The sequence below is a fragment of the Oculina patagonica genome, chromosome 7 (genome assembly GCF_052425735.1).
Source record: "Oculina patagonica isolate OP01 chromosome 7, crgOcupat, whole genome shotgun sequence".
Lineage (NCBI taxonomy): Eukaryota > Metazoa > Cnidaria > Anthozoa > Scleractinia > Oculinidae > Oculina > Oculina patagonica.
Window position 1 is genome coordinate 10,812,488 of NC_135764.1, and position 245,096 is coordinate 11,057,583.

Below are 245,096 nucleotides of genomic sequence, written 5' to 3' on the forward strand. Positions count from 1 at the left end.
TCTTTTTTATGTATCTGTATAATGTTCTGAATAAATTCAATTAAAATTATAAATATTCATTTGATGTCAATGATCATCAACAAAATGGTATCTGTTATTTTCCCTTTTTCAGGGTTAACACGAGTAGCAGAATTTCCACAGAGAGTTGCAGACACAGAGAGAGAGAGATAAATGAACAATCAGAATATATTATTTCTTCATTGCATGTACAACTAATACTTATGTACTCTTTTAAAGTTAATGAAATAGAGCCAGATAAGGCTCATCCATGTACGTATTTCTTAAGGGATCTCTGACAACACAATATAAAAATCATCCGGCTACCCAAACATTTGTGGGAGGTTTGGTGACCTAATGGTTATTGTGCTGGACTCCGGATCGAGCGGTCCGGGTTCGAGACCTGGCCCGGGCACTACGTTGCGTTCTTAGGCAACACACTTTACTCTCATAGTTCTTCTCTTCACCCAGGTGTATAAATGGGTACCGGCTTATTTACTGCTGGGGGAGGGGGGGGGATAACCCTGCGATGGACTAGCATCCCATCCAGGGGGAGTAGAAATACTCCTAGCCGCTTAATAATGCTGCAGAAACCTGGTTACGCTCCAGCCTGATGAGCCACTTGGCTCAACAGCAGGCTTTACCTACCCAAACATTTAATTCCCAGTGCCCACACTGTGAAGAACAGTAATCATGATAGTGAGATACACAGTTCATCAATCTCTAAGTTAATCTCACATGTTGCAATACAATAATAACTGATAAAATATATGTTGTTCATAGGCAAATTTTTACTTCACCAAAACCGAACTCAGTCATTAAATAATAAAACATTAAACACAGCTGTTTTGTTTTGTGGGTGTGTCTCACAGATTAGTTATTTGTTGTTATTTATAGTATCGGGAAATAATACTGTCACTGTTCCAATAGGGCCCCCGTTTGAGGGGGGGGGGGGGGGGGTGGGACAAGCTACATGCAAAACTTTCCAGTTGTATGCTATGTACAGCTATAACATACCAGTTATGGTGGGTGTATGGATATTTTCTAGAGCAACGCTTTCTTTGTTCTAGTTTCTCTTTGAGAGTTTATATATCTTTGGGAGGTTATGCACAAACTGCTAGATGATCATCCTCTTTTGATTGATCAACTATTTTTACTTTTATTTGGTGCTGTTGTTCATGGTGAAAAACAATACATAATATATATAAAGAAAATAACACAAATAAAAAATCATTCTAAAAAAAAATGTAAAGGGCATATAACCGGGGAGCTTCGCTTTTAGGCTTGCCTAAATCTATATATTATTATATCGGATCTCACAAAAACAATAAGAAATCTTTTTGAACATGAGCATAAAAGGGTCAAACAGGTTTCAGGAACTAACAACTGAATAACAAAGGCAATTCCGGCAAGAATACAATTTTCCCTTACGAGTGAGACACGGTTATCATAATGAAATCTTCTACTTTGATACTTATCCGACTCTAGACAATGGCCATCAGTCCTCATGTCGATCAACAAGATGAAACTTATTCATTGAATAACTAAGAAACCCACTTTTTCCTTTCAAGTTTACTTTTTGAACGGTAATGGCTCCTGCCGTAACTCAATTAAAATGCCATTCGAGTACTTTCGGCAGGTTAAACACAGACGGGCTGGTCAACGTACCAAAACTTATCAAAGGAGTATTCTAGATACGCCAAAACAACCCGTGATTTTCGCCTGTTTTGTTGACGCTGTTATTGCTGTTTTCTCTTCCGGGAAACCGGAATAATTCGTGGTTTGCGGATTATCGGCACTCGTTTGTTTGTGAGTCACATCAAAATTGATGTTTTTATTCGTTTCACTTGTTTTGTTTTGTTTTTTTTGTTTTGTTCCCCACTAATCTTTTATTATCAACACTGTTTTGCCGTCACGTCCTTTATTTTATGTAGGTATCTGAATAACGGTTTCGTTTCTAAAATGTCATCTTTTTACTGACCAAAAAGACATCATTAACAAGTTTTTCCCATCACACTGTCACAAAAATATTTGTAACTTCTAGTGAAATCGTGCGTAGGGCTTATAGTTAAAGTAATCTTAAATAATAATCCAGATATTTGTCAATTATAACAAGTAATTAACAACCCGTACCGTATATTCACCCTTTTTAACAGCTCATTTCAACAACGGATACTTGCATTTGCAACCAATTTCAAAAACTTGTAATTGAAAAAAAAACTTTTTTTTGCCCATAAGAATGTTCTCTTGGTTTGGCCATGTTAGTGGAGTTACAAACAAAACCATCAAGAGATACATTGACAACAGTCCACCAACATGAATCCAACATGGCGGCGATGCTGTGGCTGTGACGTCACTTCTGCTATTGCCGCAATTTCCGTGGGTGAAGCTAAGTATTGTCCGTGACGAAAGTGCGAAACAAATCACGTTATCTATGCAAATTTAGTCTGTCTGGACCGCGAAATGTTCTCGCCGCAGCCAACAATGCATTCCAAGAGTTGCAAACCCCTACCCGCTCGAATGGTTACTTTTCGGAATTCTACGGAAATGCAAAGCGACAATTTTTGAATTTTATATCAGAGGCTCTGTAATTTATGTTAGTTTATTCACCCCTTTTATGGTGGACTTGGTTAACCACAAATTCACATAAAGAAAGTCGCGTGGCGTTTTCCACAAAATGATTCGATTCAATTATTTTTTTTCATTTCAAAGCCGTGTTAAATTAATTTTAAAATAGAGTCTTTTTTTGGAATCTCAGCACATTTTTTAAACTGTTCTTTCCCCTACTATGGGCAACTGCGGTTGTATTCAAACAATTTTATTCTCGAATAAAAGGAGTGGTAATCGAAAATCACTTCAAGCCGACCATGTCTAGTCATAACAGAAGTAATTATTATTACAAGTTTAAAATAACTTTGGGCTTCCTTTATTTGAAAATACCGGATGTCATAAAAATAACTGGAAATATTAAGTTGGATCGCAGACGTGTGTGAACAAGAGGTCAAACACTAAGTTTATAACAGGAACTAACAACATTTTCTAGTCAATACCCTAATCAGTGCATTATCATGATACGTGCGCGATGATTTCGACTTCCCGACACTTGAGAAATACAATTTAAAATGACAAAATCTAAAGAAATGTAAGGCACGTTTTGGAGAGATAAAAACTACAGTGATCTACAGTTAGCCCAAATGTAATGCTCTCAGTCCCTTTGTTTCATCTGTGTTACATACACAGCTTATAACAGACATAGTGCCTTGAACCTTCAATGCACTGATCGATCATGGATGATATTTAGCTGTGTTTGTCAGGGTTTAAATCCAAACGTACGTTGTAATGTTCTAAAGGGCTTTTCCCCACTGTGGTTAGTTCTGCTTTGATTTGAGTCATAATTTTACGCACGATTTCGTCTAAAACTCTGAAAACTACAACCGGAAATTTCGTTGAGGATTCGGCGGCAATTTCTGTGTGATTATATATAGCATTTCTCAAATCGTGTTGAAATCACCACTAAAATGCCTTCGAAAATAACCACATCAACAACAATGCACTTTTGAAACTTTTCAAACTAGCCATGCTTTCTGAAAAAAGCTTAGAAAGCTGTATAGCAGGTCACATTGACCTAGCTCCAATGTTGAAACGCTTGGGGGTACATTTTGATATTTCCGCTCCTCCCCACCCCTGATGAATATTGATGTCACACCCAACATTTGAGGGGGTGAAGGTGGTGACAGAAATGATCTTTATTTTGCAACATTGCTACTTTTTCACTACTTTGTAACCCTAATAAAACAGTAGGCATTTTAAGTAACTGGCAAACGAAACTGAAGCGTAATATACTGGAGGACTAGTGAGGGATCAATTTAGGTTTCTGGAAACTGCTCACCTACCCCTCCCCAAACCTAACATTTGCCCAAAGCGATAAGTAAGGGTTAATGTTAGGTTTGGGGAGGGGAGGTAGCATTACCCAGAAACGTAATTTGATCCTAGTGAGTTGGAGGTAGTCACCGCAGTGGGAGTAAAATAGCATTTACATCTGTCGTGTTCGAAGTTGAAATGTCACGGATACTGTGTGTCGCGTTTTGTCGAGGTCACGCATAATGTTTGATTCGCGTTAAAAATCATTTTTTTTTTAATGTGCCTCTGCTTTAGTGTGGTACTGTTGAAGCTATTACTTTATCATTTATTTGCCAACAAAATTTTCACTCAATCAAATCAACAAGACACTTGGGTTATAATTTTTGTTTCGCTCCTCTAAACTACAAATTCAGTCCCACTTTTCGGATTTCCTTGTTCCGTCATTCTTGAAGCATCTCTTCCTATTGTTGTTTTAAACACTGTGAAATCTGCCCTTGTGAAAAAAGAAAAGTTAGAACGCCACTCTTCGACTAAGAGAAGTCCTTTTCCTACCACAGACATCTATTCGTTACCACGTTTCTCATTAAGTCAAGCCCTTTTCATTTAAAAGAAGCGATAATTTTTCGTTGTATAGGATACGTTTGATGCAATCTGTTTAGACTGAGAAACCTCTATTTGTATAAATACCGTTACTAATTAAAATCGGTTTCTAATCTAGCTATTGGGATAATTTTACTAGAAGTAGTTTTTAAGGTACGAAATCCCTAAGTATTTTCTAGAAGTCATCTTATGAATTCAAATTGAAGATTATCTTGGATTGGCGTTCCCGCAACCAACAATGCAAAATACAGTCTACGAAATTTTTCGTTAAGACACCGAAGAATTCCCGAAGCCTGCTGTTCAGAACTTTCTACAGTATTGTGAAACGACAATTTTTCGGCTTTAATAAGAGTTAGTGTGGTTTGCGCAAGATTAATTTTTGAACCGCATATACCACTGAAAAGGAAGTTATGCCTTACTTCGCAACAAAAGGAAACTGCTAATCTTTTAAACCAGTTTTGCTTTGAGTATAATTTGAAAATACCTTTACTCTGTAGAAAACTTTGCTGGCATCGAGATTCCTAGCATGAAAGAGTTCGTAGATTTTTTTTTGGTATTCTGGGCAGGTTTGGGTGTGTTTAAAGATTTCTTACTCTTGAAAAAGGCGTGGTAAAGTTGAGCAAAAACTAATGGAAAAATACTTAAAACTTTGACCACAATCAGAAGTGGTAACGGAAACGACAGAGCATTAGTAAATAAAGCATCTTTTCTAGATTTTTAGGGTGTTTCAGTCCTGAAAGGAAGTCTAATAAAAATCTAAAATGCTGATATCGAAACTATGACAATTATCCCAACAAAAATTGTCCTGATGTAGAAGTCACAGAGTCTGATATTTTTGACTATTTAATGGTTGTTAGTTCAAATTCTAGTTATTTTAACGTGACCGGGCAGAACAATGTATTTCACGAAAGAAAACAACAACAAAGCGCTTCCTTGCGGGTTGAGGGCACGCGTGCGTGACAGCTCTTCAGGAAGCCAATCAAGTGCTGTGAGTGACAGCACCCCCACGCGGAAGCCGCCATTTGTTTTCGTCAGAGTCCTGCCTAAGTAAAATATATCTCAATTCAATGAATGTAAACAAGAGGCGCATTCTAAACCCTCCCCAATTCCCGAAGGTGATGATTGATTCGGTGGTATTTCCACGAATGACGGCTCATTAAGTATAAATTCAACTGCAGATCAGACATTTCAGAAACATAAACTTGGTGGATTGGTTAAAGGCAGGTCAAGCAAGCCAACCAATCAAAGATATGACGACTTTAAATGTGTTTTCGGCGATTTTTGCCGTGGTTCTTGTAGCAGTGAATTCTCAAGAAGTGGTTAAAGGTAAGTGAACCAACATATTTTTATTACGAAAAAGACGATTTATTTTGTTGTAATTTTAAAACTGCGCTAAAGAAATTCCCCCACGGGGAACTGTTTGAAAAGGAATTACTACTGACGCAAGATGATCGGGCGAAAAAATCGATTTCGTTCCTTAAACTTTAGAACAATGTGATGCTGAAAGTATTTTTAATTCTGCTAATTGATTTCGTACATGTATTTTAATGTTGCTTCAAAAATTCTGGATAATACATTCACATAATCGCCCCAGTTGATGATTTCTTTAATTCTCCTCAATTGTTTGCTTGACAATGTATTAAAATAGTAAGGAGAAAATTAATGTATAATTACAACATAGCGTGCCATAGCCGTTGGGTTATCGAAACCTCTCGTTGCGTTAAGATGCCGTGAGAGCGATATTGACAAGAAACTTTTTTCATAAGAGTAAAATATTGGTCGTATTCCTTTGATTTTTCGTTTCCTCTCTCAGTGGCGAATTTGATTTCCGTTTTCCTTCTTTAAAAGTTTACTTGTGAGCTTTAAGAGTTAAATTTGATTTGAGCATCGCAGAAATCACTCATGATCATGTGAACGCCTTTACACGCAAAACAAGTATCATTTAAGAAAGTTCAATTAAGTTTACCCGTATTGAAAGATGAACACTTCTTTTCAGTTATATTGTATCAGTTTTTAGCTTCTGAAAAGCTACTTTGGTAAATCACTGATATGATTTCAAGAATTTTTCAATGTTTATAAAACTGAAAGATGCCCCCGTGTGAGTTATGTGCTCGAGTTTTTTTAAATGGACAAGAAAACACGCATGCTTTCTGCTTACGGAGAGAAAAAAAATGACCTTTCCGGCTTCACAGTTAAGAAATAGAGTACAAAGATATTTTTTGAGGCCAACGTCCAAAACAAAAACAACGCTCCGTTTTCTTGCTTAATTTGTTTTTCTATGACTAGGCTTTAAGTTGGACACCCATTCACGAAATTTTATCATAAGACACGGTTTTCGTAAGAAAACAATGAAAGAAACATATAGCGCAAATTAGGAAGCTATTAGTATCAGTTTACTGGGTTGTAACGTATGTACGTAGACATACCGGAATTTGGTTAGTATCTTTGGCAAGCTATGTATAGCATGCAGCGAAAACGAAGCGTGGTGTCTCTCCCTTGATTTAACTTCTTTTCTGAGATGACAATTTAAAGCTAGATTTAATTCGTAACGGGGCGGCACAGATAAAAATATACGGTGCTCCTTGCAATTTTATTGTTATAAAATTGCGTTTAAGTCCAAGATCCACCTATTGTTTTTTACGCGAATTTGGCAAATTGGTATTGAATGGCCCTGTATTCTACCCCGCCGAAATTTAGACATGGAGCTAAATCTTCGAAAGCCGGATTTAAGCTAGCGTCCTTGGAATATAAACAGCAAAGGAAAATAACATACTGAGAAACGTGCCTTGTTTACCGAGATGAAAACTCGCCTTGTGTAAAAAAGAAATATGTCGGAATCGGTCATGCAATGACACAGTTGATCACGTTTCTTTAGAATTCAAAGATTCCTTTGTTAATTAACAAAACTAAAACGAAATCATTTACAAACTAATTATACGGCAGACTGGCCTAAGCATAACTACTGAACAATTATGTCTAGTGAATTCACTCAACAAACGCATTGAATTTGTCCGGGAATTGTTCTCATTCATTTCTCTTTGTAAGTCTGTTGTTGGTTTTGTGGTTCACCGTGCCCATTATAAGCGGATGTGTTTGACGACGCCTAATTTTAAGCCACAATATATCCATTTTACCATGTTGAAAGAAAGGAAATATTCTGAATATTGGCCCATTTGAGGTTTCTTAAAAAAGCCATTGCTGAGGTATCGCGTGGGTTAGTCCTTAAGCTTCAATTAACACGCGACATTAGCTAATATCCTGGGGTAATTTGCAATGAAAACGGACAATTAGATATCAGTTTTTGTCTCATAACATGAATCTAAAAGTTTTCCTTGAATACCATATTTTATAAATCTGAATTTTTTAGTTTTCGCGCGATTTCTATCAAAAAAAATAACATTCGTTAATCAAATATGGAAAAACTTTACGAAAATTTCCGCTCTACCTGGAACGTAAAGAGGAAAGATTACATTTTAAGAAAACATGTCTTTCTTGGTCTTTCTTGAACGTTCCCGCTGTGTAAATATATAATTTTTAACCTTTAGTCAAACATTCCGATAAAATTCAAGCTGTTGTTTTTTGGTTGTTTGTCCGTTAGTTCCCTTGCATCAAATATATTTAGTCATTTCTTTAGATTTTTTATTTTATCAGACCATTCTAACAGGGGATAGGTCTGAACCAATACAAAGTCAAACTCGTATGTTTGAAAGAGCTTATCGACCTGATGTATGAAGTGTTCCCCTACTAGAAGACCTATAGAGTCTATAGAGACCATTAGGAGAATTTAAATGTCGTGAAGGAAAGGGTTAAATTTCTTTTAAAAACAGCTCTTGGGTCATGGGTTCCAGTCGTTTCTGTCACAGACTAACGAATAAAGCAGTTTTCACTCTTCATTTGCTTTGATTTTGTATTTACTACGCTTAATGATTGGTTACAAAAACCTCCAACCTTTTCCTCAACCAATCAGAAGTAACACCAGAACCAATCGTGACTCGCTCACACACGTTTTCCCGCGCTTCTCATCGATCACATGTATTTGCTTGGAGTTTTGATTGGTTCACTGAATTGTCTGTGTCCTTTGTGATCGGCCAAATGATTGCTTTAGTTTTGGTTTTACGACACTCAGTCGAAAATCGCTCTATCTTCCTCAACGTGTTCTACCAGAAGTTATGATGCATTATAAATTATAAACTTCTGGTTCTATCAATCTTAATGATATACCGTCGTTGTTTTGTACACATTCTTGCAAATTGACAAAACTAATTCTAACAGTATACTGTACAAGATGTATGCCACATTTGAACCTACAATAAAATAGCAAACTATTTTCCAAGAGGGAGGCGCGGTGGCCTTATGGATATTGCGCCGGACTCCAGACCGAGCAGTCCGGGTTCAAGCCCTGGCCGGTCAATGCGTCGTGTTCTTGGGTAAAACACTGTACTCTCATAGTGCTTCTCTCCACCCAGATGTATAAATGGGTTCCGGCGACATAATGCTAGAGGGGTACCCTGCGAAGGACTAGCATCCCATTCAGGGGGGAGTAGAAATATTCCTAGCTGCTTAATGCTACCGGAACCGGGATAAGCTCCAGCAGTATGGGCCGCATGGCTCGAGGCTTCCCTATTTTCTAAGAAGCTTGTATCACTAACTGATCTCTGTTGCCATTTTGTATCAGAACAATGTACTCAGAAATCAGACGTTGCCTTCGTCGTGGACTCCTCAGGAAGCATCTCCCGAAGAAATTTCCAGAAGGAATTAGAATTCGTCAAGGAAGTAGCGTCCACTTTCAAGATGGGTCCAGACCAATCACAGATCGCCGTTATCTCGTACAGCGACGACGCTCAAATCGACATTAAATTCGGTGACTACTCGAACGTAAACGACTTTAACGCTGCAGTCGATGGCGTGAAGCATCAGCGACAACGGACGCGAATCGACAAAGCTCTTCATCTAGCTGCCACCAGTCTCTTCACGCCCAAAGGAGGCGCGCGGCCTAACGTTGCCAAGGTGATGATTATATTGACAGATGGTAAACAGACCGTGACGTCTGATTCCAAGACGCTGGACGTAGCAGTGCGCCCGTTGCAGCAGATGAACGTGACGATTTTTGCGGTTGGTGTAGGCAAAGCTATCGATATCGGCGAGTTGTTACTGTTGGTAGGAGACAATGTTGATAATCTGTTCAGAGCGCAGAACTTCAATGAGTTGGCTAAAGACAGTGTGAGGGTGGCGGCTCAAACCTGTAAACGTATCGCACCCCCGATAGGTAAGATCATAATTTATTCCTATATAGTCCCGCTTTCCACCACCAACCCCTCCCCCTCCCCCCAACCGCTCTTGTCCTCCCGAGCCGTTTGTCTCTATTTGCCGGCAAAGCCTGTGCAAGACATAGTTAGTAGTGGCTCTGGGGACACATGATTTGACTTTCTGGGTTTTAACAAAAGAAACAGCCAATCATATGAACCGTTTTAAAACCCCGTTGATTATCAACTGGAAGTTGATAAAAGTAAATAAACCGCTGTATCGAATTTTGAAAAGCTGCCTTTTCGAGGGTTAGTCCTTCGTCAGAAATTGCTCAAAACTAGCCAATCATATCAACCGTTATAAAACCTCGTATAACAAAGGGGTTTTAAAACGGTTCATATGATTGGCTGTTTCTAGAAGTAACCCTCGAAAAGGCAGCTTTTCAAAATTCGATACAGCGGTTTATTTACTTTAATTAACTTCCAGTTGATAATCAACGTTTCACTTACACGCCGATGCAGTACATGAGTTTCTTAAGAAATTTATAACTTTAATTGGTAAATAAGCTGCGGGAATCGGCAACGGTTTCATCCAGGGAGAGGCAATTTAATCCTTAGTCACTTTAAGTAATAAGAAGTCGTAATTAAGTGTCATTTGTACTCCCCACAACGTTTAGTTAACCAAGTTGCCCTCACAACCTGCCAATTAAAATATTCGGGTCGTTTATAAGTGTGATGGTCATAGTGAAATCCAAACTTTTTTATTTCAGTGCACGGTAACTGGTCTGCCTGGGCAGTGTGGGGTGACTGTTCCCAGACGTGTGGCGGTGGGGTTCAAGGACGTCAGAGATCATGTACAAATCCTCCCCCCAAGAATGGCGGAGCGGATTGCTCTGGGAAATCAACGGAGGTTAGGAGATGCAACACACAAGGATGTCCAGGTAACTTTCATTTTTCTTGTTTAACTTTATTTTTTTCCTTTTCAAAATAAGCTGGCCACCACTTACAAATAGTAAGCTTATGTGAGCATTTCAGTAAATTATCCATGAGATTCAAAACGCTTTTACCAACTGCCTCTTTTTTGAGCCATGTCACAATGTTCTAACTGTTTTTGTGACACACAAAAATGTTACTTTTAATTTCAGGCATTCTCAAAATAATAAGGTAAAAAAGCACGCAGAGATAGTAATAAACCATAAAAAACTTAATTTGTAAGAAAAAGGTGAGCCCGAGAAAAGAAGTCATGCAAGACCAAGTCTTGGTTGACGGAAGATTTAACTAATTATCTTAAGCATAAATGATGTCATTGCAACATCCTTGTGACAAGGCATGACTATGACTAATTAAGGTGGCCCGCGGGTATTTATGTGGCTGACAGTTCCCTTTTTTAAGCGCGTTTTAAAACGGCAAAACGTGAAGCGATTGCTTAGATTTTTGAGAATCTGAAAAAATAATGCTTAAAGTATGTAAAATGATAAATTTTATGGCGATCAAACGCGATTTGTTAAAGTTATAAGCGATTTTTGGAAGCCTTCGTTTTTAATAAAATGCGATTATTTTGAAAATTCCACGGTGAATTTTTTCTGTAATTACCCCAAAACGCTGCCAAACAGTTGAAGTTTACTCACAACAACTTACAGGAAAATCCACTCCGTAGATTTCCTGAAAACCTTAACTAAATTTTCAAAGATATACCATCCATTTCTACATCTTTTTTAAAGCATCACCAATTTAAAGCTATTTTCTTCCTTACCTTATAGTAAACGGATCCTGGAGTGAGTGGAGTGACTGGGGCTCGTGTAGTCTGACATGTGGTGAGGGAGGAGTCAAGAAGCGCACACGAACTTGCACCAACCCTCCCCCGACCAACGGTGGATTGGACTGCGTAGGACCACCGGAAGAAACGAGCGAATGCAACGTTAGAGCTTGCCCAGGTAAATTGTCTTATCCTTAGCTGACATTAAAGAGTACTTTAGTGTTGATCATAATTCTAGGATAATTTTAAAAAAGAACCCAGAATTCATAATTTCTGATTCTAAATTTGACGTGCGCCTAGCGTTAGCTGCCTCTGATGTATGGCGTTACTTAACTTTTCTCCTGTCACGCAACTCTGTTTGCTGTTTTCGCAGTGGACGGAAGCTGGAGTGAATGGCAGGAATGGAACGTGTGCACGAGGTCGTGTGGCACTGGAATACAAATAAGAGCACGGACATGCGACAACCCGCGACCGGCTCACGGAGGCAAGCAATGTCCTGGAGCGAGCGGAGAGACACGTTCCTGTAACACTCAGGATTGCCCAGGTGCTTAACAACAAGAACAGATTCAAACAAACTTATTGCCTGTACTCTTGCTAGCTATTTGGTACTTACAATAAAACGTTATTTTTACCCATTTTATTCCCTGCAGTGCTAACGTGACGATTATAAGAGTTCCAAGATTTTTGTTTGCAAAATTTTCAGACATAAGCAACACCACTTAAAAGTACATACTCATTTGAATGTTCACACACTAGAGTTTTATCCACAAAAGTTGGAACAAACTTTAATATAGTATACAATCTTAAAGTACTTTCAAAGTACTTTCATTTGGATGTCATGCGCTAGGATTTAATCCAAAGACTAAAGAGCCAGAACCACCTTGTACAATTTTGTAAACACTTCCACATAAAAGTACTGCTGAGTAGATTTTTTTGAATGGTTACCCACCTGCTTAAAAAGTATAACCAAACTAAAATCCACTTATATTTGACCCTAAAAAATAATATCTGGTTGCTGTGTTGCATTATTTCTGCCTCGATCTAATTAGCACGACACGCTTACGATAAAGTTGTACCCAGGGCGCTACCCTTCCTTTTCACTTAATACATGTTTCTAATCCTTTCTTTTTTTCAGTCGACGGAAACTGGAGCGGCTGGAAACCATGGGGACCGTGTACGAAATCTTGTGGCGGCGGATCACAGAACAGCTCCCGCACGTGCACCAATCCTCCTCCGACCAATGGCGGCAAAGAATGCAGAGGTGAAAATGAACGGTCACGTGTCTGTAACACTCAGCCTTGTCCCGGTAAGTTAGACAGCGTTTTTTCTATTCTGAAAACAAAACTTTAAACCCTGTTTTCGACACCAGCGACCTAAGCCACTCGCCCAAGCTCCCTCCTAATTAATTATTGTTCGCACTCTTTTTCATTCACCATTTGACAGATAAACTAACATAAAGCAACCTTTACTTGTTCCCAACAGTTGACGGGAAGTGGAGTTCCTGGGCCGAATGGAGCATATGTACGACTTCCTGTGGGGTGGGGACACAGAGGAGATTTCGCACTTGTTCCAATCCCCGCCCGGCCTATGGTGGACAGGAGTGCAATGGTTCACGAATTGAAACACGGAATTGTAATCGTGGCTCATGCCCAGGTAACAGAAATATAAATAGTTTGTTTTTGCAAGTATGCTTAGAAAACGGTTACAATGATTGTGTTTGCCTGTAGTTAGGATTGCGAAATTGGTTATTCCAGAAGAATACTAAAACCTCAGCTAGAATACCAAGTTAACAGACCAAGATACTAAACACTGGCCTTTCATTTCTATGCTCAGTTCCTAAGGTGCTTCATCACAAAGTATAAAATCTACTCTAGTTGAGGAAAATTTCTTGAACATTTTGCTTCATTGCAGCAGTAAAAAAAAAAACATTTAAGCGTTGTACAAAGTCCCTTTAAAAGTCATACTTTGGCTCCTCGAGACATCAATAAATTCAGGGACGGCGGATCCGGGGGGGCTGGTTTAGCCCCCCTCCCCCAAAAAAAAAAAAAAATTTCCGAAAAAATAAAGACTTATTAAGAGAATGGTCTTTTAAGTCCCCCCCACTTCAGGTCACTTGTCAGGCCCCCCACTTAGAAAATTGCTCCGCCGTTGTAATTTTCGGTTGCATGTGCTTCTACCATTGACGTAAATCCTTACTACTATAATTGACAAATATAAACGCTTTAGCATGCCTCCTAGAATTCGCTCTTTTTCATAAAACTTGTTAGAAAAAATAAGGCATGCCACTGAAACAGAGGAAACAAATAATTTATAAATGAACATAACAAGGTTAAAAATCCCAACTGGCAGGAGGCAGACCAGTTGGCTATATACAAAGCGTGGTCAAGGATTTGAACTCTGGACAACCGAGAAACAAATCCAGCTAGTGGCAAGGGCAAGCCTCGAACCGGTGACCTCCGGATTACAACACCAGCGCTCTAAACCACTCGGCCACGCTTGCCTTAAAATCAGTGGAAACATCACCAACTTTCCCTTATTGACCTAAGCTAAATTGATTGCCATTTCTGCACTCATATGGTCTAACCAAGTGTCTTTTTTACAGTTGATGGTAGTTGGAGTAACTGGGAAGAGTGGGGTTCCTGTTCAAAGTCCTGTGGTGGCGGAGTTCAGAAAAGAGTACGAGGCTGTACCAACCCACCGCCTGCTAATGGCGGCAGAGACTGCATTGGACGACGGGAGCAGACACAAGCCTGCAATCAAAATGCCTGTCCAGGTAACTGATTAATTTTTTAGTCTCCTTGATCGTTGTCATACATTTCTTCTTAATTTTTGTTTTGAGAATTCCGGTTGAACATCAACACAATTCAGTTAATGAATGACGCATAGCCTTTCTAGCTGAGTTATGCTACAGAAACGAGAAGAAACCTAGTAACTAATTATTATAGGTGATCAATTTATACAACTTAACCCTTACATAATCACTTTTTAAAGTGTTAAATTGAAGAAGGGAATGAGAAAATTAAACCAAAATAACAGATTTTAAATTGTTTGGGGGACGCTCTCGGACCTGGGTCAGTATTTTTTCGATTATAGAAAATTATGATTACATTTTATCAAACCGTCCTTTATCTTTCTAGAGCTACTAATTTAATAAAGTTTTGATTAGTTTCGTTAAAGCGAGTTATATTATAGGCCAGTTAGTTTGGCTGAAATACAATGAAAGTAAGTATATTTTTTCACCATTTCTCGTTTTTCTCATTTAAGTTGATGGCGAATGGAGCCGCTGGACAGAATGGACGTCATGTTCCAGAACATGTGGTATTGGAGAGAAGAAACGTTCCCGAACATGCACAAACCCACGACCAGCCAATGGAGGCAAAGATTGCGAGGGACCTGCGGATGAAACTCGAGAATGCAGCAATAGAATTTGCCCAGGTTAATAACTGTTCATTTTCGCGTTTTATTGTTCTAAGCACTTCTTCCGTTTGTTAATTGGCAAGAGGTGAATCTTTAACGGGACGTTTTCACGGATTTTACCAGATTTTTCAACAGCCAAAATGTGTATTTGTGTCGGTGTGAAACCTAAAAATAATGGTCCATTTCTATTTAAAATTGCTATATTGGAGCACTAGAACTGTTAACAAGCGTCTTTGGCTGCGGATTGCTTGGATGGAAATGGATTGCAACTTAAAAGTTAAGGCTTAACTTTTCAAGTTGTTTCCGCGCGTCTTCAAAAAATCGATATTTATAGCCGTAGCTTGATTTCTATCCGCAAAGTAAGGTTACACCTTCCTTTATATGTTCAAAGATAATGTTTTTCATAGGATAAGTTTCCCAACACTAATTGCAGAACAGTTTAGACAAAAAATCTGTTAAACCTTAAGACCTTCAGCTGACAATTCCTGACAATGACAATTTTCCAAAAATAATTTCTCTCATAGTTGACGGTGAATGGAGTGGCTGGAAGGACTGGGCACCATGTTCAGTGACGTGTGGAACTGGAACACAGGAACGTGAACGCACGTGTACCAAACCACGCCCAGCTTTTGGCGGGAAAGACTGCGTCGGCGTTAGCCGGGAAAGCAAGTCATGTCAAGCAGTACCTTGTCCAGGTAAAGTCGTGGTGTCAGTTTTTAAGACCTGTAGCAGTTTCTTTCCATATAAGTAAAGCTTTTTCGGATTTATTGATGATATTTTTTTTTCGGACAGTGGATGGTGAATGGAGCGAATGGAAAGACTGGACACCATGTTCGAAGACGTGTGGGACTGGAACACAGGAACGCGAGCGCTCCTGTACCCGACCACGACCAGCTTTTGGCGGGAAAGATTGTATTGGCGATAGTCAGGAAACCAAGTCATGCCAAGCAAGAGCTTGTCCAGGTAAACGCATGGTTGTGTTACTTTTCATTTATATAGAGTTGCCTGTCAAACGCCTTTACCATACGTTTATTCATTTTAGAGTTTAATTTTTCTTAGTGTTTGTGGTACATTTGTTTTAATGGTGACGCATTACCACTTGTGCGAATTTTGGAGTTTTCAGAGTTAATTTTTTGTTTTCGTTACTTAACGGTATCGTCTTTTGTTTTTCCCCAGTTCACGGAGACTGGACACCTTGGGCTGAATGGAGCACGTGCAGCAAGACCTGTGGATCAGGGACACAGACAAGACAACGCAGATGTGAGAACCCCAGACCAGAACATGGCGGAAGGCAGTGTGAGGGACCTAGCGAACAGGCTCGAATGTGCAATACCAGGAATTGCCCCGGTATGTTTAAAAAGCCGGAAAATGAGTAGCAAGAGGATATTCTCTTAGTTGTGGTTGTTTGCGAGTGACGCTCAAAATTAAGTCATGTAATGCTACAAAACGCATTTTTACGCCGTACGATTGTATATTGATTTGTGATTACAAGTTATAAGCGCTGTCAAAAAACTTTTTTGTTGTCATATTGGACATACTGGGTAATAAGTCTTTTTAAACACTTAAGTGATAAATGTCGGTCGCCAGCAAATTATCGAAACAATCAAAGCCAAGACGCGCATATTTTAAAACTTAGCGCTCCACATGAGATTTCGGAATAGGACATTCTCTATTTTGAACAAGACTCAATACCTAAGGGATTCGAAGGCACCAACGTTTAGCTTGTTGATATTTAGCGAAGGAACACTCGATATTTATTTCTCATGGTACAGCTCATTCTCCATAACATCCATGTAAACTTGTTCTCTTTATCTCTCAGTTGATGGACAGTGGAGCGATTGGAAAGAGTGGACTGAATGCACAAGAACTTGTGGCGGTGGAGTACAAACACGTGCTCGCACGTGCACTCGACCCAGCCCCGCCCACGGCGGAAAAGATTGTGTCGGTCGCGGAGACGAGACTAGACCATGTGGCACTGACTCTTGTCCAGGTAAGTGAATTTAAATGCAGTGTAACACACTCCTAACAATTATTCCATTTTTGCGTACATTTTGATAAGCTTTACGTTTTATATTCCAAGTGATTCTTTTAATGAAATTTATGTTCCATGTTACATGTGCCGTCTTTTCGATGTATTTTATTGTGAATTTAAAACAGAAAATTACAAAAGATTTGCACATTTAAAGACTGACAATACATTATGTTGTAGTCGTAATATGCGTGACGAACACAATGTTTTCATGAATTGAAAACTTTCTGCCGTTATGGACACATTGATTTAGTCAGAGTTTAATCGTACTTCGATTAATTGAGAAACGGATGAAAGGAAAGGAAACATCGGTATATCGTAATTATAAGGGGAACGGGGCCATGTTCAGAAACGAGCAGGGAGGAATGCAGGTATGACAGTACTCAATCTCGATAGAACTTGCAAATCCCACCCAGGCACCTGGAAAGAGCATCCAAAAATTAGTAACTCAACCAACAGAGGCATAGGAACTCATACCTTTTAGAAATGTTAAAATAAGAAGAGCTTAGTATGGCTGGGATGGACAGCTGTCCCTAGATCCAATCCATACTAAGCTCTCTTATTTTAGCAATTTCTAAAAGTGAACCATGACCTATGCGTTTAAAACCAATAACTCTCAAATTTGGTTGAGTTACTAATTTTTGGATGCTCTTTTTGATGACATGGCTCCAGTTCAGTGCAATGATATGTGATATGATGACTCAGTCCCCTGCTCGTTTATGAACATGGCTAATTATAAGGGGAACGGGAGTGTAACAAGTAAAAGTAAATGCAGAAAGCTGTAATGTCTCATTTTCATGTTTCCGTCTTCATAAAGAGTAAATATAATTGTTCTTATACAGTTGATGGCAACTGGTCCGAGTGGACAGAATGGAGAGAATGTTCCAGGTCTTGTGGCGGCGGACTCCACTCTCGCACTAGAACTTGCACCAATCCTCCACCCAGGCACGGCGGGAAAGATTGTTCTGGAAAACCCGACCAGACTCGTCCGTGTAACACGCAGTCCTGTCCAGGTACAATGACAAACATTTCTTGCAAATTTTTTACTTTGAAAACGTCTCTTTGATTGACTCAACGAACCAAGCGAGGAGTTTAATTTTGCCAGTAGTTCGTGGTCACTTACCTTTCCTTGTGTTTGAAAAAACAGTTGATGGTCAGTGGAGTAGCTGGACGGTGTGGACACCCTGTTCTAAATCATGTGGTAAAGGCGAGCAAAAGAGATCCCGTACCTGCACAAATCCACCACCGGTCCATGGAGGAAAACAGTGCTCTGGTGAAGCTCAACAAACACAGGACTGTAATGCACAATCTTGCGCCGGTATGTAATGTCCTCTGCGAACTTTTTAAGCTTTGGGTTGTTATAGTCAAGTAAACAAGTGCATGCACTCGCGGGTTTCGGCATGAACGTTGCTGAGTACCTTATAACGTATCGTAAACGCGATAAGCTGACTTCGTTACTTTAACAGTTTTGGTGCTATTTATATCTCTTGGCGCGTTATTCAAAAAGGTTTTGTTGAAGGGGCACTCGTTCTCCCGACTTGATCAAATGGGAACATGTTAATTTTTAGCCGGATCGATTAGACTTGTGGAGATCTCACTGGCCCTCTCAGTGGAAGAGAGCTTGATAATAATTAATACAATTTCAATCCCAGCAGTAGTTCTTCTATTCCTTTGTTTAGTCGAAACTCCCCGTCGGGGAAAGACTTTCAGACATTGACTAAAAAGAGGCATCATTCTATTGGAAATCGCAACTGTTAGTGTGCGTGTATAGGGGCCACACTTACTGTCCCCTTACGGGAGGTATTGGTCTGTGCGCTCTGCTGAGGAAACTGCACAAGCTTTGTACAAAAGAAATCTACCACCGTTCATTGTGTCTTGTTTTGTTTTCACAACCAGGATGTTTAGAAATTGCTGACATTGCCTTCCTCGTGGATGCGTCCGAGAGCATGACAAAGAAAGACTTTGAAAATGAGAAAGAAGTCATCAAGAAAATCGCCGCTACTTTCGACGTTGGCCAAACTAAATCTCATCTTGGGCTCATCTCATTCAGCACTGATGCGCACATCCGCGTGAAGTTTGGAGACCATTTGGACCTGCACAGTTTTCAGGACGCCGTCGACAAGATTCCGTTCGCGGCTGGCGGTACGCGCTTTGACAAGGCGTTTGGCGTCGCAGCGAATGGGCTTTTCTCGGCCAGTGGAGGGGTTCGTCCTGACATTCCCAAAGTCCTGATTATCCTCACTGATGGCAAACAGAGTGCAGATTACGACGCTGTCCCTATAGAGAGGTCCGTGCTTCCTTTGCGCCATCTTGGAGTGCGTATCTTCGCCTTGGCAATTGGAAGTCAGGTCGACATGAGTGAACTGCGACAAATAGTGAACGACCCCAAGGATATTCACGCTGTGAAAGATTTTGATGAGCTTCTAAATAACGTCAAGGAAGTTGGAAACAAGACTTGTGAAATCATTACAAGACCAGGTACGTTATCATAAAATATAAAGAGTGTATTAGGAGAGCTTTACTTTTGATCATCCAAGTAGGTTTTCTAAGCGGGTCAGTGCAAATAAAGATATTTTGTTCTGAACGCTCATGATTATTGTACATTGTCAAATATTCTGTCACTGCTTACCTTAAACCTAAATTGGCTTATCCTCGGTGAAAGAAATTGTGAAACTCTTCAGTTACATAAAGCAAAAAACGACCAAGGCAACAAAGAACCTTGGAATTCCGGCAATACAGAGCAGTAAAACAATTGCTTCAAAACAAAGACAAATTTTACAGGTTCTTACACCGAGATAAACTCCTTAAATTCTAGCCTTAAACTCCCCTTCCGCTTCCTTGAAGATTTGTAGCTAAATACTCTTGGTTGACCTTACAGCTATTGAGTCGCACAAAAGACCATTTCAAGTTCGTAACCCAAATAACAAAAACGTCCAAGGGTTGGAGTAGCCTTTAGCATGGCTAGGGGTCAAAGTGAAATGGACTAGAGGATAGCAGCACTCCTATAGCTGTTTCATATCACGGAACTGAAATATGGAAGGCATTAAGGGAACCTGAAGTTTGTTAACGACAGTGGTTAACTCTATTCTTCAACGCATTTTATTTTTCAGAGGTTCTTTGCGTCGAAAAGGCCGATATAGCATTCCTCATGGACGCATCCGAAAGCATGACAGAAGACGACTTTGAAAAGCAAAAGAGCTTTGTAACAAAAGTCGCCGAATCATTCCACATGGCTCCCAAGACGTCTCAGTTCGCTCTGGTAACCTACAGCAGCACTGCAAAGTTGCACATTCGCTTTAGAGACCACTTGAATCAGGACACTTTCAACACAGTAGTAAAACAGCTTCCCTTCGCCGCTGGGGGAACACGTTTTGACAAAGCCCTCAAGCTCGCAGCGGAGGAAGTTTTCACCAAAGAAGGCGGCGCACGTTCGGGTGTGCCGAAAGTTATGATCATCTTAACAGACGGGCGACAGAGTCAAGATTACGATGCCATTCCTCTACAGCAAGCCGTCTTGCCGTTGCACCAAATGTCGGTTCAGATTCACGCCGTGGCCATTGGCAGTCAAGTGAATCGGGTGGAACTGCGCAAGTTGGTACAGAAAGAGGAGGATATATTTAGTATAAAGGACTTTGACAACTTGGTGAACAAATCTCGTCAACTGGCCAGTAAAACATGTGACATTATTACCCGTCCACCTCCAGGTAAATATGGCTAATAATAACCGGAAAAGAACCAATCTCTTTCGAGAGTACCTCTCTCTGAACAACAGTTTAAAGTTGCAATTGGTTAAAAAAGAATTTTTTCCTGCAATTTTGTGCGAATTTTTTCAGTAAACATGCGAAAAGCTTCTTCAAAAACTTCTAAGTTAAAAACGTTAACTTGGAAGTAGTATATCAAACACGAGCGATAGTGTTTCATCGGGATATCCAAACACCGAGAGGTGAGTTGAAAATAAGATGCGCAGCGGAATAATTTTGACAAAATTCAAGGTGTTTGGATAGCCGATGAAACACTGTCTCGAGGCTTTAGTGTGGTACTGTTGAAGCTATTACTTTATCATTTATTTGCCAACAAATTTTCACTCAATCAAATCAACAAGACACGTGGGTTATAATTTTTGTTTCGCTCCTCTAAACTACAAATTCAGTCCCACTTTTCGGATTTCCTTGTTCCGTCATTCTTGAAGCATCTCTTCCTATTGTTGTTTTAAACACTGTGAAATCTGCCCTTGTGAAAAAAGAGAAGTTAGAACACCACTCTTCGACTAAGAGAAGTCCTTTTCCTACCACAGACATCTATTCGTTACCACGTTTCTCATTAAGTCAAGCCCTTTTCATTTAAAAGAAGCGATAATTTTTCGTTGTATAGGATACGTTTGATGCAATCTGTTTAGACTGAGAACCTCTATTTGTATAAATACCGTTACTAATTAAAATCGGTTTCTAAGCTAGCTATTGGGATAATTTTATTAGAAGTAATTTTTAAGGTACGAAATCCCTAAGTATTTTCTAGAAGTCATCTTATGAATTCAAATTGAAGATTATCTTGGATTGGCGTTCCCGCAACCAACAATGCAAAATACAGTCTACGAAATTTTTCGTTAAGACACCGAAGAATTCCCGAAGCCTGCTGTTCAGAACTTTCTACAGTATTGTGAAACGACAATTTTTCGGCTTTAATAAGAGTTAGTGTGGTTTGCGCAAGATTAATTTTTGAACCGCATATACCACTGAAAAGGAAGTTATGCCTTACTTCGCAACAAAAGGAAACTGCTAATCTTTTAAACCAGTTTTGCTTTGTGTATACTTTGAAAATACCTTTACTCTGTAGAAAACTTTGCTGGCATCGAGATTCCTAGCATGAAAGAGTTCATAGATTTTTTTTTTGGTATTCTGGGCAGGTTTGGGTGTGTTTAAAGATTTCTTACTCTTGAAAAAGGCGTGGTAAAGTTGAGCAAAAACTAATGGAAAAATACTTAAAACTTTGACCACAATCAGAAGTGGTAACGGAAATGACAGAGCATTAGTAAATAAAGCATCTTTTCTAGATTTTTTGGGTGTTTCAGTCCTGAAAGGAAGTCTAATAAAAATCTAAAATTCTGATATCGAAACTATGACAATTATCCCAACAAAAATTGTACCGGTGTAGAAGTCACAGAGTCTGATATTTTTTACTATTTAATGGTTGTTAGTCAAATTTTAGTTATTTTAACGTGACCGGGCAGGACAATGTATTTCACGAAAGAAAACAACAACAAAGCGCTTCCTTACGAGTTGAGGGCACGCGTGCGTGACAGCTCTTCAGGAAGCCAATCAAGTGCTGTGAGTGACAGCACCCCCACGCGGAAGCCGCCATTTGTTTTCGTCAGAGTCCTGCCTAAGTAAAATATCTCAATGCCATGAATGTAAACAAGAGGCGCATTCTAAACCCTCCCCAATTCCCAAAGGTGATGATCGAATCGATGGTATTTCCACGAATGACGGCTCATTAAGTATAAATTCAACTGCAGATCAGACATTTCAGAAACATAAACTTGGTGGATTGGTTAAAGGCAGGTCAAGCAAGCCAACCAATCAAAGATATGACGACTTTAAATGTGTTTTCGGCGATTTTTGCCATGGTTCTTGTAGCAGTGAATTCTCAAGAAGTGGTTAAAGGTAAGTGGGGCAATGTATTTTTATTACAAAAAAGATGATATATTTTGTTGTAATGAACTGCGCTAAAGAAATTCCCCCACGGGGAACTGTTTGAAAAGAAATTACTACTGACGCAAGATGATCGGGCGAAAAAATCGATTTCGTTCCTTAACTTTAGAACAATGTAATGCTGAAAGTATTTTTAATTCTCCTAATTGAACTCGTACCTGTAGTTTAATGTCGGTTCTGAAAATTTTCGCCCTCAGTTGATGATTTCTGTATTCTCCTAACTTGTTTCGTTGACAAAGTATTGTTATTGTAAGGAGAAAATTCATTATAATCACTACATAGCGTGCCATAGCCGTTGGCTTATCGAAACCTCTCGGTGCGTTAAGATGCCGTGAGAGCGATATTGACAAGAAACTTTTTTCATAAGAGTAAAATATTGGTCGTATTCCTTTGATTTTTCGTTTCCTCTCTCAGTGGCGAATTTGATTTCCTTTTTCCTTCTTTAAAAGTTCACTCGTGAACTTTAAGAGTTAAATTTGATTTGAACATCGGAAAAATTCATGATCATGCGAACGCCTTTACACGCTAAACAAGTATCAATCACGAAAGTTCAATTAAGTTTACACGTATTGAAAGATGAACACTTCTTTTCAGTTATATTGTATCAGTTTTTAGTTTTTAAAAAGCTTCTTTGGTAAATCACTGATATGATTTCAAGAATTTTCCAATGTTTATAAAACTGAAAGATGCCCCCGTGTGAGTTATGTGCTTGAGTTTTTTTAAATGGACAAGAAAACACGCATGCTTTCTGCTTACGGAGAGAAAAAAAATGACCTTTCCGGCTTCACAGTTAAGAAATAGCATGTACAAAGTATATTTCTTTGAGGCCAACGTCTAAAACAAAAACAACGCTCCGTTTTCTTGCTTAATTTGTTTTTCTATGACTTTAATTGGACACCCATTCACGAAATTTTATCATAAGACATGGTTTTCGTAAGAAAACAATGAAAGAAACATATAGCGCAAATTAAGAAACTATTAGTGTCAGTTTACTGGGTTGTAACGTAGACATACCGGAATTTGGTTAATATCTTTGGCAAGCTATGTATAGCATGCAGCGAAAACGAAGCGTGGTGTCTCTCCCTTGATTTAACTTCTTTTCTGAGATGACAATTTAAAGCTAGATTTAATTCGTAACGGGGCGGCACAGATAAAAATATACGGTGCTTCTTGCAATTTTATTGTTTTAAAATTGCGTTTAAGTCCAAGATCCACCTATTGTTTTTTACGCGAATTTGGCAAATTGGTATTGAATGACCCTGTATTCTACCCCGCCGAAATTTAGACATGGAGTTAAAGCTTCGAAAGCCGGATTAAAACAGCAAAGGAAAATAACATACTGAGAAACGTGACTTGTTTACCGAGATGAAAACTCGCCTTGTGTAAAAGAAATATGTCGGAATCGGTCATGCAAGGACACAGTTGATCACGTTTCTTTAGAATTCAAAGATTCCTTTGTTAATTAACAAAACTAAAACGAAATCATTTACAAACTAATTATACGGCAGACTGGCTTAAGCATAACTACTGAACAATTATGTCTAGTGAATTCACTCAACAAACGCATTGAATTTGTCCCGGGAATTGTTCTCATTCATTTCTCTTTGTAAGTCTGTTGTTGGTTTTGTGGTTGACCGTGCTCATTATAAGCGGATGTGTTTGACGACGCCTAATTTTAAGCCACAATATCCATTTTACCATGTTGAAAGAAAGGAAATATTCTGAATATTGGCCCATTTAACGTTTCTTAAAAAAGCCATTGCTGAGGTATCGCGTGGGTTAGTCCTTAAGATTCAATTAACACGCGATATTAGCTAATATCCTGGGGTAATTTGCAATGAAAACGGACAATTAGATATCAGTTTTTGTCTCATAACATGAATCTAAAAGTTTTCCTTGAATACCATATTTTATAAATCTGAATTTTTTAGTTTTCGCGCGATTTCTATCAAAAAAAATAACATTCGTTAATCAAATATGGAAAAACTTAACGAAAATTTCCGCTCTACCTGGAACGTAAAGAGGAAAGATTACATTTTAAGAAAACATGTCTTTCTTGGACGTTCCCGCTGTGTAAATATATAATTTTTAACCTTTAGTCAAACATTCCGATAAAATTCAAGCTGTTGTTTTTTGGTTGTTTGTCCGTTAGTTCCCTTGCATCAAATATATTTAGTCATTTCTTTAGATTTTTTATTTTATCAGACCATTCTAACAGGGGATAGGTCTGAACCAATACAAAGTCAAACTCGTATGTTTGAAAGAGCTTATCGACCTGATGTATGAAGTGTTCCCCTACTAGAAGACCTATAGAGTCTATAGAGACCATTAGGAGAATTTAAATGTCGTGAAGGAAAGGGTTAAATTTCTTTTAAAAACAGCTCTTGGGTCATGGGTTCCAGTCGTTTCTGTCACAGACTAACGAATAAAGCAGTTTTCACTCTTCATTTGCTTTGATTTTGTATTTACTACGCTTAATGATTGGTTACAAAAACCTCCAACCTTTTCCTCAACCAATCAGAAGTAACACCAGAACCAATCGTGACCGCGCTTCTCATCGATCACATGTATTTGCTTGGAGTTTTGATTGGTTCACTGAATTGTCTGTGTCCTTTGTGATCGGCCAAATGATTGCTTTAGTTTTGGTTTTACGACACTCAGTCGAAAATCGCTCTATCTTCCTCAACGTGTTCTACCAGAAGTTATGATGCATTATAAATTATAAACTTCTGGTTCTATCAATCTTAATGATATACCGTCGTTGTTTTGTACACATTCTTGCAAATTGACAAAACTAATTCTAACAGTATACTGTACAAGATGTATGCCACATTTGAACCTACAATAAAATAGCAAACTATTTTCCAAGAGAGAGGCGCGGTGGCCTTATGGATATCGCGCCGGACTCCAGACCGAGCAGTCCGGGTTCAAGCCCTGGCCGGTCAATGCGTCGTGTTCTTGGGTAAAACACTGTACTCTCATAGTGCTTCTCTCCACCCAGATGTATAAATGAGTTCCGGCGACATAATGCTAGAGGGGTACCCTGCGAAGGACTAGCATCCCATTCAGGGGGGAGTAGAAATATTCCTAGCTGCTTAATGCTACCGGAACGGGGATAAGCTCCAGCAGTATGGGCCGCATGGCTCGAGGCTTCCCTATTTTCTAAGAAGCTTGTATCACTAACTGATTTCTGTTGCCATTTTGTATCAGAACAATGTACTCAGAAATCAGACGTTGCCTTCGTCGTGGACTCCTCAGGAAGCATCTCCCGAAGAAATTTCCAGAAGGAATTAGAATTCGTCAAGGAAGTAGCGTCCACTTTCAAGATGGGTCCAGACCAATCACAGATCGCCGTTATCTCGTACAGCGACGACGCTCAAATCGACATTAAATTCGGGGACTACTCGAACGTAAACGACTTTAACGCTGCAGTCGATGGCGTGAAGCATCAGCGACAACGGACGCGAATCGACAAAGCTCTTCATCTAGCCGCCACCAGTCTCTTTACCCCCAAAGGAGGCGCGCGGCCTAACGTTGCCAAGGTGATGATTATATTGACAGATGGTAAACAGACCGTGACGTCCGATTCCAAGACGCTGGACGTCGCAGTCCGCCCACTGCAGGAAATGAACGTGACAATTTTTGCGGTTGGTGTAGGCAAAGCTATCGATATCGGCGAGTTATTACTGTTGGTAGGAGACAATGTGGATAATCTGTTCAGAGCGCAGAACTTCAATGAGTTGGCTAAAGACAGTGTTCGGGTGGCGGCTCAAACCTGTAAACGTATCGCACCCCCGATAGGTAAGATCATAATTTATTCCTATATAGTCCCCCTTTCCACCACCAACCCCCCCCCTCCCCCCAACCGCTCTTGTCCTCCCGAGCCGTTTGTCTCTATTTGCCGGCAAAGCCTGTGCAAGATAACATAGTTAGTGGAGTGGCTCTGGGGACACATGATTTGACTTTCTGGATTTTAACAAAAGAAACAGCCAATCATAGGAACCGTTTTAAACCCCTTTGTTATAACGAGGTTTTATAACGGTTGATATGATTGGCTAGTTTTGAGCAATTTGCTCTGACGAAGGACTAACCCTTGAAAAGGCAGCTTTTCAAAATTCGATACAGCGGTTAATCTACTTTTATCAACTTCCAGTTGATAATCAACGTTTCACTTACACGCCGATGCAGTACAAGAGTTTCTTAAGAAATTTATAACTTTAATTGGTAAATAAGCTGCGGGAATCGGCAACGGTTTCATCCAGGGAGAGGCAATTATATCCTTAGTCACTTTAAGTAATAAGAAGTCGTAATTAAGTGTCATTTGTACTCCCCACAACGTTAAGTTAACCTAGTTGCCTTCACAACCTGCCAATTGAAATATTCGGGTCGTTTATAAGTGTGATGGTCATAGTGAAATCCAAACTTTTTTATTTCAGTGCACGGTAACTGGTCTGCCTGGGCAGTGTGGGGTGACTGTTCCCAGACGTGTGGCGGTGGGGTTCAAGGACGTCAGAGATCATGTACAAATCCTCCCCCCAAGAATGGCGGAGCGGATTGCTCTGGGAAATCAACGGAGGTTAGGAGATGCAACACACAAGGATGTCCAGGTAACTTTCATTTTTCTTGTTTAACTTTATTTTTTTCCTTTTCAAAATAAGCTGGCCACCACTTACAAATAGTAAGCTTATGTGAGCATTTCAGTAAATTATCCATGAGATTCAAAACGCTTTTTCCAACTGCCTCTTTTTTGAGCCATGTCACAATGTTCTAACTGTTTTTGTGACACACAAAAATGTTACTTTTAATTTCAGGCATTCTCAAAATAATAAGGTAAAAAAGCACGCAGAGATAGTAATAAACCATAAAAAACTTAACTTGTAAGAAAAAGGTGAGCTCGAGAAAAGAAGTCATGCAAGACCAAGTCTTGGTTGACGGAAGATTTAACTAATTATCTTAAGCATAAATGATGTCATTGTAACATCCTTGTGACAAGGCATGACTATGACTAATTAAGGTGGCCCGCGGGTATTTATGTGGCTGACAGTTCCCTTTTTTAAGCGCGTTTTAAAACGGCAAAACGTGAAGCGATTGCTTAGATTTTTGAGAATCTGAAAAAATAATGCTTAAAGTATGTAAAATGATAAATTTTATGGCGATCAAACGCGATTTGTTAAAGTTATAAGCGATTTTTGGAAGCCTTCGTTTTTAATAAAATGCGATTATTTTGAAAATTCCACGGTTAATTTTTTCTGTAATTACCCCAAAACGCTGCCAAACAGTTGAAGTTTACTCACAACAACTTACAGGAAAATCCACTCCGTAGATTTCCTGAAAACCTTAACTAAATTTTCAAAGATCTACCATCCATTTCTACATCTTTTTTAAAGCATCACCAATTTAAAGCTATTTTCTTCCTTACCTTATAGTAAACGGATCCTGGAGTGAGTGGAGTGACTGGGGCTCGTGTAGTCTGACATGTGGTGAGGGAGGAGTCAAGAAGCGCTCACGAACTTGCACCAACCCTCCCCCGACCAACGGTGGATTGGACTGCGTGGGACCAACGGAGGAGACGAGCGAATGCAACGTCAGAGCTTGCCCAGGTAGATTGTCTTATCCTTAGCTGACAGTAAAGTGTATTTTAGTGTTGATCATAGCAATTCTTAGATAATTTTAAAAAAGAACCCAGAATTCATAATTTCTGAATCTAAATTTGACGAGCGCTTTGATGCCTCTGATAGATGGCGTTACATAAATTTTCTCATGTCACGCAATTCTTGTTTTGCTGTTTTCGCAGTGGACGGAAGCTGGAGTGAATGGCAGGAATGGAACGCGTGTACGAGGTCGTGTGGCACTGGAATACAAATAAGAGCACGGACATGCGACAACCCACGACCGGCTCACGGAGGCAAGCAATGTCCTGGAGCGAGCGGAGAGACACGTTCCTGTAACACTCAGGATTGCCCAGGTACTTAACAACAAGAACAGATTCAAACAAACTTATTGCCTGTACTCTTGCTAGCTATTTGGTACTTACAATAAAACGTTCTTTTTACCCATTTTATTCCCTGCAGTGCTAAGGTGACGATTATAAGAGTTCCAAGATTTTTGTTTGCAAAATTTTCAGACATAAGCAACACCACTTAAAAGTACATACTCATTTGAATGTTCACACACTAGAGTTTTATCCACAAAAGTTGGAACAAACTTTAATATAGTATACAATCTTAGAAGTACTTTCAAAGTACTTTCATTTGAATGTCATGCGCTAGGATTTAATCCAAAGACTAAAGAGCCAGAACCACTTTGTACAATTTTGTAAACACTTCCACATAAAAGTACTGCTGAGTAGATTTTTTTGAATGGTTACCCACCTGCTTAAAAAGTATAACCAAACTAAAATCCACTTATATTTGACCCTAAAAAATAATATCTGGTTGCTGTATTGCATTATTTCTGCCTCGATCTAATTAGCACGACACGCTTACGATAAAGTTGTACCCAGGGCGCTACCCTTCCTTTTCACTTAATACATGTTTCTAATCCTTTCTTTTTTTCAGTCGACGGAAACTGGAGCGGCTGGAAACCATGGGGACCGTGTACGAAATCTTGTGGCGGCGGATCACAGAACAGCTCCCGCACGTGCACCAATCCTCCTCCGACCAATGGCGGCAAAGAATGCAGAGGAGAAAATGAACGGTCACGTGTCTGTAATACTCAGCCTTGTCCCGGTAAGTTAGACAGCGTTTTTTCTATTCTGAAAACAAAACTTTAAACCCTGTTTTCGACACCAGCGACCTAAGCCACTCGCCCAAGCTCCCTCCTAATTAATTATTGTTCGCACTCTTTTTCATTCACCATTTGACAGATAAACTAACATAAAGCAACCTTTACTTGTTCCCAACAGTTGACGGGAAGTGGAGTTCCTGGGCCGAATGGAGCATATGTACGACTTCCTGTGGGGTGGGGACACAGAGGAGATTTCGCACTTGTTCCAATCCCCGCCCGGCCTATGGTGGACAGGAGTGCAATGGTTCACGAATTGAAACACGGAATTGTAATCGTGGCTCATGCCCAGGTAACGGAAATATAAATAGTTTGTTTTTGCAAGTATGCTTAGAAAACGGTTACAATGATTGTGTTTGCCTGTAGTTAGGATTGCGAAATTGGTTATTCCAGAAGAATACTAAAACCTCAGCTAGAATACCAAGTTAACAGACCAAGATACTAAACACTGGCCTTTCATTTCTATGCTCAGTTCCTAAGGTGCTTCATCACAAAGTATAAAATCTACTCTAGTTGAGGAAAATTTCTTGAACATTTTGCTTCATTGCAGCAGTAAAAAAAAAAAACATTTAAGCGTTGTACAAAGTCCCTTTAAAAGTCATACTTTGGCTCCTCAAGACATCAATAAATTCAGGGACGGCGGATCGGGGGGGCTGGTTTAGCCCCCCTCCCCCAAAAAAAAAAAAATTTCCGAAAAAATAAAGACTTATTAAGAGAATGGTCTTTTAAGTCCCCCCCACTTCAGGTCACTTGTCAGGCCCCCCACTTGGAAAATTGCTCCGCCGTTGTAATTTTCGGTTGCATGTGCTTCTACCATTGACGTAAATCCTTACTACTATAATTGACAAATATAAACGCTTTAGCATGCCTCCTAGAATTCGCTCTTTTTCATAAAACTTGTTAGAAAAAATAAGGCATGCCACTGAAACAGAGGAAACAAATAATTTATAAATGAACATAACAAGGTTAAAAATCCCAACTGGCAGGAGGCAGACCAGTTGGCTATATACAAAGCGTGGTCAAGGATTTGAACTCTGGACAACCGAGAAACAAATCCAGCTAGTGGCAAGGGCAAGCCTCGAACCGGTGACCTCCGGATTACAACACCAGCGCTCTAAACCACTCGGCCACGCTTGCCTTAAAATCAGTGGAAACATCACCAACTTTCCCTTATTGACCTAAGCTAAATTGATTGCCATTTCTGCACTCATATGGTCTAACCAAGTGTCTTTTTTACAGTTGATGGTAGTTGGAGTAACTGGGAAGAGTGGGGTTCCTGTTCAAAGTCCTGTGGTGGCGGAGTTCAGAAAAGAGTACGAGGCTGTACCAACCCACCGCCTGCTAATGGCGGCAGAGACTGCATTGGACGACGGGAGCAGACACAAGCCTGCAATCAAAATGCCTGTCCAGGTAACTGATTAATTTTTTAGTCTCCTTGATCGTTGTCATACATTTCTTCTTAATTTTTGTTTTGAGAATTCCGGTTGAACATCAACACAATTCAGTTAATGAATGACGCATAGCCTTTCTAGCTGAGTTATGCTACAGAAACGAGAAGAAACCTAGTAACTAATTATTATAGGTGATCAATTTATACAACTTAACCCTTACATAATCACTTTTTAAAGTGTTAAATTGAAGAAGGGAATGAGAAAATTAAACCAAAATAACAGATTTTAAATTGTTTGGGGGACGCTCTCGGACCTGGGTCAGTATTTTTTCGATTATAGAAAATTATGATTACATTTTATCAAACCGTCCTTCATCTTTCTAGAGCTACTAATTTAATAAAGTTTTGATTAGTTTCGTTAAAGCGAGTTATATTATAGGCCAGTTAGTTTGGCTGAAATACAATGAAAGTAAGTATATTTTTTCACCATTTCTCGTTTTTCTCATTTAAGTTGATGGCGAATGGAGCCGCTGGACAGAATGGACGTCATGTTCCAGAACATGTGGTATTGGAGAGAAGAAACGTTCCCGAACATGCACAAACCCACGACCAGCAAATGGAGGCAAAGATTGCGAGGGACCTGCGGATGAAACTCGAGAATGCAGCAATAGAATTTGCCCAGGTTAATAACTGTTCATTTTCGCGTTTTATTGTTCTAAGCACTTCTTCCGTTTGTTAATTGGCAAGAGGTGAATCTTTAACGGGACGTTTTCACGGATTTTACCAGATTTTTCAACCGCCAAAATGTGTATTTGTGTCGGTGTGAAACCTAAAAATAATGGTCCATTTCTATTTAAAATTGCTATATTGGAGCACTAGAACTGTTAACAAGCGTCTTTGGCTGCGGATTGCTTGGATGGAAATGGATTGCAACTTAAAAGTTAAGGCTTAACTTTTCAAGTTGTTTCCGCGCGTCTTCAAAAAATCGATATTTATAGCCGTAGCTTGATTTCTATCCGCAAAGTAAGGTTACACCTTCCTTTATATGTTCAAAGATAATGTTTTTCATAGGATAAGTTTCCCAACACTAATTGCAGAACAGTTTAGACAAAAAATCTGTTAAACCTTAAGACCTTCAGCTGACAATTCCTGACAATGACAATTTTCCAAAAATAATTTCTCTCATAGTTGACGGTGAATGGAGTGACTGGAAGGACTGGGCACCATGTTCAGTGACGTGTGGAACTGGAACACAGGAACGTGAACGCACGTGTACCAAACCACGCCCAGCTTTTGGCGGGAAAGACTGCGTCGGCGTTAGCGGGGAAAGCAAGTCATGTCAAGCAGTACCTTGTCCAGGTAAAGTCGTGGTGTCAGTTTTTAAGACCTGTAGCAGTTTCTTTCCATATAAGTAAAGCTTTTTCGGATTTATTGATGATATTTTTTTTTTCTGACAGTGGATGGTGAATGGAGCGAATGGAAAGACTGGACACCATGTTCGACGACGTGTGGGACTGGAACACAGGAACGCGAGCGCTCCTGTACCCGACCACGACCAGCTTTTGGCGGGAAAGATTGTATTGGCGATAGTCAGGAAACCAAGTCATGCCAAGCAAGAGCTTGTCCAGGTAAACGCATGGTTGTGTTACTTTTCATTTATATAGAGTTGCCTGTCAAACGCCTTTACCATACGTTTATTCATTTTAGAGTTTAATTTTTCTTAGTGTTTGTGGTACATTTGTTTTAATGGTGACGCATTACCACTTGTGCGAATTTTGGAGTTTTCAGAGTTAATTTTTTGTTTTCGTTACTTAACGGTATCGTCTTTTGTTTTTCCCCAGTTCACGGAGACTGGACCCCTTGGGCTGAATGGAGCACGTGCAGCAAGACCTGTGGATCAGGGACACAGACAAGACAACGCAGATGTGAGAACCCCAGACCAGAACATGGCGGAAGGCAGTGTGAGGGACCTAGCGAACAGGCTCGAATGTGCAATACCAGGAATTGCCCCGGTATGTTTAAAAAGCCGGAAAATGAGTAGCAAGAGGATATTCTCTTAGTTGTGGTTGTTTGCGAGTGACGCTCAAAATTAAGTCATGTAATGCTACAAAACGCATTTTTACGCCGTACGATTGTATATTGATTTGTGATTACAAGTTATAAGCGCTGTCAAAAAACTTTTTTGTTGTCATATTGGACATACTGGGTAATAAGTCTTTTTAAACACTTAAGTGATAAATGTCGGTCGCCAGCAAATTATCGAAACAATCAAAGCCAAGACGCGCATATTTTAAAACTTAGCGCTCCACATGAGATTTCGGAATAGTACATTCTCTATTTTGAACAAGACTCAATACCTAAGGGATTCGAAGGCACCAACGTTTAGCTTGTTGATATTTAGCGAAGGAACACTCGATATTTATTTCTCATGGTACAGCTCATTCTCCATAACATCCATGTAAACTTGTTCTCTTTATCTCTCAGTTGATGGACAGTGGAGCGATTGGAAAGAGTGGACTGAATGCACAAGAACTTGTGGCGGTGGAGTACAAACACGTGCTCGCACGTGCACTCGACCCAGCCCCGCCCACGGTGGAAAAGATTGTGTCGGTCGCGGAGACGAGACTAGACCATGTGGCACTGACTCTTGTCCAGGTAAGTGAATTTAAATGCAGTGTAACACACTCCTAACAATTATTCCATTTTTGCGTACATTTTGATAAGCTTTACGTTTTATATTCCAAGTGATTCTTTTAATGAAATTTATGTTCCATGTTACATGTGCCGTCTTTTCGATGTATTTTATTGTGAATTTAAAACAGAAAATTACAAAAGATTTGCACATTTAAAGACTGACAATACATTATGTTGTAGTCGTAATATGCGTGACGAACACAATGTTTTCATGAATTGAAAACTTTCTGCCGTTATGGACACATTGATTTAGTCAGAGTTTAATCGTACTTCGATTAATTGAGAAACGGATGAAAGGAAAGGAAACATCGGTATATCGTAATTATAAGGGGAACGGGAGTGTAACAAGTAAAAGTAAATGCAGAAAGCTGTAATGTCTCATTTTCATGTTTCCGTCTTTATAAAAAGTAAATATTATTGTTCTTATACAGTTGATGGCAACTGGTCCGAGTGGACAGAATGGAGAGAATGTTCCAGGTCTTGTGGCGGCGGACTCCACTCTCGCACTAGAACTTGCACCAATCCCCCACCCAGGCACGGCGGGAAAGATTGTTCTGGAAAACCCGACCAGACTCGTCCGTGTAACACGCAGTCTTGTCCAGGTACAATCATACACAATTGTTACGAAATGTTAAATGTAAACAAAAATTGTAGATTTAGGCTGGGAGGGTGAGTGGTTAGAGCGCTGACCACTGGCTGGAGTTGTTCTCAGCAGCCCTGAGTCAAACATGTTAACCTCGCTTGTAAAATATCAATTTGATCTGCTTTCTACCAGTCTTATGTTTTGTTCATTACCAATGCTTTTTGCCCTGTTTGTTTACATTGGCTCCCAGAAAATGATGATGGTGATGATGATGATTATGATGATGATAATGATACTTGATTTCTTATCCACAAAGAGGGGTGGCCAATTAAGAAATGAACTGAACTTTCTTCTATCCTTCTAAGACAATATATTTTTCTCTTACAGTTAATGGGAACTGGTCCGAGTGGACAGAATGGAGAGAATGTTCCAGATCTTGTGGTGGCGGGCTCCACTCTCGCTCTAGAACCTGCACCAATCCCCCACCGAGACACGGAGGGGAAGATTGTTCTGGAAAACCCGACCAGACTCGTCCCTGTAACACGCAGTCCTGTCCAGGTACAATGATACACATTTCTTGCAAATTTTTACTTTGAAAACGTCTCTTTGATTGACTCAACGAAAAAAGCGAGGAGTTTAATGTTGCCAGTAGTGCGTAGTCACTTACCTTTCCTTGTGTTTGAAAAAACAGTTGATGGTCAGTGGAGTAGCTGGACGGTGTGGACACCCTGTTCTAAATCATGTGGTAAAGGCGAGCAAAAGAGATCCCGTACCTGCACAAATCCACCACCGGTCTATGGAGGAAAACAGTGCTCTGGTGAAGTTCAACAGACACAGGACTGTAACGCGCAATCTTGCGCCGGTATGTAATGTCCTCTGCAAGCTTTTTAAGCTTTGGGTTGTTATAGTCAAGTAAACAAGTGCCTGCACTCGCGGTTTCGGCATGGACGTTGCTGAGTACCTTCTAACGTATCGTAAACGCGATAAGCTGACTTCGTTACTTTAACAGTCTTAGTGCTATTTATACCTCTTGGCGTGTTATTCAAAAAGGTTTTGTTGAAGGGGAACTCGTTCTCCCGACTGGATCAAATGGGAACATGTTAATTTTTAGCCGGGTCGATTAGACTTGTGGAGATCTCACTGACCCTCTCAGTGGAAGAGAGCTTGATAAAAAATAATACAATTTCAACCCAGCAGTCGTTCTTATATTCACCTTGTTTAGTCAAGGCCAGTCGGGGAAAACTTGAGAAGACTTCAGAAGCGTCATCCCTGGAAATCACAAACTGTTAGTGTGAGTGTGTAGGTAGAACTACGACTCAGTGGCCCTCTATGGGGGGTATTGGACTGTACGCTCTTTTTAAAACACTGCTTAAGCTTTGGACAAAAGGACGTCGTTGACTGTGTCTTATTTTGTTTCCACAACCAGGATGCTCAGAGATCGCTGACATTGCCTTCCTCGTGGATGCGTCCGAAAGCATGACAAAGAAAGACTTTGAAAATGAGAAAGAAGTCATCAAGAAAATCGCCGCTACTTTCGATGTCGGCCAAACTAAATCTCATCTTGGGCTCATCTCATTCAGCACCGATGCGCACATCCGCGTGAAGTTTGGAGACCATTTGGACCTGCGCAGTTTTCAGGACGCCGTCGACAAAATTCCGTTCGCCGCTGGCGGCACACGCTTTGACAAGGCGTTTGGCGTCGCTGCGAATGGGCTCTTCTCGGCCAGTGGAGGAGTTCGTTCGGACCTCCCTAAAGTCCTGATAATCCTTACTGATGGCAAACAGAGTGCAGATTACGATGCTATCCCTATAGAGAGGTCCGTACTTCCTTTGCGCCATCTTGGAGTGCGTATCGTCGCCTTGGCAATTGGAAGCCAGGTCGACATGAGTGAACTGCGACAAATAGTGAACGACCCCAAGGATATTCACGCTGTGAAAGATTTTGATGAGCTTCTAGATAACGTCAGGGAAGTTGGAAACAAGACTTGTGAAATCATTACAAGACCAGGTACGTTATCATAAAATCTAAAGTGTAGTGTATTAGGAGAGCTATACTTTTGATCATCCAAGTAGGTTTTCTAAGCGGGTCAGTGCAAATAAAGATATTTTGTTCTGAACACTCATGATTATTGTACATTTGTAAATATTCTGTACACCTAAATTGGCTTATCCTCGGTGAAAGAAATTGTGAAACTTTTCAGTTACATAAAGCAAAAAACGACTAAGGCAACAAAGAACCTTGAAACTTCGGCAATACAGAGCAGTAAAACAATTGCTTCAAAACAAAGACAAATTTTACAGGTTCTTACACCGAGATAAACTCCTTAAATTCTAGCTTAAACTCCCCTCCTCTATTGAGTAAATTGGGTAAGTATGAGCGCAAAAAAAAAGACAAGGGTTGGAGTATTCTTTAGCATGGCTAGGGGTCAAAGTGAGATGGACTAGAGGATAGCAGCCCTCCTATAGCTGTTTCATATCACAAAAATGAAATATGGAAGGCATTGAGGGGACCTGAAGTTTGTTAACGACAGTGGTTAACTCTATTCTTCAACGCATTTTATTTTTCAGAGGTTCTTTGCGTCGAAAAGGCCGATATAGCATTCCTCATGGACGCATCCGAAAGCATGACAGAAGGCGACTTTGAAAAGCAAAAGAGCTTTGTAACAAAAGTCGCCGAATCATTCCACATGGCTCCCAAGACGTCTCAGTTTGCTCTGGTAACCTACAGCAGCACTGCAAAGTTGCACATTCGCTTTAGAGACCACTTGAATCAGGACACTTTCAACACAGTAGTGAAACAGCTTCCCTTCGCCGCTGGGGGAACACGTTTTGACAAAGCGCTCAAGCTCGCCGCGGAGGAAGTTTTCACCAAAGAAGGCGGCGCGCGTTCGGGTGTGCCGAAAGTTATGATCATCTTAACAGACGGGCGACAGAGTCAAGATTATGATGCCATACCTCTTCAGCAAGCCGTCTTGCCATTGCACCAAATGTCGGTTCAGATTCACGCCGTGGCCATAGGCAGTCAAGTGAACCGGGTCGAACTCCGCAAGTTGGTACAGAAAGAGGAGGATATTTTCAGCATAAAGGACTTTGACAACTTGGTGAACAAATCTCGTCAACTGGCCAGTAAAACATGCGACATTATTACCCGTCCACCTCCAGGTAAATATGGCTAATAATAACCGGAAAAGAACCAATCTCTTTCGAGAACTCTCTCTCTGAACAACAGTTTAAAGTTGCAATTGGTTAAAAAGGAATTTTTTCCTGCAATTTTGTGCGGATTCTTTCAGTAAACATGCGAAAAGCTTCTTCAAAACCTTCTAAGTTAAAAACGTTAATTTGGAAGTAGTATATCAAACACGAGCGATAGTGTTTCATCGGGATATCCAAACACCGAGAGGGGGTGGAAATGAGATGCGCAGCGGATTAATTTTGATGAAATTCAAGGTGTTTGGATAGCGATGAAACACTGTCTCGTTTTGATAAAAGAAAAAAAAAGGAGAAAGGAAAAAAAAAAAAAAAAACTATGCTTATAAAAACCGGGTATCCAAATCTCCTTCACGGCTATGATTTTCTTTGTTTTTACTTGATGAATTAGTAATGAGTTTAAGAATTTTCTTTCAAATGAGAGGTCATCGAAAAAAACAAAACAAATACATCGTAATAAAATCTTCTTACAATTGCTCTTCTATGACATGTTAAAAGACAATACAAGTCTAAGTAAACATTTTTTCTCTTTTCTTCAGTTGTGAAATGCTCTGATGACGCCGATCTTGCCTTCGTCGTGGACACATCAGGCAGCATTAGCGACGAAAACTTTAAGAAGCAAAAAGACTTCGTCAAAGTTCTGGCCTCTTCGTTTGACCCCACCTTAGCACAACACCAGCTCGGGCTAATCTCCTACAGCAGTGATGCTCAGATGGAAGTCAGCTTTCAAGACAAAGCCGATCGAAAAGAATTCGAACGAGCCGTGGACCTAATCCCACACACCAAGGGGAGAACGCGATTAGACAAGGCTTTAAAGCTGGCTTCCTCTCAACTCTTTACATCAAGCGGAGGTTCTCGCTCGGGGAAACGCAAAATAATGATAATACTAACGGATGGTCGGCAGAGTCAAGATCCGGATACCGTGGCCCTTAAAGTGGCAGTCCTTCCCTTGAAGCAGTTGGGAGTGCGGGTATACACAGTGGCGATCGGGGACGAAGTGGATCTGAAAGAACTCCATCAAGTTACGGAGCGAAACGAAGATGTGTTTCCAGTCAGCGATTTCGCTGACTTGGCAAATATGGCAAACGACATTGCGTTGAAAACTTGTCGTGTCAGAGCTTTATCGCAAGGTAAATAAATCAAGTTTAATCTCGACGTTATTGTTAAGAATGCAGAGTTTTCGTAATATGAGCCAATAACTCAACTTTTTTTACTAACAAATCTAGCAGTTGCTTTTGAATGTTGCTCAAATTGGATTTCAAAGGACCCAACATTTTTAAGCTATTTAAATAGGTCAATAAACATTTGGAAAGTCCATCTGCTGTCTATAGCCACTGTCTAAGATATCCTTTGCTAAAAATCTACCTTAAGAAACATACGGACTGTAAATCTTCGAACTTAAAGAGGGAGTTTCAGTTTTGCTTCTCTGTTTGGACTTAAGTGTTGTTTTCTCGGAGAAACTCGTTGAGTCATCTCTTCAACAAAAGCAACGTCTTTTCCAGATTTTCATTTATTTCATTCATTGTTAATTGTCTATGTTGTTTATTCACTTTTTCAAGGTCACTGCAACGAACGCATCAACTTAGCATTCGTAATGGACATGTCAAGCAGCATCACTTCCAAAAACTACCCAAAAGAAAAAGACTTCGTCAAAAACGTGGCGGACACGTTTTCCATCTCGCGAACGCAAACCACCGTCGGTGTCGTCACCTACAACAGAGACGCAAAACTGTGGATCAGTTTTGGACAGCACGACAATAACGAAGATTTTAAAAAGGCGGTTGACGACATCCCATACTGGGGAGGTTCAACACGCATTGACAATGGTCTCGACATGGCTGCCGTTGAGCTATTTAGTACACTCAAGGGCGATCGCGCCAAGCTCCCAAACGTGCTTATCCTGCTCACGGATGGCAAGCAAAACTCGGATCCTCGAGCCACGCCCTTGGAGGAGGCTGTTTTACCGCTGTTTCAACTCGGTGTCAAAGTGTTTGCTGTTGGTGTAGGAGATCAGATTTCTCGCGATGAGTTGAGGTTGATTGTCGAAAAGGATCAAGATATCTTTACTATGAAAGATTTTGACGACCTGCTGGCGAAGTCTCATCAAATTGCTCGTGCAACCTGTGATGAAGTGAAGGCAAATGAACGTAAGTTTTTACTGTTGTTATGGTTGTTGTTTATTAAAACAATCTTAAGTCGAGGCTATTCTCGCCGGGACGTTCACATGTAAAGATGGGGTACCATCTTGAATATGAACACCAGTTGCACCTTACCCTTTCCCACTTTTAAGTGGGAAAGAGTGATATGTCACAAGGATGAACGCCATACAGTGCTACTTCACAAAGATTATTTCACTAGTTGTTAGGTCTTTCTTTGGTTTTTTCCACAAACTTATTGATGAACTCCATTTTAATATCGGAAGTGTGGGGCTGGTTTTAGTAAAATGCAACTAGTGCTTTATTGACAGAAGGACTGACCAGCTCAATGACTGATTGACTAACTGACTGACTAATTGATTGATTGATTGATTGATTGATTAACTGATTGTTGTATCGGTCGAATAACCGATGAATCACTAAAGCATAAAAGTAGCAACTCCCCTTTGTTAGATCACAGGAAACAAAAGGCAGGGTATTGAGAAGAATCATTTATGTAACACAAAGTGCATAAAAAACAGTCAAAGGTCTAATTTTGCTGGCGTTATTCACAGGATCGTCTTTTTCTTTTTAGTCTCATTGCAAGGACTAGCCGGCACGTACAAATCATGCTTCAAAAACGTCGACATCGGATTCGTCATCGATTCCTCGGACAGTGCCACGTCACAGGAATACCAACATCAGAAAGAACTGGTCCAGCGACTCTCTTCCTACTATGACATCTCTAAACAGGACACCAGGGTCGGTGTTGTTGTATACAGCGACAAGGCCTTCACCACCGTAGGAATGAACAGCTACAAGGACTCCTCCATTCTCAGGCGAGCCGTCGGCGCTCTGCCTCGCCTGGGAGGCGGCAACAGAAAAGACAAGGCACTGGTGACCGCCAGAAGGATGTTCAAGGCAAGACGACCTTCAAGCCTGTCTGGGTCTGCACAGGCATCCCAGGTTTTGGTTTTCTTCACCGAAGGTGCACAGACGGGTGTTGCAGCCGACAGGCTTTCACTTGAGCACGCTGTTCATCCTCTCAGAAGGCACGGAGTTAGAGTAATCGTGGTGGGAGTTGGGCGCCAAGTGGTGTATCAGGAACTGAGGAGTATTGCGCAAGACCCCCATGATATTTACTTGACGGCGTCATTAGATGACGTGGACAAAGAAGCACGGGAACTGCTAAAGATTATTTGCAAGGTAGGATAAATTTTCCGCCTTAACAATTACAAGTTTCAAAATTTTACACAATTCAGAATTGAGTTGCACAGGTCAGAATAGAGCAGTAATTTAAAATTCTTTTGGCAAACTACATTGTAGTCCTAGCGGCATAGAAAGACTAGAAACGAAGAAAATGAATCAAACTAAACATTGCCCATTATTTATGTTTAAGACAAAGACCTCTAACGGGAGCTAAAACATTTCACAAAATGCGCACGGAATTAAGTTACTATTTTTTTATCCGTTCACCTCAAGGGAACCAAATATAAGAAAATGTCTTCAGTTTTGCAGTTTTCCTACATTCGCTGTTTTCACCATTACTATCATACACCTCTTTTTTCCCCAACCCCCCAAAAAATTGCATAAGCTTTCTTTTCACTGAATTTCTCTTGGATTTACAATGACGTACAATCGTCCCAAGAGAAACTAAAAACAACGCTTATGCAAAAAAATTTAGGGGTAAACAGAGCGTATTATGGGATCGTTAAAAAAGCGAATTGCAGAGTAACAAACTGCACCTTATCCACCCTGACGCGTGTTTAAATCCTTGCCTATCCTGGCAAGGGTAGGGAGGGGATAGTTCTGTTACCTGACTACATGTGACCTTTTCTTTGTATACATGTAAAAAGTTTTCTAACAAGTTTTCTCATTTTTCCTTTTGCAGTAATAAGCTGATAGACACAACATCGACATCATGTGGCAAGCGGATTTCATTAACATCTGCCGTGGTCAGAACTAGAGATGCTTCACAAAGTGATAAAATAAATCCAGATATAAAATACTTATATGGATTAAAAACTCCGAACCATTGACAGCAACATAACATGTAGAAAAACGCTTCGTATCGTGCCATTCAAAGGACGGTTTTGATTGGTTTACGTCTCACATTTTGTTGGTTTTCTAAACCAATCATTGAGCAAACATCTTGAGTAAAATTGTTTTTGATTGGTCGAGGAAAGGAGAAAACCAACAAAATGATGTCATAAATCAATCAAAAACTTAAAGTGAGAACACGAAAACCGGGAACACTTTCATTATACTTAGAAAAGGAAGTAGAGGAAATAGCTGTAAATTATTCACAAAAAAATAATCTGCTAACTCCATCTTTGCCCATTTGATTGGGCTATCATTCGATGGTTTTCTGCAGAAATTTACATATGTAAGATGGAGTAAAGTGTTCATGGTTTTCTGGTTCGTACCTCGTGTTTCTCGGTAAGTTGTAGACGTTGAAAGTTTCGGCAAATAGATGCAATTTGCAAATACGAGCAGATTTTCAGTAGAACTGAAAAATTTTACACGATTATTTATAGAAACAATTGAAGGTTAAATGATGTTTAAATCACTAGAGAACTTTTAATCATATTTCATAAGTGAAAGGTCTAGGAGTAAGAAATTTTATTAAGAAAAAACATGGCTTTTGATAGTCAAGTAGTAATTAAAGCAACGAGCTATTTAAAGTATTTAAAGATGCAATGGGATTTGAATAATATTCAATAATTTCAGACAATGGATTTTTTGTAAATTTGCTGCTAATAGGCTTCTGTAAATAACAAAAACGAGTTTTCCAAATAAAGAATCTGTATAACCTTTAGACAAAGAGGCGTTTTTTTTGTTGAACTACTACACGTCTGAGTACCCACAGAACACTTTCGTTTAAATTGTGCTCGGTTACCAACGGATATTCATTCTTCATACTTTGGGGGAGGGGGCGGGTGGGCGGCACCTAACAGAAGAAAAAGTGTCAACAAGAGAAGATCGTCAAAATGCTAGTTACGTACTCATGGCAAGAGCAGACCTCCGCAGCCTCGTGTACCGACATTCGAAGGAAATCCAGTGGAGTACATGTATCAATGATTCAATGTCAGTGGCGGTTCCAGACCTTCTTAAGTGGGCGGCCCACGGTACTCTGTTCGGCATTTTACAAGGCCCGGTCATCCAGTCCCTGGAATAAGGAGGGGGCACTCTCGAAAATACCGTAAAATTCCGGTTATAAGCCCCCCCCCCCGGTTATAGGCCCATCTACCTGGAAGCAAAAAAAATACATCCGGTTATAAGCCCCCCTCTGCTGAATGACGGTACTGAACAGGGTTAAATGTTGTTTAAGTATGTGTTTTTAACCTAAAAACGTATTTCGATCAACACTCCCGTGGCTCGTTTCGAAACGTTTTTTTTATTCCGCTTATAAGCCCTCCCGGATATAAGCCCCTCCGCTTATAAGCCCACCCAAAACCCCTTACGAAGTTGCATAAGCCCAGGGCTTATAACCGGAATTTTACGGTGGTTTGGCTTAAAAATAAGGCGGGGCCCCGGGTCCCTCCCCTAGATCCCCCTACCCTAGATATCTATCTATCTATCGATCCACCACTGAATGTATCGTCTTCTGAGACACAAGGGGCGGCTAGTTGGGGTATCATGACATGCTGATCGTAACTCAGCAATACAAAATGGGGGTCACCGAGCTCATTTTCGAGTTATTAAGGGTGTTTTTAACAAGTTATATTGTTGCTATGGTAACCACTAATGTCTAAAAATGATCACAACTTGTCGACCAAGGTTTGGGCATTTGTTTCATACCATTACTGTAATAGCAATTGATGAAGAGTTGTAGGACTGACCTTGTAAAGTGTAAGGACTTGAAAATTCTGAATCATGTATTATTTTTGCGCCCACTCGTGAGATATCAATTTGAACACTCAAAGATAAATTTCATATCTCCTATAGAGGATAATACATGGTTGCGCAGAGAATGCAATATGAAATTTTATCTTCAAGTGTTCAAATCGATATCCCACTCGTTCGCTGCACTCACTCGTGAGATATCGTTTTCTTCATCCCGAGTAAAATAAGCTAATCTGACACAAAAATGATTAACAGGTAGTCCCGAAATATAAAGAAACGCAAGGGATTTAAATACAAGGAGAATAAAACAACAGTCTTAATCAATTCCACATTTTATTAAAAAATGTTCATATAATTTTTATAAATAAACATTGAATTCTAGTTGCAAGCAAACTTGGAAATGAATATGCAACAACCATTTTTATACAGGATTTTTGAAATTCAACAATATTTAACTATTTTTGCAAATGTTGTAAACTTAACATTGCTCTGGCCCATGAAGGCCACATATTATTTCAAAATTTTGGCGCACGCTTGTGCCGAACAAAATTTAAATACATTTATAAAAAAAAATTAAAAATGATACCTAATCTAAACTTCAATTACTTTTCTCTCCCCTCACAGGGAATGAGACTTACAATGAAGTTTAATTTAACAACTATCAATATTTTCAGCCTTATAGTAACAGGAACAAAGAAAAAATATCTCTGTCTTCTGGAATTTTTTTGATAGAATAATGCAACATTTATCCACAACATGCAACTCGAACAAACGTCAACCAATGGGTGCTTCTGCTGCCGTCAACCATCTAGTGGACCCGGGAAACAGAAATCACTTCAATGGGTCAAAAGGTCACGTCTGTCAATTATGATTGGTAAATTTCAATCCATTTTGTTTGTTTCTATTTTTCAAGATTTGTTGGTTGTGGCCATAATTACGACTGACAGCAGTGAAAATGGCAAAATCAATTGTTTGTTGGGTTTTGAACATCAGCGTTTGCATGATTGTATAAACTACAGTAACAAGGTTTAAACAGTGTTTTCATGGCTAACAAACTCGTAGCTCTCTACAGCACAGAAAAAACTCTTCTTACCCCAGAAGCAGGTAGGAAAGTGTAACTGCTATTTTTCAGTGAATTTTTTCCTAGTTCAACCTCCTACACTGACTCTATGGAGTTGTTATCAGAGTACAAGTTTACATGTATGCACAAATTGAAACTGTAGCTTATTTTAACAGGCCAAAGACCCTTTGAGAAAGGTGAGAAACCACAAACAAAACTGTCGAGAACCACAGCCAAACTACTGGTATACTGATGGAATGAGAGTGACGATTATCCAACTACATCAAATTTGCATCCAAGATCTCAGAGAATCAGACAAGTTTTCCTTGTTCCTGTTGCTCTCCATCTCATTTACTTAACCGAAAAGTATCAAAAACATATTTTGAATGATGTCCAAGTTTCACAGTTAGCATTGCGAGTTTCTCACAACTTAACAATGAGCTTGCACATCAATTTACATTTCCTTAAAAAATATAATTACCAAGTTAAGAGCACATGCATTCTAAATCGCCGCAGAAAATTTAGGAATTATTGGTGCACTACACAGTGCGATCACAATAGTTTAAGCTATTATGGATACCGGTAATTATTACCTTCGACATGTAAATAACATTGAGAAAAGGATTGATGTCCTTAGTATGAAATGAAAGTCTATATTCTTGCCTAGAATCATATATTTTGTATAGTCTTAATCAGCGAATGCCTAGATCTTCAAATACACCTTCAAAAGATTGTCAGTAGTGATGACAGTAACTACATGTAAACACATTGGGGCCAGATCACACTTTCTAAGCCCAAACAGATCATTATTCTAGAAGTATTCAATTTTGGAAAAGACAAAAAATAAAAATACCAAAAATACCTTATCAGGTACCTGGAGAAATTTCTGAGTAGCTTGATCTTTATTTGGCTAAAAGAAAACAAGCTCAAGTTGATTTATAAGTACGTGATTTACATTTCAAAAATCCTCTTTGTTTACTGTGTAAATCATAATTTTGTAGTATTGACTTTAGCACTGGATCAATATTTTGCTGACATCAAATAACTCTCCTCAGATATCCAAAAGCAGATACATGCAAAGAATTGCTAAAAAAGAGCAACCTAGCCCCATTTACCCTTTAAGTCCCAAGACTGATAAATATCCTACTTCTCCTTACAGTTTCAACTTAATACAAAGAAGAGATGTAAGGAGAGTTGATATTTTAGTCTTGAAACTGAAAAGGGTTATTTAATACGAACATGTAGTGTGTAAAGCAATTTGCAGTTCAGGGTTAACTAAATTCACCTTGGTTTTGGTGGGAGACTACTTTCTCAATAACTGTTTTGGAAGAGGTTGTTGATGTATTTTCAGTCTTGGAACACTCGCAGTCGTCAATGATTGCTACTTCTTGGGTAGTATCAGAACACATATCAATGCCGCTGTCAGCTAATGATAGAGAGTCTGGGTCACTGGCAGGGGAGATCTCTTCACTTCGGTCAATACACACGTCTGTATCGCTGAGGTTGTCAGCACTTCCAGATAAGGAAGCTGCATCAAAACTTTCGAAAGAGTTTTCAAATTGTTCATTTCCTTCTGATGTTGATTCTGGTACACCATCAACATCTTTTTCTAGTTGTTCTTGGGTCCACGGAGAGTCAGCTCTTTCACCCTCAAAGCTCTCATCCACTGATCCTTTTTCTTCTGTTGTATCCTGCCTTTCGACATGACTGAAGGTAACTTCTCCGTCCAGCTCATTACAATTAAAACAATTCTGTTGCATCCCGCTGTCATGATCACATTCAGGTTTTGCTGATTGAAGTTTGGGTAATCCATTAGAGTGTCTTAGTTGAAGCCATCGTCTCACACTCCTTTGTATTACTGTTGCTGCTTTCTTTAGCTTCAGAAATCTACGCCTTTCTCTAAACCGCTTGAAAGCAGCTTGGATCACTCTTACTGCATTGTCTAATACTGCTTCCTGGAACTTTTCAATCAGCTTGATACAAGCACTGTAGTCCTCCTTATTTCGCTCCTGTCCTCTATCAACATTTGAATTGTTTTCACTGTAAATATTATGTCTAGAATCCACTAAATGTTGATTATTTGACTCTTGTTCCTTTATTTCAAGGGATTCTGAATTATTTTCACTGTTGCCATCAACAGCTGAGTTGTTATCATTATCATCGACTTTATTTGTGTCATCTTTTGTATTTTCTCCTTGTTCTGAGATTGGCTGTAGGGCCCTGGGAGCAAAGAAATAAACAAGCAACTGTTATTCTTGTAGCTTGAAAAGATAGCTGGCTTATCAGGCCAAAGCTTATTGTACATGAATCATGAACAATTAGTGCAAACGTCCGCACCAATTTCACACCAAAAGCAGATCGTGTTTTTTTATTAGCTCTGCCAGAATGCAGTGGATATACCTTATTCTTACTAGTTTTCGCGATTGCAAAAAAAAAATTAGAGCAAAAGTGTTTTAAACTTTGCAATTTTGACAGTGTTTAATTAATGGAACAGTCGTCAAAGACTAATTAAGGAACTACTGGAAATACACAAAGGTCTGGCTCAATGTAACTACAAGGAGCTTGCAAACAATAACTTTGAATGCATCAAAGAGGTTTTGGCTGATTTTTAAGCTCAAGAAAACAGTATTCAGAGGAAGGGTGCTAGTAGAAAACAAGATTTAGATATTTTCAAGGGAAAATATTTGCCGTTTCAAACATTTAATATTTTTGTTGTTTGGATATATGAAATGGTATTAATTTTCGCATGTTAAATATGCAATGTTTTCTTTGTGTATATTAAATTTCACGTTATTTTGAAAATATAGTAAAACAAAAATCACAAAAATTAGTATTCGCAAAATTTAGTAAGAATAAAATACAAATGTTCAAACAGTCCTGTGAAAAGGTCAATCCTAGCTGTATGTTCTTTGTAATTTTACCTCCAATTTCTTAAACCTCCAGATTTCTCAAAGCAATACAGTAAAAACCCGCGTGTAGAACCTGCTTAGAGTTTGGCAAAACAGGTTCTTTTTTGGGGTACTACTGGCAAGCTTCCCTGTGCTTCTGACCTAAAGCTCTTGATAAAATACAGTTATTGTATTATAAATAAAATAGTTAACCCCACATATAAGAACTTTGGGGTAGGAAGAATTTCGCCAGGAGGTTCTTCGGTCTTACACGCGGGTTTTTACTGTATTTGTTTCCCCTGGAGGGTCGAGAGAAAAATCGGAATTCTACTGTATGCTAAATTCTACTGTATGAATGAGTGATCAATGCTAAATCCAATACATTATCAAGCTGACAGACAGCAGAAATATAGGAAACCATTACTATGGGATACTGCCTGGATGTGCAACAACATTGTTCAAAATTAAGCTCACAAGATTTAGAGGAAACGTCTGGAAATCAATATTATATTGTTCTGGGATAAAAAAACAAAAAACAAAGAACAAAGAAAACACTAACTCACTCTTAAGTATTCGCCAACACCCGCTTCTTTTGTTTTTTCATTCCAGAGGAAATCGCATTCAATGTTTGGCTCAAATTTGATTAGCAATTTATCGAAATTTACTGTGCCTCAATTCACTTTCACAGTGGTTCAACTGGATGTGGTTTGTTTGGAAACAGTTCTGGTAAGCGACTGTCATCAATTATAGAAAACAATGGATATGAGATATGAACTGAGTCAATGCAAATCCGATATTTTCCAGCTTCAATAACTACACACGTGCGTTTTATAATGAAAAGTGCGCCTCCTCCTCTCTTTGGTCCAATGTCCTTGCGGGTTATAAATAAAGCACCCGAAGGTCAGAGCGGACGATTCGAAAAAAAAATTGATTATAATAAAATGTTTTCGGTGACAGAAGTTCGAAGGCATGCGGCAATATTGAAAACACAGCACGCGACATATATGTTTACACAGTTAACTGAAAAGTAATAATCTCTCAAAAATCGAATTAACAACGTATACACCGACACGAAAATCGTATAAAACGAACAAACTTCTCTGGGAATATTAAAATTAAAGGTATTAATTCTGGTCAGGGACGAAAGCTGTTTAGCTTTTGCGGTGTGGCGAGCTATAAAATATGAATGGGCGATTGTTTAGTTTTGAGAATAAATGATCATGTATTCATGCACGACAAAAAGAAATGTGGAAATTTAAGCCCTCTCGTTTTATTTCCACTAGAGAAATTAGCCACTAGCGGTTAATAATTCGAGTTTAAGAATATAAGATGTTTATGGCATGCCTTCATATATACGACCGCCCACTTTTCTTTCGCCCCAGCGGATATAAACCGCACGATTTTTAGGCTGAGAGAAATTGAACAAGGCAATGTACATGAAAGCGACGTAACCCCATTTAGTGCGAGGTGAAATGTATCGAATAAAGTTCACCGAAGAGCCGAGATAAGGTTAAATCTAACGCGACAAGCCGATTCCTGCAACTGAACTTAAACTCGAAGAAGCCATCTGCTTACAAATGTATTTTCTCCAGTGTTTTCTGAATACTAACGAAGGAAATGTCTTAACGCCCATAATTAATAAAGAAATATTCTGCCGCAAAACTGTTGCCAAAATCTCGTAAAATATATCGAGTAAGAATGGAAGTTTGCGGATAGCAGTGTTGAAGTACTCTTATTTAATATTACACAATACTATCTGATGTTTGCCTCTGAAATCACCATGAGTTCATTTCCGTGAATATGAAGTACGGTCGATTAAACTTTGATTGCCGCGCGAATTCAAGTAAAACTACTCTGTACGATAGAGCAAAATTTCGGGTTAACTCAACACTGAAGTAAAAAAATAAAATCAACAAAACTTACCTCGTGAAATACCTCCATCTCCACCTCCAATTACACTGTTTTTGTCGAAAGCTTCGTTTGACAGCGGGAAAACACTTTACCGTGCTCGCTTCCAGCACATTCGCTTCATCTTCTTGCGGAGAGGTCTCTTCGCTTTGTCGTTTCTTATTTTCGTCTGAGGGAGAATTCATTGGCTTTCGCGAAAGCGATGCAAGCTACCGAGACACACGTGAGGGAAGCCAGGTTTAAAACCGTGTTGTTGTACTCCAGAGCGTTCTAGGATGTTGACAAGACATGATTTCAGACTGATTTCAAGACGTGACAGAGAGCGAGTGGGAGGGCTCAAATGTCGAACTTTGGACTAAAAATTTGAAATTTGAGTAGTCATGCCCAGGTTTCGCTCATTCACAGTTGGCCGATATTAGGAAAGAAACATCCGGTCACACGCGGTCAGGCATTCCTTTCAACGTTATACCTCAGTTGTTCTAGCTTTTTTCAGCTGGAAAGGAACTTCTTTTTATCTTTAGTTCTTGATTACTCTGTTTGGAAATCAAGAAAATTTTGAAGCCAAGGAACACGACAAAAACTACTGCTAGTTCCCAGTTCTCTTCACGGTTTTCAAGATGGCGGCCGGGGGGCCGGTCACAGAGGCTGTCATCGCCGCAATGAGTAAGTTTCCGGCCATAATATTTTGTTAACTTTATTATATCTGAAAGTTCAAGGTATTTGTGCTTTCTCTGCTTTATATGCGTGTTGTATGAACCACAAATCTTGTCTCGTGACGGTACAATGCAACAAAGTGATATAAAGTGTTCTTTGTAATATGCAGATCCAAGCTATAAAAAGCCAAGTTGCAGATATTTTTAGCTCTGTAGCGCTTGTCTTTTGTTCCATATTGGACTGACGCGCACACGCCAATACCCATAGAAATTTAACTAAAATGTGTTTTATTAATCATTGTGGATCCGTCATGTGATAAATGCATGAGAAGAAAATTAAGCCTAAAATTATGATCTTTGGAACTTTGCTGATCATTCAATAAGTGAACAAATTTCATTTTAAAGAGTCAAAAACTGATTTTCTACCACATACTTTTCAAAAGGATACCATCTGTAAAATCAAGCAAATTAATCGATTTATCCCTGTTTTGCTGTTTACTGCATGACTAAATCCATTTTTCATGAGAAAGATATTATTCAGTCAGTGACACAAGCTTCTTGGAAAAAGTTTCTAGTTCTTCCAACAGGAGTCGAATCTATGAACTTCAGCACATCGGTCGGACGCTCTATAGCCTCCTTTGCAGACGTTCTTTGGGCTTGTCGCACATTCCCCCCCCCCCCTATAAAGAAGAAACGTGTGTCGAGCCCAAAAATGTCTACGAACCAGGCTTAATGTTCTACCACTGAGCTACAGTAGACTTGTGGGAGCTAGACCATATAACTAGGTTTAAATGTGACAAGCTTCCCGCATACTGCTGGGTATAGTATTGTTGTAAAGTGAGATATGCATGGAAATAAAGGATGGTATATTTCCAGGGGGGGGGGTACTCCAGCTTGTAAATGACAGGATGGTCGAAAGATGTTTTGGGTTTGAAATTTTCAATTCCGGGATTTTTGGGGGTTGAAAAATTTGGCAAGTATTACTTTGGGTGACTTGATTTATATAGGGGATTTTTTGGGGGTATTAAAAATGAACTTGGCACTGCCTTGGCGTAATAATGGTATGATGAATAAACAAACACGAGCGTTCAATTTTTTATGGTTTTCTTTGTGTTATATTATTGCCCCTCTTGGCAATTTAGGGGTAATTTGACAAGGGATTTTTGGGGGGGTTATTTTTGGTCCAGGAATTTTTTTGGGTAATGTCGGAAGGCTAAGGGATTTTTTTGGGTCTTGAGTTTTGCCTCCATTCGATCATCCTCGTCATTTACAAGTCAGAGTACCCCCCTGGGGGTATATTTTAAGCTTGGCAAAAGACAATAAGAAAACTAATTTTCTTACAGTTTCCTGATTTAATGGAATTTTTTTACTTACTAGAGCTGTATCCCGTTTTCACCCGCTAGTTGTTACATTGATTGTTGATAATTGAACCAAGAGATTTAACCAATATTGATAGTTTTATGAGCCAATCAAAGAACATGTCTTGACCCACACAGGGACTGATCTAGGGGGAGGGTGCAGGGGGTGCGCCTCCTCCGCTCCTATCTGAAATGACCTGGGGCTTTCTAATATAACTGGTATTCTTCAAAACAAAAGTCAGTTACACCATTCCTTAGTGATACACCCCCTCTTAAAAAAAGTCCTGGATTTGGCCCTGCCATAGCATATTTAATAATTTCGTTGGAAATATGTCCCTAGTAATACAATGAATGAGAAATAAAAATTTAACTTCCTACATTTCATTAAGCTGCAAAAATTCTTTGTCAAATATTCGATAAAATCTATATTACAAGCTAGCACTTGTGATCCAAGCGATCAGGTTAAACTTTATCTTAGCTCATTTCAATATCACCCAAATATTGCATTTGGTAAGGCTAATTAAGATTAGCATTTGAATTCAATATTATTTTATCTTGATGTTGTCAAATAGTGGATTAGAATAAAACCAAAACACCTATCTGAATTGAGATTATTTTGGTGTCAATTTTACACAGTTAATAAGATAAAAGTTTCTATTTTTTAAGAATGATATACACTGCAGCATTAATGCTGCAATTTCTATAATCCTCAAAAAATAAGATACATATTTATCTAATTATTTTCTTAAAGTTAACATTGCAATATGAATTTGAGTGGATTGAAAATAATCTGAAGAATTATTAAGAGATGATCAACAGACTGTGTTTTTTTTTGTGACATACACAATGGTTTAGCCTGCATTCTTTGGGAACTGTTTGTCCACAGGCAGACCACCCTATGTGTTCGTAGTTAATTATTGTTGTTGACATGAGACGAACAAAAGAAATTTTGAAATCTATAAGGGCTACTGAAATAAAGCTCTGGAAATTACATATCTAAACTACATTTCGCTCTAAATATCTCAATAAAGTTGAATAAAACGTTTATCGACTCACTTGTTGCATTTCTTTGCCTGCGCGGGCCGTTTTAAGCGCCTTTTTACTGATTTAGCCGGCCGAAGGCCGGTCATAGAGAAAGAGGAGAAAAGGCTTGCAAGTCGGCGGCCAACAGCAGCAACCTCCTCCACTTCAACCGGAATTAACGCCAAACTTCTGAAAATCTCACCTATCTGACGACGGCTATCGATGGTGAGTTGTTGCTTTATCTCTTCGCCGATCGGTGCTCAACTCAGCGACCAGAGAATCCCGAACATGCCGGCCATTTCAAATTCACCAATCAGGTTTTGAGCCGCGGCGGGCTGCCGCGAAATGCCAAGCGCTGATTGGTGAATTTAAACGGCCGGCATGTTGGGATTCTGGTCGCGAGTTGAGCACCGATCAAGTCAGAAGGGTATGCATGATTTCAGCATGGATTTTCTCGGAAACAGTTGAAGGGATGAAGTTCAAATTCGGCGAAGAGATAAAGCAACAACTTACCGATCGATAGCCATCGTCAGATAGGTGAGATTTTCAGAAGTTTGGCGTTAATTCCGGTTTGAAGTGGAGGAGGTCGCTGCTGTCGGCCGCCGACTTGCAAGCCTTGTCTCCTCTTTCACTATTACCGACCTTCGGCCGGCTAAATCAGTTAAAAAGGTGCTTAAAACGCTCAGGCGAAGAAATGCAACAATTGAGTCGATAAACGTTTCATTCAACTCTATTGAGATATTTAGAGCGAAATGTAGTTTAGATATGTAATTTCAAGAGCTTTATTTCAGTAGCCCTAATAGATTTCAAAATTTCTATTGTTCGTCTCGTGTCAACAACAATAATTAACTACGAACACATAGGGTGGTCTGCCTGTGGTTTGTCCATGTTTTCAAAGTATCTGCACTGTTTGACTTGTGTCCTGATTGGAATATGATGTACCTTATCTCTGGGCCGTTGTCTTTGGGAAAGGAAATTTTTTCATTCATGAAAAACGCATCTGACGTAAATTGTATACAGCTTAAGCGAGGCAAACAATAATACTGTGCCTTGCCTTATCATTTAAATGAATTTAGCTACAAAAACATAGCAATACAGCATGAACAATCATTGTGGTTTGTTTCAAATCAAAATACAGATTTCAGTCCTCCTTTTCCTCGAGTTTTTGGCTTTCTACATGACTGTATGTACTCAATTCCGAAATGTAAACTTCTGAATCTGCAAAGTGTTTTTAACATAATCTGTACATCAATATTTTCAGGAAACATTTCATGTTGATGTGCTGTATTGCATCACAGAAAGTTCAGGGCCCAGTTGTTCAAAGGGTGGATAACACTATCCACTGAATAAATCTCTATCCAGTGGATAAGTCTTAACAAAACATACTGCACTATCCACCGGACAGTGATTTATCCGGTGGATAGCATTATCCACCTTTTGAACAACTGTGGCCCTGCCCAAACCAATATTATTGTACTATTTTAAAACTTGCAGATATGGAGTACAGAAAGTGATATGTAAAGAGGTTCCAATATCGATGTCAAAACCGATGATATTGATAGAAAAAGCTGTTTTTGTTTAGTCGTTGTTTTGTAGAACGTAATATTATAATAAATGTATCTATGGTTGCCGCATTGTGATACTAGAAACAGTCTATATTTCAAATGAGGGGACTACTTGTAAAATATTACTTAAGTGTTGTTTTCCGTCCGCTGGCTGAGGAACAAATTAAGCAAATTAATTAGTCTGGGTTCTAGTGTGCGGGGGTCTAGGTCACATGGATTTCTTGTTGCATGGCTCAGCTTGGCATGGCTCCCAGTTGTGTGTGAGCAGGGAACTATGTCACAATAGTTTTAGTAGTTTTTTCTGATAAACAAAATTACTTTCAAGCTAAAGTAACTTCAAACTAATATTTTTAAGGCAGAAAAACAGACAGGGTTTTCAAAACAAGCCAGTGACCACCAGAGTTTTGCCAACTACTTGTTTCTGTATTGCCGGTTACTCTAGTCATAGCAATCAACTCGCGACAAACAAGCTTGGCATTGTCACAGCCACCTACCCTTCCAGTTGCTGACACCTACTTCAAACATTTTTAAACCCCTGCAACAGATGAAGATTAAGATGGACTTCAAATGTCAAACTTGAAAAAATTGGCCAATTTTTTCAAGATGCACCCATGGTCCTTGCCATAGCTCCTTTACTGCATTTATTTGAGGGTGGCGTTTATTTAAAATGCAATTTATTTCTTGCTAACAATAGTATGGTTAGAATTTGAATTTTAAAAACAAGAAAATGTTTTAGTGCTTCTTTGAAAAGTCATTTTCAATATCTCAAAACATTGTTACAATCAAGGAAAATATTGTTTGTAGTCTTGCTCAAACTTGATTACCGGTATTACTTTATAAAAATTATTTGCTTTTGGACCCTATTATTGGAATAAACGCTGCATCATTATGCGGCATTTATTCGAGGGCGGCATTTGTTCGAGGGAGGCATTTAATCAAATAAATACGGTAATTAAATTAAATAGTGGAAAACCTTAGGCTGACAAAGTGCTATTTTCTGTTCTTACATTATAGACACTGAACAAGGTGTATGGCTTGAGGGTGTGAAGCTCTATGAACCTTGTAAAGGTAACCTTTAGTTTCTAATGGTATTGCGACCTTTAAAAATTAATGGTTAGTAATAATAATCACTAATGTCACTAATCGCTTTAGTAATCTGTCCACCTGTTGTACAGTGCAGAGAGTTATCAAACATGAGTGATTTCCAAAACAGCCAAGTCACCCATGTGCCCCTGGGGGGGGGGGGGGGGGGGGCACTCAAAAAAGTTTGTTATGGGGAGCCTCCACCCCGAGCTCTAACCCCTTATCCTTTTATATACCATTTTGAAAGAAATTGAACCCCTTTTGTATACCTTTTGCTGAAAAAAGGTACCCCTTTCATATACCTGAAAGACTTGGCATAGAAATAGCACATGACCTTTTACTGATCATTTTCATGAAGCTCTTAATAAATCAAAATAATACAGCCATAAATTGCATCTGTTTGAAATATTTTTATTAATTAAAGGCTTTTTTAAAACCCTAAATGACAGATTTTCATACCCTTTCGTATACCTAAACTTGTAAAATCCCTACCCTTTTATATACCTGAAGCCTGAAAAAGGTACCCCTTTCAGGCGGAGCCTCCCCGTATAGGCCATTATAGGGTGTATGGGGAGTATAGGGAGTACCCCCCCCCCAGGCCACGTGGACAACAAAAAACAAGGCTGATTCAATAAACAAGCAAGATTAGTCTTTGAATTGTGACGAGTTTCAAGATCAAATTACTAATTAATCACATTGCAAACAAATTTTGAGGCTTAAGAAAGTCTTTGAGTGGAAAAGTGAGTGATAATTTCAACAGTTTTGCAACAGCAGGGAAACAGCAAAAAAGAACCCATTTAGGTGCAAGAAATGATGCTTTCAAGAGCTGAACATCATGGTCTCCAATAGCTAGGCGCGCGAGTGACGTCACAACTCAGACAAGACTCAGACAAACAAACCAAAATGGCAGATGATTTTCCTAAAACACTTTCTAAAGCAGCCAGTGTTCCTAAAACACTTTTACAAAATGAAAACTTTGCCTAGATTTCTTCTATTTCTCTCAGAACATGCAGATCAATGTTTTCTGAGCCTCGTGGGGGTTATATTAATTTGCATTCTATTTTTAGGCCTTGCGCGTTTGCTATTACAGGGTGACCAATTACAAAAAGTGGTCATTCCATGCCTAATGTGATCCTTCACCAGTGACATGACAAATAATAGGTGTACAGAGAACTAAGTCAGAATTATAGAGCATTTTGTTATCGATATAACAGGAATGTCCTCTTCTTCCCTCCTGCAGATACTATCCTTTTAACAGATGCTGCCAGTTGTAAAAGTACAGAGGTAATTGTAATGTCTGTTTTTATAATAATAATAAATAATAATAAATAATATTTTAAGAGGAGGCCTCCAATCACCTAGGGGGTGGTTTTCAGGAGGGTCCTCTGAGAAAATAAATGTTAAACATTAAAATACAATAAAATCTAAAATACAATAAAAAGACAAAACCTATGTTGTATGCTAACTAAGATTAAAAACTAGGACAAGAATTAAAATACTACTAACTAAGGTTAAAAATGGGAAATAAAAAAGTATTAAAATCTAAAAGGAAGTACAAATGTCACAGATCTAAAATATAAAATAACTACCTACTGTCCTAAAAAAAACTAATTACAAATAGTTATCTATTAACATTATATAACATTGTGCAACTAAAAATATTTGTTCATTGTCTAAAAATGTTTATCCAGTAAGAACCTTGTAAAGTTTTTCTTAAAAATCGCGCATTATGTCTCACCCTTAGCTAAGTTTTCTTTAGCTCAAATGTTTCCAGGTATATTAGTCTTACCCTAAAGGCTTATTTCGAATCACATATCGGTTAGGGTACACAACAAAGAAGTGAAGCAGACTTTTTAATGTTTTAACAACAACAATTTTTCACAAAATAGGAACAATAAATGTGTAAGTTAACAAGTAAATGTGCTGCATGAATGTTATACAACTTCAAAAGTCTAAAATTGCCTTGTTCCCTTGTCAGTTGTAAACTGTCATGCCCAGGGGGGTACTCCGGCTTGTAAATGACGGGGATGATCAAAGGATTTTTTTGGGTTTGTAATTTTAGATTCTGGGATTTATTTGGGTAAGAAGATTTGGCAAGTATTTTTGGGGTGACTTGATTCAAATAGGGGATCTTTTTGGGTATTAAAAACAAACTAAAGTGATTTGGCACGGCCTTGGCGTATTTATAATATGATGAATAAACAAACACGAGCGTTATTGCCCCTCCTAGCAATTTAGGGGTTTGACATGGGATTTTTTTAGGGGTTATTTTTGGTCCAGGTATTTTTTTGGGTAATGTCGGAAGAGTTAGGGATTTTTTTGGGTCCTGAGTTTTGCCTTCATTCGATCATCCCCGTCATTTTCAAGTCGGAGTACCCCCCCTGGGCTGTCATGATATCCAGATGATAGGCTTAGGAGAGCTTGAAAGAATGAGGGGTGGCTAATCGAAGCTTTTACAATATTGCAATAGTAGACGAGCAAGGGTTTTGTGAAATCTGTGCTATACCCCTTCAAAACATTTTGGGGAGTACCACACCCAGAGGGGACTTTGAGATGTTTGACTCGGATTAAAGAGCTGCAGATCCCTTCTTTTACTTCTATGCCAATAACATTTAGTAATACTTATTCTTGTTAATGACAGGCCTATCTTAAATTCTGTGGATTGGCCCATGAAGTGAAGTGCAGACGGAATGTTGAATTTATGTCTCCAACAGGTATACAACTAATAATTTTCCACTGATGAAGGGCTAAGCCCGAAACGTTTGGATTTTTTAACTATTTTAAAGGCACTTTCAACTCATTTAGTGAGAACTTTATTATACTTTTGTACTTTTACAAGTGCCACACAGCACAAGGAAATTTATTTTTCCATTTATCATTGATAAAACTAATAACATTGTAATTTTAATGTGTAGTCCAGTGTTCCAGATATAGTTGGGATCTCAGGTCAAAACCCAAGAAGGTCAGCTTCCTTACCTGACAAATTACTAGAAATATAATGATTTGGTGGGAGCAGTGGGAATTTGACCTACTGGAATTTCTTTTTGATGCCTTGCCTTAAATCTCTACTTGTGGACATAGCATGGTTGTGTTATTTGTGTGACTACTTGACATGTAAAGTGGACTGTTTTTTAACTTTATTGTATTTTATTGTATTTATACTAATTTTATTTTATTTTATTTTAAGGTAATGTTCCTTTCCTTAAAGCAGACCGGGAGCTGATAGGTGACTTCCAAGGAGTAGCATCCTATATTGAGGCTAAGGTACACTATTATAAAATGTTACAGTCAACTCTCTCTAAGACGGACACCGTCGGAACCCCAGGGGGGTACTCCGGCTTGTAAATGACGGGGGTGATCGAATGGAGGCAAAACTCAGGACCCAAAAAAATCCTTAAGTCTTCCAACATTACCCAAAAAAATCCCTGGACCAAAAATAACACCCAAAAAAATCCCTTGTCACATTACCCCTAAATTGCCAGGAGGGGCAATAATATAACACAAAGAAAAACATAAAAAATTGAACGCTCGTGTTTGTTTATTCATCATACCATAAATACGCCAAGGCCGCGCCAAGGCACTTTAGTTCGTTTTTAATACCCCAAAAAATCCCCTATTTAAATCTAGTCACCCAAAAAAATACTTGCCAGATTTTCCAACCCAAAAAAATCCCGGAATCGAAAATTTCAAACCCAAAAAAATCCTTCGATCATCCCCGTCATTTACAAGCCAGAGTACCCCCCTGGGGTCGGAACCGGCCCCAACTGTCCGTCTTAGAGAGGTGTCCGCCTTATAGAGAGTCGTGGTAACCTGACACCAGAAATTTTGAGATGATAAAGCTAAACAGCTATGCACAACGAATACACGTCTGTTTTAAGTCACTTACTTTAGCAAAACCGAAAAAGTGGAACAAAAATAATATCAGAATTCGGATTATTTGCTCATTGCAAACGGTAATACTGTAAGTATAAAACTACCTCTTTGGTGCCCATACACAGAGAAGTTATACGTTATAGCGGAGTGTTTTTGGTAAGTTTGGTATTCTAAAGGTGCTGACTTACTATGCTATATGTCGATATCATGTTTTGAAGTATTATTCACAAAAAAATAACTTTTTGTGCATGTCCGTTGGCGGTTTCAAAGTGTCCGTTGTCCGTCTTACAGAGAGTTTTGTTACAGTAAAATGACTGAAAAACGGCAGGGACCATCACCAGGTGTCCGTCTTATAGAGGTGTCCGTTAAGAGAGAGTTGACTGTATTTCAATCTCAACCTAGCAATTCTCCTAAGTAATTCCCTTTCATTTCTTTTAATGTTAGTTCTGAAAATTTGGTCTAGACAGTCTAGTACATTACCTTAGTTGATTATTTTCTTTTTTCTCATCCCTTGTCTCCCAGAAATTGTATTGGTATTGTTGGGAGAATTTTGATTTTGATTACTGTAAGGGGTGAATTAGACATAGAGGATATTACATGGTTGCGCGGAGATCTATATGAAATTTATCTCCGAGTGTTTAAATCGATATCGATTTGTAGGTTTATTATATTTGAGATATGGTTTATTATATAAATATCGATTTGTAGGTTTATTATAAAAACCTACTACCGGTAATTACGATGTTTTTGATGATTTTCCGAAGATTTGCAAAATGTTGTCCAAAGGTTGTACGAATGTTCAGGAACATTTTCCGAAAATTTCCGAAGATATCCGAAGATTGCCGAGGAAGATCCGAAGATGTTTCGACTTGTCAGACAACATTTCGAAATCAATATTTTCACATGTGAAGATAACATGTTATTCTCACGTGTGAAGATATGGTTTTTTTCACGCAAAAGATTTCCTGGTATTTCATTGATGTTTATATAATAAAGTATGATTTTGCCTACGATTATCGCATGTGACACACTTACACCATGACTACAACACGAATTGCGTCATGTAAACTATGTGTAAATCAACCAAAGACCACATCCTAATGACAGACATGTGTTATGTGGTAGGCCTGTCGTAAGCTTGTTGTAAGCTTGTGGCATGTGAGACCGTGTAAATCGGCCCTAAAGAATTTTAGCGTTTACTAGGATTTTTGTGTCCATTGGCTGTGTGGAATGTTAACATGTGTAAAACATCTTTTGTCAGGGCTTCTCTACAAGTGCAGACTTGGAAATGAAGGACAGAGCTGAAATGAAGGCGTACATATCACTGATTGAAAATTCTCTCATTCCAGCCGAGGTAATCAACAAGAAATTTAAAAAAAAACTTCCCTGAGTAAAGAATGGGTATTTTAAGGAACAAAACATTCTAGTATTGTAAGATGTTGTTTCTACTGAATGTTTGATTTGTTGCTCTGTCATTAGCTTTACATGTTATGGTGGAAGAAGGACTGGGCAGTGCGAACACGACGGCAGTATGGCAGCCAATTTCCTGTTCCACTCAATCTTGTTCTCAGTTACAGGAAACAGTGGCAAGTGTGTCAGCAACTGAAGGCTGCTGGATGGCATCACAAGACAGAGGCAGAGGTAATGTAATAAGTACATTGGTTTACCAGCTGCATTAAAGCGGTTTTCACTTGAGTGTCGAAAGTAAATTGCGTTTGCTTTGGTTTTGAATTACTACGCTCAGTGATTGGCTTTAAAATCACGCGCCACTTTCTCAGCCAATCAGAACTAAAACCAAAACCAATCGTGACTCGCTCGCGCACGTTTTCCCGCGCTTCGTGCCGGTTACATGTATTTCCTTCGAGTTTTGATTGGTTCACTGGATTGTCCGTGTCTTTTGTGGTTGGCCGAAGTAATAACATTGGTTTTGGTTTTACGACACTCAATTGAAAACTGCTCTAAAATTGGTTCAATTAGAAAATGGTAAATGGGTTCACAAGTATAAAATTTTTCTTCAAGTGTTTACTGAACTTGATATCCCACAAGTGAGTGTAGTGAACACGTGAGATCAAGAAGAGAAATTTCACATCTAAAAGCAGCCGCGAGGATGTACTATAGTTGAACCTCTCTTTATGAACACCTCCATGATACATACACCTCTATATTACCGATATGAACGGTTCACTTGTTCCTAGAGAAAGAAAATTCCAAAGAACCCCTACCTCTGCATTGAACCTAGTGGCCCATTCCACTGGAGCTTACCTTGGTTTCAGCAACATTGAGCGTCTAGGAGTATTTCTACTCACCCCTGGATGGGATGCTAGTCCATAACAGCAGCATTAATTCCAGCATTTACATATATGCATGCAAAGGGGCACCATGAGAGTTAAGTGTCTTGCCCAAGAACACAGCGCAGTCCCCTCGGCTGGGGCTCGAACCTGGACTGATCAATACAGAGTTCAGCACACTAAGCATTAGGACACTAAATATCCCAATACTCGCCTCTATGATACCGACACCTCTATAATACGGACAATCAGCTCAGGCCCTTTGATGTCCACTTTAAAAAAGGGTTCGACGTCTTTTGTTTATTTGTACATAAACAATACTGAACAAGAACATTTTGGCGATTTTCCAAAACGTACACATGTATGCATTGCGGACCTGTTTTTATTTCTTTCCACAGGTTCTTGAAGAGTTTAAACGGACATGCCAAGCTCTTTCTGAAAAACTTGGAAATAACAGGTTCTTTATAAATGATAGGTAAGTCAATCAAGTGAAACAAATCTTAAAGAAAATAAAGGGGCAATAGGGTAAAAGCTTATTTTGCGTTAAGCCAAATATTTTTCATCTATTTTATTTCAGACCAACAGAGGTGGATGCATTAGTGTTTGGTCATCTTCATTCAGTTCTAACCAGATATCTCCCAGATGATTCTCTCAGCTCTGTTGTTAAAACACACAGAAACCTTCAAGTCTTTGTCATGAGGATCTTGAGCGACTTCTTTCAGTAAAACTTAGGGAGTGACTGCCTTACTTTTAGCTTTCTTCCTGCTTGGAGGAAAGAATGGAGAGGACAGCCAGTTGTGTAGTCAGTGAGCAGTTTCGAAATCTATGAATTTCTTCGCGTATCATCGATCGAGTAGCGGAAAACACGCGAGAAGCGCTGTAAACGCGCGAGGAGGCTCGGCGAGGCCTCAAATTTTCACGCAAAAAGTTTCCCCGAGTTCTTCTTTGCGTGCGTATTTTTACTTCTCGCGTACTTTTCGGTTCTACCGCAATTAGTTTTGAATCTAACACTCACTCTGTCATTTAATTAAAGTTTTACATCCTTACATTTATATTTTTGGCTGTCGTTTATTGTCTGGGCTCAGTTGTTCAATGGGTGGATTACGCTATCCACCTAATAAATCGCTATAGACAGCAGAAAGTGTTGGCAAAACAAACAATGCTATCCATTTGCTAGTGATAGGCTGTACCCATCTTTTGAACAACCAGGGCCAGGTCTTTTGTATCGGCTCTTGTGTACCGGTGTCACAGCGGATTTGGTCCCCCCGTAGCAGAATTCGCCCCCCCCCCTACCAAACAGATTCCGCCTGGGATACGGGTCCAGTCGCGAGAGTACAAAAATCAGTCTATTTTATGACTCTCATGAACCGAACTCGTCCCTGACCCTGTAAATCGGTGAGTTAAAAAGAACATCTAAACTGATGACGCTTGAACATTGCGTCTGAGAGCTATCACTGTTGGAGATCTTACTTTCATTTTCTGTGAAAGTTATATGCACCTGTCTAGCTCCTTTAATAATGGTTTATAATAAAAAATGGTATGGCGCAGTCCACACCAAACTAGTCGACCGCGCGCCCAGAACAGAGTTTACTTCTGCGACCTTGCTTTAGCGGAAACAACTCCATCCTGACTACAAACTGCAAACGTAATCACAGGGCACAGAGGAGTCAAGTTTGTCCGCAATTCAAAATCTCTACCGTGCAAAACGACCTTCAAAGCGATCGTGTAAGCGTACGTGATACAAACGCCGTCATGCGATACTTGTTTGCAGATCGCCTGGTGATATCGTATTCTGACAACGGTCGCCTGGGGCGAAAAAATCGTCGCCCGAAGGGCGACGATTTTTTTTTCGGAAAGCGAAGCTTTCCGACGAGGCACGAAGTGCCGAGAAGAAAAAAAGACAAGGGACGAAACATTATACCACGTGATCGTCTCGATGTCGCCCGAAGCATACTGGTGGCGGAAACGGAAGTCGTGTGTAGATCCATGCTGTGACAGATGAAATCAACCGTTACTAATCCGAAATTCAAAACAACAGTGATCCTTCGACCGGCGGTAAGATTCAAAATATGAATAGTGCTCTCCGGGAAAAGCGAAATTTACCAGACGAGGAACAACGCAATCCGAAGAAATTGAAAGTGGAAAACAAGGTTTTCTCTTCAAAGTGCTAAGTTACTTGTGAAACACATTACGGTATTGCAACATCACATGTCTCGTGACGCATTTCCGCCACCAGTATCCTCCGGTCCACATTGTACGAAAACAAATTTTTAACTGCCTAAAACTCGTCCCCCGAAATACAGCTTACACGACTTGTTTGAAGATTTTCTTACAGCGTATGGGGAGAGAATACTAGTCTTAAACCACATGTCAAAAATGAGATCGTTTCGTTTGATTTTGAGCGAGGAACGAGGGATCGGAATTTCGCCTCAAATCGCTTTCGTCCCTTGCTCTCTTTCTTACTGCTGGTCTCTCTGGTAACGCCCACAAACATTGCTGTCTGCGGATGTCACATGAGGGTACAAATACGATATCATCAGACCAGACCATCTGTAAACAAGTATCGCAAGACGGCGCTGTATCACGTACGGCTTACACGATCGCTTTGAAAGGCTTTTGAAGGTCGTTTTGCACGGTAGAGATTTTGAACTGCGGACAAACTTGACTCCTCTGTGCCCTGTGACGTAATGTAATACATTTACATCACTTAAGGTGGGGGTACACCTCAAGACCGTTTATCCACCGAAAAACTTGGGTAAAATCGGGGTTAAATGCAAATATCTCTTTCGCGTTTAATCAATAACAAAAACTCTGCTTATTACACAAATCTGTGTTTTGGGGTGTTTTGTAAACTTTTTGAAGATGTTTGGGATGGATTTGTTAAATGAGAGAAATAAGAAATATTGAAGATTTTATGTGATTTTAAAATTAGAATTTGAAGTTAAAAATTAGTAGACGGACACCAGTAGGCTCTTACCGAAAGTGCTCGTAAAAAAAGCATTAAATGCTAAAAGAAATGCTCGTTTTTTGCCAAAAAAGTGCTAAAATAATGCTAATTTTTTGAAAAAGTGCTCGTGGGTAACATAAAAATGCTCACTTTTTTCCGATTTTTTTAACATAGAATATCACATTTTTCAGATTTTCAGTTACATTTTTCAACAATAAAATGTAACGATCAATGTTTGATGTCAGAGTACGCTCTCGAGCTATCTCTGGCTTGGCTGGCTGACTTCCATTGTTCCTCGATGACAACGTGGATGACGTCATCTTGGAACGAGTGTGATGGACTGGGTTTCAAGAAGGCAACCACTGACGTATCAAACCTATTCCTCAGGCCTCCACGGCTCCTTTGACTAAAATGATGGCTGATGCATTTTTGGACGCCATAAATAAAGTCAGATTGTGCTTTTTAACACAAAATTAGACAAATAGTCAGTCGAAAATCCAAAATAATGCTAGCAGTGCTTTTTGGGATAAAATGTAAAAAAAAAAATGCTCGCGAAGCCAAATAATGCCAAAAAAAGTGCTAGCACTTTCGGTAAGAGCCTAGACACCAGACAGCCCCCCTGACAACCTGGGGTGTTCTTGCGTGACGGTCAACTATCTGCTGGTGTTCCAATTTTTTTTCCCGTTCTTAAAACCTCTTAAAATTTCACTCAAATTTACCTTTACCCCCGCCTTTATACGCTCCATCTTAAGTTGTTCAGTTCTTCATCAAAGGAGATTCCAGCCGTTCGATTTCGTTTTTTGCTCAAACCTCGCCCACTGCCTGGGAAGGAAAGATATAAGGAAAAGGGTGAACTCCCTTTCCAGATTTTTTCTCGATATAGAAAACGATTGTTCATGGGTTTCAAACTTCTTTCAATCACTTTATGTTGACGAAATTTTCTTCCATGAAAATAATTTTTTAAGGCTGATATGTAAAATGTTTGGTCATAATTTGTTTTGGACGCTCGCAATTGGGCCGGGATAAAGGCCTGGAACTAACAATGCCACGCGGTTTATCCTGGGGACGAGCACTGTTGTTTCGAAGAAGAAGGCGCCATTTTTGACTCGTTAGCTTTTCCTTTGCAATGCACTCGCTCCACCAACAAAAGTGAATGGTAAGGTCGGCGATAAACACCATGATGGTAAAGAAACGGTAATGGAAAGAGGTTTTGAGGAACATGGAGGGAGAAAGAATCCTCAAGTCGCTTTTGAACGGTGAAACAGACGACCTATTCGAGGACACCAAGGTTGGTGTAAATATTTGGTAATTTTGTTTACGTGTTTTGGCTAGTTTATAACTTTTACGTGTGGTGTATATGTCAAGTTAATTAAAGCTTCGGGTAAGATTTTCGTATAACCCCATACTTCTTTTTATAATCACATGGTTAAATCCAAATGGCGCGTAGGAACTGCGTACGATCGAAAAGTTTTCTTCTCATTATCATAAAATCATCTGACTATTGTTTGAAATATTCTGATGTGGAACGAAGTCATCATGGAACGAAGTGACCGTAAAGCCATACATATACAGCCAGTTGACCATCTAAGCTAAGTGAATGACGATGCAAGTCGAATGCAAACTTGGATTATTATAAATGGCTAAGTAAGCTTGGGAATGAAAGAGTAAAGAGCGTCTTCTCATAAGAAGTATAAGGCTAAGTCTTGAGCTCAATGACTGTGATTAAGGGTCTGATTACATGGCGAATTTTAGCCCGGGCATAAATTTCAACCTGGTTTGCTAGGCTGAGATTTCAGCTCGGCTTCCAGAACAAATCTTCTTGAAAAGACGTTTGCGATTACATGAAGAAAGTTTCATCCCGGGCCGAATTATAGCCTGGGCTGCAGCCCGGTTTCAAATCTCAGTCATTGCAAATGGGCTAAAAAACCTCCATGTAATTGCAACAAAATTCCAGCCCGGCAAACCGCCCGACTGAAATTCCCGATGTAATCAGGCCCTAAATTAGAATGATACATCCAGCCGTATATATAAGACTTACATATGTTTTATTTGTATGGTTGTAGAATTATCTTGCTCCGTTGCGATCTCCATTGAAGAGTAAAAATGGCTGTAAAGTTGGCAGCAAAGTGGCAGAGGAAACTATTTCAAAGTACACTGTATTTGCTACCAAGTTCTTAAGATGCGCTATTGAGTCTTTGAAGAAGGTGAAGACAAAAGGAAATAACCTTGATGAGCTCACTAACTCCTTGAATTTAGGTGAGTGTGGTGAAGTTGTTAGGTGTGCATTCAAGCCTAGTGGCCCATTAGGCTGGGTTTTATCTTCGACTTCAGTAGCATGAAGTGACTTTGACTACATGTTACAATGTACTTCTTAAAATGTGGAACCTTGATTTAACAGACGTCTATACATGTAAAACAAACTCCTCGGTATAACAAATCTTACCCCCAGCAATAGTTAACAATTATTCACCGAAGTGGAGGTGAATAGTGGTTGATATTTACCGAGCTGTGAGTTGGTAAACATCCACCACATTAACCAACACTGAGGTGAATAATATTGTTTTTGTATATACCACACAAAATGAATAACTAGCGGACCAAAACAGTACTTTTGGTAACCAAAGCGACACAGAAACTATTGCTTGGATAAATGTCAATCGATAATCAAATACCAATCAAATGGAAGAGAAATTGTATTACAGGAGCCCTACACAGAGCCAAAAACATCTCCACAAATCTTGACCACGATATAAAAGAAATAAAGACCACCTTCTCAAATGCTGGTTACCCCAAGAAATTTGTATCCTGCACCATCAACAACTTCACATCGAGCAATTCATCTGAAGACGAGCCCTTAATTCCGGATTTTCTATTCAAAGAACGGAAAAAGATTTGCATCAAACTTCCCTACTGCAAGAAGAATGAAATCACAAGCAAAAAGTTTATTTCAAAACTGAACTCTTTCACCAATTTCAAGTATATTTTCATAATTTTGTGGCAAACTAGACAAATCAAAAGCCTTATTAGTCCAAGGACAAAAATATTCACAAGTCTCACGTCATCTACGAAGGAGAATGTTCATGCCGAGAAAACTATGTAGGTGAAACAATGCGCAATCTTGAAGTGTGGATAACTGAACATTCGAACATCTGCCACACCTCGGAACCAGCACATCACCTTTTGGAAAACCCAAGCCACTCATTCCAGTGGAAAGTCCTTTGTTCGGCAAGATCGTACTTTAAGAGAAAGATCATCGAGGGACTAATTATCCAACAAAAGAGCCCAACTTTGAATAAACAAGTCAATTGCTATGTTGCGCAGTTGTTCCCTTCAGGAATAACTTGAGTATAAAAACGACGTAAATCACGGACGGCTTTAATCCTGATGATGACAACAAGTCGAAAACGTTCGGTTCCTTTTTAAAATTTTATAACCTTTTTTAGCCTTGTAAATAATATTTTTAATGAGAATCAACATTTTCAACTTTAAGAACTTAAAAGGTTACTAACATGTAAATCATTGTGTTCTTGATTCATCAGTGGGCACACTGCTCAACGACACGTTATCTATTCAGAATGGAACCTACCTCAAGTTCATACCGTCACTGGACCAACTTGGAAAAACACTTTACCTGATTGTTGTCCAGCTTACAGCCAAGACGCAGTTTGACAGGGCATTGTGTCACGCTAATGACCTGCTAAAATTTATTCAACTCCAGAAATCGTGGAAAAACTATGACAATAACAAGATGGACAAAGAGCTTGCTTCACTTGCCAAGCGAGCATCTGATGCTTTGCTTCAAGGAGCAGGCAAGTTGGAGGAGGTGAAAGTATCTCCCGCGCAAAGAGCATCACACTTGTGTGTCATTTTAGACTGGAGAAAACTGTCTCTACTTTTTCAGGCAGAAGCAATCACACATTCATCACTGGAATTGTTGGTTGATAGAACTCTTAAATGTGGAACAAAATACCAGATTGATTGTGGACAAAAGAATGTTGATTTTAAAACCCTGGCAAGTTTTTTTGAATGTATTTTTGACGTGCTTATGGTCAAGACTGAACAACTTGTCCCAAATGGAAAAGATTCACTGCAGTTTTTAGTTGAACTGGGATTTCACTATGGTAGGATTTGCAGCAAAGCAGAAAGATCAACCCAAGCCTTGAATGTGTTTGACAAACTGTTGGAGACTTCAAGAAATACTAATCATTCCAAAAATGGCCAATCTAAACTTCAAGTTTCTTCCCAAATTTGCTGTTGTGTTTGTTTCGTCTGCAAGGTTGCTATTTTGTTGAACTGTGCAACAAATGGATCACAAACTGTAGATTCTTATCAGCAGATCTTGTTGGAAAGTACCAAAATAGTTTCTCAACTGTTAAAATGTAAGGCATTATCATCATCAATGTTAAAACTCCTCTCAGATTCTATGGAGTATTTCAGAATAACTTTTCAAAATGTGTGCAGCAATCAAACAGATCTCTCCTGGAGAACGTTCCAAGAAGCTGTTCAGTTGCTCAAGTTGTATGCGGCAGTTCTCTCACTTCAGTGTGAACAGATCAAGGCTGCACTGCACAAAACCAATGTCAGTGATGAGGCAGTTGTACAGTATCAGCAACAGTTGCAGAAGACAACAGTTCGACAACTGACTGTGCTGAATTTTGTGATTTCTACATATCAAGATCAGTTGAAAGGTGACAAAGGAGCAAAAGATTGCAGCAAAGATTCAAGGTTAGCAAGACATGCATGTTTCTATCGAAGTTATAGAAACACTTGCCTATTGGCTTGTGTTCCCACAGCATTTCTCATTCTCCAAAACTTCCACTCGTGTTTCTATAACTTGATAGAAACACGGAACATGTTTTCTATTGCTTAAACATCTACAAAAAAACTGTAGCGCTTTACAATATAAAGAAGATAAAAAGTTATAAAAATTGCTAAAAGATAAAAACTATATACATCTACACAATACGTGTATGAACAGAAGGAAAAAATTGTAGTGATAAAAACTAAAAATTATAAGCATGTTTAAACAAGTTGATCGCGAGTTTTCACTTTTAATCCACTTAAGAGGCACAGTCTTAAATTGTTGCATTCCATAGCTTTTGGGCAGTATAAGAAAAAGCTCTCTGCCATAAGTCTTCAGAGCTCATTCCTGGGTGTACCACTAGCCCTTTGCTGGCGGATCTTTAAGTTCGTGTCAGTTGGTAAGGTGAAGAAGAAGAAGAAGAAGTATCGTTTATTAAAAAACTATTACACTTGGCAGTCCTCAGACGGAATTATGTGTACTTTTACAAATTTATAAAAATGTATCAAAACTAGGTACAGGATTTAAAAAAATATTAAAAGCTATTTACATTAAAATATATTAAAAACTATTAAAAGCGATCTATACAATGTAATTTAAACTATTGCATATAATAGAAGAATTTTTAAAACGGTCCATCTTGCATACAGGCGTGTTGAACACTCTCCTGTTTCGAAGGTTGTTGGTTGGCCTTTCAGGTAGCAGATTGACTAGTTTGTGGTTTTTTGTAGTTACAATGTCATTAAATAGGCTCTTAAAAAGTTTCAACTTGGTTTACATGTACTGCTACTACATGTACCGGTAAATGGATTCTTATTGTTCAAAGAATAATACGTACACATACATGTAATCACCTGATTTCTAGTGCAGTTTGGATGAATAGACTAAAACAACACATGTTATTTTTCAAAAGCTCCTCTTTGTGTTTACTTATTGATATTTTCTTTACAGAAGCAACATCATTAGAGATTGCATCGCAGTGGCCCAGCAAGCAAGCACACTCATTCACAATGCTCTTGATGATCCAGACATTCCACTATCTACAAACGAGCTGCGGTGGCTGGGCAGTAGTGCCTACAACTTAGGCTGTGTGTCCTATCAGAACAACTGTTTTGCTGAGGGTGTGCCTCTGCTGGCTCTTGCTTGTGATGAGCTGAAAATCTGGAGTTTTGCTGCTGAGACCGAGCAGCAGATTATTTCAAGAATTGAAGAGGTAATTGACATACATGTAATTTATCAAACACAAGAGACAATGTTTCATCCGAATATCCAAACACCAAGAAGAGAGTTAAAAATATGACGCGCAGCGGAGTATTTTTGATGAAATTAGAGGTGTTTGGATAGCTGACAAAACACTGACTTGAGCGTTTTATATAATAATCTTCTCAATTGAAACAAAACCTACGAAGTAAACGGAGAAATATAATCGTAAAAATCTATGCTTATTAAGACCGGGTATCCAAAACTCCTTCACGGTTGTGATTTTCTTTGTTTTAACTCAACGAATTATAAATGAGTTTGAGAATACCGGTATATTTATAAAGTATTTTCAAGTAACTTTGTCAAGGAATCATTTAATTTGCTAACCTCAAGATAACATTTCCAATGCAAGTCAGAATTTTAGTTTATCATCTCAATCTTTCTAATTGTTATGTCACTATTTTTCAGGCTTAACTTTAACTATAGTAATTGACCAAGAAAAATTACAATCTGCCAATCAATTGGCCAATGCAGATAAATTAAAATTCCAACTTGGCTCCGAGGCTTGGGGGAAAAAACATCTTGAGAAATTATTTAATACATGTAATTGAGCCCTCAACCTTGATGTGATTTCTTTTGTTATTCAGGGCTCGAGACTAACGGTAGCCAACTAGCCAAAGGCTACCAAAATTTAGGTTTTGGCTACCAAGTTTAGCATTCCTACTAGCCATTTGGCTAGTGAAAAACTGGGAAAAGTCAACTGTTCTTGATAGAAATCAATATACCTGACTAGTGAAAAATTACTTTTGGCTAGTAAAATCTGACATGTCACTAGCCAGTAAACCAGTGAGTTAAAAAGTTAGTCTCAAGCCCTGTTATTCCCCTGAGCCTTTACATTTTTGAACCTTTGTAAATATATGTTGCAGTTAATTTTTGATCTCAGTTAATTTTTTATTTTAACTAGTTAGTTTTTTCTAACTAGTTGATTTTTTTTTAACTAGTTAAATAATGGGGTTAGGGTTAGGGTATCATATATTTTAAAAAAATAGTGGTTCACCCAACGTTTCCTACGTGGCACAGTGGATAAGGGGTTGGACAGCAAATCCAGAGGTTGAGAGTTCAAATCCAGTGCAGGTTAGTAAAAAAGAAAAATAAATATTAAATGATAGTACTTAGGGGAGAGGGATAGTAGCAGATAGTAGGGGAGGGTTAGTAAGGATGGGGGGGGGAGGGTATGAGATATCAAGGGGGGAGGTGTTCTACTTTTTCTACTTATTAACCAAGAATAAAAAAAAAAAACTAGTTAGAAAAAAACTAACTAGTTAAAATAAAAAATTAACTAAGATCAAAAATTACTGCAACATATACATACACGTACCTTGTAGCACTTTGATTGTTCAAAACTGAAATAGGTACAATCAACCCTGGAATTTTCTAAAAGAAATTATGATTTAATACCTTCATTAGGTGAAGCTGTTAACAAAATATGCCCTGCTGACTGACTGTCAGAGAAGAGCACAACAACTAAGTGACGCACTGAAGACAGCTACCACTCAGGTCCTTATAGCATTAAAAACAACCTGTGATGCCGAAATCATAAGACAGCATATCAAACAATGGGCTTCAGTTAAACATGAACTGGTAAAGAACCTACAGGATGAGGAGAAAATAACCCTGAGATCCAGGTTTGTTATCTGTACCGGTATTTTATTGTGTAAAATGCAGTTGAACGGCCACTAACAGGCACCTCCTTATCGCAGCCACCTTGCTTCCAAGAAAATAGAAACCAAGGGCCCATTTCTAGAATGTCACAAAACTGTTTCACACCCGGAAAGCCATAGCAAAATCTCAATTTTTTTTTTAGAATATGCAGAGCTGTTATATTCGCATATTATAAATCTGAACAGAGCCTCCTTTCATACAAAATTTCAGGCCAAACAAGAGAAAACTGTCATCAACTCTCATGGAAAATTTGAACAATTTTATGTTCAAAGTCGATGAGAGCGCACAAGAGTTGATGAGAGTGCATGAGAGTTCCATGCCAAATGAGAGTTAGAGTTTGAACTCTTATCAACTCTCATCCTTGTTTGGCCCGGGCTTAAAGATCACCAATTTTGCATTATCGTAATTGTACCAGAGGTACCTATTTGGTTTAAGGTCTGGACAGCTTACTCGTGGCACTTCTGAGTAAGACCCATAAGACTGTGCAGTTACATGTACATGTATTGTAATTATTTGTAGTAGCACAATCATCCAGTAATTCAGTCATTTAATTGTAATGACTGAATCATTTTCATTGTCATTTTTTTTTTCTTGTTTGATTTAGAACTCTTTGCAGTGCCTTTGCGGAGCAAGAAGATGCTAAAGATGTAGTGGGTAACCAGCTGTGTTTGGTTCTTCAGGAGGAGCTGGCTTGTTACAAGGCAAAAAGGTTCACAGCTTTATTATTGAAATCTTTATTGTTAGACCATTGATGTACTGACAGTTGTTGCGGTTTTCAGTGAAATGCAAACTCTGAAATTAAATTCTCAACCAACGGTTTAGGCTTTTTGCTGCTGTCAATCATCTTAGCGGACCTCTCAGGAAACAGAAGTTCACTTCATTCGGGTCAAAAGGTCAAGTCTGTCAGTTGTGATTGGTAGATTTTGATCCATTTTGTTTGTTTCTGTTTTTCATGGTTTGTTGGCTGTCACCATAATTATGACTGGCGGCAGCGAAAAACGCAACCGTAAGTTGGATTTTGAATTCCAGAGTTCTCATTTCACTGAAAACCGCAATAAATCCCAATAACTCAAACCTTCATTACTTGAACCTCCTGCTAACTCAAACCTTTTCCCATTCACCTCCAGGTCATTTTCTTATTTTACCCTCAATAACTCAAAGCCCCGATAACTCTAAGCTTTTTCAATTTCCCTTGAAGGTTCGAGTTATTGGGATTCAACTGTATACTATTCTAATAATATTTATACAAGACCTTGCATGTGCATGTGTACATGTATCAGGGCTGTCATTAAGTTTGTAAGCAGCCATTACATTGAAGTTATCACCTGTAGCATTTCACTCTGTATGCAAGTGTAACATAACACAAGGCTGCAAATAACAGTCGGTCATCAGCCAACCAAAATTTGCTTATGTCCGACGAAATCCCAAGTGTGGTCGGCCATGTCCGGACAATTTTTTGATCGTAAATCATTTTATGGCAACAATAAATAAAAATCTGTCCGACCACAATTTTGTTTTGTCCGACCAAGATGGTGTCTTAGTAGGACATAATTATGTCCTGTCAAGTGAAGAAAATTATTTGCAGCCCTTCATAACACCAATAACATCTTCACCCATAGCATCAAGTGAACTCAGCCATAACAGGTGTTATGGGTTACAGCCCTTGATAACAGTGTATAATTTGTTTCAAGGGCCTATTCTGGAGTAGTCCAATTTGTTGTCCATGTATTGCTGCAATTTATAAACCTTTTGATAATTTCCTTTGATTATTTTCAGTTATGACACTGCAGTAGAACAAATTGCAGTCATCAAGCAGTTAATGGAGCTGTACATTGTTCATGAGGATGAATTCCAGTATGGTTCAGCCATGCTAGAGCTTGCTATAGCTCTGCATAGCCTGGGAGATACAGATCTTGGGGAAGACAAGTGAGCATAACAAAATATCTCAGCAGTTGTGACTCAAGTGCAAATGTGCTGAACCCCAGATCGAGATATGTCAGGGTTCTAGCTCTAGCCAGGTTCTTAGTGTGTTCTTGAGCAAGATACTTACTCTTGCATTGCCTACCTGTTGTAAATGGGTATATACTTGCAAAAAATTGTTCGGACAACCTGAAAAAATAGGGACCCGAGAGAAACCTGTTAAAGGAGCTACGTCATAGACAACACATCTTGAAAAAAACTTGCCAGTTTTTTCAAGTTTGTCATTGGTAATCTCTCTCTCAATCTTCGTCAGTCAATACCATACTTGTGTATCTTTGCGTTTTCATTACTCTGTTGTTTTTCTGCATTTTGTAAGAAAACTATTATTTTGAGGTTTCCTTCGCTTTGTGACACTGCTCTTTTAAGCACCTTAACCAACAAGAGAAGCATCACTCGTAGCAGAGATGTAGCTAAGAGCTGGCTACCAGCTAATTTCACCCCCAAAAAGAAAGCTTATCACAGGCTGAAATTACTAGTCAGAAAACTTGTAACTTATATTGAAATTTATTTTGTGTTTTGTAGATCTCCACTTGAGTACTGTGAAGAAGCTGCTTCAATTCTTGAGCAATTATCAGACAGAGGAGCTCAGGAAGATGAAGAGGAGGAAGGCTTTCATTCATCATTTGTTCAAGACAGACTTGCCGCAGCCTATTTGTGGCAGGCCTTGTTGGAACACAAATGTGTAATGGACGAGAAACCAATTGCAGCTACAGAGCTTAGTGAGAGTTATGAAGCAGAAGAGGTACATATATATGAAAAATAAACTTAAAAATAAAACTCTACTTGGAGAAACAAGTTTTTTTTTAGTCAATCTCAGGGCTCAAAATAACGGCCGGTCAAAGGACAATGTCCGGCCAAAATGATGATTTGTCCGGACAAAATATTGGTTCGGCGGTCATTTTGACCGGTCGCGTACACGGCTTTCAAATAAATAACACGCACAAAAAAATTTATTCGCATTATTTCTTGAAATTTTACAGTAAAATTATAAAGTATCATAGCAGCTTGCAGTCACAAATTTGTAGAATACAGATGAGACGGTTACGCTCTGCGGATTTGTTAGCGGTTTGCTTAAAAAAAAAAACAGGAAACATCCACGTCTGTAAATACGCTAAACAGACAACAATGAACATCGCATCAATCAACGTCTGCTATTAACACGCGTACATGTACGCAATTAAGCCCGGGTCAAACAAGCATGAGAGTTGATGAGAGTCGACTCTCATGAGAGTTTTCGTCAACTCTCATCGACCTTCATCAACTTGGGCCAAACGAGAACAACAGTCCATCAAACTCTCGTCGACTCTCGTGAAAAAATTGAGCACGTTTAAAGTCGATGAGAGCGCATGAGAGTCTATGAGAGTGCATGAGAGTTCCAAGCCAAACGAGAGTGACAGTTTGAACTCTCATCAACTCTCATCCTCGTTTGGCCCGGGCTTTACGTACGCAGGCGGGCCGAGAAAAATAGCGCTCGTAAGTGGATTTAAAAAAATATATGCACCTTTAGAAAGTACGAGTTCGTAGCGTGTTTTTTACCAGCAAGATCATGAAAAAATAATAAAATCATTAAACGCTTTGAATGCGAATCAAATTGCAAACTCCGATACAAAGTTCCCAACTTCGGCCAAAGTAAACTGGAATCAACTGTAATCCCCTTGCTTGAAATGGGATATTGGTATCGCATGATACAGAAAAGATATATAAAAGTCGAGGACGTGAATCCTTTTTACTGGACACAGTTGACATGAACTGAGCCGTTGGGGTTTCCTTTCTTCCTACATGCCGAGCAAAGGCAAAGTTATCTCACTTGTAGCATGGGCGTATGTCCTATTACTATTTAGTGTTCGATAGTAAAAACCAGTAAAGTGCTTACAACCAAGATCGCCTCCACCTGTAAGTCGTTAAATAATGTAAAACTATGCAGAGTAACATAACATTACGGCTACTGAGCATTTTGTTTTGTAGGGTAGAACGCAGAAGAAATAGAAATTCAAAAAGCGAACACTTTTAGCGATCAAAACATTTAAGCTTATACTCTTTAACAACGAGTGTTTTAGCTTATGAGGCGAACTTTTTGGCAGAATAGGCTATTGCTTCAAAGTAAATACTCAATATTTTGACCGGTCAAAAACGAGACATGACCGAGCAAAGATTGATTTGGCCGGTCAACATGACCTGTCAGTATCCAAAAATTATTTTGAGCCCTGCAATCTCCAGTAGGGACTACATGTAGGTCTCTTTAGGTCTTATACAATGTAGTTTATTCAACATTTGTTCTTGAAATTTAATTTGATTCCTTTCAGTCAGACAGTCAGTCAGAAAGACAGGCAGGGAGTCAGTCAGTCAGACAGTCAGTAATCAGTTAGACAGTTTGACAGTCAGTGAGTTAGTCAGTAGTCAGTCAGATGGTCGGTAGTCGGTCAGGCACTCAGTCAGACAGTAATCAGACAGAAAGTCAGTAGTCAATCAATCAGTCAGTCCGAAAGTCAGGCAGTCAGACAATCAGTAGTACTAAGTCAGTCAGTCAGACAGTCAGTCAGTCAGACAGTTGACAGTCAGTAGTCTGTCAGTCAGAACTTGTAGACTAGGACCGCTCAGAAGATGGCACCTACCTCATCCATTACCCCTGTCCCTAACTTGCAATAAGCACCTTGTCATTCTGTTACCAGGCCTTTTAACTGAAAACCTTGATTTATTTTAGATGGAAGCTGTTAGTCTGGAGCAGCCATTTATGTCATCTATTTATTCAGCACTGGAGACATGGACAATGATGTGTGGTAAATCAGTGTCTCAAGACTCCAACAGAAAGGTTTGTTTGTTTGTTAGTTTAACTTACTGAACATACAGTCACATGAAAAAAATGTAGCAAATGTAAATATTACAAGAAATCAACCCCAACTCAAAGCATAATCCAAGTCATGATTCATCATGGTTTTTTTGGTTTTTCCAATTGTCCCAAGTGCTAAATTTACCGAATAATAAAATAATCCTGCTATTATTGTGCAGAAGTTTATTGCCTTGTGTATCATTGTACTGTAGATTGACTTGCAGCACTTTGCCAACCCTGAGGAAACCTGTCATTATCTACTTATCACTGCTGCAATGTTTGGACTGTTAAATCAGGTAAGAAATCTCCAAAAAATAGATCTGCAGTTACATGTATCGGTAACCATAGCAAGGCCATTTGCCCTGACAGTAAGAAATTCCTCTTATTGATGGCTTGGCATATCTTTCCACAGCCTTTTAAGAGAGTTTCTGCGCTTTACCTTGCTGGCTGCATATCTCAATCAATTGGCACCAGCAATATGCTGGATAGTGGACTAACTGCTTTCAGTGACGCAATCCATTCCTTGTGTGACATGCTGGACATTTCACATGCTTGTCTTCTGCTACGCCATGCAAGCAATCTGATGGATTCCTTCAAGCCAAGTGGTACATCAAATGTTCAATTCTTGCTGGCAAAAAGTCACTATCTCTTGGTCACAGGAAAGGTAAGTTTGAAGCAAGTTAAAAAAACTTTAATTGGTTTAAATGATAATGGCAAAATAACTGTACCACTGAGACTTACGGCCTGTTTATGGAAAGGAAAGTTGTTTCTGGCAGTAGCGGTACCCTACAATGTATCCCCTGAGCCATATTTTAGCAAGTGCTGATATGAGAAAAGCTGTCCCTGCCAACTCTTACCAAAGAAATAGCTGTCCTTAGGTTTGCCACAGGTCAGGAAATGGTAAAGGAAAAATAAAATTCTTCAAGGTCAGGGAAAAGCTTGTAGAGTGGGCTTTTTTCAAAAAAGACACCATCTTATAAGTGGAAAGGAGGGGGACATGAAGGGACCACCTGTCTTTTTGCAAGAGGGTGGGTCCTGTAATATAGTACTTACAGTCTACAAAGATATGTTATAACAAGTTAAGTTAGTAGTGGTAGCTCAGCATAGCCAACATGCCTGTTACAAAACATTAAACAAAACTGTGCTAAAGAAGAGACCATACTTCCAACATTTCCCACCTTTTACAAGTGTATATATAACAAAGATAGATTGTGTTTAACTATAATCTATTCTGAAAACTTGGAACATTGCATGTGCAAGAAAAAATGCACACTTAATTGTAGCTGGATATGTGTTCACAAACAGATTGCTTTGTTGTGCTCCATGAACATGTTCCTATCAAGCTGACTTTTTAATTTTTTTTAGTACTCAGAAGGAGAGGATTGTCTCAAAGAAGCACTGCAGAGTGAAGTGTTCTCTCACAAGAGTTACAAGACACACCTGTTAAAGGCTAGATTGAAATCTATTTGCTCAAAGTACTCACTGCTTCCAGCTAAATTCCATGAATTCACAGTGACATTTGGTAAGGACTATTCTGAAGTAAATTTCTTAATAATCAAATAAATTGGCCTGCCAACTTTTGCTTGCCAAGGGCTTGTGTTAGGGAACCAAGGATGATGCAGTAGTGAGAGCACTCACCTCCGGGTTCGAGTTTTTCTCCGGGTTCTCTGGTTTTCCTCCCTCCACAGCAACCAACATTTACTAAATTCCAATTTGATCTGAAATCAGTGGGATCGGAAGAGCCGCTAAGTGGAGATGCCACTGTTAAATTCCCATTTTTTTATCTATAACAAAATTCTTGATTTTGATTGGTTCTGCGCGTGCCTATTTGTCGCGTAATCGGCACAAAATCATGTGGGTATCCAATTTGAGCAACTTCAAATTGGATACCTGTAATTGGACACCTACGCCAGCGCATTTGGATGGGTTTTTTCTTGCTGTTTTCCTACTTTTTGTACAATCAATTGAATTAACCTTAAACATTTTCTCACAAAAAAAGTTCTCAAAGACTTCCTAACCTCGAGTCTTGTTATTAACACGATTAATAAGTAATTGGATCTTGTGTCGTACAATTCAGAGAGTAATCGTGCTCATAATTTTAAATTGGCCTCGCATTGTGCGCTCTGCCGATTTTGAAATTACTTGCCTGATTACTCCCTGAATTATACTCCACTCAGTCCAGTTGCTATTATTTATTTATAATTTATTTTTATTCCAATACTTTTTTCTATAATAATAATTTAGTAGGCAGAGGATTTGCTTTGACCCTTGCTATCAGGCAGGGGATCTTAAAAAGTAACCGACTAATGTGAAAAATTTAGACTACACCCTAACTTGTACTTTAGGGCAAATGTATCTCTCCCAAACAGTATCAAAAGAATCACATTTTGAAAATAAAATTTAATCTACTGTACATGTACCTAGATTTACATGCTACAACATGCTACTGACTTCTTTTTACTGATATTTTTTTTATTGCTTATAAAGATCCTATGCTTGGATCGCTGACTGCTTTGGAGTGTGCAATTGATGGACTTCATAAGTTAAGTCAAATGGCTGAAGAGATCTTTGGTGGTGATATATTTTGCAGTGGTAAACAGAAGCAGAAACAGAAAGAAAATGACCAAGGTGGGCTCAGAATAACGACATTTTTTACGAAGATTACTGAATCAATACCCAATACCGACATAATTCTGTATTGCGTAACCTATTTCATTTTGAGTTACCCCTTTTGCAAGTGATTCTAAAGATTGCAAACATGAATGAATATTATTAGGCTTTTCTAAAATGCATCACATTAATGTTTTGTCTTCTTTTTAGTGGATGGGCGAGTGATTTCAACAGGTCCCAGTCAACTTTTCAACTTGTCACTTCTACACAACTTGCTTCAATCCCTGTTACAAGTTGGCCAGCTATATGCGCATCAGGGTGCTGTTAGGGAAGCCTTCAGGCAGTTTGTGGATGGTGTTGCTCTGGCAAGACAGTTTTCGCTGTCATACAGGTAAATAGCACCATCACATGTATACATGCAATGTCATAGGTCATGCAATGTCATAGGTGTTTTCAGGTTAATCCATGTCTAACCTGTGTTAACCTGGCTCAACCTGAAGATAGCACTGTCATAATCACTTTTACAGTAAGATTTTGAACATATTTTTAGCAGTTTTATTACTGTTATTGAAACAAAAAAAAAACAAGTTGAAATTTGGCCAATCACAACAAACAGCAGTGCAGTCAAGCCTCTCCTTACGGACATCTCCATCTGCCTCGTCCCCAGGTGTCCACCTCCTTGGAGGTGGAATCATGATTTCTTGAACCTCCAATTTCTCAAAGCTCCCCATTTCTTCAAGTGTCATTTCCTCTGGATCTGCTACCCTCAGTTGAACACGACACGTTTACCCCTTTGTTTCTTGACTCCACGACTTGTTGAACCAAATTTCATTCCTCTTGGAGTTCAAGACATCGGACTTTAACCTCTTGCTCTACAATATGGACTCCAAGCACTGCAACATTGGTGTTTGTACATGAATTAACCCTTCCGGTGCCAAATTTCTCAAAAAACGTGTTTTTTTTACTGTTACTGAATTTTTGGTGCTACCCTCCTGAATTTTTCTACGCTTTGCTAAAGAAAGCACTTTTTCACACTGAAGCAAGATTTTGATGAAGATTCCATGTAAAAATGTACAATTTGGACTTTTTGTTTTGCGAAACCGTGCCTATTTTTTCTTGTTCCTATTCCTTCCGTTTTTCTCGGCTTTCTTATTCTCACTCCTTTTTACTCTTCACATCCTTTCTTTTGGCCAAAAAAGTTTTGATGAAATCATTGGTAAACTCTGAAAAGAGGACCTCAATCAATTACAGGACATGTTTTGGCCTGTTTAAGCACCAATTGTGAACCAAAAACTGATTGTGTTTTTCTCGATTAGCTCTGTCAGGATGCAACCAATACACAAAATGAATAGTTCTGTGAAAAGGCCAAACCTAGCTTTATCAGCACCAAAATCTGCTAATGTGCAAATTGATGACATCACAAGTCGTGCATTGACTGCTCCTCCAGAATTTAAATGTTGAGAAAAGTCGACTTTGGCACTGAAAAAAATCCCAGCTGTATTATGTGTGTATTTTTTTTTTGTAGAATTGCAGAATTTCTCACCAACATTGCACAGTTGGAAGTGACGCAAGGTAAAGTAGACAAGTGCCAACATCGTCTTGATCAGCTCAAGGAAATGCTGCAACCAGTTCTAAAGTCCTCCAGCAAACTAAAGCTCCCTGAAGAAGGTATTCAAGAACCACTGTTTATTGAACATCCAGGGACATGTGAATGTGTCAGTTGTGTAGATCCTGCACTTCACATGATAATTATCAACTACTTGGCAAGTCTGTCAGACTACTTTGCATCTGTGTCAAGACCTGAACAATCCATTCAAGCTTTGGAGGTGGCTGAGTCAGTTTGTGAAAGTGCTGAAAACAAGTTGACAAGAACTCTTGGGAGAATTGATGTCGTTCTGTGTGGTGCTGAGCCCAGTGACGGCAGCTCTAAGGCTACAAAGAAGAAAAGAGGAGCCAATTCTGCAAAAGGGAGAAAACCAAAGGAAGATGCGACTATGAAAAACTCCTCGATCTCACAGCTGATGTTCAGTCAACATTATGCCACATTGTACAGCATGAATGCAAAGTTGTTACTCCAGAATGGAAAAGTTGAAAAGGCTAATGTTGTACTCACAGGGGCAATGGAACTTCTACGCCGTGCAGAGGATACCAGCGAAAGCAGCCCAGTTAGCTTGACACCTATCAAGGCCTCCTTACTTTACCTGTATGGCATAGCAACTCTTTTATCTAACAAGGATTCTTCTAGTGGAATTGATTGTAGATGGTTTTTGAAGAATCAGACAAGAAGCATTTCCATTGGAAACGCAGAGGCGATGATAGATTCTGCGCAAATTGATGCAGCTGAAGAAGTTGAGCTTGAGATGCCAAGAAAAGGTTCAAGTAGGGGATGCAGAACTTCTAAAAACGTAGAGACAAAGAAAAAGTCCTCAAGAGCAAAGGGCAGAGGAAAGGGCAAAAAAGTCGAGGAGATTCTGGTAGAAGATGATGAGTCTGATGCAATCTTTCCACAGAAAGCCAAGGGACGAAGCAGAAGGCCAAAGTCATCCAAAGCTTCTTGTAATGATGTGGACAATCATATCCAAGGTACATGTAATATTAATCTTTTCAAATTACCAAACAAAACACTGAAGGCAATACATAGTTAGTAGTACTACATTGTAACTATGATATTTATTGAGGCATGGTTGAACCATTGAGGTTAATATTGACCAATCTTACTGAACTTGGGGTGTACATGTATAGTCATCTTAGGATAATTTTCAGAGGTGAATATCAAGAACCACAAAATAAATAAACAACATGGAAGTGCTCACTTGCACACATACATGGCAGATGATGTGCACTGTTGCTTAATACATTATTGCGAATCAATTGCGAAATCAATTTATACAGTCAACAAAAGAAACAAGTCCCTAAAAGACATTTTGTCTGTTTCCTGTGTTTGATTGTTGGTGATCAGTGATAAATGATCATAAATTATAATAAATAAAAACAATTGCTCAATTGCATTACTACTTGTTTACTTTATTCTCTGTCCAGCTCCTAAATGGCTTGACCAGGCCATCCAGTATTTCAATGAGGCATTTGAACTCTGTCAAACCTGCCCTCCTCCAGCCCTGTTCTCTGACATCTGCCGAGGCTTGGCACTCTGCCATGGAAGATCAGCCCCTGAACTGTCAATGTACTACTTAAATATGTCAATGGCAGTGACACTCAGACATCAAGCCGTGACGAGAACAGGAAAGAGAATAAGGTGAGAATGAGTTAGAAGTAATAGGGACTCAAAGAAGCTTTACATCTCATCCGCAGTTCACATAATATAATTCACGTGTGACAATGCATAACTAGGCAGTTTAGACAATCCTGCTTCTTGGTACTTTTGGGTTGTTCATTAGTTGTCGGAGGGCAAAAAATGTACCCTCTGAAGCCACCGCTGCCTGTCAAATACAATCTTAACAGGTTGCGGACCTCTCCTAGTAGCGTTTTTGGGAAAGGAGTTTCGTTGAAATTCCTACACCCTATTATCCTGCCAAACATGATCACGATAAAAATGATTTGTCTTGAGAAACCAATTTTACGCTGCACTGGCAATACTTTTGGCACTGAAATGTTGGGGGGCTGGACCCCCTAAATATTTGTTTGGAGGGGCTACAGCCCCCCCCCCCTGCACCCCTGCCTTGCCACCTATGAGTAAGGATGGTAAGTATCAAAGGAGTCAGGTGCCCAAAAGTTATCCTCTTGTGTTTAGGGTAAACAAGCACTGCTTGATAGTATTTAGGTTTACCTTATTATAGGAAATTAACGCGAATTTCAAAAATTCGCGTTAATTTAAGTCGCGTTAATTTTTGTTAACGTTAATTTCCGCAGCATTAATTAAGTGGAGTGTTAATTTCCATGACCTTAATTTCTATTTTTTTGGCCCCAATTTCTCGATACGGCCCAGACGCTCTTGACCCCTAGGAAAAAGCATTTTTTCATCAGGGTAGAAATCTGCCGGTATCACTGAAACTGTGAAGAATGCTCGAGGCGGTCAGATTCCTTCGCTTAACCCCTACAATTAGGATTATACGCTTAGTGTTGAAACAAACTTGCTCCTGCTGTCTCAAGAAGTTTTTTTCTTTGTGTTCGTCGCGTTAATTTCCTTCATTTTGAAATGTTACCCCCTCTTTCGCGTTAATTTCCTTTATTGGGAAGTATTTTTTCCATCAATTTGCGTTAATTTAGGTCGCGTTAATTTCCAATACCTTAATTCACACAAGCGTTAATTTCCTATAATAAGGTATTCTGCATTAGTTTGAATAATAGGCACTGATCCTACAAATGGTTAGCATTCAGTTTTTGTTATGGTAGACACTTACTGATTTGAAAGACTTGTATGGATTTAGCATTTGTTGTTCTGCAAAATGCCTCTACTGGTCTATCTATGGTTAATGTAGCATGAAGTGACTTTGAATATTGAAACTTCCCCCTGGATGGGATGCTTGTCTACATGTATCGCAGGTCACCCATTCCAGCACCCTGAGCATTTTGTCAGGTTGTCCTTTCTAACAGATTGCCAGTATCATTTATTTATACTCTGAGTTGGACGGGCACCATAAAACACAATGACCTGTGCTGAAGTGTTTCACCCAGAGGCCAATGCATGAACCATTACCTGGCAATACCTTTTCCCTGGATGACTGGCGGAGTTCTGCTGGCTGCTTGATTTTATGTTGCCAGTTACTTTGGTCATGGCAATCAGCTCATGACAAACAAGTCACATACTGTCACAACTGCCAACAGCACTTCTGTCCAATAATGTTAGAGGCAATGAAAACTCACTGTGAAAAACCAGAATATGTACCTACATACAGAGTGGACTGCTAGTCTTAAAACCTTCTCAAGCTCCCTAATAAAAGACTGATTGCTAACCAATCATAGCTGAATAGGAAATGTACTTGATTCCTTTTTTTTTCTTTACCGTAGGAGAACAGCAAAGGAAATGTCAGTTTCCCTGCCTGCGGTGTGTATTGTTTTTTGTTTCAGCGTTCTCATTATTTTAAATTTAACCACCCTAGCAATGCTTTATTGAGCTCCCTACTTTCAATTAAGTCCCCCTTTCTAATACAGGTAAGTATCCATCCTTAGCCCCATCCTCACCCATATTAAAGCCTTCTCTGAAGTTCTTGAGAAAAAATAAGGCCTTCCCATCTAAGGTTTAATAGCTACACCTTTTATGGTTCATGTTAATTGCTCATTTGAATTGTCCAGGATCATCCAGACATTTTTTCAACTGACTGAGGGTCACATTCCCCTGAATGATTTGAAAAAAACTTTAATTTTATGTCTGTTTTCTTGTGTACTTTTGTTTCTCCCCCAGGAACACAACAGAGACGTGGCCCAGCTTGTGGAAGACTTGTCTTCCTTGACACTAAATAGCAGTACATCTGATGGTCTAACAGCTGAAGTTCACTGTCAATTAGCAGAACTTGTCAAGACTCGAAACATCATGAAGTTTACTATGCTTCCGAATGGTACTGGCCAAACTTCATCTCCATTTTCTCCTGAAGAAATTTCTCTTCTGCAGAACATTCCAAAAGGTACATGTCAGTTATTTGAAGAGGATATGAATGCTGCAAAGCTGATAAACTGTTATCTCGAAACTCTTGCAGCAAATAAAGGATAGATGTTGTTGTATATTATTTGGATGAAGATAATGTAATATTTTGACAATAGAAAAACTTGAAGTTTTTCTAATTAATAAATGTCAAATAAGTTGTTTTTATTATGAGTAAGCATGAACAACACATTACAATGTATGTTTACTAAGTCCGTAGAGTAAAGAATATTGTGTTATTTATTATAATTACACATGTATAGAGTACCAAATTATGTTAATAAATTGTGTTAATTAATGGAATAGGTAAAAAAATTGTGCAAATTCATTGAATGATGGAATTAATTGATATTCAGGACAACATTAAATGTAATTATCTTAATTTATAGAGTGGACTGTATGTACATTGGAAACCTTTACACAGCCAGGAAGTCAAGACAGAGAACTGATGATTTGCAGAATAAGAGCTGGCTTTGATCCTGTGCTCATCAAGATTAACACAACATCAGGAGAGGAGGAACAGAGCAAGGAGAATGATGTATGTATTTTTTAGAACTACGATAATGCCCTTTAGCTGCTTTTCACCCAATTACAATTCAAACCTTGCAGCCTCAGACTTACTCGATTATTGTGTTACAATAGAAGGTGGTGGTGGAGTGTAACTGTCAGATGCTTGACTTGCACTCCTTTCTTCACCCTGATCACTAGATTAAAGGAGAAGTTCACTCCAGAATGGCCATTATAAACTTTTTATTGGCGTAAAGAAAATTAATGGCCATTCTGGAGTGAACTTCTCCTTTTACTGCTTGGTTTCACTGATGTGAATGCCCCCCACCCCCACCAACCTTTTAGCCTGCTAGGTTTGCCCTGACAATTCATTAAACTCACTTTATACTTCTGGATGAAAAGGCACTGTGAGATTAGTTTCTTGCCTAAGAACACAACATCACCAGGGACGGATCCAGGAAATTCAGAGACAGGGGCCACAGCAGTTGACATGACAACTTTTTAGTGGCAATAATTAATGCCCCCCTCCAGAACATTTTAACAATGTGGGATCTCTGAAATTCTTTTTCCTGCATTCTGGGAGCATTTGTGATGAACAACTAAGGCTTTGAATAAAGGCTTTAAACTGCCGAGATGAAGGGTGGGGGGGGGGGGGGGGTGGTCTACATCCCCCAGACTTAAATACATTTGCATTGGTTTATTATTATTTTTGTGCAGTCAGATGAGGTTGTCATGGATCTGACCAAGCTGTTCCAGTGCAGTGTGATGGAGGAGTTTTATGACATAATGAGTGACAGCGTCAAAAGTATGAGTATCAACAATACGTCAGAGTGGTGGGCACTGAGAACAAGACTTGACGTCAGGATGAAGGTGAACAAAATTGTAGCTGTATAATTAGTTTGTATTTAATTTAACAGATCCCTCGCAAAATGGAGGCTGGGTGCGTAGGACATCTAGGAGCTCCCACTATTGGCAACCAGCTCCTAGATAGAGACCACTTCAGTGGCTGGCAAATCCTGGCAACCCAGCCATGAGCCCCTTGTCGAAGGGAAGAAAAACAAACACCTGTCACACTGATAAAACAGTGGAAAAAGAGGGAGGGAAGGTGGGGGGGGGGGAGCCCATGAGAAAAGCCCCCATGTACTCAGGAAAACGCTAACTCTCAAGAAAACAATCACTAAAAGCAAGTGCCACAATGCTTTTGGTCCAAGAAACCATGGAATCCTGGCGCATGTGGACTTGTGCTCCTTGTTGTTAACTCCATTAAATTGCATTTACCAGTAACTGCGTGTAATTCAGTTAGGGGAGTGTGCTGATTTGACAAATCTTTGCTAATAAAAATGTCTGATCCGTGTATGTACAGAGCTTCAGTTTCAGATTCTTGTTACCCAAAATAAAAAATAATGATCTTTTCAGAACCTCTTGGAAAAGCTTGAAGCTTCATGGCTAGGAAGATGGAAAGGAGTTCTTCTTGGCCAGCCAATCAACAAGGATTATTGTGATGCAACATTGACCATAGCCAAGCAGTTACAGGAGAAGATTGTGCACTTGTGTGGATCTGAAACTGATCAACAACTTCTTGAGGTATTTTTTTTGCCCTCTGTTACATCATACAAGTCATACAAAAGCAAACTTTGGTGAATGTAGCCTTGATGTTCTGTTTGTTGACTTTGTTCTTGGAATGTGTGAACTTTGTATTTGGCTGGACATAAGTCTTGAACCTTACTAACCTTAAAATTATAATAAAAATTATAATTAACAAATGGTTCTCGTACACTTTTCTATATTTGTGTCATAAGAACTGGTGATACAATATGTCTGTCAGTACATATATAGTTTGTCCAGTGTAATTATCGAGGTAAGAGTATGCAGTCTCAAGAAAGACTATTTGGCAGACAACATTCTTCTATACCGTCACAACCCAGAAATGCTGAGATTTATTTATGTTACATACAATTGACACAATTAATCACTTGTATGTTCAACTTGATATCTTTTTCTAGGTGCTTGTAAGTTCTTCATCGCATTTGTCAAGAAAAGAGGCTACTGAAGCATTTATTGAAATCACTGGCTTCAATCCTTCTGCACCCTCCTTGAATGAAGTAAGTATGAAAAGTTTTGAGTTTGACTGTGTAGTTGAATGTTTACTAAGTACTGTAGGAACTTTTAAGAGGGGTCCTTCTTGACTACCATTTTTTTGGTAAGGAGGTTTCTAACCATTAAATTTTGCAAACCAGACAAACAAACAACAAAACAAAACAAAACTTTATTTAGTTTAATTATATTATTTACAATGTCTTTCACCTCCCGCAATTAGCCTAGCTATTCAAGGCGGGAAGTGAAGAAGAAAATGAAAAAGAAAATAAATAAATAGATAAATTTGCGAAATGGTTATAACCTTTTATACATTATCATCAGACCTTGAAAAGTCCTTTAAGGTTTTCTGATTATGGCCATATTTGACAGGCCACATGACCAGAAAAAACAAAATCTCAAATAGTGTATATTTCAAAATTAAAACAGGGTTCATACAGGTCATGGAAAACCTGGAAAGTCATGGAATTTTAGAATTTCATTTTCCAGACCTGAAAAGTCATGGAATTTAAGTGTGGGTCATGGAAAGTCATGGAAAATGGTATTGATTGTACAAAATAAATAAAGGAAGTTTTTTTGTGAGGAAAAGGGTAAAAAGGTACCCAAAAACAAGATAGTTTTTGAAAATTTCCAAGACAAATGGTCAAATTTAGGTCATGGAAAACTTCAAAAAGTCATGGAATTTCAAAAGCTCTAAAGAGTACGAACCCTGTAAAATCAGTGCCATTAGATTAAGTTCTTCCACATGGCTCAGGATCTCAAGGACCCTCTTTAAGAGTTACTGCAGTTGTGGTGTGTTAGACAAGGGGCAACAAAAACATTTTTGTCAATCAACCTTAAGTAGACAAGTAGCAATGTAGTGTTGCTGCCATCTCAATGTCCATAATGCAGGGTTCGTGTGTGTCTTGAAAACCTTTGAATTTCAGGAGTTCGATTTCAAGGCCTTGAAAGTACTTGAAATTGGTTTTCGGTCCTTGAAAGTCCTTGATTTTTTCATTGAACGTCAAAAGGCTTCAAGTCAATGGGAACACCGCCAAAATATAGATTTTTTTTAGTTCTTCGGCAAGCACATCAATGGCACAACAGACTAGAAATGGTTGATTTGGAGTAAGTTACTTGAAAAAAAAAGTCCTTGAATTTTTGGCCAAAAAAAGTGTACGAACCCTGATATTAATGAAGTTTCCCTTGAAGGTGACTACTGCACAAACATGTCATTATTAATGTTATAGTATAAGTTTTATTGTAACCAGCCATTATTGTTTATTTTGAGAGTTCTCTTACTTGGATAATCACACTCTTTCAACAAATCTTTCAGCTACTTGATGAATTTGAAAAACTGACCATTGACTTGTTTGAAAATGGCAACAACAAGAACAGCGGAAACAGGTCTGGAAGATATGTTTTTGTTATATTATTTCTTTTGTAACTAGTCAGTAACCAAATTGTAATCATCAGCAGCAGTGCTCTAAAGTACAGAATTGGACATTATATAATAGATGATTGTGTTTTCACAGGATTGAAAGCAGCTCTACAGAGACTGTTTCTCGACATCCTGTTATTCTCATCCTTGGCAAGGTAGGGGACTCGTCGCATCCCGACAAATTGTTTTTAAAACCTGTGTTTCACGTGCAAAAAACACAGACAAAGCTGTCAAAACTTGACATGATCACGCTCCAAATGTTAATTGGTTCAGGTAAAAAGGCGACGTTTTGTCTGGACAAACATGGAAAAAAGTTGGCTGTTCGCAGTAGCTCGAAAATGGTAGTATCCTTGTCATGCACTCATTCAACGGCCTACAATAGGGAAGGTTGCCATTCAAAACAAAAACTACATACCAATGACCTTGTACTATAGAGATTTCCATTAAGATTTTGTTGTTTCTTCCATATACAAACTTTTGACCTAGTAACTGCCATTGAAAGATGGATTTATGTGGAGGACAATCTGTGTAGTGCTACATCACCAGCTGTCTTCATTCACAGAGAATTAGGTTTCTACCACAGAGATCTCACAAAACAACGTTTCACTTCCGAGACATTCTAAGCGCTAGAATCAGTAGCAAGTTACTGTGTTACTGTGATTTGTCTGAGGAAAAAATGTCATGCAACTATTAAATTACTAGTAATACGTGACTCGCAGGGCCTCGCGAAGCTCTGGGTTATTGTTGCCTAGTAACGGACAAAATACAGCAGACAGAATACAAACAGAAACTGAAGAACAACGAACTGCACGATTACAGAGACTTCGACAAAATACCGCGGACAGAATACAAACAGCAACTGAACAACAACGAACTGCACGATTACAGAGACTTCGACAAAATGCCGCGGACAGAATACAAACAGCAACTGAACAACAACGAACTGCACGATTACAGAGACTTCGACAAAATACCGCGGACAGAATACAAACAGAAACTGAACAACAACGAACTGCACGATTACAGAGACTTCGACAAAATGCCGCGGATAGAATACAAACAGAAGCTGAAGACACAAGAATACAGAGATTACAATTACTGAGACAAAATTATACAGACAGACTTTTAGTAGAATCAACTGAACAGCTACAGGATAGATTACAATTAAGAAGGGAAAGTGATGCAGCGCGCTTACAATTAGAATCGGAGGAGGAGAGAAATATTAGATTACAGTCTGCTCGAGAAAATAGTGCCACGCGTAGACAACAACAACAATTACAGCAACAGCAACAGCAACAGGAACTAAACAGAGATGATTATCTTTCCAATGGATGGAGAAATCCCGATCAGCCTTTACATCAGCAACAATGGGTTCAGAACGAAATGGCAAATTTTCATACAACAATGAACAGTTTTCAACATCAGCAGTTTATAGCCTAAATAGGCAGTTGAGGGAGTATTATGTGGAAATCAGTGTTATTTTAATCCGAAAAGAAAAACGATAAAAATGAAAGGCTCAGGATTCGCCCCACAAAAAAAAATAAGAAAAAAAAAAAAAAAAACCCTAGCCGGATTCGAACCCCCGCCCTCAGTCCCGAAGATCTGATTTCAAGTTCGACGCCTTACCATTAGGCCACCAGCGCGCGGCTGTCGTGTGACGTCATTTCCGCCACACACCAAGCTCACAAATAAATAAATATATATATATGACCGTAAACTCCACACGAGATTTCATCCCGCCTGAGCCCTTTGAGGGACAAAATTATACACCCCGCTACGCTCGGCCTTCGGCCTCGCTTCGCGAGGAATAATTTACAATCTGACTTTTTTTTTCGATCATCCTACAGGATATTCAACACCTTCCCTGGGAGAGCATACCCATGTTGTTTGACAAACCTGTGACAAGAGTTCCATCTCTACAGTATTTCCTGTCAAAGGTACATATAAATGCAGTAGACCTCTGGAGAAGTTTGCTGGCATGGATTGTGCAGTGTTTTAACTACTTTTACTGTCACGAAGTTTAATAAGCGAGCGGCAATGTTTTGTCATTTTATCTGAGGCATTTTATGTGTTTTGGGCCTCACAAAAGCTCAAACGAGTTTTCTCAGAAACACTTCCTTTAAATTTCATTGATTTTATGCATTTTAGTACATATCAACATTTTAGCAGATTTCAACTAAGTCAGTTTAGCCTGGTTTTTACTAGCGACGCAAGTACAAGCACGAGAAAAGGAAAAAGTTTGATCCTTGTGCTTGTGCTTGCTGCAAGCCTTGCCCTAGCCGCTTGTGCTTATGTCGCTAGTGAAAACCAGGCTTTTGGCAGAAAGTGCAACATTTCTTATTAGGTTTAAAAACTCTCAATGGATTCTTATTTTGTTGTATTTGCTTTACAAATTGTTGAATGCTGGTAATTTGAAATGTTGATTGTGCTACACATTTTGATTTACGTGTACCACTGTTCTCTTGTTAGGTATCCTGCCAGAGACAGCTACCGCAAGTGGATCCCGTGAAAACATTCTATGCACTAAACCCACAGAATAACTTGCCAAACACACAGAAGATGTTCCAGAAGTGGTTTGAAAGGTAATCTACTGTAGAAATTTGGCATTGATTTGATAGAGATTTGAGTTCATCAGAGTGAAACCAACCATGTTAATGTTGTGACTTGCAGTGAAGATGGTTGGCACGGTATCACAGGCAGAGCTCCAACACAAGAAGAGTTCAGCAATGCACTCACAGACCATGAACTGTTTATGTAAGTCTGACACAATACAGAGTGAAAAGTACTGGAATATTTAAAGACTAACTTACAGATGCCTCTGTTATGCACTTTAAAGGTGAAAGGACAATTTTACTGTCCTAGGCCTGCATTCTCCCTCATTACCTTAACTTGAAACCTTTGTGATGGATCATAAGAACAGATGTTTTTGAACCACAAATGTCAGCCAGAAGTTCTTGTTTTTTAAACTTTTTCAATTCTAGTAATGATGGAAAGCTTTTTTTGGATAAAAGACGTGCCTAAACTTTCTAGTGATAACTGAATTATCATTTGAAATAGAACAGTTTTCAATTGAGTATCGTAAAACCAAAACCAAAGTAATTACTCTGGCCAATCACAAAGGACACAGACAATCCAGTGAACCAATCAAAACTCGAAGCAAATACATGTAGCGGGCACGAAGCGCGAAAAAACGTGCGCGAGCGAGTCACGATTGGTTTTGGTTTTAGTTCTGATTGGCTGAGAAAGTGGCGCGAGATTTTTTAGCCAATCACTAAGCGTAGTAATGCAAAACCAAAGCAAACGCAATTAACTTTCGACACTCAAGTGAAAACCGCTCTAAAGGTTATCCAGTAAGTGCACCTCTTTTCAAGCTGTTTTGTAGTTGCTGAACAATGATATTAAGGTTCTAATTTAAGGCATCAATGTAACTTGCATGTGCTTTAATTGCCATATCCAATTTCATGTTCAGATACTTTGGCCATGGCACTGGGCGAGAGTTTCTCCAAGGAGACGACATTCAGAGGTTGGATTGTCGAGCTGTTACTCTGCTTATGGGCTGCAGCTCTGGCAAACTAATGGTCAGTTCTTTGTAAATTCAAAAAAAAATAGTTTTACATTTAACTTTTTCTGTCTCAAGTTTCAAATATCTTTATTCTATCTTCTTGCTATCTAAAAAAACTTGAGCATGAAGTGCTACTTGCCCAGTGGGAAAAATCTACTTGTCCCAGACAACTGAATGGATGACCCTTTTTTGAGTCCCAGGGTTCGTACAGGTCATGGAAAACCTGGAAAATCATTGAATTTTATAATTTCAGTTTCCAGGCCTGAAACGTCGTGGAATTTAAGTGTGGGGCATGGCGAGTTATGGAAAATGATGTGTGTGTTTTTTTTTTTAAAGAACAAAATAAATTCAATTTTTTCGCAAAGAAGATGGTTAAAACGTACCCAAAATTAAAGGCGATTTCCAAGAAAATGGTCAAATTATGGTCATGGTAAACTCGGAGAAGTCATGATAAAGGTCATTTAAAATCATGGAATTTTGAAAGCTTAAAAGAGTACAAACCCTGAGTCCTGCAAATAGTGCGTAGTGTTATAAATGAATGTCCTTGTTTGAGACTGTTTGTACACGTGTTTGTTTTATCAGGTTGGTGGTGAGTGCGAGCCAAGAGGAATGGCTTTAAACTACCTTTTAGCTGGCTGGTATGTATTAGTTGTTTTTGTTATTTTTTTTAGGTGTTCTCTGTAAGAACAACTAGCAGTAACAAAGTCATGTCTACTTTGCTGTTGAGACGATAGATCGCTGAATAGCATTGGCTGTAACTCTTATTTGATATCTAAATGTAGTTGTTAATATTTAGAACTAGGTTACGTTTTTATCAGCAACTGATAGTTGGTCGAAGCCCCAAGCCAACTGTTAAAATCCATAGAAACCGACAGTGAGCCGCTCATTGTTTTAGCATAACCCAGCAGCTGATCTTTTAAACACAGAATATCACTACAATTGATTTATTGAAAGTTTTGATTTATAAAATGCAGTGAAAAACCGGTAGAAAGATAGAAGCCACCTGTCTAGCTAATCAGATTGCGTGCTTTGCTCATAGACAGCCGCTGGGTTATGCTTATTCTGGTTATATGGATTTATAAATGCTTATAAATTATAATCTAAGGAAATCTTACATAATCCTTAAGTAATCTTCAGTAATTTTAAATTTTTAGAAGTAATCTTGCCTGATTTTTTTACGGGACGTTATTAAATAGTTCAGTATGTTTAGCATTAGTGAAACTTGTAATATGCTTAAGTACAGGCTACCTTTTGCCCTTCTATTCAGTGAATATTTATTTAAGTCACTTATCACCCTCTGTTCATCTTCAGTCCAGCCATTGTCGCCAACCTGTGGGATGTCACTGATAAGGACATTGACCGCTTTAGTGAGTCGCTTTTAAAACAGTGGCTTCAATCAGATGCACGCCGTTCCTTACCACAAGTGCTGAGCCAGTCTCGACAAGCCTGTAAACTGAAATACCTCATAGGAGCATCGCCTGTGCTTTATGGCCTCCCAGCTTATGTCAAAGAGTAGAACACTTGAAAATGGCGAATTATTTTAAGGTGACATTAACCATCAACATCAAGTCAATATTTTATCATTATATATGAGAAATCAGTCTTACTCATTCTCTTTGTCAGTGCAATTTGTGTACTGTCTACTAGAAAGAGTACCGGTAACAACACCCTCAATTGGTTAATGCATTGTACCTGACACACTAAGAACAACAACCAAGCAATACGTTTGGTAAAATTATTAATTTTGTGTTAGTAATGATTGTACATGCAAGTTATGAGTTAAAGACTGGGTCGGTATTCTGTGGGGGTGGGGGTAGGTGGGAAAGCCCATGTAGCCATGGCAACAACACAGAAGCATGGGATGCTGTAAAAAAAGCCTTGTTCAGCAGACCGATTTCTCACCCATATACAATGTTAGGTAATTTCACTTTAATTTAGATTTTGTTGAATGATCAAAAATTAACAGAGAATTTTGTTCAAATGGTTCCTGATTTATGTATCACCAATATTATTTTTATTGACACATCTTTACAATGAATGAACTAAATTAATACGATGCAAGCTTGATTGTTAAAACACTTGTGATTGTGCAAGTTCACATTGCGAACACAACCACACAAAATGGGTTTACTTGCTTTGAATTTTTTTCTGAGAGAAATCTCACTTAACACATTGTACCCAATGAGACTTCAATCCACATTTCAAGTTGGCTTTCAAAATAACACATGGTTAAGGGTATTTTCGTCAAATAAATTGTACAGGACGAAGTAGTGCTGTAAATCAAGCAAGTTTTTATGTGGATTGTTGTAAGATTTTTGATTATACAATAAAGTGGTTTTAAACCAAAACCAACTGTAAAAGTCGTTGCCCTTGTCTTTCACAGCAAGCAGAACTGCAGGACAATAGCCCTTATGCATGATTACTTCAGACTCGCTAGTTTTACCACCAAGCCTCGCTTCTAAGTTCAAACTTGTACATTTTATCGTAAACAAATTCCCAAAGCAGCAGAAATGAATTGAGAAAAAGAATACCCACATGAAAACTGCATGAATGTGGTGGAGGGTTAGGGATAATTTGCGTAAACTAGGATTGTGGTAAATTTTGAGCATATGACGTTATTATGCATAAGGCCTATTAAAACTGAAGCGCAATTATGTAATTTTCTCCCTGCACAGCAGTGTGTATATGAGCCAAGTTTCCTTTGGCAATTTGATGCCCTCAGATAACATGAGTTCCATAAGGAACTCACCACCCAAGTAAGACAGAATATTCTTGCACGAAGCAATGTGATGCCCTCAGATAACGTGAGTTCTATATGGAACTCACCGACCAAGTTAGACAGAATAATCTAGCACAAGGTCAATGTGATGTCCTCAGATTACGTGAGTTCTATGAGGAACTCACCACCCGGGTAAGACAGATTAATCTACCACGAGGAACTCACCATTAGAAACTCACCACCGAAGTAAGACAAAACAATCTAGCAGGAGGTCAATGTGATGCCCTCAGATAACGCGAGTTCCATAAGGAACTCACTACCGAAGTAAGACAGAATAATCTAGCACGAGGTCAATGTGATGCCCTCAGATAACGTGAGTTCCATAAGGAACTCACCACCAAGTTAGAAAGAATAATCTAGCACAAGGTCAGTGTAATGCCTTCAGATTACGTAAGTTCCATAGGGAACTCACCACCCGGGTAAGACAGAATTATCTTCCACGAGGTCAATGTGATGCTCTTAGATAACTAGAGTTCCATAAGGAACTCACTACCGAAGTAAGACAGAATAATCTAGCACGAGGTCAATGTGATGCCCTCAGATAACTAGAGTTCCATAGGGAACTCACTACCCAAGTTAGACAGAATAATCTCAATGTGACGCCCTCGGATATCATGAGTTCAATGGGGAGCTCACTACCCGGTAAGACAGAATAATCTAGCACGAGGTCAAGGTGATGGCTTCAGATAACTTGAGTTCCAGAAGGAATTCTCCGCCCAAGTAAGACAGAATAATCTAGCACGAGGTCAGTACGATGCCCTCAGAAATCGTGAGTTCCATAAGGAACTCACCACCCAAGTAAGACATAATAATCCAGCACGAGGTCAATATGGTGCCCTAAGATAACAAGAGTTCTCGCCACCCAAGTTAGACATAAGAATCTCGCACGAGGTATTTTAACGCAAGGACCGAAAATCTTCATTTTCAGTGCCTCATGTGACGCTTTACCTGAAGTAAACATTAGGCTGAATCCACGTGATGGCATTTTTCCAAAAAGGCCCAATGCGTTAGGACCAATGCATAAGGCCTATTAAACTAAAGTGAAATTATGTAATTGTCTCCCTGTACAGCAGTGTGTTTGTATATGAGCCAAGCGAGTAGGAATTTGGCTTCTGGCAGCGTCAATAGCGAGGCACACGAGTGACGTCAGAACATAAGTTCTTCTGCATGTTTACGTCAATAGCGAAGCATGCTAGTGACGGCAAGACTCAGGCAAACTAACTGGGATGGTGGACGATTTGAAGCTTTCTTAATGATATTGGTTGAAAAGAGGGGGATAAAACACTTCTGAAGCGAAAACTCATATTTAGATTTTCCCTATATTTCTCCCAGAACATGCCGGGGGGTGGGAAATTTGCCGTCTATTTTTAAACCTTGCGCTCTTCGCTATTACAAGGATAAAGTTTCTTACTCAAGTTCACATCATACAAAAACACAGTGATCTGTAGAGAAAGATGCCTCTGCTGCTTTTCAGTCTTTATTTCACTGAATTAATCAAAAGGAAGAAAACCTAACGAAATAATTACGAAAGAAAATAATCCACACATTTGAAGAAAGACGAAGGCGTTCAGAAACTTGCAGTTTATTATTCTTTTGGTTTTTGGCCTTGCCTGTATTACATTTCATACCGGTATGCAATAATCGCTGTTCTTTGAAACATTAAATAACTAAAGTACAGAATATATAAACTAGCCCTTATGCAGATGGGGTAAAAAAGACCTCAAATTGCATGCTTAGTTATTTCCCCAGTCAAGAGAAGTTGAAGGTAAATCTGAGTCTCCCCCAAAAATAATTCCATTACTGGTTACGCAATTCCACAGATCCTGGTGTAGTGTCTTGGATGAGTTATTGCATGGTTTTGAATTTTCATTCCTAAGTAACAACCAGAGACAATCAATAAATTTCTGTTAAGCTGTGCCTTCAGTAGAGAGTATTTCTACTCCAGCAGTCACACTTAAAAAACCTTGGGTCAAACAAAATTGAAAATCCTTTTTCCCCTCCCCTCCCATGCACACTAGCTACAACAATATTAATTTTCACAAATTTACCTTGGCTGTGCTGAGGTGATGTTACACCAGGCAATTTTTAACAATGATTTTTAAGGCAATATTTTGTCAAAGCAACATATGTCACAGGTTTTTGAACTACTCTCAAAATCCTGCAACATGGTTGTTGTAATTTTTAACACTGCATTTAAAATCGTCTTGTAACATAACCATCGCTGTAACAATGTTGTGTTAAAAGTTGTCCAGCGTGGCTTGAAAATCGTCATTAAAAATTGTCTCGTGTATCATCACCTTTAGTTAAATAATTTGCATTTTGGTACACTTTTTTTTCACTTGACACGCATTTTGGATTTTTATTTCCTAGAAACCATTACTGATAAGTGTTTAGAATTATGTTTACCCGGTAATTAAAAGAAGTCCACAAATACAGGAAATATTAATGCTTATTCTCTTTAAGAAACTGGAACACAGATGAATAGTCTAGTGTTCCATATCCTTTGTTGCACATTATCCTGTAAATCTGATGAGCAAGGGAGCCCATGGGCGTCGGTGTCTTGGTCGATGTGGCTGCACTCTGAGCAAGACCCAAGTCCTAGAACACAACAGAGATTGGAACGTTTTTTTGCTAAAAATTTCACTTTCTTATGTAATATATCAGACACAAAAGAAAATGTTTCATCGCATGCCCAAACGCTGAGGAGAGTTGAAAATACGACGCGCAGCAAGTGTTTGATAAATTATCTTCTCAATTGAAACTAAAACTATGGAGAAACTGGAGAAAATAAGAATGTAGTACAGTTCCCAAAAATATCCATACCCACCCCATGGAAGTGGCTCATCAGGCCAGAGCTTATCCCAATTTCTGTAATTCTACTCCCCCCTGGATGGGAGATGCTAGTCCATTGCAGGGTTACCCCCCAGCAGTAATTCCCTGGTACCCATTTATACACCTGGGTGGAGAGAGGCACTAAGAGAGTAAAGTGTCTTGCCTAAGAACACAATGCAGTTCCCTGGCCAGGACTCGAACCCGGACCGCTTGATCCAGAGTCCAGCGCACTAACCATTAGGCCACCGCACCTCCCATGGAAGGTCATTGGAAATTCCAAGGGGGAGGGGATTCAAACAGAAAACCATTCGTGGGAGGAGTATACATATTTACTGGAATAACACAATAATACTATTATTATTAGGCTTTTACCTTTCTTCTAAGCTTACCTTAACCATTAGCTGTGATGCAAACCCTCCTTGATAGTTGTTACTGGAAGGAATGCCTTCTATAATACCTGGACATGGATTGTATGTGTCACTGGACCAGCAGCGTCCTGAGCTTGTATTTATTACTTTGGCAATCATTTCTGGCTCCAGTCCCAGTCGGATTCCAAGATTTGTGGCTTCTGAAACCCCGATCATACTCACAGCAAGCAACAAGTTGTTACAGATCTTAGCTGTCTGCAGGAACCGATAAGATAAGATAAGATAAAAGATAAAATTTTATTGAACACTCCTAAAGAGGTTTTTCAGTGAACAATACATGAAGTTGAATAAAATGTAAAATTTAAAATGTGTACCCTAGTTATATATTATAAAAAATAAAAAGAAATAGAAAGAAAAATGCAAGAAATAAGAAAAAAAAAATTAATTTAAAAACTCGCTGAGAAGCTTTGTCTTCAGAGTTTTCTTAAAAATTGTATGACTCTTGCATAGTTTTAAGTCTTTGTCTAAAGAGTTCCATAGCTTTACTATTCTGTAATAAAATGACTTCTGACCAGCAGTGGTTTTTCACAGGGGAATATTCAGTTGTTGTGAATTTCTTGTGGTTCTGCTTGATATTTGTTGCCTTTTGACAAATTGCGAAGTCAGATAGGTCGGGGCACAGCCCGTCATGCACTTAAATGCGAAAACAGCGTCTCGGAGGTAAAGCTGCTTTTTTACGGGAAGCCACCTCAAATTCTTGAGTGATGGAGTTATATGCTCAAATTTGTGTGTACCACTAATTATCCGAGCAGCGAAGTTCTGAACGAGTTGAAGTTTTTGCACATTACAGGCAGTGGTGCTGGACCATACAGTAGAGCAATAGTACAACTTACTGAAAACGAGCGCGTTGATGATAGTCACTAATAGGTCGGAGTTAAATGCGTGCTTTGCCCGATTTATTTGAGCTAATTTACTCATACAGGATGAAACTGTCGCTAAAATGTGGTTTTCAAATGACAGAGTGGGGTCGAATGTTACACCAAGATCTTTGATGGACTCTGACGGCAAGAGTTCCTTTCCGAGCAGCGAAAGCTTGAAATCAGAGAGTCTACGGATCATCGGGCGGCTGCCAAAGATCATGAGCTTTGTCTTTTCAGGGTTAAGCAGAAGACAATTATCAAAACACCAGTTACGGATTAGATGTAAATCTTTTTGGATAGTGTCCTTTGCTTCGTCAGCATCACCAACTTTGAAAGACAAAAGAAGTTTGGTGTCATCCACGTAGCATTCGGTTGAACAACTTTCGCTGGTTGCTGGAAGGTCATTTACATAGATACTAAACAGCAGAGCCCCGAGTACGCTGCCTTGAGGGACGCCACAAGTAACGGGTAGAGCGTCTGATAGCGTTGAGTTTATGCGAACTACCTGAGATCTTTGGGACAGATAGCTAGAAAACCATGTTAACGCAGATGAGGAGAGGCCAATGTTCTTGAGTTTCTTTATTAGAATTTCATGCTTGATACTGTCGAAGGCCTTGCTCATTAGTTAGCTATAAATACACCAATTACATTTCTAGAAGCGTGTTTAATTACAATCAAATACTGCATAGCATTGATTTCGATGATTACAATACTGCATCTACATCATGCGACTGCGAATCTTCCGCGTTTCGTTATGAACCTCACGGCCATGTTATAACCGGTGACCTCCGTATCGTTAAAAACAGAAGACTTAGACGTCTTATGGAGAAAGGTCCAAAATACAGAGAGCAGAATTGAATCGACTGGAAGCTCAACAATAAGATCTTAACGATGGCTGTAGATGATTACACCAAGAAATGGAGTAAACGGGAAGGTTTCCACTTGTCAACTCTGGAGGAATGGTCGCAAACAGTAAAACTAATCATCAGTAACAGAATCAACAGCTTGCAACGCCACGAATTACGCACTGCTCCTAAAATCTTAGAAAATAGTCATGTTAAGGCGTACTTAAAGGAGTTACACGACAAGTACGTACTAGTTCCTGCGGATAAGGCTGGCAATAACATATTTTTTGTTTGTAAGCAATTCTATATACGTACTCTAATGGAGGAGCTTGGACTAATTTCTGGAAGTACCATCAATTCTACGTATGAAGCACAAGACGTCACGGCAGATGAGGTTATTCAGAACCACGCCTCAACCTTAGATGACTTATTAATCGGGCGTGGCCGATTTATAGTTTACCCTTTGGTCGTCCTAGAGCGTAGTCTCCTGGCGCGGCCAAAAAGACGGGGATAGCTTGGGGTTGCTACAAAACCGCTACGGGTGACGCATACCGCAATGGTTTTCATTTTAGTTTTGACAGGAAATCGTTGCAGGCACACTTGGTCGACTTTTGGGTTAATGTGTAATCAGGTTGTGTTTTTTTGCTTCGGCGGAAGGACAGAGAAAAAAGCTTACGGGGCAAAGTACAGTATGGGGCCCAGTTCTCGGCCACTTTTGACGTAAACTTGTATTTCTTACCTCAGAAGAACCGCAGGAACTTGAAATTTCTCCCAGAGCTAGCTACATTATTCAGCTTTTTGGTGTAAAGCTATCGACCGGTCAAAAATTAATTTGCCCGAGCAATAATAAAAATAAAAGCTCCATTTGTGGGCCCAGTTCTCGGCCACCTTGGCCCAGTTCTCGGCCACTTTTGACGTAAACTTGTATTTCTTACCTCAGAAGAACTGCAGGAACTTGAAATTTCTCCCAGAGCTAGCTACATTATTCAGCTTTTTGGTGTAAAGCTATCGACCGGTCAAAAATTAATTTGCCCGAGCAATAATAAAAATAAAAGCTCCATTTGTGGGCCCAGTTCTCGGCCACCTTGGCCCAGTTCTCGGCCACTAAAAAGCTTGTGCGTAATTATCTGTAAAAAAATGCTCAATTAATTTTCACAGTCATAAAATCACTCTGTAAACCTATTTATACTATATCGATCCCAAATTATTTTTATGATGCTTTGTTTTACTTTAGAAAAGAAGGATTTTAACGCGCCTAGTTGCCTATGTGCAGGTTCTGGCAAAACCGCATTGTGTGACCCGTGCATTTAGATGGTTTATTTTGCAGTGAAAAGGTCTTGAAAGATTTAGGTGTTGTAGAAATAATAGACAAGACAAGAGTCAGCTCAAAACTTAGAGATAAGATTGAACTTTATTTTTAAAACATTTATTTCTTTCATTCTGGCAGCAGCAGATGAAATTATATTAAAAACCAAGCGCTAAGCTGTGATAGCGAGCAGGGTGGCCGAGAACTGGCAAATACGCAAACGTCGCAAGAAAAAATTTCGAAGTAAATTAAGACCAAAAAATACAACGGTTCAACGAAAAGTTAACTAAAGCAGAAAGCTGAATTATTCTACGTTTCACATGCCAAAAATTAGCTCGTATGGTGGGGGCTTTTGGATAAAATACGAATTTAACTACATCCATGAATTTGGAGCCGTAAACAAACAACTTTTTCGGGAATGCAAATTCACCTACCTCCGCGTAAACTCGACGTGTGAGCTTTCTATATCGAATTGAACGATCAAACTCAAGATACTTAAAGCACATGAATCAGTCTATCGTTTGAAGGAAATACCTTTTTCTTTTGATTCAACTGGAGTGTGAAAAAACGCGTTAAACACAAAGTGGCCGAGAACTGGACCCGGCCGAAAACTGGGCCCCATACTGTACTGATATTCACCATTGTGAAATTGCACTTACTTTGACAAGTTAAAGTTATTTTTGTAAATGAAAAAGGTAACGTCATTGATGTCACGCAGTGTTTTTTTTAGCAAACTAGATGGTTTGCTGGTTTCTGACTATGAATGGGGGTGTGATCTTGCGGTATATTTTTTGACTCCGCCGTAAAACTTTTTTTTTATTTAGCAAGAACTGTGTCGATTTTCATTTCTGAACAATTGGTCGTCAAGTCGTTTGTCACAAAGAGTAGAATGTTTGTACAGCATGTTTTGGAATTATTTTAGATTTGGTTAGTAAGACGCTTCTGAAGACCTGAGCAAACATTGGGAATGTACAGTATTAATAGGAACTTGAATGGAATTTTTCACAAGTTGGATAAAGGTATCAACTGAAAAAAATGGAATTCAAAATGAGAACTTGGATTTTGTTGTAATTAAATTTTATCGCGGATTGGATGCATAATATCACGGCTTTGAAAGTCTTCAAATAATTAGAAAGGTTCCTTTCTTCCTTTTGATCTTATTGTTATTTTCATGTATTGATTATTCGAAAGTGGTTTTCGTTGATACGAAAAAAAACGGGTTTTCACTGAATTGCTTGAAGTATTTTTAGACGTGATAATATTGGCTTAATCAAATTACATTGTGCACGAAATATTTGTTATTCTTTTGTCTTGAAACTTTGAGGAAATTGAAATTTTTGTTTGACAGTAGTGTATGAAAGGCATTTTATAGAACTGAATAAAAAATAAGAAACATTGATAAAGGTTATTTCAAAGATTTATTTTGCCTGATTTTGAAGGGTTTCAGGAGTTTTAAAGAGTGCTGGTAAACGGCTATATGTTGTTTGTGATTACGGATCTTATTTAGTTTCGAACGCTCTAATTTTTGAAAGGTTAAAACAGGTTAAAACCGGGCGGTTTCATGAGTTTTTTGGGTAGAAAGGTACGGTGGTGGTCAAAAAAAAATGTTTAGAAAGGAATGACTGTAGTAGCACGTAAGTCGGAGGTTTGCGTGAGTCACGGGGTATAGTATGCGTGAGCTGGATTTCCGGCGTCATAACGGCATGTTTTGTTTACTGAAAGATACACTCGACGTTTAGTTAGCTTAGTCGGCTTGGGAAACTATTTTAAAAATGAATGTTGTAATAGTTAATTAATAGTAATCTAGAATTAACCCACTCTCGATTGGAGTCTGTTCTGGATTCGCGCTATCTTTTCGCCGCGAAGGAATTTTGTAAAATTTCGCTAGTGGAAAGAGGTACTGTAAGAACAGTATCAATAACTCAAAAGGAGGAACTTCTTTGTAGCTCTGAATTAAGACGTATGATAAAATTTTAGAATAAGAAACTTTCGATATATGGTTTTCATATTGTTTTTGTCAATTTCCTTTTGTGGCAGATTTTTTGAGAATCAGCTTTTCTTTCGTGTGATGACAGACACAGGACAGAACGAGAGGTGGATGAGAAAGACGCCGAAGATGAATAGGCACCGAAAAACGACAAGAACCGTCAAGGACTTATCTTTAGAGGGCGGGGAGTTTTGGCATACTGTATTTTGAGGACTGGACTGGACTAGTAAAACGCGGACTAGTAAGACGCGGACTTGTAAAACGCGGACTAGTATAACGCGGACTAGTAAAACGCGGACTTGTAAAACGCGGACTAGTAAAACGCGGACTCAGGTAAAACGCGGACTTGTAAAAGGCGGACTAGTAAAACGCGGACTAGTAAAACGCGGACTTGTAAAACGAGGACTAGTAAAACGCGGACTTGTAAAACGAGGGCTTGTTAAGCACGGACTTGTAGAACGCGGACTTGTAAAACAAGCGCTTGTAAATCGGATAAAACTAAACGGTTTAGCGAGCGAAACAATTTGTGTTTGAAGCTCTTGTGTGTTTCTTCGACGGCATATTTCTAGCTTTTTTGAGCACTCTATGGTCTGTTTTAGCGTGGAGATTTTTTTGCAGTATAGCACATGTTCGTTCTGCAAACCCCTACTAAAACAACGGGATTGATGCTATGAGTTGTGTGCATATGTTTCTTTCTTTCCACTACTTGACGTCTGTTGAGTGCAGTCGTTTGTATTGCTCGCACGAGGTAGAACGGGGCCCGTCCAGAAATCAACAGTCAATCGTAAATAAAGGTGACGGGCCTACACGACTCCTACGTTCGTGACATTAGAATATTTGCCGTTAAATGTTTAAATTCGGTCTTTCGACCTTATTTGCTTCTGACTTCTTTCTGAGGGTACTGTTTTAATTTGGGGGCAGTATGTGGTAAATAAAGGTGACGGGCCTACACGACTCCTACGTTCGTGACATTAGAACATTTGCCGTTATATGTTCAAATTCGGTCTTTCGACCTTATTTGCTTCTGACTTCTTTCTGAGGTTACTGTTTTTTTGAGACATTATGTATTGAAGAGAGCCGTAAGATGATTGTGGCCAAGGAATTCGAAGTGTCTAGAGGGGGGCATAAGAACCAAGGCATGTCTTGTCTTGCCTTACATTGACATGCAATAATTTGGAAATACTAAGCTCGTAACAGTTTAAGACAGAATCCATCAGGAATTTGAGTAACATTAATTTTAGTTACGCAAAAATTGGGCACCAGAATAATTTAAATCCTTGTGTTCTTTCATACCTTGTTAAAGGCTTGACATGTGATAACACCAACATAACACCAACAACAGTTCTTTATCAGTGGGGATTGAAGAAAAAAATGGAAACATCATCACACAGTTGACCCCCATGCAAAAACACTCCAGGATGTCACGGGGCTGTTTGGTGTCCGTCTGCCAATTTCTAACTTCAAATTCCAATGTTAAATTCACATTAAATTTTCAATATTTCTTAGTTGTCTAAATTTTACTAATTCTTTTAAAAAAACTATCACCTGCCAAACATCCCCAAAAATCACTCAAAAAATTACAAAATACCGCAATACATAGATACATGGGATGAGTGAAGTTTCCTTGGATTCCTTGAAACACCAACAAGATATTTCCGTTTAAGGTGGCTGATAATGGGTTTCAGTATTTCCCAGTCCTTATACTTTGGTTCAGGACTAAAAGCCTTCATCAATTGCTATTACAGTAATGGTATGAAACAAATGTTCAATCATTCATCAACAAGTTGTGATCATTTTCTTGACAATAGTAGTTCCCCGGTAAACGGTTGTAGTACTGTCCCATCAAAGTGCAATGCCTGGAAAATACCGAAAAGCACACGACCTTCAGGTGAAACCGCACCTTATAGTATTACCAATACACTGCACTTTGCTAAGTCTTAAAACTTTACATTGTCTAGTCGTCTACTTCAATCGTTTATTTGTATTGTGTGAGATACATTTATAAATTGAAACCATCATGTCATTAAGTAATAATGCAATCTCGACAACGTTCTAAATATTATATTATGCACACTAATACAGCTCATGCAAGCCCTGTGACTTACACAAACACAGTCGGACTGAGTGCTACTTAAGTAACTGCTTCGTGGTTTCTGCTGTACTGAACCCTGCCTTTCAAGGCAAAGCGCCCGATTTTAAGCTTCTCAAGCTTCTCAATGTTCTTGTTTAATATCAAGTTACATCAGAAAGAGAGAAATCTGCCTCAACTATACTGGATACCAAAGCTTCACAAGACACCTTATAAGGCAACATTTATTGCAGGTTCATATTCGTGCACCACCACTAAGTTATCCAAATTAATCACAGACTGATTTAAACTAGTCGAAAAGCATTGTACTTCTTATTGTAAAACAATTATGGAACGGACAGGAGTCAACAGCATGTGGATTATCAACAACTCCTTGGATGTTCTTCGCGCATTGCAAGAAAAACAAGTTTCGCTAAACAAGATAAGTACGTGGGACTTTTCAACTCTCTATACAAGTCTTCCACACAACAAGCTATTACACATAATGCACTTTGTTTGTCTCCCAAATTTTGCATAATCTATTGTTTTGGAAATATGCAGTCCTCCCAAGAGAATTTAAAAACAATAGTTGATGCAAAATTTTGGGGGCCAACAAAGTGGATTATGGGCAATTGGAAATTACCCTCTCCACACAAGCAGGACATGCCAAAGGCCGTCGCATTCAGCAACACCTTTCGTTATATCGACGATTTATTCAGCGTTAATAACGAGAATTTCGGCCCTCTATCAGCGATATCTACCCGTCGGAACTGGAACTGAAGGATACTACACTATCATCAACAGAAGTGTGTTATCTCGACACAAAAATCAGTCACGGAGAAAGCAACACACCCTTCCGTATCAGCGTCTACGACAAGAGAGATGACTTTACATTTCGGATTGTAAATTTTCCTCATATGGACAGCAACATTCCAGCCAATCCGGCCTATGGTGTTTATATATCTCAATTGGTGAGATATGCCAGGATCTGCACATCCAAGATGGACTTCAAACAGAGACTCCGATGTCTCTCTTCACGACTGCTTCAGCAAGGCTTCAAATCAGCATTGCTTCTTAAATCGTTTAATAAATTCTTAAAACGCCACGGCGCATTAATTGAAAAATATGGCGCTTCGATAAGAGAGTTAAGATCGGCAGTTCATCGTTAAAAACCATAGAAGTATCCTTTGCTTGTTGGTAGTTTTTATATCTTTTTAACAATCCTAGTTTCTCTGTTCACGCACTGTTTCATCTCACTATTGTGTAGGTGCGCGCGCTAGTCTTGTGCTCGTGATATCATGCGCGCGCTTTGCTTAATTTATTTGACGTGTGCGCTTAGTTCGTAATTTAACGGTTTACATTTACTATTTACGTTATTTTCCTTATTATTTTGTCTTGTCTGTAACTGTGCTCACATCGTGGGTGGCTCCTCCTAAAATGTTCTGCAATTGGTATAGGATTTAATGGAGCCGAAACCAATTGTGGAATTGCACGCATTTTAGGCATCCTACTGATGAACGGTTACGGCAATTAGATATTTTCAGGAGCGTCATTACGTTCATGGTCTGTCCCCTTAGAAATAATTATAATTATTATCATTTATGTTCTTTTCACATGGTTTCAAATTTTATACTAATTGTGCAGATACCCAATTTTCTTTGGAAATGTACCAACACTTTGTTTCTTAATTACCTGTCCTGTACCAATGGCACCTGTGTGTATCACGTTCTTGCCCATGTGTTGTAATATTTTGCTTGCCCTTTCATAAGCTTCCTCTTCACCACCGACCATGAATGTTAAGGTGCCTCCTTTAGCTGCTATCACCCCTGAGATAAATCAATCACAGGCAAAGGAGACATGATCAAAACAACAAACTTCTTCATTACCAGACTGTTGATTAAAACATCATTTGAAAGAAACAAAACTCACCCCCAGAAACGGGTGCATCAAGGAATGTTGCTCCTATGCTCTGCACAAGCTCTCCAATCTCCTTGGCAACAGCAGGTTCTATTGTGCTGGTGTCGATCAACAGAGACCCAGGCTTTATAGTACTGGAAGAAAATTATACGTAAAAATGATTATCACATTACAAGCAATTTTCTAAAAATGTGTGACCCTCCATATGAAAAGGGGGCTTTATATCGTAACAGCATTTCAAGAGCGTTTTTGTTTGAAACGCGTTTGAAACGCGTTTCAAATACATTTGAAATTCGTTTCAAAATGTTTGAAACGCGTTTCAAACAGTAGGCGTTTGAAACATGGTGAAACGCGTTTGTATGTGTTTGAAACGCCATATATGCTTAGATTATCATTACTGTTGAAGCATAATTTATTCAAAATGTGACAACGATTTCAACAGATTTCAGATTTATACAGTGTCTACAGTAGCTGAGGAAATCAGAGAATGATATCGATGATGTTACAGGAAGCAGCTTTTTGATTTGAGTAACATTTTCTCCTCATCAATAAATCAGCGTGATGCACACTTGTGTTAATTGCAAGAGCTTGTCTGTGAATATTGCATTGTATACAGTTGTACAGTGTATAAAATATACTTACATCGTATATTTAATCCACATCACTTTGTGTCTGAGGCATGTTGAAAATATGCAACGCGTACGGTAAACAAACACATTCGCTGCATGAAAACTATATCACCACACATCCTAAAGCATGTTTCTTGCTTTTGGACCATCTTTGTCCCTTGCTAATTCCCTTGTAACTTGAAAAACCAAACTGAACCACACATTTAAACTGTCCGTTCGGTTCCGAGTTCGGTTAACCGATCGTTTCAGCTTTCAAATCTTGACCGCCAAATAAAGTAAACAAAGTATCAGGTTTTATTATATGGCAAAACCAGACTTAGGCAAATCCGAGTGTTCTGATTGGTTCTTTCTTGGTCGGGATCTTGCCATACGGACCGTTTCCATGAAAACGGTCCAAGCCGTGTATTTTTTTCGAAAGCCGGCAAATTCAAATTTCCAACCAAACCTGCGAAAAGAAAACGTGTACTCTCACTCTTTTTGCAAAGAAACTACCGAACAGATTGATATTTTACAGAGCTTACAACGTGGACGAAGAAAACGAATATTCACCAAGCGAATTTCAACCGAATTATCTTAAAGATTGAGAAACTTCTGATGTGGAAACTGAAAGAGGCATCACCGAAAGCCAGGAGGCCATATAGACGATTTTATAAACGAACGGAAAACTATGAACACAAATAATAAGACGGCTACTGAAAGCTCTTCTCCGCGACATTGAAGGTACGTGAAGGTAATAGTATGACAAACGAAAGAATTCATGGCCTACCTGCTTCCGAGCTTGACCAACTTTCCGTCCAAATGAGTCCAAATTTTTCACGCAGCGAATTTTTTATAAACACACGAAGCAAAAAACGGAGAAGAATACGAGCAAGCAGCAATTTCCAGTTTTCAGCGAAGCATACAGCAATACCTGAGAAGAAATATCCATTCAACATACTCAACGACACTGAGTTTGAAAAATCGAGAAGAGTATTAGCTGCGAAGTGCCAGTCACTAGTTCACAAGTACGGCGAAGGAAAGAAGCCGCAAGCCGGCGAGTGATGAAGACGACGAATTCGAAGATGCTCTTTTTGAAGCGGGAGAATTCAGCGACTCCAATCCAGTGAGCACTTCATAGAACTGTCTTGTTCGTTTTTTTTTTTTTTAAATTACCCTTACACTCCGGTTTACGAGCCAGAGACGAAAGCCGAAAGTTACGCTGGGGAGCTGAGACGTTCAACTTCAACGCAGAATGATGGTCAGGAAATCTCAGTTTGGTTAGCCGGGCGGCCTTCTGGCTTTCAGATGCCTGTTTCAGTTTCTACATCAGAACTTTCCCGATCTTTAGAATAATAAAATCCGTTTGGTGAATATTCGTCTTCTTAGGTCACGATCAATAAATTTGTTTTCAAACTCGTGGTAGCTTGTTCTTTCTGAGTTGCTCGCGTCATCATGCTGCACTTTACGGAGGAAGCCCTTTGAATGCAAGTGACCGGAAGTGCTTTTTAACAGAAAAATAAACAAGCATGGCTCGAGTGCCATATAATAAACTACTTACTAACCTAGCTTGCTCGAGCCGTACTGGGGAATATTGGCCCTCGGTCGTTTTTGTACGGACCTCGCTGCGCTCGGTCAGTACTGCCACGACCTCGGGCCAATATTCCCCAGTACGGCCCTCGCGCTCGGTTAGTAAGAGGTTATTATTTTTTTCTCAGCGCGTGAGCGGGCAAGATGAACCAAATCCTGCAATCTGATTGGTTCCGGGAGCGGGCGGAATTTTCCGATCTTGACCGCGGTCAACGGTACGCGGGCCGCGGGGAATTTGCGTGACGAGCAAGGTTTCAGTTATGTAACTTTACAAGGCTAATTGAATTTTGCAGTAAACAGGTTTACATACTCAAAACAATTCTTAAGAATGGACTCTGACGATAGCTATCATAACGAGAGTGAATTTTATTATCCAGACGAGTTTGAAGATGGCAAGAACAAAGAAAATACCCCAGTTTCAGAACTTCAGAAGGAGCAAGATGATTTTACGCTAGCGGACGCACAAGATTTCATTTTGGGCCAACGCACAGAAAATACAGTGAAAAAAAACCAGTACGACCTTAACGTTTGGCGAAGATATTTCCGAAGTATTGGTGAAGAAAGAGAAATTGAAGACATACCTTCAAGCGAGCTAAATGTCCTCATTTGCCGGTTCTTTATGGAGATCAACAAAAAAGATGGCGGTGCGTATGAACCGAGTAGCCTAACATCATTTCAAAGAAGTCTCCAACGTTACTTAAATGACAAAAACTCAAAAATGAACATAATGAAAGACCAGGAGTTCTCCAAGTCCCGTGAAGTTCTTTTGTCCAAGAAAAGGCAGCTTGTTGAAGTCTATGCCAAAGGAAACCGCCCCCAAGCGGCACGACAAGTTAGCGAAGAAGAGGAGGATTTGCTGTTTCGCTCCGGAGAGTTTGGCGAAGGCACTCCCGAAGCACTTCAGAGAACCGTTTGGTGGCTCCTTTCCCTCCATTTTGGTTTTCGTGCAAGGGACGAAAGCAGGAAATTAAAGTGGGGAGACATTATTCTGGAGACAGACGCTGAGACGGGAAATGAACTTCTGGTGTGGACGGCCGAAAGGGGATCAAAGACGCGCCATGGTGACGGCCAGAGTCGTGCATTCAATCCAACAGCACAAGCAACAAATAACGAGCGTTGCCCAGTTCGCTATTACAAGACATTCAGATACCATCGTCCAGAAGCCATGAATCAGCCAGAATCCCCATTCTATTTGGCAATTAATCCGTCGGTGAAAGCCAAACGACAACATCTGGTACACGAGAGGACCGCTGGGGAAGAATGAAATCGGCAGAATGTTGAAAATCGCCGCATTACGAGCAGGTTTACACGGCAACGTAACCAACCATTCCGTGAGGAAGACGTCAATTTCTCGCCTAATGGATGCCGACGTCCCGGTAAATTATGTTGCTCAGCTCAGTGGACATAAGAATCTCAAAAGCTTAGATTCTTAAAAAACAGCATCCATTTCTCATCAGCGAAAGATGTCTCTCGTTTTAAGTCGTACAAGCCAACAACAGAGCATGCGGTCATCTTCAACTTCTACAGCCAACACCACTGAGGAAAACAAAGCATTGTCTCTGACAGCACAGCCTGTTGTCCCATCAACTTCACAGCCACTACCTTCAGGCATCTTTTCAGGTGCGTCTATTGGAAAGATCCAGGGTTGTTCGTTCACCTTCCACGTTGGCAGTGGTCAGAAAGTTGGCGGTCCGCCGAAGCCAAAAAAGAAGAGAAGAGTCATCATCAGTGATGATTCTGATTCAGACTAGTTGAACGGTATTTACTCTGTGGTATTTTAGACGTTTTTCACAACCGTGGAACAGTTTCAGCTTTGTTAAAGTGATCGTTTCTTTTAGCTGCTTTTAGTCGTCATTGAAAAATAGTTTTTGTACCGTCTGCCACGACACCAACTGCCAAGTGCGGTGTTTTTACATTTGTGAATGAGTTTAGCGGAGGTTGTAATTGACAGATGTCATAGTTGTCACTCTGCGGCAATAACAAAAAATTTGCAATGGGTTTTTAAAACCTTTTAAATCTTTAAAACGTTCTCCGAAACTTAGAATTCTGAAATTTTTTGTACATTGTCGTTAAAAACTTTCTTTCCAAAATTTCTTGTTAAAATACCGAAGGTTGTACAATGTAAATCGCCTCTTCCCTTTCGACAAAAATTTGAGTAAATCGAGCAGGAGTTAGCTACATGTATCGAAATTTGGGAAAATAAAGGGGTTTCTTTTAGTTATATTGCTTCCTGTGATTTCTGCGTTTTAACAGAGTAAAAAACGTATTTTGCTGCTCTGGTGTCACAAACGGTTTCGTTTCATTCCGCATTTTAGACCCATTTTACGCGCGCTTGCAAAACGTTGCCTTCCGAAAACAACAAGGCACGTTTAACTATTGAAAAACAACAAGAAAAAAATAAAAATATTATTTGCCGGCTTTGGTCCCTCCCGGCCGGCAAATAATATATATTTATGCAGATCGTGTGCATTGTCACGTCTCACACATCAGAGGGTCCTGAAGGGGTAAAATGGGAACTGGGATTTGCCTATTTTGACTGGGATTTGCGTTTATTTTCACTGGGAAAATGGGATTTAGGTAACTAGGACTGGGATTCGGAAACAAAAAATGGGAATGGGAAGCATGTCAGTACATGACGAAACCTGCATATTTTACGCTTTATAATATTCTTAAAGTCCGCCATAGACAGTTAAAACGCTGAAAATTAACTCTGAAACGAAACCACTACACTGCACGAGTGTCCATCAAGCGTCGATCAATTTTAGCGTAAGTGATTAAGTTACTCAGCGGAACTGCTATGACTGAGCATGGGCACAAATGGAATATTTAAAAGAAGTGATAGTAAGTTTTGCAGGGTAGTGGTAAGTAAGGGATAAAAACTTGTTAGCTTTAGTTAAAGCTACTGAAAATTTCTATCATCTTCTACAAGACAAACAAAAAATGAAAAGTGATGTTCTCAACAGTATTGGTGATAATATAACTAGCAGAAAATGATTTTGGATAGTCCATTCCCTGAACTATTCCATCTGCGACCCAGGTGCAAGACGGGGACAGTCTAGGATAACTTGCATGTGCATGCTCAAAACAAACCAATGACAAACCACAGAGACGTGTGGCGTTTTTTTACATGCAACGTGTGCGCTAGGGTAAACATAGTTTGCTAAAATAAAAAAAATTCAACTACGCAACAAATTAGCGCGACATCTACAAGAAAAATTGTCATAACCTTTGTCTAAAGCCGTAATACTTACTTACTTACTTACTTATCCTCATCGGGCCCATGAGTACTCTTGAGGCCGGCCAGAAAACTAAAACTGCGCCATCCATCCCGGTCCGCCGTCGATGCGACAGCAGCCCCCCACGAACACCAACCCAGCCGGTTTCTTTCTGTCTCCACGGTAATGAATCTCCGTAATGAATAGGTATTAAACCAACAAGTACTAAATTTTTGAATTTAACATCTGTGCGTGCGTTTCCAAAGGTGCTGTCGATTATGGTTTGGTTTCTTCAGCTTCCCACCTTTTTTGGGAGGAGGGGGAGGGGGGTGGGGCTGACAGATTTCTGAGAATGCGCATGCAGGTCAATATTTCTGGACTCGCTCAACGACGCCTGTACCTGGGTTCACCGAAGGGAGAGTTCAGGGAGTGGACTACATTTAGGACAATCAAAACAACAAATATATTATGCTTAAGTCCGGTTTTCCTTACACTGGGAATTTTACTACTGGGAATGGGATTTGGACAAAAAATAGGCTGGGAAATGGGATTTGGTACCCCCCCTTCAGGACCCTCACATCAGGTTGTTTTCTGAAGACTTGGAATATATCACATTTTATCGAGATAATTTCGGCAAATAAGCGATATCTTTCACTAAACTATAGATTGTAAAATGAAAAACTTAGGTATGAACAGTTTAGTTACATTTAAAACTGTTGCGTGTAAAGTTGAATAAATTCCACGATTAATCACGTGCGAACTCGTGTAACCTGATGCTTCAAATCACAAGCGGGGCGCTTTGTACGTTCAGCAGCGATCATTTGAAGTTTCTGAGGTTTCATTATGGAGAATGGCGACGTACACAGGAGAAAAGAAAACTGCAAATTAATGTTCCCTATAAACACACTGCAATATAAATATTAGAAATTGTATCGATTGATCGATGAAAAATTCACTTTGGGATGCCAGATGACACGTTTTTGGTGAGTCGCATTCCTCCAAATAGGGTTTTCCGATTTAGCGGAATTTCGCGGAATTTCGCGGAATTTCGCACCTATTTTCCGCGCTAAATGAATCTGTGAATTGAACTCAATTTTGATAACTTTGTTTATAACTCAAAGTCACTCAGTACTTTTGTTCTGTAACGATGCGTAGTAGTAATAAGTTGGTCAGACTGCATTTATATTAAATTATATAAATTTGTTTGATATAACCGCCTTTAGTCGAATGTCATTTATTCGGAACAAACCTGAGTATCGACATCGTAAGCAGAGACTATCCGGGACCTCAGCTGGAATTCTATGAAGGTGAATAGTTTGAACCGCGCACGCATCCCGATACGAGTACATCGTTTCGCCCGATGCTGGGATATGATTTTAAAAAGAAGAACAGGAGCCATCTTCTCTTTAAACTTAATGTAGTGTGCACGTCTCGGCTTCGACCGTACGAGTAAAGAAACCTCAGTTTACGCGGCCAAAGCCGGATAGTTATTATTGTTATTTCCGTGATAAGGCATCCGTTCAACGACGATAATTGCTTGAATGTGCACCAAACAGACGTGAACTTTAAAAAGGACGCCAATGAAAATCAAGTCTAACTTGATCAACGTGTGAAAAATACGAAAACTTTTTACCTCGCAAAAACCATTCTAGCGGTAATCGTGAAAATTTCATTTATTATGCCCGGTTGAGTAGTCAAATGCGTGTTAAAAGCTCGTGCTTCCTCGTGCTGATCGTCAGGGTTTCCCGAACTTCAAAACGCCCAGGCTCGTGCATTTCTCACTTTCCTTGTGTTTGGCAACCCTCAAGATGACAAGAGTCGCTGGTTTTTAAAATGTTACAAACAAACCCGAGAGAAGCCAGAGGTCCGAGAGGAGCTGCTAAAATGGTACCTCAGTTTTGACAACTAAAAACTGATTTTTTTCGACAGTTGACGGTAAAAAGACGTTTGACGTTAAACCACGTTGAGACGCTCCAGTCAGGGAACTGGCCATGGAAATCTTGTTTGTCTTGTTTCAGTTGAAAGAAATATTCCTTGCTCGAATTCTTTGTTGAGCAGAAACGTTTATAATTTACAAGTTAGAATGAAATAAATTGATTTGAGCGCTGTACTGATGTATTTGTAAAGAGCACGTTATCATGGCTCAAAAGTTTGTACTGAAGAAATCGTCATATAAAGGGTATAAACAACTCATTTTACTTATCATTTAAAGTCGGTTAAATGATTTTCACGTCCAGAAATTGATTTCTGATGAAATGGGCATATTCCACTTCCGCGGATCTTCCGCTAAATCGAAAAACCCTAATAAAAATACAGTCGCCGCTGAGTACTCGAGTGGCAATTCATTTAATTTTATACTCCTGTTAGTGAGAAATAATATCAACCAGCTGGCTTTATCACACAGTGATTCTGCAGTTAACAGTTCGAAAATTAAGACGGCTTATCAAAACTTCAGCCTTCTGCGCTATGTTTGAGTTGACTGCACATGCAGCCCAACTGCAGTAATTCAACAGTAACATGAGCGGTGCTAAATGGCTGCCGCGGAAAATTATTTTGTGCAGTTAAATTGGAGCTAGTCTACAGTTTTCGCTAAATTCTGCAGAATGTCTGCCATTTGAAAGCAAAAGGGCCGCAGAAAGGCTTCCAGTCCAGTCAAAAACAATCTTTTCGCCGAGCTTCCAACACGGGTAGACGTCATATTTTGTTTCGATTTGTTACCGGGATGTTTTGTGAAACCGTTTCAAAAATTACTATTGAAAAACTGTCAAAAACAATGCTGTCTACCTTGTACGTACGTTTAGTAATAATTATGCTCAAATAATTTGGCGTTTCAAACCCTATAAAATGCGTTTTCTGCATTTGAAACGCTCTAAATTCAAAAGGTGTTTGAAACGCGTTTGAAATCTGTTTGAAACTGTTTGAAACCCGTTTCAAATGCGTTTCAAACGCTGCATTTAAACGCGTTTGAGAGAAATTACGTTAAGCCCCCTTTTCATATGGAGGGTCACATGTTACTACCAAGAAATTACAGAGTTGGATCTTTAAAGTTTTACTACATTTAGGGTCGTCACAAAGTATGAGGCAGCAGGGCATGCGATCCATTATGGTTACCCTAAATAGCACTTCAGTTAGCCCAAATGGGACTCTGGTTAAGCTTTATAGCACTCTGGTTAGCCTACTGTTAGCTTAGGTAATTTGCGGGATATGAGGGATATCTGCCTCACATGCCTCGCTGCCTCGCTTTGCATGCCTCACTGCCTCGCACATTTGTTAAACTCCTCCACTTACCTAAGAATCCCATTTTCACCACAGTAAACATCTCTCACATTTGGGCTGAAATTAGAACATGCAGATAATTAAACCTCCAATAGGTAACAAATCCCTTTATGTGAGAATTGGGTCTGTTACACTTTATCGCCAAGTTAAAGTACCTGAATCATTCTTAGCGACACTCTTAGCCTTAATTGCTGTCTGGGAAAGTTAACAGTCAAAATTTTTTCTTTTGTTTGTTTGTTTTTGTTGCTGTTGTTGTTTATTTTTGAATGTTTCACAATTCCGCGTTTTAGAATATTCCGTCATTCCGCGTTTTAGGATATTCCGACATTCCACCATTCCTCCAAATAGGGTCACCCCCTGGATTGTCTCGGATTGTCTCCTTGACACAGACTGATTTTGGGTCTCCAAGACGAGTTATCAAATTTCCTTTACCAAATTCATACATCTCTGCACAGTGCTTTCACGGTTTACAAACTTAAGAAAAGAGAAACATTAAAGAATGCAGGTTTGCTGAACAAAAAACCCCATAAACAAATAAGGTAGCATAAGTACCTAGATGGTAACATGGTGAAAATAGTGGACGTCTTAGATGCCACTTCACTGGGTGCAGCAGCTGTTGCGGCACCCAGTGTTTTCAGATCAACTACAGTCTCCCGAGCCACGTCATGGACTATGATCTCTTGGCCTGCACCCAACAGATTCTTTGCCATAGGACTGCCCATGTTTCCCAGGCCAATGAACCCAATTGGCCCTTCCTTAAGCAGTCAAAAAAGAACAAAAATTTGTAAGAATTACAAAAGTGCCAGGATAAAACATACTGGATAAATAGACTATTAGTCAAGCATTTTTATGTACAACTCTTCGGACAAGAACGTGAAAGCAACACTAATTCCACTTGCTAAAATGCGTACTTGCCCCGGGGGGGGGGGTACTCCCATATAAGGGCTATACGGGTATGTGCCGCTCAACAGGGTGTGCTTTTTGCCTCTCTGAGTCTGGAACAGGGTATAAAAATCGCCATTTTGACTCTTGAACAGGGTCGTTTTTTCCCCATAATCATGATTAAACACGATCAAGTTTGGCTATGAAACTCCGCTCCTCTCATTGCTTTATCTCCGAGCCACGGAAGAATTCAAGTGAGCCAGAGTGAGCGCTTTGTGATGTATACGCTAGTGTTTTTATATCTATCTTCATATATTTCCATTGTGGATATTGTCTGGAACAGGGTACCTATTTTGCAATGTTTGTCTGGAACAGGGTCGCAAATTCAGCTTTTTTTCTCTGGAACAGGTCCAGAGTCTCAGATACTCAGCGGCACGTAGTAAATTTTAGGGAGTACCCCCCCCCCCGGGGGGTACTTGCCCACAGCCCTTCAACTCCCTTATGCGTATGTACCTATAGATCAGGGAGAGGGGAGCCAGGTATAAATAGGGCAATAATACAATTAATAAATATAAAAACATTTGAATCACCAGACAAATCGTCTGCCTATGCCTGGCACCCCCCCCCCCCTCCTATCCCCACCCCACCTCTCATGTCAAGTGCATTTTCTGAAACCAAACACATTTTCTGCAAAATATGGTCAGAACCTGTAACCCTTTCGGTCATAGGTTCAAATTACATCTGCTTACATATTGCTTATACCCACTAGATGATGAAAGTATTAATTCTCCCCGCATGTCTGCTTAAATGGCGACGATCTCCACCTCCTCCCCCGACACACCCCCTGTACTACTCCCTCAGATTATAATGAGTTACACGAAAATCGGATCATTGAGTTGCGGCTCAAAAACATTGATGTACAATAATATTGTACATGTATACAGCTATGTTGTCAAAATTAAAGATATATAATATAAGCTATAAAGCCGTAGCAAGAAAATTCGAACAACCAACATTTATCGGGGAATTAAGAGGCCCTGCCAGGGTAAATTCCGACAAGCGACACGGCCCAGAAAGTAGCGACAGCACATAAAATAAAATCGCGATAAACGACAACCCTTTTGGAAAAACTTTAAATTCCGACAAAGACAAGCAATTGTCCTTCAATTCAACTACCGACGACGGGAAGTGCGATAAAACAGCGACACGGGACATTTTTAAATTTAGACAAGCGACACGGGATTTCCCCTGGCAGGGCCTCTCCCAAGTATCCCAAGGTCACCTTTAATTGTATTTTTGCGGCAACTGTTTTAACTGTGTCTAGAGCAAGTTAAACAGCTTTTATGAGTGATTCAGAATGCTGCACAAATTGATTGTTTGGAAAAGACGAAAAACTTTACATTAAATACGGTAAGTATAATTTCATCAAAAAATGCATAAAATGGAACAAACTATAAACATGTCTACTGCCAGTTTCCAGAATCAACGGATGAAATCCCATACACAATGACATTATTTACTCCCACGTTAATAAGTATGTAATGACGTTCTATTTTGGAGTTGTCTTGAATGATAAATTATTAATTTTAATATTTCTTTGTTTTCTTTCAATTATGCCCCGTCCCTACTTAAGAAGTTGGCTCAAAGAACTTGCATCATTTCGCAGCTGTAAATCTAATTTGCAGCAAATCTGTAATTTGCTGCAAAAACGTTTCAACGGTGTTTTCTGATATAAAGCATAGACCTCCCTAATCATTCCTGGATCTGCCCCTGAATCAGAAGTATCAGACAAATCAGGTGGCAACAAGTAAAGTAGGTTTCTGTTCTAAGAAGTTAGAGCAAAACAACAGGAAGGAAAATATTAATATATTCTTTTTCTATTTATGAATAAATGTTACGCATCAGCGTTCCCTTAAAGCGAGTTTGGATCACGCGACTTAAAGCTACTAAACTACGAACATTTGATAGTTAATAAATGCTCCAGCGATTCGAAATTGTAAAACTTGAAACAAACCCCAAATTTGGTACCTTGAAACTACATCATTCTATTTGCGTGTTTTCCGAACAGTGTACAGCTTTAAAAGTATTGTCATACGTCGCATTCGTTCAAAGGAACCATTAGATCAAGAAGGCCGAATCGCCCGAGGAGTTCTTCAGTCCATTGATCAAACCAGTAGGAAGTGTAAAAGGCAATTTTAATTGCTAAATATTTTCAAGTGTTTTCACACAGTATGAGAGGTTTGTTTGTCTTTCAAAAGGCGATAATGTACGTTGCGAACTGGCTGAAACAGAGGCACCATTATAGATGTTTATCTCCTTTAAAAAAAATAATACATAGACCTCAAAGATTTATTATATAATGTCGCTGAGCTAATGCAAAAGAAACACTCGGCGTCAAGACTACTCCCAAGAGGCCCTGCCAGGGTAAATTCCGACAAGCGACACGGCCCAGAAAGTAGCGACAGCATATAAAATAAAATCGCGATAAACGACAACCCTTTTGGAAAAACTATAAATTCCGACAAAGACAAGCAATTTACTTCCAATTCAACTACCGACGACGACGGGAAGTGCGATAAAACAGCGACACGGGACATTTTTAAATTTAGACAAGCGACACGGGATTCCCCCTGGCAGGGCCTCTCCCAAGTATCCCAAGGTCACCTTCAATTGTATTTTTGCGGCAACTGTTTTAACTGTGTCTGGAGCAAGTTAAACAGCTTTTATGAGTGATTCAGAATGCTGCACAAATTGATTGCTTGGTTGTTTTAAGACGAAAATCGTTAAATTTCATCAAAAAATGCATAAAATAGTACAAACTATAAACATGTCTACTGCCAGTTTCTAGAATCGACGGATGAAATGCCATACACAATGACATTATTTACTCCCACGTTAATAAGTATGTAATGACGTTTTATTTTGGAGTTGTCTTGAATGATAAATTACTCATTTTAATATTTCTTTGTTTTCTTTCAATTATGCCGCGTCCTTACTTAAGAAGTTGGCTCAAAGACTTGCATCATTTCGCAGCTGTAAATCTTAATATATTCTTTTTCTATTTTTGAATAAATGTTACGGTTCAGCGTTCCCTAAAGCGAGTTTGGATCACGCGACTTAAAGCTACTAAACTACGAACATTTGATAGTTAATAAATGCTCCAGCGATTCGAAATTGTAAAACTTGAAACAAACCCCAAATTCGGTACCTTGAAACTACATCATTCTATTTGCGAGTTTTCCGAACAGTGTACAGCTTTAAAAGTATTGTCATACGTCACATTCCTTCAAAGGAACCATTAGATCAAGAAAGCCGAATCGCGCTGGGAGTTCTTCAGTCCATTGATCAAACCAGTAGGAAGTGTAAAAGGCAATTTAAATTGCTAAATATTTTCAAGTGTTTAATTAAAACATCGAACATTTTGGTCCCAAGGGGCAAAAAATCTCGGGCTCTTGTTGACCAGATATTCTGCAATGTACAAGATTAAAAGTGTAGTTTCGAAATAAAGTAGATCACAAATTATAATCTCCCACGGATTGTTTTGTTGTTTAAGTTTCCATGTGGAACTAAATGGGTTTATAATAATCAACACAATGAACTTTTTTCGTTTACCTGAGCTGGGCTGCCATCTGCAAAGGAACGAATTCAGTGAGATATTTGGGAAATGCAGATTAAAATAACGACTTTCTTAGAATTCAGCTACAAACTTACTCGAATACAAACGGCAAATTAAAGCTCTACGAGCTAGCGATCGGAGAGCAAAATTCGCCCTACAAATTGTTGCCATTTTGCTTCCCGTTCTACTCCCGCGAAAATGTGAAATGTATGCGCGCGCCTTCTTACGCACAACACCGCTGTTCGATTTATAACGCTTCCATCTTCTCAAAAATTCCTCTAAGATGGGTGCTTTGTCGAAAGTTGCGGACTTTGCTCAAAAGTCAATCACTTTTACTTGCATGGCAGCGTCAGTTTACATCCTGGTTTTAACAGGGAGGAATTATTTAGCTGTACGAGAGAAGAGACTAGCGAATGCTGCTGCAATTGAAAGACAAAAAGAGATGCATGCTACTTCGCCTACATCAACAGAACAGTCGAAAGCCGAGGTATAAAACACAAGGAATTAACTTTTTAGTTTCTTTATTAACGTATTGATTAACAAACATAAGTTATAGTTAGTGCAGAAATGTGCTTTAAATTAAGTGAATTGATATAAGTGCCGGGTATAAGAGGGTCTTCTCCTGAAATTGAAATGTACCTTGCATAACGTAACACAAATATTTATTAAGCATTACAGTTCCATACCCCCCCCCCCCCCCAAAAAAAAAAAAAAAGAAAATCTCTCCCATCTCGTTCCCAGAAACTGCTTTCATTTTGGTCAGAACCAAAAACAGGGATTCTGGCCAAGTCAACCTCGTACCCAGGGTCTTTGTTCCCCTTGATCAGCAGTCAGAAAACAAGCGACCCTGGAAAGTTCTGATTGGAAGTAAAAAAATATCAGACTTCCCTGATCGCAGGTTGGGTTCAATTACACATACCTAGCTTTCAAAGCTTTTCCAAGTACTCCCTCCCCCCTTCTCCAGGGTGTAAGGTGTCCTAAGTAAGTTCCAATCAAAATGAATACTTGTCAGATAAATTGCCGACAGTGCTTGCACTTCTGATGAACGTGGCTGTTAACTATTTCAGTCTGTTCCATAAGGAACTCACCGACCAAGTTAGACAGAATAATTTTGCACGAAGCAATGTGATGCCCTCAAAAAACGTGAGTTCCATAAGGAACTCACCGACCAAGTTTGACAGAATAATCTAGCACGGGGTCAATGTGATATCCTCAGATGACGTGAGTTCCATGAGGAATTCACCACCCGGATAAGACAGAATAATTTAATTTACCACGAGGTCAATGTGATGCCCACAGATATCGTGAGTTCCAGAAGAAACTCACCGCACAAGTACGACATAATAATCTAGCACGAGGTCAATATGCTGCCCTCTGCAGACGTGAGTTCCATAAGGAACTCACTATCCAAGTAAGACAGAATAATCAACCACGAGGTCAATGTGATGCCCTCAGATAACGTGAGTTCTTAAAGGGAACTCACCACCAAAGTTAGACAGAATAATCTAGCACGAGGTCAATGTGATGCCCTCAGATTACGTGAGTTTCATAGGGAACTCACCACCCGGGTAAGACAGAATTAGCTACCACGAGGTCAATGCGACGTCCTCAGATTAAGTGAGTTCTATGAGGAACATAGAACATAAGGAACTCACGATCCAAGTAAGACAGAATAATCAACCACGAGGTCAATGTGATGCCCTCAGATAACGTGAGTTCCATACGGAACTCACCACCAAAGTAAAACAGAATAACTCACAACACAAGTTAGATAGAACAAGAAACTTAAGCAGTTTTTAACCGTGCGGTTAATGTTTGACCACCTCTTTCAGTTCTTTCGCTAGAAAGGCACGGCGCCGCACAGTTAAAAATCTTCAGAAAAGCAGTCACTTGAGAAACACGCAAGTCGTATTTGCGTGAGTCACGGACTGTGCGTGACATGAATTTCCTTCTCCGCGTCATCTCTTGCTTTAAACCACATGCCTGGCGGGATAAATTCCTGCATACGCATGCAAATATTTAATTTGTTCCGAATGTTCAACAAAATAAACCCAAACCAGTTAATGAATGGCATTAAAAAAAGTCCATTTAACGCCAAAATGAAGAGTAGACTAAGGCCATGGCATCGTCCGATGCACTTTTACAAGTATAAATAGCGCATACCTGACGGTGCGATTATAAGCAGGTAATTCCCCTGGCGCGATGACGTGTATTCCGTGCCTTGTCACATTCTTGCTGAGCTTGCAATTGTCGTTTCAATTCCCAAAATAAACTCAAAACAAAAATTGAAATATTCATGAAAACAAGTCGTTGTTTTGCAATATTCAACACGTTCCGGGTAAATTGTACGACTTGTACTCGCTCCGAGCAAAACGCCTGAATAACACAAAAGTAAATATTTCACACAAACAGAGCGCAGAGTATTCGTAAATATTTTTAAAATACGTAAATGATTATTTATTATAGCTACAAGCGAGCGATCACGTGGCATGGGTCTGACGTAGTGGTAGTTTTAAATAGCTTGGACATGTCCAAGCTGTAATTGGTTTCGTTATGTGACTACCGTAAAATTCCGGTTATAAGAACTGGGCTTATACAACTTCGTAAGGGGTTTTGGGTGGGCTTATAAGCGGAGGGGCTTATATCCGGGAGGGCTTATAAGCGGAATGAAAAACGTTTCGAAACGAGCCAAAGGAGTGTTGATCAAAAGACGTTTTTAAGTTGAAAACGCGTAATAAAGCAACATTTAGCCCTGTTCAGTACTATCATCTGGTAGAGGGGGGCTTATATCCGGGGGGGCTTATAATCGGATGTATTTTTTTGTTTCCAGGTAGATGGGCCTATAACCGGGAGGGCTTAAAAGCGGGGGGGCTTATAACCGGAATTTTACGGTATTCAGTCCTCTCGTCTGGTAAAACACTCGAATGACACAAAAATATACATTTCACTCTAAACAAAAAGCAGCGTTCATGTTAAACGAGTGAGCGCTAGTAAACATCAAATCTTGCGTGACCGTGACCAAAGAGCCGGCTGGGCCGCGTGGGTCTGGAACGATTTACCGACAAAACGACAAACGACAAAACGCCGGCCAGATTATGAACCGGAAAAGCACGGTTAATAATCTACCACGAAGTCAATGTGATGCCCTCAGATAACGTGAGTTCCATAAGGAACTCACCACCCAAATTAGACAGAATAATTTAGCACGAGGTCAAAATGATGCCCTCAGATAATGTGAGTTCCATAAGGAACTCACCAATTAAGTTAGACAGAATATTCTACCACGAGGTCAATTTGATGCTCTCAGATAACATGAGTTCCATAAGGAACTCACCAGCCAAGAAAGACAGAATAATCTAGCACGAGTTAAATATGATGCCCTCAAAAAAAGATGAGTTCCATAAGGAACTCACAACCCAAGTAAGACAGCATAATCTAGAACGAGTTGATTATGATACCGTCAAATAATATGAGTTCCATAAGGAGCTCACCACCAAAGTAAGAAAGTATAATCTACCACGAGGTCAATGTGATGCCCTCAGATAACGTGAGTTTCATAAGGAACTCATCACCCAAGTTAGACAGAATAATCTAGCACGAGGGTAATGTGATGCCCTCGTATGATGTGAGTTCTATGAGGAACTCACCACCCGGATAAGACAGAATAATTTAATTTACCACGAGGTCAATGTGATGCCCACAGATATCGTGAGTTCCAGAAGAAACTCACCGCACAAGTAAGACATAATAATCTAGCACGAGGTCAATATGCTGCCCTCTGCAGACGTGAGTTCCATAAGGGACTCACTATCCAAGTAAGACAGAATAATCAACCACGAGGTCAATGTGATGCCCTCAGATAACGTGAGTTCTTAAAGGGAACACACCACCAAAGTTAGACAGAATAATGTAGCACGAGGTCAATGTGATGCCGCCAGATAACGCGAGTACCATAAGTAACTCACCACACAAGTTAGATAGAATAATCTACCACGAGGTCAATGTGATGCCCTCAGATAACCTGAGTTCCATACGGAACTCACCACCCAAATAAGACAGAATAATCTAGCACGAGGTCAATATGATGCCCTCAGATAACGTGAGTTCCAAAGGGAACTCACCAATTAAGTTAGACAGAATATTCTACCATGAAGTCAATTTGATGCCCTCAGATAACATGAGTTCCATAAGGAACTCACCAGGCAAGTAAGACATGATAATCTAGCACGAGTTGAATTTGATGCCCTTAAAAAAAGATGAATTCCATAAGGAACTCACAACCCAAGTAAGACAGCATAATCTAGAACGAGTTGATTATGATGCCCTCAAATAAGATGAGTTCCATAGGGAACTCACCACACAAGTAAGGCAGAATAATCTACCACGAGGTCAATTTGGTGCCCTCAAATAAGATGAGTTCTATAGGGAACTCACCAACCAAGTTAGACAGAATAATCTTGCACGAAGCAATGCGATGCCCTCAGATAACGTGAGTTCCATAAGGAACTCACCGACCAAGTTAGACAGAATAATCTAGCACGAGGTCAATGTGATATCCTCAGATGACGTGAGTTTCATGAGGAATTCACCACCCGGGTAAGACGGAATAATCTAGCACGAGGTCAATGTAATGCCCTCAGATTACCTGAGTTTCATAGGGAACTGACCATTCGGGTAAGACAGAATTAGCTACCACGAGGTCAATATGATGTCCTCATATTAAGTGAGTTCTATGAGGAACTCAGAACCCACAAGGACAATGTGATGCCCTTAGATATCATGAGTTCCATGAGGAACTCACCACCCGGGTAAGACAGAATAATCTAGCACGAGGTCAATGTGATGTCCTCAGTTTACGTGAGTTCTATGAGGAACTCACCACCCGGGTAAGACAGAATAATCTAGCACGAGGTCAATGTAATGCCCTCAGATTACGTGAGTTCCATAGGGAACTCACCACCCGGGTAAGACAGAATTATCTACCTCGAGGTCAATGTGATCTCCTCAGATTATGTGAGTTCTATGAGGAACTCACCACCCGGGTAAGACAGTATAATCTACCACGAGGAACTCACCATTAGGAACTCACCACCGAAGTAAGACAGAATAATCTTGCACGAGGTCAATGTGATGCCCTCAGATAACGTGAGTTCCATAAGGAATTCACCATCCAAGTTAGAAAGAATAATCTAGCTCGAGGTCAATGTGATGCCCTCAGATAACGTGAGTTCCGTACGGAACTCACCACCCGAATTAGACAGAATAATCTAGCACGAGGGCAATGTGATGCCCTTAGATATCATGAGTTCCATGAGGAACTCACCACCCGGGTAAGACAGAATAATCTACCACGAGGAACTCACTATTAGGAACTCACCACTGAAGTAAGACAGAATAATCTAGCACGAGGTCAATGTGATGCCCTCAGATTACTAGAGTTCCATAGGAAACTCACTACCCAAGTTAGACAGAATGATCTCAATGTGACGCCCTCAGATATCAGAGTTCCATGGGGAGCTCACCACCCGGTAAGACAGAATAATCTAGCACGAGGTCAAGGTGATGCCTTCAGATTACTAGAGTTCCAGAAGGAAATCTCCACCCAAGTAAGACAGAATAATCTAGCACGAGGTCAGTACGATGCCCTCAGAAATCGTGAGTTCCATAAGGAACTCACCACCCAAGAAAGACATAATAATCCACATAGGCGTACGAGCCGGGGGGGGGGAGGGCGAGGGGGGCTGCAGTCCCCCCAGTGCTGAAATTTTTCGAGCAAAATGTTTAGAATTCGGGCACCAAGCCCAGAGAAAAAATAGAAAATAAGCCGACAAATCTCAACATTGCGTTCAAAGCGGATTATATCAACAGAAAAAGTATTGGAAATATACCGAACTTTGTGGTTCAAAGTCTAAATTTCTCATTCATCTGCTTTCGTTTCCTCTTGCAAATTGTTGTAATCGTGTTCGATTTTTCTCGCAAATTCTGCGTGACCCCTTATTTTAATGTCAGTTTGATTCAGTTGCAATCATTTGGAAGTGTGTGGGAAATTGGCAAGGGCGATCAGAAATTAGGCTTTTGCACAGCCTGAGCGTTTGCGCGCGGTGGATCCAGTGTAAGACCTTTGAAACAAAGCTGTTACAAATGCTTCTGGCTCAATTGCTTAGAACTTAGGGTTAGCTCAAACCTTTCAACGAAATGTTTTTACCCATTTACCCCTGAAGGTTTTACACGCTGTTGTATAACTTTGAGGTGGGGAAAAACGATGTAAATTTGCTCTCCCAAAGAAGTTTAATTTTTGCTGAACAAAAGAAAACTAAAGGGATTCAATGCATTGACATCTTCGGACAACGCCACGAAATTAATTAAGGAAGTAACATTTCTTTTAAGCAAGCAGACAAGGTTTGTACACAACTATTTCAATGCACGTTTTAGTTGTCCATTTTATATGCCTCTTTATTCGGCTTTCAACGCAAGTCATATATTTTTCGGGCAATAACGCCTCCGTCCCCCCAGTTCCGAAAGAGCCCGTACGCCTATGGTCAATAGACGAGGTCAATATGGTGCCCTGAGAAAACAAGAGTTCTCGCAACCCAAGTTAGACACAAGAATCTCGCACGAGATCAATACGAAACTCACCACCCAAATAAGACAGAATAATTTAGCACGATATCAAAATGCTGCCCTCAGACAACAAGAGTTCCATAAGGAACTCACCATCCAAGTTAGAGGAAATAATCTAGCACGAGGTCGATATACTGCCCTCAGGTAACAAGAGTTTATAAGGAACTTAGCACGCAATTAAGACATAATATACTGAAATCAAGTGATGTCATTTTTCAAAAATGCCCAAACTGTAGGTTTCAAGTTTCAAACTGAAACGTTCGGTGTATCTGCAGAGAAAATTAGCTTTAATATACGTGTTGGTATTTTAACGCAAGGACCCAAAAATCTTCAGTGCCTCATGTGACGCTTTACCTGAAGTAAACATTAGGCTGAATCCACGTGATAGCATTTTTCCAAAAAGGCCCAATGCATAAAGCCTATTAAACTAAAGTGAAATTATGCAATTGTCTCCCTGTACAGCAGTGTGTTTGTATATGAGCCAAGCGAGTTGGAATTTGGTTTCTGGCAGCGTCAATAGCGAAGCACACGAGTGACGTCAGAACATAAGTTCTTCTGCATGTTTACGTCAATAGCGAAGCATGCTAGTGACGGCAAGACTCAGGCAAACTAACTTGGATGGTGGAAGATTTGAAGCTTTCTTCACGATATTGGTTGAAAAGAGGGGGATAAAACACTTCTGAAGCGAAAACTTATATTTATATTTTCCCTATATTTCTCCCAGAACATGCCGGGGGTGGGAAATTTGCCGTCTATTTTTAAACCTTGCGCTCTTCGCTATTACAAGGATAAAGTTTCTTACTCAAGTTTACATCATACAAAAACACAGTGATCTGTAGAGAAAAATGCCTCTGCTGCTTTTCAGTCTTTATTTCATTGAATTAATCAAAAGGAAGAAAACCTAACGAAATAATTGCTAAAGGAAATAATCCACACATTTGAAGAAAGACGAAGGCGTTCAGAAACTTGCAGTTTATTATTCTTTTGCTTTTTGGCCTTGCCTGTATTACATTTCATACTGGTATGCGATAATCGCTGTTCTTTGAAACATTAAATAACTAAAGTAAAGAATATATAAACTAGCCCGTATGCAGATGTGGTAAATTAGACCCGAATATTTCTACTCCAGCAGTCACACTTAAAAAACCTTGGGTCAAACAAAGTTGAAAATCCTTTTCCCCTCCCCTCCCGTGCACACTAGCTACAACAATATTAATTTTCACAAATTTACTTTGGCTGTGCTAAGGTGATGTTACACCAGGCAATTTTTAACAGTGATTTTTTAATGCAGTATTTTGTCAAAGGAACATATACTTACGTTACAGGTTTTTGAACTGCTCTCAAACCCTGCAACACGGTTGTTGTAATTTTTAACACTGCATTTAAAATCGTCTTGTAACATACCATCGCTGTAAGAATGTTGTGTTAAAAGTTGTCCAGCGTGGCTTGAAAATCGTCATTAAAAATTGTCTCATGTAACATCACCTTTAGTTAAATAATTCGCATTTTGGTACACCTTTTTTATTTTTTCACTTGACACGCATTTCAGACGATTTTTTCCTAGAAACCATAACTGATTTATTTATTAAGTGTTTAGAATTATTATTAATTAAAAGAAGTTCACAAATACAGGAAATATTAATGCTTATTCTCCTTTAGGAACTGGAACACAGATGAAAAGTCTAGAGTTGCATATCCTTTGTTGCACATTATCCTGTAAATCTGATGAGCAAGGGAGCCCATGGGTGTCGGTGTCTTGGTCGCTGTGGCTGCACTCTGAGCAAGACCCAAGTCCTAGAACAGAACAGAAATTGAAACGTTTTTTTTGCTAAAAATTTTACTTTCTTATGTAATATATCAGACACAAAAGAAAGTGTTTCATCGCATGTCCAAACGCTGAGGAGAGTTGAAAATACGACGCGCAGCGGAGTATTATTTTTTGACAAACTTTGGTGTCTGGAGATGTGATGAAACTGATGCCCTCTCAAGTGTTTGATGAATTATCTTCTCAATTGAAACTAAAACTATGGAGAAACTGGAGAAAATAAGAATGTAGTACAGTTCCCAAAAATATCCATACCCACCCCATGGAAGTGGCTCATCAGGCCAGAGCTTATCCCAATTTCTGTTATTCTACTCCCCCTGAATGGGATGCTAGTCCATTGCAGGGTTACCCCCCAGCAGTAAATTCCCTGGTACCCATTTATACACCTGGGTGGAGAGAGGCACTAACAGAGTAAAGTGTCTTGCCTAAGAACACAACGCAGTTCCCTGGCCAGGTCTCGAACCTGGACCGCTTGATCCAGAGTCCGGCGCACTAACCATTAGGCCACTGCGCCTCCCATGGAAGGTCATTAGAATTTCCAAGGGGGAGGGGATTCAAACAGAAAACCATCCGTGAGAGGGGTATACATATTTACTGGAATAACACAATTAGTCTTTTACCTTTCTTCTAAGCTTACCTTAACCATTAGCTGCGATGCAAACCCTCCTTGATAGTTGTTGCTGGAAGGAATGCCTTCTATGATACCAGGGCATGGATTGTATGTGTCACTGGACCAGCAGCGCCCTGTGCTTGTATTTATTACTTTGGCAATCATTTCTGGCTCCAGACCCAGTCGGATTCCTAGATTTGTGGCTTCTGAGACCCCAATCATACTCACAGCGAGCAACAAGTTGTTACAGATCTTAGCTGCCTGCAAAATAATAATTATCAATAATAACTTTATGATTGTTACTACCTCTTAGGACTTATCAGGCAGAAATAATCATTCATTAAAATTATAATCATGAGTTTATTAGCAAATGAAACTGTTAGCCCACAGTGTGCAGGCACAAATGAAGAGTAGTATCAGAATGGACTGTAAATTGCCTTCTCCTTTCACCTCTCCTCTACTTTTAGCCTCCTCTTAATTCTCATCTTACTTTTTAGCTTGCCCCAGGGGGGTACTCCCATATATGTGCCGCTGTGAACGGTATGGTTATCAAGCAGTTTAGTCTGGGATAAGAAATAGAAATCAGAGAGTTTTGGTCTAGAAAAGGGTAGCATTTGCCGGGAAACTGATTGGTGGTATGACGAAATTAAGTCTAAAATAGGAATAGAAACTCAGAAGAGAAAGAGGATTTCCTAAACGTACATAAAATCATTGCGGCATTGTTGTTGACAGACGGTTTTCCATTAAAACACTGATAGTGATACAGTTCTAAAAAAATGCAAGTCTGGGATAGGGTAGGGATTTTCGGTGTCTAGTCTAGTATAGGGTTGGCTTGCAAAATCAGCTGAACATGGTCTGGAATTCCCAGCGGCACATCCCACCCAAAAATATACAGAGTGTCCCCCACAGGCCTATTTCCCTTGTTTTATGATTGATTAAAACATGATTGAATGAATTAACAATCACTCTTCAAGTAATTCAAGCACTAGGCCTGAGGGGAGGGGAGGGGGGACTCCCAAATCAAACAGATGGGGATGCTTGTTGGAAATTTTAAATTTAACCCTTAAAGGAGACCAATTGGGGCATGACTCATTAAGCTATTTTGACTCCTAAAAGATACTAAAATGCCAAAATCGAATTTATACTGCTATTATTTCTTCACATGCAACCCGAAACAACACCTTGACCTTGATGACTAAAACTATTCATTTGGGGTTTTGCCCAGAACACCCTAAGCAAGACCAAAATCTGAAATTTACACCCCTAGGTGGGACAACGAGCATCCCTGTCAATTTCATATGGGAGCTATTCCCCCTTCCCCGAGACACTAAGCAGGCAGCAAATTATCAGTTTTGCCACCCAACTAAAAGGAATAAATTTGGTATTTTGTACCTTAGAAATTCTACACTAATTGGAACTGTCCCAATTATACTTTGATTCTTAATTACCTGTCCTGTGCCAGTGGGACCTGTGTGTATCACGTTCTTGCCCATGTGTTGTAATATTTTGCTTGCCTTTTCATAGGCCTCTTCTTCGCCACCGACCATGAATGTTAAGGTGCCTCCTTTAGCTGCTGTCACCCCTGAGATAAATTAATCATAGGCAAAGAAGACATGATCAAAGCAAACCTCTTCATGTACACATCAATATTAAGAACAAAAAATCCAAATACTGCATGACACTAAAAAATTAAAGTGAAATGAAATAGATATGGAAAGGGCCAAAAATAACTTTTTGTAAAAAAAAAAAAATGGATGTCTACATCTACATTAAGTTGGTAAAAAAAATCTTAAGATATCACACCAACGATGCGATATCTCAGGCAATAGCCCTGCCTCAGGCAATAGACAAAAGGATGTTTCAGGCAATAGCACTTAATTTCTACCACCGAAAAAGGGCTGTTGCTTGAAATGTCTGGTTTCTCTTAAAAAAATCATTTTTTGCACTTTTCATACCTTAATCTCATTTGTCTTCTTCATTAACAGACTGTTGATTCAAACATCACTTGAAAAGAAAGAAAACTCACCCCCAGACACAGGTGCATCAAGGAATGTCGCTCCTATGCTCTGCACAAGCTCTCCAATCTCCTTGGCAACAGCAGGTTCTATTGTGCTGGTGTCAATCAACAAAGACCCCGGCTTTACAGTACTGAAAGAAAATTATACGTAAAAATGATTATCACATTACAAGCAATTTTTTAAAATGTTACTACCAAGAAATAACAGAGTTGGATCTTTAAAGTTTTACTACACTTAGGATCATCACAAAGTACAAGGCAGCAAGACATGCGATCCATTACGGTTACACTAATTAGCACTTTGGTTAGCATAAATGGCACTCCGGTTAGCCAACTGTTAGCTTAGGTGATTTGGCGTTAGTCTTTTTCTTTGGAGGAGGGATTTTTCCTCCCATGCTTTGCTGCCTCGCAGCCTCGTACAATTGTAAAACTCCTCCACTTACCTAAGAATCCCATTTTCACCACAGTAAACATCTCTCACATTTGGACTGAAATTAGAACATGCAGATAATTAATCTCCAATATGTTAGGACAGTTATGCTTTGTCTAATGGCCTTAAGTTGCTCATACTGTATGACCAGTGCTTAACTCTTGTTTTTACACCTTTACATGAAAATTGCTACTTCTATTGCAAGCTACTTTCCTAAGTATTATTTTTCTTGCTTGCTCAGGCTGGTGAAAAGAGAGCTATGAGAACAAACTAGTCTAGCTGAAGAACTGGTAACACTGCCTCGTCCCCAGGCGCCGATTGGCCGGACGTTGAGGCGGTAAGGCGGGAAAACAGGGAGCCCGGGGGTTGATGGTTAGGGAGCGAGCCGCGGAGCGCCTGGCAGATCTTGCATTCAATATGGCGGACCAAAATATCATCAACCCTGAAAAGTGTATTAAAAACAGCGAAAGAGCCGTCTATTTAGTATTTTTACAGCACAGAGTGCCTTGGGCACATTTTTCTTGAAAAATATTCTTTTATTAAGAAGACGGACTTGACCACCATTTTCGCACGCTTCATCACGTCCCAGCTCAGCTTGAGAAGAGCCAGGAAGAGCACAGGAGGCACTCTGTGTAGTTAAAAAAGCTTTAAATCCTTTACGGCAAAAAGACGTTGAACTGGCTAATGACATTTTCCGATCTCCAAGACAGACAGGTACTCAATTCCGTTTATCGAAGTTGTCTTGTAAATCCGAGTGTAAATGACAAGAAAATCAGTTATCCTTTCCATGCATTAAGTTAATTGTTTCGTGTAGAATTTTTTTCGTAGAAACTGAGAGTTAGTTGCCTTTTAGTTATTCAATGGACGCTCATTTTAAAAACTCCTCAGCCAGAGGCGACAAAGACAATACACAAACAGTATGAATACATCGATACAATTCACCTGTCTCTGTGATGACATTTCTACCGACTATCTCAGGCTTAATTAATTACTTCAATAAAATGTAAATTATCTGCTTATCAGTAATCAAGCACAACCTTTGATAGTTGTTTTTTTTTTAATTGAAAATAAAAATTACATTAAAAATGTTTGATATTATAACTGTATTTTTTTCAATGCAATTCTTTTTTTAATTGCCATTAGGTGACTTTTTCCTATTTTTAAAATAAACCACAATTTAAGGATAAATACACATTTTTTTGTCAAGCATTGTGGCTGCAGTGAGTCTGCCATTTATGCCATGACCCTTAATTGTTTGGAATGTACCTATGCCATGCCATGCAGGATTTTAATTTGGAGGCAGGTGCAGAGAGCATTTCTGTTGACTGTGACACTGTTTTCATGGAGTTTTGAGAATGGTTCCGTGTGCAGTATATGATTTAAGATCATCTTGAAATCTTGCTTTGTGAAAATGGGAAGATAATTTTCTCATAAATATTAATGTATTAAAATACAAGACAAGCATCTTTGGACATTAACATATGTCCAAGGCCCAACTTCATTCTATTAAAAATAACTCTGGTTACAAACCCCTCTGAATTATTTATCACTCTTGTGTACTTCTTTACAAATAAAAAATAGTACATGTATTTGTAAAATTCTTTATTTTTTCAGCCACTGAAAAAATATTCACTTTGTGCTTGCAAATTTGGTGTCTAAAAGCCTTTGTTATGCTCCCACTGACTTGATACTTATTACTGTCATTGATATGGTGATTAATTTTATTATTTATCAACAAATGTTTCAAAAGGAGCTGAGGTGAACTGTACATGGAGAGTTGGAGAAGGAAGAGGGTAGTAAATCACTTTCGAAAATCAATCAAGTTAATTTTCAGGAGAAGGTTAACTGTTATGTCTAGATCATAATCAGATGAAGGGCACCACCAAAAAGTTGTCGTACAAACAGTAATCCTCAGATTATCCCATGCACAACTTATTTGAATTCACGTTGGGTTAAGGCCATGCAGGTTAAACCCTCCTGGCTAGGGAACTTTTGCAAATTGAAGGGAAATGTCTGAATGGTTTTGCAAAATCAGTACTACTAGAAATATTTTTCAAAACAATTTATTAAAGACATTTGACAATTAAATGTATCGTAAATGTAAAAAGTAATCCTTTTCTCTTTAGACAGCTGTTGTCATGGGTATAAAGCAGCAGGGTAGGCAAAGCATACAACATTTAAAATGTTTTAATTGTATTTCAAGACTGCTAGAGGCAGTGGGCTATAAGCAAACTGGGGAAAGAGTGGCAACTCCAGGTTTGTAGAGGTGTGGTGATTGCTTCTTCAAATACCAAGGTTGCACATTATTTTAATCAAATATAACATGGTTAGCCAGGAGTTGCCATGTTCACATGAAATGCATTAATGAGTCAGTAACAAACCCTTTGATGTGAAATTACATGCCATCTCTATGGTGGGTGATTACCGTCATAATTAAACTTTGGATTATGTTACTTGTTATTGCATTTTGTTTTACAATAAGTTGCTTGTGTGTTTGAATTTTATGTTGGTTGTATCAATTTTCTGTCAGAATTCAGAAATTTTCGTTTCTGGTGTATTTTTTGCCAGTAGTTCGAATTTTCGGACACATTCAATTTTCTGCTACTACTAGTTCTCGAATTAGCCTGGGGACTAGTGGGAGGAGTGGAAGTCACCAGATCGAGGTAATTTATTTCCCGCCTTGTTGATCCAAGATGGCGGATAGAGAGCCTTCGTCAAATTTTTCTTCCATAATTTCTTGGGCTCACAAAAATGACCTAAGTTTTGCTGTCTGTCATACCAATGTTTTGTTACCCTTAGAAATAAAGATTTGCCACACATTCTCTAAAAACACCTACTGAAAAACACTCCCTATAACACTACAACTAGAAAAAAATTGTTTTGTTATTTTTGCTACAGTGCTACTTAGCTGCATAAGTTTGTCAAAGTCTTATCCTGCTTAAATCCTCTACAAGAGTGACCAAAACCTTGTTTCTCCTTACAGTATCAATGCATTATCAAGCAGTAAAGTGCTGAGAAACACACAAATTAATCAATGGGGAGTAATTTCGATACAAACACTTGAATCAGTAAAAAGAATTTTGGGTAGGATATGCCTCCTCTGGTCACTAACACATTAAGTGCTGAAATTAACAGAACTAAACAAAGTTGAAAGTTCAAGAATTGTACTTTTTGTCAAGAAAGGTAAATTATGAGGTTAACCTAGCTAAAATAAAATATTAACACACATTATAATTGTTTATGTGTCATGTGTTGGACAGCATTATTTGATAAAACACTTGTGAGCACTTGAACGGCTTTCTCTGGAGCGCTGCTTATAGACTTTATAGTTAAAGTTTAACGCCCAAAAGGTACAAATAAAAGTATTCCGAAATGTAAGGAAGCTAAGCACTACTCAGAAACGAAACAAACCTCTAGCATCGATTGAAGCGAAACTTACCGTTAGTTCGAAGCTTAAGAAATTTAATTTTCTAAAGACGGCAGAGGTTCTTTACCCTCGGCCATTGCACGATCTTCTCACAATCAATGTGGGATTTTCTCAGTTCAATCTTCTGCTCAGATTTCATGCCATTTCTTCGGATAAATCGCTAATTTTGAGCTAGATTTCCCGCCAACATTAGATTAAAGAGAGGGGACCCCCGCTTCGCTAAAACCAGCCGGTAACCGGTCAGAACGCCCCCGAGATAAAACGCCCCCGAGACATAACGCCCCCTATATATTCAGAGAAAGATGAGAGAAGAGAATGATCCGAGGATATAATAAAATCAATAAATGATATGAACTACAGTAGTTTACTGGCCTGTTTGCGTTGCGATTCATCCGCTAATGGCAATTGTGATTCTTCTGTTTTTGTTGCTCGATCGGTTTCGCTCATGTGAGCAACGAGTAGTAAGATGAAAAACTATAAAGATGTTCACGGTGCGATGTATGGCGATTTATAATTGGTATCTAATATAGCGAGCACTTATGGCACAGTGAATACCGATCACAATCCAAACAACCCAACAAAGAATGAAGCAAGGAAAAAAAGGTAATGAAAAGAGCAAATAACAAAAATAGGAAAGTATAAGAACCTTGGATCGGTAGAACCCGCTCACTATAAACTCGATATTTACGATCGAAAACTGAAAAATTATCTTTCTGCTATCGTTATCATAAAATTACAAATTAAAATTTGCTTTCTTACATTAAGGGCGTCATGTCTTATACGGGCGTAATGTCTTAGGATAGGGGGCGTTATGACTCATAGGGGGCGTTATGTCTCAGGGGCGTTTTATCTTAGGGGCGTTATGACCGCAGTGAACGCTGAAAAGAATCGGCTCGATAGAGCAACGAAAACGATCCGAAAGGCCGCCAAAATCCCCATGTTGACAGTACTAACTTCCACGTAGCTTCCAGTGTCGATTTCTTGACCTTTAAACTTGACAAAAGCGCTAAAATGCCTTTTGACGAGAAACCGAACATTTTTGCCAAGAAACTGAACAGGATCTGCCAGGCGTCCGCCTTCCCGTCCGCATCAGGCCCAGAACGCCAAGCGAACCGTGCACGTCAGTCCCACAACGCCAAGCGAACCGTGCACGACCAAGGACGAGGACGCCTGGGGACGAGGCAGCTGGTAACATAAGCACAATGGCTGCAGAGTTTGACCCCCAGGTGAGACCCTGCCAGGGGGGTCCCCGAGTCGCTTGTCTGAATTTCAAAATGCTTGCTGTTGCTGTTTCATTGGCCATTCTTGGCCTTTTTGTCACTTGTCGGAATTTGACGAGAAAGGTTATTGTTTGTCGCAATTTCATTTCATGTGCTGTCGCTACTTTTTGGGCCATGCATGTCACCTGTCGGAATTTACCCTGTCAGGGCCTTCCCGGTCAATCTGTGCATATCAATTAAAAAGAGTCTACAAAGGTAAAAAATTCAGAGGGGTGAGATCAGAACTTTGATGTGGAGATCAGAACTTTGTTATACAATTCTGCCAACTTTCCTGGATTGTCTAGGATTGACTTTTGGGTCTCCAAGACAAGTTGTGAAAAGAAAAGATCTACGTATTTCCGCCCTTATTTTTCTGATTATGGGGAGAAACTTTGGTCATAATATCTTATACTTTTCTAGGGTCTGTCATTTCTTGGGCTAGACAAGATCCGCCATACCTTTAAGCAAAATTGGCTACCTCCCAGATTCCCAAGGTGGCGGGGGGGGGGATACTTGGGATTTCAAGTGACGAGGATTATCGAATGGGGGCAAAAATCGAGACCCAAAAAAACCCCTAGGACTTCCAACAAACCCCCAAAAAATCCCTAGACCAAAACTTAACCCCCAAAAAATCAACAGCAAAACATGTGTGAACTTTATTCGCAGAACTATGCAGCCAAATCACTACCACAAATCTTTAGATCATTTTTAATACCCCCAAAAATCCCTACTAACATACTTGCCAAATTTTCCTACCCCAAAAAATCCCAGAATTAAAATTTTCAAATCCCAAAAAAATCCTTTGATCATCCCTGTCACTTGAAATCCGGAGTACCCCTCTCCCCCGCTGGACCAGATTCATACATTTCTGCACATGCGTACAGTGCTCTCACAGGGACAGCAAAGAGGGAGGGGCTAGGGGGGCTTAAGCCCCCTCCCCCACTTTTTTACTGTAACACGAAAAAATTTTTAATGAATTAAAAAACAAACAAAAAATACTAAAAATATTTCATTTCTGGATGCCATATATTGATTTTCATTTGTTTTGTGGAGCAACGACTCTTTATCGAAATGTTCTGTCGTTTTAAGCAATACTTTTACAAAAAAATAAAGTGTTGAACGTTTAAATTTTTAATTTCGAATGCATTTTCTGGTATCTAGGAGAAATTGAAACCAAATTTTCCCGGGGGCATATGCCCCCCCGGAAACCCCTCCCTTGTTGGGTCACGCTCAAATTCTTCCTGCGCGGTCCCTGTTTCATGGTTTACAAACTTAAGAAAAGAGAAACATTAAAGAATGCAACTTTGCTGAACGAAAGAACCCCATAAACAAAATGAAGCTATAAGAGTACCTAGATGGTAACATGGTGACAATAGTGGACGTCTTAGATGCCACTTCACTGGGTGCAGCAGCTGTTGCAGCACCCAGTGACTTCAGATCAACAACAGTCTCTCGAGCCACGTCATGGACTATGATCTCTTGGCCGGCACCCAACAGATTCTTTGCCATAGGACTGCCCATGTTTCCCAGGCCAATGAATCCAATAGGTCCTTCCTAAAGCAGTAAAAAAAAAAAACAAAGAAAATTTGCAAGAATTACAAAAGTGCCAGGATAAAACATACTAGATAAATAGAGACTATTAGTCAAGCATTTCTATGTACAAGGCTTCGGGCAAAAACGTGAATGTAACACTAATTCCACTTGCCAAAATGCAGTTACCATTAAGCATTTCAAAAACTTGCTGAAAAATCTAGGGAACTTGCCCACAGCCCTTCAACTCCCTTATGCATATGTACCTATAGATCAGGGAGATGGGAGCCAGGTATAAGTAGGGTGATTATATTTAATTTGGCTGAGAATTTCTTTTCAAATGCTCCACCTCTAAACATAAGAATCACCAGACAAATCCTCTGCCTATGAAATGTTTTTTTTCTTAAAAAAGTGCTAAAATGTTTTCTCGTTTAGCGAGACGTTTCGGAAATAAGCCCTTCATCAGTCGCAAAGTAAAAACCGTTGAGTGATTATCAAATGTTACGTTGCGGGCGCATCATATGGCGTAGATGCCATATAAAGGTCGCACGCGCGAAAGAAACTAAATGTAACTAAATAAATTTAAAGTCTTAAAATTTTAGTTTCTTTTCACGCGCCCGACCTTTATATGGCATCTACGCCATATGACGCGCGCGCAACGTAATGTTTGTTATTATTCAACAGATGCGTGCGCTGCCCATATATGGTCAAAATGTTAACGATATCTGTCATCCGTACATAACAGATATCCTGCGATATTCGTAGGTTGCAAAGATTCGTCCGAAATCTTGTAAAGCACTGCACAATTACAGTTTTTCTATGTGCAAAATGTGTTTTGTTTACAATTTGTTGAATAATAAAACAATTATCCTGCTCAATCTTGCGGAATATCGTCTGATTTTAGCCAACTCGGCCTACGGCCTCGTCAGCTAAGTATCAGGCGATATTCTGCGCGACTTCGCAGGATAATTGTTAAATAATCGCTCAACGGTTTTTACTTTGCGACTGATGAAGGGGCTATTCCCGAAACGTCTCGCTAAACGAGAAAACATTTTAGCACTTTTTCAAGAAAAAAATATTTCAAAGTACATGAACAAAGTGCTACACAGCGACTTATTATTTTTTATCTATTTATAAATCCTCTGCCTATGCCTGGTACCACCCCCTGCGCCACCCCCCCCCCCCCCTAACCCCACCCCACCTCTCATATCAAGAGCATTTTCGAAACCAAACACATTTTCTGCAAAATATGGCCAGAATCAATAACCCTTTCGGTCATATGTTCAAATTACATCTGCTTATATATTGCCAATACTCACTAGCTGATTAAAGTATCAATTCTCCCTGCATGTCTGCTTAAATGGCGACGATTCCCCCTATACTACCCCTCTCAGATTATAATGAGTTACACGAAAATCGGATCATTGAGCTTCGGCTCAAAAATATTGATGTACAATAATTGTACATGTATACAGCGATCTTTTTAAAATTAAAGATATATAATATAAGCTAAGCCGCAGCAAGAAAATTCCAACAACCATCATCTATCGGGGAATTAAAACATCCGCGATCGAACATTTTAAGGAGCACAATTTGCATAAAATCTCGGGCTCTTGTTGTTCAGACATTCTGCAATGTACAAGATTAAAAGTGTAGTTTCGAAAAAAAGTAGATCATAAATTTCAATTTTCCACGAATTGTTTTGTTGTTTGCGTTTCCACGTGGAACTATTAAAATGGGTTTATAATAATCAACACAATGAACTTTTTTCGTTTACCTGTGCTGCACTGCCATCTGCAAAGAAACAAATTAAGTGAGATATTTGGGAAATGCAGGTTAAAATAATGACTTTCTTAGAATTCAGCTACAAACTTACTTGAATACAAACGGCAAATTAAAGCTCTACGAGCTAGCGATCTGAGTGCAAAATTCGCCCTACAAATTGTTGCCATTTTGCTTCCCACTCTACTCCCGCGAAATTGTAAAATGTATGCGCGCGCCTTCTTACGCACAACACCGCTGTTCACGTTCTAAAATTCTTCCAAGATGGGTGCTTTGTCGAAAGTTGCAGACTTTGCTCAAAAATCAATCACTTTTACTTGCATGGCAGCGTCAGTCTACATTCTGGTTTTAACAGGGAGGAATTATTTAGCTGTACGAGAAAAGAGACTAGCGAATGCTGCTGCAATTGAAAGACAACAAGAGATGGATGGTACTTCGCCTTCATCAGAACAGTCGAAAGCCGAGGTTTAAAACACAAAAGTATTAACTTTTTAGTTTCTTTATTTACTTATTGATTTAACATAAATTAAATTTAGTGCAGAGATGTGCTGTAAATTAAGTGAATTGATATAGGAGGGTCTTCTCCTGAAACTGGAATGTACATTGCATAACACAAATATTTGTCATTTATCAAGCATCACAATTCCATACCCTCTCCCAAAAAAATCTCTCCCAGCGACCACCCCTGAGAATGAAGGGGTCAGAGAACAATCTCATTTCCAGAGACTGCTTTCCTTTCAGTCAGCACCAAGAACATAGACTCTGGCCAAGTCAGGGTCTTAGTTCTCCTTGACTAGGGGTCAGGAAACAAGTGATCCTGGAAAGTTCTGATTGGAAGTTGAAAATATCAGACTTCTGGTTGAATTGCACGATTTATGCCAACTCTCTCCGGATTATCCGGGAGTCTCCCGAATACAGGCCGAATCTCCCAGTCTCCCGTACGGGTCGTCAAATCTCTCGGATACGAAGGAAAGTTCTTTAAAATGCGTGGTTTAACGCTAATTTTGGCCAAATCTGGGAGAAAATTTTAAAATATTTGACGCGTTTTTGTGGACGACTCGGTGAAGCTCTATTTTTTTGTGCCGTTTTGGAGGTTGAGAAGAGGTATCTTCTCGCAAAATTGGTGGTCTCCCGGATCTCAATTTTTTTAGGTTGGCATCTCTGTTGCACTTGCCTAGCTTTCAAAAGCATAAATCAATAAATTAACTCCTTGGTGTTGTATTTCTGGCCGTTGTTATTGCTTTCAAAATCAATCAATCCTGCAACGGAGTTGCTCCTTTCATGAGGCTTGCTCCGTAAGGAACAAAGACTCGAAATAAAAGCTAATCACAAGCAAAATGGAGCGAAAGCTGACCACAAGCAAACTGGGGTGATACTAATGGCAAGCAAACTAGAGTGTAGAGCACAGAATGCAGAATACAGAACAGAGAATGATGGTCAGCGGGCGAGTTGCTTGTGTTTAGCTTTCACTCTGATCTGTTTGCGGTTAGCTTTTATTTGTTGGTTAGGGCTTCATTCTGCGTTATGTTCTGCATTCTGCAAAATACCCCTGCCAACAAGATTGCGTACAAGTCAGATTTTTTGAGCATGCGTAGACTGCTCATTATTGATTGCCAGCCAATGAGCTTTGAGCGACCCTTCTAGAAAAAAAAAAATGTTGATAAGCTCTAAGGTGTTTCTGAGTAACTGTTTCAGTGATTTACAAAGTGCTGAATTGCTTGCAGGTATAAAAGAAACAGGAATAAAGAAAAGAACAGAAAAGAAAGCAGAACGAACAACATCAGTGATGCAGCTCACAAGTCCCATCAAGTGCATCAATTTCCGGGATAATAATTATTATGTATTTTTTATGCCTAATTAAATGAGTGAGAGTGCTCTATTTGGATGCTCGCTTTACAAGAAGTTGCAGAGAGGACTACTGTTTCAAGTACAGATACTTCTTAATTTCCTGTTCAAAACATGACTTCTCTTTACTGAATGCCATACATTCTTTTTAATGTTATTTCTAAGAATTTGTTTGTTGATCAAGACAATATCACAAGTTGATTTTCTTTATTCTTTTCACCATCCTGCTTAAAAATGAATTTATTGATATATTGTGAGAAATTGTGAAATTAAACTTGCTTACTGCAGCAGTGTTGCTTTCTGTACAAGATTTTATTTAAAGGGACCTGCACTGGCTTCCTGTCAATTCACGCATCGTTTTTAAGATCCTACTTTTAACCTACAAAGCCCTTAATGGTCATTCACCAACCTACTTAACTTCTCTTTTTAACGCCTATAAACCAGCTTGTTCTCTTCGATCATCTGGCCAATTACTCTTACAAGTTCCTGACGTGAAAACATGTTCATACGGTCAAAGATCCTTTTCTTTTTACGCCACGAAACTTTGGAACGAGCTACCTTTTTATATCAAGCAGTCTGAGACTATAGCGATTTTTAAAAAGAACCTTAAAACATTTATTTTTTGTAATAGTTTTTAACCTAGTCATAGATGTTAATAATTGCATGTTTTAGTTTCTTTTTTACTCTTTTTATCTTAGTACTGAATTTCTGTATCTAACATCGTTCTTGCTTTTATCGTTTTTATCCTTTTAATCCTATGCAATTGTAAGCGCATTGAGAATTTTAAATGCGCAATAAGAACCTTTTTATTATTATTATTATTATTATTAGTTATGCATTCGTAAGTAAAAAAAATTCTGCATTTTACTGGCCAAATTAACAGGCCTCTCGGCAGGGGATGGGGCAAAATGCAACTTCACCAGTGAAGTGAGCCGAGAGAATTGGTGAGATGGCAGACAACAATTCTCCGTAACCCTTCCCATCACGTCATTTACCAACCTTCCTGTTCAATCACACCCAACTAGACGACCTGTTCACATGCCATGTGGGGACAAAAATTTCAATGATCCAAGAATTTTGTGGTATGCGATTTTCTTTATCAGCTTCCCAATGAGTGCAAAGATGAGTCATGACAAATCCAGCAATAAATATAAACAAACCTCCGTCAAAAAAGTTTAAAAATTCCATCATTTATTTACACTCAAAGAATTTCTAAAGAAAAATAAAATTGGTCTTTCTAAATCTCTGCCATCTCTTTGTAAGATAGCAGCTGTAACATTCAAATCTAGCTATGGCATAAAGCTAAGAAAACCCTTCCTTAACCTGCTAGATAGCAATGTCTAATATAATCTCCTTCGCAGCCGTTTTTTTCGGGATGTCATGCATGCTCCCGCCAAAGAAACACTTCTTCAAGCACCGCCATCTTCAATAGCTGTTATTGGAGTTCTCAGCGGTTTGACATATAAACGAGGCTAAAGGGTCATTCTGCATTGTGTTCACTAATGTATTGACCCTTTCACCTCGTTCACATACCTTTTTAACAAAAGAATATATTATCGCTGGCTCAACTGCAATAACAGCTATTGTGATATTTTCCAAGAGAGGGCCCAATGATGTAGAGATAAAAAACGTTCTCTGAATGGACGAGTATCAAAGGGCAAATTTGAATATGATTGGCTAATATTGGGAAAGGAAAGTGTTTTGGATGTGGGCAGCCTTTTTTGGGGGGGAGCGTTGCAAGACATCCCAGAAAAAAACATGGCTGCGAAGGAGACTGTCTGATGGTGTTGTTTGCCTGGGATCATTGCAGTAATTTAAACAATGTGCAGCTCCAGAAAATATCCATTCTCACCCCAAGCAAAGCACATGTATGGAGCTATTAAACTGAAATCTCCGGAGAGACTGGAAGAGGTAAGGGTATTTTCTGGAACAACACAACAACATACCAAAATATTACACAAACTCACTTTGTCCTAAAAACCCAAAAATGGAACTACATTTGTACTGATACACAAGTGGTGATGTACATGTAGCCATAAATAAAATGCTCCTCATTACTCTTGGCTGGTTTGGCATTTCGCATGAGAGAGCGTCTTAGTTGTCAGATCAATGTTTGGAACAGCTGAGAGCAATGAAAAGCAGCTGTATTTGCAGACTAGCAGTGATGCGTTGAAAGAATACAAAGATTTTCATCAGTCAGTGATGAAACCTGCTTGGAAACAAATTCCGAGAAAAGTTATCTTTCTGTGAAGCTTACATCTGACTGAAAAAATTAATGTTCACAAAATCAATGTAGTTTTGTATCTAATTGCGAGTGACATATGAATGTAAGAAAGCCTCGAGTGATTTCAGAACAGATCATGGCTGCTAGCATTGAGGCCTCTGCTAACGATGATGACAATGACGATGATGATGATGACGATAACAATATAAATTAAGAAATTATAAGCACTGGCGTGCATGGTGACATAGGCTCAGCAAGGGACGGACCCTTGTGGTACTTTATCCCTGAACATGTCCCATGCCCTCTTCACTTGGAACCTGCCAGCCAGCTACCCAGGAACATGGCACCCCCAGGAACGACAAGTACTGACACTGTGGTAGATGGACAAATCTCTCCATCCCGTGATTTTTTTGGAACAGTGTTAATTTTGTCAGTTCTGTGGTTTTTTCATATTATCCAGGTCCGGTGCTCTGTTCCTCGTTATGTTTATTGACCTACATTGAAAAAGAATGGAGTATTAATAATAAATAATATAGTAAATATATTACTAATAATAATTAGAATAAGTACAGTCATCAGTGTTTTGGACAAGATGCTACTCTCGTAGTGCCACTCTCCGCCAGGTGTATAAATGGGTACTGGCAAATTTGATACCAATTACCAACCTTCATTACACTATTGACAGGCAGACAATGTTTATGTGTTTGTCTATGAAAAGGGCTGGTGTTGGTGACAGATGGTTTTACAACCTGAGCAGAAGTTGTCTTCAAAGTCAAGGATCACTGAAGAAAACTTTGGCTGCAGTGGTTGAAACACAGGTTGATCAATCAACAACAAGGACCAATTAAGGATTACCCTCACTCTAGACAAACTAATGATAATCCTCTTTTAATCCTCAGTTTTAAGACTGATTGTAAAAGAACTGATTTTAAAAAAAGAGGCAGACCATCAGGGCTGCAAATAACAGTCGGTCATCAGACATTGGCTGACCAAAATTTGCTCATGTCCGACGAATTCCCGTGTGGTCGGACATGATGTCCGGATAATTTCTTGATCATAAATCATTTTACGGCAACAATGAATAAAATTCAACCTTTTGTTTTTGGTGGTGTCCGACCAAAATTTTGTTTTGTCAGACCAAGATGGTGCCTTAGTAGGACATATGTCCTTTCAATTAAAAAAAAAAATATTGCAGCCGTGGATCTCCAGCAGGATCTTACAAGTTTAAACACCTGGAGCCATGAATCAAACGTGAAGTTCAATGCCTCCAAATGCAAAGTGCTAACAATCACACGAAAGAAAACACCAGTAAATCATGAATATCACGTGTTCAGGAAGAAAAAGACCTTGGTGTAACCATTACTAGAAATCTAACGTGGGACTCACACGTAATGCGTATTGTACTCAAGGCTAATAGAATGCTGGGACTCTTAAAGAGAACTTGCCCACTTATGACCGACATCAAAGTAAGGCGGACACTTTATCTATCTCTCGTGAAGTCACAGCTTACATATGCCACAGAAGTTTGGTCTCCTGCTAATGTCAATTTGAGAACGATCCTAGAAAGAGTCCAGAGGCGCGCCACTCGCTGGATACTAAGAACTAGAATCGGCGAGATGTCCTACAAACAATGACTGCTACCATCAACATATGACAGGGAACTGAGAGATCTTTTATTTCTCTATAACTGTATTTCTGGATACACTGACCTAAATATTGATCGATATGTTACTTTTATCACGCATGGTCGGTCCCGCTCTAAGAACCCCACCCTCGTACCTTAACCTGCTTACTGTAAAACCGCAACTTTTCAAGCTTCTTTTTTCAACAGAATTGTAAAACCTTGGAACAGTATCTGTAACCTCGCCCCTCATGACAAATTTTCTAACCTAAGTTTATTCAAATATTTTCTGCGCACCACTTATTTTACTTTACTGGACACCACCTATGATATTGGTTCATCTTCCGTAACTGCCCTTGCCACCGCTCTTAATTTTTGTGACTAATATTATCTGCATCTTGTTTTCTAACTATAGCTATAAGTAACTAATTAGATTTTTTAACTATAATTTTTAACTATAAGTAATTAATTAGATTTTTTGTATTTTTTTTTTAAACTTGAGATTTTTATCACCATTCTTACTAGTTTTTAGGGTTGCGCCTCACATGGGTAACATAATTTTCCCGTTCGCGCAATTCCTTTTTGGTCCTTTTCTTATTATTGTAAATTTTGAGACCTTTTTTATACAATTATACTGAATACTTACAATCTTGATGATGTGTTCGCAAAATGTTTCGCTTCCATGACAAGACTTCTCATTGTATGGGGGGTCGATGGTGACATCACCCATGACAACTATACTTTTTCCATTCCACTTGACATCGTTAAATCTATAGTCAAATGAACGGATCATGCATGAGCTGAAAAAAATTCATCTGGCACTGGAATGTGCAAAGGAAATTCTGTAGGACGATCCAGGACCAGTTAGTTTTACCCCAGCTTTGGGGCGGATCCAGAAATTCAGAAAAAGAGGGGCCGTAGCATTTGTGGTAAGATTGCAACCTGGTACCACAAAAACCCAGGGCATGCCCTTCCAGAAAATTAAAAAAAGGTTCTCTGAGATGCTATTATCTGTATTCTGGGAGCACATGCGAGAAAACACTTAAGATCTTCAACAGATTTTGAATTTCCCAGAAAAAGGGGGCACAGCCCTTCTCCCCCCAACTCCAAAATCAGCCAATACCTATCAGTAGTTCAAATTGCAAGTAGTACATTTCGACATTTTTTCGTGACAAATGAGAAAGGCCTTTGAGTAAGCACACAACTGTAGAAACAAACTGGTAAAGGTTACCCAGCAATCACAATAATTATGCAATGAACCTTGAAAACAGAAACAAACAAAATGGATCAAAATCTACATTTGTACCAATCACAACTGACAGACACAACCTTTTAAATTGGTTGAAGTGAACTTTTGTTTCTTGAAATGTCCATAATAAATTTTAGATGATTGACGGCAACAAAAAACATAACCATTGACTTTAGCAAAGTTCCCAATATTCTTGAAAGGCACAGTAATGTTAACTTTGGACTTTGCCCTTTGATAACCATCAGCCATTAGAACCCTCAAGCTCACAGTTCATTCGTAAACTACAACTCACATACGTTTTGTTTATGGTATCAAACAGCTTCTGTGCTCCTGGTGTAACATTAATGCCGATTTTCTCCACAGCTCGACGCTTTTGATCAAGGGCAGAGATGATCTTTTTGTCAATTTTGTCAAGGTCCAGGGTGGGGAGAGATGGTGGCGGTTTGGTGGAGACCTCTACCACTTCAAGTTTCTTCATCTGAGCCATGTTCAGCATCTTTATATCTGTCATATTTTTCTTGCCATTTTTGGAAGATTCTTAAATAGGTTAAGGTCAGAATAAAATACTATCTGCCATAATGACACAGTCTGTGCCTTCCTTTTCAACAAAAAAATCAAGAAAATAAAAGGAATATTTTTATGTTGTAAGAAATCAACAACTGGAAAAACAAAATATTTCAGATTCAAGGACTTTCAAGAAGGTTAGAAACCTAACAATATTTTTTTTTTGATGAATCATATTATTATTGGGTAAAAGGTCTTCTTGCTGAATTGAAAACACCTAGAGGTGTCTTGTCCAGATATATAATTACAGTAAATGATAATTGCGAAAATTAACTCTGATCGCGCAAATTTTACAAAATATGAAACATTTGGATCGGATGTCGATCTAAACTTGATCGAATCGCAGTTTCCTCATCACTTTCTTCCTTGAAAAACAACTTTTGAAAAGATTTGTTTCAGCCAACAAAATAAGTCAATAATCCAGATTTAACATTTGAGGTAAAAGCACACCTTTTGCGTAAGCTTTAACAATAGTACCAACAACTTTAAAACAAACTTCACCGATCAACCTTACATTTTAAATTCTGATGGCGAAAAATGCGTTTTGGGGCGAAATTTTCTCGCCACGAGACTAAACAACCTGCGTCACTTCCCTTCACAAAAACAACTCATCAACGCCGAAAAGGATACTTATTATTACAACTTTGGCTCCGTAATCGAAGGCCACAACTTCTCCTTCAATTTTCTCGTCGAAACATGTCGTACAAACCACTTTAGTTCCCGGTGGAATGTCCTTGCTTTCTTTCACGTCTCCAGTCGCCATTTTTTCCACCGGTACTTTACTCATGCGTAGCACGAGTTTCCACATCTCTCACTTTCATGGTTATGGAGAGTTGTTAGTTTGATCAACGCGCCAAACAACAATTTCTTTCCCATTGGGCATCTTAAAATCCAATTTTAAACTTCTGAATACACAAAATGTCTTAAAATACTGCTTTTGGCTATTAAATTTTTTTTCTCATAAAGTTTTTAAAAATATTTTATTTTTGAGCAAAGCTTGATCTTTTTATTTTTCTCCTTACGTGAAAAACCGCTGACAAGTAGTCTCGTTGAAGCGAAAAATAATAAAGATGGCGGACGGAACGGTGAGTTTCGTTTTGTTTCGTTTTGGTCTTTTAACCTAGCAGAATTTGAGGTTTACACCCAATACCTCATTTTGTTTTTCCCCTAATAATTTTAACGCTCTGAAAAATAAATATTTTGTTGTGTAAAATAAATAGTTAATCAGTTATAATCTTTGGTTGATCTCAGAATGTTGATGAACTGTTGCTCGGCCTGGCCTCTATGGGTTTTGAATTTGAAGACTGTCAGTTGGCTGTGGAGGCAGGAAATAGCACACTGGAATCTGCAGTGGAATGGTATGACACGCACTACATAATAGTCTTTCTTAAATGCCAGGTTTACACCCCTGGCGTTCATTCATGCTACGAATACGTGTACAGGCTACCCACCAAAACAAATAATAGGCCATTTTACAGTTGTCTGCTCAGTGACCTGGCCTCTGAATGGAAGTGAGGCTGAAGGTGACCTTGTTTTGATACAGACCTCTCTTTTTTTGTTGTGTTAATCACGTTGTTCTGATGCTAACTAGTTTGCATTTACATAATAAAGCAGAGAGGTTTGTATCAATGCAAGGTCACCTCCAGCCTCACTACCATTCAAAGACCAGGTCACTTGGCAGGCAACTGTAAAATGGACTATTAAATTAAAATCTGACATGGAAATTTTATTAAACTTCTCTATTGATTATTGATAATGAATTCATTAGACTATTATATGATACACACACAGGATTTGTGATATGCTATACATAAATCCTTGTTGTAAGACTCTCCTGCTCCCCTGACCCATTCAGGGCTTGAACAATGGATGAAACCGATGATCGGAAAATCAATCGATGACAATCGATGTCTTGTTAGTTAATTGGCATTGATTGGCATTGGCCAATCAATGACCAATCGATAATCACACAAAAGTGGTCGCCACTCATCGATTGGTGTTAAAAAAATCTCTGTAACCCAAGTGCCAGCATGTACGTATACACACTAGCAGTACGCACGAATGTTTGAGATGATTAACTGATTGATTGGCATTGATAGTTGATAACAATTGATAATCGATGAAATCGATAATCACAAAAAACCTGAGCACCGATTGTTCATTGATTATCGATATCAATCAATTAATTGTCATCAATTGTCATCGGTTTCATCGATTGTTCAAGCCCTGCCCATTCCACTTATATAAGCCCCAGTTGGTTATAGGCTGTTCTGTCTACTATCAGATCTATTCTGGTTAAAAGCCCCCTGCTTGTAAGCTCTTTTTCTTTCAACTTACTTCAAGTGGATAATTCCAAAAAATACTTATAGTCAACTACGGGTGGCAGCAATATTTTGTTACCAGCTTGCCCTCAGAATTCCAAAGTGCTCTATTCCCAATGTACTGTATTTTCTCAAATAAACGCCCCTGGCGTTTATTTCAAACTTGGCTTCGTGAACCCGGCGTTTATTAACGGACTGCAATTTTCTGCCAATTTTTCAGATTGATTTATTGTTACTGATCTTCGAGACCAAGGGGCAGTTTGTCAAGGCAGGATTTTTCTCTTCGTTCTGCCCTGAAAAAGTGTCCCTGGGTATCCAAAGGTGATTATTTCCCAAAGGTGCACTATTACAGATATATGTTGCAATCAACATTTGTGACAAACAGAATATATTTGCTTGTTAGCTTGACCTCAAATAAACGCTGGGACCTCGAAAATGTCCCCGGTGTTTATTTAAAGACTAGCAATTTTGACCCAGCATTTATACGAGGCCGGCGTTTTTCGGGATCCGGCATTTAATCGAGAAAATACAGTATTTGGAATTCCAAAAATAATTAATGCTCTACCCTCCTTCCCCATGCACTGACTGGGCACCTCTCCCTTTTCAGAATTCCTATTTAATACTTATTTATATAGCCAACCCCTTTAAAAACATGCTGTTAACAATTCTAACAAGAAATTCAGCAACTTTATGGACTTGAGTAGTGTTAGTTTGGTGAATGAGAGAAGTAAACAGGTAGCATTTTCAAGTGAAAATGTCATCACCTTTCTTCTCTTAAAAGCTAGATCTGGACCAACTCCCCCCCCCCCCCACCCCACCCCCATGTCTTTAGAATTCCACTCCCGACACTCTCGAGAACATTACCAGATGACACCAGTGGTACAGGAATAATTTTATTACTGGTAATAAGTTTTGGAATCACACAGCAGAATAAAGAGTAGATGACTTTGCAAGTAGATTGCAATCAAAACATTTTATCAGATAGTGTTTCTTATTTTATAATTATCTGTTATCAGATACTAAAAGTCATTTCTTGTAAGCTTATAGATCTCCAAACAGACTTTGATATACTGATTATAAGCTCCCCCTTCCAGGAAATAAGCTCCTCTAGTTATAAGCCTGCCAAGAACCCACAAAGTTGTATAAGGCCAGGGGCCTCTAACCAGGATATTATTATTGATAGACAGAGCATACATTCAGCAAATCTCCATGGCTATACTAATGGGTAGCTCTATCACTATGTTTAATAGAAGTCAATAAATTATAAAATTTTATTGCTGTTTATACATCTATTTGTCAATTAGTAAATGATTTATTTTAACTGCTTTAACCTCCTTTCTATCTAGGTTGATAGCAAAAAGATCTAATCCAAGCCATGATGCTTCTAAGCCAAGTCCTGAGCCAACAGTGTCAGAGGTATGTTTTCAGGTTATCAGGGCTCAAAAAAGTGCCATCCACAGGGTGCAACAAAATTCAGTTTTCAAGCTTGCCCTTTGGGAAAGCTGTAGCCAGGATGTACTAACCCAAAAGTCATTTTCACTAGCCAAAACAATCCTTGTAATCATGATTTATTTCCTCAAAAAGTTTCTCTGAAAAGTTTCACTTGCCTGTTGGGTAAGTGAAGAATAAAATCCACCAGCCCAACCACAAAATCCGCTAGCCCCAGGCTATATGACATGCACTTCTTTGTACCCTGCGTCCAGTTGTCTGGGGCAAGCAGCTTTTCCTACCAGGCAAATAACTTTTTATGCTCACTTGCCCAGTAGGCAAGATCCATGCAAGTCATCTGCTGAAAAAAACGAACTAAGGTGAGCATTCAGCTGCTAGGGTACAAGCAAACTTTGAGAGGTGCTTGTCACAGAGTCTGGAGGTGCGCTGCCCTAGTGGATAAGTCCACCGGACTCCGGATTGAGCAGTCTGGGTTCAAGCCCTGGCGGGGTCACTGTGTTGTGTTCTTGGGTAAGACACTTTACTCCCATCACCCAGGTGTATTTAAATGCATACATGTACCTGCGTATTTAATGCTTGGGGCAACCCTGTGATGGTTTAGCATCCCATCTATGGGGGGTAGAAATACTCCCATTTGCTACAAGCTACAGAAACAGGGATAAACTCCAGCCTGACATACCACTAGGCTTGAACACAGACTTCACCTTACCTTGTCAGCAGATGACTTGCCAGCTGGGTTCTTGCCCATCAGGCAAGTGAGCATGAAAAGTTTATTGCCGGTATTAAAATCTACATGTCCCAGATGACTTGACAACACTCTCCTTTCAAGACCTGGATACATGCTCTGGAGCAAAAAGCCAGACAACTCAGAGGCAGCGGAGTGTTTTGAAATGTGTGGGGTGGGGGGGGGGGGGGGGGGGGGTGGTAAGACTGACCCAAAAATACTTGGCAGGTTTTTATATTTTGGGCAACTTTTTGTTTTCTGAGCATTTTCTAGACTGAAGATTCTCTGATTGTTGTTCGAAGGCCATCCAAATGTTTCCTATCCTTTTTTCGAATTTTTTCAAAGAGAAACAAAGTTTCCAGAAGACTTCCAAGGAAGTTTTGAACAAAGATGTTTGAACTCACTAACAAGACAGAATATCTTGACAAACCAATTTTATGCTGCACTTGCAATATTTTTGGCACCAAAATGTGGGGGGCTGTGCCCCCCTGCCCCCCTGCTCTTGCCACCTATGCAACTTTTGATGACATGCTCTCTACGCTCTCTTACTACGTTATGTCATTGAAATTGTTGTCTATTAACAAGGCTTCATCACAGTCCCAAGTTCCAAGTGAGGAAGCCAGCACATCAAGTGACAATGTACAGTCCTCAGCTCAGTTGTCAAGTCGTTATACTGTAAGTGAGGAACATCAGAAAGCCAAGGAACAGTTTATGGAGAAGGAAAGAGAAAATGCAAGGATGGAAGCCAAAAGGAGGAAACTAATGGAGAAGAGAGTAAGAATATGCTTGCAACCCTCCAAGTTGAATTTTTTTCCTTAGTGGCCATTTGGCCAGTGACACCTGCTCAATTTCAATCCTTCTCAATTTTAGTCGCCAGGCTGGCGACTTTGGCTCCAAAATTTTAGTCGCCATGGCGACTAAAATGGTCTTAACTTGGAGGGTTGGCTTGCTATAAAGTTGTCAAAGTAGCAAGCCTTGTAACTTTCCAATTAAGCAGCCATTTTTTTTGAATTATTTTGTGAGGTGTGCAAGTTTTGGGGAGTCACTTCTTTCGGGTAAATAAATAAAAATATGTACCATGTTTTAGCTGATCCAGAGCTGCAAATAACAGTCGGTCATCGGACATTGGTCGACCAAAATTTGCTCATGTACGACTAAATCCCAAGTTTGGTCGGGCATGATGTCCGAACAATTTTTTGATTGTAAATCATTTTATGGTAACAATGAATAAAAATCTCTTCGACCAGAATTTTGTTTTGTCTAACCAAGATAGTGTCTTGGTAGGACATAAGTGAAAAAAATTATTCGCAGCCCTTCTGCTCCATCTATATAATAATAATGTTCTCAATATAGAGACCTGAAATGGATAACTCTTTCTTTAAAATAATTTATGTCAAGTCAAAACATAGTAATACACCCTCAGTCCTCTAAAGCAAGTGTCAGATCATTTCTGAACAGCTTGTGACATTTGATTTCAATTAAGAAACATAACAACTGACTTTGTAGTGGGGCTGCCACTTTTGAAGCATTATTTCTTCCTAGAGGGCTGCTGCCTTTAGGGGTATGATAACAGCTGTGAAATTTTAATGCTACTCTCAGAGCCATGCTAACTTTTTGGGGGACTTTACAATCAGAACATTACAGATGGTTTCCTCTGAAAACATCACACCAATCTAACATGAACTGGAACAAAATACTTAGAACTGGTGCCAAGCTCTAAAAATGCATCTGGGCACGTCATTATTTTGTTTTATTAAATGGTTTCTCACTGCTTGTAGGCACGACAGGAAATTCTTCAACAAATAGCAGAGGACAAGATACACAGGGGCAATAGGAAAGCAACAAAACCACCTGCACATCCTGCCACGACTCAAACAGCAAGCAGCAGCGGAGAACACAATGAAAGCTTGCAGCACAATAAACAGTGCTTGCTTCAGGTATATTTATACAGAATATGCTACCCTAAAGTGGGCAAGTTCCTTAGAAGGCATCCTCCAAAGTGGGTCTCTATTACTGTAAGTGGACCCTTCCCCCAACTTGTCAAAATCCAGGGAGCTCTTTTTAATAGTTTCCGGGCTTATATTCGGGAAGACTTATATTTGAAAGAATTTTTGTGTCTATGATGATGAGGGTGGGGTCAAGAGCTTATTTGTGGGGGAAGGAGGGGTTAACCATTGAATCCCAACTACCTTATTCTCACTTAATTTCACGAGTACTAAATTTCGCGATTTTTTTCCGCGATTTTGAAAAAATTGCGAAATTTAATACTCGCGAAATATGGGACACGCGAAGTTTAAAATCGCGAAATTTAATATCGTACTAATATAAAATGATAATGAAACTTGATGTGTTTTACCATAGTTATTCTAACATGTCTGAGCTTCATGTTTAGGAGTTTTTTGTTTAATTTTGTCCACAAGTTATCTCCCACTCTATCAGTCGCGCTGTTCGAACTGTTCTCTGCCGCCAAGTTCCTCAAAATCACGCTCTTGCAGTCGTAGATGAACCTATTAGGGATTTAGACTGTTGAATACCTTATGTTTTGTTATGCGTATATTGTTCTGTTTGCTGTTTTTACAATGACTTTCCTATCAATTATGTTGTTACAGTTTCAAGGTCAAAGCTTCATATTGAAGAATAGGTATCGTGAAATTTAATACACTCCAATTGTACCTTCCTCTCACAATCGCGAAATTAAGTACTCGCGAAATATGGCTCTTGATTTTTCGCAAAACTAAGTACTCGCGAAATTTAGTGACAATAAGGTATTTTTTTAATTATTATTAACTGTAAACCTCCCACTTGTAGTTTCCATACATGTGCCAACAAAGGAGTTAAATTTTTCTTTTGAACCTGCAATATCAATTCACTGTAGTTATATTAACCATCCAAAGCTAAATTAGCAAATGTCTGAGACCAAAATAATAAACAGCTTTCACAGTACAAGCTGGTGTTCATCCTCCCCCTCATTCATATATGTCAAACACCATAAGAGGGTTATGATTGTCATCGTCATCATCACTGTGTCCTCTTCTACTTACGCAGATTAGAGGTCCAACTGGGCATGTACAGAGACAGGCGTTCCCCCCTGACGCCAAACTGCAAGATGTTGTTACTTTCATCTGTAGCCAATACCATCTGAACTCAGGCAACTTTGACCTTTTGCAGGTAGTGTATAGTGGTAATAGTGATGCAAGGATTCTTAAAATGTATGACTCAGTGTTAGAACAGGTCTCAAAAATGTAGCCTAGGCAAGGGACATTCTTTTTTTTTCTTGTATGTGTTTGTGGGGATCTGGGAGGTCTAGGACATCTGTAGGGATAAGCAGAGGCGGATACAGAAAATTCAGAAAGAAGAGACTGAGGAATTTGCTGTGAGAGTGCAAGCACTCCTCCCCTCCCCCTCACCCAATGGCAAATCAAAATTTTCAGGGAAGATTTGTGATCAAAAGTTAAGGCTTCAAAAAAAAAATTGGTGGGGGGAGGGGTAAGCCCTCTCTAAATCCACCCCTAGGGACAAAGTGAGAGTGCAAGCACCCCTCTCCCAATGACAAATTGAAATTCATGGAGATGCTGCTTACAGCATTCTGGGAGGATTTGTGATCTAAAGTTATAACTTCAGAAAAAAAAATGGGAGGCGGGGGGTACTCGGCCCTCTCTAAATCCACCCCTGGGGGCAAAGTGGAGTTCTGCCAGTCATTATTCTGTGACAGGTCTAGCGATCTGCTGAGAAAAAAAAATAGAAAGAGCAGGAATCTGTCCACAGGACAAATTTGAGAAACAAGGATATTGTTAAGTTAATGTTTAAAATGATACAATTACAATTTACAAATTATTATTGATAATATTATTATTAAACAACCATCAATATCATTAATGGCTACACAGCCATTTCCCCACAGGTTGTTCACTGTCGCTGAAATGACGTTGACATTGGTTGACCTTGGACTCAGTCCTGGTGGTTCACTTGTTGTAAAGAAAAGAGATCTTAATCTGCCATCAGCAACATCTGGTGAGACTGGTATAAGCATCTTTCTAATATTGTGCAACTGTCATGAGTCAATTTCTCTTTTTACACGATTAAGCGCCACTGCAGATTAAAGTGGCTTAATACAGTTTTGAGAGGGCAAATCAGTCCAACCTTCAACTCTCTTGTACAATCTCCAGAAAAGTTATGTCTTCCTCTAATCACTGTTTGTTACATCCTAAAACCATCTAATGTGATATTTGGAAAATTAAAATGCTAATAAACAGCTTAAATGAACGGCCGAGTGCTTATGAGGGGACTGGCAGTAGTAGTTTCAAGGGCGTTTTTCTCAAAATCTACCCGTACGTCCCTACCTCAAAATTTCAGAAATAAGAAATTTGGCTTTCATTTATCATTCATGCAAAATCACAGGGGGCCCAGACAAACTGTTTGTGTATGGCCTGTGCACATTTACATTTTTATAGAGAATGTATGGAATTTACGGAATGGTTTGTAGAATTGCGTATAATGGTGCAAAACATGCTGAATAAATGTTAAGTTTCCTACCTTTTGTGTAGTGTCGTTCTTTTGGCTCGAAATGGCGAATTTGAGTCGATTGAAGGGTATTTTACTTTCACTGTTTACTATACATCTAATTATATGGAAAGGGTGGAAACTCCAACAGCTCCAAAGTAGAACACTTCCAGCGCCGAGCCGATTTTCGACCTGATAATCCCATCGCACAACTTTCAAAATACGCACCAGAAAAGAGGAAGGCTTGACGAATCTTCTTGTATCATTTGATCGAAAATTTATCCAAACGGTCCGGAACAAGCCCTCAAACGAAAACGGGTATCCAAAATTTTTAAGCCGTCCGAATGCGTAGCACCAATTTGTGGTGCCGAAGGGAAACGCTATTCCCCAGCCTCTTTGTGATTGGATACAACTGAACAATGGTCGTTCAAGATTTTGTTTCGTGGATAGGGAGGCAAAAGCAAAACAAATACTCAGCAGTATAGGGAGTGATGTCAATAGTGCGACACAACCTTAGGACCCTCGCGCAAATGGCAATTACAACGGCGATGCCGACAGCGATGCAGTATCATTAAAATATGCGTCATTGTAACTTGTATGCGGCGTAATAATAAAATATTCATACTGACTTAAGAAACGAGTAAGTACCTACATCTAGTCGGTATGAGTTTCATTTTTAATGCTAGCTAGCTTCAAATAAAAGACAGTGTTCACTTTTCAACGAAAAAAATATTTTACAGCCCTAGAAAAAAATATCAGACTTTAGTCATCTCACCTAGTTGTTTTACAGAGATTGCAAAACATTACACCCACATGTGAAACTCTCGTGCAAAACCGTTGTTGTGATTTGCTATTCTTATGTTAAGGTCCGACTGATTGGGAAAACCCCGCGAACTCCATCACGACTTTCGTAGCCGGCGAAAATGTAGGCGATCGCGACTTTGCGAAAAGTGGGCTGTTTTCGGGACATACGAATATGGCAAGGTACTCGTGTTTGAGTTCCTTTATTTTTCTTTCTGTTTTTGATTTTTTTAAACAATTATGGCTGCAATCACTAAAATAGTCTTCATTTTCTAGAAATCTTGACTTTTGAACAATCTCAAATCCTACACATAGCCGAAGCTGGGCACAATCAATTCTTGTAACTGGAGAGGGAGTGAAATCTTTTGTGGTGAAGGCTATCAACAGTCGACTGCTAAAGCAAGGGAAAAAGGTTTCCATTGTTTGTGCGACCGGTGTTTCGGGAAGTGTGTATTTGGAAGTAAATAAACAGACGCCAACGGCGCACTCCTATTACTTCGACGCATACAAGTTGCAACGGCGCATATTTAAATGATAATGCGTCGCTTTCGGCATCGCCGTCGTAATTGCCATTTGCGCGAGGGTCCTAAGGTTGCGTCGCACCATTGACATCACTCCCTATACTATTGAGTATTGGTTTTGCCTTTGCCTCCCTATCCACGAAACAAAATCTTGAACGACTATTGTTCAATTGTATCCAATCACAAAGAGGCCAGGGAATAGCGTTTTCCCTTCGGCACCACAAATTAGTGCTACGCATTCGGACGGCTTAAAAATTTTGGATACCCGTTTTCGTTTGAGGGCTTGTTCCGGACCGTTTGGATAAATTTTCGATCAAATGATACAAGAAGATTCGTCAAGCCTTCCTTTTATCTGGTGCGTAGTTTGAAAGCTGTGCGATAGGACTATCAGGTCGAAAATCGGCTCGGCGCTGGAAGTGTTCTACTTTGGAGCTGTTGGAGTTTCCACCCTTTCCATATATTTAGATGTATAGTAAACAGCGAAAGCAAAATATCCTTCAATCGACTCAAATTCGCCATTTCAAGCCAAAAGAACGACACTACACAAAAGGTAGTAAACTTAACATTTATTCAGCACAATTTTGTTAATGTTTTGCACCATTACACGCAATTCTACAAACCATTCCGTAAATTCCATACATTCTCTATAAAAATGTAAATGTGCACAGTTAATACACAAACAGTTTGTCTGGGCCCCCTGTGGCAAAATAATATAAAAATCTATAAGACAGATTTTTCGCAAAATAGGAAAATGTGATATTTTGCCGATTTTTAAAATAGTTCAAAATCTGTCTTATAGATTTTTTTAAAATTTTGGCTGTGGACGTAGTTCACCCCATAAAATTAATTGTGAAAGTTTCATAATAGGTTGTACGGTAGGTTTTCAAGAAAATCTGGATCAAAATCTCGCTTTTACGACCTCCAAAGTGAATCAAATTGCGCGTGCGAGCGCGCACTAATATGACGCCATGCGTCGCGAGCGATAATGAAAGACAGAATTAGAACTTCTCTGTCGGTTATTTATTCACCTTTTTTTGTTGTTAGTATTGTTTTCTGTCCTAAGTTTCAAGACCTATCTGAAAGTATTTTGAAGTTTTCTTTAGTATACAAATTTGATAAAGCGCGGTAAAACTGATGGAACTCTTTTTCGTTTCTGTTAAGAGTTGCTAGCGCCATTTTAGCCCGCACGAGCAATAATGACGTCAAGCAGAAAACCGTAGCGCCCGCCTTTGAGCCACGTAAAAACTGTATTCAGCCACCTTAACAGTGTTCTCCTTATCAGGCGGTAACCGGTAAAATTTACCGCTTGTAACAGGACTCTTTACCGCCTAGAATCGCTAAAATATCTTGTAAATTCAACAGGTGAATAACAAAGTAACACCACGCGTTTCACCTTCGTAGTCATGATCGAAAATATGAAACATCAGACTGAAAATAAACAGCGACAAATGCAATATTCATTTACGAATTTGTGCTAGTATTCAATATTCTTTATTTCCCTTCGCTTTCCGAATCTCTGAGGGCTGGTATCGAAGAAAGAGCAAGTTTTGCTGGTCTTTCTCACTTGGCGGCAAGTGCACATCTGTTGCTGCACAGTTTCCACAATCAATTCCACAATGAAGCGGGAGCAATCCTTGCTGTCCTTTCACTTTGTCCATTGAAAATAAAAACAATCACAAAGGCAAAGAGGTAAAAATATTTTCAGAAGTGAGAAATATTACTTACATATAATAGTTCAGTTTTCAAAAACATGCAAAATGCAGATCATAGTTGATTGCTTAGTTGACCGTAGCTGACGCGTGGTGAAGACAAAGGCAGCTTTCAATGTCAAATTCTTCTCATAAGTTCGTAAGTATTTAAAACAAACCCCAGACGACAGGTTAAAAGAAGCACTCAGAATACAACTTTGTAACAACGCCGTCGTGAATGCTGAGTATTCGAAGCAAAGAAAAATAGAGCTGCAGCAATTCGTAGCAAAGAGGAAAGAGTACCGCCGATTTTTCAAGTAGTACGTTATGTAAGCGACAGTAAATGTATCTCCTTACAACAACAGTAGATTTTATGCAATTTTTCTTAAGCTGTATAGCAGGCGAAAGAGGACTGCAAGGCCATAATAAAGTTGTCATGGACAACATTCTGTTCCATGTAGGTAAACTAGAACACGGCTGGGATTTACCGGAATTTCTTTACCGGTTTAAAACGTTTTCTTACCTGCTGTGCTGAAAACTAAGGAGAACACTGCCTTAAGTGACGCATATGAGAGCAAAAATATTAAACAGCGCCACTCTCAAATGGAAGTGCTGCATTCGTTCACAACATTGCATCTAACTGAATTGTTCAAGGAGTCAAACCAAAAAACCACTACTGTACAACTCATCAATCTTATATTGATTACAATTTTTTTCAGTTCAAAGTGGCTATTTATTTCTTTGCTTGAGATCTCTCACTTGTTATAAATTTTGCTAATGTTACGATTTTTTAATCTGTGCTGCTCCCAAATAATTAAGCTCCACAACTGAAACATGATGATTGGTTTGCTCAGGCAGGACAAGCCAGTACATGTATATTGCATCCTTTCACATTGAAACAAGGGGTTACAAACCAGTCCGTATTTTAATAGTGATACAGTCGAAGCTCTCATAACGGACACTCTCGTAAGCGGAGAGCTCTACTTACGGCCGCCTTGTTTGAAACACCGTTTTAGCTCCCATACAAACTCTGTATTTTTACATTCTCGTAAGCGGACATTCCCGTAAGCGGCCACAGACACTTTCAGAGATTACGACTTAGACTTTTTCTTTGTTTTTAAGCTCCCGTAAGCGGACACCCCAAAGAAAACCCTATTAACAAACTCTGTATCTTGTTTTTATCAATAAACTTCACATCACCGTTCGTCGCAATGATTTTACAGTAATTACAGTACCATATTTCAGTATTTGTTTTGTCGTCAACCACGTCCGGTGACATTTCGAAACACCACTTATATGCATATTAGCATTATGTTAGCTGGGCAAGCTCCCGTAAGCGGCCATCTATCCCCTACAACTCTAGTGGCCGCTTACGAGAACCATTCTCGTAAGCGGCCAGCTCCAGTTACGGACACATTTTATGCGTCCTGAGGGTGTCCGCTTACGAGAGCTTCGACTGTATTATTATTCACTGTTAGCCTGCAAAGCAGGTGTATTTAGCGAGCATATTCGAACGCATTTTGATCGGGTGCCATCCTGGATTCTTACTTGGGAGAGGATTGGGGATAGAAGAAACGGTCCTAGGGTAGTAGGAGTGAGGCTGAAAAGACAGTGAGTCTTCCTTCCCGCCTCACCCCCCCTCGCTTTTCCTAGCTTCCAAACCTCTCTCTGCCCTCATCCAGCATGCCGGCCAATCTACTCGATCGCGAACTAGTATTACGCGCGCCCACGAAAAACGCCTGAACTGCAGGCTAATTCACTGTGTAAAAAGTATATTTTTACAGGGTGTTAAGTATTGAACCCCCAATAAAAATAATGAATAACAAATAAGACAGGTGTGGTACAAAAAAGGGTATAATTTGCTTATTATAATAAGTGTCAGGCTGTTTTCCACTCATTCCTTTGTGTACACGTAAACAATTGGTGAAAGCAACATGTCTGTTGTCCTTTTCATAGGTCAGGGCTTTGCTGAAGTCAACCCTGAAAATGCTTGTGCAATGACATCAAGAACGGCAGACAGACCTGAGAATATTGTTGGGATGCCGTCAAACACTGGTCCTGACAGAGAGTACAATCGCCCCTCCCACAGACATGATGACGACGATAGTGACATTGATGATGCCAATGAGGAGCATCAAGATGTCAACCCCCCAATATTTGATAGAAGTCCACCACCCGAGTTAGAGGACCACCTTAGAGCACCATTAGAAGGACTGAATCCAAATGTCCTTGGCATGGGTGGAATTGGAATGCAGAACTTTGTCAGCCGGGGTCATGGTCACATGTGGGGTGAGGGAATGAGACTTGGTGCCGTACAGCATAATCCACACGCTATTGAACCAGTTCTGAGAGCACAAACCCCAGGGGAGTCTGCTGTTAGGAGATTGGAAATGCGACAGCATCAACAGCCTCAACCGGAAGCAGGTATTAAACCCTTTAAGTACACAAATTCTCCCCCTGAATTTTATACATTTTTTTATAGTATTAAGTGGGAGAATTTGTTAGAAGATCAATAAAAGCAATTAATTTTGCTTTGATGATGATTTATAAAATTTTAACTATTTCTTTTTATAAAGTTCTCTTGAGATTTTAAGGGTTAAAATGAGATCACACCGGCCTTGGTTACACAAGGCTATTTTACCAAGGGAAATGCAAGGTTTCCCTCAGGAAAGTGGCTTTCCCTCATTCAAATTTACCTACTTGGCAGGTTAATTTATGTAGTTCCGAGAGTGACTGAGAACAATAATTATATTGAAAATACCACTGGCGAAACCTATGTAACAATGTTGGTCATTCATTCAATACTGTGCTTACATGTATAAGCCAATAGCATATTGCATGTGTTATTATTTTGTCTTGTCTGTAGCTGTTCTCACATTGTGGGTGGCTTTTCCTAAAAATGAATGTTCTGCAATTTGTGTAGGATTTTATGGAGCCGAATCCAATTGTGGAATTGCACATATTTTAGGCATCCTACTGATGAACGGTTATGGCAATTTGATATCTTCAGGAGCGCAATAATTATTACTTTGAATTCATGGTCTGTCCCCTTTGAATTCAATTAATAATAACTTTATTTATCCTGGTAGACCGGTCAGTCAATCAAGGAGATTGACTGGTATCAATCGGTGACCAGTATAAAAGCATAAAATTTACAAAGCATACAATTTAAAAGCATAAAAAATTACTAGCATAAAATTTACAATTACAAATCTAAAAACTGTGAATATATATACAAAAATTTAAATTTAAATTGTACACGTGTGATTTGCACTGTCCATGTTCATGAATGATAAAATCTTTACACTGCTGTGTCGACCGATAATAATTATCGAATAACATGTTTAACAAACTATCAACAAGATACCATTTGGATCACTCTTTGACACTTCTCCAGGTCCCAGTCAAGTAACTCAAGAAGAGCCGCCCTTACTTCATCGGGATGTTCAACGTCTGGAGGACTTGTGTATAAACCACGTCAGCCATCGTCTCCCTGGACACCAGAACCCCCTTACTACCCTTGGTATGTTACCACACGATCTGTGTGACAAGATCTTGACTCATCTGATGAAAAATAAAGCTCTTACTCCAAAAGCAATGCAGGCTTTTATCCACTGGTAAGCCAAGTCTCTAGGGATCTCAAGTTGACAGGGTAGCTGAGCTGGGTGGGATCTATTTACTATCATTGGGATATTAACCCAATTATCCTGGACACACATTAATTAATTTTTGATGTTTTTGACCTTTTAAGGTCTATTATAAGCTTAAATAGCTCCAAATCACTCGAAGCGGCCCTTGAAACGCTAAATGCATCCTTTTTTTTCACCAGAATCACTTTTAACTACAGGTTAAGTAACTTATACATTGTGTTTTACTTGGTATCTTCTGAACAGTGGTCTGCGGCATGTGAAGCTAGATTGTTACTCTCTGGTAACAAATGAACTCCTGATAGCACTCAGGTGAGATGCAAAACTTAAATATTTATTGATTTTACAGATGATGATCACCAAGCTAAAAATTTACCATCTTTATTTTTTACTATACACACTTGATGATTTTGATATTGCTGATCCTAGCTAGCAGAATGCAGGACGCGTGTCACATATCAACCTCAGTAAATGGCCCGGCTCACCACGAGTCTCTCGTAGCTCTCAGTTGGTTAGAGCGCCCAACCGGTATCTGGGAGGCTGTGGGCTCAGATTTTTTCTTTGTCACAGGCTTGTGTCGTGTTGAACAATTCATCTTCATTCAATAACAAACATATCACTCTGCTATTGGTTGTAATGCTTGTTCCACTTGACTGTTAGTATGTGATTACAACAAAGACAACAAAATGAACTAAAGTGCCTGTGAAAGATGTCACATGCCCTTGCTTGAACAGACCTGGGTTCCAGTTTGCAAGGGAAGCATTTTCCACTTCCTTTAAGTCTCTTAAATTATGTAAAAAACATTTTATATTTTTTAAATTTATTGTAGACTGCACAGACATCTTACCCACCTTAGCTTGAGAGCTTGTCCTCTCATAACAGACAAAGCACTGGAAGCCGTAGCAGGTAAATAACTCAGTATCCCTAAATGGTATCTATTCATTAACTTAAGTATCTTTTGTATATCTTTTGGCTATGTACTACCGGTATACCTATAAATATACACTGTATGTACCTCAATCTTTGTGGTCAGGTCATTCCTAACAGATATAGTTACAAAAGAATTTCCTCACTGACAAGATTGCTCATTTCTCTCCGCCATGCAAAATAATTAACAGTTATTAGACGAGGTTGACCAAAATATCGCGATTTGTCAGTGGCGAGCCGATCAATTATTTGCCGAAGCCTTCTGAGGCAAATAATTGATCTGGGAGACACTGACAAATCACGATATTTTGCGAGAACCGAGTTTAATAATTGTTTTATCATTCGATCACTGAATTTGTTTCCCACAAAGTACCTTCGGGAACTGCCTGGAATTCGCACTATTTCTACGAAAGAATAACTTTGCCTTCGATAATACAAGCTGGTCTTCATCCAATTCTCTTTCTTTCAGATATTGCCAAAATACAATAAGAGAAGATTCCATTGCCTTCTTTGTACCGTCGCTTTGTTTTTCGGGGCTAGCAGAAAAATCCAACCGCTCTTCTTCATCTCTGGAAAACTAGCTGCCATTTTTAGTGCAGAATGCACTATTGTGATGGTTTGTTGGGGCTGTCGTCCGCTAAACCCCTAAACCCCTAATGCCCTAAACCCCTAAAGCGCTATGGTGTAAACTTTAATAGTCAATTAATTAATTAATATCAATTAATTAATTATTCCTTGTGAAGGGGGTGGGGGTGGGGAGCACCTGACCGTACCCCTAGGTAAAACCTGGAGCACATCTACGTTACTTTCATATGAAGATCTCAAACGTATATATTTTTTTCAGAAAACCCTTTGCTCTCCTTGTGGTACTACTCAACGTAATTTACACCAAACGCATGCGCAGATTAGTCTACGTTGTTTTCTGGAACTATCATGAACATCGCTTGTATTGCGTGTCTGCGGTAGGCTTCCTGCAGACTTCTTGGCGCCAAGTAAAAACCGCAAATTAATTAAATTTAGATTTTGAGACTTTCACCGCGCTTTCGTAATTAGGTATGCAAAAACTTGCACCGGGATTTTCGGCATGAACACCTGATAACCAGGAAACAAATATCCTAGCTGTACTGCGTTTTAAAAAACCTGTCGAAAAATATGTTTTTTGATTAGATTTGTTTCTTTAGTTTTTGAGAATCGTCTTTCGTGCAGTCTAAACCGTAACTTAATTAAATTAAACAAATGTCATCAATGCCGCCGTAAAACAAACAAAAAACAAAAGTTTCATGTTATCGCATTTTCAAGGAAGACAAAAGTATTTTGTTACAAACGAACAAAAGTGTCGTGTTACGTTTGCAAAGATTAGCGTAAGGAACACCTGGGAAAGAATACAAGTAGCCTGTGAACAGTTTTTCCGAAAGTAAAATACCGGTAAAGCAAATAAACACGAACATATATAAAACATCATACTTTCAATTGTTCCATATTGCATCCTGCACTTACCAAATCATCGAGATTTTTCTCGGAAGTGGACACAACTACGCATGAGAGCAGGAGGGCATTTTGCGTGCGCATGCGTCGATATGGACTAGTGCGCACGACAGAGAAGTTCTGCTATCGATTGTTTACATATTTTCCACAATTTATGGCTTAATTTCTAGCTCAAAATGAAACGTGTTTTAAGTTTTACTTGCTGTATACAATACTAAGAGTCCTTGCTTTATCTTTTGACAACAACAAGCAAAGTTTGGTGTCGGCGTGCTGTTTATCTGATCGACTTTGGCTATGTGTATTAACCCATTGCACGTGGACAAAATGGCGACCGAATGTCGAGAACCTAAATACCTTGCCCATGTTTTTAATAGCCGGATGATCTAAACGGACAAAGCGCTACGGCTTCTTAGTACTAAAGTATAAAACAGCAGTTTTAACTATACGATGTTATAATCAAGTATTCCGGGTTTGAGCGAGTGGTCATGATTTTGTTCAGATTTGTCATAAAACTACAATTTAGTCGTTCTCACAATGCAAAAATCTCAAAATCTAGCCTTGATCTCCAGCGTCTACCGATGATATATGGAGCCTGAAGTACTTAAACTATCGTCTAATGCTGCGAAGGTAGCGTTAAAAAATGGTCAATTGTGGAAATTTTTAGCTTTCTTTAACGTACGTTCTCGCTGGTTTATCCTAACAGAGAAACTATCGTTTGTGATTATTTCTTTAAACGTGAGCATTGGTCAAAATAACTTCACATTTCGATGATACCACAATTATTCTGTTGAACAAGAAAAGAATTACTGCGATCGGTCTTAATTTTAAAGTGTTATGGTAATTCTTTGCTGGTAGACTATTTGTTTACATTTTACTATGTTAATTAGTACATTTTTGGCTCCTTTATCAAAATGTAGCCTTGATCACCAGTCAAAAAATAGCATGAAACGAACAAGCGATATATATATTTTTCAGAAACGTTCTAATAACTGCTGCATAAAATGTCTTAAGAAATAATTTTTAACTATAAACAATGTTATTTTCAATTTTTCATTCAACGTTTATTTCTTTAAGTTTGATGTTCATTCTGTTAAAACAGCTGTTTTACTTCTGTGTCGCATAAAAGTGTTTTAAAGAACTGCAGTTCTTGTTCCAGGAAACCCTGTTTGCCAGTCAAAGGGCAAGTTGGCTTTGCTTTGGAGTCATCAGTGAGCTGCATTATCATGTGCAGAACACCCAAACATGTCGTTCCCCTCAGGGAAAACCCTTTTTTTTGGTGGCCGTCCCTTTAGGCAAAAAATCTCTCGACAAGCTATAATATTGCTCGCACTCTGCCTGTATTACAGCAATTGATTTGATGTGAAGTTTTGATCCTAATATATCACACTCCAGCGCACGGATAAATGTTTTCCTCTTTTTACGGCCTGTTTGATTTTTGTCGGTGAAGGCTTTCCTACCTGTCCCACATATTTTCCCATTATTTGCAACAACGATCCCGAAGCAGGCCAGAAAATCTGCTTTATAAGAGCCTTGCCACACACAAAACACTTTTTCTTAGCGAAATTTACGTCTATATTAAATTATGTGACGATAAACTGTACAAAAAACAAAGTTTGAATCTTCCGCGCCATTTTTATTCCCAAGATTACGCGGTCTTTGTACAGCGGTTGCACGCATGCGCACGCAAAATGCCCTCCTGCTACGCATGAGCAGAATATTATTTGTAGCAAAATCACTGTCAGACGCTAATGCGCACGAGCAGACCATTATTTGTAGGCAGTTATTTGCAGATCCTGTGGTGGGCTCTCGGCCAATGAAAGGAAGAAAAAATTGCATCGAATGATAAATACATTTATTCTTCAAGGGAAGATAAAACCCACAAAAAATGATTTGGCTCACAATTATTTTGTGGCTTTATAGCTCAGCCAGCAGAGCATCGCATCAGTAAAGCTGTTCATATCCTGTTGAAGCCCCAAATTTTTTTTCTGGCTTCTTTTGCTGGCGGCTTAAATTGGTAGACTCATGGTGTGGATTGTGTTACCGGTATTGCAAGCTTGCTTCCTCAATTTTCACAGTGCTGATTATTTACCAGTTGTCATGATTATTTCTCTTTACGTTTAGTTCTCAAGAGACTGAAATCACTTAACATAAGCCAGTGTGCCCAGCTTACAGACAAGTGCTTCTTCCACATTAAAGGTAAGTGAAAATTAAAACACTTGAGTGACAGTAGCGCAACACTAGCAAAATATCCTATAATTCTATGTTGCAATTCTGAATTTAGTTGAGCTTAGCAACCAAAAATGCAGCCTTCTTTCAATACATGAAAGCCCTGATACACTGTAAGTAAGACAAAGCTTGTAGCATGATATATTTTTTTTGTTTCTTATGCAGAGCTTCCATCACTAGTGACATTACAAATGGACATGACAAAGGTAAGACAGCTTTATCTGACTAGTACTTTGTACCTTAGGCTATGTTTACACGGGACCGGACCAGAACCGTTCCAAACCGGACCTGCCTCTGTTTGCATGGAAACGTTTGGAACTGATCCAGGTGATTACACCAGTCCGTACTGGAACCGGTCCAGAACAGATCCATAACTGGACCTGCAAAATAGCATGTCCAGTTTTGGATCCGTTCCATACCAGTTCCAGAACGGTCCAGTGTAAACATAGCCTTAGGGGGAAGAACTCCCTCATAGTTCAAAAATCAATGAACTGTGGAATAGGCCTGAATTTTTATGTTGCTGCCACATCCACTTTCCTCTACTGTCCCGCCTACTTTCGTCTGTAAATTCCAACCGTCGCCTTGTTGCATATAATAATAATAATAATAATAATAATAATAATAATAATAATAATAATAATAATAATAATAATAACGGTTTATTGGTAACATTTCTACAGAGTAGCTCTACATTTACCAATTAACTTAACCCTAACCTAACAAATAAAATGATATTTACAATTAAAATTCTATAATGATCATTAAATTACTGTGTACTACTATGCTATATTATACTATATACATTTATGCGTTTAAAAAATTACTATACTATATACATCTAAGAGAAAAATAAAAATAAAAAGCTACAGGAGATCAATCTGTTAATTTAGTTTTCTTCAAAAGGAAGCGCTTTGCTTCCCTGCAAAATGCATTATGGTCCACAGTGTTTTTAAGGTTCGTTGGGAGTTTGTTAAATAGGGTAGCGGCGTGATCTTGAAAGGTGTTAGATATTAGTGGGATTTCTAATTGAATATAACAAACAGCTCACTGATTACATCATGATCATTGTTAAATAAAGTGTCGAATAAACAGTTGTGTTGAGATTTGGCCCTAATTTTATGTTCTGCAAAAAAACAAAATTAAACTGAGATTACTTTTCAAGCACAGTACAAACAAACAACCGTAAACAACAGTGTCGGCAAGGAGGCGCAGCACATGAGTCACAAGGATTTCTGGAATTTGTCAGCAAAAGTAGGCGGGGTAGCAATATGAAAATTCCTGCCAGTTTTACAGTTTGTAGTATAAGCTATATACTTAGATGTCTGTAGCAGGGTTTTCATTAAGAATTGTTATAGCAGGAGAATAGTGTAAAGTAACCTGAGAATGATTTTTAAAGGTTCTGCATCTTTATAAAAAAATAGTTACAGGCCTTTGAAATTTAGCCAGAGAATTCTAGGTAGTAGAAGAAGAATTCTCCGATCTCCGATGCCTAATGAACACCCTGCTGTAGCATCAATCAATATGTTTTGTAAGCTGTTTTTGTCTGAAATTCAGGGTATAGATTTTGACCTTTTTGCTCTGAAATAGGCCTAGGACATGGTTTGTAATACAAAAGTTCTTGAACTACTACTATTACTCAGTTTTTTTTAGTGGGACAGGGTGGTCGTTAACCAGATTTTATTGATCTCAAAAATGATCAGCTCCAGTTGTGGTCACTTAAAACAGCTGCGAGGGAAACTAACAGAAACTGTAGCTAAACGGTTAAGGCTTCTTCCAGTTTTGATTCCTGTGTTTTCTTTTTTGATTTGACGTTTTGACTACATACAAAATCCCAACAAATGACAGAAGCTTGAAAAAACAAACTGTGAAGAAATAAGTTTCCTTTACCTTACTGTTGGAGCAAAGCTTTCTTTTCAGTGTTTCAGTCATATTGCAAAACAGGTTTTTCTGTCTATAAAGCCTTCCATGCAGATGCTGTTTGGGCTGACATGCATTCCTTGACCCCCCTGCAAACAAGGCCATAGGCAGGGGGTCCCGTGGGGGGGGGTACTCCATACATGTATAATGACCTATACGGGGAGGCTCCGCCCAAAAGGGGTACCTTTTTTAGGCTTCAGGTATATAAAAGGGTAGGGATTTCACAAGTTTAGGTATATGAAAGGGTATGTAAATCCGTCATTTAGGTTTCTAAAAGGGCCTTGAATTAAAATATTTCGAACAGACGCACTTTATGGCTGTATTATTTTTATTTATAAAGCGCAGCATGAAAATGACAAGAAAACGTCCTGTTCTAAGTCTATGCCATGTCTTTTAGGTATATGAAAGTGGTACCTTTTTTCAGTAAAAGGTATACGAAAGGGGTACAATTTCTGTGAAAATGGTATATAAAAGGGTAAGGGGTAAGAGCTTGGGGCGGAGCCTCCCCGTATAAAACTTTTTTGAGTGCCCCCACCCCCCCCCCCCCCCCCGGGCAGGGGGTGTGATAAGTGGGTCCGCACCCACCCATGGGCCACAAAGGTCCGCCTACACTCTTTTTTATAAGAATACAGTTTTTCCAACCCAGGCTGGATATTCTTATTTTTCTGCCGATTTTAGGCTGAAAATATTCTTATGAACATTCTTAGAAAATACCGTTTGACATTTCCGTTTAAGCAAGTATTGGGTAATCAATTACAAGTGTTTGGTGTCCAGATCTGTATCGTGTTACATTGTGCACATGTACCATTGCTTTTCGTTGCAGCCTGGCCGTTTTGCCTTTAAACAAAGGATTCCTCGTAGAGATAAAGTGATGGAAATGAAAATACCTGATTTTGTTTCAACTTAGAAGTATATTCTTTTCAAAATCTCAGCCTCGGGTTTATTCTTAAAATATTCTTAAAAATTCGCAAATTTCAGCCTCGATACTCTTATAAACTCGATTCTTATTAAATAAAAAGAGTGTAATCAGGAAGTGAGGGTTAAAATGACTTTCAGAGTGCAGAAATTGCGGACTTAAACAATGTGATTTGTCAAAATTTCCTGGGGGAAAATACCCCCGGACTCCCTGAGACGCTCACGCCTCCAGCGTTGGCACCCAGCCATACAAAATCCTGCCTATGACACTGGATATTAATTTTGTAGGGCAGTAAACACTGCTTGGCTAGTGCAAATAATGTCTACGTAACAAGCTTAATTGCACCTATGGGTTAAAGTTTTGAAATATTTGTTTGTAGATAACTGATAGAGGAGTGTGCCATTTTCTGGATAATGCCGCCTGTTGTCCCAACTTGGTACATTTAAGTTTCAGTGGAACAAATCTCACAGATAGCAGCCTGGCAGCTATGTCTGGTTAGTGTTTGATTAAATATAGTTCAGACCACATCTTGAGAAGTGTTGTGGCAGGCGCGGTGGCCTAATGGTTAGCGCACTGGACTCTGGATCGAACAGTCTGGGTTAGAATGCTGGCCAGGGTCACTGCATCGTGTTCTTGGGCAAGATACTTTACCCTCATCATGCCTCTCTCCACTAAGATGTGTAGATGGGTACCAGCGAGATAATGCTGGGGATAACCTTGCAGTGGACTAGCATCCCGTCCAGAGGGAGAAGAAATTCCCCTAGCCACTCTTACGCTACAGAAACCAGGATTGTCTCAAGGCTTAATCTTTTTTTCTTCCCTTGAGAAGCGTTATTATTAAATTGATAATTCCTGTCTTGCAGGCCTCAAAGCCCTCAAGATTCTTGCCGTCAGCAATACAAAGGTATGCTACAACCTCTGTCAGAACTGTGACCTCAAACAAATTTTTTAAATTTACTCTGAGGTCTCCATAATGGAGTCAGTGTACCAGTAGCTAACACTTTATGTATCAATCATTGTTTTCATCCTAATATTATAATTTTCCAAATTTAATAGATCACTTCTCTGGATGTTGTTCATCACCTACACCAGTTGGAAAGTTTGAACATCTCGCACTGTACAGGAATATGTGATAATAGTTTGACAGCTCTGATGAATCATCCATCGCTTGTGTCACTCAATCTACTCGCAACAAATATCTCTGATGATGGACTATGTCATCTGCAAGGTGACAAGTAACGAAGTTTTGTAATTGCTGATTGCAAATTTTGTGAACTAAGAAGTTCAAATGTCAACAGACTATTGATTTCTAAACTGCCGTCATCATGATTTTAGAAGTCCCTCTTAATGTTGGACCTAATAGACAGATCTGTGGTGATAGCTAGAACATAATTTCTTTGTTTCAGAGGAGGTGGGTTACTGAAAAGATGGTCAAATTATGGTGTTCTTCTTAAGGAAATTTTTTCATGTGCAGGGGGGAGTGGGGGAGATGTAATCCCCCTTCCCCCTTAGCATGATCATTTTTTGATTAAGCACTTTAAAAAAGGCCAACTGCTTATTTATTTAACTTTGTTAATTTTGTTTGAGTGTGATATAAATAATGTGAAATAGAAGATTTTTGTGAGCCTAACAAAAATACCTTCTGGCTTGCTTCTGCTGCATTAGGTCTTAAGTTGTCATCCCTCAAACTACCAAACAGACTTAACATTACAGACAAGGGAGTATATAACATTCAAGGTAACAACCTAGAACTCTTGTTGGCTTGAAAACATTCATGACATTTATCTGTTTGAAAGTGTGTCACTATATTTTTTTCAAAGTCCGCTAGTGCCTACTAGTCGAAATAGTTTGAATAATTGTAAATATTTTTAACTCTTACATACTTTTTAATTGACATGACCCCACAAGCTTGTCAGCTTTTATCTACTTCGTGTTTAAATAAAGGTCACTTACTTATCACAGGAAAATTTTACAAAAAAGCATCACTATTTTTTTAATGGAAGTTTTGCTAAATAACATAATCAAACCATTAATGGAAAAGTTGAACTCTTACCATTAATGTTTTTCAGATAAAAGCCAGAATGGGAAAAGAATAAAAACCACTTTATGTAAAAAAACCTCAATGGGATGTTAGGAATTTTTCCTGTGATTACTTACTGTGATGATTATATTGACTTGTTGAACCAATTTTTCCCTGTCAGGACTCCCCTTGGTAGCTCTTGACCTGTCAGATTACATTCACATCACAGACAGTGGGGTTCACTGCATAGCACATATGACCAGGTATTATATACCCGGTAATTGAGGGGCTGTAAGGGGGTTTCTGGTGAAACGTGATTGTACGTTTTTATTCTATGTGATGTGTGATTATAAAATAATATTGTCCATGAACTGTGAATGACATGCTTCTTGTGACACGTGAAAGCAAAAAATAATGAATTTTGCTATTTTTCCGTGAAAACCGACCATGCAAGGAAGATTCCTCTTGCACACATTTTGCGCAACGGCTAAATATTTAGGAACAGGTAGTTGGTCATTTTTGCCAAATCGCCTTTGAAGGACTAAACACACTCAAAATGGAGGCTTGAGTGCACAAGACTTTCTTATCTAAGATGCTATTTTCCGTGAAACGTGATTTACCATTTTTAATAGTTGCGAACTGTGCCCCCCCCCCCACTACTGCCCCTCATAAAATTTTGTAATTTAGTCAACAGACAGCTAACACACTTTTTTTTCTATAAGAATATTGTTTTTCCAGTCCAGGTTGAATATTCAATGTTAGGCTGAAAATATTCTTGTGCATGTTCTTAGATCATAGCATATGGCATTTCCTTTTGTGCTGTATACCATGCATATGTATTACATGTACCCTTCATTGAACTGTCGTTAGCAGAACATTTGGCTAGTGTAGGTTTTTATCCTTTTATTGTCTGGTTTTGCTGTTTAGAGAAATGAAGAATTTTACACAGTTTAGGTAAAAACATATAACTGTATTGTATTTACAAATTTTAAGCACACAAAATAATTCTTTTAAAAATCTCAGCCTCCGGTTTATTCTTAAAATTTTCACAAATTTTAGCCTCAATATTCTTACAAAATAAATTGTTATAGAAAGAGAGATTTTTTACCAGCTTAGTAAAGTGTAGATGTAGATGTAGATGTAGAAAAGTCATTTGCCGTACAGGAATATCTTATTCTTCTATCCAAGACCTCTGGAAGTTAATTTTTTGAGCCCAATTTATGGTTTATATCTGCTTGTTGTCTTTTTTTCCCTTCACAATCCAGATTAACACAGTTGTCACTTAGCAATACCAAACTGACAGATGACGGAATGAAAAGCTTAGCAGGCAAGATTACATTTTTGACATTATCAGGGAGCATGGGAGGTGCGGTGGCCTTATGGGTTAATGCGTTGGACTCGGGATCAAGCGGTCTGGGTTCGAGGCCTGGCTGGGGTCATTGTGTTGGTGGTGGACAAAACACTGACCCCCAGTCCATGGACTACCCCCATGGACTACCCAAATGGACTACCTAAAATGGACTACCCCTTAAAGTACTATTCCGAGTGTGTACTACTTACTGAGCTGTTGTTATACGCACATAATTTGCACTTACTTCGGTTACTTTCGACAACTCTAGCCGCCATTTTGAATGAATTACACTATACATCTGCTGACCTCAAAAAGCGAAGACTCATGCCCAGACTCGGCACTATTTTTTCCTCAGGATCTGTCTGCCTACCGGTTCTGTTCTCCTCGCTGCGCTGCCAAAGTTATTCATTCAAAAATTTTCTCTGGCCACCAAATGTTTAAGATTCGCCTCAAGCAACTATCTGATACTATTAAAAAAGTTTGGATCTTCTGTAGTGCAGTGCAGTGCCTGTTTTGTCTGTCTCTATGAGTCCAAAGATTGATTGCTTGATTTGAGTCTACACTTTCGTGATCAGCGGATGTTCATTTAGTATAATATATTCAAAATGGCGGCTAGAGGGATACGTACGGCTTGAAAATAAACAAGGTAAGACGTAAGTGCAAATTATGTGTGTATAACAACAGCTCAGTAAGTGGTACACACTTGGAATAGTACTTTAAGGGTAGTCCATTTTTTAGGGGTAGTCCATTTTAGGTAGTCCATTTGGGTAGTCCATGGGGGTAGTCCATGGACTGGGGGTCAGTGTTTTGTCCACCACCCATTGTGTTGTGTTCTTGGGCAAGACACTTTACTTTTATAGTGCCCTCTCCAGCCCCAGGGGGGGGGGGTACTCCGGCTTGTAAATGACGGGGATGATCGAATGGAGGCAAAACTCAGGACCCAAAAAAATCCCTAAGTCTTCCGACATTACCCAAAAAAATCCCTGGACCAAAAATAACCCCTAAAAAAACCCTTGTCAAATTAACCCTAAATAGCCAGGAGGGGCAATAACATAACACAAAGAACGCTTGTTTTGTTTATACATCATACCATAAATACGCCAAGGCACTTTAGTTCGTTTTTAATACCCAAAAAATCCTCTATCTAAATCAAGTCACCCAAAAAAATACTTGCCAAATTTTCCAACCTAAAAAAATCCCAGAATCAAAAATTTCAAACCCAAAAAAATCCTTCGATCATCCCCGTCATTAACAAGCCGGAGTACCCCCCTGGATCTCCAGCCAGGTGTATAAATGGGTACCAACAACATAATGCTGGGATGGTCTAGCATCCAATTCAGGGGGGAGTAGAAATATTCCTAGCTGCTTAATGTTAAAGAAACTGGAATAAGCTCCGGCAAGTGAGGGCCACTTGGCTCAATGCTGCCCTTATTATTGTTGGGGAGCAGGGATAGTGCCAGTTGTGAGAGCACTCGCTTCCTACCAATGTGGCCCGGATTTGATTCCCAGACCTGTGTCATATGTGGTTTGAGTTTGTTGTTGTTTCTGGTCCTTGCTCGGACGTTTTTTCCTCTGGGTACTCTGGTTTTCCTCCATCCACAAAAACCGACACTTCTAAGTTCCAGTTCAATCAGAAATCCAAGGGCCATGGGTTTGTCAGTCACAAGACTGTTGTGTGCAATGCTTTTTAAACAAAGCCGATTTGTCCTTTTTTATCACCTAGGCTGTAGACTCGCAATAAGTGCAGAGGTCTATTTGGCTGCAAGTCTTTGCACCCATTGTTGGCCTAATTTTTTAAATTTTTAATTGGTTATTTGTTGTGATCCCAGTACATAATAACATAAACCCAACAGGAGGACAGTTAGACTTTCTTAAAGTCGTTCGCTTCTCGTTTTCTTGTTTGGTGGTAGTAGACCCTGGTGCGGAAGCTATCGCGCTTCGCTCTTGCTTTCACACTTTGCGCTCTGTAAGTTCGACTTTTAGGCAGGTCTAGAGGACAGTCAAAAGCGGCCATTTCAATGATGTCTGTGCTAGTCATCCATGGCATAGTCAGTAGAGTCCATGGTAGTGAGGAAAATTTTAAGCTTCACACGAGGGGGGGGGGGGATCTTCAGAGTCAGGGTCTTAATCTTGAGATAGAGTGGTTTTCACTTGAGCGTCGCAAGTAATTTGTGTTTGCTTTGGTTTTGCATTACTACACTTAGTGATTGCTTCAAAAATCTCTTAGCCAATCAGATCTAAAACCAAAACCAATCGTGACTCACTCACGCACGTTTTCCAGTGTGTCATGTCTGTGACATGTGTTTGCTTCGAGTCTTGATTGGTTCACTGCACTGTCTGTGTTCTTTGTGATTGGCCACACTTATTACTTTGCTGTTGGCTTTACGACACTCAATTAAAAACTGCTCTATACCATGTACACATACTTTTTGTTAACAGCTCTGACTGAACTTGAAGAACTAAATGTTGACAGAACAGTGATAACTGATGAAGGGTGTGCAGTGCTGTCATGTAAGCATTTTTTTTATCATTTCTAAAAGATCTTTATATGAAAAGGAAGGTAAAGAGAGATAGTTGGGCATTGAATGAATGTTGGCATTACTGTCCAGGGTGGTTTGTGGATAAAACCCTAGTGTGTGACCATTCAAATAAAAGTTATTGATCAGTACTTTCATGTAGTGCTGTTTGTTTTGCTTAATTTTGCGTGAAAGTTTTATTATGCTGTACAAGTTGGTTGTAACTTTCAAGTCTGTGGATTTGCAGAAAGTAGACTGCTAACAGTCTGTTTTTCTCTGGAGATTCAGTAAGGGAGTGCGGCACGAAGGTCTAAGACTCACGAGGAGGCCCCTTCTCGTCCATACCACCAGTTTGCGTTCGCATTACCAATATAATACCGCATGCTCGTCAGACCCTAAGAATAAAGACCAACTACAAGGTAGTCTATGCAAAAAGCATTGTGATTGGCTGATTTCGCTTTATAATATAATAATTATAATTGCCCTCTCAGCCAACCTGGTTGTGTGATATCACTTGACTATATAAGATACCAGAACATATTGTATTGTGGCAGAACATACTTTTTGTCTTGGTCAATTAACTTTTCCAATCCGTCCTGATACACAGGCTTCCCACATCTCAGGATTCTTGGTTTATCTTCCACAAGAATAAGTAACAAACTTCTTTTAAACGGAACTTTGAACCACTGCAAGAATCTTGCGAGATTGAATTTGAGCAGGACCCGAGTATCAAATAAAAGATTAGCGCACCTGGTTCTACCATTACTGAGTCAACTTAATCTTGATTGGACAAGAGTGACAAGTGACTGTCGTACTCTACTAACAGGTATGCATTTTACAAGATGCTGGAGTTACGCAACCTAAAGCAGGTTTAACAAAGCTCATAGTTTGTAGTTAAGGTGCACTTCCGAGATGTAACTCAGTTTAAAAAAAATCCCAACTAAGCACCTTGAGTAGGTGCTTACATTAATCAAAAATTCCGGAAAGTTTGGTTTGAAATCAAAAGGAACAGTAATTTTCCAAAAAATCTGTTGAGACATAAATTTGTGGACTACCTCCAGAGGTACTCCTCTTTTTCCATTCAAAACGGAACGTCAGAAATTTCCCCACCATTTGCGTGGTTTCCCAATACCAGTCTCTCATCAACAGAAAACAATAACAGGAAACCGAATTACAAATGGTATTAAAGCGCCATGTTTCTTTCAGTTGGTTTGCTGATGAAGTTTTGAAAAATCCCTTACTATTAATCAATGTATCTCCCAACCGGTTATGGGAGGCATGGTGGCCTAATGGTTAGCCCACCAGACTCCAGATCAAGCGGTCCGAGTTCGAGCCCTTTCCGGGGTCATTGTGTTGTGTTCTTGGGCAAGACACTTTTACTCTCATATTGCCTCTCTCCACCCAGGTGTTTAAATGGGTACTGGCAAAATAATGCTGAGGGGTAACCCTGAGATGGACTGGCATCCCATACAGGGGGGAGTAGAAATATTCCTAGCCACTTTTTTTTTTTACTGTATTACTAAATTGTAGAAAAGTATTTTGCCCATCTGAACTGCAAGAATTAAGTGTTTTGATGCTTTCACCAGTCTGTTTTTTTTTTAGGTTTAGTTGGTATTGTTATTAAATTTAACTCTTTTTGTTTAATATATTCTGTTTACAGGTTGTCCTTCACTGAAGGCATTGAGAACTAACAACTGCACTCCTCCATCACAGCAATCTGATGATTCAGATGATGATCAGGAACAACAATAAACGCAAAAAGAATACTAAGTTAACAGATTTTTAGCAGTTCATTTTGTGTCATGCTCCCACTCAAGCCGAGTTTACACAAGCAATTTTTTTTATGACAATTTTTATTTGCTCGTGAAGATGAGTCAAATTTGGCCAATTTTAATGTGACAAATAAATTTGTTGACAAGCTGGCATGTTAGCTTTTCATGTGACAAATAAAAGTTGTAACATACCAAAATTGATTGTGTAGACGACTCGTCACATAAAATGTCGCAAATATTGTGTCTGCATGTGGTCCCCAATCTCCCACTAAGCACTGTGCAGGTACCGGTATCTCTTTGCGTATCTCTGCTGTCCAAGGTCATTACTGGGGTACTTAACTAAATTACCGTAGTTATTCGGTTATAAGGCGCACTCGGTTATAAGACGCACCCCAAACTTGGCAACATTGTTATGCCAAGTTTACAAACTGAAAATTTTACAAAAACACTCGGTTATAAGACGCACCATGAGTTGGAGAGTTGAAAAGATGTAGTGATCAATTTAAGGACAGTTTTTTCTTACAAAATTTGAATGTTTGAATGTTGTTCATACTCCTTGGCACAATCTTCAAGTACTCATTAAAGACTACAGATCAGTAGTTGAAAGCTTGTTTTTTATCAAATTTTTAACCAGAGATTGCTTTTGAATTTTTACCAAATGTCTTACCTTGGTTACTCGCCCATTTTTAAACAATCAAATATATTTGTCACATAAAAATTGTCACACAAAAATTGCTCATGTAAACTTGGCTTTACTGGCCAGCAACTCCCTTGAGAATGAAGATCCATTTACATGGATCTTCACCTGATACGCCAGTGGTAATCTGTAAGGTTTTTCAGTTTGCGCAGTGTCCAGAATACAATGACCAGTGACAGATCTAGTGGAGGGGCGAAAGGAGATGGCTATCACTTGTATAGTTGAGTTTTGTAGATTTTCATCATGGAGCAAGAAGTTGTAACGAACATAAATTAATAGGTTAAATAGTTATTAATAAGTAGAATGACTTAAATTATATGAAAAATTCATATTTGAATTGCGGATAGATATTGAAGCTCTAAATTTTTTTTAAGGTTTCTTTTTTGGCAATTTCTTTAATTGCAATTTCACTGCAAGGATCATTTTTGTTTTACTTTAGTAAAAGTTTTCATTTTTTCCCTCATGCATTCAAAGTTTTTGCCGCACATAACTGGCTATTCCAATTTATCAAAGCTTTTCTCTTGCATCTTTTTGCTTAATTGGTTTGTTTAGGTTCTACCAAATTGTTGTGTTTTTATGAAGTATTGTTTAAGGTTGTATGAAAGGATGTTTTAACACTTCTGTTGTTAAATTTTTGTCCAACTCAAATTACAGCAGCAATGGCAAAAGAGATATGAAAAGAAAATAATACAGAGTTTTAAATTAAAAATTATTTTAAAAAAAGGAAAACTTGTTTATGACAATATTAAAGAAGTGAATAAACTGAATTACTTTAAATGAATTGATCTTTGTACTTCTGCAAAGATAGTTTTATTATTATTGCTATTGTTATTATTATTTGTTATTATCATCATCACCATTATTATCGGTATTGTTTTTATTCTGTTGGATGTTGGATGGAAAAACAAATGGGAGAATTGTCAAACAATATCTTTAAACTCTAAAACACTGTTTTTGATAAAAATAATGCCCAAGTTTGTTTCAGAGTTGCTTTGTAGTGCTGTTTTTAGTAAAATGAAATTCCTCAGTCGAATAAGCGCTGCATCGCCATCGGGGCTGCGGCACTTATTTCGGGGCGGCAATTAACTTTTTTGTCCCAAATGCGGCCTTCATTCAGGGGCAGCACTTATTTGAGTAAATGCGGTACACCTACCATATTTGTTGTCGGAACTAACTATTTTAAAAGCACTCAGTTGATGTCGTGAGACAATAGCGAGACAGCTCATGACATATTTATACCACATTACACTCAGTTCATGTAGTGAATACTAGACAGCACTGCAGTTAGCCTAATTAGCACTCGGTTTAGCCTAAATGGCACTCTGGTTAGCCTACTTAAGCTTGGGTTGCTGCGATAAGCCTTTTTTATAGGATGAGGATTTCTATCTAAAAAAATAGAGATTCTGGTAGCTGGTCATTGGTGGCCTAGTGGATATCATTCCTGCTCGCAGTACCAGCGACCCAGGTTTGAATCCTCTTGGTCTCAACTTTTATTAAATCAAAAAAAAATAATAATGTGATTGATACCACGTTTTTGAAAAAATAAAAAAGTCTCACGACATCAACTGAGTGCTAAATAGTTTGTCACCGGAAGTGCTTCAAATGCCAGTCTCATTTGCAAAATCCTTACAGTATCTTCTTCGCACTTAGCAGTTTTGTAAATTTCAGTTCATATTAATTATAACGAGCCATATTTCCCAATCGTAAATTCGAAAAGTTTTTAATAGGACGACTGTGATAATTTCCGAAGTCCTTGTGTGTTCTCTTCTCACTTCCGGTGCCATTGGCTTGAGCCTGTGATCTTTTGCCCTGTGGTCACTAGTGAATCACGTGAGCGGTATATAAGGCGTGATTTGATTGGCTGACACGTCTGTTTGAAAGAAGTGGAGGGAAAAAACGAACAAGATGGCCGAGTGGTGAAGGCGGTTTCTACTGGAGCAGTTTTCGTTTGGATTTATCGAAGGATATTACTTATTTACGCCATTCAAGCTTATGAAGGAATCAATCATGTCTGTTGCAACACTTGTTGGATCTTTTGATGATATCGTTCGCTCCACATCTGTGCTCGCCGAAGGAATTGAAGGAGGTTTGTGTTACGATTCGTTGTTCGCCGTTTTGTGTGTCTTCATTGTATTGTTGGCAAAACAAGAACAATTTGACTTGTATTGCTACGATTTTCTGGGCTTAAATAGAAATCTTTCCAGTTATTCCTCATTTTTAGCTTCAATGTTTCCAAACTTGTGAAGTTTGATAACAAAAATTTCAAATTCAGCGGGTGATGTACGAAGGTGAAGCGATCGACTGTATGGAATTCAATTCCATTATTCCTTTTCTTTTATAGAATTTATCAAATTCGTATCGCAACAAGAAGAATGCCGAAAGAAGTGGCTCGCTGCAGAGAACGAAGCTGTCCGTCTGAAACAAGACATTGCGAAAATCACGGTACGGTTTTTAAAATGTAAAAGTTCAAAGTTGTCAGTTTTCCTTTAGTTTATACCTTATTTTCATAGTGCATTTACGACTTAAACTTATATTCTCTTACAGGCCGAAAATGAAGCCCTTGAAGTCAAATTAAAGCATGCAAGGTACGCTTACTTTATGCCTACGCGGCTTATAGTGTTGCCATTTTTTCAGCCCAAATACTTTGCGTGAATGTTCATTTTGGTTCTGTATAAACTTTCTTTTCACGGCCGTCTGTTTAATTATTAACTGTTCTCTGCATTTTTCAGGAGTCAAGTTGAGATAGAAATCAAGAAAAGAATGAAAGCAGAAGCAGCCCAAGATCACTTGGTGAGTATTAAAAAAATATGAACGACGGATAGTTCTAATTTTACTCTAAAAGACAATATCATAATCAGTTGTCTCTTGAGAAAAAGATTGTGTTTACCTTTTACTTTCTAACATAAAATTAGTTAAACATTAAAAAAAAATACTTACAAATAAATTTCTGATTTTATTATTGTTTTAAAACTTGTTTTGTTGGCCAAAATCTTACAGGAGAGGCAAGTGGCACTTATCCGCGAACTCCTAAATGACAAGGACACAATGAGCAGATTGAATGACAATGAAAGACAGACACTAATGCAGTTGAGCCAGTGCCACCACGAGGATATGACCAGCCCAAGGAAACGGTATGGTGTGATCTGCTTCTCGTACAGTTTGCAGGGCAGGAAAAATGCAAGGTCTGATTGCCCAGGGCAAGAATATTTTGCTCTTGGGCAAGTGAAAAGTTAAGTTTGGTGGCCTATCCCACTGGGGCAAGTGAAATTAGCCTCAGCAAGTCTGAGTGACGGCAAGAAATATTTAAGTGGGGCCGAGTGAAAACTGAAATTTACTTGCCTATTGAGCAAGTTGATTCCAAAGTTTTTTTCCCTGCCCTAGACTTTGGGATAAGTCAAAGTACTGGGTAAAGAGAAATATAAAGTCATAGCTACATGTGGCCACAGCAATTTAATTCACAGTTTAGGCGTTATTCTTTGCTTTGCATCTTGCTACAACCGGGTGTTAACATCTCGTGCCTTGCTTCCTTGTAGGGCACAGTGGCAATTCTAGTTTCCGTTTCTGTCATATTTCTTTTTCCGGGAGCGGGTTATCAGCCTGCCGCCCAACCCCAAACCTGGAGGGCCAGGAGCTGCTGTTTGCCTGGCATCTACCCTTCGACCAATCCGGCATGGTTAGACCTGCCAGGGACCAAAGTCCCCGCCGGCACAGCTCTCTGGGTCATTGAGACATACAAACTTCACCACCACGGCAGGGTGTCAGCCCATGGTGAAGATAGCTACATATAATCCTGGATTAATAGCACTATCTGTAGTCTTCATGTGTCAGTGACATGATAAACAAACTAGTGATCATTGAAACTGTGGAAATGGAAGTATGAATATTTCTCTCCATTTTACAGTTGATTACCTTCAAGCTTGGTGGAATGTTTCTTTGATCAGGGCCTTGACATTGTAAAACATTTAAAGTAACGATAATGACAATGAAATTGGATAAATACATGTACATGTGTATTCACCATTGTTAGGCGCTTCAGTGTCCAGGATGAATCAACTGGCTCCATCTTGTCGCCTTCAGACATCAGTTACGACAACACAGAAGATGACTTGGTAAAGATTTAGATTTACTGTTAATTTACAAATCATTGTACATGAATTCCCCCTGACAATTCATTACCTGACGGTTTCTCTACTAGCCCAAAAGCAATGCTAGGCTAGCAGGGATGTCGCTAAGGGCCCTTTGCCAGCTATTTTCACTGGCTGAACAAGAACTTAAATCTGGCTGAAATTTCACATGAAAACAAAGACTTGGGTAAACTTTTAGAGCTGTATCTGTAAGACCAGAAAAGAAGCCAGCTGGGCTTGCTAATGAGCCAGCTTTGTGTTTTCTTAGCTACTTCAATTTTCAAGGAATAGCCATCCAATTTGATCAGTGTTTCAATACTGCATGCTGTGTTGTTGCCACTTGAGAAAGTTTTATAATTATTATCAACTGAAGATCTTTTGACAACTGACAACTTTAATGATGGCTTCTGTTTCAATTGCTCAATGAAAATACAAGCTGTAATTGAGACAGAGTTGACAGTTATTGTCTGACTACAAACACAATGTGGCAACTCTTCCTTTCACAGCTCTGGCACTTTAATAGCCGATTCCCTCTATAGCGCGCGCCTGCAGGAAATCACGGTAGTTGTATTCATCAAACCATGCGCGAGACTTAGCAAGGATGCGCGTTGCTGAGTCTCGCGCAAGATTTGATGAATACAACTACCGTGATTCCCTGCAGGCACGCGCTATAGAGGGAATCGGGTATTGGCCAGTTTACACAAAAGCAAAAGTTCTGAAGGTGGCAAGGTGTAGTGCATGGCACTGTTATAGCAAATTTACAAGTGAATATCCAGTATCCTGTTGTTGTTTACACAATGACGTGCATTCTAACTTTCATTTATTCATTTTTCAGGATGTATCTCATCCACGGAAACCAATTAGAAAGGTAAGCGGAACTTTTTTTGTTGTATTTGGATTCTGCAATGCTATCTGACTAAATAAAAGAACAACAAGGGAAAAAAGGCAAAGCCTGGAGCCAAGTGACCCATACTTGCCAGAACCCTGGCCAGAGCTCGAACCTGGACTACTACTCAAGTCGATCCGAAAGTGCATGCAACAAGACCAAAGTGTAGTATGGGGTAGATGTCGAAAGCTACTGTACATGCTGAATACAAATAAGATGGTGATAGACAAACCTGCATTTGCAAGTTTTCAATATCTTCAGAACTGTGAAAACAAGAAAAACTTTTAGCCACGCTGAATTTTAAAAGAGTTTTCAAGACATGCAACAGCAAAAGTAAAGCTACAGAAAAATGCCTCCCGAGAGGAAAAACAAAATCTTCACGTGCAAAAATACAAACTTGTACATTTCCTCTTAGCTAATATGCAAAATTCCAGTGAATATCCAGACCAGCTTTCAACCTTGTCACATGCACTTTTTTCCGACAACCTTTCTCAAATTAGCTGTATCGGATGTCAAGCCATAAGATAACGCAACTTTTGTTGAACACGCAATCATTCAACACAGAAGTTGTCCGCTACTTTATTTATTTCCATTATTTTTTATATGAGCCCAGCTAGGGCTTATATCCCAGCATTGCTTCTAACCAGCATTTTACAGCATTAAACAAAAGTATTTCTTTGTGTCATTTCAGGCTCCACCACCAGGACCAGAGCTTGATGTGAGTACTTCTAAAATCTTAATAGAGGATATTGGTATTGGGCTGGAACTAGCTCGCAGTGGAGGCTTATGGGGGGAATCTTGTTAAATCAAATGACATGAAACTTTTTCTTAATGATATTCCCCAGCTGTAGCCTCCATCGCAAGCTACAGTAATTCCAGTCCAATACCGTTAATAGGAATATGGTCTCTTTATTAACATTAATAAATAGGACTGCAGTTTATTAAAAAAAAAACATAATATTGTAAATGTGATGTGCTGCAAAAGTAATTATGTAACTAATACAGTACATTATGCCAAGTCTTATCTCTATCATGAAGTTCCTGCTTGACAAAGGCATGTGCAGGCGGAGCTAAATGTACATGTTCCTAAGAACATTTGGCAGCCTATGTCACATGATGTCTGTCTGTACACTTGCTCAGTGAGAGCTGAGAACTACCTAAATTTACAAAACTATGAGTCTTCTTACACCAAATTTAAAACCAAAAGTGCTCATGCAGTGTTATTGATATGAGAAGCTGGATTTTATTTGCTATTTGTCATTCAAACTCTTTCAGGTTACTCCACCCAAAAGGCCCAAGACTGATGAGGTACTTATTCTCAGTTAAGCCTGTTTTAATTTGTATAAATATTTTATAACAATCTGATACCAGGGTTCATGCTTCCTACTGTTCTTAATTTTTTCTCACATTTATTGCTTATATTTAAAATTTTCGCTTTCTATTTTAGTGTTTGGCAAAGGCTACAGACTAGTTGCCGAAAGCTTATCTTTGTAAAATATCTTACCAGATAATGTTTTTAAAGTTTTTAATATGTTTCAGCCTGGTTACTCCTCTATTTTCAAATCTATCCTAAACATTTTGTTGCATTTGGTAGAGTTTGATGATTATTCCTCAATCATTGGTAATTTGTCTTGTTGTGATTATTGTTTCCTTGAACAATACAGACAGATGGACAAGTGACTGTAAAACAAGTTATTCCAGACAGTCCAGTCCATGTTCCAATCCATGTTTATCCAAGTCCACAGATCCATGTACAGCCGTCAGCCCCTGGTGAGATATCTTTTTCTGTTTTAAAGCAATTTTTCACTTGAGCATCAAAAGTAATTCACGTTTGCATTGGTTTTGCATTACTACACAAACTTAGTGATCAGGGTTTAAAACACTTGTGCTGCTTTCTCTGCCAATCAGAAATAACCAAAACCAATTGTGACTCGCTCATGCATTTTCCCACCTAACAAAGATAACAAGCGTGGTTAAAGTATTTACATATTCAATTTTTGTCAGCTTCTTTCAACTTCACTTAAAATTTTCATGTGTACAAGATTTTTTGCAGATAATTTGCAAAAATATTTTAAAGCCACCGCTAATTAAAATTTGGCACGGTTCATGGCAAAATGGCAAACAAATATTTTGCAACTCGAGCCGCTAGAATCGCTGAAATATTCCCGCCACCAACTTGTTTACGAGTTCAGAGGTAATCATGACTTTCGAGCAACGTGTCTTGTTCTTCCTCAACTTGCAAACTTTGGCAGTTAAGTTGGGTCAAAGTTGGGTCAAAGTTGGGAAGTTTGTTCCAAAGTTTGCAATTTGATTGTCTAACTCGCAACGTAATTGGCTACTTCATAACTTAGTTCGCAATTTCCCAACGAACTTCGCAGGACTTGTAGTTACATTTTAGTAAGACCAGACCTATATGAGTGGCTTTACAATTCATACCAACACCTTCACGAGATTTTCAAAATGCATTAAGTCTTGGTGAAACTGCCCCTTTAATGATATCATTAATATGACATAACTTCTGTTGTGACCTGCAACTTCTTCTAAATTGAAAGATCAAATATCAATAAAAAAGATCAATATATTCCAAATTGTGTTGCCTTGCAAGTAACTTCACACTTTTTATCTTTGGCTTAGAAATAAATTATCGAGACCCATACCGCCAAGCGATAAGGGAGCTTGAGGAATATACCAGCCCAAGAAAGGAGACCCCACAATTACAGAGGTGACAATTTTTGAAAAATAGCTATTTTGTTTGTCACTGTTCTTGTGAATAATTAAGTAAAGATTTAAGACAGTGAGGTGTACTTCAGATGTGAAAATAAGGTAATGATAGGTTAAAGTGCATCCAGGCCACTTGGAAGAAAGTTGAGGGTTGTTTAATACACCCTCAGGGTCAAGTCATCTTCAGGGCTGCAAATAATTTTTTTCACTTGAAAGGGCATACCGTAAAGTTCCGTGTATAAGCCGCACCTTTTTCCTCTAAATTCAAGTCTAAAATCGGGGGTGCGGCTTATCTACGGAAACATCTCTGGTTGGAGTTCTCAAAGGCCTAATTAATATTCATAAAAAACTTCTCAAGACGTCATTGAATAAACATATAACAACCTGAAAACTTTGTTGTTGTTCACTACTTTTTAGTTCCTCTGCAAAGCTGTTTGCAGTGAAGCGTGCCAGTCACTTCGAATCATGTCTTTCCGCCGCGTGTGAGAAGGCACCAAGATAAACGCAAATACTCACAAGGCAAATGGCCGACCGCTTCGGTTTTTTATTGACCTTCACAGCAAATACATCTGCTGGATTAACAAACTCTTATTCTGCAGTAAGTTTTTATCCTGTTGCGGGTAGCAGTTTCCAAGAATCTTGAAATAAAAACGTGATTTCTTCTGAAGAAAATGCCGCCATGTTTGTTTTTAATGCCCAGACTCCTCTCTACAATTCAGAGCTTGGCTACTAAGCATTCATCATTCGCGAACGATTCGAACGAATTACAATTGTTTCAGGAGTGTTTAGAAGTGATAATCCCGAAAAAATGATATCAAGAGAGCATCCAAGTTTAAGATATTGTGAACTCAAACTAAAAAGGAGGTATGACAAGTGAAATTTAGCTTTCGCAAGACTTAATTTATATTAAACATTGCAACAACCACCGTGTCAGTGTTTCGAAACCGTGCTTGTTTGCCCTTGTTTGTTTACCAATAGAACTTCACTTGAACTTCAAACTTTATGGTCTGTATATTTTTTTTTCCAAAATTTGAGCTTCCAAATCGGGGGTGCGGCTTATCTACGGGTGCGGCTTATACACGGAACTTTACGGTATGTCCTACTAAGACACTATCTTGGTCGGACAAAACAAAATTGTGGTCGGACAGATTTTTATTTATTGTTGCCGTAAAATGATTTGCAATCAAGAAATTGTCCGGACATCATGTCCGACCACACTTGGGATTTCATCGGACGTCAGCAAATTTTGATCGGCCAATGACCGACTGTTATTTGCAGCCCTGATCTTAGGTATGTTTTGACTCAACTTACCATGAGAGACTTAAAATACAGCACTTTTTTTAGAAGGGTAGGGTAGTCGGCGACTCGACTCGAGTCATTATGACTCATCTTGCAAAAAGTTGACTCGACTTACAGGAAGTCTACCGTCGCTTGCATCTAAGCGTGAACACGAGCCGCTGAAACATGATCCAATTGGGTATCAAATGTGGCATGTTTCGTCATGAAACTTTAAAGTTTAGCAGACCGTAACAGCAACTTTCACACTCAAAATGCTCACCATAAACACTGAGAACAGGCGAAACTTTGCAACAGAAGTGTTTCAAGTGAACCTGCAAATGCATATCGACACAGATCAGAATCAATTTGTCGGAGGAAGGTCTTGATATCCAATCTTTCCACCATTTTGACTGTTTCGAAACCGGAATGTGTTGAAGTTTCGGCGCGAAAGTTGCCGTTACAGTCTGCTAAACTTCAAACGTTCGATGACCAATCATGTCACATTTGATACCCAATTAGATCATGTTTCAGCGGCACGTGTTCACGCTTAGATGCAAGCGACGGTATTTGTAAAATAAACTCAACTTACTGGAAGTCTAGTCGCGAGAGACTTACCTGTAGCATAAAATACAGCAAGGATATGGGGAAGGGTAGTAACAGTCTGCAACTCCACCACAAGTTACAAGAAGTGAACGGTACCATGTTTGGGGCTTGACACTTGACCACCAAATGGTAATTACTGCTTATATACAGGTTTGACCATGTTTATTTGTTTCAGAATTGCTTCACAGAGTGGTAAAGGACCAGCTAGAAAAGACAAAGTAAGTTCTAGCAATCAAAATGATTATTATGTCTTTGACTATAGCTTTTGCACTGCTCCTGGAAATCTCCTGGAATTTTAAAATTTTCTTTCAAGGCCTTGGAAAACTCCATGAAATATCTTCTTTTTTTTCAACCCACTCCTGGAAGGCTCCTGAAATTTTATAGTTGCTGGTATTAAAAAACGTAATGAAAATGCTGTCATAACCTTTTCCATGGGCACAGTTTTCAATTACTCGGAAAGAGATGTGGACACGAAAAGGTTAATTTAAACATTTACACTTTAAAATATCCGAGTTCTTGTTCCTGGAATTTTATCATTCTCTGAGTAATGCAAACCCTGCTATAAGCACCTTTCCAATATGGAAGATACCTGGTTTCAGCAATGTGTTTGCACCCTTTCTCTTCTTGAGTTAGACAAGGCACCTCTACAAAAATGAGAGTTCAGCTAAAGTGGGGAAACATGGACAAAATGTTGCTCACCTTGTAAATTGGTCCTAACAAGTCTTAACATAATTTGTTTTTACATTCCAGAAACACGCACTTTGCTCCAAGACTGTAATCAGACCAGAGTCTTGTCAACCTGTAAGTAAATATGAAAAATAATGAAGTAGCTTCAATCTGCAAATTGCTTGGTGCTAATTAGAGAAAGGAATTATGGCAGCACTCATTTCATCTTCTATTTCAAATTCTTTTTTATCTCTGCAGTGCAACAAAAGAATAAAGTTTGGAAAACTTGCCTTGAAATGCAAAGGTAATTATTGCGTTTTATGTGTTCTCAGGGTAAGCAAGTTGTCCATAGCAGAGCATTTACAAGGCAGCTAGGGCTACCCTAGCACTCAGCTACGGTTACCGGAGGGAAACACTTTACAACCCTCCAAGTTTACTTTTTTCCTTAGTGGCCATTTGGCCACCAACTACTCAAGTTTTGGTCGCCAGTGAAAAATTTTAGTCACCAAATTAAGCTGATGCTTTCAATCATTCCTCTCAATTTTAGTCGCCAGGCTGGCGACCTTGGTTCAAAATTAGTCACCAGCTCCAAAATTTTAGTCGCCATGGCGACTAAAATGGTCTTAACTTGGAGGGTTGCTTTACCCTTTTGTTATGCCTAAATCAGTTATAGAATATTGTGTGACACTTTTGTCCTTCCTGGCTGTGTGAAAAACGAATATTGTGGAACCAGACATTGATTTTCTCTTCTTTTCTTTAGATTGTCGTGCCGTGTGCCATCCAGACTGTAAGGACCAACTTCCACTGCCCTGTGTCCCTTGCAGTGACACACCAGGCTCTGGGAAAAAACGTCCGGTATGTTGTACTCCATATACAGTCAACTCTCGCCTTGAGGACACCCCGCTATTACGGACGCTCGATATTACGGAATTACGGACACCTTCGTGGTACCAAAAGAACAATTTTATTGTTTTGACTCTCGATAAAGCGGACACTATGAACTTCTCACATAACATTAATACGGAAAATTGCAGTGTGTTGAATACTTTTTGTCGAAACACACTTCAGAAGTCTTCTAAAATAATTATTTTTGCATCAATTGCTTCAGTAGCTGTACAGTAGACTTTGCTTTTTCACTTCAGCTTGCGCCCTTTTCTTCCAGACAACTCCTTTGGAGAGATCAAACCCTCGACCATTGTCATTCTCCATACCTAACGACTACTGAGTTGTTTCACGACTGTTGATAAGCTCGTCATAGCCCATACTATTTAACCTATGTTAACGCCATTTTTTTCCCTCACACCCCGCTATTACGGACTCTCGCTATTACGGACACTAAACGAAGTCCCAAGCGTGTCCGCTATAACGAGAGTTGACTGTATATGGCTGCACCTTGAGCTTTAATTGTTTTTTTGTTGTTGTCGTTCTGTTCTGTTGTGTGTGTGCGGGTTTTTTTTTGTGATAGTTTCTGGTTGTGATTAGCTATTGTTTCTTTCTCAGGATGAAAACATTGAGTTTTATGCTCCCTCTACAAGCCCGATGGTGCCAGAGATTGTTGTAAGTAGATTTACGTGTTGACATCAATGTCTAAGATCAAATGCAGCTACGAAATTACAAATTTTACGATTCTTAATCTTAGTAAGATGTTTCTAAACTGCAAAAATTTGCAGGAGCCGACAATCTTATGTAAGAGGTTGAAGGAAGAACCCAGCAAAATCTTAAATTTGATACATACATGTTTTGCTGTTAGTTTGCGGAAAAGACGCTTGCAAAACTAACTGAACGAAACGTTTTTATGCAGGTTTTCTTGGCATCACCGTAACTTTTAAAGTGGAACAATCTTATGATATCGTGGAACGAAGTGACTTTATTGTGGAACGATATACTTTGGAATAAAATGATCATGGAACGAAATGACCGTCCAAAAAATTCCGCAAGAACGTGCCAAATAATCGTCAAAATAGTGAAAAATCACAAATTCTGAGCGTGAAACGACTGAAAATTCGTAACAATTTGTAGCTGTGTTCAGTTCTGGAAATAGTAAAAATATTGCAACATCAGGCATTCCCTTGTGTGAAGAGCTGTGATGGCGAGAGTGTAAAAGTCGTTTCCAGGAAAGTAACGCGGTGACTTGGGCTTGAATTCACACCCTCCAGTCCACATTCTCTCTCTTTTCCGCAGAAACATCTTCAGTGGAGGGGGAAGGGGCGAAAAACACGAAGAATGAAGAATAAGGGCTCCGCGTACTTACTTTTGACCTCTCCCCATTTCCTGCCCGTACGGAAAATAAAAGAGGCCTCTGCGGAGGAGAGAGAGCCACGTTCTGACAACTAGCAGTTAGTGCTATTTAGGGGTACTGGTCACAGCTTAACAGGAAAGGAAAGTGTGTTCTTCTAACATTTTTTCCTTGTCTTAACTCTTCTTCTCCTCAGATCAAATGTATTAATGAAGTGGAACGTCGTGGCCTTTCAGAAGTTGGAATCTACAGGGTCCCTGGGTAAGTACACCAGTAAAATACTAATTGTGTGAAAATAATGTGCAAACATTGTTAACAGCCATGCATTAAGGGACGGACCATTATTTTCTTGGAGGGGGGGGGGGATGAAAAATTTTCCTCTGCAAAATTTTTTTTTTAGTTTATGCACCTCTGCAAACATTTTTTTTTCGAAATTCTTACAATATTTTGTTATACACATCGTGTTTGCAATGAATTTATTTTGTCTTTCCAGGCCCTTCAAACAATTTTTTCAATATTTTTCATTCCCCCCCCCCCCCTCCAAAAAAATAATAGTCCGTCCCTAAGTTTTGAGAGTCAGAGCGATTAATATTAAACGAAAACACAGCAAAATGGTAACCACCCTGCAGTGAACCAATCAGCGCTTGAGGACAAGGCGCAGCCGATGCAAAGCGCGGGAAAACACCCATATAATAAGTCGCCCTTTCACAAGTAGTCAAACACACGGCACGTGCGTAATTCCCGTCTGGAATATTCCTGAAATCCTCCACTTTCAAGCCAAGAGATACGAAAACACTAAAAAGATGCATTTTGAATTTAATACAGTCCGACCTCTATTAAGCGGCCACCCTCGGTAACTTTGAAAAGTGGCCGCTTAATAGAGGTTGGCTGCTTGATAGAGGTACAATATAAATTGAATAGGAATTGCAGTAAACGCGATTTTATTGATTCTATATAGCAAAATGCTTTTAAAAAGTGAACATATATGAAGATAAATCCAAAATTCATTGTAACAAAACAGCAAGTGCATTCACCAGCCCATGCATAGTTCTAGGTCTAACACAGAAGGCATGTAGTTGAAATGTACAGTGTATTTCTTCGGTTGATAATGTACAGAAAAAGATGCAAAACATCGTTGACAAGTTTCTTAGGCCTTTTTGCATCAACAGTTGGTACGTGAAAAAATTGTGCTCAAGATATTTCACCATTTCGCTTGGAAATATAATTTGCTGGCCGCTTAATAGAGGTAAAAGACCATATAAATAATACACTTGTGACAGCAAAAAGGTGGCCGCGGCCGCTTAATAGAGGTGGCCGTTGAATAGAGGTATCAAATAGAGCAGTTTACTGACAAATAATTAGGGACTTTGGAAAGTGGCCGCTTAATAGAGGTCGGACTGTAATTTCTATTCGCCTAGTTTCTCAGCTCACAATTTGGCTTGTCACTGCCCTTTTCGTGACGGTTTTTTATATAAAAGTGCACGTCGCTTTAAAATCTTTCAAACTTCGAGGCAACGAAAACCAGAAATGGCGTTGGATTTTTTCATTTGACCGTTTCGCGTAACTACTCCCCCCCCCGCTTCCGTACCCCCGCCGAGGAAAAAGGGGAGGGTGGGTACAGCTACACATGATAGCTTCCCGCTGTAAAAGTCACGCTCGGTTGTGGTCGTGCCTTTGATTGGTAAACGAAGCACGTTGCACGATTATTTTAGCCAATTAAAGAGCTTGCTTGCAATTCACTAGCCACAACGAAAATTTTACGTGCAAATTTTGGAGAACATTTATGCGGCCATTTTTGCCGCCTGTTTATTTTTCGCTTTGTATTTTCAGGGCCGACAGGAGTGTAAAGGAACTAAAAGAAAAGTTTATGCAAGGAAAAATTCCTGATCTGGTAAAGTGTGTTTAAAAAAATTTATTTAAGCCCTTAAACATGATTTCTAATTAAGTTCTGCTTTTTCACAGCGCAAAGTTGATGACATCCACGTTGTCTGCGGACTGCTCAAAGATTTCTTCAGAAAGCTGTCTGAGCCTCTCTTAACGTACGACTTATGGTCGGCATTCGTAGACGCAGCAAGTGAGTTTTGTAATTTGGTTTTGATTCTCTTATTCAGTCCTGAAAGACTTAATAAAAAATTTTCCCTGGCCGCTTGAAGGCTTCTAAGCTTCGACTCGAAAAATTTAGATGACGTAGTTGTGGTCTCTGATTGGTTGTCGCTTTCGCGCCAAAATTCAAACTCGAGCAACAACCAACCGCCATTACGTCATCAGTATGGAATTCTTCGGGTTGATGTTCGCGCAAAAAGCGCGCGAGCGAGGTGTCAAAGTCCCGGATATAAATAAGAGTCGTTTCGCTAATAAGTCTCTTGAATTTGAGATTCAATCTGAAAATCGTTTTCATTCATTTCTTTTGTTTTGTTTTTTAGACAAGACAGATGAGGATGACAGCGCTAGTGCCACCTATCAAGCAGTCAGCGAACTACCTCAAGCCAACAGAGACACTCTGGCCTATCTTGTCATTCATTTACAGAAGTAAGCCACTCCGAAAACTTTTGAATTCAAAGCTTGCAATCGTGTTTAAAGCCATCGAAGAAAAACTTAAACATAACAGTTTACTAAGATAGAGAAACGCTGAAAAAATAAATAACCAAAAAGTAAAAGGACAGATTAAGACGTATTACGAACGCCCAAAGGGCACGCTTAAACCTTGCTACAATCACTATTTTCTTTTTGTTCGACAATGTCTAACTGAATATCAGGGAAGTAGAGTAAATTACGTCTGGATGAACCACGAATGACCTCAGTGGTAGCCTGTTTCAGCTCCGTGCTCTCCCAACTACCGAGAGCCTGGAACAGGCCATTTTCAGTGACGGTGCTGTAATTGAAACAAAAATAAGAGCGTTAATTGTTAGAGGGGCGTTTATTGGCCAAGACACATTCAGGGAGAGTGGGGCAAATTGAATGATTATGTTACATCTTTGCTGTTTTTCCATCTTAGTAATTTTGTACATTGAATCAAAGGATCCCATATTACATCTTTCAGCTGTGATTTTTGAACCGCCAAAAATTTATATTTGTGTCGCAGGAAACCTTAAAGTAATAGTCTATTTTTATTAAAAATTGCTATATAAGAGCACTGAAACTGTTAACAAGCATCTTTGGCTGCGGATGGCTCGGATGGAAACAGATTGCAGTTTGGAAAAGTAAGGCTTACTTTTTCAAGCTGTTCCCGCGCGCCTTCGAAACGTCAATATTTATAGCCGTAGCTTGATTTCTATCCGCGAATATGTTTATTTAGGGTTAAGTTGCCTACCACTAATTTCAGAACAGTTTAGACCAAAATCTGTGAAATCCCCGTGACATAGTCCCTTTAATTACGCGGACTTAATAAGAGTTTCTCCCTTGCCGCTCAAAATACTTAGTTGCTCTTTTCTTTCAGGGTTTCTCATTGTACTGAATGTAAAATGTCAGCAAGTAACCTGGCTAAAGTGTTCGGCCCCACTATCGTTCAAAATTCATCCAACAACCTTGAACCAATGCAGATGCTACAGGAGGCCAAGTGGCAACCCAAGGTGGGTAGTGTGCGTAAGGAAATGATCTCTAGATCAATCCGAGGAGGGTAGGGTGGCGTCTGCCTTGCCCATTGTCGTTCTCGGCTCGTTAATCCTGGACCCTACTCTAATTGGTGACGTTACCGAATAGGACTCGCAGAAAAAACTGCTCTCGCACCTCGCACTATGCTTTGCGCGGAAACGAGACCCCTCACGGTAAAGTGAACAAGAGAAAGCCTTGTTACTACATACAGGGGCAGTGAAATAAATGCTCTGGAGTTTCAGCTTGGCTCACACGTTCATGCAGTCTGAATTTTATTGACTAGCAGGGTCTGCCACAGGTCAGGAAATGATAAGGGTATTTTATTTTGAGTGCGGGAAAATTGACATTTTGAAGAAAAGCCAAGGACAAATTGGAATATACTATTACGCCGCTTATTTAACACAATTGATTTTTTTCGGTGGCAGAGGCTGGAGGTCACTACTGTATCTGGCATTTTGTTTTTACGGTATTTGGTCAGGGAAATTTTATTTTCATCAGGGGAAAAGTCGGTATTTTGAAAACTGTTGTCTGTGGCAACATTGACTAGTTTTTTTGAAACGAAGAGGGTTAAAAAAAAAAAAAACAAATGAAGAGAGAAATTTTGGCCTAGGCGCATATGCGCATGGACAAAAAATGCGGTGCTTTTCATTAAAAAATAAGATTGTAGTTTTTGAAAAAATAAAAGAAAATCTGGGCCAAGTTATTTGAAAGGTGGATGCCAGCATATCAGTAAACAATAAATGACTTAGATCGCTTAAAAATGTTGTCTTTTAGATCAAAAATGGACAAGGATTAAGGGCTGTTTTTATTCGGGTTTTTTACAGTGTTGACCTTGTTTCTCCTTAGGTTGTTGAGCGACTTCTGTCGATGCCTGTTGACTACTGGAATCAGTTTATAAACATTGAGGACGAGAATGTTCGATCTCCACCCTACAACCCTTCAACTCATCACACAGACGGGACACCTTTAACCCCCGAGTGTAGACCCGGTAAGTTCCCCATTATATCCCTACCACTCATCACACAGACGGGACACCTTTAACCCCCGAGTGTAGACCCGGTAAGTTCCCCATTATCTCCCTACCACTCATCACACAGACGGGACACCTTTAACCCCCGAGTGTAGACCCGGTAAGTTCCCCATTGTATCCCTACCACTCATCACACAGACGGGACACCTTTAACCCCCGAGTGTAGACCCGGTAAGTTCCCCATTGTATCCCTACCACTCATCACACAGACGGGACACCTTTAACCCCCGAGTGTAGACCCGGTAAGTTCCCCATTATATCCCTACCACTCATCACACAGACGGGACACCTTTAACCCCCGAGTGTAGACCCGGTAAGTTCCCCATTATATCCCTACCACTCATCACACAGTTGGGACACCTTTAACCCCCGAGTGTAGACCAGGTAAGTTCCCCATTATATCCCTACCACTCATCACACAGACGGGACACCTTTAACCCCCGAGTGTAGACCCGGTAAGTTCCCCATTATATCCCTACCACTCATCACACAGACGGGACACCTTTAACCCCCGAGTGTAGACCTGGTAAGTTCCCCATTATATCCCTACCACTCATCACACAGACGGGACACCTTTAACCCCCGAGTGTAGACCCGGTAAGTTCCCCATTGTATCCCTACCACTCATCACACAGACGGGACACCTTTAACCCCCGAGTGTAGACCAGGTAAGTTCCCCATTATATCCCTACCACTCATCACACAGACGGGACACCTTTAACCCCCGAGTGTAGACCCGGTAAGTTCCCCATTATATCCCTACCACTCATCACACAGACGGGACACCTTTAACCCCCGAGTGTAGACCCGGTAAGTTCCCCATTATATCCCTACCACTCATCACACAGACGGGACACCTTTAACCCCCGAGTGTAGACCTGGTAAGTTCCCCATTATATCCCTACCACTCATCACACAGACGGGACACCTTTAACCCCGGAGTGTAGACCTGGTAAGTTCCCCATTATATCCCTACCACTCATCACACAGACGGGACACCTTTAACCCCCGAGTGTAGACCCGGTAAGTTCCCCATTATATCCCTACCACTCATCACACAGTTGGGACACCTTAACCCCCGAGTGTAGACCCGGTAAGTTCCCCATTGTATCCCTACCACCATCACACAGAGGGACACCTTTAACCCCCGAGTGTAGACCAGGTAAGTTCCCCATTATATCCCTACCACTCATCACACAGACGGGACACCTTTAACCCCCGAGTGTAGACCCGGTAAGTTCCCCATTATATCCCTACCACTCATCACACAGACGGGACACCTTTAACCCCCGAGTGTAGACCTGGTAAGTTCCCCATTATATCCCTACCACTCATCACACAGACGGGACACCTTTAACCCCCGAGTGTAGACCTGGTAAGTTCCCCATTATATCCCTACCACTCATCACACAGACGGGACACCTTAACCCCCGAGTGTAGACCCGGTAAGTTCCCCATTGTATCCCTACCACTCATCACACAGCGGGACACCTTAACCCCCGAGGTAGACCAGGTAAGTTCCCCATTATCCCTACCACTCATCACACAGACGGGACACCTTTAACCCCCGAGTGTAGACCTGGTAGTTCCCCATTATATCCCTACCACTCATCACACAGACGGGACACCTTTAACCCCCGAGTGTAGACCCGTAGTTCCCCATATATCCCTACCACTCATCACACAGTTGGGACCCTTAACCCCCGAGTAGACCAGTGCCCCATTATATCCCTACCACTCATCACACAGACGGACACCTTAACCCCCGAGTGAGACCCGGTAGTTCCCCATTATATCCCTACCACTCATCACACAGACGGGACACCTTTAACCCCCAGTGTAGACCTGTAAGTCCCCATTATATCCCACCACTCATCACACAGACGGGACACCTTAACCCCCGAGTGTAGACCCGAGTTCCCCATACCCTACCACTCATCACACAGACGGGACACCTAACCCCCGAGTGTAGACCAGGTAAGTTCCCCATATATCCCTACCACTCATCACACAGACGGGACACCTTTAACCCCGAGTGTAGACCCGGTAAGTTCCCCATTATATCCCTACCACTCATCACACAGACGGGACACCTTTAACCCCCGATGACGGAAGTCCCCATTATATCCCTACCACCATCACACAGACGGGACACCTTTAACCCCCGAGTGAGACCGTGTCCCCTATCCCTACCACTCATCACACAGCGGGACACCAACCCCCGACTGAGACCTGTAAGTTCCCCATTATATCCCTACCACTCATCACACAGACGGGACCAACCCCCGTGAGACTGTAAGTTCCCCATATATCCCTACCACTCATCACACAGACGGGACACCTAACCCCCGAGTGTAGACCTGTACGTTCCCCATTATATCCCTACCACTCATCACACAGACGGGACACCTTAACCCCCGAGTGGACCCGGTAAGCCCCATTATATCCCTACCACCATCACAAGACGGGACCCTTACCCCCGAGTGACCTGTGTTCCCCATATATCCCTACCACTCATCACAAGACGGGACACCTTAACCCCCGACGACCGTAAGTTCCCCAATATCCCTACCACTCATCACACAGACGGGACACCACCCCCGAGGACCAGTTCCCCATATATCCCTACCACTCATCACACAGACGGACACCTAACCCCCGAGGACCGTACCCCATTATATCCCTACCACTCATCACACAGACGGGACACCTACCCCCAAGACCCGGTAAGTTCCCCAATATCCCTACCACTCATCACACAGTGGGACACCTAACCCCCGAGTTGACCCGGTAAGTCCCCATGTATCCCCCCCCGGACACCTAACCCCCGAGAAGTCCCCATATATCCCTACCACCATCACACAGACGGGACACCTTAACCCCCGAGTGTAACTAGTTCCCCATTATATCCCTACCACCATCACACAGACGGACACCTTAACCCCCGAGTGTAGACCTGGTAAGTTCCCCATTATATCCCTACCACCACACGGGACCTAACCCCCGACGTAGACCTGGTAAGTTCCCCATTATATCCCTACCACCATCACACAGAGGGACACCTTTAACCCCCGAGTGTAGACTGTAAGTTCCCCATTATATCCCTACCACTCATCACACAGACGGGACCCTTAACCCCCGAGTGTAGACCTGTAAGTTCCCCATTATATCCCTACCACCATCACACAGACGGGACACCTTAACCCCCGAGTGTAGACCCGGTAGTCCCCAACCCCCCCCGGCCACCCCCGAGGTAGACGGTTCCCCATTATTCCCTACCACCACCCAGGGCACCTTAACCCCCGACTGTGACCTTATTCCCCATTATATCCCTACCACCATCACACAGACCCCTCCCCCGAGTGTAGACTGTAAGTTCCCCATATATCCCTACCACTCATCACACGACGGGACACCTTAACCCCCGAGTGTAGACCGTAGTTCCCCATTATATCCCTACCACTCATCACACAGACGGGACACTTAACCCCCGAGTGTAGACCCGGTAAGTTCCCCATTATATCCCTACCACTCATCACACAGTTGGGACACCTTAACCCCCGAGTGTAGACCCGGTAAGCCCCATTGTATCCCTACCACTCATCACACAGACGGGACACCTTTAACCCCCGAGTGTAGACCAGTAAGTTCCCCATTATATCCCTACCACTCATCACACAGACGGGACACCTTTAACCCCCGAGTGTAGACCTGGTAAGTTCCCCATTATATCCCTACCACTCATCACACAGAGGGACACCTTTAACCCCCGAGTGTAGACCCGGTAAGTTCCCCATTGTATCCCTACCACTCATCACACAGACGGGACACCTTTAACCCCCGAGTGTAGAAGTAAGTTCCCCATTATATCCCTACCACTCATCACACAGAGGGACACCTTAACCCCCGAGTGTAGACCCGGTAAGTTCCCCATTATATCCCTACCACTCATCACACAGACGGGACACCTTTAACCCCCGAGTGTAGACCTGTAAGTTCCCCTTATATCCCTACCACTCATCACACAGACGGGACACCTTTAACCCCCGACTGTAGACCTGGTAGTTCCCCTTATATCCCTACCACTCATCACACAGACGGGACACCTTTAACCCCCGAGTGTAGACTGGTAAGTTCCCCATTATATCCCTACCACTCATCACAGAGGGACCCTTTAACCCCCGAGTGTAGACCTGGTAAGTTCCCCATTATATCCCTACCACTCATCACACAGACGGGACACCTTTAACCCCCGAGTGTAGACCCGGTAAGTTCCCCATTATATCCCTACCACTCATCACACAGACGGGACACCTTTAACCCCCGAGTGTAGACCTGGTAAGTTCCCCATTATATCCCTACCACTCATCACACAGACGGGACACCTTTAACCCCCGACTGTAGACCTGGTAGTTCCCCATTATATCCCTACCACTCATCACACAGACGGGACACCTTTAACCCCCGAGTGTAGACCTGGTAAGTTCCCCATTATATCCCTACCACTCATCACACAGACGGGACACCTTTAACCCCCGAGTGTAGACCTGGTAAGTTCCCCATTATATCCCTACCACTCATCACACAGACGGGACACCTTTAACCCCCGAGTGTAGACCCGGTAAGTTCCCCATTATATCCCTACCACCATCACACAGTTGGGACACCTTTAACCCCCGAGTGTAGACCCGGTAAGTTCCCCATTGTATCCCTACCACTCATCACACAGACGGGACACCTTTAACCCCCGAGTGTAGACCAGGTAAGTTCCCCATTATATCCCTACCACTCATCACACAGACGGGACACCTTTAACCCCCGAGTGTAGACCTGGTAAGTTCCCCATTATATCCCTACCACTCATCACACAGACGGGACACCTTTAACCCCCGAGTGTAGACCCGGTAAGTTCCCCATTGTATCCCTACCACTCATCACACAGACGGGACACCTTTAACCCCCGAGTGTAGACCAGGTAAGTTCCCCATTATATCCCTACCACTCATCACACAGACGGGACACCTTTAACCCCCGAGTGTAGACCCGGTAAGTTCCCCATTATATCCCTACCACTCATCACACAGACGGGACACCTTTAACCCCCGAGTGTAGACCAGGTAAGTTCCCCATTATATCCCTACCACTCATCACACAGACGGGACACCTTTAACCCCCGAGTGTAGACCTGGTAAGTTCCCCATTATATCCCTACCACTCATCACACAGACGGGACACCTTTAACCCCCGAGTGTAGACCCGGTAAGTTCCCCATTGTATCCCTACCACTCATCACACAGACGGGACACCTTTAACCCCCGAGTGTAGACCAGGTAAGTTCCCCATTATATCCCTACCACTCATCACACAGACGGGACACCTTTAACCCCCGAGTGTAGACCCGGTAAGTTCCCCATTATATCCCTACCACTCATCACACAGACGGGACACCTTTAACCCCCGAGTGTAGACCTGGTAAGTTCCCCATTATATCCCTACCACTCATCACACAGACGGGACACCTTTAACCCCCGAGTGTAGACCTGGTAAGTTCCCCATTATATCCCTACCACTCATCACACAGACGGGACACCTTTAACCCCCGACTGTAGACCTGGTAAGTTCCCCATTATATCCCTACCACTCATCACACAGACGGGACACCTTTAACCCCCGAGTGTAGACCTGGTAAGTTCCCCATTATATCCCTACCACTCATCACACAGACGGGACACCTTTAACCCCCGAGTGTAGACCCAGTAAGTTCCCCATTATCTCCCGAAATCCTATCACCCCGGCCCCGGCCCGATTTTGCGATTGAAAACGCTGTCTTTAAACCGCAAAACAAATTTACCGTATTTTCTCGATTAAACGCCGGGTCTCTAAGGTGGAGTTGAAAATAGGCCCCTAACGTATTTATTTGAGGTATAATAAGTTGTAGTTGTATAAGCAAGATAAATGCTTGTCAATTTGCTTAATGAACATCGGGCTCAAATAAACGCCAGGTCCACCAGGCTAAGTTTGAAATAAACGACCAGGGCGTTTAATGGAGAAAATAAGGTAATCTACATAGTCTGAAGTGTATGGCTGACACTTTAGACTATAAATCAGCAGTGTTTTTACTGTATACAAACACCATCACCTGTCACCTACCATTTTTGTTTCTTTAAACGTTCTGACTACAATATCTGTACAGTACAGGCCCTTGTGCATGTATTTTTGGCTAGAACCCCAAACGAAAAGAGGCAATGGGTTTCACTTGTTTTGGTCCTTTCGTTTCGTTCCGCCGTTTTGGGTTTTAGTACATGCCGTATTTTTTATTGTGGGAACTTTTTTTATAGAACGTTTTGGAAAACAAAATGGTAGGTAATAGCTTGATTACAGCAGATATAAATTGCGTTTTCGTTCATAAAATCGGGTCGAAAGGCGAAAATCTATCTGTGCAGCAGAAACAGATTTTTCCGAATCGGCGAACTTGTTGGGTTGAAGTCATGCGCGCATCGGATCGCCGTTTACACGCGCCGATTCGCTTTCCCGATTTCGGCCCGACAAATTGTAGCGTTTAAATTAGTTTAACAAAGCCTCGGAGCCTCCATTGTTGATGTCAAAAACCCTCTTCTAATATATGTCCATGGTGTTCTGTCATTTTAGTACCAGAGAGCATGCTGGGACCCCTGACGGCTTCAAATGCTAAGTCAGTTAAGAAGAAGGGAAGTTTCCTCTCCAGGACTCCTCTGACGCCAAGGTAATAATCAAAACCTTTTATAAATGTATAAAGACCGGTTTTCTAGAGCAGTTTTCAATTGAATGTCGTAAAACCAAAACCAAAGTAATTACTCTGGCCAATCACAAAGTACACGGACAATCCAGTGAACCAATCAGAACTCGAAGCAAATACATGTAGCTGGCACGAAGCGCGGGAAAACGTGCGCGAGCTAGTCACGATTGGTTTTGGTTTTAGTTCTGATTGGCTGAGAAAGTGGCGCGAGATTTTTAAGCCAATCACTAAGCGTAGAAATGCAAAACCAAAGCAAACGCAATTAACTTTCGACACTTAAGTGAAAACCACTCTAACATAAAAAGTAGCTTGTTTGACTAACTCAATAGCTTATTATAATCACGTTCAGAAATTCTGTCAAGGTGTAAGGCTTTTGGCGATCATAAAGATTCCTGTTGTTTTTCCGTTCTGTTAAATCTTTGTTCAAGTTGTATTTAAAAATTGAGCGTTTATTCATTTTAGCGATTTCTTTGGTATTTCAATTTTTGTGTTTTATTTTTTCAATATACTTTGGAAAAATAGAACACCGAACCAACTCGTCTCGGATTTGCTACATCGTTGTTGTTCGCTTTCCCTCGATCTTCTCGTCTAACTACCCGAAGACGTAAAAAAAAACGCGCGTTGTACTCGAATGTTTGTGAGAACGAGTCACAGGCGAGGTTTTACGCTTATGCTAACTGAATCGAGTGTTGAATCGCTGGCAACCCCTTTATTGTCCCAATAGCGAGTTTAAGGTTCGAAGCGAGTGGACACGCGCGAATGAAAAGTCACTACGAGTGGTTTTCGCGTGTAGCGTGGGAGGGCGTTGAGATCGCGCGAGGAACAGGAAAACAGCTGCTGCCGAAAGGAAGCTGTACGCAAATTGTTATATTAGCAGATAACATGTACAAGATTTTTGAGGTTGATAAAAATTGTATGTGGAAATAACCTTTCAAAAACAAAAGATTATGGCTTTTTACGAGAAAAAATCAACGTTTTCGTTGTTGTTTTTCGAAATCAGGATTTCCGGCGGAACATTTTCTCTCTACTTTGCTATCATCCTTGCTTTGTTCATTCCATTCAGTGTGAACAATTTGTCAAGATAATATTTTCCATTAGATTTCATGTGGGTGGATATTTCTTTTCATTCTCTGTTCATTCGCGCGCTTCCCCACGCTTCGTCACACAGTCGTTTTAATGTTAGCCATTTCCTTGCCAAGAAAATGCTAAAATAAATAAAAAAGATAAATTACCTTTATTTAGACACGGTGAGGATTAAAGCTAGAAGCTTGTGGGGCCGTGTATTCCTGACTGAATTGGAATTTGGAAGTGTTGGTTTTTGTGGAAGGAGGAAAACCAGAGAAAAACTCGGCGAGAATCAACAACAAACTCAACCCACATATGACGCCAAGCCCGGGAATCGACCCGGGCCACATAATTGGTGGGAGGGGGGGGGGGGGGGGAGAGCGCTCTCACCACTGCGCCATCCCTGCTCTCACCCTTTCGGCTTCATGACCAAAATATCAATTCTCTTTACTTCTGCCGTGCATTTCTTTTTATGTTATTTCGGAGAATTTGCGGGTGTAAGCTATGAAAATACTGGATGCTCAGCTCTAATTTTTTCTTTATTCCAAAATTCCTTCTTCCTGTTAGTTTCTGCTTGCCAGCGTTTTGAGATTTTGATATTGTCAACTCTTGGGGATTTTAATGTTGAAGAAAATAAAAAAAACAAAGCTCAATATAATTCGGTTATGCCGTAAAGTAAAGCAATATTTAGTCATGTCTTGAACGTGGCATCGTGTATATACGTCATGTAGTAACCCGCGCGGTGTCTTCTTATTTCTCGCCAGGTTTGGAAGCAAGAGCAAGCACCCCAACAAGAGACCAACCCACTTCTTCGCCTCGCCGATGTTAAAATAGACTGTTTAATAACCGTTCAAATCTCTAAAATAGTTTAATAATTCTCGTAGAAGACTAATGTATTGATTATATATGTAAAGCCAGCGTATCAGCCTTTTCTCCTCATTTGATATGTAAAGTAAACAAGCGATCTGTTGATGACTTACCGTGCGATACGACACGTTATCGCACGGTTGATATAGCACAGAAATATCATAACTGTTCCATACTGTGGCCTTGTGTGTCTTATCAACTTGATTCATATTAGGACATAACATCTTCGAGTGTGTTCTCAAGGAGAAGCTAGATTTAATTTTTGTAAAATATTTAAAGTTTTGCACCTGTACGGGGATTAATTCAGCTTTGCCGTGATGATGGGCAGACAAGAATAGAATAGACTTGAGACTGATTTCGGTCCTTAAACGGGCTCCATTTTCTAAAATATCAGTACTGAATTTGCTGGAATTGCTCCTTACATCTTAGGATTTCTTGAGCCTTTCTACAGAGTTGATCGATTGTAATAGTGAAACTGCAGACCCGATTGTGAAATCGCCTCTGTACATGGACAGCCGCTGTGTGTTTGTGTAGAAGACAGACTGTCTGTAAATAAGTTAGCCGTTTAAATATAGCCTTCCGCGTGGTTACAGCAGAGTTAATTTTCCAGGATTAACTAAACGCTGTTTGTTTTGCATCAAAAGCAACTTGGCGGAATTGCCCATTGTAAACTCGCTAAAGATTTTGTTCTCTGTCGTTTTTGTAAAGGAGAAAGTCTGTAATATTTCTGTTGCGTTTAGGCTACCTTAATATCCATCGTTAGCAACTAAAATGTAATAACATTCAGACTACATGACCATTTATTTTTTTATCTTTTCTCTTTGTTTCTTTATTCACTGAATACACCGGGAATACAATATTTCAACCTTTAGCAACCTTATCATCGCATCACGACTTGTAAAAAACCGCAAATTAACAAGATTATGCCGACACACTGTCGACAATCTACTGTACCGACCACCAGAAGTGCATAGTGATTTTATTTTAATGCATTGCTTTTGTCACTTTGTAATATTATTTAATATACAGATTAAACCAGCAGTCTTCGAACTTTCTAAGACTGCGTTACAAACATATCACTGTCTCATATCTTTGTAGACTGCTTGCGATAAGCTAATCCAAAGGGAAGAGACAAAATGTTCAAAGCATTCAACATTGATCGTTGATTTTACCTTTTGTGGTAAACCAAACAACCCCTCTAAACTTCCGTTGCAGTGTTTAGCTTGTGTTTTTATTTCCGAATCGTTCCCTATTGAGGAAGAATCTTTCCGCGACCTTATAGGCGACTTTATCTTCAATTTTCTAGACTGTAACGATGATTTGAATTCGGTTCGCGAATGAGAACTTTTGGGACTCGCTTCATGTCGATTTAATAGTCGTACACAGTCTTGAATTCACAATGCTTTACAAAAGACCTTGTTTATACCACTGAAGTCGAAACGCCTTCAACGCTCGAGGCATCAGGAGCATAATTATGCAAATATGACCTTTGATTTTGCTCCAAGCTAAACTATCGCATGAATCGGTTCGGTAACGTGGTTGAGTGACGAATCAGTAACAATCAAAAAATGTTCAGCCTTCCCATCGATTGAAGCGGTCGCATAACTTATTCTCAACCCATTTGTAAAGGAAGCCATTCTAAATTTAAAGCGCGCGTTCAGTTCACTAGCCCTGGTTCTACATGGTATACAACTGAGTTTCATCAAAGCTCCACAAGTCATTCCTGCAAAAGTACTTGAAGTTGAGCAGTTAGGACATAGCTTGACACATTGATTCCTTTGTTGTCGAATTCAGTAAAAGACTTGAAGTAAAATCAAGAAGTTGTACTGATTTCAAATACCGAAGAGAACGTTGAAAACTAGCTTTTACTCTGTTGTGTGTTATTTACCATGCCATGCAACAATGAACATCGTCTACACTTCGCCGTTCGTAGAAATGAAATAGAGATGGTCCAACTCTCAGGCTTATCAGAATACTGGAAAAATTAATACAGAAAAGACAATTTTAAACACCACAAGTGTATGGCTGATAGCATCCTAAACTAATAAAGCTAAAATAAATGTGATACCTTTTAGAATGCCAGTAAAAACCTGAACCACAACAATGAAATAAAACCGTGACGGATTGAAGCTGGCAAAACATTTTATAAAATCTTATGAAATTCAACTGAACTGAGAAGCTTCCAGATTGCAAACGTCATAAAGACTATATATAAACTTTATACATTCAAATTTTTTAGATTCTATAAATCAAAACGTGTATGGAACTAGATTGCTGTTGATTTTTATCCTTGCCTAACCTTGGCTATAGCTACAAACTAAAATTATTGATGTTTGAGTTCTGTTGACCCGGCGGGTGTTGAGTAAACGTACGTTTTCCAGAAATACTGACCGTCCAATTCAGGATTGAGCGATTTAAATAGACAGAAAAAGAAATTTAAGATCACAAAGTATTGAATACTCTAGACAAAATATCAAAACGACAAACAACCGCTTTACAATCCTATCTTATATTACTCATTTATGACAGACTTGCAAGTTCGAATTAGATCTTCGGACAGAAAGTTATACCCATTGCATGTCTGGGGTTTTGATTGCTCGCATTTCTGCATGCGATCAAGTGACAATTTCACCCTCAACATTATACAGCTCATTATCCTAAACTAAAAGGTGCATTGACACTTCATTCGCATCATAAATATGTTTAGAATACTTATGCAAAACCTTATCAATGTATTTGATGAAGCAGAGCCCAGCTGACTCGGAACCTCAGACAGTCGAACTGAAAGCGTAAGGTAACAGGCTTATACCAAGGTAAACAGGCATTTCCGCTTGTCGCGAATCCCGCAGCGGTGAAGCCTCTGTAAATTGCAAGCCAGGCGGCCAAAAATCGTGGCTCGATTGCTTGGAAAATGCTGCTTTTGAAGCGTAAATGTCCTGAAATCGTATGTGACCCGATTTTCATAACCTCGTCGACGAAGGAAATACATCATGTATTTCAATAACAAGGCAGCGCGATTCCGACCAATCACGCTGCGTTACTTTGATATTGACCAATCACAGCGCGATCCTGGGGCTATTGAGCTTAGCGGCAAAGAGGCGTTCTTTTGAGATGGGGCTAACGTGAGTCTGAAATACAGAGAGTCACTTTACCCCAACATTACCGGGTAAATCCGCGCTTTTTGAGCAACGTTGAAGCGGAATTCAAGAGATCTACACTGAGGCAAGAATATAGGCTGCAAGTTGACGCGGTCAGTACGTTTGTTTTGAACTCGCAGTGGCAAATTTTCTTGTAATTTGTCGACCAGGTTCAGGTGTAAGTTCTGGCTTTGAGCAGCAATCGGCCAAGTCGGTTCACAATCTGCACATAGTGAAACATCACTGGGAACATGTCTACAGAAACTGCACCAGAAGGGACGGAGGAAGAGAAACAACTCCCTCAATGCGGAAGGGTCGTATTTCGTGGAGTTGAACTGGCGTATTTGAATATCGACGGAGAATATATGCTTCCATTAGCCGAGCTTTTAGCTTTGGTTCTGCCGTCAACACCGCGAACTACGTTATTTACGAGGATGGAAAAAATGAAAGTTCGTAGGCACTTCTGCGAGCCAGAGGAAATCAAACTGCTGAAAACGGTGAATGGAATTCACGGTTCGTCAGCCAACTGTACTCTTCTTTCCAAGACAGAAGTTGAGAAATATTGTTCAATGTATATCGACAAACCGAGCGAATTCAACCAAGCAATTTCAGGGGATGCGAACGCAGAGCATGAAGAGCAGGTCGCAAGTGAAGATATCAGCTCGGACAGCGCTCGTAAGAACAAGGAGAAGAACGCATCGAGCCAACTAAACAACAATACAATCCCCAACAAATTAGCAGTACTTGATAAACACAAAAAATCGACGCCACTCAAACCCAAGCTAAGGTTGACGAAAGTCGCAACGGCGAAGAAAGTGAAATCGCGCTCATCGTCTGACGGTCAAGTAAATAAAACATTAACGGACAATGCCAGCCGCACTGCCATTGACGGAGATCTAACTTCTGGAAACGTTCACAAGAACGGGGAAGGTGGTGTTCTCGCTTCGTCGTCGTGTTCACAACAAGTGACGAATTTTACACAGACGAAGAGTTTAGTGAATCTCTGCGCTAGCAAGAAACGCGTGAAGAAACGTGACAGCAGTTCAGAACCAAACAAAAAGATGCGGAAAGTGGCTCGAGGAAAGAAAAGACCGTCAGATGATTTGGAAATCAAGGAAGCGTTCGAGTCGCCATTGAAAATTCCCAAGAGGAGCGAATTAAATAGACATGAAGAAGGCGTCAAAATGAACGGAACAAGTCAATTTCTTTCCAGCCATTGCAACTCGAAGAAGCAAGATTGTGAAAAGTTGATTCATTCGGATTCTTCGTCAAATGACAGCGGCTTCACGTCGACGGCGTTCTCAAATGCAAGTACACCAACAAAGACTGATTTTTCAGCTGGCGATCTGAGCGGGTTGTTAAGAAAGGACGAAGACACTATTAAAGAACATGTACGTTCTTCGCCGTGCGCGCTTAAGTTAAAAACACCGAAGAAAAACAAACCAAAGGGAGACCATGGGAAAAGTCTGACATTATCTCCACCAGCTTTATTGTTAAAACGCTTTGAAGATTCGTGGCTAGTGGAACAAAAAAGCCCCGTCAATGAAGAGGTAACGAACTGTTTGCATAAACGTAAAGTGAAACCGATAAAGAAAGCGCTCGCGACTGGTTTGGCTCCTGTGTTTGACGGAGTGTGCGGTCCTGCTAAACCTCTTTTTCAGCAAAAACAAGCGAAGAAGAAGAAAAAATGCAGGAAACCGCTAAGTTTAAAAGAGGAAATTGGAAGAAAGTCACTCATCACCAAAGATTTAATCGTCGGAGAAAGTCAAGACGGTGCAGGAATTGTAAAGAAGAAGAAATTCAAGCAAAAGCAAAAAGGCAAACTCCTCAAACTCAAAGGCCGCAAAGAACAGACTTCGTTTAACGGTCAAGTTGTCGACTCTCAAAAAGGTTGTGACTTTTCAATTGCAAAAGAAAAGAAACTAGAGCGTGTTTCACAGAAAGAGCCCGGTCCAAAAAGCAAACCTGACATCGATAAGCATTCGAAGGAAGAACTATTGAAGAAAGACATCATTCTTGAGAGACTTGTTGGTAACGCGTTGGCCAAATTTTTTGCTCCGACCAATTCAGCCTGTCCTTCTTCGACAGACGTTACACCAACCAAAGTTAACAAACCCAAAGCTAAGAAACCAAAACTTGCTACTGCAACAAAGCCTGTTTTGAAGACGAACAGCAATTTTAAACTATTAAGTTTATTTCCTGCTACTTCGCCGTTGGCGCTTCAAGATGGAATTTTGAGTCCGTCATTCACCATGTCATGCCCAAAAGACTTCCAACCGCCCTCATCTCACCCTTTGTGGAATTGGAATCTCGGAAAGCCAGTATTTCGAAGCCCTCAGAAACCATTAAAGCCCAAACCAGTCCAAAAGGAAGCGCTTTCTACGCCGAAAATTGTTACTAACAAGGTGAGAAAGCTACGACGAAAGCGGAAAAAGTTGTCGACGAACAAAAAACCGCTTGCTTCTGTTTCCGATGGTGTGGTTAGCTCAAATGTAACTATCACCGAGTCGAAGCAAAGCGTTTCCATGGCTAATTCCGAATTTAAACTGCCTTTTTGTGGTACAGCTACTAACATTGTTATGCCTTCAACTGAAATAGAAGTAAGTTAAGTTTCTTAGGCACGCGGCAAGAATTAATTTCCACAAAACTTCCATTAGCTTATGTATTAATTTACCTCACAGACGAAGGCCAAATTATATATCTTTTGCTTTTGGGGGGTAACTCAGTTCGCTAGCCTTTTTTTATAAATATAACTTACAAATGTAACAAATTATTGTAAGTGTTTGATACATCGGCAGCTTAGGCTATTAGCATTCAGTAAAATGGCTTCTTTTTTAGAGAATACTCGATCTAAAATTCCGATCTTATCATAAAGTGAAATTGATTTACTAATGCACTATATTTTTATATTACAGAAAACCATTTATTTTTTGTATTTTTTCTTCCATTAATTAATTTTCAGCAAGTTTCTTTCCTACAATTCTAAACTGAATGGGTTTATTACAAATATACGTTCATTTAATATTTTTGGCCACTTGAAACCCCTAAGTACAGTTGTTTCTCAAAAACAAAGGAATTGTAAGAAACTTATAATTTGGTTAACTTTCTGCTTTCTCAGCAATGATACCATAGCTACTCCTAATTTTTGTCAATAATTTTTCTTCTTGAAGCTACTTATATTCTTTGTACATTTGTAAAATCAGGCCATTTTTCTTGAAGTCATTCATTAAAAGGTTATTGCCCAATAACATCCATTTTGTTATGTCATGACATCAGTTGCAACATTTTTTGTCTTTCTTTATCACTTTAACTTTTTATTAATATTTATATTTATGTAGCCATTATAAAGTTTCCTTGTATAATCAGAACCCTTATGGGTTTCTGGTAAAATGCAGTTACTGCTTTTTACCTTTTTAGTGCTGAGATTAAAATATAAACTCTCGTAAGCAATTTCCATGCTTTTATTTCAATGTTAGTTCTAAGAATTTGGTGGTTCTGTAGTTAGGAGAAATTAAATATCGATAAGGGAAAAGCTTTGGATGGTGGCATACCTACTTGTAGTTTGAGTTGATACATAACAGTAACAAAACAATTTATTATTTAAGCCCTGACTTAATTTAACTAGTCTTAAGAGGCAGCAGTTTCCCTTGGATTGCCTGAACATCCAACCATCGTACTAATGTTGTTTTGTATTTGCAGTATTTAAGGGGAAATTAATTTAAGTTTGTTTGAGCTTAGCAAATTAGAAATTTATGTAAACATTGCAACTGGAACTGTGAGCTTTCTCCTACTAAATTATGTCGGTTCTTCTTTTACCTGGGTTTGTAGCCTAGTTATACAGGGGAATGGTTTATATAAAGAGCGTGGACAATATGTGAGCCAGAAATCCCAAATAATGATATCAAGGCTAACTGCAAGCTACCTAAATATGTACGCTAACCTGAGTGCTATTTAGGCTAACAAGAGTGATATTTAGGCTAACCAGAGTGCTATTTAGGCTAACCGTAATGGCTTGCGTTGCTAGCTGGCTCACACATGTCAAGACTAGGTTATGAAGCCCAGAAAACTTCGAAAGAGCAAAAACGATGCAAAGATTAATGTTGGAAGGGCCACAACTGTGCACAATCTTTTGCTTCTTGCTCATACACTGTGTGAATTAAGTTACTAACCAAAATGTTGCTATTGGCTAGTTTCTTAGACAGAAGTCAACTATTGTGTTTTGTGCACTTCAAGGCCAAATAAAGCGAGCAAAATCATAGACGAACTTCGTCAAGCTTCCAAACCATTCCCCTCTATTAAGTTTTAATTAAGTTCAAGATTCGGTCACAAGTGATTCAGAAAGTTATCATAGAGAAAGGAATGTAGACAGATATAAAACCGTGCATGTTGGAATTTAAGGCCATTTCACATCAAAATAGCCATGCTCGATATATATCCAACCAATAACTTGCAAAATGGTCCATAACTTATGTCAAATTGTGCTTGTTCAGTTGCAAAGATGCAGTGACATTGCTTAAAATGTACTTTTCATGTTTGGTTTTTGTCAAAATAATGTCATCATTGTTTTGGGTTTTATATCTTTGTTAATCTAACCTGTGACACACAGACTTCATCCATGTTTAATGTGTTTATTTTTGTTTCCTATTTCAGTTCAACATGATTAAAACTCCAGTGTTTTCAAATGAAAATTTTGCTGCTCTGACATAATATGTGTGCCTCTTTGGGAAGCGAGCCAACAATTAGATATAAAGCAAGGGTAGAGTCTAGTTGATTTGCTAATTGTGCAACAGTGTCAATGGCCTTTGCCCAGTTGTCAAAAACATTTTATCAAAACCTTGATGCCAGACTGATTTGTGAAATCTCAAAAGTGGCTTTAAAATTGTTATATAATACTGTTTAAAGTTTTTTTCCACATCTTTGAAAAAGTGATTGTTCAACCAGAGTATGAAACACTTAGTAGTGCTTCTATCTTTATCTTTGTCACTTCTTTCTTTATCTCAGGATATACTAATCCTGTTGGGCAACATTTATGTAACCCTACCCTCCAGGCTCCCAAAATCTATTAATTCTTTTCTTGCAGGGGGGGGGGGAGGGTAAGGAAGGTCTGGCTGGAACTGATATTAAAATTCTCTTAGACTGGGGAATAAAACAAAAGAAGTTTGTTATACCTCAACCAATTCATTTTATTTCCCTGAAACTCGAAGCCAAGTTTGTCGAAATTGGTATATTCAGATATTATTGAAGAGAATCATGTGGATTTTGTTTTTTTTTTTTTCCACTGACAGGCCTTCTTACCTCCCCCACCCCCCCCCCCCCCACATCATGCCCAATATATCCTGAGGGTACCCAATTGGGTTCCTCAATCCCACCATCAATTCCCGTAATCCCGACGGCTTTCATCAGCTTATCCCGATTCCGGCCGATCCCTTACTGACAAAGATAAATTTAAGCCTTTTCATCAGGTGCAAACCGTGGTTCAACAGCTGTGTAACTGGGACGTGTAAGCCAGGCACATAATAAACGCTTTATGTGGTATTTTCTGACGTTGTTTATACGACAACGTGATTTTCTTTCCCGGATAATAATCGGTTCTTTGAAGTGTCATTTCCCGATTCGCGCCTCGTAAAGTCGCAAAATCCCTTGTATCGCAAATCTCGCTTCCCTTATTCCAAATCTCGCTTCCTTTAATTCCAGCCATTATCCCGGTCCTTAAAGAGGGTATCATTTTTGCTCCTTTTGGCAATGTGTTCCCGGTGTGAACCTTAGATAGGGTACCTAAATTCTATTAGCTAAAATAAACGCCCAGCTTAACGAAAAAAAAGGTATCTTAAAACTGAATTTTTTGTTCAGGTATTAGTAAAGCGATTTTATAAAGATTTGTGTCTTGCCGTGCGGGGTTAGCCGTTATTTGGGTCGTCACGGAACGCTTCTCCTCCCCTTGAATAGGGTGTCATTGTTCGGTTTTGGGCCTTAAAAAGGGTATCAATTTTCGCTTTCTTTATCTTTAAATAGGGTCAGGGTTTAAGAACCTTGGTGGCACACCCCTATCCGAAATTTATGGGAGTACCCCCCCCCCCCCCCCTCCCCGGGCTAGCGCTCGTGGTGAGCTGGGTATGACGGTGTTTCCTATTTCTCATGTGCAGCCCTTAACGAGACCTTGACGGCTAAGCATATTTGGCCTTTTGTCGTGAACAAACAAACTAAGACCAATTTACACATTTACACCCCCTAGAAGGTTCTATAAACGAGACGACGAACGTCCCCCTCCTCCAGGGGGGGGGGTACTCCGGCTTGTAAATGACGGGGATGATCGAAGGATTTTTGGGGTTTGAAATTTTCGATTCCGGGATTTTTTGGGGTTGGAAGATTTGGCAACTATTTTTTGGGGTGACTTGATTCAAATAGGGGATTTTTTTGGGTATTAAAAACAAACTTAAGTCCCTTGGCGCGGCCTTGGCGTATTTATGGTATGATGAATAATCAAACTCGAGCGTTATTGCCCCTCCTGGCAATTTAGGGGTAATTTGACAAGGGATTTTTTGGGGGGTTATTTTTGGTCCAGGGATTTTTTTGGGTAATGTCAAAAGACTTAAGGATTTTTTGGGGTCCTGAGTTTTGCCTTCATTCGATCATCCCTGTCATTTACAAGTCGAAGTACCCCCCTGGCCCTGGGCCCTCTCCTCCAACTTCGATTTGTTTTCTTTGTCCCACGCTCGTGACAACAGAAAAAGTCACGCATTTTCTCATGTGATTTACTGTAGCATCTTTCTTTCTCTATGTACCTGTCGTTTTCTTCTTTTTTGTTCATAATCTGTAGCTAGGTAGGAAGTCTTTTCTACTTGCCTTGACTAATAAATTAGAATGCGTATTTATTACCGACAAGACCGAAGTTCATTTTGTCTGTTTGTTTAACTTGCTTCAGTATTATTTTCCACATCTCTCCCAAAACTGCATTAAAAAAAACGGCAATATCTTTAAATATCTTTATCCACGATTTAATAAGACCACAAGGTAAATACGTAGGATTATTTACTTATGGTGACTTCTGTATTATAAGCAAGGACCACTCTTGCTCTGACAAACAGGAGCAAATTGTAACCGGATCTTGGTGTAGATCAGGATCAACAGTAGACTTAAATAAAAGGAGTCAAGAATGGTCCCTCAAAAGTCTCAAAATGTCGTAGTGCTCGCAATGCTCGCAAAATTTTAGTGGGTGATCGTTTGCTCGTGCTCGCACATTTTTACAAGTGCTCACATGCTCGGATTTTAGTGGAGGTAGGTTTTTGAAAAGTGCTCGTTGCTCGCAAGGCTAATTTTTGTCAATGCTCGTGCTCGCAAAGAAAAACGCTGTGCTCGCATGCTCGCAAAGACCATTTGGTACCCCTAATAAACAAACATTAAATGCAGGGCTGATCAAACAGCTAGGGACTGATGTTATAAATTTATTTTGGCCCAATATGCCCCTGATGAAGGTTGGTTTTGTTCAAACGAAATATTGGGCCTAAATAAATTTTTATTATAAAAAACATCAGTGAAATACCAGGAAATCTTTCGCACGAAAAAATCATATCTTCACACGTGAAAATAACATGTTATTTTCACATGTGAAGATATCGATTTCGAAACATTTTCTGACAAGTTTGCCCTGTTTCAATGCTGAATGAGCCAAAGTAAATCGATATTAAGTCGAAACATCTTCGGATCTTCCTCGGCAGTCTTCGTAATTCTTCGGATATCTTCGGAAATTTTCGGAAAAGTTCGGAAAATGTTCGGAAACATTCGTACGATCTTCCGACAACATTTTGCAAATCTTCGGAAATCTTCGGAAAATGGTCGGCAATCTTCGGAAAATCGTCAAAAACATCGTAATTAGTAGGTTTATATAATAAACAGAATATTACATGGTTGCTTGGAGATATGAAATTTATCTTCTCGTGTTCAAATCGATATCCCACTCGTTCGCTGCGCTCACTCGTGAGATATCGATTTGAACACTCGAAGATAAATTTCATATCTCCGCGCAACCATGTAATATCCTCTATATAACATCAGTCCCTAGCTGCTATTTTACTTATGGTTGACCTCTCCCCCATTAAACATTATTTAAACTACTTTTTTTGTTACCGGTGCTATGATGTCATCACTTGATTACAGAATACTCAGAAACATCATGCGTTTAAAAGCTCGTTTTGTTTTCCAAGATTTTAAATGTCCAATGCAATTAAGGCTGCTTACTGAAAATAGCCAACTGGGCCATGGGACGTTCAATCCACGCTAAAAACAAAATCTGGTTGAACCAAAAGTGAAAAAAACTGGATTGTCTATCTGATTTCATTTGTATTCATTATAAGTGCTCTTTGGGGAGAGGCTCTGTGATGGGTAGAGAGTAAAATGTCTTGCCCAAGAACGAAACTTCAACACATCGGACCGCAGTCCAAAGTTGTAGGCCGTTGTGCCTAGAGAGTAAATCGTAGTCAAATATGGTTGGAACGTTGTGGAAATGATTTGGCAGATGTTGAACGACGCCCACGCTAACGAAAATCTGACATGTGCGGGGTCTCTGGGCTTATTCCAACCCGGCTCCAATCAACCTGTCCTTTCCCAAGACGGCAATGTTCAGTTTATCAGCAGGGCGATCATGTACCATTATGCAAACATGCCCCACGGTTACCCGAAAGGTGCAAGTCGTAACAGTACGATTATAAATCCACCAAATAAGATAGAACGGCAAAAAAAAAAAAAAAGAATTAATAATCCCTCCAACCTGCCCAATACAGTCACTGTTTTTTTTTTTATTACATTGCTCTTTCTAGAAGAATGATACCGGACTTGGGTGGAAAATGCCAAGAATACGGTATACCTTGATCGGTAAATCGAAAATTTTAACCATGTTGGATTGTGTGCGGGGACCGGGCGGAATTGTTTTAGAATGGTTTCGTGAATGTTTTCGGTTGTTTTTAGGCAAACTGATCACCTTCAACGTCTGGGTCTTTTGGCGTCGAATTTATATCATTGGTGTTCCTTTAATTTTTTCCTCAACGGATGGTTTATTTCATAAAGGATTAACTTTAATTGTTTTCTTCTTCTTCTTCTGGTACGCGGATAGTGTTAAGATATAACCTCGACCCACAACAAGGAAGAAGAAAAAAAAAATGTGGGCGCGCGCGAACATATTTCGAGTTACGCGTGCGCGCGTCTTTGCGTGGGTTATATAATCCAATGAGTAAAAACATAAAAATACCGGTTCAAATTGTGATTTGTGGTTTAAATTTTACCTTTTTGTTATAAAAATGAAAAATTGCGTTGATTGATCAAGGAGAAATATTGTTCATGGGTGTAAAGAATTCTTTGAATAGGCGAATGTCAATTATTTTCCATTGCGTGGGTGGCCAGGGGGTGGCATGAAACAAGATGAATTTCGTTTGAGGTTGAGATTTTTTTTTCAGCTTTCGACAAAACGACCTTACATATCTTCGATCAAAAGAACATACGAAAGAGAAACATTGTTATGTGATCGCCGAAAAATTATCTATTTTTCTGAAAAATAAAATAACAGTTGAAGAATTTTTAAAATACTGTATAACACTATTTTCGGCGAAATTTGCGCGTGAATTTTCCAAGATAATTGTTTTTCTGCAATTTGTACGAGAAAAATAATCAAGCTTAAAATTGAGTTTGAGAGAACAAAAATTGACGTCGGATATCTACGAAGTTTTTGAGTAGGGGAGCGGGCGAACAAAAAGCAGCCAGTTTACAATAATTATTTGCGTCAATTTGTGACAGAAATGTACAGATGGTCGCGGCAAACAAGATTTATTGCGCTCTGATTGGTCCTCGGAACAATGGATGATCGACAACTTCCGACAACAAATAAACATCCGGGGATTTGACCCTACTTGCTTCTGTTGTTGATGGCCGAGTGAGTGAAAATGGCGAAGACTGAGGGTCATTTATGACCGTAGCGTTGTCTACCTTTGAAACTTTTTCTCTTCTTTAAAATCCATGGCAAGCCCATGGATTCTAAAAACCTGAAATATATTCTTCTCCTTCTCTGCGTTATTCTCGACTATGGACAACTTAGGGAATCGCCGGCGGTCGGTAAGTTTTTCGTTCACGATCAGGTGCTCCATTCTGTGTGATCGATCAAAGATTCGAGAACATTTGCGAAATCGACTCACTTGTCTTCTCCTTTCTTTCTTTAGCCTGTTTCTCCGGGGCGGACTGTGCTATTGGCGAATACTGCGATCGATGTAAGTAGAAACAATATTAATGGAATAATTGTAAAAGAGTTTTTTCTTGGTCAGTGTTTGATTGATCTCTCGCTCTTGTTTTTTGATCCATCTGTTTGAACATTCTGTGGTCACCGGTTAAGTTTTGAGAACCTTTAAACCGTTTTCAGTTTGTATTTTACTTTGTGTACAACTCTTCACAATTTTCGGTTGTACTTTCAGTTCACTCGTTTAGCTTGTACAAGTCAGTTTGGAGATAAATTCGGAAACACGGGCGAAAGATGTATAGGGTTTGATTTTGATTAACCTAGTTCTACTTAATTTGAATGCGCTTCGCGATTCTTCCCGCCTACTCGAAAAATAGTTTTCTTTCGTTTTCTTTCTCGTCAGTCAAGTAACGTTTATGTATCATTTTATAGACATATTCCCGTGTTAATTTTATCTTAAGAAATTCTTCACAAGTTGAATTCCAAGAGAAGTATTTGGGTTGTTTACAGCACCGCGTCGATTCAAGCGCCCATGAAGAAAATGCAGTCGAATATATTTGCATAATTTTTTAACCGCGTTTTGTACAGAACGTTTTCAAATAAATTTTAACAATTTTCGGCTTTTGCCGTTTTAATTTTATCGTTTTGGCCCTTCTGTTGTGTAGCAAATTATAAAATTAAAGAAAAAAGACATAACATCGGCTTATACGCACTCAATGTATCAGAAATATACGCAGATTTGAATAATAATGTTTGAAAATCTCTTTTCGGCTCGCTGATTTTGCTCTGCCACTTAGATGCTAATGTTATTCAGACTACGTGTACCTAATATTCAGGAGTCGTTTCTCCTTCCTTGTTCATGAGTATTAAAAAATATTCGCTTGGATTCAATTTCCTTGAACGATCCTTATGTAATTTTCTCGGTATTTTGTTTCCTAGTTACACCAGATGTACAAGCTTAATTTTCTTTCTGTATTTGTACACAAAGATATACGGATTTAATAAAAGAGTTTAAATCTACAAATATTTAGTTGGTTTCTATGCCTTGTTGTAGTGTGTCTCACACAATCTGTGCACTAATTACTAATTTTTTTATTGGTTTTGAAAAAGTATTCTGATCAATCAAATATTAATTGAAATAATTTTCAGTATTTGCTAGCCTCCAAGTGTACTGACATCCCAATTATGGGGTACAGTCGAACCTCTCTTTACGGACACCTCTATAATATGGACACATCCCTATTGCCAGCGATTCACTTGGTCTGAAAGACACCAAAATTAATATAAATTGTACTTCTCTAATGTAATAATAATAATTTAAAGACTCTTCCCTGTCCCTATGGTGTCCATATTAAACAGGTTCGACTGTACTTGTCACTTCATGCTACAGAAAAAATCCTCTGATTGCTAGGATTCCGATTGGATCAGAATTATCTTGCCTACCTCTTAGGGTGGTGAACCAGGATGTAGCTAATAAAACAAACTAACCTAGCTCTTTAACAAGCCCAGCTGGCTGTTCTGGTCTTTATGTCAGCTTTTTTTTAAGTGAAATTTCAGCCATTGATAAGCTCTCTTTTAACTGGTTTATTGTATAAGCTGGCTCTTAGCTATGTTCCTGGGTGAATGGTGAATTTAAGACTTTGCAAGATGGCCAGACTAACATCTTTTCTGCAAACTTGATGCCTTCTTGGCCTCCGAAAAGACATCCCCAAAAAATTTAAACTCCAGAGCTTTGAGTTACCAGTTGTCGATCAACATCCAGCAAAATATGTGACTGTTTGTCTAAGCTGTTAGTTTTTATGGTCCATGTAGGTGACAACTGCTATAAAATGTCAATATATATGGTGCATAGAGTTGGTATTAGTTTAGGTACTTATTCTTACTTATTGATATATTTCTTTTCTCCTCAGTTTTTCGATGTAAAAGGGAAATGATTCTTGACCCAGGTAATATATCATTTGCTCTTGTGAATCTTGATTCTTGAATCTCAGTGTAATTAATATTGCTGTTGTTTGGAAGAAAGCCATTGTTGCTTCGTGCTGCAATGACAAGGTAATCTTTAACATTGTGGACTACAGTTGAATCCCGATAACTCGAACCCTCAGTAACTCGAACTCCCGCTAACTCGAACCTTTTTCGATTCCCCTTCAGGTCATTCTCTTACTAATTTACTCTCGATAACTCGAACTCCCGATATCTCGAACATTTTTCGATTTCCCTTGAAGGTTCGAGTTATCGGGATTTGACTGTACTTTGGCTTGGGTGTAGATTTTTTCATATTCTGTAAAGTAACCCCTTAAGCCTCATACAAAACAAGTCTTCTAACACACCTTTGCTTTTGCAGATTACCCGTCTTATCGTCATATCAACACAGATGATTACAATCCCATTGAGAATGATTATCGACAAAATTTTGATGATAGGGATGAGATTACACCACATCTGCGGGATGATTCTGAATGGAACTTGAATGACTATGAACGTAACAGAGATGATAGAAATTTGAGATTGCCTTTACCAATAGATCATAATCAGCACGACAGAAGAGTTCTTAAAAAGTTGCCAGTACGCGGAGGGCCTTTACCACCTGTAGTACCAGAGGAGTGGGATAAAATCAACATCGGCAAACAAGGTGGTAATACGAAAAGGCCACACTCTGATCTAAGACAGCCTGACAGAGAATACAATCAACGTGAATATGGTGATTATGATGATCTAAAAGCTCGAAGACATATACGACACGGAGACAATAGTGATGCTGTAGACAGTGTAGGAAATATACAGGATTCCTCTCAAGGTAGCAAGAATTATTTTGTAGATGAAATCAATCCACACGATGAATCGACACGATTGAGAGACTCTTCAAAACATAATGTAGACTCATCATCCAAAAAGAGTTACGTGCTCCATTCAGGTGAGAATAGTGGAATGACGTCCATGGGCAATGAAAATAATGAAAAGAGACTTCCACCAATTCCTCTTGCGGGCGAGACATCATCAATCCCTGATGATAATTCTGGTTTCCAAGGCAACCACATGCAAACAGAAAAGGAAGCTTTTGCTGAAGAGTCCTCCAACATTAAGGGTGCTAACTCAGCGGGTGAAGGAAAGGTCATGGTCAAGGGAAAGGTCAAACAGGTCAAAGCAGATATTGATCAGGGACCAAATCCTGAGAAGACTTATAAACGAGTTGAAGACTTCTTTCAAACCCAGCGAGAGAGCTCCATAGTAGAGGTACCAAATGCCGTCAAGAAAGAAGAGGCTTCTAAATTGTTCAAAGACAACTTTATCCCAGTGAAAGATGACGGCAGTGATCAAGTAAACAAGGAACAAGGTAAAAATTCTTTAATTGTGACTCTGTTTAGGGGAAACCTGTTTCGATCTATAGGCATGTTTTTAAGCAATGACGTGGAGATTGCTTTATGCCATGAGGTATTGACTGGTTCTGTTGAGCGTAATCGACTGATCAATAGAACCAAATAGGACTGGGAACTAACTACAAAAATAAATGTTAGACTTGCATGATTGAACAGCAATCAAGTTTAACTCAACAAGAAATTTGCTGCAAAGAACACAAAGCAAAATACTCTTGGAAAGTTAGTATGAACAAAAGAGTCAAATTATATTTGATGAGTTCTATTAGATTCATTCAACAGACATCTTTACATTCTTTTAGTACAATGGGCCTGTGTAAACAATCACGAGACAGCATTTGACCTTACTCGCTCGTGAGAAGTACAGTATCTTGTATTGGATGTCACACTATAAGATGACGCAACTTTTGTTGAATAATTATTCAACACAGTGGTTGTCAGCAACTTTTTTATGTTTATTTGTTGACAAATTTCCTGAAAATTATTTAAGCCCCCCTTGGGAAACGTTATCACTTCTGCATGCATTGTGTGCCGTTTGTTTCAAAACATGTTTGGGTGATATTGTGAACACAGTTCCTCACGTCATTGTCTGTTTTGCCTTCAGCTGATTCTTCTGTTCACAAGGAGGGAGAGATTCAGCTGTCCTTAAACAAAAAGTAAGTTTCTTGCTTTGCTTGTTCTACCTCTAATTTCATGACACTTTCTTTCCCCAACCTAAATCTCAATTCAGAGTGCAGTGAAAACTGATTTACCAGCTAATGCTTGCCTTAAGAATAAGCTGGAACTAAGATGTCCTAACCTGAAACACCTCTCACTAGCTTGATAAATAAAAAAAAAGTAAAGGGGAAGTCATGAAACACAACACTGGTCTGGCCAGGACCTCACGCATGCGCACAACCTATCACCCGGGCAGTGGCAGCCATGGACAGCTGTTTCAGCCTTGTTAAGCCTGGTTTTCACTAGCGACGCAAGCACAAGTGCAATCATGCAAAAATGACAAATTTCGATCCTTGTGCTTGCCAAAAGCACTAGCATCAAAATGCAATATGTGCTTTTGCTTGAGTTGAAGCCGTTTTCACAGAGAAATAAGAGCTGTTATCTTTGCGCTTGTGCTTGCGTCGCTAGTGAAAGCCAGGCTTTAGGCCGCATCAGCATTAATTAGTTGATTAAATTCTCAACAACAGCTACTCGACTATTGGATAAAATCCACATGCCAAATGAGGAAATAATGTTTTAAATTAATGCACTGTGAACAAAATATTACTTTCTAAGGTGGTACTAAATTTTACTTGTGTTTAAGACAATGTTTAATGCCTAACATAAAATCAAATTAACATATGAAATAATAATAATTAAATGTACTAAAAAGTAATGCTGTTGTTACCCTTTATGTTTCACTTGGCAATACAAGAAAACTTCATTATATGCACTCTAAATCTACACAGCATAACTTCAGCGCAAGCCAAAATAGTCGCAGCAGCACTTCAGAATGCGCTTTGGAACAACGCGCCATCCCCCATGTTTACTGTGACGAAGTAAGCGACTGATGACTTAATCACTCATTCTAATAAACCAGTTTTTGGAACACTTTATTTACTAAACAGTTAATTATAGAAAATGTGTGCCATGTTTACCTCACACAGAAATCACTGGGGTCTATGGGTGGTTCTGAGAGTCTGACTGCACCTGAGGAGTAGGCCAGGCCTTGTACAAGTACATGTAGCTCTAAATTCTCCCAAACTGACTTTATAGTTTCATCATGCAGTTGTGTCAGGATGTACCGGTATCACTTAAAAATGAAATAAATAAAGAGACCAAACTTGAACACTGTTTTTTTAAAACATGCATGTAGGGCTTTCAGTAAGAGTTGAAGAAGGTGACTTCCCTTGCAATTGTATGGTGCCTCCCTTTGAGCAGTCTGGCCACGGTGTGCAACTGTTAATGCAGGGTTCATGTTAAAACTCAAACTAGTGTTAAGGTGCCAGGCTTTGCTAACACACATCCTTTGTTTTCGACAGAGTTCATGACTCCAAAGTCAAGTTGAAGATGGCGCAGACAAAATACACCCTCGAAGAACCCGGGGATGTCGCTGAAAGGATTAAAAAAGGTACAGACTGCTCTTATTGAAATTCAGACCTGATTTATGCACCATGTCATGCTACCGTCACTGGAAATTTATTGTGGTTGACAAGTCAGATCAAGAAAAGTATTAAGCTAATTAACTGCAAAACACAAAGGGCTGGGAGGTGGGAAGCTAGGTAGGTCTTCAAACCAATAGCCTTCTGTGGAAGGAGTATAGATAGTTTCTTGTCCTTCGTATGACTGTGCCTTTCCATAACACCCGAACTCTGAATTTCAAAAGCCAACTGATGATAGCATTTTTGCTGCCGTCAATCATAATTGTGGTGCAGCCAACAAACCTTGAGAAACAGAAGAAGAAAGATGAGTTGAAATTTGCCAATCGCAGGCAATAGACCTGGCCTTTTGGACCGGTTGAAGTGAACTTCTCTTCATTTAGAGGTCTGCTACATAATAGCGAGCGCATGAGTGATGTCACGACTCAGACAAGATTCAGACAAACAAACCGAAAAGGCGGACGAATTTCCTAAAACACATTCTAAAGCAGCCCATGTTCCAAAAACATTTTCATAGAACAAAAACTTCGCCTAGATTCCTTCTATTTCTCTCAGAACACACTGATGTTTTCTGAGCCTCGTGGGGGCTATACTCATTTGCATTCTATTTTTAGACTCTGCGCGCTTCGCTATTGACAACAGTAAAAAAGATAACCGTTGACTTTAGCGGTAATGTTTGCCGCAGTGTTTGTAGTAATGTTTACAATAACATTCTGTTGTACAGAACCGAGCGTGAAGGGAGATGTGGCACAAAACAGCGGTCTGGAGATTATGTCAGCTGATTATAAAGAAGACGCATCAGTAAGTTTTGTTACAATTTTTTAACAATAAACATGGACATTGTAACTTTTAAATTCATGCTACAATCCACAGTAATATAGCAAATTAATAACAGTGTATGTATAATTTTATGTTGTATTTCAACTTTTTCGGAATTGTACAAATATGTTATTTCTGTTATCTCGGATTAAAATTTTGCTTCAACTTTTTGGGATACTTATTTTATTGCAACCTATCAGGGCTCTTGTGGTGAACATCTGAATAAATTTCTTGTGTTAAAGTTGATGGGAGGCTGGGCAAGAGTGAAGTTTCATCTTGACAATGAAGAGCTTTTTATTTATTCACTTTTCACAACCATTACCCAAATATAGAAAAAAAGATATTAATTATTCAAGGGATTATTCTACAGAAAGCTTCTTTTTAGTGAAGATAATTAATAATGCATAATCAGAGAAATTTTCATTGAGTGAAACCTTCTGCTCCCAGCACCTGTAGTGTGAGATATAAGTGAATTTCTTTTCTTTTAATTTAACCTTGTGAATTTGGTTCCAGTAGTTCTTCATTGAAACAGGTACTATCTTATTTCTTAACTTTCATTTAAATTGCATTTGTTGTCAACTTCAAAATTATTTTTTTCAAAATCACCATTGGTCTGATGATTGATCAAGGGCAGTTATTTCGTGAATTGTACACAATAGCTCTGTACGTGTTTAATTTTTTCAACTTTCTGCTCCATCTCAATAGAGTGTTGTCTGATTTTGAAATTCAATTTTCAGCTTCTTTCTTTTAGTTTTGTTATCGATATTTTATCACTGTAAATTGTAACATACATTGTAACTCGCAGAAAATTTTGACATATATGTAAACCAGAAAAGTTCAATTTACATTTCACTGATTTTATGGTAATTTGGGTTCAAGTGAAATTTGTTTTAAAAGATGTCATTTGTTGCATTTCATTTGCTTAGAATGTTATATATTTTTCTTTTTCCTAACTTGATACTGCATTTAAAAAGGTATTCTTTCCACAAGGTATTCTTTTAATTCAAATTATATGATTCCACCACAGATTACATTCATTTTGTGGTTTCTGTCTCTTGTAACAAAGAATTTTCTTGTAAAAGTTTGTTCTCTGAACTTTAATTGTTGAGTGCAGTACGCTTGGTGAACAATTTGCAGCATTGTTAGAAGCGTTTCTCCTTTACAGTTGTATGAAGTCCCAGGGAGGGTACTTGCAGTATACATGATGGGGGGTCCGACAGAGCTTCATATTGCGAACCCAAAAAAATACGTGAGCCTGAAATTTAACACCCAAAAAAATACCTGGCATCAAAATTTTCTACCCCAAAAAGTAGAAGACCTAGCACCTCGATACTGATTTATTCAATCAAACAGACTTTAAGACCTAAAAAAATACATGACAGATCTCTTGACCTAAAAAAATACCAAGAGTGTAAATTTTCGACCCAAAAAAATACGTCGGACCTCCCCGTCATGTATACTGCAAGTACCCCCCCTGGGTATGAAGTGCATCACCTTAATTGAACCCAGATCTCCCCCTTTTGGAGCTGTGTAAACTTCTGTCACATAGTTTGTTTTAGACATAAACAGTGCTTGTATAAGTTCTATTTAAGACTTAGAAAAGTATGGAATTTTATGTCTTTGACCTTTTTTTTTCCTGATCAGAAGGAAGGGTAAAAAAAATTCTTTGGAAACAAGGCTGCTGCCTAAGGAAATTTTTAAGGAGCCCTTTGGGCTCCTAACATCAAAATTTAGGAGCCCAAGCCATTATGTTAGGAGCCCGGCTCAAGTTGCCGAAGACAAATCTGGGGTGAGGTAGGGGGGGTGGGGGTGGGGTTACTTAGGCAAGTATGTGGTCAACTATGTGGCCTAGGAGATGGGCCCAGGGATTGAACCTTCCCCCAACATTATCCCGCTATAATATACCCGAATGTCCCCTAGAGGGTACTCCCTATAGTGGACTATACGGGGAGGCTCCGCCCAACAGGGATACCTTTTTTCAGGCTCCAGGTATATAAAAGGGTGGGGATTTCACGAGTTGGAGTATACAAAAGGGGAGGGAAAACTGGATTTTAGGTAATTAAAAGAACCCGTCATAATGCTTGAACAGACCCACCAAATGATCAAGTCGTTTAGCGGTAAGTATTTTAAGGTGTTATTATTCAAGTGAAAAATAAGAGGGGGGGGGGGGGGTTATGGTTTCTAAAAGGGTAAGGGTTGCTTTCACATACCAAAAATGGCAACCTCGTTCATGAGATCCTGGGAATGAGATTACAGAAAGGGTATATGAAAGGGTACGGGTACCCTGGGCAGAGCCCCCCCCCCCTTTAAAACCGTTTTTTACTCTGCAGCAACCTCAGAGACCCAGAGGAAAGAAGTTGGAAAGGTCATCAATATCAACAATATATATATATCTCCCCTCTGTGGGTTAAATCACTAGCTGGGCTGGGAGAAATAAACCAACAATGAAAACTGACATGCATTTAGTTGAGAGCATGAAGGGTTAATTCATTTGTTAAGCCAGTGCCAGTCTGAGTGCATTTCATGTACTTTCATTAGTTTTCACATAGAAAATCAATGAACATGAGGCAGGAAAATCATTTTAGTAATCAAGGTTAAAAAAGAAGCAATAATTAATGAGGTCAATTTTTCCTAGGTTTAGAAAAAGGTATTAAAAAGTCAAAAACACCTGTGTAAACACTTTAATTAAGTTATGATCTTATCTTTGTTACATGATAACCAGTTGACAAAAATAGAACAGAAAAATTAAGATGTGAAAACACTTCAAATTACTTAGCTCATCAAATAAGTTGTTTATAAAACTAATGTAGTAACAAAAGCAATCCATTTTATTCAAACTGAACATCTGAGCAGGCAAAAGCACTGAGGTTTCCAGCACAAAAATTTGCTAGTCACGGTTCACTGCCAAGAATGCTCCTCATTTTAAACGCGGAAACGTGAAACAGTTCGTTGAAAATAACAACCTTAGTCCACAAAAAAGCGGCAGCAGATATGAAATTTCCCATGAAAAGACAGAGGCATACATTTTATTTTCCTACTAAAGTTAAGCGTTCAATGCTTCATAGATTAAGCTGAATTACATGTAAAACACGCCACGTAAGTTCGTGTACACATCACGATATTTGGCGCGTTGTTTTACGTAAGTTTAAGCCTGTCGGAAAGGTTTTTGTATCAAGCTTTTGCAGATTAAAATTATTTCAGACCTGATTCATGACTGCAGTAGCAAACAGATTGATTTCACTTTTGCATCCGTAAATATTTCTTCAGATTCACTTGGATTTACTTCGAAACTTATCCGAAACGTCAACGAAGCAAACGAAACGTAAATCAAAACATAATACATTATTCCATATTTGGAAGTTAGGCCCAGTCCTAAACACTTGAAAACGAATGGTTTTCGAAGTTGCTGAATTTTGCAAAGACACGTTACGTACTTGATACGCTAAATGCGAACAATTTTAGCGTTTTCGTTTTAAATGAAGCAGTTTTTGTTTTAAATGGGAGTTTTTATGCCAATGAAACAAGATTACAAGGAAATTGAAGTCAAAGGATGGGAGTGGAAGATCAATGTTTAGGCGCCCATGCGGGCTCCTTGAACAAAAATTTAGTCGCCCACACTCGTAACTTAGGCGCCTCTGGCGACCGGGCGCCCGTTAGGCAGCAGCCTTGGGAAAATATTGCAGTTTTTATCGAAATTTCCGTTTGCAACAGTTGTTAGAATTTGGAAGTAAAATAAAATATGTCCAGAAATGCATGCAATGGCTAAAATGGGGAATTTGATGAAATTTCGCCAAAGGTCCACATTTGAGAGAGTGAGCTGGAGAGAGGGGTACCACGAAAGTGGCGAATTGCGATGAATTTGACGAAAATGGTGAATTTGACGAGATTTCGCCAAAGGTCAACGTTTGAGAGAATGAACCCGAGAGAAGGTACCACAAAAAATTCATCAAATATGTCAACATGGTGAGCTTACATGAGCTCTCGCCAAAACCCATGGCAAAATTTCGTCAAATTTGCCATTTTCGTTGTTAACGTCCTGGCAGACAATACAGTCCATTTTCTGCAGTTTTTAAAATTGAAGAATAAAACACATGCACAACACTTATTAAGCAAGCGTGCAAGACTTTACATATGCATACAGCAAAGAGCTCATACCACCTACTAACAAAAGCAATTCCTTGTACTTGTAGAATACTAAAGGACATCCCAAGCGATCAGTAGAAGCTCAGCAGCCAAAGTATTTCCTTATAACTATCATTGTTGTCGGCTGTGTGACAGGAGTTGTTCTGACAGCAGTTGCAATTTACCTCATGATGAGAAGGTTGGTGTTTATTACAAGTCCTGTCAGTGTTTTTTTTTTCTTGTATAATTTAGTGCAGAATCGATGTTGGGTTTTTTGTTTGTTTATTTTTTTCTGTCGCAATAATAATTTACCAATCTATTCTGACTATCTTTATTCCCGGGGGGTACTCCGGGATCAAAGTGACGGGGATGATGGAATGGAGGCAAAACTCAGGACCCAAAAAAATCCCTAAGTCTCCCGACATTACCCCCAAAAAATCCCTAAGTCTCCCGACATTACCCCCAAAAAACCCCTAAGTCTCCCGACATTACCCCAAAAAAATCCCTGGACCAAAAAAACGCCCCAAAAAATCCCTAGTCAAATTACCCCTAAATTGCCATGGCCGCGCCAAGGCACTTTAGTTTGATTTTAATACCCTAAAAAATCCCCTATTTAAATCAAGTCACCCGAAAAAATTCCGGAATCGAAAATTTTGACCCCAAAAAAATCCTTCACACATCCCCGTCACTTGGATCCCGGAGTACCCCCCTTGGGTCTTTATGCCACATGGTTACATGTATTTATATGTGCAAAGGCTTTCGGAGTACTTGTGAGTGCACCCGCTAGTTTTGATTGGATGAAATAATTCGGAAATTCTTCCAGTGCTCAACAAAGATTTCCCAAAACTGACACTTATTTCCCCAACTGTTTAGATAACCTTCACTCGAACCAAAGGTGGTGTGTTCGCTTCAGCTTAAGATTTTTAACTTTTTTTCAGTCATGTCTGCAGAGATATAACAGATTGAATCTGAATTAAATTTTGGTTCCCATTCTAAAACTTTCTAGCCTTTGCCAAATATTTTGCTGTGACTTTAATCACAAGGCGTAATGTTTTTTTTTGTAGATACAATGAAACAAAGAACTTCAAACCTGTCACCCTGCCTGGCCAAGAGGCAGCTGCAGACTACCAGGTAAAAATGTTTGCTTTTGAAGTTAAAAAACAATATTTCGTGTATCAATGTGTATTCCGGAATGTCTTTAAACTTGGTTGCCACATACAGGGCAGGAAATGGTCAGCGAATAGTAAATTCTTTAAGGACAGGGGAAAGTCAAGGAATTTTAATTTGAGTCAGAAAAAATTGATTTTTTGAGGGAACATCAGGGAAAAATAAAATTGTAACACCTTTGATTTAATACCATTGAAGGCTGGTCGAAACATTTCAGATGACTTTGAAGGGGAGTGGTGACAGCTGTTACATCCATCATTTGTGCATATATTTGGTCAGGGAAATTTAATTTTTATCAGGAAATAATCAGGAAATTTTGAAAATTGATGACTGGTAACTATGTATGAGGTCACAAGAGCTTGACTCCTTCATTTCAGCTTCAACTACAGTGGACTGTTTTAGACCGTATCAGTGCACATGATCTTTATCTGTAATGTTACAATTTTCCGCAGGAGCTGTGTCGTCAACTGCGAGCCACTCAAGGCTGGGACAGTGCACCTGTCAAGACCACACCCGTACAGCATGGGGAAAAGGAGAAGGGACTGGGGAGTGGTAGAACCCCTAAGTACTCATGGTAAGCGAGAGAGAAACTTAAATATCACTTTAGTCCTGTAGGGATTTAATTCTAAATTCTCGAAACCAGTAGGAGAATTTAGATATTGAATAGAGTTGATTTTATTTCAGGAGCGAGGAGCCTGTTGTACCCAACATGGACATTTCTACTGGACATGTAGTTTTGGTGAGTATTTTATTCTGTTTCAGTTGATGCTTGTGGGAGGTGCAGTGGCGTTAGTGTGCTGGACTCTGGATAGAGCTTTCCAGGCCCAAACTCTGGCTGGGTCACTGTGTGGTATTTTTGGGGAAGATACTTAACTGCCATAGTGCTTCTTGCCATCAAGGGGTATGAATAAATGGGTACCATGGTATTTAATGTGGGAGGCACGGTGGCCTTATGGTTAGCGCGCTCGCCTCCGAGTCGAACGGCCCGGGTTCGAGGCCTAGGCCTGGCCGGGGCGCTGCGTTGTGTTCTTGGGCAAGACACTTTACTCTCACAGTGCCTCTCTCCACCCAGGTGTGTAAATGGGTACCGGCGAATTTACTGCTGGGGGGTAACCCTGCGATGGACTAGCATCCCATCCAGGGGGGAGTAGCAATACTCTCAGTCGCTTAATGCTACGGAAACCGGGATAAGCTCCGGCCTGTATGGGCCACTAGGCTCGAAGCAGACTTTACCTTTACCATGGTATTTAATGCTGGGGGTATCCTTGTGATGGACTTGCATCTCATCCAGGTAGGAGTAGAAATACTCCTAGTCACTCAATGCTATAAGAACCATGATAAGCAATAGTTTACCCCACCCTTAGCACCTGAGAAATTGTCCTCTTAGAAGAGGTGTCTGCTTATGGGAAGTTAAAAATGCAGTGTCTGTTGTTGGGGCTGGAACCATGACTAAGTGTCCATTTATATCTGGAAGCTGTTGATGTGAAATCTTAATTCTATATATTAATGTCCATTCGTTTAAAAACTGTTAACTGCTGCTTTTCAGTCATACATGGAGGACCATCTTAACAACAAGGATCGACTAAACAAGGAATGGGAGGTAATGTATTAATTTTCTGTTTATTTAACTTTTGTTAACTTGTGGAAGAGCAATACTTAGAAAAGAAAAGTTTGACAACCAGTTAGAAAAAATAATTATATTATTTTTAATTGAGGCCTTCAGCCTTGACATCTTCACCCAGATGAGAGAAGTTCATTTTGGTAAATAGAACTATACACAAAATAAAAACTAAGAAAGAAGCAAACTGTCTTACTACAATTAAGCCAAGTTCTAGGTAAAAGTTATTAATTTTATTGTGTACATCTATATCAAAAGCAATTTTGCCTTTTTTTGTAGGCTCTAAAAACATACGAAGCCGAACCTAACAGCAGAGAAATTGGAAAGCTTGAAAAGAATGCTCGCAAGAACCGTTATAGTGATGTCCTACCATGTAAGTATTGCCAGAAAACTTATTAATTTAATTGTTTATTCTTTGTATCTGTCTTCTGTTTGTCACATTCTAATGAACAATGAATAAGAGCAAAGACAATTCTTGCCTAGGGATATGTTCTCTAGAGGCGCCACCAAAATCTCAGAACCATCACAAAAAAAAATCAGTGGTAAATAGTAAGAATAATTTATATTTTAATCTTTATTATTATTTTTTTGTGCAGATGACCATAACAGAGTTTTAATGAAAGAGACTGCAAGTGCTACTGGATCAGATTACATTAATGCCAGCTATGTTGTAAGTAAATTGTGCAGCTTATGTGTAACTATATTAGGATCAATTTAGGTTTCTGGGAAACTGCTCACCTACCCCTCTCCAAACCTAACATTAACCCTTACTTATCGCTTTGGGCAAAATGTTAGGTTTGGGGAGGGGTAGGTGAGCAGTTTCCCAGAAACCTAAATTGATCCCTATATTACAGCTTTTCTAAGTAGTTAACACAGATTGGTTGTAACTGTTATACCTTATTATAGGAAATGAATGCTTGTGTTAATTAAGGTATTTGAAATTAACGCGACTTAAATTAACGCGAATTGAAGGAACAAGTTTATTTCAACACTTGTAGGCGTATAATTTTAAACGAAAACAATGTTCATGGTCCTTTTTCCACTTTGAGCGTTCTTCGCAGTATCAATGAAAGTGGCAGATAAAATAATGCTTTTTCCTTGGAGTTAAGAAGGTCTGGACTGTAACGAGAAATTGGGGCCAAAATAATGGAAATTAATGTCGTAGAAATTAATGCTCCACTTAATTAACGGTGCGGAAATTAGCGTTAACAAAAATTAATGCGACTTAAATTAACGCGAATGTTTGGAATTCACGTTAATTTCCTATAATAAGGTAATTCAGAAAACTATTAATATTAAATTATGGAGAATAACTAGTGAGAGCTTGGTACTGTTCTGTCAGTGATTCTGAATTCTGATGCTGAGTGTTTGAGACTGGATAGTGTCTTGTTTCTTGTTTTAAGGTAAGAGTCAGTGCAACCCTCAATCCAAGAATATTGAGGTGGGGGGACCAGTTAACTGTTTGGCCAAAACAAAAAAATACTGGGTGGGATTTTGAGGGGGGTGGGGGGGCACCTGTGAAAACTAAAAAAACAAAAACAATAAGGGGACAGCGCTGGAGTAATGTGCGAAACCTGATGCACCTGATGTGGCTCAAAACTTTGTTATTCATTGAGATGGGATGGTACACAAATGGTCTTGTCACTGCTTTACAAAAGGTCTAGAAGTGTTAATTCATGGTTGTTGTGGTTGTTTCCACAGACTGATCACGATCCAAAGAATCCCTCTTACATTGCGACACAGGGACCCCTGGCTCACACTGTATCAGACTTCTGGCAGGTAAGAGTTTCATGGGTATACTGTGGCATTGCCTATTGAGACTGTATTTGTGGTTAGTGCTACTTCAGAAGGTGTAGTTCGAGTGACACACTTGACAACATTCTTGACAACATACAGGTCCTTTTTGATATAATCAATCAGAGTTGTGTGACTGTTGAGTTGACGCAGAAAAATTGCAGAAGGAAACCTAACATTTGACTTAATTCTTTTCTTTTCAGATGGTGTGGGAGCAAGGCGTTGTTGTGATTGTTAACTTAACAAAACTCTCAGATCTTGGATTGGTGAGTATTGGCTATAATACAAGATGTAGACACTACAGAAGGGTTTATTTGTAGATGACACAGGGACACTAAACTGTTATGCACACAATTTTTCCCAGCAGCTTTGCCCACAGTGTTCCCAAGCGTTCTTTGTTCTAACCCCTCAAAAGCAACGTTCTCTGAGAGACTGATTGCAGACATTCATGATCTGAACTGCATTAAAAATATGCACTACTCCCACCTAAATTTAAATACAGGGTTCACATGTGCCTCGAAAGTCCTTGAATCTTAAAATAAAAATTCAAGGCCTTCAAAGTCCTTGAAATTGGTTTTCAGTCCATGAAAGTCCTTGATTTCTTAAATGAACGTCAAAAGGTTTCAAGGCAATGAGAAGACTGCCAAAATAAGCGATTTTTTAGTTCTTCAGCAAGCACATCAACCGTTGATTTGGGGTAATTAAATTTCATGAAAAAAAGTCCTTGAAATTTCTAAGAAGGGTCCTGGAAAGTTCTTGAAAAGTCCTTGAATTTTTGGCCTGAAAAAGTGTTTGAACCCTGTAAATACAAATGAGTTCAATTAAGCTAAAAAATAGGCATACCCCCTTCCAAAGGAACAAAATTAGTTGTCACCACCTTGTAATTATTTCCTTCCAAAACCTTATCCATCAGCGAAAACACACATTTTCAGTGTATAGTGCTGCTTCTACATATTAAGTATTTTGTTGAAGAAATACAATCTTTATCAGATGCAAACAAGTTTTAGGAGTCTTACAAATATGCGAGGCAGCAAGGCATGCGCGGCAAAGCAGCGAAGCATGTGGGGCAGAATTGCCTTATCCTAATAAAAAGGCTATCTGCAAGCTACCTAAGCTAACTGTTGGCTAGCCGAAGAGCTATTTAGGCTAACCAGAATGGCTCGCACACCTCTCTGCCTCGCACTTGCTCGAAAAAGCCACTTGATTTTGCCTCTATATCACTTAATCCTGCTACCGAATCACTTGTGTCTGGTCAGGAAGAATAAAAACATCAAGACTAGTACTTTTGTTGACCTTTATTTCCTTCTTTTGCAGCCTCAATGTCATAGATACTGGCCTGAAGAACAACAACCAATAGTCACATATCGCATTTACGAGGTAGAGGTTCACTGCTGATTTTTGTATTGAATGTTCTGTCATGACCTTTTTGACCTTCATTTAAAAGAATATACATTTGAGAAATATAAAAATTTCTTTCTCTGATAGGTTCACCTTGTCTCGGAGCATATATGGTGCGAAGACTATTTAGTGAGAAGCTTTTACTTGAAGAATTTACAGGTTAGTTGTAGTCCCATGCTATGTAGCTAATAGAAGCAATTCGTTGTTCACAGATATTAGTGGGTGGGGACAGGGGGGGGGGGGCTGAACCTCTTACTCCCACTTCCCACCCTTTTCCATAGTGGTTCCCTCCTCTTTTTCCCATATCTATTGCGAAATATAACGAAACATTGCGAAATTTTCTCCTGGGTCTCGCCACCCTAAGAATCCTGCTTCCCGCTCATTTTCTCCCGGTCTCCCACCCCCTTGTCCCCCTCCACATATTATTGATCAATAAAGACCATATTTTAACCTCAGCATTTCTTAGATTGTGGGCAGTCTTTATTTTTCTCTTAACTGTGCAGACCAAGAAATTAATGAACAGAGCCAGCCGGGATTATTGTAGTACACAACCATAATTTTAGTAGCACTGGGCAGTCTAGGCATTTTCTAATGGACTTAATATTTGGCCTCCTTGATATTTCTTCGTTTTGTTGTTATTTATTTGAGTTTTGAAAATATTTTTGTTTTCCATTAATTTCAATGTTACAGACCAGTGAAACAAGAACAGTCACGCAATTCCATTTTCTCACGTGGCCTGATCTTAATGTTCCTTCAACTCCCAAACCACTTCTGGAATTTAGACGGTAAGATACATGTATACTCAGTAACTACATCATCAGTCACAGAACAATAATTGCTCAGTTATCAGCGTTCACACTAATGTTACAATAGTTTCTTTAAAAGGCAATCCCTGATTTATCTGTTTTCTTTGAAATCAATGATGAAAATTGAAAATACAACCATGTCTCTCTCACAGGAAAGTGAACAAGTGCTTTAGGGGCCGGGCCTCCCCTGTTGTCGTGCACTGCAGTGGAGGAGTGGGAAGGACTGGTACCTACATACTGATTGATATGGTGCTCAACAAAATGATGAGAGGTGAGAAGTCAGCACGCAGACTGTCATTTGATTGATGGGAGAGTGGGGGGGGGGGGGGGTACAACGGCAAAGACACCAGTTAGTACATGGCAGTTTATTTGTTGTGTCTCTACTCCTTATAAACTTTATCCCAGATTGCTGTCATTGTATATTTACAGAGTCACATTACTTGACAATTTAAGACAACATCTGCCTAGAGCAGATGTACTTCTACTTGATACAGCAGCAACCCCCTGCCGTAACATAATGTGCATATGTGTGATCCTTTGTGTCTTTCATGTCAGGTGCTAAGGAAATCGACATTGCTGCTACGGTGGAGCATTTGCGTGACCAGCGACCATCAATGGTTAAAACTAAGGTGCGTGACATAACTTTTTGTTTCAAAATCTGTGTTATCAAGGTGGGGTCTTGACCACTTTTTGTGCTAGCCCAGACTTGTTTTCTGCTGATCTCCACCACATACTATATAATGGGTCTTTCTTTGTGGAATTGCTCTGACTTCTGAAAGGTTCTTTTGGTTGCCAGTTCAGAGTTTGGCCCCACTTTTCTGCAACACCCCCCTGTCGTAGCATGCATGTTAAAACCCAATCCGCTCAGTTATTTTGCCCTCCCTTGTGATGGTAGATTCTAAAATTTCCTTGGTGAGTAAAATATTTTGGAAAATAGTCCTAAACCCGTAAAAAGGAAAATACTGATGTTTCACATCCATTTAAGAGCAAGTTTGTAGAAGAATCGAACAAAAATTGTTTTTTGCGGCAATTCTTAAAATACAGGGATTTCGCTCATCTTCTGCATGAAGGTAGTCCTTATTAAAACTAAAAACGTTATGTTGTTTTTTTCTTCAAATAGTTTTATTTTTCTAAGAAAAACGAAATTTTCGATTTGACATCTAGACTCGTCTAGACTCGATTGAGAGGGTACAAATTGGGTTGAAAATTGACCATTTTCAATCGATTCGTATGTCAAAACCATCACGCGCAGAAAAAAATAAATACAACCGGTCTATTGCATGACTCTTCCTTGTCCAAATAAGCATAGTTTCAAGAGTTTTGGTTTAATCTAATTATTTTACGGTAAACAAAACCAAACTATTCTCACACGAAATGAAAGTCGGTCGGTCAAAAGAATCGTCATTTTCACTATGTGCCTTATCTTAGAATTCCTTGAGATAAATATATTTCAGCTGTAGAAGGATGATACGTTTAAAATATTTAAAGTTTTATCTGGGTAAATGATTAAGCACTTGTCAAAAAATTATTCAAAATCGTACAAAAACGACAAAAAATCACGCAAGCTTTCGAATGCGTGACCAAAAGTATTACCACCGTATTTGTTCTTTAAATCAATTTAGTCGCAACACTAGCAATACCAAGGCATAAATCATAATAAATATGTTTACCTTTGCTTGATTATGATATCCTGTCCCATGCAATACGTTTTTTCCTGTCATTTCTTCAATGGCTTCCCGTTCAGTTCGCATGCCGCTTGTCAGGATTCCGTCTGCGACTGGTGAATTTGAAGCAACCACCGATACGAGTTTAACCAAATATGTATCGTCATGTTTAACGAGCCCTTTTTGTGTTACTTGATTAAGCCATATTTCAGGTTATAGCCGGCAAAGCGTTTTTGATAAGCCGCTTTGCAGTGCCTGTTGGCACCGTTATTATTCGAAGTGAAGTATAAATTTGCATACTTTCAAGACAAGCGTGACAGTTTTTTATACTTAGGGGGTGGGGTGAGGGAAGGGTCTTAAATTTTTAAATGAATCAATGGTGTGAAAACGTTTGGGGATGAATTGTCACAAACTCGTATTTGCTACGTGATTTACTTTACTTATAAGTTCTGCTTACGCTCAAAATCAAAGAGAGAAAAACCGTAAAATATTGACAAAAAGCCGCTGTCAGGAAAAAGTGTTGTAATCTATTAAAGTTAGACTTTCTAAAAGTCGTTTGCTTCTCGTTTCCGGTTTGGTGGTAGTCTATAATCTACTAATTGCTGGTTGCTCCTTCTATAAAAACCAAAATGTATATTCATATAATTCAGTTATGTACTTCGTTATTCTCCAAAACAACAAAGTAAAATAATTGACCTTGTGTGTGCGAGAATTCACGTTGTTTACTTTTAGGAGACGAGACTAATGTAATTTACTAAACTCGATTATAGATGTTTGAATGATTTCTTTTTTCTCACGAACCATTTGGGGAGCAACCGGCACAACGCAGTCCCCGTAAAGTGCTTTTTCCTTCAGTTGTCTGGTAAACTGTTGGAAAACTCCACATGTTCTCGCTGCACTTGGTGTACTCATGGAAGTTTCTTTTTCTTTTAAAGGTCAAATGAACAGAAATTTCAAAATGCCATTTTAACCAACCAAACGCTTAAACTATCCATTATTGAGTAAAATTAAGAAAAAATTTTTCTTTCCGAGCCTTAAAGCGTGAATTACAGTAAAAAATACGAAGATTTCCGAAGGCTTCACGAAAACGTTTTTGAATGACTGCGCACTGAAATGGAAGGAATGGAACGAGTTTGTGACGTCATAATTGGTGTTTTTGAAGACGACCGCAGACCGATTCCGCAGACCGCACCGACGCCAAGGTCAACGACAACGTCTGGTGAAAATGAATTTATATTTTACTTGAGAATCTCGCAGCTTTCCGGACGCATTCTGCTTATTTATCGCTTTAAGAACTAGCTCCCGCTGAATATTCAAAGGAAGCGTTCAACCCCAAATAGAAAAACCAAAAATTAGCCGGCGTGGCTGACGTTGTACAAAATACGCAGAATTTCGTCATTTCACGTTGTTTTTCGGCAGAGAACGGCTTTGAAGTGTGCCAAATTCAAAACGCACGTGCATAGTTAACGCGCGTGCAGAACGGCTTTGAAGTGTACCAAATTCAAAACGCACGTGCATAGTTAACCCGCGTGCAGATAATTCTGCTCATTAACGTTAAATGCTAATGAGAAAGAACAATAGAGATTCCTGATTTGTTTTCATACCAGCGTGCATTCTACCTATGTCTCACATGACAAGCAAAACGACAGCAAACAAAACTTTAAGCTATTTTTGTGCTTTAGCTATTCTATTTAAAAAAATGAGCCTCTCTAAACAACAACCAACAATCAATCCACTGAAAAACGGCCGAACAGAACGAAATAACTGCTTGAAATGTCACTTAACACATTTATTTAGATTTTAAGGTGCCGTCTGCGGAATTGGTCTGCGGTCGTCTTCACAAACACCAATTATGACGTCACAAGTTATTATTTTTTCCGACAATTTTCCGACAATTTTTCCGAGCACTCTACGATTATGACAGCCTAAAAAAAGCATTTTTCAACTTGCAATATCTCTGCGATGTAATGACCGATTGCTTTGAAACTTTGGGATATGTTTATTTGGCTCTTAATAAACACATGGGCAAAAAATAACAAAAATCGAAAATTCTGTTCATTTGACCTTTAAAACGATAGTTGGCAGTCCTTGCTCGTATGATCGACGCGATAAAAGTAAATTAATAACCGAGGTCCCTTTGCTGTCATGTAACAAGGATATAGAAAATCATAAGTCCCTCTGGTCTTTTGCTGGTGTTAATGGCGAACAGGAACTTATTCTCCTTAGAGCAGGTATCTTTAACAAGCAACAGGATGTTAGCGCTTTTACTATCTGTCCCTTTCATCGATCCGAGCTTGGAATTGGCGAAAAAGTTCCAGTTCATGCAAAGTTCCTCACGATTTTTGCTTATCACAGTAAAGGGAAGACTTCTAAAGGAGATAGAGGTGTAGGAAGAGAAATATCAAATGTCATATTCCAAAACTGGTATCCTTGTTCCCGTGGGGTCAGGTATGACGTTGTGAAATTCTTTTACATTCCCATGTAAAATACGGTATTATTTATAGTCGTGTCTCGTTTATTTCACTGCTTTAAATTGAATTATTGTTCTGTGGATGCTTCCTTCCATTAGCAGTTTACTAAACGGTAAAAAGATTACTTACAGAACAGTGGTCAGTAGACAGTTCTAATTATTTCATTCTACAAAGAAATATCTGACTCAAAATTATTTTAATTTCAAACGCCAAACTTTCTGTTTGTATCGAGAGGAGACAGAACCGGGACCTAGTGTGTCATCTGTTGCCTTAGCTGAAAAAAAGGAAACAGCGCCTTGATCGTTTGTTTAAAAAAAACAGCAACAATAACAAAAAAAAGATGGTGATTGTCTCTTTTTTTTTCTCATTTTGAGCAAATCACGTAGTAAATACGAGTTTGTGACAATTCATCTCCAAACGCTTTCAAACCGTCGGTTCAGCTAAAAATTTAAGACCCTACCCCCACCCCACCCCCTTAAGTATAAAAACTGTCACGCTTGTCTTGAAAGTATGCAAATTTATACTTCACTTCGAATAATACACGGTGCCAACGGGCGCTGCAAAGTGGCTTATTGAAAGCGCTTTGCCGGCTTTAACCTGAAATATGGCTTAATCAAGTAACACAAAAAGGGCTCGTTAATCATGACGATACATATTTGGTTAAACTCGTATCGGTGGTTGCTTCAAATTCACCAGTCGCAGACGGATTCGACAAGCGGCATGCGAACTGAACGGGAAGCCATTGAAGAACTGACAGGAAAAAAAAACGTATTGCATGGGACAGGATATCATAATCAAGCAAAGGTAAACATATTTATTATGATTTATGCCTTGGTATTGCTAGTGTTGCGACTAAATTGATTTAAAGAACAAATACGGTGGTAATACTTTTGGTCACGCATTCGAAAGCTTGCGTGATTTTTTGTCGTTTTTGTACGATTTTGAATAATTTTTTGACAAGTGCTTAATCATTTACCCAGACAAAACTTTAAATATTTTGAAAGTATCATCCTTCTACAGTTGAAATATATTTATCTAAAGGAATTCTGAGATAAGGCACATAGTAAAAATGACGATTCTTTTGACCGACCGACTTTCATTTCGCGTGAGAATAGTCTGGTTTTGTTTACCGTAAAATAATTAGATTAAACCAAAACTCTTGAAACTATGCTTATTTGGACAAGGAAGAGTCATGCAATAGACCGGTTGTATTTAATTTTTTCTGCGCGTGATGGTTTTGACATACGAATCGATTGAAAATGGTCAATTTTCAACCCAATTTGTACCCTCTCAATCGAGTCTAGACGAGTCTAGGTGTCAAATCAAAAATTTCGTTTTTCTCAGAAAAATAAAACTATTTGAAGAAAAAAACAACATAACGTTTTTAGTTTTAATAAGGACTACCTTCATGCAGAGGATAAGCGAACAATTTTTCATAGCATTACCGAACGTTGTCGGATTCTTCTAGAAATCTCCTCTTAAAGGGTCTACCAGTATGTCACGCAATTTTAGGCAATTTCGGCACTGACCAACTGGTCATACAACTAACTGAAATATCACAATAACGGCTTAAAAATGTAAAAGAACTAAAGAGAAGCACAGAAAGGCCAAAAAGGGGCATGGATGGGTTAAATTCGAGAAGATTAAAACGGATTGGGTTTGGGTAAACTTGAAAAACGTTGGCCTGACTTTTTTAAAGTTTATCTCAATTTGTATGTGTCAATTACAATGCTCGAAAATCATCCTTGTTTGTTATGTGGCCATGATTTTGCCAATAAAAGACTTTTGCTCTGCCAATTTGAAGTTAAGAGCTCTCAATAAACGAAAATAAATAGAATTACCTGAAATACTATGGCCTAGCTATAGCCCCTTTAAGTAACATACTTCAAAATTGGAATCTATAGCGCAAAGCTAAATCTGATTATGAATCGACTTGCCAATCTGTTCAAGCAGTTCCTATACGAATACCTGTATGTGAAAATTTGCAAGAACACCTTACATGTACATTTTGGCAATGTCTTAACATTTTACCTACCCATCCCTAATGCTACTTCTTTTTGTTGTTTCCAGGCTCAATTCGAGTTTGCTCTGACAGCAGTTGCAGAAGAAGTAAATGCGATCCTTCAAGCCCTTGCCAAATAATTGTCACCAACCAACAAAAAAGTAGTATTACATCACTATAAGTAAGGGATTTTAATTTGGACACTTGTGAATGGGCAAGTTGATTCTTTAAATTTGTGTTGGTTAATTGATGTAATGCAATTCATTTATATAATTTTTATGAAAATGGTAAAAATATTTTATTTTACAAAATAATGTTCTGTTGATACCAGAAGGAAATATTGCTTTGGGATGTTTTGTTTTAAGACCCAAGAGTAAAGCAAGGTTGTAATTGTTCCACCTTAAACGTTTTTGTGAAATGGAGACAACAAATTCACTGTTAGCTATGTTTTGTTTTTGTTTGTTACTCTGTGTAGATATTTGTGTAATGAGCATGATGCTTATGTGACGCTCGTGTGACATGCATGAAACAACATACACAAAATGTCATACAGGACAAGAAAAGTCTTGCCTTGATCTTGGGTCTTAATATTTTAGTTATGTTTGTAATAAAAAGCAGTATTTTCTGCAGATTTGGTTGTAGATAGGGTTTTAGGTTTCCTGTTGTGTATGTATTGCTCAAAGATTTCACATTAGTTGTAAACAGGAAAACTTTCTCAGTTGGTTTAGTTACAAATCCAACAGTAATAATAATTTGTTTAACAAATGCCTCCTAAAGCATTACTATCATCAAATTTATTTAAGCGTCAAATGTTGAGTTGAAAGTTACGTCAACTCCTTTTGTTGGTGGGAATGCATTTGTCAAATTATGTGTTAAGGCACACAAAATTCTATTTATGTGTGAATAGTTTTGTTGTAGTTGGAGTTACCGGTAGTTATTTACTTGATCCTTGCATGATTATGTGTGATCTTGTTACACCTTAAGTGATTAGCCTGTGTACAGCCGTCCCGCTCCGCTTAAAAAAAAAAAAAACGGCTGTACACAGGCTATAAGTGATGAGCAACTAGAAATCTATTTCTGGAGTTAGTTATACTCAGGGTCCAATGTTTATCACACAGTCATACAACGTGCTGAAATTCTTACTTGCTCAATCCTCGTTGTGTTGTGTGCTCCATGGGTGCGGGCCGTTGTCACACCCATGCAAACCAGTTAAAATGTTTTGAATTCGCCATCATTTCGTTTTCTGCAGTTGGTGAAAGGGCCTTGCATTCCCTCTTGGTACAGCTATATGTCTTCACACAAACACTGGTGTCGCACCAGCCTTTGAAATCAAATGCCCCTCCCCCCCCCCCTTTCTTGCTCCACTGTTCCTCTCCAGGTTGACAGGTCTTGGTTTTAAATGCTCCACGTTAATCAAAATCCAACTAAATTGTTCTGAATTCTGTAGTGTCACCCTTTTGATCTGTTGAACCTGTTCTTGTTTGTTGAAGTAGTTGTTTAGTTGCTCATCGTTTTAGGGGTAATTATTCATATAACATTACCATGCAAGGAGTGAATTAGTACTAATACTTTATCCACTCATTATTCTGAGACATCCAAAAATATATCACATTATTTTTCATGTTTTTTCTGTTCTATATTATTATGAAATAGCCCATAAAAATGTCCATTCTGATTCTGTATTTCCATAAAAATGGAAGCAGATCAGTCTTGTTCTATGGGTTGTTGTCTGAAAGGAAATTTAAGACATTTTGTCCGTGTTCCATAGAGTTCTAAAAATTCTTCTGAAAGTTTGGGAGAGCTCGTAACATCTGTTCAAACACAAGACCCGCAGCGGATCCAGAGGGGGTGGGGGTGGTGGGCTGATAACAAGGGACTACCAAGAAAAGTGTGAAACTTCCTAAGACATTATTCACTCTCCCTCTCTTATCCTCCCCTCCCCTCCCCCTTTAACCCCCTCTGATGCCATAGGCTATTGTTACTCACTCCTCAAGACTTCAATTCGTGTTAACTCTATAGAAACGCGACAGATGTTTTCCATTTCTTAAATGTAATCACAGCATCACTCCAGAAGTATAACCAAAGAAATATATATACGGTATTCCAAAAATTAAAACCGTTACAAGTTCAAATTTAGCCACGTTTCCCATAAAACTAGTTGTAGAAAAATTCAACAACAAAAGACAATTATTTTTATTTATATTTTTTTGAAGCAGTCAGATTGATAACTGGCAAGGTAGGGTTGTGTTTATTTAATCCTTTCATCACCATCGCCAAGAAAAGTTCTTGATCTAGAGCCTTATTCTTCCAAGAAGATTTAGTGTTAGCGTATGAAATTGGTTTGGAGAAGTTTGAATTTGATACTGAAAGGGTTAAATGAACACAACCAGATGCATCACGCACAAATTTTCTAAGCCTACCGGTTGAAAAATTGAGCCATGTATATAGATAGCTCCACGTAAAAGTACTACTTTATAGCTTTCATCTGATTGGTCACACAACAGTGTTTCATCTACAACCTTAAGGAACCACCTTGTACAGCATTAATGAACAGTTCCACATGAAAGTACTCCTTGTAGCTTTTATTTGAGGTGTCACGCAATAGGGTTACATTCGCAGACTCAGAATGAACTTCGGGAGGTAAAGGGTTGAAAACCGGGCGTAATCTTCTAATGTTTACGGTATGTCTGAAATACCTAATGTAAAGAATTAATACGATGGCTGAGTTGTGTTGAAGAGTAATTGGAAACGTTGGTTATGGAGGAAAAGTCGGCAACTGAAAATTGAAACTTAAATAATTCTAAGGGAATAATTCCGTGGGTATGTTATGTTATGTCACTATATTAACGAAATTTGCAGTTTTCCGGGTCAATATCAGAGTTAACCGGTACTATGGGGTTACAACTGCATGTCCAGATACGGCAATTATATTACACATTCGCATGAAAATAATACTGTCAATACATACCAGTGTTTCAATTTGCCGTGGTCTAATTTGATTGGCTAGCTTGTTGGCAACATCTGTTACACTTAAAATTTGAAAAGTGCAATTAATTTTAGATCACAGCAAATTTATATAAAAGAGCATTCTACAAGCGCTAGTTTTCTACGCATGAGCAATAGTCAAGTGGGCTCCCTGAGCTGCATCGGTTATGCTATGGATAATGGAAAAATAGAGCTTGTAGTCAAACTGTAAGTTAACAATGTTCACACGAATAACTTTTCTTCAAGAATGGAGAAAATAAAATGGTGCATAACGGGAACTGAGGTTTCTTGTAATCTTTTTTAAGGTGGCAGTGACCAAATATCAGAAGTCACAAAGTGCAAGGCAGCGAGGCGTGCGATCCATTCCGGTCAGCCTAAATGGCACTCTGGTTAGCCTACAGTTAGCACTCAAAAAAGTTTTATACGGGGAGGCTCCGCCCCAAGCTCTTTCCCCTTACCCTTTTATATACCACTTACACAGAAATTGTACCCCTTTCGTATACCTTTAACTGATAAAAGGTACCCCTTTCATATACCTAAAAGACTTGGCATAGACTTAGAACAGGACGTTTTCTTGTCATTTTCATGTTGCGCTTTATAAATTAAAATAATACAGCCATAAAGTGCGTCTGTTCGAAATATTT

General features: G+C 39.3%; 11 protein-coding genes and 3 long non-coding RNA genes across 17 annotated transcripts in view; 9 read left to right on the plus strand and 5 right to left on the minus strand.

Annotated features, from left to right (window-relative positions):
* The window catches only part of LOC144660755 (uncharacterized), a 7,019-nt gene extending 6,789 nt beyond the window's left edge, over positions 1–230 (plus strand). Inside the window, exon 3 of the long non-coding RNA XR_013572140.1 lies at positions 113–230. This is a non-coding gene — a long non-coding RNA (uncharacterized LOC144660755). The remainder of the gene's footprint in view (positions 1–112) is intronic.
* Positions 231–5,580: 5,350 nt separating this feature from the next.
* LOC144660759 (SCO-spondin-like) lies at positions 5,581–42,227 on the plus strand. The gene is made up of 39 exons (XM_078521494.1): positions 5,581–5,784; positions 9,134–9,724; positions 10,472–10,642; positions 11,462–11,635; positions 11,831–12,001; positions 12,593–12,763; positions 12,940–13,110; positions 14,060–14,230; positions 14,722–14,892; positions 15,399–15,569; positions 15,667–15,837; positions 16,051–16,221; positions 16,694–16,864; positions 17,746–17,916; positions 18,051–18,221; positions 18,800–19,381; positions 20,014–20,607; positions 21,592–21,594; positions 25,822–26,412; positions 27,048–27,218; positions 28,038–28,211; positions 28,406–28,576; positions 29,169–29,339; positions 29,516–29,686; positions 30,634–30,804; positions 31,296–31,466; positions 31,973–32,143; positions 32,242–32,412; positions 32,626–32,796; positions 33,269–33,439; positions 33,910–34,080; positions 34,449–34,619; positions 34,753–34,923; positions 35,488–36,069; positions 36,630–37,223; positions 37,808–38,398; positions 38,828–39,415; positions 39,999–40,609; positions 41,295–42,227. The coding sequence occupies exons 1-39, from the start codon at positions 5,709–5,711 to the stop codon at positions 41,295–41,297; spliced, it is 10,029 nt and encodes a 3,342-aa protein (XP_078377620.1). The 5' UTR covers positions 5,581–5,708; the 3' UTR covers positions 41,298–42,227.
* Positions 42,228–45,375: 3,148 nt separating this feature from the next.
* On the minus strand, positions 45,376–49,451 carry LOC144660715 (uncharacterized). The gene is made up of 2 exons (XM_078521440.1): positions 49,121–49,451; positions 45,376–46,529 (listed from the first exon to the last, which is right to left on the minus strand). The coding sequence occupies exons 1-2, from the start codon at positions 49,288–49,290 to the stop codon at positions 45,581–45,583; spliced, it is 1,119 nt and encodes a 372-aa protein (XP_078377566.1). The 5' UTR covers positions 49,291–49,451; the 3' UTR covers positions 45,376–45,580.
* Positions 49,452–49,502: 51 nt separating this feature from the next.
* LOC144660726 (metaxin-2-like) lies at positions 49,503–61,996 on the plus strand. Of its 2 annotated transcripts, XM_078521456.1 has the most exons (10): positions 49,503–49,768; positions 54,719–54,772; positions 56,028–56,071; positions 57,429–57,501; positions 57,975–58,051; positions 59,922–60,014; positions 60,140–60,301; positions 61,347–61,423; positions 61,526–61,682; positions 61,750–61,996. In XM_078521456.1, the coding sequence occupies exons 1-9, from the start codon at positions 49,723–49,725 to the stop codon at positions 61,671–61,673; spliced, it is 774 nt and encodes a 257-aa protein (XP_078377582.1). In that variant the 5' UTR covers positions 49,503–49,722; the 3' UTR covers positions 61,674–61,682; positions 61,750–61,996. The 2 variants fall into 2 exon arrangements, with proteins under 2 accessions (XP_078377582.1, XP_078377581.1); XM_078521455.1 differs by having other exon boundaries at positions 61,526–61,996.
* A 2,993-nt stretch (positions 61,997–64,989) lies between these two features.
* Positions 64,990–94,566, plus strand: LOC144660680 (uncharacterized). The gene is made up of 30 exons (XM_078521380.1): positions 64,990–65,183; positions 65,959–66,151; positions 67,435–68,620; positions 69,648–69,909; positions 71,364–71,581; positions 72,223–72,327; positions 73,395–73,544; positions 74,121–74,340; positions 76,300–76,407; positions 76,638–76,721; positions 76,838–77,089; positions 77,791–77,947; positions 78,913–79,053; positions 79,246–79,426; positions 80,561–81,618; positions 82,075–82,288; positions 84,001–84,037; positions 84,395–84,614; positions 85,021–85,169; positions 85,856–86,008; positions 86,555–86,722; positions 87,142–87,240; positions 88,548–88,618; positions 88,747–88,807; positions 90,500–90,589; positions 91,122–91,234; positions 91,323–91,406; positions 92,122–92,230; positions 92,797–92,852; positions 93,526–94,566. The coding sequence occupies exons 1-30, from the start codon at positions 65,115–65,117 to the stop codon at positions 93,728–93,730; spliced, it is 6,213 nt and encodes a 2,070-aa protein (XP_078377506.1). The 5' UTR covers positions 64,990–65,114; the 3' UTR covers positions 93,731–94,566.
* Positions 94,567–96,559: 1,993 nt separating this feature from the next.
* On the minus strand, positions 96,560–120,631 carry LOC144660719 (3-hydroxyisobutyrate dehydrogenase, mitochondrial-like). Its single transcript, XM_078521446.1, has 8 exons — positions 120,516–120,631; positions 120,417–120,433; positions 116,475–116,677; positions 115,935–115,979; positions 107,249–107,370; positions 107,012–107,145; positions 98,215–98,448; positions 96,560–97,591 (listed from the first exon to the last, which is right to left on the minus strand). Exons 1-8 carry the CDS (start codon positions 120,589–120,591, stop codon positions 97,436–97,438), a joined length of 987 nt encoding a protein of 328 aa, XP_078377572.1. The 5' UTR covers positions 120,592–120,631; the 3' UTR covers positions 96,560–97,435.
* Positions 120,632–120,687: 56 nt separating this feature from the next.
* On the plus strand, positions 120,688–142,051 carry LOC144660757 (uncharacterized). Of its 3 annotated transcripts, none has more exons than XR_013572141.1 (2): positions 120,688–120,907; positions 141,646–142,051. It is a non-coding gene; the product is annotated as an uncharacterized LOC144660757 (long non-coding RNA). The 3 variants fall into 3 exon arrangements; XR_013572143.1 differs by lacking the exon at positions 120,688–120,907 and adding an exon at positions 140,168–140,401; XR_013572142.1 differs by lacking the exon at positions 120,688–120,907 and adding an exon at positions 140,168–140,386.
* Positions 127,999–140,140, minus strand: LOC144660718 (3-hydroxyisobutyrate dehydrogenase, mitochondrial-like). Its single transcript, XM_078521444.1, has 8 exons — positions 140,016–140,140; positions 139,917–139,933; positions 137,961–138,163; positions 131,937–131,981; positions 131,503–131,624; positions 130,925–131,058; positions 129,504–129,737; positions 127,999–128,835 (listed from the first exon to the last, which is right to left on the minus strand). The coding sequence occupies exons 1-8, from the start codon at positions 140,089–140,091 to the stop codon at positions 128,680–128,682; spliced, it is 987 nt and encodes a 328-aa protein (XP_078377570.1). The 5' UTR covers positions 140,092–140,140; the 3' UTR covers positions 127,999–128,679.
* Positions 142,052–142,936: 885 nt separating the features above from the next.
* LOC144660739 (protein LSM12 homolog A-like) lies at positions 142,937–148,203 on the minus strand. Its single transcript, XM_078521475.1, has 4 exons — positions 148,055–148,203; positions 147,157–147,397; positions 146,258–146,381; positions 142,937–144,484 (listed from the first exon to the last, which is right to left on the minus strand). The coding sequence occupies exons 1-4, from the start codon at positions 148,185–148,187 to the stop codon at positions 144,443–144,445; spliced, it is 540 nt and encodes a 179-aa protein (XP_078377601.1). The 5' UTR covers positions 148,188–148,203; the 3' UTR covers positions 142,937–144,442.
* A 277-nt stretch (positions 148,204–148,480) lies between these two features.
* LOC144660692 (uncharacterized) lies at positions 148,481–179,652 on the plus strand. Its single transcript, XM_078521396.1, has 22 exons — positions 148,481–148,509; positions 148,676–148,782; positions 151,092–151,161; positions 152,504–152,692; positions 153,697–153,855; positions 154,964–155,086; positions 155,806–155,929; positions 161,385–161,852; positions 162,826–163,045; positions 163,322–163,387; positions 163,905–163,981; positions 167,609–167,683; positions 167,879–167,919; positions 170,926–171,040; positions 171,410–171,450; positions 171,603–171,774; positions 172,212–172,283; positions 172,748–172,829; positions 173,832–173,893; positions 176,357–176,428; positions 177,041–177,259; positions 178,094–179,652. Exons 1-22 carry the CDS (start codon positions 148,495–148,497, stop codon positions 178,183–178,185), a joined length of 2,661 nt encoding a protein of 886 aa, XP_078377522.1. The 5' UTR covers positions 148,481–148,494; the 3' UTR covers positions 178,186–179,652.
* A 1,108-nt stretch (positions 179,653–180,760) lies between these two features.
* On the plus strand, positions 180,761–205,820 carry LOC144660706 (rac GTPase-activating protein 1-like). Its single transcript, XM_078521427.1, has 24 exons — positions 180,761–180,988; positions 181,244–181,344; positions 181,447–181,487; positions 181,632–181,692; positions 181,900–182,033; positions 182,930–183,011; positions 183,862–183,894; positions 184,604–184,630; positions 185,188–185,220; positions 185,577–185,682; positions 186,547–186,634; positions 188,690–188,732; positions 189,265–189,315; positions 189,439–189,484; positions 189,941–190,035; positions 190,681–190,737; positions 191,613–191,677; positions 193,247–193,307; positions 193,379–193,490; positions 193,840–193,945; positions 194,853–194,985; positions 195,854–195,995; positions 202,686–202,779; positions 204,642–205,820. Exons 1-24 carry the CDS (start codon positions 180,895–180,897, stop codon positions 204,709–204,711), a joined length of 1,875 nt encoding a protein of 624 aa, XP_078377553.1. The 5' UTR covers positions 180,761–180,894; the 3' UTR covers positions 204,712–205,820.
* LOC144660768 (uncharacterized) lies at positions 205,544–207,714 on the minus strand. The gene is made up of 2 exons (XR_013572153.1): positions 207,468–207,714; positions 205,544–206,719 (listed from the first exon to the last, which is right to left on the minus strand). It is a non-coding gene; the product is annotated as an uncharacterized LOC144660768 (long non-coding RNA).
* Positions 207,715–207,850: 136 nt separating this feature from the next.
* LOC144659516 (uncharacterized) lies at positions 207,851–212,806 on the plus strand. Its single transcript, XM_078519975.1, has one exon. The coding sequence runs from the start codon at positions 208,133–208,135 to the stop codon at positions 210,488–210,490; it is 2,358 nt and encodes a 785-aa protein (XP_078376101.1). The 5' UTR covers positions 207,851–208,132; the 3' UTR covers positions 210,491–212,806.
* A 4,985-nt stretch (positions 212,807–217,791) lies between these two features.
* Positions 217,792–242,243, plus strand: LOC144660693 (receptor-type tyrosine-protein phosphatase N2-like). The gene is made up of 22 exons (XM_078521397.1): positions 217,792–217,979; positions 218,084–218,131; positions 220,008–220,043; positions 220,442–221,431; positions 222,076–222,127; positions 223,490–223,578; positions 224,331–224,407; positions 228,616–228,746; positions 229,612–229,678; positions 230,167–230,288; positions 230,399–230,453; positions 231,261–231,314; positions 231,612–231,705; positions 231,929–232,002; positions 233,034–233,111; positions 233,330–233,392; positions 234,441–234,503; positions 234,612–234,683; positions 235,215–235,309; positions 235,483–235,601; positions 235,886–235,959; positions 241,536–242,243. The coding sequence occupies exons 1-22, from the start codon at positions 217,895–217,897 to the stop codon at positions 241,605–241,607; spliced, it is 2,610 nt and encodes an 869-aa protein (XP_078377523.1). The 5' UTR covers positions 217,792–217,894; the 3' UTR covers positions 241,608–242,243.
* Positions 242,244–245,096: the final 2,853 nt, after the last annotated feature.

Excerpts from the sequence above, each read along its gene's own strand:
- LOC144660759 (XM_078521494.1), top strand. The coding sequence starts at position 5,709 with ATGACGACTTTAAATGTGTTTTCGGCGATTTTTGCCGTGGTTCTTGTA. Across the intron at positions 18,222-18,799 it reads TAATGCACAATCTTGCGCCG|GATGTTTAGAAATTGCTGAC; the intron begins GTATGTAATGTC and ends TTTCACAACCAG. Across the intron at positions 28,577-29,168 it reads TAACACTCAGGATTGCCCAG|TCGACGGAAACTGGAGCGGC; the intron begins GTACTTAACAAC and ends TCTTTTTTTCAG.
- LOC144660718 (XM_078521444.1), bottom strand. The coding sequence starts at position 140,091 with ATGGCAACAATTTGTAGGGCGAATTTTGCACTCAGATCGCTAGCTCGT. Across the intron at positions 129,738-130,924 it reads GTCCCACTGGCACAGGACAG|GCAGCTAAGATCTGTAACAA; the intron begins GTAATTAAGAAT and ends ATTATTTTGCAG. Across the intron at positions 128,836-129,503 it reads CATCGCAGCTAATGGTTAAG|GACTTGGGTCTTGCTCAGAG; the intron begins GTAAGCTTAGAA and ends GTTCTGTTCTAG.
- LOC144660692 (XM_078521396.1), top strand. Across the intron at positions 153,856-154,963 it reads ATAAACAGTGCTTGCTTCAG|ATTAGAGGTCCAACTGGGCA; the intron begins GTATATTTATAC and ends CTACTTACGCAG. Across the intron at positions 163,388-163,904 it reads GAACTCCTGATAGCACTCAG|ACTGCACAGACATCTTACCC; the intron begins GTGAGATGCAAA and ends AATTTATTGTAG.
- LOC144660680 (XM_078521380.1), top strand. The coding sequence starts at position 65,115 with ATGGAGGGAGAAAGAATCCTCAAGTCGCTTTTGAACGGTGAAACAGAC. Across the intron at positions 81,619-82,074 it reads TGTGGACAATCATATCCAAG|CTCCTAAATGGCTTGACCAG; the intron begins GTACATGTAATA and ends TTCTCTGTCCAG. Across the intron at positions 88,619-88,746 it reads AACAAGAACAGCGGAAACAG|GATTGAAAGCAGCTCTACAG; the intron begins GTCTGGAAGATA and ends GTGTTTTCACAG.
- LOC144660719 (XM_078521446.1), bottom strand. The coding sequence starts at position 120,591 with ATGGCAACAATTTGTAGGGCGAATTTTGCTCTCCGATCGCTAGCTCGT. Across the intron at positions 115,980-116,474 it reads TTCACCATGTTACCATCTAG|CCCAAATGTGAGAGATGTTT; the intron begins GTACTTATGCTA and ends TTCTAATTTCAG. Across the intron at positions 107,371-115,934 it reads GGTGAAAATGGGATTCTTAG|TACTATAAAGCCTGGGTCTC; the intron begins GTAAGTGGAGGA and ends ATTTTCTTCCAG.
- LOC144659516 (XM_078519975.1), top strand. The coding sequence starts at position 208,133 with ATGTCTACAGAAACTGCACCAGAAGGGACGGAGGAAGAGAAACAACTC.
- LOC144660739 (XM_078521475.1), bottom strand. The coding sequence starts at position 148,187 with ATGGCGACTGGAGACGTGAAAGAAAGCAAGGACATTCCACCGGGAACT. Across the intron at positions 147,398-148,054 it reads AGCCAAAGTTGTAATAATAA|AATCTTCCAAAAATGGCAAG; the intron begins GTATCCTTTTCG and ends AACCTATTTAAG. Across the intron at positions 146,382-147,156 it reads TTTGATACCATAAACAAAAC|ATTTAACGATGTCAAGTGGA; the intron begins GTATGTGAGTTG and ends ATTTGACTATAG.
- LOC144660715 (XM_078521440.1), bottom strand. The coding sequence starts at position 49,290 with ATGAATTCTCCCTCAGACGAAAATAAGAAACGACAAAGCGAAGAGACC. Across the intron at positions 46,530-49,120 it reads AGATGGAGGTATTTCACGAG|GGCCCTACAGCCAATCTCAG; the intron begins GTAAGTTTTGTT and ends CTTTGCTCCCAG.
- LOC144660726 (XM_078521455.1), top strand. The coding sequence starts at position 49,723 with ATGGCGGCCGGGGGGCCGGTCACAGAGGCTGTCATCGCCGCAATGA. Across the intron at positions 60,015-60,139 it reads ATTCTCTCATTCCAGCCGAG|CTTTACATGTTATGGTGGAA; the intron begins GTAATCAACAAG and ends CTCTGTCATTAG. Across the intron at positions 60,302-61,346 it reads ATCACAAGACAGAGGCAGAG|GTTCTTGAAGAGTTTAAACG; the intron begins GTAATGTAATAA and ends TTCTTTCCACAG.
- LOC144660693 (XM_078521397.1), top strand. The coding sequence starts at position 217,895 with ATGGATTCTAAAAACCTGAAATATATTCTTCTCCTTCTCTGCGTTATT. Across the intron at positions 222,128-223,489 it reads CAGCTGTCCTTAAACAAAAA|AGTTCATGACTCCAAAGTCA; the intron begins GTAAGTTTCTTG and ends TGTTTTCGACAG. Across the intron at positions 235,602-235,885 it reads GCTCAACAAAATGATGAGAG|GTGCTAAGGAAATCGACATT; the intron begins GTGAGAAGTCAG and ends CTTTCATGTCAG.
- LOC144660706 (XM_078521427.1), top strand. The coding sequence starts at position 180,895 with ATGAAGGAATCAATCATGTCTGTTGCAACACTTGTTGGATCTTTTGAT. Across the intron at positions 191,678-193,246 it reads GGAATCTACAGGGTCCCTGG|GGCCGACAGGAGTGTAAAGG; the intron begins GTAAGTACACCA and ends TTGTATTTTCAG. Across the intron at positions 193,946-194,852 it reads CTTGTCATTCATTTACAGAA|GGTTTCTCATTGTACTGAAT; the intron begins GTAAGCCACTCC and ends CTTTTCTTTCAG.